This window comes from Siphateles boraxobius, unplaced genomic scaffold (genome assembly GCF_051911475.1).
Source record: "Siphateles boraxobius isolate OS27281-9 unplaced genomic scaffold, OSU_SipBor_1 26, whole genome shotgun sequence".
Taxonomy (NCBI): Eukaryota; Metazoa; Chordata; class Actinopteri; order Cypriniformes; family Leuciscidae; genus Siphateles; species Siphateles boraxobius.
This window is the reverse complement of record NW_027508876.1, coordinates 7,600,644-7,889,001: the sequence shown is the minus strand read 5'-3', so window position 1 is coordinate 7,889,001 and position 288,358 is coordinate 7,600,644. Positions and strand designations below refer to the sequence as shown.

The 288,358-nt window shown below is 39.9% G+C and overlaps 5 protein-coding genes and 3 pseudogenes across 7 annotated transcripts; 5 read left to right on the top strand and 3 right to left on the bottom strand.

Moving 5' to 3' along the window:
- Positions 1 to 35,122: 35,122 nt before the first annotated feature.
- Positions 35,123 to 54,057, top strand: bloc1s5 (biogenesis of lysosomal organelles complex-1, subunit 5, muted). The gene is made up of 5 exons (XM_077244276.1): positions 35,123 to 35,309; positions 36,567 to 36,649; positions 36,802 to 36,931; positions 40,868 to 40,926; positions 51,980 to 54,057. Exons 1-5 carry the CDS (start codon positions 35,288 to 35,290, stop codon positions 52,151 to 52,153), a joined length of 468 nt encoding a protein of 155 aa, XP_077100391.1. The 5' UTR covers positions 35,123 to 35,287; the 3' UTR covers positions 52,154 to 54,057.
- Positions 54,058 to 113,904: 59,847 nt separating this feature from the next.
- Positions 113,905 to 130,378, top strand: txndc5 (thioredoxin domain containing 5). The gene is made up of 10 exons (XM_077244281.1): positions 113,905 to 114,266; positions 115,360 to 115,512; positions 116,371 to 116,476; positions 117,237 to 117,333; positions 122,022 to 122,137; positions 122,276 to 122,362; positions 123,897 to 124,046; positions 124,768 to 124,850; positions 127,056 to 127,185; positions 128,807 to 130,378. Exons 1-10 carry the CDS (start codon positions 114,094 to 114,096, stop codon positions 128,927 to 128,929), a joined length of 1,218 nt encoding a protein of 405 aa, XP_077100396.1. The 5' UTR covers positions 113,905 to 114,093; the 3' UTR covers positions 128,930 to 130,378.
- On the bottom strand, positions 130,363 to 182,720 carry bmp6 (bone morphogenetic protein 6). The gene is made up of 7 exons (XM_077244280.1): positions 181,255 to 182,720; positions 150,861 to 151,053; positions 146,198 to 146,346; positions 145,396 to 145,590; positions 132,317 to 132,393; positions 132,041 to 132,151; positions 130,363 to 131,927 (listed from the first exon to the last, which is right to left on the bottom strand). Exons 1-7 carry the CDS (start codon positions 181,628 to 181,630, stop codon positions 131,778 to 131,780), a joined length of 1,251 nt encoding a protein of 416 aa, XP_077100395.1. The 5' UTR covers positions 181,631 to 182,720; the 3' UTR covers positions 130,363 to 131,777.
- A 3,770-nt stretch (positions 182,721 to 186,490) lies between these two features.
- On the bottom strand, positions 186,491 to 250,850 carry LOC143751670 (enoyl-CoA hydratase EchA19). Of its 2 annotated transcripts, none has more exons than XM_077244282.1 (6): positions 250,652 to 250,850; positions 242,171 to 242,335; positions 236,924 to 237,021; positions 235,720 to 235,864; positions 190,316 to 190,465; positions 186,491 to 187,063 (listed from the first exon to the last, which is right to left on the bottom strand). In XM_077244282.1, the coding sequence occupies exons 1-6, from the start codon at positions 250,779 to 250,781 to the stop codon at positions 186,840 to 186,842; spliced, it is 912 nt and encodes a 303-aa protein (XP_077100397.1). In that variant the 5' UTR covers positions 250,782 to 250,850; the 3' UTR covers positions 186,491 to 186,839. The 2 variants fall into 2 exon arrangements, with proteins under 2 accessions (XP_077100397.1, XP_077100398.1); XM_077244283.1 differs by lacking the exon at positions 250,652 to 250,850 and adding an exon at positions 250,497 to 250,517.
- On the bottom strand, positions 238,971 to 239,087 carry LOC143752288 (5S ribosomal RNA; annotated as a pseudogene).
- A 3,487-nt stretch (positions 250,851 to 254,337) lies between the features above and the next one.
- LOC143751663 (extracellular superoxide dismutase [Cu-Zn]-like) lies at positions 254,338 to 255,111 on the top strand (annotated as a pseudogene).
- A 10,953-nt stretch (positions 255,112 to 266,064) lies between these two features.
- On the top strand, positions 266,065 to 268,226 carry LOC143752272 (E3 SUMO-protein ligase ZBED1-like). Its single transcript, XM_077245411.1, has 2 exons — positions 266,065 to 267,135; positions 267,465 to 268,226. The coding sequence occupies exons 1-2, from the start codon at positions 266,065 to 266,067 to the stop codon at positions 268,224 to 268,226; spliced, it is 1,833 nt and encodes a 610-aa protein (XP_077101526.1).
- A 2,118-nt stretch (positions 268,227 to 270,344) lies between these two features.
- Positions 270,345 to 272,251, top strand: LOC143751662 (extracellular superoxide dismutase [Cu-Zn]-like; annotated as a pseudogene). Its single transcript, XR_013207285.1, has 3 exons — positions 270,345 to 270,382; positions 271,069 to 271,146; positions 271,478 to 272,251. The product of XR_013207285.1 is annotated as an extracellular superoxide dismutase [Cu-Zn]-like (transcript).
- Positions 272,252 to 288,358: the final 16,107 nt, after the last annotated feature.

Here is a 288,358-nt window from a genome sequence, read left to right as displayed (position 1 = left end):
GATGTGAAGTTACAACAATGGCGGAAGGTACTCAATATGGTATGGATGAAGAGGAATTTGAAAGTCTGATGCTCGAATCAGATGTTCGTGGCTACCTTTACGAGCCGCAATATAGCGAAGAGCAGCTGAGAATGATGGAGGAACAGGATGAAGACCTGCGGACGAGGAGCCCGGACTGGATCTAGCTGGGGCGGACTGGTGGTGCCCGTGCTCTCACTGTGCGCCTACGGACACAGAGATAGAGTCCTGTGTGTTGTAAATATATCGGGTGGTTCATCGCCCTCAACCACTGTTTGCATCGCTCCACATTTTTCAATAAAGATTAATGTTGAAATGGGTGAAGTGTCTCTTTAATTGGTTTGAAATTGATGTCATTCTTAATATTTACACTTGAGCAGATTATTACAATAACCCGCAATTATTTTAAGGGGCGTGACATTTCCTGAACACGTGCTAAGTGGTGCCAATCACAACACACTGGGCCACCTAACCAATCACAGCACATTTAGTATTTCGGAAGGAGGGGCTTAATCAAAACAGGAACTACAGGGCATTCTAGCCAAAATGGGGAGAGAGGTGCTGTAATATAATTTTTTTTTTTAATAATGTGTTTTTTGAACAATCAAGCATGAAAATCAAGACTTCGTAAAAGGTCATAATAGGACCCCTTTAAAAATAAATACCCCTCCGAGTTGATATCCGAAAGGAAAATTAAAATGCATGGGATCAGAAAGATATATTTGAACTCGATCAACTTTGCAGATTGATTGCATCAAAAGTTACATCCACTACCACAAATAGTTAGTCAGATAAGAATATTTTAATATAAATACACTTTATATATATTTTTTAAAACAATTTAATTCATTTTTTGCCCTTACAAAACATGCTGGCAAAAACTAGGATGTTTTGAGTGGTTGCAGTGGCGTAGCAAAAGAACACAAGTTCACAAATATCCAAGGGAAACGCAAACTCTTCAGAGGGGAGCCACGGACTTTCAGTTTCTTTGTTGTTGCAAAGGTGTTCTGCGTAGTTTGTAGCACAAACTTTATGATTTCAAGTTGCTCTGCTAAATTATAAAAATCCTACTTCCAAACCTCTGAAATGTCTGATCTCTAGATATTAATCTTCTTCAACTGCCACTGCCACTGACTGTGTACAAGGTTTCTCTGACAACAGTGGATAAGCTGGAAGCGTTAATAAGTTAATTCATCAGGAAATGGTTGGGAGTTCCACGCTGTGGAACTGTGTTAAAAACTGGTAGAAAGTGGTCAGCAAAGAAATCTGTGGATGAGGCAAAGGCTGCCCTTTAAATTGGTGATATCGTGGAACAGGTGCAGCATGGAAGAGGGGGTTTTGGGCTCAGTTTAGCTCCCCCTAAATGGCACAAGGCAGCCCCAGCTCAAAGGAGGAAGCTGATACTCAATGAGGTGTGGAAGCAGGAGGAGAGGATGAGGTGTATAAAGGCCATTTCCCAGGCCAAGCAAGGAGAGTGGATGAGATGGGAGAGTGTAGAGCAACGCAAGATGGGCTGGCAAGACCTTTGGTCAATGGAAGAGAGTAGGATCAGTTTCCTTATCAGGTCAACATATGATGTTCTCCCATCACCACAGAAACTAAACCTCTGGGTAGGAGAGGATCCCTCCTGTCCTTTGTGTTCATCACCTGCCACATTAAGGCACATTTTGACAGGATGTAAGGTGGCTCTTAGCCAAGGTCGGTTTACTTGGCGCTATGACCAAGTACTCCAATGTTTGGCTTTAGTATTGGAAGACAAGCGTAACATGACCAATAAGTTGCCACCTGTTCTAGCAAAACATTACACACAGAAGACAATATTCCTCCGCCCAGGAAAGGTGTTAAAACCAATTCACGCCCAGGACAACTGGAAGCCTCTAGGGACTGGAAAATGCTGGCTGATCTTGATCAACGGCTTATTTTTCCACCTGAGATTGCCACCACTAACCTCCGACCAGATATTGTTTTGTGGTCTGGGTCAGCACGCATTGTTCAACTCTGTAGCAACTGAGACCAATCAGACACAATTATTTGTTATGGTTAACAAATAATCTTCAAAGCTCACGCTGGGACCTCTGGCCCCATCCCCCTAGCGGGTGCCAGGGGGGCTTTTGGGTTACCATGGATACGATCAGATAAGTTGCTTTTATTGCTGTCAATGGAATGTGGCCACATGCGCAACAACATGCAAGAACATGCTGGGAACATGCATCCCAGAAACTGTGTGAATGATTTACTGTCTTGTGTACTATTATGTATATACTATGGTATGTATTTTATTATACAACCAACCAACGGTCAATGTAACCTCACCTGTATCATATCTTCTACCTAATTAATCTTCATTTAATGACTCATACTTTGATGTACATCACCTTCTCTTAGTGTGGATTTGTTATATCTATCTGAGCATTAATGAACAGAAAAAGTGTAAGGCAGAGGTCTAGCCACACTTAGGACAAAGACTCATAAATCTTGCCCACAGAGGAAACTCCCACCAGAAAGTCCACCCTTCTCATTGGTAAAGCAAACTCGGTGGTGGGACTTTTTCTCAAGCTTTATTACAGACAGTCCACAGTGACCTGTCTGTCTTAGTTTTTCTCATCCGGCCGCAACACTGCTTCTGCTGATACTGGGGCCCCAGGGCCCAGCAGGCTGTGAGTACCGTTGGCCATGCTTTCACGCTCCCAATTGGAGTCAGATTGCCTTTTCTTCAATCCAGAAAACTGCAACCTTACCATCACTGAACGGGCAACGATCAACTCTTGTTTTGCTGGACCTCCGGGCTGCTTACTTCCCCCAAACGGCTCATGGCCCCTGCAGGCTATGACCACAGCCTGCCAGGCCTTGACTCAACCAGCCATGTGCTCATGGAGAGAGAGAAAACCTCCAACCAGAACAGAGTCGAACTACCGATGCAAGTTCATCATCTTCTTCATCCAACGGAGAAGAAAACGATTGCAACTTCAACATTTGACACTCACGGAATCCTCAACGACTTTTTTTCCAACAACTTCAAGAATTATGTCCACTGCAAAGCCATGCAAGTATCAATTTAAGAAGGTGCTTTGAAAATTATAATATTGATGGTTCTTTTCATAGTCCCCTTTCCGGTTTCCAGTTCCATGCTATCACTCACCCTTTTACCTATACATGTATTAATTAATGTATGTTTGTTTAGTTTAGTTATGTTTGTGATTTAGTTAATAAAACTTGTGCACTATATGTATTTGGCTCTGATTCACTGCTTGCAGACAACATCTCTTTTAAGATTTTGATCTTGTTACATGTTCAAAGCGCTGTACAATTATTTTCCGTAGCCATGGAAGAAACCCCTTTTCTTAGAATAAATGAATAAGCAAAAGAGTTTGTTGGACGAAGTGATTAATTGATTGTAATATTAAGTTAACTACATCAAGTTAATACCATTAACTGACCCAAATATTCATAATTAATCATAACCAGTTATTATTGATTATTAATATTTCCCCTCTGAGCTGATTCGTTACAACTGATAGAGTTAACAGTGTCATGGGAGGATGCTGTAGATGAGGCATATGAGAGGAAGAAACTGCGGTATGCTCAGCTGGCCACTGAACCAGATCAGCGAGGATGGAGAGTCCGGGTTTATCCAGTGGAAGTGGGTTGTCGAGAATTTGTGGCACACTCTACAACCCGGTTCCTCAGTGACGTCAGATTCAGTGGCCAAGAGTTGTGTCGCACAGTAAAGAACTTATCTGAAGCAGCAGGGAGGAGCAGCAACTGGCTGTGGTTAAGACGGAAAGATTCTGGCTGGCTGTGTACAGGCCGCCACGCTACGGTCTCGAAGAATTCTTGAAAAACTTGAAGATTCTCTTGGTTTATTTGTATAGTTGCATAGTAATTACAGTTATTACTAAGGTTGTCACGATTTCGATTTTAAATCGAAATCGATCGAAATTAATTCACAAACTCAAAAATCGAAATAAAAAATGGAATTGTCGATACTGCCACGCCCCCATGTCGCGCCCGTGATGGAAAGTTCGGATCCTTTTACTGACTCTATTGTTCAATCTCGTTCATCAAAATTAACTAATCTTTTTTCTAGTCATTTCAGGGGCTTTAAATGTTATACTTTTAACAGGCAAATTCCCCGAACACATCCACCAACGCAATCTTGATCATATTCTGAATTAAGAAATCATTATAATGCAGTCAAAAGTAATTTACAGGGAACATTAATAATTACTTGACCGTCCGAGTCTTTTGTTCATTTGTCGCGTGACAGAGGCAATGAACGGATCGTTCATGAACGACTCATCACGGCGCGGGAAAAAAACACACGTGTTGACAGGCTGTCCTCGGGCCGGCCTCTTGATCTATAGACGTGCACTCCCTACGCAATAGAGTGCGGCGCGGGACTAGATTTGATGGCCGAGTGCGATCGCGGGCGGTAATGCACTCACTCTGTGTGTGCGGGAGAATAAAACGATTCACGGGACTCCCGCAAACTAGAAATATCTATGAATAAAACATATAAAAACTAATACATTTTTTTCATCTGTTGCAGAAAAGCAACAATAACAACTAAAACAAAATAGAAACGATTTACAGGCCAGAGTTTCTATTTATAACATGTTTGCAGCGTTGAGCGATTTAGCCAATCACAGACATATGTGTTGATTTCTTGAACGCAATGACCAATCAGAAGCATTTAAGATAGACTCTCCTCACCGCTCAAAATGGACTTTTTGTTCAGTGCTGAATTCTGTAAGCTGACAAATCCTCTAATTATAACAAACAAAGTGTAGGCTATATATTATGAAAGATTCATTGTGCAGTCAGCTTCACTGATAATAACAGAGATGTGTGAGATTGCGATGAACTGATGTCAGATTTTTAGGAGCAACAGCAACCTGTGCTTAAAAAAAAATCGAGAATCGAATCTAACCGTGACCTTAGAATTGAAAATGTAATCGAATCGAGGATTTGGAGAATCGTGACACCCCTAGTTATTACGTTCCTGTGTATTTTGCGTGAATGAGGATTGGTGTTTGGACAGATATTGTGTTTTGCGGTAGTATGGCATACGGAACCGTTGCCACTGAACCTGCTTTAACGTCACCAGTGGGGCTCGACAGCCTTAGTCAAACGGGTTGGCGTGTATGGTCGGGTTGCGGAGAGATTGTGAGAGATTGTGGTTAGGTCACATGTGAACTATGAGGAAGGAGCAACCTCAGCAGCAGGAGGGATGTAAAGGACAGTTAGCTGGGCTGAGTTGAGTGGGGGACGGAGGGGGGTGACTCTGGGACGCCAGAGTCACTGTCGAGCCCTCTTGAGGTGTTGTGGGCTAGTCGACGAAACACTGAGGACGGAAGGTGCCCACTTGAAGACCCTAGAGATGTCCCCTACTCTGCTCAATCCAGACGGTTGTCATGCTGATCCACTGGGGAGACCACACTGTGGTTGCAGCTGTTGTGTGTGCTGACGCGCAAAATACATTGCAGCTATTAACACGAGACAGAAGTCAAGTCAAGTCATCCTCATTTATATAGCGCTTTTAACAATTTGGATTGTTTCAAAGCAGCTTTACAGAGATAAACATATAATTTAAGGTAACAGAGATTGGTTTCGTTTTATAGTGGTTCTTGAATAATGTTTTTTTCCAGCTAAAGTTAGTTTTGATGGATTCACTTCCGTCTAAATGATCATTTGTTATTAAATTAGGGGCCGCTAAGACGTCACCGTTCTCTCTAAACAGACTTTAAACTCGAACCTGTGATAGACGCTGATGGCGTTCACATGCGCATTAAGATTCTATAGTTATGTGCGTTTGAATATATGTGCGCAGGTTTGTAATCGTACTAGAAGGTCTTTCCCTAGCTCCGAAGAGTGAAATTCGTCACTCTAAAGACTATCTTTCTTCTCGCTATTTCGTCTCTTAAGAGAATTGGAGACATTCAAGCACTCTCGGTTTCTCCCTCGTGCTTGGAATTATCGCCTGGTATGGTGAAGGCTTTCCTCCATCCTAGGGCGGGTTATGTTCCTAAGGTCCCTTCGAATGTTGCTAGACCTATAGTTTCTGTTTTCGGCTTTCTGTCCTCCTTTTACGTCGTCAGACCAGGAGACGTTACGTCGGATGACGACGAATGGGGCTTCGCTTAGAACACCTATCGACTTCGAGTATTACAAAACGAGCCAATGGCAAAGAAATGCCATGGGTCTGCGGAATTTGCATAGCGTATCTCCGCCTTACCTCGTGGGTATAAAGGAGGACGCCGGCAACATGCAGATATGTTTCTTCGCTGAGGGGCCAAGACTGAGCTCAGGCGATCCCCGCGGTACAGCGGAAAGTGGCAGGAAGACGTAACGTCTCCGTTCCCTACTCAGGGAACGAGGTTTACATACGTAACCGAGACGTTCCCTTTCGTTGTCACTCCGAGTTACGTCGGATGACGACGAATGGGGTTACCAGGCCACCTTCTCGGCTGTCTTCCAGTGCCCTGCGTAAATCTGAGATCCTTGTCGTGAGATTGGCACGGACGAAGGACTCCTATCTGGCACAGGAATACCAAGGTACACTGGGGAGCATATCCCATAGTTTAGAGGAAATATGCAATTATTGCCAACCCAGAGGGGGGGACTTAGAAAATACACATATGACCCAAAGGGATGCATATGGAGAACACTGGGGTGTCCAGCCGCAGGTGGAATATTTCAACCCCAGGGGTGGCAAGGTGGCTTGTCAAGGGAAAGACACATGCTCCGAGAGGCTTACAGTGGAAATACACATGTGGGGGTCGCTCAGGGGAGGGACCATGCACACGGGAGGCACCTAGCCGACGTACAGGCAATAGACACTGGCGCCAACGTCAGGAGTGCTGGAGGAACTCAGGGCTTTCGGGGAAGCTCACCTGAGGAAATATCGCACGTATCCAGTCCGTGGAGTGGAAGGCCGAGCAAGCGAAGACACCTGAGCGGGTCCAGTACTAGCTGGTTGAAGAGAGTACATGCGAGGACACTGGCTCCACTCGGAGATTGTAGAATCTGGCGAATGTGTTAGGTGTCGCCCAGCCTGCAGCTCTTGAGATGTCTGTTAGCGAGGCGCCATGCGCTAGAGCCCAAGAGGATGCCACACTCCGGGTGGAGTGGGCAGTCACACCAAGGGGGCACGGTCGACCTTGCTGCTGGTATGCCAAAGCAATGGCGTCCACTATCCAGTGAGACAACCTTTGCTTGGAGAGAGCCTTTCCCTTCAGCATCCCACCATAACAGACAAAGAGCTGGTCTGAGGTCCTGAAACACTGCGTCCTGTCTACATAGGCGCGGAGAGCACGTACTGGACAGAGCAGTGCCAAGGCTGGGTCTACCTCCTCCGGGGGCAGCGCTTGCAGGTTCCCCACCTGGTCCCGGAAGGGAGTGGTAGGAATCTAGCGATCAAGTGAGAGTAAGGATCAAGTGAGAGTAAGCCGGCCCGAATTCCAGGCACGCTTCGTCAACGGAGAATGCGTGCAGGTCCCCTACCCTCTTGATGGAGGCCAATGCAACCAGGAGCGCTGTCTTCATAGACAGGAACTTAAGCTCCACTGATTGCAACGGCTCAAAGGGAGCACTCTGCAGGGCAGTTAGAACCACTGAGAGGTCCCAAGAGGGAACGAGAGGAGGGCGAGGAGGATTCAGTCTCCTCGCTCCTCTCAGGAACCTGACGATCAGGTCGTGCTTTCCAACAGACTTACCTTCGACCGGGTCATGGTGTGCGGCAATAGTGGCAACATAGACTTTCAGGGTGGAGGGAGACAGCCTTCGCTCCAGCCTATCTTGAAGGAAGGAAAGCACGACACTAATCGAACATCTCCGGGCGGTGAGAAGAGCACCAGTTGACGAAGAGGTTCCACTTCAACGCATAGACGTGTCTTGTGGACGACGCTCTAGCGGAAGTGATGGTAGCCGCCACCGCTGGTGGTAGGGTACTCAAACCTGCCTCGTCCCGTCCAGGAGCCACACGTGGAGGTTCCAAAGATCGGGACGAGGGTGCCATAGGGTGCCCCGTCCCTGAAAAAGGAGGTCCTTCCTCAGGGGAATCGGCCAAGGAGGTGCTGTCGCGAGGAGTACTAGTTCGGAGAACCAGGTCCGGGCGGGCGAGTACGGCGCGACCAGAATGACCTGCTCCTCGTCCTCCCCGACCTTGCGCAGGGTCTGCGCAAGAAGGCTCACTGGGGGAAACGCATATTTGCGGCCCCGCGGCCAGCTGTGCGCCAGTGCATCCGTGCCGAGCGTGCCCTCGGTCAGGGAATAATACAGGTCGCAATGGGTCGAGTCGTGAGAGGCAAACAGATCTATCTGTGCGTCCCCGAACTGGTCCCAAATCAGCTGAACCGACTGGGGATGGAGTCGCCAATCTCCCAGGAGGGGCTGAAACCGTGAGAGCTCGTCGGCTGCACAGTTCAGGGCTCCGGGGATATAAATGGCATGAAGCGACCTCAGATGCTTCTGACTCCATATGAGGAGGTGGCGGGCGAGTTGCGACATACGGCAGGAGCGTAGACCACCTTGATGATTGATGTACGCTACAGTGGCGGTATTGTCTGAACGGACTAGTACGTGTTGGTTCTTGAGCACGGCCCGGAAGTGGCGCAAAGCAAGACGTACGGCCAGCAACTCGAGGCAATTGACGTGCCAGAGGCGGCGGGGTCCTGTCCAGGAGCCCGCGGCAGCACGTCCATTGCACATGTCACCCCAGCCCGTGGAGGAGGCATCTGTCGTTACAACAACGTGCCGCGAAGCTCATTTCAGGGGCACTCCGGCCCGTAGAAAACTGAGGTCCGACCACGGGGTGACGGTCTGACGGCAGGACGGAGTAACTGTTACTCGGAAGGTGGCGTGTTGCCATGCCCACCTCGGGACTCGGTCGCGAAGCCAAAGCTGAAGCGGTCTCATATGAAGCAATCCGAGCGGCGTTGCCCCTGCTGCAGATGCCATATGCCCCAGGAGCCTCTGAAAGAGTTTCAGTGGTACCGTACTCTTGCCCTCGAACTGTCTCAGGCAAGTCAGCAGTGACTGCGCGCGCTCGCTCGTAAGCTGCGTGGACATGCCGACCGAGTCAATATCCATACCGAGAAAAGAGATCCTCTGCACGGGGCAAAGTTTGCTCTTCTCCCAGTTGACCCGAAGGCCCAGACGAGCTAGGTGCCGAAGCACTAGGTCCCTGTGTTCGCAAACCTGAACTCGAGAGTGAGCTATGATCAGCCAGTCGTCGATATAACTCAGGATGCGAACCCCGTGTTCCCGAAGGGGAACAAAGGCAGCCTCGACGACCTTCGTGAAGATGCGAGGAGACAGGGCTAGCCCGAAAGGGAAAACCGCGTACTGGATGCCTGCCCCTCGAAAGAAAACCGAGGAGAATGGAGACATGAAAGTAGGCGTCCTTCAGGTCGATCGCTGCAAACCAATCCTTGGGCCGTATGCATTCGAAAACGCGTTTGAGCATCTTGAACGGCATCCTGTAAAGGGAGCGGTTCAGCACGCGCAAGTCCAGGATTGGCCGTAACCCACCGGTTTTCTTGCAATGAAGTAGGGGCTGTAGAAGCCGGACCTCATCTCGGCTGGAGGGACAGTCTCGATTGCACCCTTCGCCAGCAGGGTGGCAATCTCTGCTCTCACGATGGGGGCATAGCCACCGACAAAAGTGGAGCGGACTCCACAAGCGGGGAGGAGACCGTGCGAACTGAATCGCATAGCCGAGCCTGATGGTCCGCGCGACCCAGCGGGACAGATGGGGAAGCTCTAACCAGGCTGCCAGGAACTGAACCAGCGGGATCATGCGAACCACAGGCGTCCCCCCGGAGGGGCAGCGAAGCGGAGTAACTGGCCCAACTGGCCTCCAGAGCCGACCCGGGTGAACGGGCGGGGTGGGAGCCGCGGGGGGGCGCCCTCGGCGGTGGGCAGACCGAGGGATCTGAGCGGACGGCGGGCCGTCGGGACAGAATCAACCCCAGTCTGCTCCATCGCCGAGTAGCCCTCCTCAAGAGCGCCGCCTAACCCGGCGTGTAGCGGGGGGCGGGGCTGGAGAGGGCTGTGGCGTCCGCCCGCGGGAGGGCGCCTTCGGCGGTGGGCAGACCGAGGGATCTGAGCGGACGGCGGGGCCGTTCGGGACAGAATTAACGTCAGTCTGCTCATGGGCGGCTGAGAGCTGTTGGGCAAGCCCTCAACCGCACCGCCGAAGAGGCCGACCTGGGATATGGAAATGTCGGACAGACGGGTCCGTGCGACATCCAGCACATCAGACAGGTTCAGCCACAGAATGGTGAGCATCACCTGACCCAGGGAGCGTACGGCCACTTTCGTCGCTCAGAGAGCAAGGTCAGTGGCGGCGCGCAGCTCAGTGAAGAGCCCTGGGTCAGTCCCGCCCTCGTGCAGGTCCAAGAGCATCTGGGTCAGGTGGACCAGCAGAATGAACATGGCATGCAGTGAGGCGGCTGCCAGTCCCGTGGCGCTATAGGATCTCGCCACAAGCGTAGACGAAAAACTACAGGCCACGGGCGGATGCTTAGGATTGCGCTGAGATGAAGCACTCTGAGGACACATAACATCGCAACAGAGCGTTCAGCCGGGGGACCCCAGTGTACCCATGGGCAGCGGCCCCATCGAGGGGAGGAAAGGCGGATGAGATCAGCGAGCGGTCCCGAGAAGACAAGGGGGTCTTCTTGGACTTCGAGATCTCATCATGTACGTCCAGGAAGAGAGGTATTGGGGTTTGCCGTGGAGGAGGGTCGGCGGCCTTACCCAAAACCCATCGTCCCAGGAAAGCATGGCCGTCATCTCCGGATCAGACTCAGGCACAGCCGTATGCACACCGGAAGGTGACAGCTGTGACGAGCCCTCACTTCCAGAAGACTCAAACCCACCTAGTGATGCTGCAACAGACATGGCATCTTCCTCTGTAGCTTCAACTGAAACACGCGGGCCACCAGAGGCTAGACTCGCGGGAATCAGCAGTTCACTAGGGGGCACCGTCATTGAAGAGGGGGGCTGGGGTCGCGGACACATAGTCGGCGCCTTGATCCAGACCGTAACCCTCAGGTCACCCTGGCCACCAGCCGAAGATCGGGGGGTAGATGAGGGGACTCTCACTCTTGCGAGTTCACCGAGTCTCGACCTATATATGACGCGATGATCATGTTCCCAGCGAGAACATGAGTCACCCACGAGCGCTGTTCAAGCATGATCAAAGCCCAAACACACTAGACAGCGCTCGTGCCCATCAGAGTCCGATACCAGTCCGCTGCAACCAGAAATGCACGGGCGAGCCGTCTTTAAAAAGACGTGCCGCGTGCGAGCTCTTTTATGAGAGGAGAAAAAAACTCCGCGATGTTGAAGCACACAGGGAGACACACACACACACTGGCAGATCACTCCACAGATCAGCAGGCACTGTGAGCTCGCTGCAGATCGCCGTCACACCAACACCGGAGAGAGAAGCTCGTCTCGTAGAGCGAAGTCAGAGATGACTGTGGAGTGAAGAAATACTCTTGGCTCCGAAGCGAAAACATATCTGCATGTTGCCGGCGTCCTCCTTTTATACCCACAAGGTAAGGCGGAGATACGCTATGCAAATTCCGCAGAACCATGGCATTTCTTTGCCATTGGCTCGTTTTGTAATACTCGAAGTCGATAGGTGTTCTAAGCGAAACCCCATTCGTCGTCATCCGACGTAACTCAGAGTGACAATGAATGGGAACTTAATTCACTCTGCCCAGTTAGAGCTTTAGATGCTTATGTCCACAGAGCTTCCCTGTGGAGGAAGTCTGAACAGTTGTTCGTTTGCTTTGGGCCACCCAGGAAGGGGTGTCCTGCATCTAAACAGAGGATGAGCAAGTGAGTGGTGGAGGCCATTTCACTTGCTTACGATTCGGCTGGTCAGCCTTCAACCTTGGCTGTACGAGCTCACTCGACTAGGAGTATGGCTGCTTCCAAAGCTTTATTGTCAGGAGTTTCTCTCCATGATGTCTGTGATGTGGCAGGCTGGTCCTCACTGCACACGTTTGTTAGGTTCTATGATCTTGACCTCAGCTCCACTCCAGGGGAGCAGGTGCTCTTGTCCTCTGTGAGCTCTGATTTCACTTGAGGGGCACTTATGATGACGTGGGTATTAGCGTTCCCACAGCGTTGACGCAGCTCGAGTTCCCTTGAAAGGGAACGTCTCGGTTAGGTATGTAACCCTAGTTCCCTGAAGAGGGAACGAGACGCTGCGTCGTTCTGCATACTCCCGGCATGTCCGTTAGCGCTTGCTTTGGCTTACCAGAAGTTGTCGCGCTTGTGTTTTTGGAGTGCTTTATAGTTTCCTGGTTGATGACGTCACCCGCCTATGACATTCTGTCTCTCCATTGGACTGATTCCATACTTGCTCAGGATGCACACACGCAGGGGCGTTCCCACAGCGTTGACGCATCGTCTCGTTCCCTCTTCAGGGAACTAGGATTACATACGTAACTGAGACGTTTTGTTTCATCTGACCATAGAATCCAGTCACTTTTGAAGTTCCAGTCATGTCTGACAACTGCATATATGCTGGAGTTTATTTTTGGAGGAGCGAGGAGGATTTTTCTTGAAACCCTCCCAAACAACATGTGGTGATGTAGGGGTTGGTTGATATATATTTTAAGGCTTTCTGACCCCCAAGACTCAAGTAATCTCTGTAATTATACATCTGTGATCCTTGGAGAGTATTTGGCATCTCAAACTTTCCTCCTCACCGTAGAGAATATAGACAATATAGACACACGTCCTCTCCCTGGCAGATTCGTAACATCTTTAGTTGATTGAAACTTTGTAATTATTGCCCTGATGGTCAAAATGGGTATTTTCAATTCTTTAGCTATTTCCTTACAGCCACTTTTAATTTTGTGATTCTCAAAAATCTTTTGATGCACATCAGATCTATATTGTATGGTTTTACTCATTGTGATGGATGATTAAGGGAATTTGGCCTTTGTGTTTCCTCATATTTAAACTCCTGTGAAACAAGAAGTCATAGCTAGACAATTTCATGTTCCTAGTCACCCCGGTGTGCTAAAAAAGGTAAATATTAATGGGAATATAGTTCAGAGATAATTTATTCGTAAAAAAAGGGGGTGCCAATAATTGTGTAATTTTGTAGAAAAACATTTATTTCATATTGTGATTCCCCCCCACTTTCAGTTGTTTTACTTCAATGAAAGGTTAGATTTTTGCTAATTGTTTGAATGAAAGATCAAAAAGATAAACAGTGCAGATTTATTTTTTATATATCATCAGATATATTTACCAGGGGTGCCATTAATTCTGACCACCACTCTATATATACTAAATCATATATAATACTGTAACAAGGTTAGATGTTGTGGGAAAAAGGAGGCGGGAACCGGCGAACATTTAAAGACTTTTAATAAAATAAATAAACAAATACAAAAACTAAAGTAAAGACGGCAGCCCCTCACGGTCGACTACCGCCACACATATTAAAACAAAGCATCTAATAAAATAGTCCAGGCCTGGTCCTCTCTCGGCCTTCACGATCGTCGCTTCGCCTTTTATGCTTCCGTTCCTCCGTGAGAGATACGAGACCAGTGTGTCGCGCAGATGGCCAGCAGTCACGCCATCGGCCTTGCACCGTTCTCTCATGGCCCTCTGCCTCGTCCTGCTCGCCCCAAATACTTTTACGTTAATTTAGCAGACATTTTATCCTAAGCAACTTACAATAGAATCAATGAAATCCACAATAGGGAAACTATATGTAAGTGCTGTGATAGATAGAATAGAAATATAATAGAATTTTAAGTGTTATAGTATTAATGGGTCAATTTAAGTGTTTTATTACATGACTAAAAGTAATGCAAAAAATTCTTAGAGAGCTACCAATAAATATACTGTATATAATGTGAATTCACTCACAGAGATCTGAGGCACTGATAACCCAGTCTGGTCTTGAGCTAGACTTGTTATTGAAGACCATTTGATTGGTCAGAGCGTGTGTTTGGCATATGTATGTTGAGAGAGCAGTCAGTGGGCCTTGGCCACAGCCTCATGCCTGCAGACATGCACGTAGCCAGTGAACAGTGAAGTCCGTGCAGCAGGGACACAGTCATGCAGGAGTAAAAGGTACATTTCTGGTTCAAAAGCATGTCCTGTCAAGGTTAATCCATTAGAGATGGCCGTCTGACTGCTAGCCGCTGATGTGGCTGCTGCTAGACGGTTTACCAGAGCTCAATTGTTCCAAAAATAGAATAAAGTTTATTTATATTTTAACTCAGAAGTCAAGAAAACAAAATAATCAAAAATAAATCAAAATAGCACAATGCTTCTAGCTTTCAACGATAGTACAGCAAACACTTTGTACATAGCCTCACCGCAAGCTAGTACTCACTCTCCCTCTTCCTAATGCAGAATGAGGCCCTCTTAAATAGGCCAGAGCATTAAGCCAAATTGGCCCATTCAGGACCAATTGGATCATACCATCAATCAGGGTATTACCTTTAGCCTAAGGCCATAAATAAGCTATAAGCTAAGTAGAAAATAAACATTACATGAAAATAAAATAGTATCATCATATCACTATCATTTTATACAACATTTACACCACCTATCCACACCACCCATGTACATACAAAACATTATTACAAACAAACACCCCTGTGACCAATGCTCTGCACCCTCTGCCCTATGACAAGGATAAATACTGCCCCTACAACGGCGCGTGCATCCACATAGGAGCAGTCGAACCGGAACAGTCGTAATATGTATGAATTCACTAGGATTTTAGCCAGAAATAGGGAGTAAATGGGACATGAACTAGTGGGTACCGCACTACATGTCATGGAGGTGGTAAAGTAGGAAGTTATAAGGAGTCACAAATCAGTTTTGAGTGTTGTGAATGAAATCGCGGACTAAGCGCGCTACAAACAAATCAACGCGAATGAGTTAATGGCGCCTAGCCTCGCCCCAGCCTTCTCTTTAAACACAACCCCATTCACAGTCAATGCGGGAGTGCATAACAGTGAGAAGTGAGGTTCACTTTCTCACAGCCTAGCACTACATTGGCCTGTCAATAATATAGACACTGTCCTTTTTCATTCTATATGAGAGAAAATGTATTTAGATTAATAAAGCATTTCATACCTAAAAATATAATAAAACAATTTAATAAAAAATGTAATATTTGTGGACATTTATATCTTTATATAAAAGAGATATAAATTGCCAGAATATGTTATTTAAATATTTTTATGTGTAATTAATTATTAAATATTTGTAAGTGAAATAAATGGCATTTCATTCAAACGGTCCCTGCGGTCCTCTGACAAGGACCTGCTCGCTGTCCCTAAGTCCAGGCTCCGGACATTTGGTGATAGAGCTTTCTGTGTTGGTGCTCCATCACTCTAGAACAAGCTTCCTCATGCCATCCGCTGCTCCCTCTCTAATAACCTTTAAAAACCAGCTTAAAACACACCTCTTCACTGAGGCTTATGGGCTTTAGCTCCCCTGGCCTCTCACCTCTCTCCTCCTATCCTCCCTTCTCCCCCCTCTTGCTTTTGTTAAGCGTCCTTGGGTTTTGTGAAAGGCGCTTTATAAATTAAAGTTATTATTATTATTATTATTATTATTATTATTATTATTATTATTGTTATTGTTATTATTATTATTAAATGAAGCCTTATTATGTGCACATTAAAGTTATATTAATTACAGTAGTTATATAAATATCTACTTGAATATAGACATATTAGAAACATGATTCATATTATTTTACAGGAGGGTAAAACTGCATGTTAGGTAAATCAGTTTCACCACATTTAATAATTTCAACTCAGGTTTATTTATGTTGTTTTATTTACTTTTTCTATTTTGCCAAATCTACAAATCCTACGATTTCTGTGTTCATTACAGAAATATGACGAAAAAGTAAATCATGTCTTTGATAAAAACTCTTAATTTCACTCCAGGTTTAAATAAATTAGTCAGGATTAATTAAAACCTGCATTATAATGAAGCACAAATTAAAAATTCACAACCGGTGTGACAAATATGCAGATTCGAACAGAAGATATGCTAATGAGATGTTATTTGAGTGCTTTCTGACCAGTGGCCATTAGGAGGGGGCAATTCACTGCCTCTGACACATGAACCCAGATAAACAACTGCAGGCTGGACTCCAGTCTATCAGCCTTATGCCTCTGGAGCTCTGAAAAGCTCATAAAAGTATTCACTTTGTCATGCCGTTTCAGTTGGAATTACTTTTAGTATCACTTCTCACAGCAGCCCCGAGATATCCTATCAGAAGATATTAACACAGGAGGTCTTGCTAAAGTTCCGTGGCAAGACCTGTGGGGCAAAGGGGGTAACCAGAGGAGGTGGTGTATGGAGGAGATCAGATACTCTCTTGTTTGTGAAGATAGCGGAAGAAAGGTGCAATTAAATTGTAAATTGAGCTCTGATATCAGGTCATCCTCTTTGATTTGATGTGTTCAGTTGCATTGAAATGATGCAAAATACCTGACAAGAAAGCAACAGGTTATTTGTGGCCACATTTTATTTAACGTTTTATTTATTTTCGGGAAATGTCACACCCCTTACCATAACCGCGAGTTTCATCTGCTCAGGTGTAAATATTAAGGATGGTGTCAATTTCAAACCAATTCAAGCCTGATGCAGGAGGCAAAGCTCTGCCCTTTGTCTACAATGTAGCAACAACATAAAACTAATAATTGGAACTGTTAATAGAAAACGCAACTACAAATAATAAGACATACTTACAAGTTATGATCCACAAACAACAGATTGTCCTGACAAAGTGGGAACTGCTCTGTTTCAGGAGACACTTTTGTGCGCATTTTGACATAACTGTGTCTGTACTTCTCCATTCAAGTACAAAAGAAGTGAAAAAGAACTCTCTCTGTGTGCGCACAGAAAACTTCTCATACAACGCCCGAATAACTGAACTATTTTCTCTTGTATATGCTTAAAGTGGTAAGGTTTAAAATATGTGTAACTGATAAAGTTTTGTGACAATTCAGTGCTGAGATTGGGATCAGTAGCAGTCCTTATTGTCGGGCCCTGACAGGTGACTTTAAAAAAGAATGCAAGCATTGGCGTCGGTAATGCATAAATGGACATTGTGTGAAGAAGTAGAGAGTGTAAAAAATAAGGGTATCTCTTGAAAAAATATATAGGTATTGTTTTTTTACACGTTGCCTAGTTGCTGTATAATGCAATGATATTCAAACAATTTAAGCGTGACATTAGTGTCCAAATGCTTCTTGGGGCGACTGTATGTTGCTCTTGACAATATAGAGAGAGAAAAAATGTGAGAGAAATTAAAAAGATAACTTCTTAGTCCTTGCTAATTGCCGTACTATGACATTAGTTACGTCTGATTTTAAAAACCCTAACAGTGCTTTGAGAAATGTACAGCGCTGTAGGCTTCAGCAGCGGAAGTGTTCACTTTCCACTCAGAGGAAGACCTGTGGGCCGTCTGGATCCATGACTGAGGATGCTTCATCCTTCTCAGCCCTTCAGTCATTCAGCTCAAGGGAATCATATTGTACGATGAGCCATCATCCGCTTGTTAGAGACTCCTTGTAGAGCTTAGTTTTGTGGGCTATATTTAAGCGCACATGACAAACTGCTGATTCTTGGCCCTTTGAAAAACACATACGCTCGAGGCTGGCGTGAAATCGACATTTGCACCCGTCTGCAGGGTGTGAGGATGCGGGACAAAGCGACTGTTATTGCGCTGCGGCGTAATCTCTTGTTCTCCTCATCACTCTCCTTAACTCCCCTCATCATCGCCACAGTTATTATTGGGCTGCTCTCCTCAACGCTTCCATTTCTGAGCCCAAAGTGTTTGAACTGGTAGCCCTGTGGCCCCTGAGGGCCCGTACTGCACCATAATCAAAGATATTTGGGATGAGTTTGCGGTGGGTGGAAAGGTTATAGCTGTATTTTATGCCGCTAACTTGACACCCACCACAATGACGCTACTGTCACCCAGCTTCGAGAAACAGCAAAGATGTACATAACTGCAATATTTCTGTTAACTGATTGATTTCACTTTGTGATTTTTATTTCTTTCATCTTGTGACTGACCTAACAGGACTCTTTTGCAATAGTCAAACACTCACACACAAACATGTGACATTCTCTTTGGTGCTTGATAACACGACCCTTGACTTAATGTGGTATGTTATTATCTATAATATAATTATATATAATATAATGTCATGGAGTGTTTCTTGTTAAATAAACAGATGATTTGGATCTGAGATATATGAAAGGACAAAGAGAGGTGTGATAACTTACCCAAACTAGATCTAAAATCTAAAACCTGTTTCACTCTTGTTTTTTGTGAATAAAGGCAAAGAGTTTTGGTGGCAAAGAGTCTCACCTTTTACTATGTCATCCATTTCAACACATGTTTTAAAAAGTTTCGTTAAGAAATATACAGTGGACTCCACAATTCACAAGTTCACACTCACTTTAGATATCCTTTAATAATTTATTCAAAATATTCATAAAAATGTAACTATAAATTGAAGTAAAATAATTTTTAAATAGATTCAATTCATAAAATAACGTTCAAATTTCTCAAAAACGTGCCAAAATTAATTGCACTCCTATAGAAATTCTTATAAGTAAAAATCTTCAAACAACTTCAGTATATTCCCATTATGAGACATTTTATAATTCACATGAGCAATTAGGAACACCTAAGGGGAAACCCATGACTTTCTGTTTCCTATAGACTTTCAAAATTCCTACAGTCATCCATCACTATGGGAAATACCCTAGAATACAAAAATGATGTGTGACAAAATGTTGTTGAGCTGCACAAATCAGGAATTGGTTATAATAAAACCACTTAACAACTGTGAAATGTTCATTTCCACAACAACTTTGCCAAACAACTATAAATGTGACCACACCTTTAAGCCTGTTTTGACTCCCTGCTGAGTGATAACACTTTATTTGATGGTCCCCTTTGAACACTCTGTTGACTATAAGTTACTTTGCAACTATGTCAAATACATGTCCCATTAGAGTATTAGTAGACTGTCTGCTTACTATCTCCCAACTCTTTTTTTGTGATGATCCTTCAACGGACATTCTAGACTATAAGTAACTGCTACTACGTCATCTTATTCTAACCCTAACCCTACCAGTCTACTAATACTCTACTAAAATACTAATGAGAGTTAGGTGCAACATTACTTATAGTCAACAGAATGTGTAAAAGGGACCATCAAAATAAAGAGAAACCTGATTTTCTAATAGTTCAGAAGTAAGAAGTATTTACTTGAAATACAGGTTTTGACAATATACACTGTAACCCTTTACTGTAAATTTACAGGGAATTTCCTACAGTATTGTACTGTATTTCCACAATACAGTATTAGGCTGTATATTTTACAGAACAGCTGTAAATATACAGCACTTTTCTGTTTTCATCCTGATAAATTTGTAATACAGTATCATACAGTAAAGGCATTGCATTGTGGGATTGATTTTCTCCGCGCTCAATTCAGATCAAGCGCCAACAGGCAATACAGGCTGATTTGCCAGCGGGACTCAACTGAAGAATAATTATTCCTTTTATCGATATAAACAGTATCTGTGAATTTGTGAGCAGTCTTTAAGGTTCGTGTGAGCTTCGGTTCGTGTAAGCTTTTGTGAGCATCTTTCGAACATCAGTTGCCTATGTGACGCAGCAGAAAATGAAGATAGGAGGAAGAATCGTATCAACTGAATAACTTGCGCCTTTGACCAAAAGTCGATTTTAGAGCTTGAGAAGATTGTTCAACTTAGTGATATGGTAAGCCAATCTATATATATATATATATAGAGAGAGAGAGAGAGAGAGAGAGAGAGAGATTTTTTTTTTTTTTTGCTTTCGCATGAATAGTTTGATTTTGCGAACGTGGTTTGCTATCGCGAAGAAATAAATCACTCTGTTCCATCTCTTTACCAAGTAACTTAACTTAACTTCGATATTTCACATAGGCAACATATCATGTCATTTGCATGACCTGCTTTTTATTATAATATCAGATTCAGATATATAGATATAGATGGATAGATATAGATATATAAATGTGTGTGTGTTTCATTTCTACATTGTAGTTTGCTACTGCGAAAAAAAATCACTCTGTTCCACCTCTTTACCAAGTAACGTTAAATTTGATATTTCACATAGGCAACATTTACCATGTCATTTGCATGACCTGCTTTTGATAAATGTATTTTTTTCGTTTCAGGTTTTGTAATCTGATGACGGTCCATTGCTAACGTAAGTGCTTTAGTAGTATTGCAGTTATAGTCCACAACAAAAATGCCATGGTGTCAGTTCTGTGATTGTGCTTTTGAATCGTTGTCAGCATTTTTCCAGCACATGAAAATCCATAGTCATGTTCCTAATACTGTTTTCAAATGTGGTATTCCTGATTGCTCCAAAACATTTAAAAAGTTCACTGCTTTCAAGGCTCACATATTCAGGGATCACAAAGACAGGCCCTCAAAGACATCTGTTGAGCAGTTAGGAATTGATGCTTTAGTCTGTGACATTGGTAAATGTCAAGAAAAGTACAGTGATTTGAAAAACTTCACTTTACACTTGAAATCTCATATCAAAGAAGGCACCAGAGTGCCATGTCCATTTACATGTAATAAAAGCTTTTCTGTAGCATCTACATTGACTTCACATTTATCCAGGAATCATCGAAACTCTTCAGCAGAAAGGTTGCGTCATAATATTCTGCAGTCAAATGTTTCAGTACAGAGGCCGCTTGGTGAGGTATCTAACATGGCTGAACACTCACATCCACATTCTGAATTCTTTGATTGTGGTGATGACATAGAGCAGTTGGATAATGCACTATTGTTCAGTCAGTAATCGATGGTCTGCAAGACATCCATGATATTAGCCAGTCTCATTTGCTACTCAAGCTAAGGGAAAAATTGACTGCGCTTGGTATTTCTGAAAATGATATAAAGAGCGTTGTTGATGTCCTGCAAACTGATGATCTTTTTCGGAGGTCTAATATTAATGCACTTAGCACTGATAAGAGGAGAAAGTCTTTTTATAAAGAGAATTTTAAGTTTGTGGATCCTGTCCCAGTCTGTCTTGGTCAAAATGAATCTGGCAAGGAAAGCTTTGCTCAATATATTCCTATTAAGAAAAGCTTAGAAGCGCTGTTCTGAACAACATAAGAATTCACGATCTGAAGTCAGAGCAAAAGATATCCTCTCTGATGTATGGGATGGCAAAAATATTGATGAAAATATGCTGTTTAAAACTGATAAAGATTCATTAGCTTTAATCTTGTATGAAGATGCTTTTGAAGTTGCCAATCCACTTGGGTCTGGTAAGAAAAAGCACAAAATTCTTGCTGTCTACATGACACTTGCAAACCTGTTGCCTCACTGTAGGTCAGGCATTGACCCTATGCAGCTAGTTCTGCTGTGTAGGGAACAAGATTTTAGATTTTTTGGACATGATTTGGTCTGTCTTAATTTTCAGCCAGGGAATACAGTAGCATCTAATGAAGTGACTGTAAAGGGAACACTTTACAAAAAAAAACATGCATGTTGTTTTGCAGAAGAATGATGAGGGAATTGTATTTGGGAACATTCAGTCAATTCTTGTACATGACAATTGCAATGTGTATTTTATCAGAAAGAAAAGTCAGTCATTTTGTCTTATAGACCAGGGAGTTCATTGCTTGACATCACAAGATCAAGGCTACCACTGCATAAATCAAGACAGCCTACTGGATTACTATCCTCTGCCTGAATACTCATTGTGTGGCTTGTCAGTAATTGTTCTCCATCATTCCTTTCCTTCCCAATTCTAGAATCATGTCTGGAATGAAAGAAGTCCTGAAAGATGCTGTTTTTTCGGTGTTGCCAAGCCTATCTCCAGATGTAACCAACCAGCTGGTTGAGAAGATCATGGACCAAGGTGTCGAGGGCCTGGATGATTTCGTTTATGTAAAAGAAGATGACATTTTGGAGTTTATCCGACCTATCCAATGCAGAAAACGTCTTAGTTCCTGGAAAAATCAAGGTAAAGATAATGTTGATTTAAAAAAAAAAAACTAGTATAGTATATGAAAATTTAAAGGGTTCATTCACCCAAAAATTTAAAGTTTGTCATTAATTACTCCCCCTCATGTCGTTCCACACAAGAAAGACAATCTTTCCATTCAAGTTCCAAATCAAGAACACAAATTAAGATATTTTTGATGAAATGAAGTACTTCTGTCACTCCTTAGACATTAAAGTAATGGATTTTACACCAGTGGTGTAACCTCTATTTTATGAAAGATCCAAAAAGATCTTCATTTGTGTACCAAAGTGAACAGAAGTCTTACTGGTTTGGAATGACGTGAGGGTGAGTAATTAATGACAGAATGTACATTTTTGGGTGAACTATCCCTTTTAACTGTGTTACAATGCATTTCAATACTGTTTATGGTGTAATTCTTGAGGCAATAACTGATTATTTATATATATATATATATATATACACAGAACATCAAAACTGCACAGTGGTACTGCAACCTGCTGAGGTTCTCCCCTTGGTTCCCACCGAAACAAACACTACTCTTGGTTCACCTCCATCAAGCTCCTCAAGGCCAACAACATCAAGCAGTCTAGCATCAACAAGTGCTTCACATTCATGGCCTGAACATTTCAAAGTTCCCTGGGACTTAATGCCAGCCGGTATAAAGAGTGCTGTTGAGAATGAACAGAGGCCTTCTCCTTCTGACCGAAGACAAATGATTAGAATCCTTGCTGACGAAATGAGAAAACATGACACAAACCCCACCAGATCACAGTGTCTTACTGTTAGTCGCAAAATAGTGAGCCAGTGTCCAAAGTCTTTTGCTGACATGTTGGGTGACAAGCAGGTTGGGGGTGGATACGAATCTGTTCTTTCACAGCTGAAAGTACGTATAGAGCATCTGAATCGAACGAGTACACTAAATCATCATAGGATCCAAAGAAGTGACACTGGAACTACTAGAAAACGAAGTTCCACTGACTCGTATGGTTGTACAAGATGGCAGCCTGCTCTTCCACCTGGTGTAAGTTATGACAGTCTTGAAGTGAAACGTCAGAAGATGGAGGAGATACACCTTCATGAAGGAATCTCTGGAGCAGAGAGAGCAGATGTTTGCAAACTCATGGAGGGAACCTATTGGCTTCAGCGTCACATGATCAATGCAACTCCATCCCCTACAATTGCAGATATAAAAACCAAATGGCCATATCTCTTCACACAGAGGCATATATATGGCCATTTTGAACAGCTCACTGACAAAAAAGTGCTCAGATTTTTGGAATTGTCTATTCAGGAGTGTGGACAAGTCATAATTGAGTTTTTCAAAAGCAAACCAAGTAATGATGACATTCGAAGCATACTCTCCAGAGGTGAAAATGATGTGGATGCCATGGTCCTACAACTACTCCTTGCACACTTCAAAGAGAAGTTAGATGGTGTTTTCCTTCAAGCAGATGTAAGTAGAGATTATTCAACAAATCTCATTTATCTGTAATCTGTTTTATGTTTTGGTTCTGTTGCTCATGGTTGTGCTGTCTTTTAAAAAAATTGTTTCAGGAATTTGCAACTCCATCTGATGTCCAGCAATCTCTTCATTTGCCAGAGGGCCCACGCCTTATATTTCTTGGTATGTAAACATTAAAGGAGTAGTTTTACCCTAAAATGAAAAGCAAGTCATCATTTACTTACCCCACTGCAAAAAATGTTTTACTTAATTAGTATTTTTTTTCTTGTTTCCAGTCCAGATATCTAAAAATTCTTACATGTAGAATTAACTAGACAAGTTAAATTGACAAAAAAATAAAAAATAAAATGTTTTTGCAATAAAAAAATGTTTAAGCAAAACAATTAAAAATACAATTATTACTTGTCTAGTAAATTATTCTTGATGTAAGAACTTGTAGATATTTCGGCTGGAAACAAGACAAGCATTTTTTGCAGTGGGGTGTTGTTCCAATATTGGGGTGTTGTTCCGAATTACTTTTTCAGGCATAGAGTAGTGATAGTAAGAGAAATATTAAGCAGATTTTAATTGGCAACATCTGTATGGAAGAATCAACTGTGCTCAGCAAAATTGTGTGGTTGTGAAGTCCAGCTGTAACTAACTCTAACACTACTTTTATTTCACCAGGGGAGACTATTCCTCTAATCAGGAAATTGCTCATTGCTATAAATTAAATTATAGTACTCTATTGATGAACCATACCCAAAAACAATACTAAAACTGAATGAAATGGTGAATCCTGTGAATGGTTTTTCAGAGTTATTTTAACAGTTATGTAGAACTATGAATAGAACCACAATAGTTATTTTTGTTATTATTATTTATTAAGTCATTCTTTTTTTCATTTTTTTTTTTCAATTACAGGTCAATCTCTAAGCAACCAGCGCTGGATGTTAAGTTTGGAAGGTCAAGTTGTGTGTGAAGGAGCACAACCCAACTTCATCACTGGCCTGGCAGCGCTGTTTGCCTCTTTCTACAACTTCAACTTGCAGTACCAGGAAGAGGCAGCATGCACACTTGAGTTTGTTCAGAGGTTAGTCATTTGCATATTTGTCATTCATATATTTTAGACTGAATTGTCACTAATTTTGTCTTGACAGTATTTGTTAAGGACTTCATTGTTTTTATTTTCACAAATGTTTTGTACAACTGACTACTGGGAATAACAATATGGCCCTGGTTTCACAGAGAGGGCTTAGCTTGAGCCAGGTCTTGTAAAATTAGGGTATTAAAAGGAGTAGTTTACTTTAAAATGAAAATTAGTCCATGATTTAATCACCCTCAAGCTATCCTAGTCATATATGACTTTCTTCTTTAAGACGAATACAATTTAAGTTATATTAATAAACACGCTGATGCTCCTGAGCTTTATATTGGCAGTGGATTGCAACCATTGCTACCATCAGATTGAAGCTCAAAAAGTGCATCCATCCATTATATAACAACTCCCCACGACCTTGGGGGGTTAATAAAGGCCTTCTGAAAAAGGCCTCTTATATAATGGATGGATGTACTTTTTCGAGCTTCTGATGGTTGCAATCCACTTCCATTATAAAGCTTGGAAGCATCAGGTGTTTATTAATATAAGTCTGATTGATAGTCATATACACCTGGGATGGCTTGAGGGTGAGTAAATCATGGGCTTATGTTCATTTTAAAGTGAACTATAAGCAGATTTTATAAAAATATACTATTAAAATAACATTAAGTGTGCATCTTGAGACAAAACAATGGCACTCACATGTTTTAAGATATGTCAGTTTTCAGTTAAAACAGCTCAAACATGCATTTTAGCTTGATAAATGTCATGTTTAATATTATCATGTTGTCATGCATGCAATAAACACATTGCAAGACTTGCAATTGAGTTAAATTATTGAAGTCACAAAGGTTTGGACTGGATTCGGCCATGTGTGCTCTACATAAACTGAGAGTTTATGGCTGCCTTTCAACTGATACTCTGATGGCACCTGATTTAGTACCTGATGAGGGGATGATATTGTTAATAAGATGGGTGATATGTAGACAAAAAAAGTTGTAGAATAAAAAAGTTACTTCCACTTCCAGCCACAAGAAGATAAGATGTGCGCTGTTTATTATGACAATGTGCATGTAAACAGACACACTGAGTTGATGTAGTGTAACCAGTCCATAAGAAGTCTATAATATTTCATGTTTTTTTCTTTTCTGCCTTTTAGACGCTTTCTTGACATCAACCCTGAACGTGGATCAAAAACAAAGAAAGGAAAAGTAACTTCCAAGAAAACTGGCCAAGTTGTCCAAAAAAAGAACATCACTGCAAGCCCACAAGTTTCCTCATTGCTAAAACTTGCAGACTTTGAATGGAATTTTGTTTAGTTCCCGTAAGCAAGTGCATTAAAAGTATGATTACTGCATCTTTAATTCCATGTATAAATACAACTGGCATTTCAGCCAATTTGGTCTTTTCTTTTTCTTTTTTTGACTCTTTCTAGGTCACTTTCAATTTGTTAAATGTAAACTAGATTGATGCATTATTAATTGCTAAGTGTTAACTTTTTGTTGTTAAAATAACATTTTACATGTTTTTTTAAAAAAAGAGAAAAGAATACAGCTGGCATTTCAGCCAATATGTTCACATAAGGCAATTGTCTGGTTTTTGCTTTTAACCTAAATAAATGTTTTAAAACCCAGAGAATGTTGGTTTCTAATTTCTAGTGGTGACTACTCTTATGAAACTTTATAGTATAATATTTTAAATTATGTAATAATTAAAGCAGTTTTTCCTGTAAAAATACAATTTATTGCTGTGGACAACAGTATAATACTGTTAAATTATGTGGTATATACTGTATTTTGTAATTACAGTGTAGTACTGTAAATGCTGTTTACAGTGCTAGTTCTGTAAAAATACAGTATGTGGCTGGCAACCCAGCTGCCAGTATTTTACTGTAAATTTACAGTACAATGTTTCACAGTATAATACTGTAAATCCAGTTTACAGTTCTAGTTCTGTAAAAATACAGTATGTCGCTGGCAACCCAGCTGCCAGTATTTTACTGTAAATTTACAGTACAATGTTTCACAGTATAATACTGTAAATCCAGTTTACAGTTCTAGTTCTGTAAAAATACAGTATGTCGCTGGCAACCCAGCTGCCAGTATTTTACTGTAAATTTACAGTACACTGTTTTACGGTACAATACTGTAAATCCAGTTTACAGTTCTAGTTCTGTAAAAATACAGTATGTGGCTGGCAACCCAGCTGCCAGTATTTTACTGTAAATTTACAGTGAAAAGTTTTACAGTGTAACTAGAGTCTTATTAAAAAAAAAAAAAACACTGGCCTTCTGTGAGTGTTTTAGTTTGATCTATGTGTGGTTAAGAATGACGTCTAAAGCAATGCTATTTTTAATAGATTTTAAATAACGTTATACCTAAGAAGATCTCTCACATGTGGTAAAATTACTGCAACATCTTTTTTTAATCATTATGTTTCAAGTCGGCATGAAATGGATGTTGCGAAAGTTTTTTCTTCCATATAGTGAGGTATATCTAAGTAAAACAACTTATAGAACAAGTAATAATGTGGGACGGGACTTGATCGGATCATTGCCGTGTGCTATTTCTGTGATCGCATGTGAGTGACAGAATGTCCTTCCCTCGCACCAGTAAACATATCATCAGAGAAGGGATGTTGTTACAAGAGGGAGGGGAAGCTATTTTGATTAAAGATTACAAGGGCACATGAATTAAAGAAAAAAATTATGTGCACATATTCCATTTAAAATAAGAATTGTCAATTTTGATTTCATGGTGACTTTAAAGTCTTTTAAGACATGCGGTATGGAAATGAGGTCACTATGTGAGCAGAATGAGAAAAGTGTGTTTCTCTATAAATACAATTCCCAGGTGACTGCAGAGCAATGGGCAATGATTGTGAACCACCACAGGCTTTACATTTCAGCAGTGTGTACGTGTGTGCTCGCTCACTCAAGCTGGTGTGAATGTTTGCCTTTCCGTCTACTGAACGCGTATGTTGTGTTTTTCTACTGTTTCATTATGTCCTATATTTGAAATTTATAAGCAAAGGAGGCAACGACGAATTAAAGCACTTTATAGTGGCCCCTGTTGAGTATGTGGGGACACATCGCTTCCGTCCTTCCAGATCTGTGAGTTAATTTGACAGCTCATGGGGTGTTGTGGAGTCTCCTCTGTGAGACAGGTACCCTAGGGCGAGCCAGCTGGATTGTGGATGCTTACAGATTTGGCTTCAGCTTCCTGCTGGGTGTCATCTGTCTGTGCACTCTGCCGCTGCATGGCTAGATTTTTTTTTTTCCCATCCTCCTGACATCATGTGGCTGAGCAGTTTGTGCCTGGCAGGGTTTGTCTTTCCAGGTCTGCCATCAAACTCAGCCAGCGAGGTCCTAATCCGGCACGGCACCGCTCCCAATGCGAGCACCCCTGGGCACCCCGGCATCCAGTCCGGGAAACCGCGGGCCGCTAAAACTTCCACAAGCGTCAAAGGAGATCGCTGCACTCCTACACACGGCCACTGAGGGTACGAGAGAGGTGGAGGGGGGAGCCGCTGCCAGAGGACTTGTTTTGCTCACACACGGAGAATGTCCCCACTTCCACCGCCGGCCTGTCACTTTGATTGTGCGCTCCTCACTGGATCCGCGCTTCCACAGGTTCGGGCATCTCTCCGCCTGTTGCCGGCAGTTTGACTCGGACACCGTCGCAAATCCGCGGGGGGAAGTGACAGTGACAAGTCCGCGCACACTCGCGCGCACATCGCATTCCCTTGCTCTCAGATCTGCCGTGAACATTAATTGTGAAAGACACGGCGATTCCACCCAAAGAGCTTTACAGTTTAGCATTGCCAGACGGGCCTGACAGGGTTGCTGGGGTTTCCAGAAAAGCACATGATGATAAGTGCATATGTTGATTCTCAGACTACAGGAGGGGTCCAGTGGACTCCGTTCAGCCCCCGAGAGAATGCGCAGACTAACTCCCGACACCGGCCGTGACGGGCTGTTTTCCTCTCTGTGCTGTTGGACTCTCAGGGGGTAAAGCGGTACCAGGATTTGTGACCTGCTCTTTTGCCCAGGGTTGGATCTGACTGATGGAGAGGGAGGCAGAGCTAGAGAGTAGGGCAGGTTGGTCAGCCCCAGGATGAGAGCTCTCGCCAGGGCCGCGGTTCACGAGAGGTCCTCCACCTGTTTCACGCCACCACCCACCTCCCGAGTCCCCACGGCTGCCTCTGCGGCAAGAAAAGGAAGATAAAAGACAGTGAGAGCGAGTAAACAAGAGAACGAGGGAGAGAGAGAAAGACATTCACTGTAAAATAATGATACCCATCGGGTAATGTCAGCTCCGTGGCCAGAGATGGCGAGGAGAGGGAAATGCATGTGTGTGTGTGTGTGTGTGTGTGTGTGTGTGTGTGCGTGCGTGCGTGCGTGCGTGTGTGCGTGTTCGAGCCGGCCCTGGTGGGTATGTTTTGTAAAGCTTGTCTCAGACCTCCTACTAAACACTTTCTGTTCTCTAACCGCTCCAGGAGTCAGGAGCTCTACAGCAACACACAAGACCTGCACACTATTAAATTCCATTCTTTTGAATCCCAATCATATCATTTTAAAAAATGCGTCATGTTTACAAGTTATATAATATTAAAGTCCGAGTTAATTAAACCTAAGGGTCAGTTTCTGGATAAACACAAAACTTAAGAAAAGATCATTGTTTGGTTTTTTCAGGACTTTTTCAGAGTAGTGGAAGGAAAACATCCAAAATACACATTTGAGTGTTTATTTTATTACACTTTGCATATTTGAGTCTGAAGATTTCAATTACAACACGTCTTTTAAGGACATTTTACTCCTGCACCGAGTCAGAAATCTCCAATTCAGTAGTACTTACATACACCAAATTTTCCAGTTTTATTTGGGGTTTTTAATTATCTAGTTTTATCTATTTCCTGAAGGCTTTTAAAGAGGGGTTTGATAATATATCAGTCACCTAATATTGGTTGACAGTATTTCTGGGTTTATGGAGTGATTAAAAAAAAAAACTCTGATCAGAGAATACATTTCATTTGCAGTTTTTTTCTCAACTGAAAACTAAAGCCAGTGTTGTCAAAACCATTAAAACAGCCTACATATTTTTTTCAATCCACATTTTTCATAATTTAATACAAATTACAGACATCATTTTGTCATAACACTGCACACTAATTTCTCCAATCCAATGTTCAAGCTTTCAAACATTAGAACAGACATCTAAAGTAAAGCTGTGTTCTCAAATGCTCATGGCATGTTGTCAGATGGCATCTTATTGAGCTCTGCTGGGTTTTTAATACACACAGCATAGGAAATACAATTTACATTGTTCACACAACTACCATGACTTTTCTATGTGTAAAAAGGGTCCTAAGTAAAAGAAATAAAAAATCAGAGCAAACAAATAATGAGGACCCTGGAGAAAGGGTTGAAGAAAGATCAAGAGGAGATGATGTAAGACTGGGAAAGCGGAAAGCTCTGAAAGCTCTGGCTGAAAGATGCTGGACAGTGAGTAAATATATGTGAAGGGATCTACAGTACAGTGGTTTGAATGTCAGCAATAAAAGGTTATGAGATGGGTATGTCATATGTACACATTGCTGGCTGATTAAATGCAATCTGGATTAAGTAATCAGATTCCAAAATTTGATAATTAGATTATTATGTTTTAAAATATTCATATCCAGACTATTTACATTTTTATTGATTACATGATTACATTACATTCACAAAATGGCAGTAGTAGTATTTGTTTTACTCTTTGTCATTGTATATTGCTATAGTACAAGAATATCCTATTCCAATACATGTGAAAAACAAGTTAAAGTTAGGGTCAAAAGTAATTTAAAAGTAGTCAGATTATACCTAAAATGTATAATGCAATGGATTATGTTACTAACTACCGTTTACATTATGTAATTGGTATTCAGTAATGAACTACAGTTTGTAAGTAATCTACCCAGCACTGTATGTCAGCGTGTTACAGTCACGTCCCTGGTAAATGAAGAGGCAATATCACCACATATGTGTTGCAATGTGCTGATAGGGTCATATTTTTGCCACACACAGTAACTGTTATCCAAGCAATGGAAAAGGCCTGCACTCAGGCACATGCATGTGTTACCTTAAAAATAATGCAGTATTCAAGTTCAGACCGATATTTGGATAAAAATTGAGTTAATCAAGAACACACGTTGACCCCAAAAGCAGAGCATATTGTCATGATATAGCCTATAGGGCAAGTTGTCACTAGGAACTTGCAATTAAACAGCCTATCATACAAAAATTAAAAAGTAAGATAATAATGAAGCATAACACAACGAATGTTAGATGGAGTTACATTTACATTCGGCAGATGCTTCTATTTAAAGTTTCATTGCGTCCCCTAAACAAACCTATGACATTGTTTCTGCCATGCTCTACTGTTTGAGCAACTGGAATGATTTGAAACCTGCATACAAAACCACTGCTGGTACATTTACATTTGTGTAATTGGTCTTGTGACTAAAAACCACATCATTATATCCATGTGACAACTATAGCCCCAGGGCCACAGTTTTTAAGTTTGGGGTCATTTCTTCATACTTTTATTTAGCACTTTTGGAAAAGAGACAGAAAATATTTCTTTATTAAATACTTTTTTTTAATCTTCCTATTTATCAAATAATCCTGAAAGAAAGTATTACAGTATACACATGCTGTTCAAAAGTAATAGCCTGTTATTGCAATATAAAATAATTGTTTTCTATTTTAAAATGTAATTTATTTCAGTGTTGGCCACTTCTGTAACATTAAAAATGTCTTTACTGTCACTTTTGCTCAATTTAATACATCCTTGCTGAATAAAAGTATTTATTTATTTCCAAAAAAACAATTTGAACCGTTTTGTACAATGCTACAAAAGCTTTCTGTTTCAGATAAATGCTGTTCTTTTGACTTTTTGACTTTTCTATTCATCAAAAAATCTTGAATACAGAAAAAGTGCACACAGCTGTTTTCAATATCGATAATAATAAATGTTTCTTGAGCAGCAAATCAGCATATTATTATTTATGAAGGATCAGGTGACACTGAAGACTGGAGTAATGATGCTGAAAATTCTGCTTTGATCACAGGAATAAATAACATTTTATAAAATATTAAAATAGAAATCAGTCATTTTAAATTGTATAATATTTCACAATATTACCACTTTTACTGTATTTTGGAGACTTCTTTCAAAAGATCTTCTTTATAAAATGTTATTTTAATTCTAAAGAATCATTTTAAATGAACAAAGAACAAAAATAGCATTCATTAATTAGGCTACTAATAAAGCTTTTTATTAAACCATGTTTCAGTTGTAGTCTTTGAGACATTGATGACTAAATATAATTGTGATGACTTTTCCTAATCCTAATCAGGATTGATGATACACAAGATTGTAAACGTGTCCCAACAATGAAACATGTTAACAATAGGTTCTATGGGAAATGAATGTCAGTCTCTGCCATTGTAAATGCACATATCCCGTATGTGTGCTGATGCTGGTTTCATGAAGCTCAGCATTAGCAGCAATAGAGATTATGATGCTGAGAGACACATTCTCACATTATTGCAGCAATAATCTCTCACTCTCAACATACTGAACGCAAAATATACTATTTATAGTCTCAGAAAAAAAATAAGTTCATGCCTTGCTAAAAGGAAATCGAATTATATATATGTCAATATGAAATAATTGTAAATATATGGCAGTAAAGAGTGTAATGAGAGTGTATTGTATAGCAGGGACTGAATCAGTAATGATGCATCTGAACACATGAAATACATATTATTCGAAGATTGTGTGAAGATTACAGTGTACATAAATACACTTTTAATGCAGAGTTCATTCTTAATAAATATCTGGCCATTCATGTGGCTTCATCATTTAATTTAAATCGAAATATTTTAAACCAGATGTACCTAATAAATGTTTATTATAATTCTACAATAACCTGAATTTAAATATGTATAGTATTGGAGTTTTTCCCTTATTGTCATCACCGTTCAAAGTATGACAGAAAATCGTAGCTAAGTAATACTTTGTCTCCATCTAGTGCCAATGTAAATTGTTTATTTATTTATTTTAAAGCTCAAATATAAATAGTATGCAAATATAAATAAACAAATGTGTTGCAAAAGTTTTTTGAATAGGTAGATAAAATGTTGTGTGTAATGTGAGGTTATTAATATGGGAACTTACATGAATGGTTTTTATGATTCCAATCTAAGATCCACTTGCATAAATATTAAAAGATAATTTCTGTGAGATTTAATTATGGTGATATCACAGGCATTGCTGGGTAGTAACTCATTATATGTAATCTGGATTACATAACCATATTCCAAAATATAAATCCTTGTTAGATTAGATTATATTTTAAAATACTCATAATCAGATTGCAGTTACTTTTTTATTGATTACATTACATCATAAAATACCAGTAAATTATTTAGAATTCAGATTCCCCCTATTTTCTCCCTAAACATTCTAAAAAATATATTTACATACTGTAAAATAAATTTTGTTGGTTTAACTTAAAAAAGTAAGTTAAAATAGTTTGCCTTAAAATTTTAAGTTAATTGAAATAAATAAATAAAATGGTTTAGTTACAGCTAATCAACAGAAACTCAAAATAGTATGTTATTTCAACCACACAAATAATCTAAATTAATTTGAGAAAAGAATAAAATATGTGATAACAAATCATTAAAATTACTTTTTACTGTGCAATTTTTGTGAAATTGCACACACAGACCAGTCACCGGCCACTAGTCAGGTGACTATAATTATGTAAAGAATTAGTTACTGTTTTATTTTGATTGCTTTCTTTTTAAAATGACTCTTTTTTTTATAATTTTTAAAATTTATTAGCTTTTCATCAATTTAAGAACCCCCTGCAGTTCTTTAACCCTAGTTAGGTAAACCCTGACATAATGCAATGTTTAATGAACTTCATGTTGTTGATAACAAATATATGTATGTATATATATATATATATATATATATATATATATATATATATATATATATATTTAAAATTTGGTATAAGATTGTACTATACAAATCAGTGTTATAAAGAAGTTGGGTCAAAAGTAATCTAAAAGTAATCAAAAAGATGTTTAATAATGCCATTTGCAGTAAATAGGTTGCAGTGATAATATTCTTTACTTTTCAGAGTTAACTCTGCAATCACACTATACAGGCTCAAAGAACTGTATCACGGTGAACATTTGATTTGCAGATTGAATACAACAGTAAGTATATTCAGCACTCACTTATATGGACACACAGCTGCTAAATTTCACAAACTACAGTCTCTAAAACAACTGAATAACACCAGCACCCAGGTGATCCATAAAAATGATATTGGGCTTGACCATGATGGAATTTACGGCTGGGCTGCTACTGCAAAACCACTTGAATTCAAGGCAGTAGCACAGAGACACAAGGATTCCTGGAAAAAGTAATATGTTCTGATGAATTATCCCACACCCTGTTTTGTAAGGCAGAAAGCAGTCCAGACTGATTGATCGCAGGCCAAACCTGCAGGGAGAAATCAGATACTTCCTCAGGAAATTGGAGGAAGGCCTGCTTTTATTATATAACCTTTTATTCTGACACTTGCTGTTAAAATGAATGAATAAAATGTAAAGTTTATGGCTGCATCAGAATTCCCATACTTTCAGAGTAGGCCTATGTATTAAATTCAACTTCTCAACTTTTGTGCCTTCTGTCAAACCAAATGTCTGTTGGCAATTGTTATGTAGGCCTACATTAACAAATCTTTAAATGACATTCAGTCTCAGGTGTTTAAAATCTGTCAGGTCGAGTTTTATCTCTTCAAACCAAAAGGCTTTTTTCTATAAGACAAAAAGCTAATCTGAATGAAATGATGCAGTTACAAATAACTGAATGTCAAATGTTCTTTACATTTTTAGACTTTATTTGGGAATACTTAGCATAAGAATAAAGCTATCTTAAAAAAAAAATCAAAAGTTATTAATAATAAACCAGCATCACTGCAGACGCGCTGCAGGGGGCAGCAGAGAGACTGGATCTTTGTAAGATTGGGAACCTCAGTGGTAGAAATGTAGGAATATACAGAATAGTCTAATTCAATTATACAGCTACTACTAGTAATACTGGCTTAAGTTAATTAATAATTATATATACATATTTTACTAATATTGTATATTTTAAAACTAAAATAAATACAAATCATTTACTCCCCCTTATGTTGTTGTTGTTGTTGTTGTTTTACATACAAAAAAAGTATATAAGGTTCAGTGTTGTTTGTCCTCGGTTTAGCAGGAGTATACATTTCATGTAACTTCAAACAGGGCTGTTGCTGCCTGTGAAGTTTTTAAGTAGCCTAACTTTGTCCTGTAGGGACTTTTGTTTTATAAAGCCACTTTTATTTTGAAGTTCACTTTTGGGCTTTTATTTTGCAGTTATTTCCTGTTAGTAATTGCACGTGACTTTTTGAAGTATGTGAAACCCACTTTTGTCTGTATCATTCTGCAAAGAAAAATTTCAATCATTTACATTCCCCAGTCATCAGAGTTTGTGGATTGAAAACATTTTGACAGAATAATAAATATCATCGTGTAAGGCTGTCAGATCATCTCTTGATGATGGAGAAGATAGTTAAGGGTGAGTTATGTTGTTCATAATGTGCAGTGTTATGCATTTTAAAAGTATATATTTGCAGTCAATAAAGCGATTCGAGATTCAAATTTGTATTGGTATTTACACTAGCAGATATTAGCACTTGTCCATTGCTGTAAATCAATCATAGTGAGCTTCCTAAGAGCTTCCTCTATTTAGCTCGTTCGAGTGAAGTTACTAAACAATTACACTTAATTGAGCTGAATAATGACACTAGTATACATTTATATAAATATGATGGGCAAAAATGCTGCTGACTGCTCATTAAAATGCACAAAAATATCATGCAGGACCCCCCTCCCCAAGGTTTATTATTTATTATATTATAGGGTGACCATATTTTGATTACCAAAAACCAGGACACTCGGCCCGGCAAACAGATACTCAAAAGATACTCGAAGTTTACTTAAAGATGCCTTATTAATTTCAATACATTTAAAGTAGTCTATGCCTCCTCTGTGTGGATAGAAAATTGTTATATTACAAGACACAAATTCAGATAGGCTTCTCAAAGGTTACTCAACATGTTTTATTATGACAGGTTTCAAAAATAATGATTGAAATAATGTCTCTTCTGTATTAGAAAAATAAATATATAAATAATAAATAACTAAAAGAAATACCTCCAAATTGAACAAAAAAAGCTCTCACAAACTTACAAAAACGAACTAACAAATATCTTTAGTTTTCTTCCTCTTTATCCTGTTTTTCTTCCTCATCCTCCTTGTTTGCCCATCTATATTTTGCTGTAGAGCTGATCTTTCCGAGCAGTTTTTTTGGAAAACCAGGACATTTTCATCCCTTCACAAAAAACAGCCAGGACGGCCAGGACAGGACGTGAAAACAGGACATGTCCTGGGAAAACAGGACTGTTGGTCACCCTATTATATTAATACTATTTATCCTTAATTATAATAATAAATTTTTAGATTAGTTATAATATAATTCAAATATTAATCTTAATGCATAATTATAATGATCACACATGTTTAATCATTATGAAATCCAGTATTGTTTATTAATACTATTAACTGGAATTATTGCCATTTTAAAGCATTAAAGACACATTTTTTTATAGTTTATCTAACATATCTAATAGTTTTTACTATCACCTAACATAAAATTATGAATTCAATGAATGTAGTCTAAAACACATTAGGTGTCTTGTTTAATTTGCTACTCTTTTTTCTTTTTTTTTAATTGTGATATTTATTTAATGTCACAGTATTTGTTTCGTCACAGATGTTGGTGATATTCAGTCCAGACTGATTGATCACAGGCCGGTCCTGCAAGGTGAAATCAGATACTTCATCAGGGAGTTTGAGGCAGGCCTGGTTTTATTACATTACATTTTAATACCTTTTATTTTGATACTTGCTTTTAAAATGAATTAATACAATTTAATGGTTGCAACCAAATGATCTGTGACGTACTGACAGCAACTGAATTTACACTACAAATGTTTGTGTTCCCTCAGGAGAAGCGTGCTTTCAGAGAATGCCGTCTTCTTGAAAAGCTGAATAAGATGACGTCAGACATTAATGAGCATGATCTGCCGCTGTGCACTGAGAATATGCATGAGAAACTGTGTGACGCTCTCACACGACGTAAGTTTCAAGTGATGAAGTGTAAGACAGAACAGGAAGAGAAAAGGGCCACTGTGTTTGTGTAATACTAATAATCTACAGTGGTTGGACAATGAAACTAAAACACCTGTGGCCTGTTGCACGAAGCTAGCTGAACAAACTCTGAATTTATAAATCCAACCTGGTTTAGATCAGGTTCAGCGATTTGAGAAGGCAGCTAAAGAAAATATCTGACTATATCAATGCATGATGTGAATCAAAGGAATAGGCCTAATAATTATAGGTCCACAAATAGCTCAAATGAATGCATGTTGTTTAAAAGCATTATATATAAATGCATGTTATTATTATTATACAACAAAAGATGAGAAAATGTTGTCTTTAAAGTTTCATCACTATAAACTGCTTTAATTTGGAGCGAGAGATACAGGGGAGTGGCTTTATTGCATCTGATACATGTCACTGTACTGATTGGTCCAGTTTGGGTTTGCGATCTCTAACCCAGAATAAAACCTACTCCGGAGCAGGTTAGCCATGTAGCGCACGTTACCATGGCGATGAAACCCGCTAAAAAAACCAATGCACCTTCTTGAGCCCGAAAAACCAGAGTTTGTTCAAACAAACCTTGAACTTCCCTGGGTAGCAACTGAAACCAGCTTTGTGCAACAGGCCACTGGTCTTAGATACAATCATTTATTATTATGGTGTAGGGCCTCCTTTTGCAGCCAATACAGCATCAGTTCATCATAGGAATGACTGATATAAGTCCTGCACTAGCCAGAGGGATTTTGAGCTATTTCTCTTCTTAGAACAGTCACAATGTGATGATGGTGGAGGAAAATACTGACCACCTTATCTATACGGGCTTGAGGAACAAGGTAGTATCAGAGCTGCGAAAGGCAAAGACTAACTATTTCTCTAAACTAATTGAAGAAGCCAGTGGCAATAGTTCTAAAATGTGGCAACATATAAATAGACTAACTAATTCAAGTAGACATAAACACTCAAAAATAAATGGTCTTAAAGTTGGTCATAATCTGATTCACAGTAATGCGGCTATTGCAAATGTTTTTAATACTTTTTTTATTAACTCTGTAAAAGAATTAGCAAGTAATTTTAAACATATCTAGCCATCTCTTGAAGAGCTTGACAATGCTCACACAGGCTCCTTCTGTATCAAAGAGGTATCCTGTGATAAAGTTAAAAAGGTGATTGTAAACATGAGTAATTCTATGTCTAAGGACATCCACAACATACATGCTGCATTAATTAAAAAATCTGAAAGCTGTCTGTTAGAGCCAGTTACTTATTTAGTCAATTTATCAATACAAACAAATATGTTCCCAGAGAGCTGGAAAACAGCAATAATTGCACCAGTCTACAAATCGGGGGATAAGGAAATATCAAGCAATTATAGGCCTATTGCTATCCTTCCTGTAGTCTCAAAAGTTCTGGAAAAGATTGTTGCCGAGCAATTAGCGGAACATTTAGAGTCTAATCAGTTGCTTTATCCATACAGTTTGGATTTAGAGACAAATATTCCACCGAAACAGCTAACTGTTATTTGATCAATAAAATTAAAGAATCACTGGATAAAGGAAATGTTGTTGGGGCGGTGTTCCTGGACCTAAAAAAGGCATTTGACACTGTTAATCATAGTATCTTACTACATAAATTAAATCAATTTAAAATGTCTTCGGAAACTTTGCAGTGGTTGAGGTCTTATTTGGGCGGGAGACAGCAATGTGTCAGAGTCAATGGGGTGAAGTCACCTCTGCAAGCCAACAACATGGGAGTACCGCAAGGGTCTGTACTTGCCCCTTTGCTGTTCACAATGTATATAAATGACCTACCAAAATGCTGTCCAGGCGTAAACTGTCAGATGTATGCAGACGACACTGTGGTCTATGTTTCCACTAAAACACCCAGTCTGGCAGGTGAACACCTGACAACAGCTTTAGAGAATATCTCTAACTGGCTCGAGTTATCTCATCTATCACTAAATGTTAAGAAAACAGTCTCCATGTGTTTCTCTATACGAAATAGGCCGGTTAGCGATATATTTGAGGTACAAATAAAACATGAAGCAATAGAAGCAGTCAATGAAGTCAAGTACCTGGGGATTATTCTGGATAAAAATTTAAAATTTGATAATCATATTAAGTACATCTGCAAGAAGGTCAGACCAAATATAAATTGTTTTCGGTTTATAAGAAGGGATTTGTCCTGTCACACTGCAAAACTATATATGCATGCAATGATATTTTCACACCTATCATATTGCGTCACATCATGGTCACAAATCTCTCCAAATAAATTAATACCGATTCTCTCACTATACAAACAGGCAATAAAAATCATGGACCGGAAACCCATGAGATGGCATCATTGTGATGTTCTAAGAAAGCATAAGCTTCTTGGTTTTGACAGTTTTATTGATTTTAATTATATTAAATTGGTTTTCAAATGTCTAAATAATCATGTTTCACCGCAGTTCTCTATATTAATCAGTAGACGCCAAAGCTCTCAGGGGGCGAACACACGAGCCACTATCAGAGGTGACTGTTTAGTCCCAAAGTGTAAGACCTCCTTTGGTCAGTCTGCCTTCTCAGTAAAGGGGCCAACACTCTGGAATGCTCTGCCTACTGATTTAAAAGTAGAGACCGATGGCAAAGCTTTCAACAGAGGACTTAAACAATGGTTAAAAACTAAACAGCGGTGGTCGCATAAATAACTAATGATATTCTCTGACTCTGATGCTTCTGTTTTATAATTTATGTATGCAATTTGTTTTCTTTTTCATTTTCTCTGTAATTATATGGTATATTTTAGCTATCCTTATCTGTTAATATTTTTAGTATTATTCTGCTTACTAGTTTCATTGTATTTTATTTCCAAAAGCCTCCCGTGGACAGGTGTTGAAAATTAGCATTTGTGCTAAAACACTTAAACAAATGCATGTGGTTCGTCCAATGTAATTGTATGTCCATGTTAAATAAAATAAAATAAAAATAAAATTTTTTTTAAAAAAAAAAAACGTTTTCTGACTTGATCCTCCAAAATTCCCCAACGTAGCTCAAAAATATTTAGATCTGGTGACTGTGCAGGTCATTGAACTTCACTTTCATGTTCATTTTCATCCAGTCTTGTATTGGTGTATTGTCATCCTGATACACGGCCTCACCTTTAGGCCAGGGTACAATGTTTGATCCATTAGTTGCACATTGACCTCCAGAATGGTTTGTTAGTCCTTGGCAGTGACGCTCACATCAAGCACAGTAGAGAATGCCATGATATTGCAGCCCTATTTGTACCCGGACATCCCTTTCAGACGGCTTCCACTTGCATCCACAGTTACTCCTGTTGGATGTGGTTTGTCCTTGTGGAGGTATGCCGACATTATCCTGGATACCGTGGCTTTCGATACACCACAAAGACTTGCTGTCCTAGTCACAGATGAGCCAGCGAGACATGCACCAGCAATTTGTCCTCTTTTGAACTCTGATATGTCTCCCATTACATTGTGTGGATTGCAATATTTTATGTACAGCTGTGCTATTGCTCTGCTAATTCAACCTTCACCCTCTGCACTTACTGATGGAATGTAAAATCAGTGAAGATTGAAACCTCCAACATTATATTGGCCAGGGTTTCAGTTTTATTGTCAACCCCTGTATTTCTCTGTCTGCCTGTCTGAGAGAATGTGTTTTTGTTCAAATAATTTGTGTATTTATGGGCAGAGGTTTCAATTCCAGGGGTCAGAAAGTAAAAGTCCTGCCATATGTTTATTCCACCCATTAACTTGGCAAGCTCCTGGCTGAAGAACTGTGCTAATTAGCAAATCCAGGTGATTGGAACAAAATACTGAGGAGGAATTTTACTTTCTGAACCTGGACTTGACACCTCTGTTTATGGGAATAATTGACATTGTGTTGACATGTGCTTTTCTATTTGCAGTTGAAGCAGCAAATCATATGGCGCAGAGGATCCAGCAGAGGGAGCTAGAGGCTGAAGAGGTACATGAGGAAAATTATAAAATGCATCATTATATAGGGCACCTATATAATGCAAACCTAAACTTTGCATAAAGGTAGATCTCCTAATTAACTTTAGTATTAATTGTTCCTTGAGTAAAGCAGCATAAACATCCTCTTTATGTATCCGTCCTCAGCGTAAGCAAAAGCTCCACTCTTTGCCACAATAGTAAGAGTAATTTAAACTGTTCTAAAACCAAACATAACTGAACACCATCAAGTCTCCTGCTTTTCTAATCTTGTTTAAAATAATAATAATAATTTTACAATTTTTACTCTCTTAATCTATGTGGTCTTTATAATATATACTCTTTTTTTTACTTTGTATGAATCTTTTTGTCTTTGGAAAAATAAATATTTTTGATTATTATTAAATTAAAATTTAAGGTTTGAACCAAATCGTAAATAAAATCAGTGTATAGGCACATTTTAGAGAATTACATTAAATCAAAAGTAAAATAAATAATAGGAGGAAAACGCATTTTTATTGATCGCAAATTAATAACAAAATCCACAAACTGGATTCTGTTACGTGCAGGGCAGGCAAGGAGGAGAAGAAGAGGTGGATCCAAATTGCAGCCAAAATGTAGTTTATTAAACAAAACAAAGAAGATCATACTAAACCAGAAACATAGGATAAATAACACTGCTAAGCAACAAACAACAGCTAAGCAACAGCATTGATAATACAACGAAAATAGAAAAAGGTCTGACAGACTGGGGTAGAGACCCAGGCAGAGCCAAGGAGACAAAGACCCAGGGCTATACCGATGGACTGGATCCTAATTTAAAAAAAAAAAATCAATTCATTTTACACTCCTATAACCAACTTTATTTATCAGAAAAAAAATCTATTGCCTAACATTTTTTATTGGATAACATTTATAAAGAATCAAAATACATGTGCCATGGATAAATAAAATAGAATAGCATTTGCACAGACAATAATGAAATGATCGTAATTAAACCATATTGTTGGTGAAAAATAAAACTGCTAGTTATTTTCAATAATGCATTAATGTTTTTGAAAAATAAACATCTTAAATTAATATTACTGTTTCAAATAACAGCATTGTCCGTGCGCTGAAGCTGAAGAGCTGAATAAACACCGGTTAATTGAAGAACTTTGTTAGTGAGTTAATTAACTCAACATAACATATCCTATATCAGATTAACCAGATATTTATGCAATATAAACACAATATTACAACAAATAAAGACGCAAATGCACAAGAAGTTACGTGCTTGTCAGAATGTGTAACTCCTGTTGAGGATGCGCTCTTTCCGTAAAACGTCCTGAAACACAGCAACTAAACCAAAATAATTTAAAACTATAAAAACTATAAAACTAACAATTATAATAGTGTTCTCTTTTGAATGTAATGTATATAAGTCCAAATCATACAGTAGTTATTAATGTTGTACATTGCGTGAGCTGAAGCTAAAGATGATCACTGGTGAACTGAAGCGCTTTACTACCACGTAGGGCTGGGCGATATGGCTTAAAAATAAAATCTCTGATTTTATTTTTTTTAAATCGATTTACGATTTTTTTCCGATTTTCCCCCCTACTTATTAAGGAAAGCAATAAGTACAAACGGCAGACAACTTAAAACAAATTTTGCTTTTATTTAATCAAAAGCAAGACAAATGTAACCCCCATTTCTGGGATGAATAATAAATAAATGAACACCCTCTTGGAATCAAAGTCCCAGCTGTGTTTTAAGTCACACTTTGTAGTCTAGACTAAAAGGAGACAAACATTCACCTTGAGAGTAGCACCATTTTCTAAAGCATTAACAATACATTCAAATCTGAGGAAAACTAGACAGTGACATTTTTCATTGTATCTAGCCCAAACAATGCAACAACATACAGGGATACATGGCATGAACATGCACTGCATCTTACTCTTAGCAGAATTAAATTTTTCAAACCAAAAACAGAAAAAATACTCTGTCTTTAATTGCACATTGCATAGATTTTTAAATAACACCATAAAGAGGCAACACCCCTGTTTTGGGTAAAATACTAATGTAAACAAAAATTTAGCAGAGTACAAAATGTGCAAAATAAATAATACATCAACTCCAACTGAAATTGATAAAGTGCAAACTTTGCTTTAAAAAAATTAACCGTGCCATTTGTGTCCCTGAATGTATGAACAGGAAAGAAAAATCACATTTTGGTTGAGGTGCAGAACATGAGATATGTGCTTAAGTTGCTGTCAATAACATTTAAACATTTTTGGCAAGGAAAATCAGCCTGTCCACTGCCTCTGGCTTGAGGCAAGCTCTGCTGCATGTGACAACTCCTCCCCCCACACTGAAAAGCCTCTCAGATGGGGCACTTGTTGCAGGGATACTGAGGTATTTCTTGGCCAGGTGACAGAGCCATGAGAAGTTGGATTTGTTGATCTTCCACCACTGCAGTGGATCAGTGTCAGGGTCTACCTCTGGCAAGAGCAGATAGGTTGCCAGTTCAGTCTCTATTTTAGCTTCTTCCGACTGGTCAGTAGGGGTGTGCCATATCATACCGTCCACGATAATACCGGTATACATTTTTACATGATAAAAAAGTGTCATATCGCGATATCAATGATATAGCGACGCAATGACGTATGGCGCATTTACGTTCCCTAGCACGCACAACAACAACAACACCTGTCTGAGCGCGAGAGCAGCCTGTCAGCCTCCGATGATGATTTAGCAATTTCACAAACAGCTTGAGTGTTCAGCGGGGCTGCCCACGCGCGTCTTCTCTCGCGTGCGTTTAGGAGTCGGGACATGACTGAATGGTCTCTTGCACAATCGGGCCATCAGTGCATCGTAACTAAAGTTTATAATTTTCAAGTCTTCTTAATTCTTATCAGTTTAAACATTCAAGCGGTTTTAAACTATCCAGTAAGCTACTCGCGCACTCTCTGAGAGAGTTGCACTGCGTGCATACATAGAGTAGCCTACAGCTCGCGAGAAACTAAAGTTATTTTTCGCGGATTATATCGCTTTAATGGGGGGGAAAAACGCAAAATTGTGTAAAACTTCCGGTCTTGGTAAGTATACTCATAAACACAGTCGGTTATGTATAAAACGCATGTGACAGTGTGACAGACAGTATAATGAAAACAGCAATGGATCCGTGCACTAGCTGTAAAAGTGACAGCAGCCATAGGCTATGCGTCTGTCATTAATGTTGTCGTCAAAACAACAAAAGATAGCTTTAATTGTAATGAATGAGAATTATTAGCCTATGTATTTAATTTAATCAGGAAACAGAACTAAAAGACTATGTGTTATTTTACATTTGATTACTTTATTATGTTTCTGTAGTATTTCTGAATACTGGTGTTAGACCTACACACATTTAACATTTAATTCAAAGATTGAAATCAAGCTTCCTTGTGTTGTGTAAACTCTTAACAACAAAATTACCACATTTTAAAAACGCAATGAGTGAGCAAACATTTAGGCGAGATAAACATAATAAGAAAATTTTCAACAACAAAAAAAATGTCTATATCGTCATAAATATCACTATCGCAAATATTCTTGAAATATCGTGATATAACTTTGAGGCTATATCGCCCACCCCTACTGGTCAGAGGTTGGCACAACAACACTCTTCTTGAAGAAGTTGGCTAAGGTCTTTTTCCTCTTGAGGTCTGGCTGAGGCCTTGCCTCTTCCTGGTCCACCTGCACAACTGGACCAGGCTGTTGTGTGCTTTTGTCAGCGGGGAAAGACAGAAGTTCACTGACAGCTCTTCTTTTAACTTGCTCCACCTTGTCTGGGTCGATGTAGGATGTCCGGAACCTTGGATCCATCAGAGAGGCCATGTCCAAGAGCTCATCCTTGACAGGATCACTGTATTTGTCAACAAGGTATCCCAGTATGTTCCTTTTTATTGTTTTGGTAAGCTCCGTGTCGTTGTCCTCAGGCTGCAAAAGACTGGGTTTGAACAGATGGATAACAGGCTTGACGTATGAGACACTGACATACATTTCCCCTGATAGCGCATCCGTAAAGTCTTGGAGTGCTTTAACCGCCTTGTTTACTGACTCCAAAACCTCGATGTCTTGCCAAGAGGGCACAAGATGGCGGCTTTTAACATCAGACCCCAGGGCACGGGCTATAGCCTTCTCCTGTTCCAGGAATCGCTCGATCATCTTTTGGCGGGAGCCCCATCTGGTTGGGGATTCTGTTGTTAGCTGATGAGGGGGAAGGCCAAGCTCTGACTGAGCTACACCCAGCTCTCTTCTTCCAGCTGTAGGAAAAAGCAGCGACTATCTTCTTGCATACTCCAATGGCACAATACATGCGGGGATCCTTAACACCATTCTCTGTATGATAAAGAATAAAACACAAAGACAAACATCACTATTGGGCACTTTAATAAATATCAGTCTACATCCATCTAAAAATGATTTATTTTCTTCTGTATTTCAAAACTTTGTCATTCCAAAACTCAGACACTGCAGATACACAAATATAATTTTTGTTTACTATAGGCATATGTGCATTTTGTGGAGAAATTTGAATCCATTTTATAAAATAATCCATTCGACTGTCTTTATGAATCAAATACAGATCAAATGGACATGCCATATTGAAACATTCTTGCCGAGTTTTTTTTGTTTGTTTTTTTGGCTAGGCCTAATAATTTTTTTTTTTTTAATAAATCACGTACAGTACTTAAACTTTTTAAACGGTGGATGAACCGCAGTCAAGTAGTCAGACAATCGTCTTTTCGTAGTCGAGTCAGCTTGACTAAATGTTGGGTTGGCTGACTGAAAAAAAAAAATAAGAAAGAAAAAAAAACCTCCTCTATATATATCGCATAAATTATCACGGACGTATCGCCTGCGATAATTAATGCGATATGGCTCAGCTTGTCAGTGAACTATAGCTCTGTGTAGTAAATGCCGCTCCATCTGAAAGCAGGTGATGGCGATTTACTACTAATCAAGGAACCGGTTTTACTGACGAGATGCGCATAACAATGTCATCCGATATATCGCCTAGTACTAGCTTGACTGCGTTTTGGATGAGGAAAATATGTGCTCTGTCAAAATTTAATATTTTATTTTACTTATTGTTAGACTTACCAATAGCGTTGTGTAGTTTGTGTCCAAAGCACTGGAGGTTTGGCCATCCGTTCACACTCAGGGCTTTAATCATGTTGGTGCCGCTGTCAGTTGTCATGCAGCGTAGACGATTCTCAGACAGGTTCCAGCAGTCGAGAGCGTCTCTCAGTCCCTTGGCAACCAGTTCACCCGTGTGGTCCTCGGGAAAGTATGACGTTTGGAGAGAAATACTCCGCAAATCCCACTCATTGTTAAGGAAATGCACCGTTAAACTCATATAAGGTTGCATAGTCCGACTGGACCAAATGTCGGTTGTTGCGGAATAAAAGGACAGCTCCTCCAGTTCTCTGCTGACTTTCTCTCGTGTGTTGTTGTACAGCTGGGGCAAGGCGACTTCACTGAAGTACTTGCGGCTGGGTAGCTCATATCTGGGGTCTAAGGTTTTAATCAAATTAATAAACCCCGTCTTCTCCACGGTATATACGGGTACCATGTCTTTGGCTATGTGCAAAGCGACCGCTTCGGTGATTGTTCTCCACCGTGCCCCTTTCCTGTCATATGCGGTGCCTTGTGCAAAGGATTCGGCTACAGTTAGCTGTTTTTTAGCTAAGGTTTGTTGGTCACTGCGGTTTTGTTCGTCTCGGAGAGATTGGCATTTTTCATATTCGGCTGGATGTCTCTGTTTCAGGTGTTGGAATAGGTTTGTGGTGCTGCTGCCTTTGACTGCGATGTTTGCCTTTCAGCCAAATGTTGCAGCGTGGGGTCTCTTGCTCCACGTCTGTCGCAGCAAACCCATACCAGTTCCAAACAACAGATGATTTTATTCCTTTCTTGGGAACAAACTTCCCACTCTCACCGGTAGCCATGTTGTCGCTTGCTGTATGCTGTTGCCGTTTTGCGTGTGCTATGATGTTGTTGTTGTCGCTTGCCATACTGCTATGTGAAACTAACGCTACGGAAGCTCCGGGGAGCCTAAAATGCGCCATTACACAAAAACTCGATTTATTATTTTTTAAATCGCCTGCAACACAAAATTCGAATTAATTCATTCAATCGATTTTTCGCCCAGGCCTACTACCACGTTAATTAACTTAACCAAAGTAAATACACAAAATAAACAACCAAAAATTGTACAAAAGGCTGTGAATGCACAAGCGAACTTGACTGTGCTAGTCATAAAGGTGTAACTTATGCCGTAACAACGCGTTAAAACACAGGCGCACAATTCACAAAATTGTTTTACAGTAGTCTGTCTTCTTATTATAATCTATATGACAGACTTGCACTGCACATGTTGGACTTAACTATATTTTAATTTTCGTGATTACAAATATACAGGTCCTTCTCAAAAAATTTGCATATTGTGATAAAGTTAATTATTTTCCATAATGTAATGATAAAAATTAAACTTTCATATATTTTAGATTCATTGCACACCAACTGAAATATTTCAGGTCTTTTATTGTTTTAATACTGATGATTTTGGCATACAGCTCATGAAAACCCAAAATTCCTATCTCAAAAAATTAGCATATCATGAAAAGGGTCTCTAAACGAGCTATTAACCTAATCATCTGAATCAACTAATTAACTCTATACACCTGCAAAAGATTCCTGAGGCTTTTAAAAACTCCCAGCCTGTTTCATTACTCAAAACCGCAATCATGGGTAAGACTGCCGACCTGACTGCTGTCCAGAAGGCCATCATTGACACCCTCAAGCAAGAGGGTAAGACACAGAAAGAAATTTCTGAACAAATAGGCTGTTCCCAGAGTGCTGTATCAAGGCACCTCAGTGGGAAGTCTGTGGGAAGGAAAAAGTGTGGCAAAAAACGCTGCACAACGAGAAGAGGTGACCGGACCCTGAGGAAGATTGTGGAGAAGGACCGATTCCAGACCTTGGGGGACCTGCGGAAGCAGTGGACTGAGTCAGGAGTAGAAACATCCAGAGCCACCGTGCACAGGCGTGTGCAGGAAATGGGCTACAGGCGCCGCATTCCCCAGGTCAAGCCACTTTTGAACCAGAAACAGCGGCAGAAGAACCTGACCTGGGCTACAGAGAAGCAGCACTGGACTGTTGCTCAGTTTTGCATGTCATTCGGAAATCAAGGTGCCAGAGTCTGGAGGAAGACTGGGGAGAAGGAAATGCCAAAATGCCTGAAGTCCAGTGTCAAGTACCAACAGTCAGTGATGGTCTGGGGTGCCATGTCAGCTGCTGGTGTTGGTCCACTGTGTTTTATCAAGGGCAGGGTCAATGCAGCTAGCTATCAGGAGATTTTGAAGCACTTCATGCTTCCATCTGCTGAAAAGCTTTATGGAGATGAAGATTTCATTTTTCAGCACGACCTGGCACCTGCTCACAGTGCCAAAACCACTGGTAAATGGTTTACTGACCATGGTATTACTGTGCTCAATTGGCCTGCCAACTCTCCTGACCTGAACCCCATAGAGAATCTGTGGGATATTGTGAAGAGAAAGTTGAGAGACGCAAGACCCAACAATCTGGATGAGCTTAAGGCCGCTATCGAAGCATCCTGGGCCTCCATAACACCTCAGCAGTGCCACAGGCTGATTGCCTCCATGCCACGCCCCATTGAAGCAGTCATTTCTGCAAAAGGATTCCCGACCAAGTATTGAGTGCATAACTGAACATAATTATTTGAAGGTTGACTTTTTTGTATTAAAAACACTTCTGTTATTGGTCGGATGAAATATGCCCATTTTTTGAGATAGGAATTTTGGGTTTTCATGAGCTGTAAGCCAAAATCATCAGTATTAAAACAATAAAAGACCTGAAATATTTCAGTTGGTGTGCAATGAATCTAAAATATATGAACGTTTAATTTTTATCATTACATTATGGAAAATAATGAACTTTATCACAATATGCTAATTTTTTGAGAAGGACCTGTATATACATATTTCAAGCAATTCATAATGGCGAACAGTGCACATCTGAAGTGTCTCAGCTGGAGGAAATAATCATTTATTTATCAGCTTTAGTATATAGGCCTAATTTTCTTATGGGGCAGATAATCATAACATTAAAAATGAACATATATCGGCCGATGCTGACATGGTGGTCGATATATCGTGCATCCCTAGCAATTATGACAACAAATGAGAAGCGGGAACAATTGGCGCAGATACAGCAACAAAGGGAAACAATGAAAAAAAAAACTAAAAGTCCATAAAACAGAACATAAACTGAATTAAACATTTGGGTGAGGTCATATGACAACAGTGTAGCAGTCCACGGATTTAAATATTTATCTTTGTCTGAAGTATTCTGTTTCACTAACTATTTTTAAACATGGAAGGCATTGTACACTGTGTAGCAGTTGTCTTCACTATTTTTTTCATGAGAGCCGCACTGATAGGACAAAGTCAGTAGGAGAGCCATTTTTACAGGAAAGTATAAAAAGTTACATCCAGTCATAAATACCATGTCTGTTTATTAATATGTCACCCCTGAACATTCAATATGCAATGCAATAAATACATTTTTTTTTAATGATTTCCCAGTCAAATTTGTAACTGAGACAAGATGATTTCCCTTAATGACAAGAAAAAAGCAGAATTTCCAGAATAGATTCATCCCAGAATGACATTAAGCTATTTTTTTCTACATTAGCCCCTCATGTATCTAATCATCCAAGAGCACATGCGCTGTTAAAGGTTGTATCAGTGATTTCTGGCCCAAAAATAAATGTCTAATCTTTCCTAACGATCCGCTAGCTGCCCGCCCCATAAGCATGCCGTCCAAAAACCGCGTCTCTGTAGGCAGACTAGGCTCTGAGATCTGCACACAAAAACAAATGGGTACAACCACCACTCAAAACCAAAATAAACAGTGTTCCAACCAATCACTGGTGTTGCTCTGGTGTTGCTCCGATTTCGCGTCCAGCCGTGCACGAGCGCAAAACCTCACAACACCCGCCCCTGTCAGTGATTGGTTGGAACACTGTTTATTTTGATTTTGAGTGGTGGTTGTACACATTTGTTTTTGTGTGCAGATCTCAGAGCCTACGCTGCCTACAGAGACGCGGTTTTTGGACGGCATGCTTATGGGGCGGGCAGCTAGCGGATCGTTAGGAAAGATTAGACATTTATTTTTGGGCCTGAAATCACTGATACAACCTTTAAGAGCTGGAAATACCGCCATAACTGGCAACTCCGCAGGGACTGGATATGTTTACATGCACAACTTTTGTTTCAATCGGTCTGAATTCATTGTGATTGATTAATCTGAATGTATTGTAGTTTACATGAATGCTTAACATCGTGATATGATGCATGATCGGGGTGATGTGCACGTTTATAAGTCAAAAGATTCAAATTTGGAATAGGTTTTTTGACATTCGCACACTGCACAAATATACAAAGTTTCCCGCTGTTGTCGCGTATTAACCATTTTCCTACATTGGTTCATTATTTGTTTTAAACAGCAGACTTAATATCAAATTCTGGTCATAATTTGGAGACTATGATGAACCAGAGCCGGCTTCAGACTGCGCTCAGCAGGGGGGCATTTATATTCGATGGGTGGGCACTAGGTATGGGGACTTTTTTTCGGATATCAGATATCCTATATTTATTATTGCTACTGCCTTTTGTTAGCTATTACCATGAAGTGATGCAACCCATACAATAAACACATAAACCATTACACATTGTTGCAAGACGTGCAACTCTTAAGAAATTTGATTAAATAAGGGTTAAATAGGCCTATAAAAAAATTGCAAGACCGACTCTGACCACAGCTTTATTATAAACAAAGCTAACGAACATGCACACAGTCTCTCACTGACAGGATAGTAGTTTAACTGCTATCTCACTGGCGGAAGAGAGAGAAAAAAACCTACACATCTTTATTCTGCTTTGCAACATAAGCGTTTACAGTAGCCTACTATTAAAAAAGCATAATGTAGTTACCTTTATCAAAACAGTTTATCAGTTTTCATCTGTTTGCTTTGTTTTGAATGCAGCCAGGAATCTCGCGCCAACTGAAAGTCATTTCATTCATGTATTAACGTGCAAGTGATTGAGGGGGGCGGCAGGGGGGTTTCCTCACAGCTCCACACTGTGGTTTTATGTTGGCTTTATTATATTTTCAGCTAAATGAGCAGTTTGTAGACATATATTTTTATTATTTCTCACTGAAATGTGAATTAAATTAAACTGATATTATTTTGTAAATTATATCATAATTCAATTTGGGGGGGCATAAAAGACATTTGGGGGGGCATTGCCCCCTAATGCCCCCCTATACCGCCGGCACTGTGATGAACCGTTATGCCGTGCTGTTTGTATTGATCACGCAGTAAAAATGCCCAAAATCAGTCGTCTGTGGATGAGAATCTGAAACAAGGACTGGTGAGCCGTTGTCCTACTTCACTTCACAGATACTGAGTGAAAGGAGAATTATAGAACGACGTGACACTCGTTTATACAACACTTTATTCATCAGAAGAACAGCGCGTCCAGCGCGACGGACAGCGTCCTTTCAGTTTTGGTTTTCAATCGATCAAGTGAACATGTTCTCTCGATAAACCACCCCTTTCAATCCGATCAAAATTATTTGAAAATAGAGCTGACACTGAGTTTTTAATGGGTTATGTTATAGTCCAACTTCTTTTTAAATGTTTTTATGAAATATCTGTAGTGACTGCTTGATCATATCACTGCATTATTTACCGCCATGCGAGCTACAAATGAAAGCTTGGCGAGCCGCGCAATGAGTAACACTGCTGTGTAGTATGCAATAGCTATATTGCAAATATAGCAACTATATTTGTAATGGTCAATTGCAAAAAAATTCTTGTGACAGCTGATTATTAGTAAGTTGTGTTGGTGTGTGTGTGTGTGTGTGTGTGTGTGTGTGTGTGTGTGTGTGTGTGTGTGTGTGTGTGTGTGTGTGTGTGTGTGTGTGTGTGTGTGTGTGTGTGTGATCAGAGCACACATCTTCAATTGTGTGTGGAGAGGCGGAAGCAGGACTGGGAGGAGTTCCTGAAGGAGCAGTCTCGTCTGAAGGAGGATGTGGATGAGGAGCACGCTAAAGCTGTGGGCCGACTCAGTGCTCAATATAATGAAATGAAGAAAGACCTGGCCAAGTACAGCAGCTTCTGAACCTCAACCTGTGTGTGACTGTTAAAGGACTATTCTGGCCAAATTTGAACCTAGGGCTAAATAACACATGGGTACCGAGTCGACCGTTCTCTGGGATGCGTTTTCATGATAATCGAAGGTACCCAGTTTTAACATTAGTTTTAGTTTAACCAAAGATTATCTTATAACGCTAGTGTATGGGGCATCGAATAAGTAAAAATAAAAATTGCTAGTTAATGCCACTGACAAGGCTCAAACTAGCCCCACACTAACACGGTAGCATAATTAAGGTCTCTACCTGCAAACCGAAGCATTGAGAACTTTGTAAGTGTACTGACAGTTTAATAAGAAGATAATAAGAAGAAACAGTCTCGACCAGTCGAACCATGAACGCTGTGCTACGTGCTGGTCGATAGTCACAGTTCAGCTCACGTAGCATGCCATTCGTGGTTCGACTGGTCGAGACTGTTTCCCAAAGATGGCTCCTGCCTATATACCCAAAGTGTACTGTCTTTATAAAATGTCTTCTTATTAAACTGTCTGTACACTTACAAAGTTGGCAAGGCTTCAGTTTGCAGGTAAGGTCCCTCATTATGCTACCGTGTTAGTGTGGGGCTAGTTTTGAGCCTTGTTAGTGGTATTAACTAGCAATTTTAATTTTTACTTATTCGATACGCCATACACTAGCGTTATAAGCTAATCTTTGGTTAAACTAAAACTAACGTTAAAACCGGGTACATTCGATTATCATGAAAAGGCATCCCAGAGAACGGTCGACTCGGTACCCATGTGTTATTTAGCCCTAGGTTCAAATTTGGCCGGGATTGTCCTTTAATGTACTCATGTGTTTTTACTAACGACATGCCAGTGTAGTCCAATTATTTCCTTTTTGTTGATGACATTAAATAAATATTTTATACAAAAATGAAAACTCTGTTATCATCTACTCACTCTCACGTCATTGCAACCTTTGTGTAAAAGAAGTACTCTTCAACTTCAGATCAGCTGTACTTTAAAAGAATACACTTATGTGCAATCTGGATGTACCTTATCCACTTTTTTGACCAACTTAAGTAAACCATTATATATAATTGTATAATTACTTCTACTGTCTTTGAAATAGCTTGTACTGCAGAATGTACTGAGAAGCATTTCTGGTAAAATGTTTACTTGAATGTAATTTCTGTTGAGACTTGTATGTAATGTATTTAAATGTATGTGCAATTACACATTTGTAATGAAGTTGCAATTTGATACATTTAAAATATATTAACTTTACATGTAATATCAAATATAACAATACAAAGTTAAAATCATAATCATGTACTTTACATGTGTTGTATTATTTTAAAAAGTTAAGTAAACTTTTTTAAAGTTTATCTGTGCAAAGAAATGGTCATGAAAGTACTCTTTAAATAAGTGACCTTTTATGGGTTTTTTTTTAAAAGTACTGTATGCCTACACACTATTAAGATTTGAAGTACACTACAAGTTCTGAAAAAAAGATGTAAACTAAAGTACATCTCTTTTTCACAAGGGAAACCCCTATGCTGTTATTTTCTTCTGTAAAAAACAAAATGACAAAGCGTGAAGAACATACAGCTCAACAATATCTGCTAAGCTGAATATGCAGGATGGAGAATGGGATGGGATTTGAGAGTTGCTGGGCAGAGGAAGGTTTTTACTGAAAAATATCTTAAAATTATCCTTGTATTCAATAGGAAAAAGAAAATCGAATTGGCTTGGACTGACAAAAGTATATTACTTCATAACATTCCTTTTGGGTTGAATTTTTCCTTTACAGCCTTGTTGATTATACAGGTTTTCATCTTGTATTATGCTATATTTACTTATATTTAATATGTTTCTGCATTAAAGCGTGTGAAATCATATGCGGGTTAAAATTAAATTGCAAATTTGAGTCGCACACATGTGCCTCTTAAATCCTTTAAGTTTACATCTAATCGTAGGCATTTTCACATCAGTCAGGAACTGTAAGAACCCTCTCATATGACAGTTTTTTTTCCAGACGGATGTGTTTGTATAAATCTCCTGCATTAAACATGTCAGAATGTGTTTAAGCCATCTGTGCACCTGCTTTAGATTGAGCCCTTGGCCAGGAATCTGTCCTTTCTCTTCACATGTCCCTGTGTTTTCCACACAATAGTAAAGGTCAGACGGCACATTTAATTAATCGGAGCTGTCTTTGACATGGGTGGAGCATTTGGACTGTCAGTTCTTCACAAGCTATAGCTACAGTACGTCCCGAGCATTTACACACTGCTAATGTTAGCGCAACAAATCTGTTTACTGATCGTCCAGATGTTTTTCTGTGTAGACGTACCTGTGGAAGATATATTTCAGAGATGAATGAAACACTATTTTGGACATCAACATAAAGCAATGAATAGAAAATTAAATTTAAACATAAGACCGTTTTAGCTTCTTTGAGATGTTTTTGGGTCATTGTGTGGTTTTTCCAGCTTTTAGTTATATAAACCAAAATAAAATTTAGTTTGCTTCTAATCTACCATTTAAGAATCAATAAAAACGTTCGGTAACAATTTAGAATACTGTTCTGTCATTAATGATTAATTGCAGGTACAAATGAGTAATGCAATATGAACAATACAGTATATCAACTAAAAAGAAACTCTGATTAAAGAATTAGTAAGTAATAGTGCTTAGTCGAATGTGGTAGTTCACGATTAGCTAAACAGAAACGTCCCGGTTACATATAGTAACCCTCGTTCCCTGAAGGAGGGTTAACACTGGTTAACACTGGGAAAGCGTGCCCTCTCTGTTTAGGAAGGAGAACGCGGTGGAAGCCACTTCTTCAAAGAGTTATGTGGAAAATACCTATGGACTAACACGAAGGTTATACTGCATACAAAATAATGGGTGACTTAGCCCAAGGGAAAGACACTGGCTTCCGATAGGAGCATCCGTGGAGAATATACACATATGGGATCCCCGTAGGGTCACACATATGGAACCCAGCCCAGATCCAGCTCTCAAGGATTCAGCGAATAAAGGCCTGGCAATGGACGCTCCGCCATCTCCGGGCCGAGGGGTTTTGGAGGACTCAACAGTTTTTTCACTCTGGAGCCATAAGGGTGCACAGTAGCGTGCAGCAAGCCGACGGAGCCGGGCCTCTCGGAGCATCTACCCGTTTAGGGTGAGAACACGGGAGGAGACCGGCTCTACACGTAGGCTATAAAATCAAGCGAACGTGTTAGGTGTCGCCCAGCCCGCAGCTCTACAGATATCTGTTAGCGAGGCGCAACGAGCCAGCACCCAGGAGGACGCAACGCCTCTCGTGGAGTGTGCATGCAACTTGAGCGGGCAGGGCACACCTTGAGCTTGGTAAGCCAAGGCGATGGCATTCACTATCCAGTGGGCCATCCTCTGCTTGGAGACAGCCTTTCCCTTCTGCTGGCCTCCGTAACAGACAAAAAGCTGGTCTGAGGTCCTGAGACTTTGAGTTCTGTCCACGTACAAACGCAGAGCGCGAACGGGACAGAGCAAAGTCAGGGCTGGGTCTGCCTCCTCCAAAGGCAGCGTTTGCAGGCTCACTACCTGGTCCCTGAATGGAGTGGTAGGAACCTTGGGCACATAGCCAGGCCGGGGTGTTAATACCACATGGCTGTCACTCGGCCTGAACTCTAGGCACGATTCGTCAACCGAAAATGCCTGCAGGTCTCCTACCCTCTTGATAGAGGCCAGTGCAACCAGTAGCAAAGTCTTCATGGAGAGAAGCTTTAAGTCTACTGATTGCAGAGGCTCAAAGGGAGCATCCTGAAATGCTCGAAGCACCAGGGAAAGGTCCCAAGAGGGTATTGCGGGGGGTCAAGGAGGATTTAATCGTCTCGCCCCCCTAAGAAACCTTACGACCAGGTCGTGCTTTCCAACTGTTTTGCCAACTATGTGTTCGTGATAAGCTGAAATAGCTGCAGTATTAACTTTGAGGGTGGAGGGAGACAGCTTTCGCTCCAACCCATGCTGCAAGAAGGAAAGCACGGACCCTATCGACTATCTTTGGGGGTCTTCTCGGCGAGAAGAACACCATTCGACGAACAGGTTCCACTTCAGGGCGTAAACACGTCTCGCGGACGGCGCCCGTGCTGAAGTGATGGTGTTTAGTACCTCTGAGGGCAAGTCACCTAGAACCTCCGCTTCCCGTTGAGGGATCAGACATGGAGTTTCCAGAGGTCTGGACGCGGGTGCCATAGGGTGCCCCGTCTCTGAGTCAGAATATCCTTCCTCAGAGGAATGGGCCAGGGAGGGACTGTCAGAAGGAGCATGAGTTCTGGGAACCACGTCCAGGTGGGCCAGTAGGGCGCCACCAGAAGGACCTGCTCCTCGTCCTCCCTGACTTTGCACAGTGTCTGCTCAAGTAGGCTCACTGGGGAAAACGCATATTTGCGGCGGCCCCGGGACCAGCTGTGTGCCAGTGCGTCCATGCCGAGTGTTCCCTCGGTCAGGGAGTAAAACAGCTGGCAGTGGGAGGTGTCTAAGGAGGCAAACAGGACTACCTGAGCCTCTCCGAACTCTTTCCAGATCAGCTGAACCACCTGGGGGTGGAGTCGCCATTTTCCCGGAAGCATAGGTCGTGATAGCTCGTCGGCCACACTGTTGAGCACGCCGGGGACATACATGGCTCGAAACGACCTCAGATGCTTCTGACTCCAGGGGAGGAGATGGCGGGCGAGTTGCGACATGCAATGGGAGCGTAGACCACCTTGTCGGTTGATGTACGCAACAGTCTCAGTGTTGTCCGTACGGACCAGCACGTCCCTGCCCTGTAGCCTTCTTCTCAAGCGGGTCAGGGCGAGCCAATGCAGTTTAGGGTCAGTCCACACCCCTTACACTGCATGCCCGTTGTACGTGGCACCCCAGCCGGTGGCAGAGGTGTCTGTGAATACCACAGCATGCCTGAACACTTGTTCCAAGGGGACACCTGCCCGCAGGAACGAGGGGTCTGACCACGGACTGAAGGTCTGGCGGCACGCCGGTGTGATTGCCACCCGGTGAGTGCCGTGATGCCACGCCCATCTTGGGACTCGGCCGTGAAGCCAGTGCTGAAGCGGTCTCATATAAAGCAGGCCTAGTGGGGTTAACACTGCTGCTGCTGCCATATGCCCCTGGAGCCTCTGAAAGAATTTTAGTGGGACCGCCGTCCTGCCTTTGAACGTGTTCAAGCAGTTCAGCACTGACTGAGCACGCTGCTCTGTGAGGCGCGCTGTCTGTGCGACTGAATCCAACTCCATACCGAGAAAAGAGATCCTCTGCACATGGGAGAGTTTGCTCTTTTCCCAGCTGACCTGAAGACGAAGGCTGAGGCTGAGGTGCCTGAGCACGAGGTCCCTGTGTTCGCAAAGCTCATCTCGAGAGTGTGCTAGTGAGAGCCAGTCGTTGTGATAGTTGAGGATGCGTACACCCTGTTCTCTCATGGGAACAAGACCCCTCCGTGTCTTTCGTGCAGCCGGAGGGGTAAGACCTTGTACTGATATGCTCGAATTCTCGAACGCAAAGCACCGTTATGGCCTGTGTCGAGGAAGAATCAAGACATGAAAGTACGGGTCCTTCAGGTCGATCGCTGCAGACAAATCTCGGGGACGGATGCATTTGAAAATGTAACCCTGCGTGAGCATTCTGAAGGGTAGCTTGTGGAGGCTCCGATTCAAAATTCGCAGGTCCAAGATCGGTCGTAACCCACCACCTTTCTTGGGTACAATGAAGTAGGGACTGTAGTGCCGTGACCTCATATCGGCTGGAGGGACCGGCTCTATCGCGTCCTTCACCAGTAGGACTGCGATCTCCGCACGCAAGACATGGGCATCTGCTGCTCTCACTGTAGTGGAGTGGATGCCCCGAAACTTGGAGGGACGCCGGACGAACTGAATTGCATAGCCGAGCCTGACGGTCCAAATGAGCCAGCGAGACGGACTAGTGGCGTTCTCGGACCGCACTCTGCTGCCAGCTGGCGATAGAAGAGGCGGATGAGAGTGGGGAGGATCCTGTCCTCCCACTGCTCTCCGGGCCCTCTTCGGACCCAGAGACGAAGGGAACCGCTCTATTAAAAATTTGGGTACCGCTGGTTGAGGCCACTGCGGAACAGAACAGTTTTCCACCCGGCTCTCTTCCGAGGGAAGGAGTGGTGGGATCACCTTCTCCTATAGAGCAGTTCCATCCATCTCCGGGTCGCCCGTCCTGGGGCCACTTACCTGTACTATTTTTGCCGCCCTTCTTGGCGGGGGCCTGGATGGGCGGGGCGGCCTGCCTGCGACTGGCTCCACGGCGCCATTTGGGTGGAGGCTGCTGCTGCGGCGCGGGAGCAGGGGCAGACGCAGGAGGACGCCCCCGGCGACGAGCAGACTGAGGAGCCGCAGGCGGTGGGGTAGGGGCAGCAGCTGACCATGGCGGCAGAATGTGTTTGATAACCTCTGTCTGCTTTTGTACAGCCGAGAACTGCTGGGCGAAGTTCTCGACCGCGTCGCCTAAGAGGCCGGTCTGGGACACGGGGGAGTTAAGGAACCGAAGCTTGTCGGTCTCCCTCATGTCAGCCAGACACAGCCAGAGATGGCGTTCCTGGACCACCAAGGTGGACATCGCACAACCCACTGACCGCGCGGTTACCTTCGTTGCACGAAGCGCGAGGTCCCGCTGCGGCACGGAGTTCTTGGAGAACTTGTGGATCATGACCACCCTCGTGCAGGTCTTTCAGTGCCTTGGATTGACCTGCAGCAAAGCCATCGCGTGCATGGCAGAGGCAGCTTCCCCACAGGCCTTGTAAGCCTCGTCGAAGAGGTCCGACGAGAACCTACAGGCCTGGGAAGGAAGACACGGTGCTCCACGCCGAGTGGAGTTAGGGCACAGCTGCATGGCAGCGACGCATCCACTGGTGGGATATGCGTGTATCCCTAAGCTGCCCCGCCATCAAGGGTGGTTAGGGAGGAGGGGCCACCGAGACGGTTTCTGGCAGGAAAAGGTGCCGTCCATGTCTCTGTGAGCTCCTCGTGCACTTCCGGGAAGAAAGGCACTGGGGTGGGTCGCTGAGAACCAGTGCGCACCACCCCGAGATACCAATCATCCAGCCTCGAGGGCTCGGGACGCGGTGGTTTTTTCCACTCGAGCCGATCCTGTTGGCGGCCCGGGAAGGCATGGCCATCATCTCCGGGTCCGACTCGGGCACCGCTGGCACACCCGGAGGAGGCAGCGTGTCCGAGCCGACATCCGCAGAGACTTCTGACCCACCCTCCGATGCAGCGATCGGCATCTGTTCGTCGCGGGGAGCACCGAAATGAACAACTGGTACACACCTCGAGGATGGTCCAGCCCGTTCATCTGGTAGCTCAGCTGGCTGCGGAGCATGAAAGGGATAAGGGGTTCCTAGGGGGTTGGTTCCCCGAAGGAAGCGCGCTCACCGTGATCCTTAGGTCTCCCGTGTTACTGTCCGAAGACAGATGCACGGGGACTCCGCCCCTTTACAGGAACGAGAGTCTCCACCTCAGCTCCGAGATGGTCATCTTCCCACAATGGGTACATGACTCATCCACGAACGCTGCCTCAGCGTGTTCGAGGCCCAGACACACGAGGCAGCAAGCTTTTAAAAAAAAAAAAAGACACAAACTATCTGTGTTTGCTCTTTTAGAGACTGCTCTCACAAGTCCTGAGGCACACAGGGGAACAGCCACCGCGATCACAGTCAGGAATGTGCACCTGCTCTGTGCGCGCTCTCTCTCTCTCTTACCGGTTACCGGCTGTTAAAACAGCCTTTAAGTGCTCGTATGCGGTGCACCTTACCAGCTGGTAGAACAGCTTTTACTTGCTCTGACAGAGAGGAAAAAGGCTGTTCACGCTGATGTGCCGTCACACCCACACCGAAGAGAGAATAGTCGAGAAAAGAAAATTAAAAAAGCTTGTCTCAGTAACAGCATTGAAGAGTTGGCTCCGAAGCGAAAAACTGAAGAGCAATCCACCAGCTGCTCATTTATACCCGCGCTAATGAGAGAGCGCAGCTGATGGAAATGATTTCAAGCCAATGTGTATTGGCTTGTTTTAGTTTCACTCGAAGTAGATTGCCTCTCTAACGAGATTCCTATTGGTCGGTCACGACCTACGTTGTAGTGACCGACTGATAGGGAACTACTATTTTTTTTTCATTCCTCCCAGAGGACTACATAGAACTACTATATTCAGGTTCATAATTACCCTGAATAATGCATAACGTATAATTAATTCTAAAGTGAAGGTAATCGTAATTCAATAGCTAGCAAAACATAATTCATCCAATCACAGTACAACTGCCTCCAGACATTTCTCTACTGCTGTCATGAGTCTATCAACTAAATATGAAATGCTGAGTAATTGACAGACCACTGGTTCGTAGTGTTTGCTATATTACTATTTGTAACGATTGGTTGAAGCATTGGAGGAAGCAGGATCCACGTGCAATAGGTATTTATAAAATAAACTCAACTTCTGGAACAAGACTACGGAACAACCAACAAACAAAGTAATAACTCCCAAAGACTGGACTAGACACAGGGCTTAAATACACAGGCAAACAAGCTTAATAAAATAACAAGGGGGCGTGGCTAATCAGACACACCTGGGGAGACTAACAAGAAAAACTACAAAGGACTACAAAAAATGGCACAGAACAGTAAATAACAAAAGACAAGGGCAACACAAGACAGGAATCATGACACTATTTCTCATACTTAGGGTGGTTTTCAAAGTAATATCTATAGCATTAGAACAGTGACAACATGCTTTGAATTTTAATTTTGTAAATGTTAATTCTGGATTTGACATTTAACAAAACTAAACTGTTTTCTTGTGATTTAAAAAAAAAAAGTTTAATTTCAAAACGGCAGATTTGATCCCCTAGGTTTTTAGAGGTGAAATTATCTGTACTATTAATTATTAGCGTTCATATTAGCAAGCAGCTGAACTGGGCTTGGAGTATGTCAGTCTTTGGCTTTGTCATTCTTAATATCCAAGGTTTCTCTCAGACCAGGCTATAGAGTTCCTATTGGCATTTACACATTGAGTGTGAGATATTTGCAGAGGCAGATATTTTGAGGTTGTCTCCTCCATAGCAAATCCCAGTCGGTCATTGGCAGCTAATGAGGAGTGACACCGCGGAAACATGGACCTGCCTCGCCAACAAGGCACCTTTCATCTGCGCCTGTTTGCTATTGCAGCTCCGCTTCAGAAAAGAAAATAGACAGAAAATACTGGAAAGGTAAAAAAAAAAAAAACACATACAAAAAAAATCCCAAGAGTGTGATTATGGCCCTTTAGCTATTTCTGTCAGCCAATTTAAACGTCTCTATGGAAATTATGTTATTGTGAAGCAGCTGCACCATCACTTTGCAGCTATATATGTGTCACGGTGTGCGGCAGTAGAAAACGCACAGTGCAGGAGATTCACAGAAATTAAGTCTTTAATCATAAATTAAGGAGAAACAATCTGCTATCATAAATTTCCTACTTCCCACTTTTGAAATTGTGATTATGAGCTTGTCGCATTCAAGTGCATTGTTGTCAGAAAGAACCGGAATCATGGAGGACACCAGGTTTATTCTATTTATTAGGGAAATCTTAGGGAAATTAGGGAAGTCAAAATTACATTTAGCGTCCCATTCATTTAAAACCATATAAACATTCACCACACTAGATAGTCCAGAACTGATGATTCTGGAATTTCGATCAAATACAGGCTATTTCACTGTGTATAAAACATACAATATGCTTCAAATGATCATTCATATTTGTAAATATGCACTACGTTAAAAATAATAATAGTTTCGATGTATTTTGCCTTACTGAAACCTGGCTTAAACCAAATGATTATTTCGGTCTAAATGAGTCTACTCCACCAGGATAATGTTATAAGCATGAGCCCCGTCTGATCGGTCGTGGCGGCGGTGTTGCAACAATCTATAGAGATATTCTAAATGTTACTCAGAAAACAGGTCACAGGTTTAATTCGTTTGAAGTACTTGTGCTAAATGTTACGCTCTTAGATGTAAGAAAGAAATCCCTATTATCTCTAGCGTTGGCTACTGTATATAGACCTCCAGGGCCCTATTTATGATCTCCTAAAAGAGTTTGCAGACTTTCTCTCAGATCTATTGGTCAATGTAGATAAAGCAATAATTGTTGGAGATTTTAACATACACGTAGATAACACAAATGATGCGTTAGGGGCTGCGTTTACAGATTTATTAAACTCCTTTGGGGTCAAGCAAAACGTCAGTGGTCCCACTCATCGTCTAAATCATACTCTAGATTTAATTATATTGTATGGAACCAACCCAACCGATATAGATATTGTACCGCAAAGTGATGATGTCACTGATCATTACATGATAACTTGCATAATAAGTACTGCTGAAATGTGTCATGTTGTGTCACTTTATCGACCAGGCAGAACAATCCTTCCGACCACTATAGATAGATTCTCAAATATCTTACCTGATCTATCTCAGCTGCTCAGTGAACCCAAACAAACAGATGAACTAGAGAAAATGACTAGCAGTTTGAGCACCATTTTCTCTAGTACACTAGAAATTGTTGCACCAATTAGATTAAAAAAGGTTAGAGAGAAAACTAAAGCACCATGGTACAACAGTGCTACGCATGTTATCAAGAGAGAAACTCGTAACTTAGAGCGTAAATGGAAACAAACTAATTTAGAGGTCTTTAGAATCGCGTGGAAAGACAGTATGTCATGTTATAAAAAGGCTCTAAAAGCAGCCAGGGCTGAGCATCTCCGCAAACTAATAGAAAATAACCAAAATAATCCAAGGTTTTTATTCAACACCGTAGCTAGACTAACAAATAAACAAACATCACCAGAGCAAAATATTGCGTTACAGTATAGTAGTAATGATTTTATGAATTTCTTCAATGAGAAAATAGAAAGCATCAGAAACACAATTGTAATTGTACAATCTTTTATGGTGTCTTATGATTCAGCCTCAATTATCGCCCCTCAAGAACAACTACACCGCTTTACAAATATAGGACAGGAAGAGCTAAATAAACTTATCATTGCATCTAAACCAACAACATGTTTATTAGATCCAATACCCACTAAACTACTGAAAGAAGTGTTACCTGTAGTGGAAGAGCCTCTTCTCAATATTATTAACTCGTCTTTATCTTTAGGTCATGTTCCAAAAATATTCAAACTGGCAGTAATAAAACCTCTCATTAAGAAACCGCAATTAGATCCAAATAACCTAGCAAATTACAGACCCATTTCAAATCTTCCATTTATGTCTAAAATACTAGAAAATGTTGTGTCCGCTCAATTGTGCTCTTTCTTGCAAGAAAATGATATCTATGAAAAATTTCAGTCAGGATTCAGACCGCATCATAGCACAGAAACTGTGCTACTTAAAATTACAAATGATTTACTTTTAGCTTCTGACCAAGGCTGTATCTCAATACTAGTTCTACTTGATCTTAGCGCTGCGTTCGACACTATAGATCATAAAATACTCTTGGATCGACTACAAAACTAGTAGTAGGGAGCGCTCAGACTCCCTCATATCAGCATGCGTCAACCAGAGGTGCCTCTCTGTGACGGTGAGCGAGGCCATGCATCTACCAATCGCTTGAGCCGCGGATTTCGTAGCATGAGGGGAGAGATCCGTCGGGCTCCTCAAATCCGTGATGGCGGCTGGGTCCTTGCTTTTCTCGTCCCATTCGCGGAGGAGAACAGCTTGAAGGATCTGCAGCACAGCCATCGAGTGCAGGGCAAAAGCAGCGTGTCCGGCGGCAGAGAACGCGCGGCCGACAAGGGGTGAAGTGGTCCTGCAGGCTTTAGACGGGCTTTCATCCTTCTGGCTCTTCTAAGGAAACGGATGACAAGCTCGTTTCTTCCTACTGACTGACCGCCCGTCGACTCAGCGAACGCTGCAACAGCCGCCAAATATACTTTAAGCGTGGATGGGGACATGCCCTTATCCAACAGCTCTTGAAGAAGCCAAGCAACCACGGGACCCCACACTTTCGTGGGTCTAGATCTTTATCAGCACACCATTTGGAGAGAGTGAGGCTGGCGGGATGCAATCCGGCAAGCACTTCACTGTGGCCTCAGGCTCCGGTATCCTCTGTGCACGGCGCTTCTTCTTACGCGGTCCAGAGGGCGGAGTGACAGCGTCTGAGGTGAAGGCTTCGAGTAGAGCCCGCAGGGTCGACAGCGGAAGCGCTTCACAATGCTCGCAGCCGCCCGAACCCAGGGCGAGGGCTGCGTGGTCTGGGCCCAGGCAGAGAGCGCAAATCACATGTCGGTCTCTGGCACTGAGCGGGGCTCTGCACGAGCCGCAGGAAAGGCGAGGCATTTTTACAAAAACGCTTGCGCTCTTTCGGAGAGAGAGTGAGTGTCGCGACGGCAAACATTCACAGAAGGCAAAAGCACAAAAGGATACTCAACACCGGATGGCGTAGCAGGCACGGAAGATTGAAGGTGGCGAAGACGGCCGGCTTCTTCAGGCACTTTCCTCTGCGTCACTAGATTCGACGGCGGATGGCTTCTCTCAAAGTCTAGCGATGCCGAGAGCTTCGCTGAAGATGATGAAATCAGTGATGCAGCCTCCGAGCCTGACTTTTATACGCTAAGCCACCCCCATTCTGGCAGGCTGTGACGTGTAGAGGGCGCAAAGTCACGCGCGAGGCTCAGTGGTAGGCTGCAGCAGTTGCCGCAGGGCAGCCAATGAGCACGCAAGATGGCCTGCTCTAGGTCTGCTGGCTGCTGCACTGCGTTGACAATAAATGCAAAATTAAGGATAATTTTTGGCTTCAATATCTCGACAAAAGATGACTATACCGGTAGCGTAAGCAACTTACGCAATACGCAAGAACCTTTCGTAAGAGAACTCATGTTTACCATAATTCTGATAGCACTTAAAGGGAGTATTAAGAACAAAATTAACTGGAGCAGAAACAGGTGTGTGTTTAATCAGAAACCATGGAAACTAATATTGATCAGGAACACTGATAAAAGGGGAAATTAATCCAAAACACAATGAAAGTACAGAGATTTAAACATAACCCTGACAATGTGATGGAATATGCGTTATTGACACATCATAAATTCCTGCTTTGCATGTTTTTTCACAGTCCAAGTTGTATTTGAAAATATATGTGCTTGACTAAAGAACTAAACCATTAGGTTAGACCATGTGTTGCATTGTAGCTCCTAATAAAATTACCAGCCTTTGTCGAGTAATCGTTTTATTTACTTGTAAAAATACACTAATTTGGTGCTGTTTTGGGGTGAGTAAATAGGGGCTTTTGCACCAAGTATTTATAGGAATTAGTTATAGGAACTAACCATCAGGGTGGTTCTCCAAGAAGTAAATGTTCCCCTAAGGCCATTTTTCTGGTTGCATTCGCACCGTCAGTAGGAACTCTGAAGTGACGTAAGTTGTGCTTGTTGTTGTAACATTTATTTTGGCGACGCAGCGGACATCTATTTTGATGCTGCTGAGAACACCAGAGCCTGAGCACACAGTGCTGCCATTTTCCGTCTTCATTAGTTTACAATCTGTTTAACTGTCCTAATATGTTATTATTTAGAGCTGTTATACAAAGAAACTAAGCAGTATATGAAATATTATTTCATATATCACACGTTTGCCGTGTGGTTGATGCCCAATGTCGCGAGTTAGCATTTTGGCACTTACGGTTCCATCATCCCAAAGTCAAAGGGTTTTTTTAATGGGCTTTTGGTTAAATGGCTGAAATTAAGTCTGTGGTGAAAACAAGCTCAAGACTCTTTTGCGTTTTATGAATCATGTTTTACGACATGAAATGCATGAATTACATCAGTTTTACCCCACTCGCGGGTATTTTTAGGCTGTTATGTGTCATGAAAAAGGTGGTTGCTAACAAGTAGCTAAATTGGAATACAGAGGCGATCACATCATCACAGCGAACAGGTAACTCAGTCCGATTTTACAACATAGTTATGCTTATAATTGTACATTTATAAACTATTCTAACTCAAACTTTCTGGGAAAATGTTTTTTAGATAAAAACTGAAAGAGTTGTCGGAAGCTTAGTGGTGGAGGCGTTTAAGGCATGGGTCTGTGATGTAGCTCGTTATCGGGTACTTTCGCCATTAGCTCCAATAACTATGAAAAGGTTCCTCCAGGTGCGAAAGCCCCCAATGATGACAGAATTTAAATTTTTAACTGAACAATTCCTTTAATTTTCAGCACTGGTTGTAAAACACTGTAACCTTTCATGGTTATTAGAGACAACAACAAGCTATTCAAGGTGCTGTTTGAAAGCTCTACACATAATCTAACACACTCTTAAAAAACAAATGGTCCAAAAGGGGGTTTTGAAGCAAATGCCATCGAAGAACCATTCTAAGTTTCCCAACAAACATTTCAGGAAAAGTTCTTAAAATAACATTTTTTTTCTAAGTGTGAAGGACTTTTTTCTACCATAAAGAACCTTTTATGTAATGGAAAGGTTCGATGGATTTTTAAGGTTCTTCATGGAACCACAGATGCCAATAAAGAACCTTTATTTTTTGGAGTGCAGGCTATTGGAGGGCCAAAATAACAGGGGTCAACATACATCAGCATTGTGCGTCAATGTGTTAGATTGATGTTGTTTGAAACAAAGACTCTATACCCTCTGCCTGCTCACCCCAGAGGAAACCTCCCTCCTTTTTCAGTGGCTTGCACAGGAAGCAGCATTTGAAGCAATCATTTCCTCTCTGCAGCGCTCAAGATAGACCCTCTGTCCGAAAAGATGAGCATGAAGTATGGAGCACGACCGCTGGAGTTTATCAGAGCAAGTCCCTCCGCACCAGCAGCACAGGAACACCAGCTTGTTTTCCGTCTACTCGCTATCAGTTTCTCTGAGTCCTTCCTGTTTTTGAGGGAGCATGGTGATCCCGGCCGGGGAGCTTAGCACCCTGCCAACATAAATTATGTGGGGAAAGGCATTGAGAACCAGAGAACACTGTGGAGACAAGTTCAAGAAAATGTCTGATCACAGGAAAATGGACATTCGTCTAAACAGAGGAACATCCATAAAGCTACTTGGTAGAAGGGTAAATGTTGACCAGTCATTCACTTACGAAATCTGTGACCCCTTAACCGCACTGACCCACCATCATACCCAGTATGGCCTCAAAGGGGCTGCAATAAATAGATCAGTGTTGGCAAGCAATTGCATTACAATTCTCTCTCTCTCTCTCTCTCTCTCTCTCTCTCTCTCTCTCTCTCTCTCTCTCTCTTATGAAGCATTGCAAGGTTAGTTTGAACCTGTTCAAAAAATTATTAATTTCAAATGAGTCCACAGAAAGATGTCTGCAACTTGAGTCTTATTTTATTGCAGCGATACACAAAAAATAATATTAGAATATTTCATAAAATGATGTAATGTATAGTTAAATGTTGTTATTAATTACTATGTTTTCAAATGAGTTATACACTCAATTATAACACACTGAATTGTATTATGAAATTTCTATGTAGTAAGACTGAAAAAGTATTCTTGTCTTGTAAAACATATAATCTTTTTTTATATGAATACAGTTGGACATGGAAAGTCTAGTGAAAATGGGATTTTTCGAAGAATACAATGCTATTATCAGATAAACAAAGTAATACACTTGTTATTATCTTCCAAAGCGTTTGGTGTTTTGGTATCTGGGAATTTCAGCTTTTGGTCTGTCTACAAACAACAATAAGATAGATTATAAGGGCTTATATTTGGAAATATTTTGCATGCTGACTTTCTCAGCTCTTTCACACCATGGTAAAATCACACATTCTTTCCCAATAAACCAGCTTGTGTTCAATTGGCTCTGAACACTTAACAGGACCCCTGGCACTGCTTAATGTGCACTGTTAACTTGCTAAATTAAAAAGTGCACTCATCATCTGAGAGAAAAGCCACCAGGACAGGGGAAAAGAAGCTGAAAAGGGGAGGAACGTTTTTTTTTTAACTGTTATTGTTCCTGCAGCAGAGGGTAATAATTTTAAGAGGCTATTCATTATGAGGTATTTGAGCTTGCCATTCACTCTACCTCTATTGTGTCTCTCTATAGCAATAGCAAATATGAGCCTCTCCAAATGAAAACAGCAGTGAGAGGTGGGCTGTGACCAACTTAATAACTCAGCATTACTGCACTACAGGGTTCTTGAATGCTCAGTAAAACAGGTGTTGAAATAAATTCTTTGGCAGTGGCAAACGTTCACCCTGAGAGCATGTGAAAGAGATGAGAGATCTAGCAGGGGGTGTCCGGACTGTTGAGGGAATTAAGGTCAACGTGAAATCAAAAATGACCTTATTTGTTTTTCCTCTATGATGCCTTAAATGACTTCTAATTAAATTTGGAAAAAGTTATATTACAAAAAATAAATAAAAAAAAGTTACAAAAAAATATTAAAATCAAAATCTTCAAGTCACAATGAAATCAAAAATGGAATATTTTTTTTAAGGATGCTCAATTTTTAATGGAATATTGCAGTGTCTATTATAAATTATTCATTGGCGCAAACATAATTGAAAAAAAATCATGTACCCTCACTCTGTGTCTACACCAGACGAGTGACGTGATGCGACGAGACGCAACAAAAGCCAATAGAGCCCATTATAATCAGTGATGCTATACACTGGATTACACAAAATACACAAATTCATTGGCAGCACAGGGACCCAAGCCACTGCAAAGAACACAAAACAAGTAATCGGGTTGATGTGCGTGTTTATGTCACATGTGCACACTGCACAAATATAGCTTTATAGAGTTTCCCGCTGTTTGCGCATAATAACCATTCTCCTACATTGATTCTTTATTTATTTTAAACTGAAGACCTAATATTTATCCATATCTGGTCATAATTTGGAGACAATGAACATATGAGCCATTGTGCCGTGCTGCTTTTATTTATCATGCAGTAAAAATGCCCCTTCCTGCACCCCAAAACCAGTCATCTGAGAATGAGAATCCGAAAGAAAAAGGACTGGTGGGAAGTTGTCCTGCTCCACTTCAGAGACACTGAGTAAAAGGAAAGTTTTAGAATGACAGGACACTCATTTATATGACACTTTATTCAACCGGATGAACAGTTTGTTCAGCACATCATACGTCATTGCGTTATTTCTACATCATTGCACATGCGCAGTCTTTAAACTTTAGTTTTTCAATCCGATCAAGTGTTTACATGTTCTCTCGATCAGATTACAAAAGGAACAAACCACCCCTTTCAATCTGATCAAATTTCATTCGGATCGAGCTCAATCAGATCGATTAAGATGTTTACTTACATGGAGGCTTTTCAGTCCGATTTAGCCGTCAATTCGATTACTAATGGATTATTTGGTTGCATGTAAACATAGCCACTGTGAAACGATCACAGTGAGCACAGCCTGCCCCCTCGAGAGCTGACCGAGTATGTTCCGCTCCTAAACAGACGACACTCAAATCATGAGTATCGTCCGGCATAATATATCTATTACATGGTGTGACACACTTTCTACAACTTCCAGACATGTTAGATTTTGTGGTAACACTTTAGAATAATGGTCCGTCATTAATTAGTAACTATGCAGGAAAGAAATGCAGGACTAATGAGTAGTACTACATTAATACTTTAGCTACTACTATTAACTAATATAGAAACAAGTTTTACTAATCAGTAAGTAATATAAAATTTAGGAGATAGTTCCTTATTAGGTAATCAATAATTACTGAATGATATTAGCCTCATTAATAAATATTAACTAAATTACAAATTATAAACACTATTATCATGTCGAGATGTACACAGCAAAATCCCCAGTTTTAAATCAACACTGCTCAGAGCACATATGTCCCCACTCTACATAGTGGTAAAATAACATTGAAGCAGTGTTAACGTTAATGAGATAATTGAGTGATGATTGAGCATTAGTGATGAACACCTGCTGTTAACAAGCAGAATTACTGAAGGAAAGAGAAACAGAAGAACTACAATTGACTTCCAGTCACAGCCTTAAATGAAATCAGCTGAAGATAAAAAGAAAACATTAAATCTCTGATAATCTCAGCAGAGGAGGATTAAACAACTCCACAAACGGTATTACCAGCTTCACTCATTACTAACCAGACTGACTTTATTTCTGTCATATGTCTATGAACAGAGGTTTAGATGTCGATGTTTTAAAATGTTTGGTCACCATTATGGTGCTCAGTGTTTTATTTAGTTGCGCAGTTTGACTCTTGGCATTTTAAGTGCAATTTTGGTTTTTGTAACAGTGTTTACCAAAGCACATAATTTGCTGCACAAAAACAAAACAAAAACAAAGGTGTTCAGGTGTTATAGTTTTCATTATCATAAAGAAGAATCATTCACTAATCTTATCCCTGACCAAAAGTTGTCATTTGTTATAATAAATATAAATAACTTTTACCTTTCTTGACACAGAGCAGACATTCTGAATTTTGATTTTTATATACAGTACATTGCACAAAATCATTATTATTATTATTTTTTTTTTTTAGAAACAAACCGACATCAAGAATCAGCATATGAATCTCAACAATGGTGACATGCTTCATGCTGCAATGCATGCTGGGAGCCATTAGTTTTATGCCATGGTGCCTCCCAGAATGCATTGCGGCATAAAGCATGTCACCATTGTTGATTCATATGTAGATTCTTGATGTCTGTGTGTGTGTCCAAAGATTACTTTCCCAATAATTTAAAAAAAAAATCAGCTTGATGTCTGATCTGTAGAAAGAAATTAATTTTGTTGAAAATATTAATAACAAATAACCACTTTTGGTCATTTTGTTTACTTTATTATGTTGAAAACTATTGGCCTATCACCTGAACATCTTTGCCTCTGGCTTTCTTTGCAACAAATTATGTGTTTTGGTAAACACTGTTACAAAGACCATAAACTCACATAAGAAGTCAATAGTCAAATTGCCCAACTAAATGCAACACTGTTAAAATGAGATTTTAAATTATCAACATCTAAACCTCTGTTAATTATCAAAAAATAACTTCTGTAGACGTCTGACAGAAATAAAGTAAATTTGGTTAGTAATAAGTGAAGCTGGTAATGCTGTTTGGAGAGTTGTTTAATCCTCCTCTGCTGAGATCTTCAGAGATTTAATCTCATATTTTTATCTTCAGCTGATTTAATTTAAGGCTGTTACTTAAATTCAGTTGTAGTTCTTGTGTTTCTCTTTCCTTCAGTGATTCTGCCTGTTAACAGCAGGTGTTCATCACTAATGCTCAATCATCACTCAACTAATCACTTAATTATCTCATTAACTTTAACACTGCTTCAGTGTTATTTTACCACAATGTAGAGTGGGGACCATATGTGCACTGAGCAGTGTTGATTTAACACTGGGGATTTTGCTGTGTAATCATTAATAATTTTTTCTCTGAATACAGTCATAAAATGCATCACTAATTACTCAAGTGTTACCTAGTCACTATGCAGGAACTACTGGGGATCTGGACAATTATTTTAAAGTAAAAAATATATTTTTGACTTTAAAATAACAGTCCAAATCACTACTAGTCCTTTAAAGGGGACATATAGTTAAGTTAATATGAATCATAAGTTAATATGAATCTTTAGGGTCTAAATGAAAACTTTGTAATATACTTTTAATACAAAATTCTCATTAGTATTATAAGAAAACCCTTATTTTACATGGTCAAAAACACCTCTGTTTTCAGCACGCCATTTCAGTGCATATGCCTTTAAATGATAATGAGCTTTACTCACTCCGCCCCTCATTTCTGTGGGGCGTTTTGACTATGGTTTTGACACAACCACACGTGGAGTGTTGCCTTGACAGTTGAGGGTATATTTTGGAGAAAGAATGTAAGCGGGAGTCCCTGAGGACACATCTGTGCAACCATACCAATTTGAACCGGAGTCGGACCCGGAACAAGATGACGGCCCCGAAGAAGTTCGACAAGTAAGGCTCGAACAGGACGTTTCTGAATGGTTGGTTAACGTAATGTCACGTAACGTACACCTACAAAGTTTTTAATAACACATTAACCATAACGCGTTGTTCATTATAAACGTGGGATTATGAATTATATTGAGAACGTCGTAACGTTACATAGAAAACATGCCGTAATGTACCCTGAGTGTAAACATTAGCCGCATTCATCGTGAAGTGTGCAAGCGATTTATAAAGATTAATATTTAAAGGTTAATAAAACGTTACACTCACTTCTTCTGGAGGTGCAGCAGGAACATGAATAGTTGGTACCGATTCTGTTTTCAGGACCAGCTTCTTAGCAAAACCAGATTTACACTGACCCTCGTTTATAAAGCAGTCTGGTGAGAAATGATTAGCCCAAACATAAAAGCATTTACGTTGATCGTTGGGAATATTCCCTTCAAAAACAAAACTCAGCCACTGCGTCTTCAGCGGTTCGGATTTAGGAACACCAAAATGACTGCTGTGTTCCTTATTACAGCCAATAACAGAACACCACAATTGCTTAGACGCCATTCTGCTCCAGCGTATCAACAATGGCGGACTACGATGACAGCTCGCTCAGGGCGGGTCTGTGTTTAAACCATAGAAACGCTGCTGTCAATTATCAATCGTGGGAGGGGCGTCCGTTTTATTGACGTCATAAAAACGAACGGCTCAATTTGAGGCAGGGGAAAACACATCAGGAGATTAAAACAAAAACACTGGATGGATTTTTAACATCATATGATGGTTGTGTACAGGCACTGCCAACACACATTTCAGTACAATCAACTTGTAGAAGTGCATGTACCCTTATATGACCCCTGTAAGAGTGACTAGGTAATTGAGTAATTAGTGATGCATTTTGTGACAATTTTCTGAGTAAAAAAAGACAATCTTCAAGAACTACTAGTGATCTGGACCATTATACCATTAGGTGTTTTTCACTTTAAAATAATGGTCCAAATCACTAGTAGTTCCTCCATAGTGACTAGGTAACACTTGAGTAATTAGTGATACATTTCATGACCACGTTGAGAGTAAAAAAGGACAATTGCTAACGTCTCAGACACATTAATGTTGTGATTAGTAATTAATTAGTAATTCTTTATAATTTGTCATGATTACCTATTAGTTCTTAATGATGCCAATATCATTCAGTAATTATTGATTACCTAATAAGGAACTTAACTTCTCTTAGTCCTAAATTCGATATTACTTGCTGATTAGTTAAGCTTGTTTCCATATTAGTTAATAGTTGTAGCTGAAGTGTTAATGTAGAACTACTCATTAGTCCTGCATTATTTCCTGCATAGTTACTTATTAATGATGGGCCATTATTCTAAAGTGTTACCGATTTTGTTTTTCACTTTTTCAATCACACACTAGTTTTTTCACACACACGCCAAATAAATGGCTTCCTGAAGACAAAAATAAGCTGATGATGTTTTCTTTAAGTGATCTATCTTACCCTGTCAGCACGCCTATGACGTCACCTTACTGCAATAGCCAATCAAGATGGGTGTGCTTGCACGAAGCTTTCCCATAGTGTCAACTCGATGGCGCAGCGTTGAGTTCCACTTCGAAAGAGAACTTTCCCTCCCTCTTGCAGCGACATCTCTCCTCTTATGACGTGTTTACTAGCATGAGGGCAGGACAACTTGTCAATCACATGATCTATCTAAACAACTATCTAAAGATCCAAACAATTCCCGATGGGCAAAATCAAGTCTGGCCCTTTTTTTTTCCATTCAGGAAGCCGTTTCAGTTGGATATACAGTATTTCACAATAGGGAAGAAAAGACAATCACAGCTTCTGTTTCACGGCGACTTTAATTACTTTCTAGCAGCATGTGTCAATTCTCCTGCAACATCCAATCTTATTTTCATTAATACTTTTTTTCTTGAATGTTTAGGCGTGTCTCTGCTGCACTGATGCACAGTATGTAGGCCTACTAGACAACACTAAAAATACAATATAGTTAGATCTAAAATCCGGAGGATCATTTGTATGATTGGTTCATAGTTTCATATCGTCCACCCCTGAAACTTGCTCTGTGCTAAAGCACTAAGGCATTATTGGCATGTAGGACTTTCTGTAAAGCTGCTTTGAAACAATGCACATTGTGAAAAGTGCTATACAAATATATGTATATTTTATATAATGTGTATTTTCTGCACATAAAAATGCAGATGCAAAGTACCTTTGTCGTACCACTTTTCTTCAATTAAAAAAAGTTGAAAGAAAATCACAGACTCATTTTTATTGAAATGTGTATGTTGTGTATTTAAATATATATATATATATATATATATATATATATATATATATATATATATATATATATCATAAAATAAAAAAAAAAATAATAAAAAAAATAAAAAAATAATAAAAAAAATATTAATGATGAAGTTGCAATTATGTAAAATATAATAACTTTAAATGTAACAACTATATGTGGAATAACACTACAGTTAAAATAATGAAGTACTTTACATGTGACTTTTACTACAATATTATTAAAAAGGTGCACTTTTTAAAAGTTGACTTAAATGTGGTATATGAAAGTGTACTTTTTTTGATTAGGAGCACTTAAGTAACCTTTCATGTCACTGTATTAACTGCAAGTAAATTTTTTAGAATCTACTTTTAAAATGTAAAGTAAACTACAAGTGTACATACAATAAATGTAAGCATACTTTAGAAGGAATTAGCGAAAAAACATGCAAAAATATTTATTTTTATGCTCTTCTTTTTGATATGTCAAGATGAAAGATTGTGTGTTTCTCTAAATTCTAGAAGAAAAAATAATTCATAAAAGTTTTTTTTCCTGTCAAGGACTGTGCAACAGATACAAAATTATTTGAATTATATTGTGTCACATCCATGTTTCCAGTCTGAAAAGACCGTTTGAAAAAGCTGTATTCATTAGGCTAATGTGCAGCAATTCTCTAAGATTATTACTTTGAGATAACCTAATTAGCCCCAACAAAAAAAAAATCAGAAAGTATATGTAGGCTGGATAAAATATGAACTCTTGATGGGCCTCTCTTGCTGACTGAATTCAGCCCAGTGTTTAAACATTAGGCACTTTATTTAAAGGGAAAAGACAGAGGGTAAACACTGTTGCTTTGTGTTCGCTCTGAACAAATGTGACTGACTGGGTATTTTTACTGGACAAAATAGAAACCATGATCACTCACTGAGCCAAGTCAAAAAGCGATAAGAACACAAATACCAACCTCTTTCCTCAGTCAATCACCCTGCTGAACAATGGGCAGCCAGGCTGGAGGGAATGCCTTGTCATCGTCAGTCACTCCACCGTCTCAAGGTTGAGGAATGTCTGGATCAGGAGCCAACAGCGAATTCCCCGATTTCAGAAGCTCCTGTTTGTAGATTTGTTGATCTGATGGTGGGTATGGGGTCATTTGTTGTGTATCCTTGGATTATGTTGTGTTGTAAATACATCCAGACAATCTAAAAGCCATTCTTTTTTTTATTTCTCCTCATTCTTTGTGCAAGGCTCCTCATAATGGTCGGGCCTGATAGCACCTGATAGGGCCATTAGGGGAGGGTCTTTGTCTTTCTCAGGTGTAAAATGCATTCATATTAATGAGAGATTCACGCCTCCTCACATAAAGCTTTCTCACACAAAACACGTCATACAAATTTTAAATAAATTTATTGTCTTATCTAAATGAGTATGCAGGATGATTTTCACATAGTTTTGGAGCAAATATTCTAGGCTACGTGATACAATTTTCAAAAGTCTTATGAAGAAATAATCACTATGGGTTTATAAACATTATAAACACGCATAAACATTATTATCTTAAAAATACAAACATGTACATACATTTTGCTCAAATATTACGCTAGCCCCGTTTGTGCTATATAGAGTGAATTTAGACCTTTGCCATTAACATGTTTATAAATAACTGAAAAAAGCACAAATGTCAGAGCATGTCAGAACACCTCCAGGATCCAGAAAACACCTCAGACCCCTAAGGGTTAATAACTTTTCGAGGCCGGCAAGTTTCAATCCCTGAAGAAGCCTATGGACTAGTATGGAGGAGTGATCCAGCTCTCAGATTTCATCAAAAATATCTTAATTCGTGTTCTGAAGATGAATGAAGGTCTTACGGGGTTGTAACAACATGAGGGTGAGTAAATACTGACAGAATTTACATTTTTGGGTGAACTATCCCTTTAAGTAAATGTGGTCAGTTTTGAATTCTTGTTAACCCATAGCCTTCTCCAGAGTTCTGCACTTCTGCTCTACTTAGTGCTGACAGGTAGTGCTACTTATTATTTCCACCTTTGGATTAATAGCTTCTGCCCATATTTTTATAAGTTGCTTTGGGTAAAACAAATATTAACCAAATACATGTAAAATGTAAATGAATAATGATGGCTGTGTATTTTTTTTATTTATGACTCAGTATATTGACTTAACAGACATTTGGTAACAGTTCTTGGGAACTTCTCTGGGCATGAACCTCTCCTTGGCATCACATCTGTAGATGACTGTATTTGCTCACTATATCATGAGCTCATTATGTCCTCGTAACACATGACCTTTGACCTCATGGTCCTTTTGGATTGAACATCTTTATTAAAAGTTTTTTATTTTATTTTCAGATTTATGTCATGAAACATAACTAAGCCTAAAATATGTTTTGGCCACTAAAAACCACTGCTAAATTATATACATGAACATTTGAACGGTTATTTACAAATGGCTTGTTTTCACTGTTTAAGGGAAATCAAAAGCAGAAACACAATAAGACAAAATTAGGATAATCTTGATTATTTGCTGCATACATAATATGGAATTGACACATATGCTTATTAGGTCATTATGTGAACATCCTCACATATTCGCGGAATCCATGATTAAAAACTATCTCTGCTTGCATCTGGTGAGAAAACAATTATTCTTAACTGACTAAAGAACCAATATCTTTATGCATATACTCCATTGCATGATGGACACCACTGTTTGCTTGGCTAGAGAAAGAATTGGATAACCTGAAGCAAAGGTGAGGTAAAATCTGTGGATCAGCACAATGTATATCTTCATCTGAAAATAATGTCAGGTTAATGCAGATACATTCAAGGACGCTAAAGTCCGCAGCCTTTAAGGCACCTCCTGAGGTCAAGCAAGTGAGGTTTACACACACAGCTCTATGTTACGCGAACAGGAAGAACATTGTTCCAAAACAGGGAACAAAGCAAATAAACTACAGGTCTGAAAAGGCCCTTAATAATGTTGGAACTTTGTAATGTGGCACTTCCCATGTAGGCTATTAGAATTCAATGATGTACCAAAGTCCTGTTGGGTGCTTTGATGACATGCATGCTTTAGCATGTTCAAGGACTTTATTTGAATTGTTTGTCACTATCCATCATTAAGCTGCTAATGTGTTTTTTTTTTTTTTTCAGTACAAACATTTCATTTTGTGTAATGCAAAACTTTTAGTTTTGTATTCATTGTAAATATTCCATTGTGAGTTTACTGGTATAAAGTGATTACTGCTTTTCACTGATATGACTTATTTCACCATCACCATAGTCTCCCTTTTTATTTTCTAAGCAGGTCTTTTTAAAGTTAAGAGTGATAAATGTTCTTTGTGTGTTTGTAAAAGCATGTCCCCTAGCGCAGACCTTGTCTGACTCAGTCCCCGGACCAAGAGTCATGGCAGATGCTTTGTGTGTGCAAGCTTTTCCAGTGGTCTCCTCTAGCTTTATTACACACAATTACGTCTGTCCTTGCTTGAACTCTCCTTTCAAAAGAAACTCTGCTCTAATGTCTTTACCTGGAGCCGACTTTACTTTCAACCTCATAACAACATCAGATTCAGATTCATCCTCTCTGAAAATGATGGTATCCTTCATAAAGCCTTTGATCCAGACACATTGAACAAGTGTAAAAACAGCTCTATTGGGGGTTTAGAATCATCAGATGAACACTACAGCAGACAGTGTGCTGGAACCAAATTCAGTTAATCATGTCTCATTTAACTGGATGCCTTGCTGCCCACATGTTTGAGGAAAAAGAGCCTCTTTTTAGGACAGCTGAATTTTATCAGGTGCTATTTAGCATGTAGATGAGGTAATGTCTGAGTTGAGTATAACACCTGTCATCAGAACACAGTCATTGGTGACACACCATCAGTGATCTTTATACAATCTTTGTTTGACATACTGGATGTGGAATAAGACCTTACTTTGTGATAAAAGTGAACACATGAACACGACCAGCCACATTTACAAGCCAATGACACTTTGGGTGATCAGAAACTGTGGCCATACAGTCACAATGAGGTAATAAGGAGAACACAGGATAGATAAAATAATTCCTATTAAACACAAGAAGAACTAATGAAAAAAAGTAAAATGTTTGCCAAACCTGGAGCAGATCTAAATATCTTCTAAAAAAATCATAATGTTAGAAATGTCATATAATAGAAAAGGTGCTTTTACATTTTAATAATAAAAAAAACACTTTAACTATTATTATTTAAAAATATAGAATTTTAATATGACGCATTTAAAGGCACAAATAAAGGCCTATTTAAAAAATGAGTTTGGCTCCAACTTGTCTCACACTGTAAAAATAGGGCACAATGTGCTGTATAAATATGAAGGAGTTTTCTGTATTGGTTTTTTACATGTGTTTTACCTGTATTTTGAATTGCGCATTGCATTAGGTTGTGTTTTAAGTCTTAATGGAAATTTCCGTAAAATTACTGGATAATGTCCTGTCAGAAATCTACCAGTACATTTTCCATTTTTATTTTTTACCATTTACCAGTTTAAGTTTTTCAAGAGATTTAAAAGCACCGTTTTTGAAGAGTGTGCATGTGTGTAGCCTACACGAGCTAGTATATAGAACCGAGCCTTTGATGGAAGATGGAAATTAAGCAAAAAATGAGATTTGAGAAAACTGAGAAAAATGAGAATTAGTCCTCAGATCCCATGCCCATAACTTATAACAAAAAATCTAGCAATAATTCAATATCAAATTGATAAATTAAAAGATGTTATTGCTCCATATAGCATCTTTAACCAACAAGGTTTAATGACAAATTTGCGACAATACGGTTTCGGGAAGCAGGGACTAGCTCATTCCTTTAACAATGCAGCGTACTATAGTAGTAAAGCAGTGAGTTACGTCATTGTATTGTAAATGCTCCCCAGCTCTGTGGTGTCTTTCTCATCTGGATCTAACAATTATGATCATACTGAATGCACATTTTAAAGGTAAGAATGGATCATATAATTTTGACAATCTATTAAATTCAAATGAAATTTTAATTTAAAAAAGGTGCTATTTTTTGCCAAAGATTTTTACAAGGAAGTGACATTTATTGGACCCTGCTGGGCAAGACAAGTAAATACTGTTATTAAAAAATACCTTCCTTTACAACATCTAAGAGTTACAATCTCTTTTTAAGACACTATAGTCAAATGTAAAGCATCAGTAAATCCCTCCACTTGTTTTGGCACTTTTCATGAAATGCTTCATTATTTATCACTGGCAGTATTTGTACAGCCTACTACTATCTATGGATAAGGATCCTCCTGTTGTACTCTGTTTTCGGACAAGTAATATTCCCAGAAAGCAGCAGTGAATTGGAGATGATGTTCCTCTGTATCCTCTGGAAGAGCACACCCTGGACCTCTCTGGCTTACACATCAAAGTTTGAGAGTGAGCTGGCCAGGGGTTGCGATTCCCTGCACCTGCTGCTCACTCCTGGCCAACTCAAATACATTATTCCGCCTGCAGAGCAACTTAATGGCTTCTGTGGGGAGCTGGAAACAAACAGCTACGGTAAGATCGCCCCCCTGTCCTGTGACAGGAAGTGCTCCACGCTTACACGCTCTGGTACATCATGCAAAACTAAAGTTGATTGATGGCAAAAGAATAAATGAATGTTTAAACTTTGGAATGTTTAATACACTCTGCATGGGTTTATGCACAACTTTACAGACCATGACATTCTCAAATTTAAAAAAAAGTCACTACAACATAATAAATAATAACACAAACTGTACAGCGTCCCCCATCTTCATCCTCACAATATTAGGTAGCCTATGGTCTCCACTGAGCAGGGAGGGCCATTTTGGTTGGACAGGTATCAGTACTAAGCAGTAAACAAATCATTGCTAAGGAAAACAGAATACATCTGTTTGGAGACTTGGCGTCCTCTCTCTGGCACAGTCACATTTGACTTCAGCAAGGCAGGGCCATTTTCCATTAGAGTAGTAAGTGACAACATCTGCAATTTCTTTTTAAGGGGAAAATAAAAACAAACCTTGATGCATGTAGGCTCACTTAAGTGCCTTGCAATATGTATAAACAGAACTAAAGTGACGACCTCAGAGTTTCCTCAGCTGTAGAGTTAAAGTCAATAAGCATGGTAACCTTTCTGAACAGTGTCATCTCTTCTCTGGTTTGAAGACGAGACATAAAAATGTTTAGCCAAGACCTAAAATCGATCTTCATTTTGTGGTACTGTAAAAGAGGTTTACCACCCACCGTCAGCAAAAGAAAGGCATGAAGGGACTGCATTGATCATTGATTGAAGAAATGCAAAAACGTAAGTCGACATGCTATTGCATTTAGAGCAAAAGACCAGAGAATGTTTTTAATAGTCACATCAGGCAATGAGATATAATCTCATCACAGGCATCCTGTACACTCTCTGTGTGATACATCAGGTTGTGCTGTACATAATCTTTATACATTATCCATTCATCACAACTGTTTATCTCCTTTAAGAATAGCCTTAAGGACACTTACCTAGAACCTAAAAAAAATCTTACTTGCCACAGTTCCTTCAGGCATGCTTACTGGGGGTTAAAGCATTATGAAATGATTTCAGGAGGCCTTTCTGTGTGGAGTTTGCATGTTCCTCCACAATACAAAGACATGGACATGTGAATTGGATACTGTAAAATTGCCCATGGGCTGGATTACTTATAAATTGTAGTCTGATACAGATTCCAAATTACATGATGATAATTGTAGTTAGTAATATAATGTTACATTACACATTTAAGGTAATGTATTCTCCAACTACTTTTTGATTACTTTTTGATTACTTTTAGATTACGATTGATCTAACTCTTTTATCATATTGATCTGAATAGTACAAACTTATTGATTCCATAAAAATACAAAGAGAAAGAAAATATATTCCACAATATGAAGGGCATTAAACATTACATTACATCAGGGTTTCCCAAACTGTGGTTTGTGAAGAAATTGCAGGGTGTTAGGGATAATATGATAATATGAAAAGAAATAATCTTAAAAAATTTAAAATTATAAATAAAAAAATCAACACATACTAAAAGTGATTAAATATTTTATATCTTTACCCACATGTTATGAGACCATTAGTCTGCAGGGGCCATGAATATGCAAATGTGTTGTTAAATTATTAATTATTAAATATATGACTATATATCATAGACACGAACAGACAAGGGGCTGAAAAGAACAGAGAGAATATAAATTAAATCTATTAAGTACATTCAAACACTTAGATATATGTCCGAGACATTGCAAATATTTATCTCATATCATATGTTCATAGAAATCACGCAGCTTTTTGTACGAGTAATGCTCAACATCAACCACATCCTGTGTTGTACAATCCGATCTCATGAAATTCGTCACTATAGCACACATTGTATTTATCGTGCAATTTATATGTGAAAATTAGCTGGTACGTACATATGACACACTCTGTAAACCCCTTGGATAGAATTAGTGGTGTGTAAAGTGTGTATCATATGCACGCGAAAACGTCTCAGGTTACAACTGTAACACTAGTTCCCTGAGAAGGGAACTCGCAATGCATCGATGACGCTTTGAAAACACCCCTGCGTGATTGCATCTGAAGCACATGTGTCCAATGGCGAGAGGGAACGTCACTGGCGGGTGATGTCACATCCAGGAAAGGATAAAAGCACATCCAGTCTGACTGGCATTAGCTTCGATTTAACCGAAGCAAGGCAATCACAGGGATGTAGGAAGTATGGCAAAGTGACTCAGCATCTTGTTCCTTCTCAGGGAACTAGGGTTACAGTCCTTTCGAGGGAATTCATGCTGCATCGATGCCGCTTTTGGAACGTCATCGAGAACTAGAAAGCCCTACCGCCATTGTAGATTTGAAAATCATGCTTTGAACGGAAGCTACACCAGTTACTTTTGCCATGAGATTTCTATTTATTATTTTATACATGTATCAGACAGAGAGAAACAGGCATAGTAGAATAAGGCTATAGGTGAGGAGGTCTTCATTCCAGATTTCTCTGTTCCCCATTTCTCTATCCCCTCACCCCATCATGCCAGCTGTAAATGGTTTCTCTGGGTTTCTCCTCCCTCACCCCATCATGTCTTTATGTTTCTACCTCGTCATGCCTTTATGTTTCTCTGAGCTGGTACAGTAAGGATTGAGTTTATATACACAACTTCCTTGTAAGGTAGAAAAACATGTTGCTTATGTTTAAAAATGGAATGTATACCTCATGCTTACACATGGTCCAATCCACTATCCATATTAAGAAACCTCCCTTCAGTGTATACATTTGTGGTACATTTGCATCAGTTGAAACATTCCGTTCCTTGAAAGAATATACCAACTGAAGTATCATCATTATCGGAACATCTCTGCTCAGTGATTATGCTTTTAAGGGCTTTTCCCAAATCACGGAAGTGACCTCGATGTCCGGGTTAGTGGTAGCATAAGCCATCAGGCAAGTGTTATTTAAATAAACTCCTGATGTACTTACAAACTGTCCAATGCCCCATTTTATGAGTACAGAACCTATTTGTACTACTGTAGAAATTTGGTACCATTCCGGGCATTATTAGTGGGGTAATTTACGAGATACAACCTTGGATCCATTAGCGCCTGCACTAAGCCATTCGGCTGATATCTCTAAATAAGTTCACTTCAATAATGTTCGACCAAGGGGAAAAAAAGCTTGTCTTGTTTGGCTCGAGGTCATGGTGCAAAGGAACCTAGGTTGAAATTACTCCCAACAAGAACCTGTCGTTTAAATACTGCAGATACAACATAAGAACTCGAGAGCCCACCCATGTCCAAGTCATAAAACCTGACAAATGTGAGGACCAGCCCTCCGCGTCGCAAACTTCATGAAGGGAGACCCCTGAGATTAAGGCCTTGGAGGCTGCCATACTCCTTGTAGAATGGGCTCTGATGGCCAAGGGTAATGGCTGGCCAGAAGCCTCATAGGCAAGAGAAATAGCCTCAACTATCCACTTGCTAACAGTCTGTTTGGATGCAGGAAGCCCTTTCTTAGGGGACCCAACTAACATCTGATCAGACTTCCTCCACAGGGCAGCTCTGTGGACGTAGGAGTCCAGTGCTCTAACTGGACAGATAAGGTTCAGCTTTTCCTGGTCTTGATCCTTGAAATGAGGAGGACAGAATGCCCGCAAAACGATAAGCCGCGGTACATTGGTTGGAACTTTCGGGACGTATCCCGGCTTAGGATAGTGGAAAGTCTTGACCATTCCATGTTTGAATTCAAGGCACGAGGGGATACCGATAGGACCTGAAGACCTCCTACTCTCTTTCACGAGTTTACACTTACAAATAAGTCAGATAGAATAAATAATGGAATGCGTATTTGGTGTGCTGTCCGAGGAGATGGTTTCGGGCTCGGTATTCGGCCCGAACCCAGAGTACTCCCTTCATATTCCTGGGGGTGGAAGGAATCAGCCAAGAGTGAGTAGTCGGGGTGGTGGAGGGATGCTGTAAAACTTTCGAGGAATGTAGGTCGACTGAGTGAATATACAGTATATGCTTCCTCTCAGGCTGATAGGATAGACATGGTAATTGTTGATGACGAGTTTATAGGATTGATTATTTGAACGTGCTCCTCCCGAACTTTGTTTAATGAAACATCATTAAGTGAAGAAATGGCTAGAAGGAACACAGTTTTGAGGGTCAGAACCTTTTCGAGAGACCGAGTCAAGATGTTCAAGGAGGAGCCACAGATAAACCTTCTATAACCAGTGCCAAGTCCCATGCTGAAACTCTGGTACGACCTGCAGGCCTCAGCCTCAAAATACCACGAAGGAAACTTGTTATTACGGGATCTCTCCCCACAGATAATTCACTCAAGGGGACATGTTAAGCTTCTGTGGCCGCAACGTACACCTTCAGTGTGGAAGGAGATAACCCTGCCGAAAAACGATCTTGAAGGAACTCTAGTATTGAACCACGAGGCAATTAACTGGATCCCATTGTCATAAATTGCACCAATAAGTAAACACTTTTCACTTCAGGGCGTATAGTTTCCTCGTATATGGAGCTCTGGAGTGGAGTATGGTCTCTACAACCTGAGTTGAGTGACCAGAATCAATGAGTTGGTCCCCCTCAGAGGCCAGACCCACAGGTTGGTGGACAGTGGCCAGTGCGTCATATCCTGAAACGCAAACTGATCCACCTCTGCTTGGCCATAAACCTCCCAAATGTGCTCCACCTCCCCGGGCCTCAACAGGATGTCTGCTCCTACATTCTGATGTCCTGGAATATAGGAAAGCATCTTCCCCAGGGACCACAAGAGAATTTGGTGTGCCAGTTTGCATAGTGGATCTGAATGCAGACCCCCTTGATGATTTATGTAAGAATATCACAATATCACCAATGCATTTTCTGTGCAGACAAGCACATGATGGCCCCTTAGGTCTGGAAGGAAGTGTTTCAAGGCCATGAAGACCACCATCATCTCCAGGCATTTTATGTGCCATGAAAGATGATGACTCCTCCACAGACCCCGAGCTGAGCGGCCTTCCATTACTGCTCCCCAGCCAGTGAGAGAAGCATCTGTCGAGAGTGTAACTCGATGGTAAAGAGCTCCTAACACTGGACCCTGGGACAGGAACCAAGGTTTCCTCCATATAACCAAGGCGTGGAGACACCGCCATGTGATCTTGATCATACGAAGTGGGTTTTCCCTAGGGGAAAACCCCTTAGTCTTGAGCCACCACTGCAGGGGCCTCATCTACAGCAGGCCAAATAGTATTATGTTGGACATGGCCGCCATCAGGCCCAACAGCCTCTGAAACTGTTTTACAGTGAGTGACTGGCCTATATTTTTGTCTTTTACAACTGAGAGCATCATGGCGACACGAGTAGGCAAGAACATGGACCTCATTGTCACTGAATCCCATATCACACCAAGAAAGGTGGTCCTTTGTGCTGAAGAGAGCACGCTTTTCTTGGCATTCAATCTCAATCCCAACTTTTACATATAAGCGAGAACGACATCTCGATGCTGAAACCGCCAACTATTCCGACTCTGCTAGGATAAGCCAGTCATGTATATAGTTCAGAATGCGTATGCCCTGCAGACTGAGCGGGGCCAGAGCTGCATCTATGCATTTCGTGAATGTGCAGGGTGATAGAGCTAGACCAAATGGAAGAACCCGATACTGGTAGCATTTGCCCCCGAAAGCGAACCTCAGGAACTTCTGTGTTGTGGAGGGATTGAGACATGGAAGTATGCGTCTTTTAGATCTATCGTGATAAACTCAGGGACAGATAGCTCGCGAGTGTTTGTTCTACTTTTGGCATCGCCCCATAATCATATTCTTCTAGCCCCCTTATTTCTGAATATACATGGACTTGGGGGTTAAACACTCGTGAGGAATAAGGTTTATTCCACAACCTCGAAAGCTCTTTATGGAGGTCAGGAAAAAATGTAAGACCCCTTGGTGGAGGAACTGTATTAGATAGCTAAATAGACTTTTGGGACGAGCGCCTTGTTTCACTGCTGGCCATTCATTATTTAATTTGGACACAGCACAATAAACTACCTCCACCAGCTCCTCGTATGCCGGGGAAAGAGATGTCGAATCCTCTTTCCCCGTTTTAATTCTCAGCACATCCACTTCCTCAGAACTGGACAGCTGAAGCACCTGTCTCTCCTCCGGGGCGGAAGGAACCGCAGCACAGTCTTCCGATGCCGGAGAGAGAGCACTTGATCCCATTGGTAAAGGTTGAAAGAGGGCAGGGCCCATCTCAAACCCATCCATGAGATCCATTTGCGAACTCCACAATCTGAGCTTCTGTGCTGCCTCGGCAGCAGCAGGGCCCGAACCGCAAGGAACACTCACCTGAACACTCTCCTCAAAGAGTGCCAGCCGAGAGCAGACCGTGCGAAGCAACAGCCTCTCACAATGCTCAATGCCCCTCGAAGGCTGACAGAGCATACTCCGCTCCCAAACACATCACACAAAGCGTGTTGTAAGAAACTCAGCTTTTTGGAAATATTAATAATCAATAATATCTTGTTATTATTAAGTATAAATATTTGGGTCAGTTAATTGGATTAACTTGATGTGGCTGAATTAATATTACAATCAATTAATCAGTTCTTCCAACGAACACTTTTGATTATTAATTTATTCTAAGAAAAGGGTATCTTCCATGGCCACAGAAAAATAATTATTTCTTCGCCTGTACAGTACTTTGAGCCAGTAGCAGAAACCGTGATCGTAAAGTGACTTGTATTGCAAACAAAACAGAACCAAATACATATTATGTACAAGTTTTATTAACTAAATATAGATATTTATATGAATATAAATAAACTAAACAACATACACACATGAATACATAAATAGGTTAGTGATAGGATGAAATTGGAAACCGGAAGAGGGTCTATGAGAAGAACCATCAGAATTTCATTTTCACATTTCATTGAATTGAATACTTGCATTTGTAATGGGAACAATTCTTGAAGTTGTTGAAAATTGAAGTCGTTGATGGTTCCGGCAGTGTCAAGTGGAAGTTGGTTGAGCGTTCTCTTTCTCCAGGAACACATCGCTGGTTTGGTCAAGGCCTGGGACTCTGTTGAGGCCACGCCGAGCACCCAGGAGAAGTGAGGAAGTCGGAAGGATGGGTGATTGGAGTCGTTGTTGGTTGGAGTCTTTGTTCCAAAACTCTTGAGATTGTCCTTGGTTCTTTGTGAGAGAGTCATCTCTCTCCTGCCTGAGCCCATATCTGGTTGGAATCGAGGCCTGCTGGGCCCTGGGCCCCCCGTGGAGGGGGAGGGGGTTCCCCAGAATCACCAGAACAGTGTTGCGGCTGGATGAAAGAACTAAGAGAGGGAGGTCACATGTGGACTGTCTCTAATAAGGCCTGGAAAAGATCCTCCCCTAAGGGTTGAACTCGACCAATCAGAAAGGTGACATGTCTGAGAGGGAAAGTGGCTCTTAGTTGATTTACGGATCTTTGTCCCTAGCATGATTATACCTTCATTAATTCTCAGATAGCTATAACACATCCACACTGCATTCTAGAAGAAGGTGATGTACATCAAAGTGTGAGTCATTAAATTAGGATTAATTAGGTAGGAGGCATGATACAGGTGAGGTTACATTGATCGTTAGTTGGTTGTATGCCAGGATACATATCATAATATATACCTAATAGTACACGAGACAGTAAACCATTTACACTGTTTCTTTCACAGTTTTATGCATGTTCATTTATAGATCAGTTAGTCTATGATTAATGCAGCAAAGTCTGTTTTAAAAAGGGTTTCTCTTTCATAGTCTCTCTCTTGAGTATGCGGCCACATTCCTCGGAGGTCGTAAAATCTCCTTATCATGCCCTGTAACATGACACTGTTTCTGCCCTTGTGTTTGTTCATTTGGGCTGTGTGAGGAGTTTCATAAACCTTTGTATATAATGAATAATTAGTATGTGTCTGATTGGTCCATACCCTACAGTGTATCCCCACCCATGAGATAACGAGGGCAGGGAGAAGCACACAACTTAAATGATTTGGTTGCCATTATAATTTATATATATATATATATATATATATATATATATATATATATATATATATATATATATATATATATATATATATATATATATATATATTGAGTTGTAATAAATCAGGACAGACAACAATAAATATGACAGACAGTATGAGCACAGAGCGCTTGCTGAGGCACAGTAGCTAACTCCGGTCAGACCGGATGTGCTTTTATCCTTTCCTGGTCGTGACATCACCTGCACGTGACATTTACTCTCGCCATTGGACTAGTTGACACATATGCTTCAGACGCAATCACTCAGGGGCGTTCCCAAAGCGTCATCGATGCAGCGTGAGTTCCATCGAAAGTGGAACTGCGTATCGTTTGCACGTAAAAACAAATTTTCGAGTATAAATTGCACAATAAATACAATGCGTGCTATAGAAACTGTCACTTTCCAATGTCAGTAATTTCATGCATTCTTGCTCACTAAACATGGCACTGATATATCTGCTAGAGAAAATTATTAATACAATATAGCAAGATCTCAATCTGGTTGATAGTTCATGTCAGTGGTTCATTACCCTGTTGCTGGAGCCTCCCTAACACTGCATATTTTGAGTTTCAGTTTTATTCTGACACACATGTCAGATTTTGGAGTTTTCCCAAATGAGCTAACAACCTGAATCAGGTGTGTTGGATAAAGGAGACATGTAAAAAAAAAAGTGCAGTTTGTTTACACAACAATGATGTACTAAAAAAGTTTTTCCTTTGCTTTTTACGCATATAGAGGTCAATGTTGTCAAAATGATGCCCCGTTCACACGGATCCACGAAAATGAGTAAAGTGCATTCCATTCCACTATTATGCATGCCAGGCCAGTAGTTCACGACGTCCCTTTGTAAAGAAACAGTACGCATCTATAGACTGAATTCATAATATGCATGCGCATGACGTCACCTTTTTCACAAATATGCATTTTTGATGTTTACATGGAGACAATAACGGTATCATTTATTTTTTTAAATGGTATTCATAAAAATAAGCAGACCGTGCTACTTTTCTGCTTCTATGTAAGTCTCTGGCAGACCTTGATTTCAGAGGTGTCCTCCTAATTAGATTCACAGCTTTCACAACTGAATCAAACGCATCCCCTAAAAAATTAGGCTGCAAAGTTCTGCTGGTCAGTGTGGTGGAAAATTGTCTAGTTTTGTAAAGTTTATAATTGAATCTAGAGTTCTCAACGGGCCGGGTTGGCCCGACAAACCCGACGGGACCCGCGGTTTCGGGCCGGGTTTGGGTCGAAAACATAAGCAAATGACTCGGGTCGGGTCGGACCTCGGGCTTAATCTTTTCCGCTCAGTGAAAAAAAAAAAACATTTATTAATCATCGCTGCTGTTCACCGTAAAGAAAGTCTGGCTGCTGCGTGCAACGTGCATCGCGGGGGCAGACTTGACGCCGCTGTGTGCGCGCCTTTAGCCTGGAGAAGAAGATAGAGTTGGTGAAAAGTAAACTTGCCGCAGGTGAATCCACCGTCGCTACTACAGGAGTGGGAAAATCAGAGGTCTGGAAAGTGTTTGGAGTGGTGCTGGATTCTGATGGAAATTCTACAGGTTATTTGTAATGCTCAAAATGCAAGGTGCTGATGAAATATGACAGCAAAAAAACGGTCGTCAAGAAGATTTTTATTTGATGCATATTTAGTAGCCTATTTAGCCTATTCATATATTTAAAGTTTGTTTCAGTTGCTTGTATTGTTTGTAGGCTATTTTTAAAAGACGTGAACATTAAAGGTTGATTTGAATTCCCGTCTGCTGGTCATGAAAATACGTGTATGAGAAAAAAGGGAAAAAAAAAAATTTCGGCGTCGGGCCGCGGTCCGGGTTCGGGCAGATAATTCATGTTGATGTGTCGGGTTACATCGGGTCCGGGCTTTAAAAGCCACGGGCCGGGTCGGTCGGGTTGTAATTTTCAGGCCCGTTGAGAACTCTAATTGAATCTTTAAAATGTTTAGTTTCTAATAATCAGATGCTAGTTGTGTAAAATTGTTGCATAAAATTAATCACAGAATTAGTAAAGCTTAGTTAGCCAAAACAATGTTCCTCTCAGAAGAAAAACTTACTGAGGTGTCCTGAGCCAGTTTCATAAAGAGCCCCAGAACAGCAGAGTTCCGCTCACCGGAATGTGTTGTCATTGGAGCTGCATCTCTGTTCCAAAATCGAGTGAGCTGCCTTGCTCTCCACTGTCTGCGTTATCAGCTATTTCCTATGGGATCACTCACGATATGTTCTTGTATACTATCTGCACTGTTTTAGAGCAGGGGTGTCCAATCTTGCTCCCGGAGAGCCACCTTCCAGGAGAGTATAGCCCTAGTCCTATTAAACACACCTGAACCAGCTAATCAAGGTCTTCAGGAGTGTAGAAACTTCCAGGTAGGTATTTTGAAGTAGGAAAGTGGCCCTCCAGGAAAAATGTAATGCTGCCAGAACTGCCATGCAATTCTAATCCTTTAGAACCTAAAGGAAGGCACGCTATGTTAGAAGTCAACAGTGCAATCTAGGTAGCTCTTGTTTTTGGAGCAGAGCTTTAGTCTGGTGCAGTGTTACCAAAAAACACAGCTCACCAAGATTCAACAACAAGTGGAGAGCACAAGACACGCTGTACCATACTCCACACATGCCCTCCCTGAACTGTGTGTGTGGTTGTCTAGACACAGGTGTTGATCTTTCAAGAATTCCTGTAGCATGTATCCTAGACGGGAGAGGAAAACTGATAATTCCAGCAGATTTCCTGCAGAATTCTGGCTAGAGATTACATTCTCAGCAGAAGAGATCCCATAAACCCCTAATACAATACTGATAGCCATGGTAACCTCTCAGTGCCGTGACCATCCATTCCAGATGAAAGCCTGTCTGAGATTGTTTCCATAACGACTGCTTGGCCTGAGCCGCTGTACTGGATTTTCCCATGGTAGCTTTTATAGCTGTTTGTCAGCATCCGTTCCTAGCAAACGATCGCTTCCTTCTGCCCTGAACTAACTACAACGAGAAAGTGCTACGACTTCCTTTTTTCTACACAAATATTTATGACATACTTATTTATTGTATAGGTTATTGTTTTTCCAAGGGAGAAACTGATGAACTATTTTTTTCAGATGTTGATAAATGTTTTAAGGATATCCTGTAGTACAAGGCAGTCTAGTTTAATTTAGATGATGAACCATGTGTAGGTCCACAAAAGCAGATTTTTTGTATACATAAAATACTATTTGGCTATTCTCAGATGAATTGTCAGGAAATACTTATTACTGAATATTAAAAACATTAAATGTGCTGTGTCTATGGTTATCGTAACTGACTGCTGAAATTCTGCTGACATTTGTGGTCTTATTTCATTCGTTTAGCTTGACGGTCTGCTGGTCTCATTATTTGCACTCTCACTCTCTCTCACTTACACATGTCATGACTAATATCTCCATCCATCATTGCAGTTCATTTTAGCTATTAAGTAAATAAACAGCTTGTCCTTCATTCTAATTTATGGTGTTTGGCAAGTAATACTACCATTGATGTGCTCTCACCAAAATTAATTAATCTTTACTTAATTACCAAGCTTGGATGTTGCATACACTCTTAACCCGAATTAGTTGACTTTACTCTGAATTAGTTGACTTTACTCGCAAATCGCATGGAAACCCGTTGCCCTATACCACTTTAGTATTTACACAAGGTGGATCTAAACATGTTGAGTTGTATTAACATGGAACCTTAACTTTTCACACAAGCTGAAACTAAACATGTTGAGTTGTATTAACATGGAACCCTAACTTTTAACAAGCAGAATCACAGAAGGAAAGAGAAACGCAATAACTACAACTGAATTTAGCCACAGCTGAGATTAAATCAACTGAAGAGAAAAGAAGACATTAAATCTCTGAAGATCTCTGCAGAGGAGGATTAAACAACTCAAACAGCATTACCAGCTTCACTTATTACTAACCAGATTTACTTTATTTAATTTCCAATTGAATGAAATCAAGAGTTGTATTTTAAGTCACCATGATGGTGGTTAGTGTTTGCTTTAGTTGCGCTCTTGACCCTTTACTCTTTAATTTTAGATTTTCTCTGTCTGCTGTAACTGTGTGTTTATAATGCACTGTAGTTGTAGCAAAAAAGTCAAGAGAAAATGAGATCAGGAGATGTCAGCTGTTTATTGATGATGACAATGACATCATCACCCATAGCCTGAATCCCTATCTTAATCAGTGTCTAATGCTTTGATGTTTTAGTTCTTGTGTTTCTAATATTGTTTTATTCATAATACAATCCATTAGATTTTACAGTATGAGATCTATCACTGTTGTTTATCAAATAATATACTTTGTTTTAAAAAAAATATTTAGTGCACAAAAACCTGATTCACACTGACATCAAGTAACAGCATATGAATCTCAACAATGGTGACAATCAAACAAAATATCATGATAATTAGATCAACTCTGAGCATAAAACAACATACAAAAATCCATTTGCATAATTTATTAATGCCGCAATGCATGCTGGGAGATGTGGTTTAGTTTTGATTGGTGGCACCCAGCATGCACTGCAGCATGAAGCATTTAATTTATTGTCACCATTGTCGAGAATCATTAGCTGAGTCTTGATGTCTAAGAAAGAATGTAAAGAAAAAGTTTAATGCACTATTTTTTTTAAAATCCTTTATATTATTTGATTAACACTGTTGGATCTCCGCTGTCAAGTCACAATGCTACTATATTTAATTTAAAAAAATCCGCCAAAATATTTGACACTGATTCAGATCAGGGATTCAGGTCACAACTGTTTACAATGATTACAACCTCATCAATAGATCTAATTTTCTCTTGGCTTTTTTGCTACAACCAATGTGCATTATAAACACACAGTTACAGCAGCCAGAGAAAATCTAATATTAAAGAGTCAAGGGTCAAGAGCCCAACTAAAGCAAACACTAACCACCATCATGGTGACTTAAAATACAACTTGATTTCATTCAAACGGAAATTAAATAAAGTAAATCTGGTTAGTAATATGTGAAGCTGGTAATGCTTTTTGAGTTGTTTAATCCTCCTCTGCTGAGATCTTCAGAGATTTAATTTATTTTATCTTCAATTGATTTAATCTCAGCTGTTGCTAAAGTCAGTTGTAGTTATTGCGTTTCTCTTTCCTTCTGTGATTCTGCTTGTTAAAAGTTAGGGTTCCATGTTAATACAACTCAACATGTTTAGTTTCAGCTTGTGTAAAAAGTTAGGGTTCCATGTTAATACAACTCACCATGTTTAGTTTCAGCTTGTGTAAAAACTAAAGTGGTATAGGGCAACGGGTTTCCACGCGATTTGCGAGAAAAGTCAACTAATTTGGGTTAAAACATAAAAGAATAAGTAATGATCACTCGTAAGTTTAATTAGAAACAAAATCTGGGTTTACAGTGAGGCTTTTATGAAGTAAACATATTGCAGTTTTTTTCAACTGCTTACACACATTTTCAAAACTTTGCCTCTTTTTTTCAAAACTTTATACACAAATCCAAGAATTGCACACAGAAAATGCAAAATGCCTCACTTCTCTTGCATAATGAAGCACTGCATTCAAAATATCATGTGTGTTACATAGATAATTGTGGGTTGTTGTCTGCAAAAAGTGTTTTATGAAATTGAAAATTTGGAAGATAATAGTGTATAACAAAGGCCATCCCTAAAACTTCAGCCTATATACACTTTGACAATATATGGAGAAAGGTGTGTGATGTTATTGAGATCTCATAAACTTTAGAGGAGACAAATGTGAGAAATCCAGAGGCTCTAGCTGAGGAGAAAAGTCTGAGCACAGTGTGTGATATCACTGAGATCTCTTCTGAAACTTTAGAGGAGACAAGTGTGAGACCACTGGAGTCTTAAGTTTTGGAGAAAAGTATGAGCACAGTGGGTGATGTTATTGAGATCTCTTATACACTTTAGATGAGACAAATGTGAGACCATTGGAGTCTTTAGTTTAGGAGAAAAGTCTGAGCACAGTGTGTGATCAATATTATTGATCTGCATGCATTGACACCATTATATAAGACCTGAACTGAGCTGGACGATGACATTATGGTTTTCTCCAGAGTGGCTATATATATATACAGGTCCTTCTCAAAAAATTAGCATATTGTGATAAAGTTCATTATTTTCCATAATGTAATGATAAAAATTAAACTTTCATATATTTTAGATTCATTGCACACCAGCTGAAATATTTCAGGTCTTTTATTGTTTTAATACTGATGATTTTGGCATACAGCTCATGAAAACCCAAAATTCCTATCTCAAAAAATTAGCATATCATGAAAAGGGTCTCTAAACGAGATATTAACCTATTCACCTGAATCAACCAATTAACTCTAAACAACTGCAAAAGATTCCTGAGGCTTTTAAAAACTCCCAGCCTGTTTCATTACTCAAAACCGCAATCATGGGTAAGACTGCCGACCTGACTGCTGTCCAGAAGGCCATCATTGACACCCTCAAACAAGAGGGTAAGACACAGAAAGAAATTTCTGAACAAATAGGCTGTTCCCAGAGTGCTGTATCAAGGCACCTCAGTGGGAAGTCTGTGGGAAGGAAAAAGTGTGGCAAAAAACGCTGCACAACGAGAAGAGATGACCGGACCCTGAGGAAGATTGTGGAGAAGGACCGACTCCAGACCTTGGGGGACCTGCGGAAGCAGTGGACTGAGTCTGGAGTAGAAACATCCAGAGCCACCGTGCACAGGTGTGTGCAGGAAATGGGCTACAGGTGCCGCATTCCCCAGGTCAAGCCACTTTTGAACCAGAAACAGCGGCAGAAGCGCCTGACCTGGGCTACAGAGAAGCAGCCCTGGACTGTTGCTCAGTGGTCCAAAGTACTTTTTTCAGATGAAAGCAAATTTTGCATGTCATTCGGAAATCAAGGTGCCAGAGTCTGGAGGAAGACTGGGGAGAAGGAAATGCCAAAATGCCTGAAGTCCAGTGTCAAGTACCCACAGTCAGTGATGGTCTGGGGTGCCATGTCAGCTGCTGGTGTTGGTCCACTGTGTTTTAACAAGGGAAGGGTCAATGCAGCTAGCTATCAGGAGATTTTGGAGCACTTCATGCTTCCATCTGCTGAAAAGCTTTATGGAGATGAAGATTTCATTTTTCAGCATGACCTGGCACCTGCTCACAGTGCCAAAACCACTGGTAAATGGTTTACTGACCATGGTATTACTGTGCTCAATTGGCCTGCCAACTCTCCTGACCTGAACCCCATAGAGAATCTGTGGGATATTGTGAAGAGAAAGTTGAGAGACGCAAGACCCAACACTCTTGATGAGCTTAAGGCCGCTATCGAGGCATCCTGGGCCTCCATAACACCTCAGCAGTGCCGCAGGCGCATGCCTCCATGCCACGCCGCATTGAAGCAGTAATTTCTGCAAAAGTATTCCCGACCAAGTATTGAGTGCATAACTGAACATAATTATTTGAAGGTTGACTTTTTTTTGTATTAAAAAACACTTCTTTTATTGGTTGGATGAAATATCCTAATTTTTTGAGATAGGAATTTTGGGTTTTCATGAGCTGTATCCCAAAATCATCAGTATTAAAACAATAAAAGATCTGAAATATTTCAGTTGGTGTGCAATGAATCTAAAATATATGAAAGTTTAATTTTTATCATGACATTATGGAAAATAACGAACTTTATCACAATATGCTAATTTTTTGAGAAGGACCTGTATATATATATATATATATATATATATATATATATATATATATATATATATATATATATATACAACCCCAAATCAGAAAGAGTTGGGACATTTTGTAAAATGCAATAAAATCAAGAATCTGTGATTTGTTAATTCTATTTAACCTTTTATTAGCTGACCAAAGTACAAAGAAACGTTTTCCAATGTTTTTATACCTTTCATCATCTTCCATACATACTATTGTCACAAGATTCAGGGAATCCAGAGAAATCTCAGTCTGTGTAGGGCAAGGCAGTAGACCTCTGTTGAATGTGCGTGACCTTTGAGCCCTCAGATGGCATTGCACAAGATACCATCATGCTAATCCGTTAAATACAGCCACATGTGCTCAGAAGTAATTTGGAAAACCATTTTCTCTGAAAACAGTCTGACGCTGCATCAAGAAATGCCACTTGCATCTCTGTTATGCAAGGAGAAAGCTTTACATCGGTTCTATATGGAGATGCCGGCGAGTTCTCTGGGCCTGAGCTCATCTCAGATGGTCTAGAAGACAGTGGAAATGTGTGCTGTGGTCAGATGAGTCCATGTTTCAGCTTGTTTTTGGGAGAAAATGGACATCGAGTTCTCAGTCCCAAAGACGAAAGGGACCAACCAGACTTTCACCAGCGACAGGTGCAAAAGCAAACATCTGTGCTGTTATTGAGGTGCATCATTGCAAACGGTATGGGTAACTTGCATTATTATGAAGGTACTATTGACATGGAGGCATGTATTTGGATTGTACAGAGACATAAACTGCCATCAAGATGACATCTTTCCTGGGAAGCAAGACAATCCCAGGCCTCATTCTGCACATTCAAAAACTGAGTGGTTTCAAGACACTCTGCACCATAGAAGAGATGTGCCTGCCTGTTTACTGCAGTCCAGATATGTCTCTTATGGAAAATGTATGATCCATCATGAAAAGGAGAATCAGGCAACGATGACCACAGACTGTTGAGTGGCTGTCTTGTAACAGACAAGATTGGGCAAATATTCCACTAGCAAAACTCCAACAATTAGTATCCTCAACTCCCAAATGATTAAAAAGTGTAATTAAAAGGAAAGGTGAAGTGACACAGTGGTAAACATGCCTCTGTCCCAACTTTTTTTTGTGTTGCAGCCATCAAAATCAAAATTTGTTCATATTTACAAAATACAATTATGTTGGTCAGTGAAAACATTGGAAAACTTTTCTTTGTACTTTTGTCAGTTAAAAAAAGGTTAAAAAGAATGAACAGATAACAGATTCTTGATTTTATTGCATTTTATAAAATGTCCCAACTTTTTTTGATTTGAGGTTGTATATAAATTAACTAAATTAATACTAAACTGAACTAAACTTTTTTTCCACAGAAATTAACCATCACTGAACTTACTTAAGCTTGACTTAATGACTCTAATTTCTTCTAGAAACAAGCTTTGTTGCATTATTTTCCTATCATTGTAAAGCTGCTTTGAAACAATCTGTTTGGTAAAAAGCGCTATATAAATAAAGGTGACTTGACTTTTTTAAACAAGACAAATGTGAGACCATTAGAGTGTTTAGTTTGGGAGAAAAGTCTGAGCACAGTGTGTGATGTTATTGAGATACTTCTAAACTAAAGAGATGACTCAACACCGGTGATATGTTATGCCCTAAATTAATACATTATTAACTAACTGTATTTTTCTATGTACATTTCTGAAATGCACTTTCTGTAAAGCTGCTTTAAACAATATGTATTGTGAAAAGCGCTATACAAATAAATTTTAATTGAATTAAACTTAAGAGGAGACAAGTGTTAGACCATTGGTGGATTTAGTCTAGGAGAAAAGTCTGAGCACAGTTTGTGATGTTACTGAGATCTCTTCTAAACTTTAGAGGAGACAAGTGTGAGACAATTGGATTCTTTAGTTTAGAAGAAAAGTCTGAGCATAGTGTGTGATGTTATTGAGATCTCTTCTGAAACTTTTAAGGAGACAAATGTGAGAGTGTTAGAGTTTTTGTCTCAGGAGACAAGTGAGAGAAGCAGGAGACTCAAGCAAAAGTCTCCATTCGATGTTAAAATAACCTAAAGTATCTACTTTTGAGATATCAAAGCAGTTGTTTCCCAACTTTTTGGGGCGCTCAACACTCACCAAAAAAGAAGGAAAAGGAGAGCTCTGTATCGCAGCATATACTCCGTACTAGTTTTCACATTGTGGTTGACTTACAGTACAAAGAGGGTGCAGGCTCCATCATGGCCACTGCGAAGGTTCTTGAGCTTGTGGAATGTGGATTTCGGCAAAGGATTCACACGGTCTCTGCATCTCCTGTTTGGGCGCTAAAAACCCTAAACCAGCGCTGTCCAACCCCGAGGGCTGTCCGCACTGCACAACGTTCTCAACTAAAACCAGAGAAAGAGGGCATTTGATGGTCCCTTATCAGAAGAGGAAGATGATGATGACAAGGTGTTGTCGACCATCCTCGAGGACGAGGATGATGACGATGAAGTCGTATATTCTTCCCCCGAATCAGTCCTGTCCGCCAAGTGCACAGGATGCCAGTTCTCCCTCCTCGGTGCAGACGGACACTGATCTACTTGAGGTCTGTCGCAGGGCCACCGCAAGATTGTCGATCGATTGGCCATCCCAACCGGCAGGACAAGGGCCTGAAAGAGACCTGTATGATGGAAAGCGACTTCCATCATGTCTCCCTCCAGCGAGGCTGTTTATTCCAGCCGTCCCGGCCTGTGTGGCTGAAATGAAGAGGTTTTGAAACAAACCTTTTTCCCACTGAGTACCCGTTAAAGGCTTCACAAGATTGGACGTCCAGGGAATGGAGGATTTAGGCAAATCCTCCCCCTGTAGAAATATCTGTGGTGAATCATCTAAACCCAGGCCGCAGGGCAGCTCTCTCTTCAACAAGAGCCTAACTGCCAGGGAAAACTGAGCACTTCGCCGCCTCTGTTTTTTTAAAGATCTTTAAATCATCTTCACTGGCCGTTTGTGCTTTGAACACGACATCCCTCTTTACTGCCTATTAAGCAGAGTTATTAGAGGAGATCGGCCATCAGCTAGACTCCTGATCTCCCAACCCAGCGCTCTGGGAGGAGATATGCGTCATCATAGATTTAACCCTGCACACGTCTCGCAGAGCAGTTCAAAGTTGCAGACGGAGTATGGGCTTAGTGGTCGTGGGAGAGAGATCGCTTTGACTGGGCCTGTCAGGACTCTCTGACAAAGAGAAAGTGGAGTTTTGGATGCCCCCGATCCAAAGGCCATGTTCGGCGCAACGGTTACAGCGATGCATCAGCAATGTGACCTGCAGAAAAAAAGAGGGAGAAGCATTCGAGCAATGCCTCACTAGAAAGCCGACAGCTCGACCTTATCAACCGAGCAGACCGAATTTCAGACCGTCAGGGAGAGGAGGACATTTGGACTATCAGCCTTCCCGTCCCACTCCACCACAACAGCAGGGAAACGCAGCCCAACAGCCAAAGCCCTTTTTGAGAAACCGAAACAGTCTTTTGCGGCCACAACAGCGAAACACCGATCGGCTACCCCTCAGGGGAACAATGAGAGGCGGTCGACCTGAGACGCTGGTTTGTCATCAGGAAAGGTTTGGAGACAGCACCCAGAGTTTCTCTGTCCCATCCAGAAGTATTCCTCTCTCCCTCCCGCAACGAAAAGGAGAAGGAATTTAAGTGTGAAACAGGTTCATGTGGACAGTTCAAAATCCAATGTGTGCGTGTGTACAGCCCATGTTATTCAGGTTCCCCCCAGAGATGTGTCCCTCCCTCCACCTATCAGGTTTGTTCTGAGGGAAGAAGGACAAAAGTTCACAAGCATCCCATTAAAAATAAAGTTTTCTCTGACGCATCAAGGCCAAGGGCCGAGAGCGTAGAGTGGGATTAAAAGAGAAAAGATTAAAACAATCACAAATAAAGATGAATATGACTCCTTCACTGGAGAGGTATTCCCCCCCTTCACCACTAAAGTGTGCTGCAGCACACTTCGGGAAAGGTGGAAGTCAGAAAAGGCCCACTCGCTGCTCAGGCAGTGATCTGACACGCATTCGCAGTTCATCCCTAGGTTTTAACCATGATAGAAAGAGGTTACAGACTTCAGTTTGCTGTAAAACCTCCTGTGTTCAATGGAGTGGTAATTTCAGTCAAGTCACCTTTATTTATATAGCACTTTTTACAATACAGATTGTTTCAAAGCAGCTTTACAGAGATAACAGGAAAATAATGTTGTAATAATATTGTTAAATACAAAATTAAATGTCCCCAACTAAGCAAGCTAAAAGCCAATGGCGACAAAGGCGCAGAAAGGCGAAGAAAGGTGACGAAAGGCGAAAAAGGCGAAAAGGCGACAATGGCAGGGAACCAAAACTCCATCAGGTGACGGAATGGGGAAAAAAAACCTAGGGAGAAACCAGGCTCAGTCGGGGGACCAGTTCTCCTCTGGCCAACGAACGAACAGTGTATGATTATGATTCAGTCAGCATTACAGGTCAGAAGTCAGATTGGATCGGAACATTATATTATGCAGTTTATCTGGTTGAAGATCATAGTCATCACGCTTATATGTAGGCGAGTTTGTTGAGGATCAGTGCCGATGGCTGTGTGTCGATGAGGCCTTCACAGGGGAGAGTCTAGTTGACACAAGCTCTGCTGACGCTGCAGGAATGCGTTCTGGTCGTGTCTAGGCACAAGTCCACCATCTGATCTGGATACGGCCAGGGTCCAGCTGATTACAGTTAACCTCGGAATAAACAGAAAGATTAAAATTAGCGTAGATGCTGTAACAAGTCAGCTCAGAGGGGAAAAATGAATAATCAATAATAACTGGTTATGATTAATTATGAATATTTGGGTCAGTTAATGGTATTAACTTGATGTACCTAACTTAATATTACAATCAATTAATCAGTTCGTCCAACGAACTCTTTTGATTATTCATTTATTCTAAGAAAAGGGGTATCTTCCATGGCTACGGAAAATAATTGTTTCTTAGCATGTACAGCGCTTTGAGCATGTAACAAGATCAAAATCATAAGAGACGTTATCTGCAAGCAGTGAATCAGAGCCAAATACATATTGTGCACAAGTTTTATTAACTAAATCACGAACATAACTAAACTAAACAAACATATATAAATACATGTATAGGTAAAAGGGTGAATGATAGCATGAAACTGGAAACCGGAAAGGGAACTATGAAAATAACTAATCAATATTATCATTTTCAAAGCACCTTCTTAAATTGATACTTGCATGGCTTTGCAGTGGACACAATTCTTGAAGTTGTTTGAAATTGAAGTTGTTGACGGTTCTGTGAGTGTCAAATGTTGAAGTTGATGAAGAAGATGATTAACTTGCATGGGTAGTTTGACTCTGTTCTGGTTGGAGGTTTTCTCTCTCTCCATTAGCACATGGCTGAGCACATGCAGATTGTGTGACCTGCCGGTCCTGGGCCGGAGAGGCCATGCAGGCAACCAAGGAGTGAGGAAGTCGGCGTAGTTGGTTGTCCATTCAGTGATGGTAAAGTGGTAGTTTTCTTCTGAGTTGAAATGAAGAAAATACTGTCTGACTCTGTTAGGAGAGTGAAGGCATAGCAGGCTGTGGTCACAGCCTGCCGGGGCCCATAGGACGTCCCCCCAGACATCAACAAGCAGTCGAGAAGCAGGAGCAAGAGAGCACTGATCTTGTGATCACTGATTTTTTACATGAAGATGTCACACCCTCTGGGGTCTGTGAGCCAATAAGAAGTGTTTCCTTTGGAGGGAAAATTTTACGACCCTTTGTGTTAGAGCAGGACATTTGAATCTGTAATTTATTGGGTGTTTAAGAAAAAGAATTTTCAAGATTCTTATAATACCCATGCATCAAGTTAGCAAAATGTAATGTAAATTAACAAATGGGGAATGAATGTTGGAGTTTATAGAGACCAAATATGCCACACATATTTCTATGCAAAGTCTGAAGCATTAACCCATTAGAGTTTACAAGAAAACATAGGCCAAAACAATATCAGAAGGAAAATCATGAGATGTGAAAATTAGATACATGTTTATACATTTCTCAAGTGGTTATATATATAGAATATATAATAGGATTAACAGGGTTTATATATATATATATATATATATATATATATATATATATATATATATATAGTATAATAATATAAATAATATATATATAGGATTAACAGGGTTAATTTCTCCTTCTCAGGAGAATTAAGTGAGTGTCACATCTCTCAGGAATTTCCTTTTTGAGGTCGTAAAAATCCTTATCTATGTAACCGGACACTGAGTTCTGCCAGTGGTGTTAGTTTCAGGGGAAGTTGGCCACATATCTTAGTTGGGAGAGTGAGTTTGCCGTACTATTAATTAAATATAATGAATAATTTGTGTGTGATGGGTTCAGACGCTTCAATGCCATTCTTTTTATGATGTAGCAAATACATCAGGTGTTATAGGAGTGTTTCCGGTTCCGGCTGACCTAATTTATGCAGCCTAATAATCATTTAACTGATTTGAATAATAGGAATGTATAGTGTTCTATGTGTATGCCAGGTTGAAGAAATGTGTTTTTAATCTAGATTTAAACTGACAGAGTGTGTCTGCTTCCCGGACAAAGTTAGGAAGACTGTTCCAAAGTTTAGGTGCTAAAAAGGAAAAGGATCTACCACCAGCAGTCAATTTTGACATTCTTGGTATTATCAACTGGCCGGAATTTTGAGATTGCAATAGACGTGAAGGACAATAATGCGTTAAGAGCTCGCTCAAGTACTGGGGAGCGAAACCATTAAGTGCTTTGTAAGTAATCAGCAGTATTTTAAAATGTATACAATGTTTAATAGGGAGCCAATGCAGTGTTGACAGAACCGGGCTAATATGGTCATACTTCCTGGTTCTGGTAAGAACTCTAGCTGCTGCGTTTTGGACCAGCTGTAGTTAAGCGTGCAGGGCAACCACCCATAATAGCATTACAATAATCTTGATGTCATGAACGCATTAACTAATTGTTCTGCATTTGTCATTGAGAGCATATGACGTAATTTAGATATATTTTTAAGATGTAAAAATGCGGTTTGATAGATACTAGAACCGTGACTTAAAGATTGGTATCAAAGAGCACACCCAGGTTCCTAACCGATGACGAAGACTTGACAGAGCATCCATCAAATGTTAAACAGCATTCTAGATTATTACGTGAGGAAGTTTTTTGTCCAATAATTAGATTCTCTGTTTTTTCAGAGTTAAGTAGTAGGAAATTACTAATCATCCAGTTTTTTTATATAAGCTATGCATTTCGCTAATTTTGTGAATTGGTAAATTTTGTCAGGGCGTGAAGAAATATGGAGCTGAGTGTCGTCAGCATAACAGTGAAAACTAATGCCATGCTTCCTAATGATATCTCCTAAGGGTAGCATGTACAGAGTGAACAGCAGCAGTCCTAGTACTGAGACTTGTGGTACACCATACTGAACCTTTGATCAATAAGACATCTCTTCATTTACTGCTACAAACTGATAACGGTCAGATAAGTATGATGTAAACCATGCTAATGCAATTCCACTAATGCCAACATAATTTTTGAGTCTATTTAAAAGAATGTAGTGGTCAATAGTATCAAATGCAGCCCTAAGATCGAGTAGCACTAATAGGTTGATTTAGATGATTTAACGAGTTTGATTAATTTTTCCTCTCCTATAGCAATGAATGAATAAAATTTTTCCTCAAGGAGACTACAATGCACTGCCTGATGCGATACTGTAGTAGATGGTTGCATAGTTATAATTTTCTCCTTGATATTATCTTGTAAGTAAAGAAGTTCATAAAGTCATTACTGCTGTGCTGCTTGGGACAGTCTAGGATTGAAGCTTTATTTTTAGTTAATTTAGCCACTGTTTCAAATAAATATCTAGGGGTTTGTTTATTTTCTTCTAATAGGGTTGAAAAATAAGCAGATCTAGCAGCTTTTAAGGCCTCTCTGTACGCAATCGTACTCTTTCCATGAAATGTGAAAAAAAAATCTTCCAGTTGTGCTCCATTTTTCTGGTTGCCCTTTTAATGGCCTGAGTGTGCTCGTTGTACCACGGCATTGGACTATTTTCTTTAATCTTCTTTAAGTGTAAAGAAGCAACTGTGTCTAAAGTGCTGGAAGAGAGAGAGTCAAAAGTTTCTGTCGCAATATTGAGTTCTTCTAAGCTATCTGGGGTGCTGAGTAGATGAAACTGATCAGGAATATTATTAATAAAGCAATCTTTAGTGGCAGAAGTGATAGCTCTGCTGTAGAATTTAAACGGCATCAACATTGATTCCATGTGATAATATTAGATCTAGAGTATGATTACGACAATGAGTAGGTCCTGACACGTGTTGTCTAACTCCAATAGAGTTCAGATTGTCTTTAAATGCCAATGCCAATGCATCTTTTCCTCTACATCAGAATCTACATGTATAATAAAATCACCAACAATTAGGACTTTATCTGCAGCCAGTACTAACTCTGACAGAAAATCAGCAAATTCCTTGATAAAGTCTGTATGGTGGTCTGGTGGCCTGTATACAGTAGCCAGCACAAATCTCAAACGTTATTTATCATTTACACTAGATAGTGTTACATTAAGCACCAAAACTTCAAATTATATTAAAAACAAGACTTCTCAGTAGTTCTGAAGATGTTACTATAAATTACAGCAACACCTCCCCCTGTGCCTTTTAGATGGGGCTCATGTTTATAACAGTAATCTTGGGGGGTGGACATTTAAAGTAATGTAATCATCTGGTTTTAGCCAGGTTTCTGTCAAACACAGCACATCTATGTTATAATCTGTAATCGTATCAGTAACAATAAGTGCTTTCATCTGTATTATATCTGTTTTTTATTTGTTGAACATAAATTAAATTTTTACCCTTAAATGTGTCTAGGAGTCTTTTGTATGTCCTAATTCGGGAACAGACACAGTCTCTATATGATGATACCCAGGTGAAAGAGTCTCTATGTGATGGGATTTATCTGATCTCAGTGACGTGAGACAGCTAGCAGATGGTCGGTTTAGCCAGTCTGTCTGCTTGACTGAGCCCCAATTCATGTTTGAGCTCTAAGACTACTCTATGTGCTGAATACCATCTCTTTTCAACAGGTCAGGTCTGCCCCAAAAACTTTTCCAATTGTCTATGAATTTTATATTATTTTGCGGACACCACTTAGACAGCCAGCCATTGAGAGAGGACAGTCTACTAAGTATGTCATCACTCTGGCGAACAGGAAGGGGGCCAGAGCAAATTATAGTGCCTGACATCGAACTTGTGAGTTCACACACCTCTTTAACGTTCATTTTAGTGATCTCCGACTTGTGAAGTCGAACATCATTAGTGCCGACGTGAATAATAATCTTAGATAATTTACGATTAGCATTAGCCAGCACTTTTAAATTTGCTTTGATGTCAGGGTGCTCTGGCTCCGGCAAACATGTGACTATGGTGGCTGGTGTCTCTATTTTCATGTTCCGTGTAATAGAATCGCCAATAACTAGGGCACATTCAACAGGATTCTTTCACTGAGTGGGGAGAACCTGTTAAATGTTGTAATCGGAACAGAAGAGTGGTGTTTTGCCCCAAGACTACAGGGTCTCACGGTCACCCAGTTGCCGAACAATGTACAGAATTCACTAAGCTGGCACAAGCGCGTGATAGGAAAATAAATATAATAAATAAAGACGACAGGCATGGATGGTGCGTCAACAGGCTAGCGAGTTACTAGCGTGTTTTGCAGGCTAGTGAAATTACTAGTGTGTTGTGCTAGTGATAACCATAAAGTAGCCAAAGGGGAATCAGCTTGGGTCTTAGAGAAAGAAATAGTCTATTTAATGAAAAAAGTTGTGATAAGAATGATTCCAACAGAAGAGAGCCACAAGGGCTATTATTCCTGTTATTTTGTGATTCCCAAAAGAGGGGTAGGTCTCCGTCTCATTTTGGATTTACGGGTCCTCAACAAACACCTAAGAAAAAACAAATTTAAATTGCTTTTGCTCAGAACTTTGGAAGGATTAGGTTTCAAAATAAATCCAGAGGAAGAGTTGTCTAACTCAGTGGTTCCCAAAGTGGGTGCCGCGTATTTTCCAATTTAAACAGCCTAAAATAACTATCGTACCATATAATAACCTTTTACAGCATATTTTAAAATAATATCAAAACACCAACATATGCATGTCCAAACGAAAATGAATAAGCGAAAAAACACTGATATATTACATACATTTAAAGTTGAAATGTTTATTTGCCGCTAATTGGACTGTTCTCGGGAGGGAATCGTCCCGCTCGCTCCACCCTTTGTAATGGTGCGCGCTCAATTTTATATTTCACGCAGATTGACAGGACAGGGCAAATATGGATAAATGTATTAGTTTTAACAAAAGAAAAGCGGAAATGTCACAGCCCAGAAGACCGACGGACATCAACCCGGGACCATCACCACCCAAAAAAAAAAAAACATTAGACAGTACTCTGAAAGCTACCTGGCTTACGGTTTTACATGGATCGGAGATGCAAGCTGTCCCACGCCTGAATGCCTCATCTGCAGAGAAAAGCTATCAAATGCAGCAATGGTACCGAGTAAGCTAAAGAGACATTTAGACACGAAACACCACGGTTTAACCCGCTAAGACATAGAATACTTCAAGCGACTAAAAGCACAAAATGTTAAACAGAACCAACAAATTATGTCATGTGTGCGTGTGTCTGATAAAGCTCAGAAGGCAAGCTTCTTAGTAGCAGAGCTAATCGCCAAATCAAAGAAGCCCCATAACATTGCGGAATCACTCATTTTGCCAGCCTGCAAAAAAATCGTAGGGGTAATGATAGGTGAGGACGCTGTCAAAGAAATTGACAAAATCCCATTATCAAACAACACGATTAAACGTTGCATTGATGACATGCCTGCTGATATAGAAACAACTATCCGAAAAACTAAACAAAAGTGGCAAATTTGCACTCCAAATTGATGATTCTATGGATTGCAGTGGACACTGTCATCTCCTGTCCAGTGTCCAGGAATTAATTATGAAGATTTTTTTTTCTGCAAAGAACTATCAAGTCGTGCAACAGGGGAAGAAATGTTTATTGTCATCGATACGTACTTGAAAGAATATGGTCTAAACTGGGGCATGTGTCATAGTATTTGCACAGATTGAGCTGCATCTATGACTGGAAAAGTAAAAGGACTGGTAACTATGGTGAAGAACCAAAACCCAGATGTGCAGATTACCCATTGCATGCTGCACCGCGAAGCACTCGTCGCAAAAGCAATGCCCCCAGACCTGACTGTAGTATTAGAACAAGCTGTCAAAATTGTAAACTACATTAAGTCACGACCATTGAAGACCCGATTGTTTAACATACTGTGCAATGAAATGGGGTCTGAGCATCAGAGTCTGCAGGTGCTTTCCTGTGTCTATGAGCTTCAAGATGAACTCAGGCAGTTTTCAACTGTGCACGACATACCCCACAAAGAACAGATCAACGACAACTCGTGGTGGGCTAAGATTGCATACCTCGTAGACATTTTTAGTCACTTAAATGAGCTTAACACAAAGATGCAAGGAACGAAAGGAAACATTTTAACAGCAACAGACAAACGTAATGGTTTCAAGGCCAAACTCAAGCTGTTGCAAGAAATTCTGAAAAATAAAAACATTGCCATGTTTCCCTTAACAGCAGAGGACCCTGCTCACAAGACTCCAGTTCTATTCAAATCTATATCTGCACATCTGAAGACGCTACAGGAAAGGTTGGAGGTTTACTTCCCCGCTGGCGCTGATAATGAAAACTTTGACTGGATCTGTGACCCCTTTAACCCTCTCTCATCAGAATCGGCAAAGATGTAGCCAATCAAATTACAAGAAGAACCGGCGGAACTTCTTATGGATCGCACTTTAAAATTAAAATTTGGAGAAATGTCTTCAGATGAATTTTGGCTGCACGTGGGACACGAATACCCATCTATCTGAGAATGCGCCGTCAATGTGCTGTTGCCGTTTTCAACCTCTTGTGCAAGCTAGCGTTCTCATTCCTGGCATACGTCAAAAACAAAAAAAGGCAGCGCCTGTCAGTGGTGTTACAGTCTTTGTCTGCACCAGTCTGTCTTAGTCTGCACTACACTCCCCAGAATCCTCCTTGTCTCCACACCTGAACTCATTCCCTCACTTATCAGCCCGTTTATCGTTATCATCATCCGTGTCACCTGTCTTCACCTTGTTATGATTTGTGCTAGTATTTAGTTTGCTTGTGTTCAGTCTGTCTTTGTCAGTTCTTGTGCCTATGTTATCTTTTAATGTGTTGGAGTTTATTTTGTTTTTGTTGTTTTGAATATTAGTAAATGTTGGAATTGAAGCCTCTTGACTCAGTCTTCTCCTTCAACCTACACAACACCCTGACAGAAGAACCGACCTAGATATGGATTTCCACAGCTCTCTTGAGGAACATCTAGAGGTTTTCTTGGATTTGGTACCTCAAACCAGTTTCCTAGATGACTTCCTCTGCACGTTTGTACATGTGGGACTGAACAACACCACTCGAGCGCAGTTGTCTGGAGTACCACCTCAAGGAAGCTTTGCCCATTTTGTGGAGTGGGTGCTGGTATCCTGTGGATCATCCTTCACCATGACAAGTGGAGCACGATCTACGAGTTGCACTATCCTCAATCAACCCCCGTATCAAGAGGCTGTACCCGCAAAAGCAGGCACATGTTTCCCATTAAAATTGCAGTTCCATGCAAAGATATTTTATTTTTTATAAGTTATAAGGTCAGGTTTGAACAAAGCAAACGAGGAACTAAAGAAAACATATTTGGATTGTTTATTATTATTTAAAGAGTTAAGTATCTTTAAATCTGTTCTGTTCCAATGTTTCTCACATACAGTAGCCTAATTGGTTAAAATCAGTCTGTTGACGTGTGTCCAGTTATAAATGGACAGATGATTCATCTGAAGGGGTTGTTTTGCCTCATTGTGTCTGTTGTGATGCATTCATAATAAATTCATGCTGCTGTTTATGCTTCATTTGTTGTTTTCTCATCAGGATATAATTGTATATATGTATGTACATATGTTTATTTATTTTAATTGGGTTGGGGTGCTGTGAAAAAAAAACAACACTACAAAGGGGTGCCATGCTTTCAAAAGGTTGAGGAACCACTGTTCGAACTACTTCACAGGAAATGGTCTACTTGGGTCTCAGGTTGGATTCAGTGATGTTTCAAGCTTTCCTGTCAGAGGAACGCATCAATGCATTTCACATACATTTCACAGTTGTCTCTCCCATTTTCAATGAGGGATATCAGTTTCTTTCAGGACGTGTCTTCGGCTACTAGGTCTGATGTCCTCAACAGTGTCAGTGGTTCCCCTAGGACTGCTGCGAATGAGGGATTTTCAGAACTGGACAGTTTCACAGGGCATTCAGACCAAGAGCCGTCTCAGCTGCAGAGTGCACGTCTCACCAAAATGCACGAGCGCTCTCCATCATTGGAGAGCCCCGTCTTTTCTCCGAAAAGGATACCATCTGGGCCCTATCATATTAAGGAAAGTGGTGACGACGGATGCATCTCTCACAGGCTAGGGGGTGGTGTTCGAGGGTAGAACAGTGAGAGGAGTTTGGTCACCTGCACTGAGAGGGAAGCACATACATTTTCTTGAGCTACTGACAGTGTTTCTAGCTCTGAGACACTTTATGCATTTTCTCAAAAATCCTCATGTATTGGTCAGGACAGACAATACGACGGTGTTAGCCAAATTGGCAGGGAGGAGTGTGTTCTCACAAGCTTCACATGCTAGCGAAATAACTGATTATGTGGAGCAGCAGGACCCTCCTGTCATTACACTTGACGCATGTTCAAGGAATAATCGACAGGGGAGAAGATCTACTATCCAGAGGGAATCCTCTGTATGGGGAGTGGAGACTCCACCCCCAAATGATCCTCATGGTATGGCAGAGATTCGGCCGGGCTGCCGTAGATCTCTTTGCATCGCGCGAAAACGTGCATTGTCCCCAGTTCTTCTCTCTGGCCAGCGATGATGCACCATTGGGTGTGGATGCGCTAGCCCAATCCCAACCTGATCGAGCCGACATTACGGAGGGTTCGCCAATTCAGACATGTAATGATTCAGATCACGCCATACTGGCCGGGGAGACTGTGGGTGGCGGAGATTGCGCCACTGCTTTACGACCAGTCGTGGCAATTACCAGTGTGCAGGGACCTCCTTTCACAAGCACGGGGGAAACATTTCCACCCCTCCCCTCAGAAGATAGCTTTCTGGGCCTGGCCTGTGAGAGGCTGAATCTGAATGCAGTCGGGTTGCCTCCGAAAGTGATTGAGGTAATTCAGAATGCGAGGGCTCCTTCAACACATTCAATATATGATTCTAAATGGAGGGTGTTTGAAGGATGGTGCGCAGAAAGGAGAACCGTTCCTTTCTTCTGTTCAATTTCGGACGTGCTGTGGTTTTCCAAGGATAAGGTTTACCTGTCCGCTATCACGGCATGTCATATTGGTCTTGACTTGGGTATTATTGGCCAACAACCTTTTATCTGTAGATTTTAGGCTACACCCAGTGTCGTGGAACCAGCTATTTGTCTCGTGGGCTGACTGATCTCCCTTCAATACCTTTCCCATTGGATGGTCGAGGCTTTTGTGTTATGTTACAATAACGCAAATATAGAGCCCCCAGTAGGACTATTAGCACATTCTACTAGAGGTATGGCTACTTCCTGGGCTCTGTTTCCATTTCCATTCAAGAACTTTGTGTCAGCCAACTGGTCTTCTCCGAACACATTTATTTGTTTCTACAGACTGGATGTGACAGAACCCCCTCTGGCCCCTCATCCTAGGAGTGTGAAGTCAGGTGGTATAATGCAGTTTTTATTAGGGGCGTATTCCTCATATTATTCTGTTTTCACCTCTGTCAGGATTGGTGATTCAGATAATATTACTCACTCTTTCATTTGTCTGCTTCGTCAGCATATCGGCAATACAGGAGTTATCTATATCCCATTGGTGAGATACCGAACAAATGTTAGAAAGAGAACATAGGTTACTGAAGTAACCCGGTTTTCTGAAGTGAGGTGTCTCACAACATCGGCCGCCTTGCATGTCCTGCACGGAGAAGAGTTATGCGCAGAATGACAAAACGGCAGGTGGCTGCGTTTTATATTCAGGGAGGCGGGACTCCCTGATTGCTGCAGCGATTGGTCTGCCACGTTTGGCAGACACGGTGTCATTAGTGCTTCCGCGATCAGTCACACCAGGGGCGTTCCCATAGGTGAGATACCTCACTTCATGTTATCTGAGAACCGGGATTACATCAGTAACCTAACGTTTTGATAGCAATGTTGTCATCTGTACGCGAAAAATGCAAAGGAAAAACATTTCTGTTTTTAGTAGTGTAAGACTGGAAAAACTTGAAGGACTTTAAGACTTTAAGGACTTACATTTCTCTCCCCCATTCTTCATCCTGGCAGAGATCATCCAAACTCACACAAGAATCTAAATGGTTTAATGTGAATGATTATCATCAAGGTTTATACATGTTTGGTATTATTTGAAATGTCTCGGTGCGACTGGTACAAATGTCTCATTCCTAAAGAAGTAAACCCAAATGATAATAAAGTTCTTAGGAAGTTTAGAAACATCTTCCACAATGGAGGGTGTGCTTTGAGTTAACACCTTCTGACCATTTACTGACTGAATGCTAATTTTCCACTGCTTGCAAATGGTGACTTACCAATGTGGATGATGTTTAGATTTGAAATGAGGTCTGGGTATATAATGAAACGCAGTGAGAGCTCGGGGGTTTTCTATATTTGAGATCGGCCCGTGAGGCTGAGAGTTGCGAGACTCAGCCTCACGCATTTCTTGTCGGGTAAACTATTTCCTCTTTGTTCTAGAGCATTTTATGTTTTGCATTGATTATCCTTGAATTGATAATGAAATTATAATGATACATTTACCTGACATAATAAATTGTTATATTTGATTATTCTAACAGACTTTGACTTTATTTTCATTGGAGTTAAAAGGAATAGTCAAACATTAGCGTATATTTAATGATGCACAGATATCATTGAAAAACCTTTTCATTTTTTGGAGTAAGATGAAACGAGTTAATACATAAGATAAAATGTTTTGCTTTTAATTAAAAATCCCTTTGACATGGGAAGAGACGGAACACGCGTGAGACCTTCACCTCTAATCGAGTACCGCCATTGGATCGAATTAGATGGCCCTACAGTAGCCTACATAGTTGTCGTGTGAATGTACCTTAAATGAGCTTGAGATAACTTGAAGCAGTTCAGTTAATTTAAAGGTGCACAATTCTTCAAGTCCTTCAATTATTAAATTAATACAATTCGTTCGGTTCACATGACGTCACTGTAGCTTTGCGCCGCCATCTTGACGACCGACGGTCTCAGTAATGCCTGTAATATGTTGTGCAGTTTGCTGCAACAACAGCCAAAAGAGGAACTCCGAACTGGTATTTTATTCTATACCAAAAGAAAAGAATAGAAGAAATGTCTCATATTGTATGAATGACTCATATTGTATCATTTCTCATCTTTCTGTGCGCACACACCCGACCTGAAGTGTGCAGCCATAAACCCCTATACAGCGCGCGAGTAATGAATTGAGCTCTGTTTCGTGTCTGAATGGACAAATACACACAACATTATGTTTAAATGTCCGTTTTGGAGAGTATTCACGTATCAATCAATGAACAAAAGCCATCGCACACCTGTTGGTGATAGGTGCGTAGGAACGGAAGACCAAGCTTGATCGACAATCTACAAATAGGAACTCCCGCACACTATCAGTGCTTGCAAATAAAACTTTAATTTAGCCAAAGGAGAGTATTCAAGTAAAATATGTCGGTTATGTCTTAAACAGAGTTGTCATCCAGTCTCTTTGGTAGAGAGAGAGAGAGAGAGAGAGAGAGAGAGAGAGAGGGAGAGAGAGAGAGAGAGAGAGAGAGAGAGAGAGAGAGAGAGAGAGAGAGAGAGAGAGAGAGAGAGAGAGACGAGGAAAACAAACAAGCATGCAATTGGAAATGATCGCGGCCAGAAAAATTATCGAGCTCATTTTTTTTTATCGTGCGATTAATTGATTTATATTGTCTATCGCTACAGGCCTAATCCAGATTAATGACAGCTAGCCGTGAGCCGTGGCTAACAGCTGGCAAGCTAACTTACCAGCTGAGCCACTTATAGCTACCTAACAACTCGCTACCTAGTCAGAGCAAACTATACCACCAAAATCATACATTTTAATTTTTTTTTTATAATACCAACATTTCCCATGATTAAATATAAATCCTTGGTGGCCAGGTGCCGCACTTTTACCTCTTTGATCATGGAAGGCAAATTGGGGCAAGTCTGGGGTAGATAATAAAGGACAAAAGAAAACTGGGGGTAACAAATAAGGATTGGAGCCTAAAATTAAAATTGTATCTCTGTCTTTTCTCTCTCATTCAAATTGCCAGTTTGGACGGCCATACCGGGCGAGATCGGTCGTCAATATGGCGGCGTTCTATAGTGACATAGGTGGCATCTATGAATTTCATCCTTAGTAGCTAGAAAGACAATATTGTCGTTATTCAGCTTAATTTAGTTGATCCAGTTTAGTTCAATAATGTTACTATTGCAAAGGTTCATCAGTGAAACAAACTTAATTCGACAATAAAGCAGCTCAATAGAGGATAGTCATTATTCAGCTCAGGTCCGTTCAGTGTTGATTCAGTTCAGTTAGTCCAAAGTTTATAAAACACTCTTAATTTCAGCTGTAAAGTAGCCTATGTCTACAGAAATCATAGTGTCATTATTGCAGGTTAATTTAGTTCAGTGTTGATTTAGTTCAGTTCAATAACAGTGTAAGTGTTGCAAAGTCAATCAATTATGAAACAGATTTAATTTAAATAGGCTATAAATCAGCTCTACCTGTGATATTCAGCTAAATTTGGTTAGTGTTCTGTTAGTGCTAGTGCAGTAAAATCAAAAATATTCTTGAATATTAAGTGTCCCTAACAAAGCAACCCAGAGGCGACAGTGGCAAGGAATTTATGTCAAAAAAGTTTCTTTATCTCGAAGTAACAGTAACAAAATGAATGGCTCTTATGAGCCTCCGTACACCGTTGCCCCGGATGAGTAGCGTTGATGAGAGCGCCTGCGCACTGTGCGCAGTCCTCAAATCTACACATAATACGACTCGTCAACACACAACTGCTGAGTTCTCTTAGGATGTTATACAGATTAGCTCTGTCTGCTAGCGGTACACTCACAGACACACTCATTTAAACTCCCAGCTCCGCTTCATTCACAGGCCTGCTCAGTTATGAACATGATTCCGTTTTTAACGAGTTTTATTTATTTGGCGTTGTTATGCAGTTGGATAAGCTGTGATAATGACACAGAAGAGGACGAGCACGCTAAACACACGTACACGGTGGAGATGTTCAATGATGCCGTCTCTACTGCTCCACACTTCGTCATGTTCTACGCGCCCTGGTAAAACTGTACACCTTCATTAAACATTTTCATTATATTCAGATACATAAAGTGATAAATATATTGAGTTCAGTGTCGCTGTGTTAGTTATAGGTTGAATTGCTGCGATGTTTGAAGTGGCTAAGTCCATTAGCCACTTGAATCTGGTCTCCTTTAAAATAATTTGAATGAAGTGGATGTAAAGTTTCTAATGCACGTTCATATAAATACTCAAAGCACAGCTTTTTTATATTAGGGTGATGTTGATGATAATGGACTTTGGAGAAAAGTTTAAATTCCTGCAGTCATAAAGTTAAGTGTACGTGGCAGAGCAAGAACAGCCGTGACATTAGACATCACTTCCTCATCCTCTTACAAAAAAATAAAAAAGTAACGTTACCATGGTGTTTTAAAAATGTGCATTGGTAATACTAGGGTTACATTTTGGATGGTACTATGATGATTTCATGTTGTTGTTTTTAGTTATTTTTTGGACTTTACCATGATTCAAAATTCACTAACAAAAACAGTGAATTTTTTTGGATCATTGTCCCATTGAATTTTTTTAAGTACTTAGGAGTACTATGTACATTTTATTTTGCATGTGTTTTGATACCATTGTAAATGTATAGTACCATCGTTTTACAATGTTATATACTCACTTTACCATGGTACCACCACAGCATTAATCATGTTAATACCATACTGTAATACATATAAACTTAATGTTTACTTATTTCCCACAATCTTGGATGTTGCATAACTTTAAAATACTTTCATGAACTAAATGTATCATTAGGGCTCCAATTGGAAGGTACTACTAAACAATATTCCTTGATTTTATTTACATTCTATTCTCTTGGTGTTCTGTCTGTGTTCTGTACTTTGTGTACTTTTAAATTATAAATATATTTGTTTATTAACTTGAGAATGAGTCATATGCAAGACAATTTCCTTTTACTTGACCAATGAACTTAACTTTAGCAAATTTAAAAAGTTACTTTAGTTCGTTATGCCCCATTGCTCTCATATGCTGTGAAACTTTTGTAATATGTGACGGAATAATATGTGATGTATTATGCTATTAGTGTTTAAATGTGTCTGTGGTGTGCAGGTGTGGTCACTGTCAGAGGCTGCAGGGAACGTGGAATGAGTTGGCAGAGAAGTATAACAGTATGGAGGATCCTCCGGTGTATGTTGTGAAAGTCGACTGCACAAAAGACACTAAATTTTGCTCCAGTGAACATGGGATCCGTGGATACCCAACGTAAGCATTATTGCTCCTTAAAGTAATGTATGTTATTACACATCATGGTCCTCAAAAAAAAAAAAAAAAAAAAAAACCTTTTTGGGATGTTACATGCACAGAATGAGAGTAAAAATTATTCAGATGTTGTGTAGTGTACATTGACTTTACACTGAACAGCCGAATTATGACACTATTGACTTTTTTTAGAGCTGCATTACAGCAGAATTTAATTCTGTTGGCATTGATCATTAATCCCTGTTTATCACTGTTAAAGGGTTAGTTCAGCGAAAAAGAAAAGTTGTCATCAATATCTTTTTGATAAAATCTGAGAGCTTTCTGTCCCTCCATTAACAGCGATTTAATGGAGGGACGCTTCAAAAGTTCATAAAGAGATTGTAAAACTAATCCATATGAATCGAGTGGTTGAGTCCACATTTTCTGAAGAGACACAATCGCTTTATATGATGAACGGATTGAATAAAGGCTTTATTCACATGAACTCACACATCGGTTATGGTAAATGGAAGCTCAAGCTTGTTCTCTTGACATGCAAAAACCAATGAGGTTCATGTGTATTACACAGCACGTTTGAGCTTCCTCAACCACTGACGTTTGTTCTCACGTGTTAAGCAAGTACGATTGAGCTTCTGTTCATGTTCACTGATCAACGTTTGTCATTTATAGCTTTAAAAAACTATCTGCATTGAATAAAGCGCTATATAAATAAAGGTGACGTGACTTGACTAGTGTGTGTGTGTGTGTGTAAGAAGTTTATATGCATGATTTATAATCACTTGACTTGACTGTCACGTGCTTCAGGTAAAGGTTAAATATGGTTTGATTAATCATTAACTGACCAACTTTGTTGTGTTACAGCCTGAAGCTGTTTAAACCTGAGCTGGAGGCTGTGAAGTATCAGGGTCCAAGAGACCTGCAGGCCCTAGAGAGCTGGATGCTGAAAACCCTGCAGGAGGAACCTGAAGTAAGATTACAAAACTGTAGCAAATTATAGCAAATTATGACGATCTAGTTAATTTCCGATGGATGAAATCAAGTCCCTCCCTTCTTTCTTTTTTTTCTTGTTTGACAAGCAATTTCACTTGGATATTCATCACAATTGGAAATTACTATTGCCACTTCGGTTTAATGCCGACTTTAAAAGCACTTTGTGTAGTTCTTGGTCGAGGTGAAATGGCCTGTTCACACCAAGGACAATAACTATATAAATCTTTATTTTTTTATTACAGAGCGACTATAGAATACAATACACAGGATATAAACAAACAGATCTGCAAATTGATCTGTATACAAATGACAGACATCTATGTTGAACATGACCATAACACGCATTACTGCAGGTAGATGGACAGAAGACATGAGAGAGACAAACAAACAGATCTTCATGAACACCTACACAATACTGTATCATGCATTGTATAGGACCTTAAGGGATTCAATCTTTCTAAATATAAAGGAATAGCAGAGTCCACACCACAGCTATAATGATAATGGCACAGAGAAACAATATTTTTGGGATCCCTTTCGGAATTATTTTTTTCCAGCTGATGAAGGATAAGAACATTCACAGCCAATAAGATCCATCCTGCTTTAAGGAGCTTGAGCATTTAAAGCAGCAGATGACATAACTGCAGAATGAGTGTAACTGATAGTTATTGTTTGTGTTGTGAATTCTAAAATGTCCAACATTACAACACTTGTTCTTATTTTGTCTTTCACTCCAGGAGCCCCAGAGTGAACCCGAGCCACCCAAAGTCCCTGAACCCAAACAGGGCCTGTATGAACTCACAGCCAATAACTTCAAATCACACATCACTAAAGGTAGTAACCCACTGTCAGTCTTTATATACACCCTTTAAGAAAAGATTATATATTAAGAATATATCCTTGCAGTTGAATTACAGTCTCATATATCTTACACTATTACATTGGTGGTTAATGGGATAGTTCACCCAAAAAAAATTAAAACTGTTATAATTTCGTTCAAAGCAAAAATAAACATTTTTAATATTCCAATGAATCCATTCATTGACAGACATACAAATATTCAGGCTTTTTTGGAAGCTCAAATGTGTGTTCTTGATGTAAAAAAAACAATTAGGTTTGTTCTTGCATGTGACACTGTAACATGCTTGAAATATGTTAACGAGATGATTGCGCAGCATTTTAGTGAGATGTAGCAGAAAAAGTGCAAGAAAAAATAACGTTAAATACGTTTTAATTGAAGAGGTGCAAATGCTGTACAAAACAAAAGAAAGACAAATAATCAGTGAACCAAGGCAACAAGTGTCACCAAATCAATGAAATAATCAAATCATAATTCCTACCATAAGAAAAATGAAGGAAACAAATCCGAAATCTTCAGTGTATATTACACCTTAAATAAACTAAGCTGACTGAAACAGAAAAGATACAGTCGATGGCAAACACTCTTAATCTAACTATAACAAAAACAATGCTATCTACCGTTGTTTTTGAAGATGGATTTATAAGGCCAACAATCAGTAGAATACGAAATCAAGAAACAAACAAATATCAAGTCAAAATGCTAAGTGGTTAGCTACTACCTACAACACACCGCGTTTGAATCAGATTATCCACGTATAACACAGGGATCGGTCACACGCACACACCCTGTGTTAATGCTAGTTTTGAGTGATCTAGCGCTGAAACAGTGCATTCTCTCAGAACTGTGCAATAATACATCAGAAATCTGGCCTCCTCACTCCTCGTCAGTGGGACCTTTTAACCTGCCGGACAGGGGACGTATATGATGATGCACAGCCGTATTTTCCAATCATAGACATCATATAGATAGACGCCCTATCGACAGCTACTGCCTATTGGCGCGGACGAGCCGTGGGGCCGCCATCTTAAACCGATCACCCGCTCCGCTCAGTGTAATCTGTTTGGCAGGTGCAATGAGCCGCCAGCGCATTTAATTAATCATATCTCACTGAATACCGAACTGATTTTCACGCGGTTTTTTTTGCTGCAAAGGTCATACACGTAGCTACGATACAGGACACATTGAATATTTTGTTCACAAAATACAACTAATAGTACGGAAATGTTAAATCTTACTTGTGTAAAGTAATCCCCGAGTGATGGTCTGCCGATTTGAGCAGGAATATACTGCACAGTGCTCTGGCATCTACTGCTGCTATGCAACGCAAATAGGAGTATGACCTGCTTAATATGGCGGCCGCATTTCTTGCGCCACAGCGGCCAATAGGGCATCTAGTCTCTATATGATATCTATGTTTTCCAATGATCATAACCTAAGAATAATTTGTGGAAACAATAAAAAAAAGAGAGAGAGAGACATTTCCTTTGGCCGTATTTGATGTGGCTATGTTTGTAATTTGATTAATGTTTATATGATACAGGGATTAAAGTTCTCCGTCGCTACGACGGATTTCCGTTAATTGCAGCGAGTCTATGACGGATTTCCGTCAATTGCAGGGTTCCCGTCTGTCCTTAATGTCTTAAATTCACTTTTCATAATGTTAAGGCCGTAAATAGGCTTTCATTTCTCAAATAGTGTGATAAATGTCTTAATTTTAGTTTGAATAGGTCTTAAATTAAGGCAAGACGAGGTGTATTCACCCTGCTGAGGGGGATGTGATAAAGCCTGGATCGGAGTGAAAGCACGTTCCTCTCTCCACTCTAACATTCTGTAATCACTTCGCTTATGGTCCAGTCCGGGTTTTCAATTCCCGCTCACGGAAAAACTGCTCCGTGTTAGGGTTATGAACAATTAATCTTAGTTTTGGAGAAGTGCATGTCAGGCTACAGCTGGTTTGCTGCGGTCCGAATCCGAGCGAGTTTGTTCCCTGCGCCCCCCGCAGCGTTGGTCTGGTTTCACGTTCAACTTAATTCTATCGAACCCTGGTGCGTTTGCGTGCATATTACGTCAACGCAAACGTGCACGGCGCATGATAGAAAACAGAACGCGGGTCAATATTGGCCGTTTCTCAATACCAATAGGCTACGCAAACCTCGGACTTGCGTCCTTGATAGTTCGGACTTGGCAAGTTCGACTCGGGAGAACGAACTCCCGAGGATGCGAGTCCGGTTATTCTGCAAACGGATCCGCGCCGATCTTGGTTTCGTCACTCATCTCGCTCTGGCTACTCCGGTTATCTCTTTATGTATATTTTAGGCAACAATAAAATGAAATATGGTATAAAATACAACTCTGCCTCTTTTCATCAACAATAAAACGAAATATATACAAAACACCTCTTTTCATTTATAAATGAACATATTATCATAAACATATTAGGCCTATATGGCCACACAAATGTGGTTCAGACAACGCACATTGATTATCTTCACTCCATATATTTATAACAACACGCAATATAAAACACAACCCTGCTTCTTTTTGTTTTCATTTTAAAAATATGAAACATTATTGATCATTAAAACTTAACAAACAGAGACAGGGTTGTATCATTTTATTTTATTATGCATGTACACATACAAGAGAATGCATAGTAAAATATATAAAGAATATTTTATATATTTTAGAATATATAACATTACACAACCCTGTTGCTTTTTGTTAAATGTCAGTTTTAATTATCAATAATATCCATAAAAGTATAAGTAGCCTAATATGTAGGCTATAAGAAGCTATAGAATGAGAAATAAAGCAAACAATTCAGTCAAACATTAGTCAGCTCTCTAATAGGCTACACAGTTAAAGTTAAATAGCCTAAATATATAAAGTTATGAAACTTCACTTTGCCCTCAGCCAAAACGATTTGCCATTAAACAAACTATATAGTAATATAATTTAGCATTGTTTGGTCTTATAAGATAAATAAAAACATGCACTGAAAAGTTATGTAGATGGTTGATTATTTGTCAAGCTAAGTAATTTTTTTTCATAGATTAAAATAGCTTTTAAAATATGCAAACTGGCAATATTAAAGCGGTTTAAAACATCTCCCCTTAAAACGATATTGGTCTCGACTATTTAAATAAAGTTAAAGGAATATGACTTGGCCTGAAAAAAAATTTCAGTCAGAAGAATTTTTTTCACTTTAATCCCTGTTATATGTGAATTTAAGTTAAATTTAAATCCGTTAGAAAGCAATTTCTTTCTCTTCACAATACTACGAATAAACTGCTTGATTCATATGTATTAATTTTACCTTGCTTTTATAACCTTTTTAAATATTTGATGTTTTGGTAGCCTGGACTTTCCACTGAGGGGCAGAAACCTCTTAGGTTACATTAAATATAATTTTAATTTGTGTTTCAAAGAGGAACTCAAATTAAGTTGTATGGTTTTGGAATGACATGAGGGTGAGGAAATTATTATATAATTTTCATTTTTGGTTGGAAGTGTCATGATACAACTAAGTTGTATGAACTTTTACAAACGAGAAATAATGGGTGTATTAAATTATGTAGAAGGGATTTTTGCATTACTTCCCTGTCAATATTGTCTCTAGACAACCAATAGAATGAAATGTTACATTTTCAAGCCTGAAAACATAAGGACTATATGTGTGTATGTATAGACAGTAGTCAACATTTGAAGTGGATCTCAACGTTTCATAAAAGTTATACATGAATTTTGAACAAAACCCATTCTTCTCTTAGGACAACTTTGATTAACGTTTTTGATCTACTTCAAATGTTGACTACTGTATGTATAAAATAATAGGTTTTCCAGTAATCACAAACTGGAGTAAGCACTCTCTTTTTAGCATTTAAAATAAAGCCTGTTGTGATGATGCAAGCTAGATAAAATGATCAGTATTTCTTATACAATTTTAACTAATTAACTTAACATATTTTTCAAACATTATGCATGGGTTTAGCAGGAAATAGCACATGGTTTTCCATAGTTTAATTGAAAAATCCTCAGGATTTCAATAGCTCTTCCGTTTTTCCCATAATTTTCTCTTTATGACAATTACTTTGTCAGTAAAGGTTAATTGTGTTCTTGGCTTTGGTACAGTTTCAGACCTTTTCTCACCCCTTTTATGCTACATGTTCCGTCCGTTAGCCAAATAACTGATTCCTGTTTTGAGGAGAGGCAGGAAATGATGCTGTAGCTTTGACAGAGCTGTTTATGTTTCCCACTTTCAGATGTTGGAAGCACATGTAAAAGATGTTGCATAAACCTAATGTGGTGTTCACCAAGTTTTTCCTTTACATCTTTTTTTACTGTGCAGTCATTTGTATAATGCTTAAATCAATATACTTCCACATTCAGAACTGTACTGTGTATACGTTATTATTTCAGTTGAAAGATAGCTCTGTAACATCATATGGTGCTGGGTGGCAATGACTGTTGAGTAGGGTGGGTGTCATTGGAGTTTTAGTGATTCTGATTCTGCTTATCGAGCCCCGTTTCAAATCCAATTAGGTAAAAAAAAAATGTAAATCCAACATATTTATTCTGTCTTTTTGCAAAACATTTTGTTGCTATCCTACTTGAGACATGGATCATTTTGAGTTTGTAACCCTGCCGTTGTCCTCTGCAGGTTCTCACTTTGTGAAGTTTTATGCACCATGGTGTGGGCACTGCAAAGCCATGGCTCCAACATGGGAACAGCTCGCCACCAGTTTTGAGCATTCAGACAGCGTCAAGATCGGCAAGGTGTGAAGCCATCATGGTTTCTCTCTTAATTTTCTACATTGTAAATGTTCTGATTATTTATTAATATAAATAATATATATAATTATATATATCGCCTATATATATATATATATTTTTTTTTTTTTTGGCTTGCTAAAGGTGGATTGCACACAGCATTATGAAGTGTGTTCAGAAAATCAAGTTCGTGGTTATCCCACGCTGCTCTTCTTCAGTGATGGAGAGAAGGTAAGGACCTCTAGCGTAGCTTAATTTTTTAAGATGGATATTAATGTTTATGAATATTACTGTTCAAAAGATTGGGGTTTAAGGTTTTTTTTTTAACATTTTTTGAAAAAACCAAGGCTGCATTTATTTGTTCAAGAATACTTAAACAGTAAAATGGTGAAATTATTTCAACTTAAAACAACTTTTTTCCATTTTTATTTGTATTTAGGAGTAATTTATTTCTGTGATGGCAAAGCTCCTCCCAACTCAAACATAACAATCACAGCTCTTACGGGTGCTTGTAAAAGTAGGCTACTTTCAATAAAAGGACCAACATATTAGGAGTACTTTTAGCTGTTTTGCCATCTGTCATGAATTGAGCAGGCTAACACTGTCATGAGACCACGAGTGTGTTATGTACACATTTTTTTTAAATGGTTTTACCAATGGTTTGAGGCGGTCTACACATGACACATCACAGTAACATTAATAGGTCAATTGTTCTTTCTGAACTGGTGCATGATGATTTTGAATTGAAGCGTCTATTGTAGCATGTAGTGTCGCAAAGCCCCGTTCGCCTTGATGTATTCATGACCTGTTTAATCTTTGAAGGAACTTGGCTTGTTCTCCTGTACTGAATATCTCCCCAGGTAATACGCCAGTCATGGTCCCACAGCGGCTAAACATCCTGTGGCTCTGCTTGCTACTGTAGTCATTTCCCAAACTCACTCTATAGGCCTAATGGTTAGAGAGTCAGATTGGTAACCCGAAGGTTGCGGGTTCGATTATAAAAACCTGCAGGATATGACTGGGGTGCCCTTGAGCAAGGCACCTAATCTCCAAACACTCCCCGGGAGCCACAGCAAAATGGCTGCCCACTGCTCCGGTGTGTTTGTCCACTGCTTTCAGAATGTGTGTGTTCACTACTCCTAATGTGTGTGCAGTGCACTAACTTGGATGGATTAGTGCAAATTCACTGCAGAGGACAAGGAGGATGGATGCAGAGGACAAATTCTGAGTATGGGTTACCATACTTTCCCTTCATGTGTCACTTTTTCACTTTCATTTATAGGTTGAACTGTAAAGAGATTGACAGATCTATGCAGACCGCTCTTAATGTTTTGATTTGTTTACACTTTGGGGGAGATAAACCTATGAATGACATTCTAGTAATGAACAACCTAATGGGCTAAGGGAAGGTATTTTAACAAAAATCTTACATCACCTTTAAAGTATTTTTGTTGTAAACGTTTTTACAAAACTGTCCCTTTTGACCAATTTAATGCATATACAAAAATCTTACTGATCTGAAACGGTTTCTTTTTTTGTTTTTTAAATATTCATTTATCTTTCTACAATTTCTATGATTTTCACCTGGTAACAATTAAACAATTATTTTAAAAAATCCCATGGGCTTGTGTTGGGGTTACCCAATCCATATTTAGAGACCAGATTGTCACATATCACTTTACAATGCCCGCAAGACCATGATAAAATATGCAATTACTGTTTACACCAAACAATAATGGTAAGCTGTGCGCACGTATGTTTTCAGATCGATCAGTACAGAGGGAAGCGCGATCTGGACTCGTTTAAAGAGTTTGTGGATAATCAAGTGAAAGCTGCTGAATCTAAAGATGAACCTGTGATTGAGGAGGAGCAGGCTCACGAAATCCCACCCAGCGCTGAACCTGAAGAACAAGAGGTGGGTGTCTGTTTCAGTTTTCGCCGCACAATACGGGTTTTGTTTGCAAATGTCCTGCTTGGCACCATAGAGATTTCATTCGTTTGTATGTGCGGGCAGATGTTTGAACAGCAAGCTGCAGACTTTGGCCCGTAGACACAAATCTGCATCTTGAAACCGAGGTAGTAATTATGGGCAGAGCAGCTATTTCCTCTTGCTGATGCAAATGTGCTTGTGTGCGTGCGCTTGGGTTGGTGGGCTGGACTGGAAGGGGTGGGCGGGGAACTTAAAGAGCTGTTATTTTGTTTTGTTAATTGGTTTTCCTGTCTAAGCTTGTCTTTTATGAAGGGATTCTGGCTGGCTAGAATTGTTGGATGGCTAAAGAACGTCCCTCAAGAGCTGTATCATAGATCTGTATTTTTTTCAGATTGAGGATCATTTTTAAAGATTGTAAAGCGTTAGACTTGCTGATGCCTTTGAGATGAGACCTTGCTCTTAAACAGTGTTCAGAACTGGTGTTGTAATTAAGGAAACTAGACAGTTTCCCAGAGAGGTATTTAAACTTCAGCAGGATATAACCTGTGGAGATTCTCTAGGGTTTATGCTATGAGCTGTTCTGCCATGTGACACAAATGTTGTGCTATTATGTAATTGACACATTAGTTAACAAGGAATACAATACTAGTGTTAAATGTGTACAAAATATGCTGCCACTAAAACAATTTAATTTTGATTCCCTCAGTCTAATGTTCTGGTCTTGACTGAGAGCAACTTTGATGAGACGGTTGCCAAAGGAATCTCCTTCATCAAGTTCTATGCCCCATGGTAAGTGTTAGTAGGGTCTCATTTGACATTTCGACTGGTAATTTATCAGTGGTCTGGTTTAGTGGCAGGTGGCACTAGCTGATATGAAAAATACTTCATTCATTGTTCATTCATACTGTTGTTTGTGATATAAAACCTAAGCAGCATCAGTATTATTATACTATTATAGTTTTTATTAAAATGTAATCATTTATTTTAATGATTGTTGTTTTTTTAATATAAACAAAAACTGAAATAAATAAATGATACCCAAATAGTAATTTCAAGGTGCTTAAGCTAAACATGCATTAGAAATGTTGGTAACTTTGCAACTAACTAAAATATGTTTTTCATCTAATAAGTATTTTAATTTGCTAAAAAAAAATTTACGCTGACTTTGATGAAAAAGAGTTAATGCAAATAATGTGAGATGGGAATGACTAATCGGCTGTTTCCCCATATGGTGTTTTATTTTCTGTTGGCGTAGGTTACCAACACCACCGTCATCTAATTCCCTTTTGTTTTTGTTTTTTTTGTGAACTTGCGTAAAGATTCGCTTCACGTTTGGATGGAATCCCAGCTACTGAATCATTCAAACCAATTTTGTTAGAACATTTATTCAATTACATTTTAATTTGTTTATTCAGAATCGTGATTACTATTTTAAACAAAAAAAGTGAATTTTAATTTATCCAGAATCGCGCAGCTCTAGAAGTGATTAAATTCCATGTTTTTTTTGTTTGTTTTTTTTTTTATAAAGAAAAAGCTGCTTTTTTGGGGGTCTAATGAAAATAGTTCTGAAAAAGGCCAAAGCTGTATCAAGTGGATTGATACTAACAGTAAAACATTTGGTACTGTAATTAGAAGTAACAGCTTTTATGGAATGCCATTTGTCAAATTAGATTAGAGGACCAGAACTGTTCTATTTATGGATGAATGGGTACATTGTCAAAAATGTATTCTTAGTAAGTGTGTTTCTTACAGTCAAAATATCTAAATAATATTTAGGGCTGTCATGATTCCTCGATTAAAATGGAGTACTATATAAAAAATAAAAAAAATGATTGCCCTTTACCCGTCGCAGTGGCGCATTCCACAGACGAGAATCCATTAACCACATTATTAGACCGTTTTCTAAGGCTGCACGATATATTAAAACCCACACTATAGTGCTGTTGTGAATTGTGAATGATGAAATTAAGTCAATGTATGGTTTAATATATACACTTTGATTTATTTAATGTGTGTAGGTAACTCAGAGCGACTCCGTTCACAGCAAATGCTGCTCCACATGAACTGTTATTATTTACATGCGTGAAGCTTGTCTAAAACTCCATCTTTGCATATGCTGTGAATTTGGGTTGCTTATAACGTTCATCTGGAAATCCAATGTGCACCATTTCATCAGATTTGTAAGGTAAATCATTCATAAACCTATGCCAACACAGGAGAATACTTCAATATCTTTCTAAATATGCAAACTGTTCATCGTGATTTTAAAATAAGTTTAAACCTTGCTCTGAGTTTGCCTGTTTTGATGTCCTCCACATATCCTTGTTCAAGAAATTCCAGTGGCTGTAGCATTTTTATCAAGTTGTCAAATATTAAAGTGAATAATTTGAATTAAATGTTGTTTAACCAATTTTTAACTTATTTAGACAACCTATTTTCTTTCTTTACTTTTAATAACTCTACTATTTTAGGTTTTTAAAAAAAAAAAAATTTAAAACTTGTTTGGTTAAAATGGCGGTTCCTCTGATTTATTCATTTAATTTTTTTAGAGATGGATCAAACGTTATCAAAAGACTAAACATTGAGATTGTTTTTAAGCTGTATTGCCAAGCCTTGCGCACTGACCGACGTGTGTGTGTGTGTGTGTGTGTGTGTGTGTGTGTGTGTGTGTGTGTGTGTGTGTGTGTGTGTGTGTGTGTGTGTGTGTGTGTGTGTGTGTGTGTTTTTAAGCTGTATTGCCAAGCCTTGCGCACTGACCGACGTGTGTGTGTGTGTGTGTGTGTGTGTGTGTGTGTGTGTGTGTGTGTGTGTGTGTGTGTGTGTGTGTGTGTGTGTATTTTCTTGCACGCACATATGAACAGTGTGCTTCCCTCCCCTATCTGTTCCTCTGATCATCTTGACACTTCCTTAGTAACTGATCAAAAGACCCGCCTGTCCCTGATTGGCTCTTCCTCTGTCGTTCAGCGACTCACGCGATGTGTCCGTGTGTTTAAGGTGCGGTCACTGCAAGAACCTGGCCCCTACCTGGGAGGATCTATCTAAAAAGGAGTTTCCTGGTCTGACTGATGTGAAGATTGCTAAAGTGGACTGCACTGTGGAGAGAACAATATGCAACAGATTCTCTGTGAGTGCCGCTCAAATAGTCTGGAACACAAATTCTGGCCTGCCGGGGGAGGGATTGTGGATGTTTGAGGGATGGGGTCGACATAACTTCATATTAGTGGCAGAAAGTCATTTTTTTTTTGAACGAGGGCATTCTTTTGCCAGTTTTAAAAGCTAGTGTGTTGCATACCAGGAATGGAGATTTTAACAAATGATACAGGTTTCGGGTCCATTCAATTTAGTGTTGATTTTGTCAGCCATTTTTTAATTTAGTCTTAGTCCTGTGTCAAATGTCCCTTTTAGTTTTACATTTGGTCAACCTATCCTGTTTTTGGGTTTGTTAGTTTTTTTGTTAGTTGACTAAAAGGCAGGGAATTTAAGTCTATATTTTTAGCCACGGTGTGTAATGGTTAATCTGATTATCACAATTTCTTTCTTCATTTTCATTAGAATTATTTCACTTTCACCTATAATTTAGAAGAATGTCAACTTGTTGGCAATGTCTGCCATGGTTTATTTTACTCATCTAGTTTCCTGATTTATTATAATATCATATAAATTAGCACACTCTACATTATGTAGAGAGTAACTCAGTATTCTCTTAAAAGCTAAAACTGTAAAATTCCTATTAGTAATTCTAAATTGTTTATCTATTTCTACTAAAACAACAAAAAAACTGTTTTTATTCAGCTACCATAATCACAAACTATATGGTCGAGATCCATGTTTGGATTTATTAGTTAATCACTGAGATAGTTTGCAGCATTTAGATGTAGTTGCAGCCAACGTGAAGGAACACACTCAGTATGTGATGTTCAGAATATCTCAGTGGAGATCACTAAAATCCAGTTTACATGTTTTCAGATAATCTGAGTTTTTTCTGCGGTGTAGAGAGAGCACTTGTGCATGGTTGCCAGATTGGGTAGATTAAGTAAATCCAGGGTTACATTTTCAAGGGCAGGGAATGTATCCATTTAAGAGAAAAGCTCTGATTGGTTTAAACTCTTGACATCTGGCAACCCCAATCTTGAAGGCTCGTAGAATGTTGTTAAAAACAGTCTATATTATTTGTGTTCCTTTTTTATATTAGGTGTCTTTAACTTGCCTCCAAAACTATTAATGCCAAAACACTTCAATGGTCCACTTTAGACATTCTACAACTTATTCTACTTACCCGAACCCTAAACCTAACCCTAACTTAAGTCTACCGTAACAGTCTACTAATACTCTAATGAGAGTTTGTTGACATTGTTTCAAAGTTACTTATAGTAAATTAGTAGGCTGTCTAAAGCTGACCATCATTATAAAATGTAAACACTAAATTAATTGTTAGGTTATCATGTACTTGGTGTTCATTTTGTATTGCAAAACACTTTTTGCTTCTGGGGCTCTATGCAATTTTGGATGCAGTTTAGAATTACAATAGATTTCTGTAGATTTTTCTTAACGTTGCAGAGATAACCTTTCTTATTCGTTTGAACCATTTCTATACTGAATTACATTTGTCTCTACTCTCTTATTTGTGCCTACAAATGCTGTCTAGGTGGGCAGCTCACCACATTTTTGTAAAGAGCAGTTGTCTTTGCTATATTTTTTTAAATGGATATGTAAATGCATGTACATTTGATCATTGTTCTCTGTAGGTGCGCGGATACCCAACACTCCTGATGTTCCGGGCCGGGGAACAGGGGGAGGAGCATAATGGAGGGCGGGACTTAGAGAGCTTGCACAGTTTTGTCATGAAGCAAGCAAGAGATGAGCTGTAACTCCTCCCTCATTTTCCTTCTCCCACGCTTCTTCTACAAAACAACACTATCTTCATTTATTATACTGTCAGAAGGACTGCTTTTTCTTCATTTCTGTCCCACACCTGCTGAAGTGAGGACAACCTCTTCCACATGGTAAAATGTGAATGTACATGATTTAATCTCGAGCAGTCGATGAGATTACTAGCAAATACAACCATACACGTTTGATTTTGCCCTTCCTCCTATAAAGAAACAGTTGTGGGTATGAAAAAGACACCTCTTCAGATCATTACAAAGTTTAAGGTGCATATTTTGTACATTTCAATTATATGAGGAAATTAATTCAGCTTAGTTCATTACGAATATCAACTAAGACTAAAAATGACCTCAGGGAGACCATCTAAAGATTGTCTTTTCCCTTTTTCTCAATTCAATGTAAAATACTATATGATGCACACTTGCAAAACAGCACTTTCAGTTGGAATTTTAAATGCGTTTCTGTTGTGATATTAGGTTTTGAATTGGTTTTACTGTTCAGAGGTTAAAATAAAATAAACCAGACTAAGGTAGTTTGTTAGCCAGGTTGGGAGACCAGCTTAAATCAGCCAAGATCAAGCTGGTTTAGATGGTTGGCCATAAACAAGTCTAATGTGGGTTGCTGGTTAGACTGGCCAGGTTTGATGATTAAGCAAAAGATGGACATTTCCTTAACTACTTTGAATGGTTAGTTTTGTTTTCTAAAGATTCTTAGTGCTCTTAGAGGCATATGAGTGGGGCAGACACATTTTTATTAAGCATTTTTGGTTATTTTCTCAATGATCACAAAATTTAAACCATGCAGAATAGTTCATATTTGTTGTATAGTGACAGTTTATGGAAAAACAGTTTATTTTGTATTACAGTACAGGTTTTGAACGGTAAAAGCAGTTATGGTACAATCATTTTTTTTTCTTTTTCTTAAAGTTTGTTCTACAGATGTGACTATTTTGCTCATCATTTTTGATTAGATTTGTCTTTTTTTAGACTGTTTTGAGTCTCTTTTTCTCATTTTTGTCTCTGTAATGCAGTCTTGATGGCTTTCACATGCAGTCAACCACTTCATTCAGACACTAGCATTGCCTGGTATCATTGCTTGAAGAATGCTGATAGTACTTGTATGTGTTCTATGATGCTCTCAAGTGGTTTCATTGATTTATACAAATGTAATTTACATTTTTCCTTTTAAATGTTCCCACACTGAGATGTTTATTTTTCTCTTTTACTGGATCTGAAAGAGAAGGAAGGGAAAAGCAATCAGAGAAACCACATATATTCAGTCTTTATGGGAGGCACATGGTCAAGGCCGACCTCGGTGAAAAACGCAGTATTTTTGTCCTGTGTGAGAGAGGTACACACACTGCCTGGGGGTTTTTGTAAAAAAAAAAGGCACATTGACAAATTTCATAATAAAATGTCTTTTTCCAAAAATAGCTGTTTTAATGTTTTTCCTTTACTCTTGTTATATGATCTCTGTGGTGTATGATTCATAAAAGGAGCAATAAATAAACTGTAAAATGTACAAGTATTTACACACAAACATCCAAATATGGTTAAGACATGTAAACAGCAGTTTATGGGAGGTATGTGATATAATTAGGTTCATAAAAATGACAATATTTGGAAAATTGATATTGCTACAATGATGAAAATACACATATGTAGCCTGTCCAGAAAGAGCTTTGTACCATTCAATGGCTCACAGTGGAAAAAAAAGATGGATAGCTGCATAGTAAGAGTTTGACAATAAATATTGACATGAGATGGTGGAAAATCTACAGCCCATATGAGGATGTTGGCATAGAATATTGTTTTATTGCTGAAAAACCTTAAATGATCTGTAGGTCCTTGTGTCTTGGGGGAGGTTTTGGATGTAAGCCATCCGAGGTGCAGGTGTTGCAGGAAAATTATAGATCTGTGGTGTTTGACAGCATCAAAAAAAGAAAGAGTTCCATCCTTGGAACAGCAACATAATGGTTCTGTTCTTTGAGTTCTGTTGAAGTATGTAACCACTCGCTCTGACTCACTGATGCAAACCACAGGTAGTGCAGAGCAAATATTGAGAAACTTAAAATAATTTGATTTTTTTGAGACCTAAAATAGAGTCATGTGGGTTCAAGTGAGTTCATCAAAAATAGACGAAACGGTAGAAACTTTCCTGTTCTGATTTCTGTGCTTCAGGACCATTTTAGACGTTAAAGAGGTCATATCATGAGGAACCAAAGTTTCTTTTGGAGCTACTCTATAAAAGAGCTACTGTAACTCAAATTGTCTATTTATATTGGGGAGGAAGTTCCTGAAAGTTGCAAAAACAACTTGTTCTGGAACTATCAGACAGATAAAGACTGTAGAACAAGATGTCTAAAGGCATAGCAGCAGCAGCAAAAAGAAAAACATCCTGTGTAATTCCAAGGGTCAGAGAAAGGGTTTAAAATAGTATTAGAAAAACTATTTTATCTCTTTTGGTGAATACTTTTGTAACATTTTAAGTGGAACTCAGAAATGACGACGTCACCCCTTTGTAAGTTTGGTAAGTAAAACACAAATTTAAATACGTATTGCATTTTAGCTCGTAATCTTCTTTGGGTTCATTTTCTGTTCTGTAGATTCAGATGTAGGCCTACATCCCCTTGGCAGTTTGTAGGATCTCAAATGTCGCATGAGAAATGGTCCTGTGTGTGAAGATAAGGAAAAGCAGCAAACCTGGATTCACTGTCGAGACATTCTCTCACATTTGTTCATAACGCTTGTCATTTCATTTGGTCAGTCCTTACACACATTTGTCAGTGTCTGCGATGCAGCGGTCGGGCAGGAGGGTACATGTCCCGTGTCAGTGGCAGCCACATGAGCGCACCACCATGTTCTTGTATTTTTTCAGAATGACGTTGGAGTTGTCATCATAGTAGAGCACGGAAATCGCGTGCAGTTTGGTGGGAGCGCAACATGGCTTTGGGACGTTCTCTGGATTCATCAGATGGACCTGAAAATTGGAGCAAGAGTTGTTGTTTTTTTAACTTAGTCCTGTGAAATAAACTTTTAAAAAGATGTGTTCTGTTAGGGTATCTGGTATTTATTTTATAAAGAAGAACTCACCAGTGTCTGTACTATAGCATGATTAGTAGCATTCATATGGGCGTTTAGGGGAAAAGAGCATTCTCCATCACAGTAGTTTGCTGCGTAGCCCTCAGGTGCAATAATCCAGTCCTGACAAAAGACATTTAAAATTAAAATGGCTGCCCACATTAAAATAATCTTAAAATAGAATCAACACACATTTATAATCATCAGTTATATTATATGCAAATGGCTACTGAAGCCTGCACCAGTCTGATATCTGTAATGATGAATATGCATGTCATTCATCTTTACCTGCCAGCCCAGTTCTCTGAAGCTGACATACAGTTCATGCTTTTTGCAGGCGGTCTTCTGATCACTGCTGTTGTAATCTGCCGTTCACAGAGAAGAGAGACATTAACACGTGCTAGGTTACAGTATAACATACATTTAGCTTTATACTAATGGTGAATTTTTCTTAAATGGATCCCTTTTGAAAAAGTGTGCTCAATTGTATTGAATGTGCAGTTGTAGTGTATCCTGCCTCAGAACAAAAAAATTTAAATGTATATTTTCAGTGTACTTAAAGAGAGTACACTTTCCTGTTTCTTTAAATTAAGTAGTTTTAAAAAGTGACCTTTGTAAGTCAAATTAAAAGTTTATTTTAAGTTAATTTTAAATCATTATGTTTTTAAAATATTTTGTTGTGCTTTAAAGACACTAATTTTGATGTGCTTACTAATACAAAAGTGCATATGAAAATTCCGTCAACTGAATTTGGAACCCAAAGTATTGAATGAGAGTCACTTTTAAACCTTCTTTCTATCTTTGTTCCATACAGTAAAAAATAAATGGTGACTGAGGCTTTATTTTTAGCCTTACATTTCCATTCATGCTCCATGTAAGGAAAAAAAGTCATACAGATTTGGAACAGGGGAGCGTCTAAGGCATTCCTTGTCAATCACATGAAAATATCTTTAGTGCACTTCTAACCAATACGGTGCCTTTAAAATTCCTCATTTTAGTTTGAGTATACTTTAGTATGACATGATAGAGTCTCAAAACAAGAATAAAGACAATATTTGAAGTGCTAATCCTGTCAACATCACAAAACATTTGCTTTGCAACAATGTGTCCTTCACCAGTTGCTGTCAGCCACATTTACAGTTTATTTCAATTATCTGTATGGCTCCACCCCATGAACTAGCCACATGTCAGCAGCAGGTAGGTTTAGGTTTTCTGAAGGGGAAGGTCATCTCTGGCACTGACTCCTGCTCTGAATTCAAACTCTGACACAATCTTTCCACTTGTGTTCTCATACATTAATTTTTTTTTTTTTTGGTAATTTTTGCTAAGTGCAGTGGAGTGGGAGAGGAGAGAGAAAACTATGATATCAGTTCAGGCCAGCTGCAATCCCTTCCTTTTTTTTCAGTTCCCGCCCCCAAAGAGCAAAACTTTGGCCATCCAGAGATCTTGCTAACAGTGTCAAGACATGCCATGCAAGACAGGTAGTTAGAAGAAGTACCACCACATCAAACTAACCCCCCTCAATCCCATTCACCACACTTTTGCCATGTCTGAGAGCATACTGGCTGTTATACTGTTTGTTTTCTTTTCAAACAGGCTGCTGAAGCCTCCCTAATGATACCATACTGTAATTCATTACTGTAATGACATTATGATGTAAGTAAATTTAATTTACTGGTCTCGTAAGACAAAACATTATATGTTGATTCAACTTGAAAACCCATTATACAGGTGAGAAAAAAAACTAATACATACACCTGTTGAAATAAATGTTTAATGGTTTGATAATAATAACACTGTACACATGATCAACACAACAAATCTTTATTTCGCTTGCAGCACACAAACTGTGTTCCCCTAAGTTTGTACATTGGTTTCACATTTGCAGGAAACACTTTGTAGGACATTAGATGGAAACCGCCCTGGGGAGGTGTCTAAAACACACTAGCTAATTACTGGGGTACCCAAGGGTTTGATGCTTGGGCCCCTTTTCTTGTCAATATACACAATATTTACAACTCAGCCAGCCTGGCAATTCCACACAACATCACAGTCCAGCTGGGCTCAACAACACTAACAACATCCAAGTCAGTCAGGAACCTGGTGGTAATGTATAATGCAACCCAGGCTCATTGGAAAAACACGCCTGTGGCCACATTTCTGCAAAATTATGTTACATTGCCTATTGCATGTTTCGTTCCACTTTCAAAGTGAACTGTCCAGTAAGTGTTAATTTTTATCCGAAACAGCTGAACTTGAATCTGGCACTGTTTTATTATGTTGGTTGTTGCAGGTATCATGACAGTTTGACATTTGCTGAAGCAAACATGCCATTTACTCAAGCAATCTGCATCACAAGTACAATGCTGTACCAGGTGAGCTACTGAGCAAGTCTGCTACTTCAGAAAAGCCACACATATGGAGCTTTTAATGTAATGCAAACATTAAAATGTATTAATTTACAAATAATGGACTATGGTAAAAGTGTTTCGAGGTCATCACATAGTACTGTGAAAGGAACCACACAAAAATAAGTCTTTATTAATCGATAATCTACCCTGTAATCATAATTTTGTGTGAAAAATAACAAAAGTTGTTGGTGTTTTACTGCCTCGAGTGTTGTTTCATCTGGAAAGTGTAGTGCTTTGAATGTTTTGGTACGTGTTTGGAGTTTTGAAAAAATGTAGGAAGTGGAACATTTTTTTTTTCAATGAGCCTATGTTGGTTTAATGATGAGCTTAAAGAGGACATACTATGAAATAGGTCTTTAAAGTTACAAAGCACAAAGTCCACTACAAAGGGAGTTATTCTCTATCAGTAACTACAATTTCTGAACTCCCTGAAATGCCTCAGTTGTAGTCTTGAGTTTCTTTCCAGGAACTTACGTCCCAAAATTCCTCATTTAAAGAATACCCGCCCAGGGCATATGCTAAAAGGGGGCTAGGCCAGGTTGAGTTGAATCAGTAGTTTGTTGAGACTCACGGTTATGATAAGGGGAGTGATATTTCCAAAAAACACGCAAAGCAGTTAAACAATCACAACACACTGTTCTAGCTGACAGAGCACATTGCACTTTTTGGAAGGATTGGGATTTATAGAAACGGGAACTAAACAGAGCTGTACTGGCAGCCTGGGAAGAGAGGTGCTACAACAATGTAAAATACGTGGAAAATTATGTTTTTGAACATTCAAGCATGAAAACCTAAAACTAAAGAAGGGCATAATATGGGTTCTTTAACTTCACCCTGTAACATCGCTATGTCTAGACATGCAGATAACGTACCTAGCCATGAAGATAGAAAATGTTTCCCTCTAATGTTTGCTCAAAATTAAAATAGAATTTTTTTCAAAAACATAAATAAATGAAAACATTTACGAACTGATTTTTATTTTTTTAATTTTTTTGGTCAGATGATACTTGATAATGTGGATGGACTTACAAATAAATGATTCAACTAAAGTGCGGTTCTCAACATTTAGATAGAACTGACCAAATTTGCATTGCATATTTCCTGTGTTTAAATATATTGTCATTATCTCTGAAATAAGTGAAGCTTTTCTTAAGATAATAGCAAAAATCTTTCAAATTAAGAATGTTTTTGGACAGTATTCATGTATTCATCTAAAAAAAAAAAAACTACCTTTATTAACAACATGATTGTCCCTGTAATTGATTGTCTGAGTAATGTAGAAAAGAAAATTAAGGCTGTAACTGAAACCACATGGTGAGTGTGTAGACAAATCTCTGAGGTCATCCTAAGAAATCAACAATCATCCAGGGTGATTCCCACTTTCTCTTTTAAGAGAAAGTTCGTTGAAAATCCACTGCTGATGCAACTGGTTGGCAAAAGCTTCTTAAAGCTGTGATTGTATTTAATAAAATACTGTCATTAAAATGTTAATTGGACACCCAATACATTTTATTAACCATCTGAATCTACCAATGTCATATCAATGAATGTAAAAAGTCAGCCAGCTATTTATTATCATGTCGATTATTGTGCCTTTAGCCCCAACAGCAGGGGCGATTTTTATCCTAAACACGATACTTTTACATATTCTTCAGTTCTGTAATAACAGATCTCAGGATATTGGTATGGTAACAGAGATTGGCATGGTAATGGATATGAAAAGAATGAGAATGCATTTGGTTTTGGCTGAATATATCTACTACACTGCTGCTGCTGCAGAGCAAGTACAGAGACTTGAGGGTGAGGGTAGTCTAATATGTAGTCATTGTTCATTGCCAAAGTATTTTTATGCCGCGAAAAATCAATCACTCCTTTACAACTGGCTGCGTGCACATTCATTCACTAAGCTTGCAGCTGCTGCAACTTGCGCTCTCTTCACGAATCAACCTCCATGGACCGTTTTTAATGTTTTAGATGACAATAACTACTCAAGATTTTGCTTTAGTATAATTTGCGGGACAATCAGGGCCGGATAAGGGATTTGGGACAAGAGCTTAGATTTCGGGACTGTTCTCAATTTTTCGGGACTTCTGGTCACCCTACCGCTGATGCAACAACAACCAATCAGCTGTCGTATGTAGATAATGACATGAATGCTCCCAAATGAGTTAGACCAATCAGCCTGCTCCATCTAGAGTTTCATGCCAGAACAAGGTAATTATTTAACTACCTTGATCAAACCTGAAAATCATTATCAAGACTTTTGTTTCAAAATATATTTGGTAATTTTATCGATTGTCAATTGCTACATAAATCTATAACACTTAAAAAAAAACATCAAATTAACACAGAATCAACTTTGCATTGCTTCCCCCAATTGAGTTATGTATCAGACAAATTTCCATGTGAATAGTAAAATGTGGATATTTAGGAAAGTACTGTAATAAGTGTCATCTAGTGGTTTAGAGGAGCATAAAATAAAATCTACTTTTTACCACAGTGCCTTTAGACCCACTGTATACCCTGTAGTATCGACAAATCATTGTTATAGTTTGCTGTAATTTTCAGTTAAAAGAGAATATTAATATATGCAGTATTGACTAACTGAAATTGATTATTTCAAAATAATTTCTGTTTTAACTATAGGTTCTTGGTTTTCAGCTAGAGATGCAGTGTGAAATCTCAGGCCTTCTTTAGCCCCCAAAGTAAGACCCCTTCTTTTATTTCTCTCACTCTGTCTGGCAGGACTAGGGTAAATATTTACTGAGATAAATCCGCCAGCAGGAGTGGCCCCCGAGCTCTCCCGAGTGGCCTTTTAGTCGGTCCCCCAGGGGTCCCCTTCCTCTCTGATCCCGAGCAGTGAACCTGTCTTACACAGATCCCCAACTGTGACATTTATAGTCAAGAATGTTCTACACCTAACCACGGGCCTGAGAATGAGACCAAACTACAACCAAAGAAAGGCAGATTTTGAGACATTAGTTACACACAACTCATTCATTTGGGAAGTTGACATGTCCTGTGGTGTGACATGCTATTCTCCTTTTTATACTATTTTAAAAAGCATTTTGCTATAGCTTAAGATGAATATTGATGAGCATTTTTATGACCAATACTTACTACCAGTAATATTAATATGGCATTGTTTCTATCTTGTCTGGGTGGTATTCATCATTGAAAATTATGAAAATTATAACCAAACACAAAAGGGAAACTCTGGCTGAATAATGCTAATGGTAGTGTTTTTCATATTACAGTCATGAGAAATGTCAAGAAAACAGAAATCGTAATGGTCCTAAAACAGGCTTCATCTTCATGTAGAATATAATTTCTTAACCTGGAACTGTTTTTGTTAGTCACCCAAATATGATGCATCTACATGTATTCAACATGAATATGAACCATGAACCAAAACAGCATAAATAAATTACACGTGAAAGCGATTTTTCTGTAAAAAGCAGTCCAAACATATTATCGCCATTTCTTCTTGCTTGTCGTTCGCCATGTTTGTTTACTCTAAAGTCACTTTTTTTATCGTCATGTTTGTTGTCTCTCACATTTTGAAAATCTGATAATATTTAAAAAAATCTTTTAGTGTGGACCAGCCTTAACACACTGAATTCAGACTGTATTCACACACTCCAGTTTTGTTTACCTCCACCTTTCCTTTATTTACTGCCAGCATTTACTGTCAAGGGCTCTTTAGGAGTAAAGCAGATATTTAGTGTGGAGTTTCATTGAGTGTAAAGGCCAGATTTGTGGTACCCCATAAAGCGCTTCTCTTCCTGCCTGTAAAATTTAATGCCACACTGTTACTGCTGTGTATGGGTCCTGTGGGCCTCTGCTGGCCCTCGAATGAAGACCACTGCCTGCTTATCATATGTAGGGATGACTATCACAAGGAATTTAATGATTCTGCTTCTGATTTGATTCTACTAAACAGTTCTGATTCTAGTGCCCCCACTATGTTTTGTCAGATATCACCTTTCATGTAGTGTGTAATCTAGCTGTTTGTAAATGTAGAAGGTCTGCAAAGTTGCAAAGTGTAGATAAACTAAGTTATTGTCTCCCAAAAGAAAGAACCGATTCTAAATTGTACATATTTTACGAGTTGCCCAATTCGTATGAATTTGTAAGAATGTCCTACCCTTGACCCCGCCCCTAAACCTAACCCAACTTACGAATTAGCCACCTTTTACTCGGTTGTACCAATTCGTACAAATTGGTCGTGTAATAGCGTTGGTAATTCCAGTCTAACTTCCTGCATGAAACTACATAGGTTTGTAACAAATTTGCATGATGCCAGCCTATGGTCTTCACTGGCTGCCCACAAATAACGTCTACTTAGCCCAGTCCTAAAACACTGTAGTTGTAGCTGGGTTTGGGTTATGTTGTCGACATTAAAACGATGAGGACTCGGACTTGAATTGATATGGTAAAAACTATTGTTACCATTTGTATGACTGTGTATCAAGTGCTGAGGAAGCTTCCTGAGTTGAAATTCAGATATGGTAATGGCCGTTTTGTTTCCGTCATGCGCACTTGTAAGCGGAGACCAATCACAACAGACAGGGCCATCTGACCAATCAGAGCAGAGTAGGCTGGATGGGTTGGGTTAAGATATAATCCTTTATTGAACCGTTTCAGACGCGGTGAGGCTGCAATGCATATTATGAGAAAATTAAAGAGCTTTTTGACCTTGGCTGCATGTAAACCTATTGTAAGAAACTTCGAAAAACAAAATTAAGAGACTTTAAAATAGAATAATTGGGGCACTTTAACAGATCAATAAATGTGTCATTTTTAGTATTTTTACGAAACAATAAATAATTAGACCTAACTACATACTGAAAAAGATTTATTAATTAACAAATGAAGAAGATGATTAATCATTTTCTCATTACTGTGATACAGTCATAAGTGCAGCTCTGTCGCAGCACAGGAATCACTTTCAGAGTATTGGTGGAAGAACGCAGATGTTCAAGAACTGTTAATAGAAATAGTTATATTAGCTTTATGGCCTTTTTGGTTTGACATTTAAAGCCAAAAGCTGTCAAAAGCACATGCCAAGATACACACGTGGATTCTTGACCAAAAGACAAAAACATGGTGACTGCAATGAAATCTCACAGATGCCTCTCACGAAAAGCTTCTCTTTGGAGCAATTACACAATGACATTCCTTGTGGTGACGGCATTCTGGAGTAATGGACATGGCGTTCCGCATGGAATAACATCCATCCTGGAAAGAGCTGAGGCAGGGAGGCTGTCTCACCCCGTTCCCTTGATGACTTGAAAGAGAATGTGAGTGCTGTCTGCGTCCATGTGAAGTTTATCTCTCTTCCTGTCTTTCATCACTGTGGTTATTAAACCTCCATCCCCTGAGCTTGCCGATGTCTAATTACACCAACGGTAAACAAAAGGAGGGCTGAGGGAGGGGAGATGAAAAACCGCAGCTGGACAGTGCCGTGTTATTATAATTCTTTAAGCGATACTGTTAACGTGGTCATGCATTTTAGCCCAGCACCTAATAACAGCGGAGAGGTAATTACAGGTCTAACGCTGGGGCGGCACATACTGAGCTGAGCTAGACGCTTGTTAACTTCCCTCGGGCCAAAGGCCGGCGAGCTCCCCCGCGCACCTCTAGCCAAGCATTAGCGCTTGATGTGCTGTTTTGTTTTCACATATAGTCAAAGCTTTAGAAACAGTGTCAAAGCTCTTAGCGTACGTAAAGTGCTTCGCCTGAACTGGAAGCTCATAGAGACAGAAAGAAATGTGAAACCTGTCAAGAATATGCCAGGGTCATTTGTCTGCCCGGAAACAAAAGAAAGAAAAGATAAGAAAAGAAAGCCTGTTTTTAGGATCATTACAGTTTTTTTTGCATTGTGACATTACTTTCATGACAATCACAATCACATTACTATAGTGCACAAATATCCTTCTCATTACTGTAATCTGAAAATAATGGCATACTATTTTAATTATTACGTTTTTGCAGTACTGCTGTAAAAAAAAAAAAAAAAGTTAAATGTCCTGACACTCAACATATTTTATACGGCTATATATAAGGGTATCTTTTTTATAATAATTTTCTATCAATCATATCAGTGTTATTTTAGTAGTACTATTTTACTAAGATTTTGAATTAGCTTTTACTTTTACATTTTCTATTTTAATTTTAAAGTTTTGTAATTTTATTATGTGCTTTTGTCATTTCTATTCGGCTTTAATTTATTTTTTTACAGTTTTAGTACTTTTAGTACTTCAGCTTATTTCATTTTAGTTCAGTTTTTTATTCATTTAATTTTTTATCGAATATTTATATTTGTTTATACTTTATGTTGAAATTCTACTAACTAAGTAACTTTGCAACTACATGTCAACTGCATGATTTCTATTCAGTACTGATTTATATTAAACAAAAAATCAGTTGTAATGTCAACAGGGATGGTTCATTTATTGTGCACAGTGCACACTTTTTAAATATGTATTAAATGTTTAGTTTTTAAATAATATATCATAACTGTTATCATCATCAACTAATATAAGTTGTTATATTAAAGTATAAATAATATATTTTATGTATTAAATATTATTTGTTGTTTTCTTTTATCTTGATTCTGAAACACATTTTCACCCCAAAAGTTATTTCCTAACATTGGATTTGGCAATTAGAGAGACTATAACTATAGTGCACTTGTATCTCTCAATATGGGTCAAGATGCAGCGCTCACAGGCAGTCTATGAATGCTTTGATAAGAGTGATTTCATATTGGAACCATATGCCTTCTCAACACTGCCACGAGGGGAAGGCTGTCACAACGGCCTCGAAACTTCCTGCACCAAATATAAATATTTACACTCCAGACATCCCAAGTCGAGCCGAGGAGAGGGGTTGATGTTTTGGGTTACATAAAGTCCAATCCTTCAGGACAAATTAAAAAGATTTTCCTCATTAGACGAGACACATAGTTTGTGAGGTTTAGAAGCTTTGAGTTTAATCACTACTGTATAAATGGATGAAATAGTGTGATGTCTGATTCACATATGGCACTGGTGTACATTTTTCAGAATGCATTGCATGCGTAATATGTATTTACGTCAATGAAATGTATTGTAGTTGTGAACATACACTGAATGTTTTGCCAAACACAAATAATTATTAAATAAAAGTAGAGAGAAATCACTGTTCCTGACAGGAGAAATGAAAATATAAGCATCTTAAAGCACATAAAAAACAGTTCCAATTCAAAATGTATCGAGCTATGTTATTTAAACTCATAAACTTACGATACGTGACGATAAATATACAGTTTTTAGCCCTAAGGTCCTTTATGTTTGGAGGCCTCACATTCACAATTAGCTCTGGATTATGTGGGGTGTTAGCACTAGGCTTTCAGACCACCCCAAAACCAGGGCAATAATGAGAAGCAGAAACTGGATTAAGACCCTGCTGTCCTCTACTGTTCTTATTTAAACTAGAAAGGTACCCATTTAAAGTGTCCCTATTATGCTTTTTCGAATATTACCTTTCATGTCGTGTGTATTATAGCTGTCTGTGAATGTAAAATGTCTGCAAAGTTTTAAAGATCAAAGTGCACGATAAAAAAAAATTGTCTCCTAAAAATTGATTCTGAACTGCTGAAATGAGTCATCAACAATTCCAATCTTACTTCCTGTAACATACCTACATAACAAAGTAACAAATTTGCATAATGCCAGATTTTTGGCTGCCTGCTAACGACGTCTACTTTGACCCGCCCTCAAAAACTGTATAGCTTCTGAGGCCTGGAAGAAATTGGTTTGTGTTGTCCACGTGTCAAGAAGAAGCTGTTTTCGGAGCTGCAAATCCACTTTGTATGCACTTCAAAAGGATTAGGACTTGCACTGGCATTGATAGAGAAAAAATGAAGACAACATTCATATCACTGTCTGTCAAACGCTAAGGAAAACCTCCAGAGCTGAAATTTAGATATGTTAATAGGAGTTTCGTTTCTAACATGCGCTGTAAGTGACAGACCAATCACAACAGACTGGGGCGTTTGACCAATCAGAGAAGAGTAGGCTGACGGCAAGGAGGGGTTTAGAGAGACTGAATCTCCAAAACAACCGTTTTCCAACTCCTTGAGAAACGATGTGATGTGCAATGTATATTATGAGAAAATGAAAGTGTTTTTTGACCTTGGAAAATTAAAGTGTTTTTGAAACCTGTTGTAGGAGACCTCCAAAACAACATTAGGAACCTTTAAAATAGCATAATTGGGGTACTTTAAGGTATTCAGCTAATTATCATCAATTGAATATGGGATGGGATTTTGAGTTTGATTCAATATGGAATTATTTGGGAATATGTTCAGTTATAATGTCATTAGGTTTGTTAAAATTATTACATACTTATTGCAAGATGCTCAGGGTTCACTTTGCATAATTCCAATGATAGTTTAGTTTAGTTTAGGGGTCTGATTCATATTAGGAATTTCCACACTGCACTTAACCAGGGTTGCCAACTATGGTTGCCTGGCTGAAGTGAGATTGTGATAACTGAATGTGGCCCTATCTGGATCCAACTATTTATTTTTAATTGAATCTTAATACTTTGCCAGTACCCATATGCTTAATGTGGTACTAGATTGACTTTTTAGCAATGTTCCCTATTAACTTTCTCTAACATGCAGCTACCATTACCTCTAAGGTAATTTAACAATGAGGGGCATTGATTGATTGATTGATTGATTGATTGATTGATTGATTGATTGACTGGTTGGGTGATTGATTGATTGATTGATTGATTGATTGATTGGTTTGGGGATTGATTGATTGATTGATTGATTGATTGATTGATTGGTTGATTGATTGATTGATTGATTGATTGATTGATTGATTGATTGATTGATTGATTGATTGATTGATTGATTGATTGATTGATTGATTGTATTCTCTGTGTGGCAAAAAAGTATACTGTTACAATCAAAACTGTATATAGCTTGTTTGTCCACAGTAAATAAAAAAAAGTTTTGAATTAATAATAAAGATAATAAAAAACAAAAGCAATCTAGATTTTAACGTCACCTTTTGCGCAGGAACACAAACATTAACTCCTCTTAAAAACAGTAACTGTTTATTTTTTTCAGGTAAATGTAGGCTCTACTCTTTATTAAAGTCCCATTACAGTTACACTTCTTATACAAATTATTTCTTGGGTATATTTTATGACACATGAAAATGCATATTTTTGTCTAAACTATTATGCCTATTTCTCTGTTGCAATACAAATGTGGTTTTCATTTAACTAAACAACAATTAAAATATCACCCACAATAGTGGTCCAGCCAAATAGAACATTTATTCGCATTTGGCACTTAGCATGAGTTACATTTAATTAAACTTAATTTTCACCGTCAGATACTACTTTGTATTGACCTCATTGCGAAGTGCAGAAAGAAATTTGATTGGTGCAAAATCTTGCTGCTTTATATCTGTTCAATCGATTTAAGAAAAGAAAAAATCTGCAAATGTATTTTTCTCAAAAATATATATATATATACTTTAAATATTTGAAGTACACTACATATGTACTTTTAATACAATCACACACACACTTCTTTTTCATAAGGGTTCAAAACATTAATCTACTGAACATACTTACAGTAAGGCCCTGATATATTCACCATAAAGTACTTTTTTGTTCTTCGCTTAGGGGTAAAAAGAAGTTTGAAATACACAAACTTTACTTTACGAGCTTTACTGTTATTCTAACCAACGCTGTCCATGCTGCAGGGAGTGCCACTTAGATAAATATGGAAATATGTGCTGCAGCTGCACACTTTCCTTTCAATGACAAAATAAGCACACAACAAAAAATGGCAGCGGTGAGAAAACAGTAGTTAAGAAAGCATCTGATTATAGCGATGTGGATATGTTTGTACAAGCTCTGCAATTCGGCACTCCAGTCAAGTCATGTCATGTTTATTTATATAGCATTTTATACAATAGATTGCTTTAAAGCAGCGGTTTTACAGTATTAAATAAATAAAAAAACAATCTCAGTGTATCTTTCAATTAGAAATACAATTCTTTTTTTTCTAATATAATGCAGCACTCCTCTGTGTTCATGTTTTTACTCATGGACATCAGACCATGACAGACTGAACAGAAGAAACGAACCAAAGAAGATTCCCTCCTCAAAGAAGGCGGAGCCTCAGAGCCACACCTACCTATTGCATGTTCACTAAGGACAAATGATAGTTTAAAGGTGTTTACCAGCCAGAGCAAACTTTTGTTCGATTTGGCAAGCTGTTTTGAACTTCCGAAACAAACCCAAAACAAACTTCCTTTTGGCCATGATTTTGTTCGAAATTACATCACACCAGTACAATATACATGCCAGCAACAGTTTAGCTAGGTTAGTTGACCTAAAAAAAAAAAAAAAAACTAACCATAATGAAGACAGTTTAGACTAAGGACACTATAGTGAGCATTATTGGCAACACTGATAATGCATTGTGTACTTGCATTGTGTTTTTAAATTGTGTGATGTAACAATGCATGAATTCAAGCTTGTCTAGCTAGAAGAGTTTGCGTTCACGTACGGTATAATTTGTGCCTAAAAGCTTAGGTCCCATATTTAAAAAAAACTGTTTTTTCTATTGATCTCTTATAGGTTTACATTGATGAGGACCTGACAAAGGACTTCAAATTAAGACAAAGGATGTTAGGCCACCATATGTGCTGCTTCCTAAATTAATTCTCAAAAGGATCTTAAAGACATTTATTGAGTCCAGAATTTCATTTTGAAGTGGTATAAGATTCAGACTATCCAGGTCAGCATCTCCTGAAACATTATAACAGACTGGATGGCTGATTTCTGCCTTAAGTGCATATTAAACTTGTGTTGTTTAGAAACAAAAAAATATAGGAAGGGGCTTATTTCACAATATGGGACATACAAATGGCTAACCTGTATGGGCAGTTCCCTTTGTCGCCTCCTGTGGACTGTTGGAGCGATTGCGGTTCTGTTGTCGGCGTCTGCCCGTTGACCGGGCAGTGCGAATACGGACTTCGCTTACTTTGAAAAAGGCCACCATGAAAGGCTGCCTCTCCAGAGCGCCATCACGACCCACTAACCCTGCTTCCTTAGGACTGATGCTCCATCCTTTAAAAAAAAGAAAGAAAAGGAGAATACTATAGGTATCTCTGTCCAGTTTTAGATGCAGAGATATCAATAAGTAGGGCATCTTTTTTAAAAGTGCTGTTTGTTTGCAGTCACATCAGGACTCATAGTTCCAAAGATGGTTTCTTTTGAATGACTTTGAACTGGTTGACTCGCAAATCAAACTGATTCAAGAACTGAACTCAAAGTTACCAAAGGAAATTCAAATGAATAGGTTGAACTAGCCAATGAGGACTATATAATACCCAGCCAAAAAACATCTGTTAACATTCCCAGTCACCTCACTGGCAATGGACTCCCTGGAAATAATCTATTTGGAACACCATCGTTGCTCATGGTGGCTCATAGACGCCCAGTTTACTGTCAATCACCTGACCCACACACACACACACACACACACACACACACACACACACACACACACACACACACACACACACACACACACACACACACACACACACACACACACACACACACACACACACACACACACACACACACACACACACACACACACACACACACACACAAACACACACACACACACACAAACATATTGGTTGAACTCATCTTAAACTTATCTTACCACTGCTGGTCTCCACACTGATCTGTAGACCCAGGTTATGTTGTGGACTCATCACCCAGAGATTGCTAGTTGCTGTAAAGTCAAACTCCAGCCAACCTTCTTCAGCCGCCCACAACCTGCGAGATTCCAGCAGAAACAGATCGGCATCCCTGCAAATGAGAAAGTCTGGAGATCATTAAATGTTATAAACACTATATATACTTGAATCAATGACCCTGTCTAATAGTGTTTTATGTTCTTTATTACAAATAATACTGTAAAAGTATATGGAATAAATGGTAATAATATGTAAGTAAATGGTAGAAAGAACAAGTATTGAATGGTAACATTCAAAGAAAATGCAGCATTCTTTAGATATGTAATGAAATTACAACTGTATTTTGCAAACACATTGGTTTTAAAGAGAAACGTTCTAGTATAATTTATAACTTTAATAATATTTCCAATTTAAATTAAATTAGGTTGTTCCCATCAGGGTTATAATAGTTAACTTAAATTAAATATAAAACCATAAAAAAACATTTCTGTTGCTTGATATAAAATAACCGTTAACTGAAATAAATTAAAATATATATAAAAACTTCAGCTAGTTCCCAAGGTAACATTTCTAATTTTAATTCAGTTCAACTTGATCTACTAAAATAACTAAAACTAAAACTGAAATTAAAATTTCTAAAACTACATAGAACCTTACAAAATTGGCAAAAAACAACAAAATTACTAAAACTTTAACTAAACAAAAATATTAAAATGGAAACCATAAAAGTAAAAACATTAAAAATATGAAGAAAAAAAAACTATAGTATCTCACTGTTCCAAACCTCATCCCATTTTTTTACAATCAATTTAAGGCATGTATTCAATGGTAAAAATGTTAATTCAATGTTAAAAAATAACAGCTTGTCAGTTGAGAACAGAGGTATAGTAGCCTTACAGGGAGGCCTGTCCCATTATAATAATTACACACTATGCATGGTAATAAGCATTGGCTGGGTCACTTCAAAGCTGTCGGTCACACAGGTGTTCTGGGAATGTCCCTGTAGCCCCTCTTTATTGCTCATTAATTAGAGCCGCACTCTAAGGAGCTCCATATGAGGTTCTTCCCTCTGGTGGTTCACACGTCACATTCGACAAGAACACATCATGCTTATGCTGACTCATATTGTTTAGTACCACCAGTCACACAGCTTCACCTGGGACGGGGTCCGAACGGGACCACAGGGGAGCTGCCGACTCTAAAAACCCCACTGTAAAGCTTCTTATAGACACATTAAATTAACTGGAATAATAAAGTCAGAAGTGTAAGGGTTTTTTTTTTTCTTTTTTTTAAATCGCATTTATTGCCTCTGTCTTTGGCTGCCGTTAAAATAGGCCTATAGTTTAATAGCTTTACGCTGCCATCGCATGCATACAGGACCGTCTTCACATATGCTTTGGGAGGGTTTTCCAAGGAGGCCAGATGTACATGAAAACAACCAGGGACTAGAATATATACAAACAGAAAAGTAATAACTCTACAGTCATGGCAAGCTGGATTTATCATGAGGTATTGATGGATCGTCATGACAACAGAACCTGATTTCAAAATAAATACAACCGGCAGTGTTTTAAAATGCATCTAAGATTTCTCCGAAACAGTTCAATCTCAATATAATGACATAAGAATACATTCACTGATAAAATGTATATTCACTATAAGTCGCTTTGGATAAAAGTGCCAGCCAAATGCATAAATATAAATGTCTAAGCCCTAATACAACCTCCAATTTTTTTGTAATACAACAAATTTATTCATTCATTATATGACAATTATCTACTTGCACAATATTAAAAGTGTAGCATTCCACTTTTTAGAAGATTTCCATTAACACCATGATTTTTAAGAAAATGCAGTAGTCTAATTTGATTACTGTGAATCAAACTGTGAAGACTATGAATCACGACCATTTAGTTACATTCAATTGTAATTTTTTGTTTTGTTTTACATGTCCATTTTGAAATGAGGGACGACAAATAGTTGAGGGTATGTTTAGCCGTCAATGATGTACTAAAAACGGAAACATTGTCAAAAAGTTGGTAACACTTTATTTTGATGGTCCCTTTTGAACATTCTGTTGACTATAAGTAACTTTCCAACAACATGTCAACTAACTCTCATTAGAGTATTAGTAGACTGTCTGCTTAATATCTGCTAACTCTTTATTGTGTTGGTCCTCCAACATACTTTCTACTGACTATAACTAACTTTGCAAGTGCATGTCAACTTATTCTAACCCTAACCCTACCAGTCTACTGATACTCTACCAACACCCTAACGAGAGTTAGTAGACATGTAGGTGCAACGTTACTTATAGTCACCAAGAATGTGTTAAAAGCACCATCAAAATAAAATGAAACCAAAAGTTACACATTCATACAGATCCATGACTAAAACATTGTATTATGCATGCCAGGCCAGTTGTTGCCAGTTGGCGATGTCACTTTGTAAAGAACACCACGACCCTATAGACTGAACATGTAATGCGTTTGACGTCACCGTTTTCACAAATTCGTGTTTTTGTAATTTACACGAAGTCAATAATGATATTGTTTTTAGAAACTTGCACTTTGAAACCCTCAAAACGCCATTGTGATGTAAATGAAAGGCCAAAACGCATAAAAAGTTTTCCGTTATGTTGAAAATGGTGTTGTGTAAACAGCCCCTATATCTACAGCATTAACCTCTTAATATTTATTTAAAGTTTTGGAAAAGAAAAAAAATACTGTTTGCATCATCTTTGGCTATCTAGTTACATGATTTACTGAATTTCTGGAGAAATTCCATAACATTGTGTTTACAACTATACTCCATAGACTTTATTAGAAAAATAGGATTGTTAGTAACTGACATTTTTAAGCCAAGCTTAGCGAAGGGTCAAATTACAACAGATTAAATTAGCATATCAGGCTGATTTATGCAGGCGATAAGTATATCTATGATGACCTACTACATTTGCCAAAGTATGCAGTGTAAAACAGAGAACATTATAAAGAATACAGTTTCCAACAATGCATGTAAAGCCTGAGAATGACTTTTTATTTATTACCTGACTGCTTTTGTGACACTTTTTGACAAAATAATTGTTTTTGTTTCCAATCTAGACCCAATGACTACATTAAACATGCCATGTTCTGAAGTATACTGTTTCCTACAATTACAATAATTGTAGATAGACTGCAACAGTATGCAAGCAATCCATTTCAGACATATCCAAATAATGGAAGATGGGGGAGTGTTTGAAAATAGTCATTTTTTTTCTAGTGGTGAAAAAATGAAACACCTTTAACATATGGAATATGGCCTAGATAAACAACTAATGTGTCCATTGTGCATATGCTCTTACAAGCCATTGTTTCTTTACATTTAAGACCCTGTGAGGCTTGTTGACTCGAGGTTAGCTATACTTCTGTTTTAGGTCAAATCGTCTGGCCACATGGGCTAAATTCAGCCAGATATACATCCCCTCAGCACCACCTCCATAAGCAAGTTATTTTTTGCACATTGGATTAAAGGCTTACACACTTCAGAAGTTTCTCTCAGCCATATTGTGCATCTGCTTAGCTCAGCTATACCGCATTTCCCCAACCAATGTGTTTTTTAAAGATCACAAACCATAAACACAGTAATTATGCTGTTAGAACTTGACAAGTTTGCAAATTAATCTGTTTGTAAGCAAATACATTTTGCAAGCCACACAGTATTTGGGATTTACAGGCAGAAAGTGGCATGTAGGGAAATACCACAAAGCACGCTATAATTTGCATCAAGGTAAACCTTGTTGTACAGTGATACAATGACTGGCGATACATCATCTCAAGATATGACTAAAAATAAAAGAATCCTACTGCAGGTTTGTGGAAAAACAGTGTGCCCATTGTTCAACTCAGGATGTACACCAAATGAACACTTCGTGATAAACATTAGAAAACTATTTGGAAGAGAAACATGTGGTTCATTTAGATTTTGGCCTTTGTTTCTTGTTTGGTGCCTTTTTTGGTTAAAAAATAAATAAACTTGATGGGTAGTCTCATAGTCACACCTTATTGGTGTGTTTTGAACACTTTACCGGTCACGCCATCTGCTTTTCTCAAGGAGATATCCCTCCCACCACCCACAAAGTCAATGTTTGACGTGTGTTGGTGGGTTCTTTTTTAGACGCCAAACTAAAGCTATTTCAGTAGTGCGTTGTGGTCATGGCCGTAGTCTACATAAAGTACATGGTAGACAACCTCTGCTGTGTTCAGTAAGGGATGCCAGGGCTTGATTTAAAATACAGTCAATTACTCAGCTTGAAAATCGTGCAACAAATAAATATTATTTTCAAAATAGCAGTTTAATACTTAAATTTGATCATATTTACATTTAGTTCTAAATCAAGGTTCCACAATACAATACATATCACAAATATATACTGGTGCACTATTTATTTAAAAGAATCATTGATGAGTTTTAATGGCATTAGAAGAGCCAACTAAGTGAACTTAGTTTTCTATGTGTGCTTTTGAAAGAGATCATAATTACTATGAGGTCAAGTTCTTTGACTATTAATCAACTGGATAGACTCGACAACAATGAAGAATATGGAATTTTATAGAATAGCATTTTGAAATGTAACTTCTTTACCTGTCTGGGTGTTCCCCAACCACCTGAAACACACTAAGTAGGAATGTCTCATTGCGAAAGGCCCTGGTGACACACTCCTTGTAGATCCTGAATTCTGCAGCTGTGATGGCCTCTCCCTCTGGGATCTGGGACAGGTTGAATTTGAACTCTTTATGGTGTCGTCTCTGTGGAGACAGCTCCCTGTCATTTTCCACTGTTAAGACACATAGAAGTACAATGAGATATTTTAGTTTACTTGACGAAATGCTATTGACATATAATTTGCATGTTTGCATACTCTGGGTCACAAATTGACTGTACAGGGGTAAGAATAAGTTTGTGGTCTCTGGATTTCTGCACTGATGACCCATACAATGTGGTCTGATCTTCAAATTCAGAATTTTCTTCATTGACAAGGCAGGCTGAATCTCTATGTTATGACTTATCCAAAATTGGTGTCAATCAAGGAAATGAGATTGTAAGTGTGGAAGTGTCCACAGATGACCTGACAAATATGTTCTTATCAAGAATAATTGGTTAATGTTAACCATCCCAGAAGCTTTCAAATGACTCATTACAGAGATGCACAAAGCTGGAAAAGGCAACAAAAGCGTTGCTAAAGACATTGGTAGTCCATAATAACTTTTTTTTAAAACAGAAATGAACCATCACTTAACTTACATAAGTTCTTGGAAAATGGAAAATTCATAGCAGTACTATGACACTATTTTCTTCTAGATCTGCGGTATAGCCAAAGCAACTGTGTTGCATTATTTTCCTGTTATCACTGTAAAGCTGCTTTGAAACAATCTATATTGTAAAAAGCGCTGTATAAATAAAGGTGACTTGACTTGAGTTGACTTGACCTGACCTGGCAAGATACCTTTTCTACAAATGTAGAAAATTCTGGATTGTTTCTACTCTGGGCGGACATCCTGTCAAGATCACTTTAATAACACAACAGGCAATCCTGAAAGAGGTCAGAGAGAACCCAAAGATAACAGCAAAAACCTCAGCAAAAACCTTAACGGAAAAAAAAAAAGCATAAACGGAACAACATGATAATTACAACATTGAGACGTTGAGATGACATTGAGATGTCTCATATTTTCCCGAAATCACATGGATGTTCCACAATGGTTCTGGGAAAATGTTATTTAGACAGTTGAGACAAAAGTTTAACTTTTTGGCAAAAATGCACAAAGCTTTGTTTAGAGGAAATACAGCATTGCATACAACACTAAAACCTCTTCTTAACTGTGAAACTTGGTGGAAGGAGCATCATGCTTTGCTGCCTCAGAGTATTGACCAGCCGTTGGAGGAACAATGAATTCTAATGTATATATACTGTATATATCAAGACCTTTTACAGGAGAATATCAGGAAAGCAAATCATGAGGTTGGGTGATGCAAAATGACAAGGACCCAATACCAACTAAAAATGGCTGAAAAAGTGAAATTTAAAGCCAACTGAGATGATGTGGCATAACCTAAAGTGGACAACCCATAAAAATTTGTGGGGAGGGATTGACCAAAATTGACAAAGTCTTATGAGCATCTGTAGAAAAAATAAATGTTTGGTGGAGGCTTCAATGGTTTACTTACTTTCTCCATCATGCAATGTGAATGATTACTTACAGTGTTATGTACAAAAGTACAATTATTAATGTTATTAGTTATGCCAGATTGTGTTTGTTTATAATTGTAAGATCAGACCACATATTATGAGTAATTAATGCAGAAATTTAAAAACACAGTCTTGCTATTGTAGTACATTGCATTTATTATAGCTCCTTGCCTCTGAATAACTTGTTTTCGGAAAGCAACTTTCATTATTCGCATCTCTTGCAGTGCATCCACCGCAGACAAACTTAAGCCTTGTTCTCTGTGTGTAAAGATTTGGTGGTAAATCTAGAAGGACAAATATATTCAAATAAAACCGTCTTCACCTCTTGAGTTGATGCCTAGTTACAGTGGAAAACAGATACTGCTAAGCTTGTACTCATGTTGATGCAAGTGTAAAATTTGAAAAGAGACCTCCAGGGGAATGTGTGTGTGTAAACAAACTTGGATTTGGAACAAACAATCAAGCCAAGATTCACTGTTTTAGAGACAGCAAAAAATACATTGTTTCTTTACAATACAATGACATGATATAATAATATACTATTCGATATAATATCCATGCACAATATCAGTGAAAGACCAACATGTAACACTTAACATTAACTTTTTCACCAGGGTTTTTCTTTTCACATACCTAAACATTACAAGGATGTGGTAAGCTATGCATGCTCAATAATAGCCTATAATTGACTGACCTAATTCACCCATATGGTCTATACGTGCGCATTTATATTACAGCACCACTTCACAGAGCATCCAGATGTGCAGGGCATGTGCTGTACCACTATTTCTGGTAGAATACTAATTCTTTATTTATTCAAGCTGTTCCCACAGCAAAGGACATCACAGCATTCATTTATCCACTGTTTTAAGATTTTCTGCATGAGTTCAGCCACTCATGCAGAAAAAGGAAAAAGGGGAAATTGCGACCAGAGTGTGTTTTCTCATCAGATGACAGCTTTGTCATTCTGCCGTGCTATTCTTCCCCTCACGTCACGGACAACCCTTCCTCTTGTTCCTATGGACGACCCATGGGCTGTATTTCTTGCCATAAGTACAAGTCCAGCCGGATGCCCCGCTTGTGGGACCAGGGTGAGGTGTCCTGCTCTGATTGTATTTCCATGCTTCCCTAGGTGAGGAACACTCACTTCCATCTAACCCCTTCCTCCTTGTGAAGAGGAAGAGAAAGTCATGGAGTTGACTAAATCGTGGAGCAGAGGAATGAATTAGAGATCACCAAGGGTTTTGGGGTAATGTGAAGACTACCCCTTTTTCTGTTTGGTGAATTACAGAAGCTGTTTAAAGTTCTCCAACATCACATGGGAGCAACTTCTCTGATCTGTCGTCTTCCAACAGGGAGTTATACTCTTCTTCTGTCCTTACACATGTGTTACAAATTAAAACTGAACCTCTTGAGAAAACCTCAAAGGGCTTAAGACAGATCCCTGAGGGACACCCTGTCCTTGTGCTACATACTCTGCTCTAATTGACTGACTAACCTTGGAAAACCCACCTGCAAAGTATGAAATAGAATACTGGTAGAATATTTTGACCTCTAGTGAGGGTCTACTACCAAAAAAAAAAAAGAAGAAGAAGGATAAGAGAGAGTAGAGTAGAGAGAGAAGAGTAGAGAGAGAATTTTCTTTAGTGCTGTTCCAGCTTCAGGTTCACATGGTGATTGCTTAACATCAGGCGTTTTCTCACTCACAATATGACTGAGTAATTCATACTGAAAGCAATTTCCAGAGGTCCCATTTGTGATGTTTTTAACATCAGGACATCAAGGTTTGAATGTGGCCATTTCACATGCTGCTGAGACTTCTTCATTAACAACTTTCCCAGGTGGATCCAACAACAGAAGCCAGTCTCTCCACAACAAAAACATCCGAGATGACAGATATATTAAAGGTCAACCGCACATGCAGTATCGAGGGCCACTGATCTGGAAATTACCATGTTCTTTTGCCTAAAAACGATAGGGTGGCTGAAGACTACCCATGAGATTTGGCAGAATATATATTGTCAATGCCATTCTTTTTTTAGTTTTCATTGCCTGTATTACAATTATGAAAGCGGAAATTTGCAAAGGACTCAACTGTTGAGGAGTTTTAAATGTGTCATCTGCAAATGCTGTTGCCTTTTTAAAAGGATAATGGAAAAAATGAGGCTCACAAAATGATAGATTATACTTACATAAAGGACTTGGCATTGACAGTAAGAAACACAACCAAAACCACAGAGCCCATATGGTTTGATATAACTGATGTGTTTTTTTAGAGAAGAGACCCAGTAAGGACCCACAACAATAACTGTGTGGTCACATACTAAACAAAAATGTGAAAGTGCAAAAGGTTGTTTGAGCAACAGACATTTAAGAGCAACATAGTGGAAAGTCTTGTGTGACTATCATTGTGTTGGCGTTTTTCATCATCTTCACAGATACTCTTCTCCCACACATTAACAGGAAAAGAGGACAGGGATGTGATGAAAGATCCAGGGAGAGGGACATACACTGAGAAATGGTTTATACAAAATGCAAAGCAAAATTATATGAATGCTGTGTGAATTCTGTTAAGTTTAATATGAAAGAAAATATAATCTCACTAAAAATATATAGGCATGCAATTTCAGCCATAATGCCTGATATGTTATGCCTAAATATTTTATAGCTCATAACTGTAATATTTCAATTTTTTAAAATGTTGAAATGTAAATTACTAGAACTACTTATGATGCTCCACACGATTTCAGGTATTTAGCTTCCGCATTAATGTCCGGAATCTGACTAGGACTAGGAACATTCCAAAACAACAATTCTGAGGAACACTTGCTTTGATTTTTATTCAATGATGCCAAAATGTCCAGGGCTCTCATTTATAAAGCGAGTTTCCACGCAAAGGTTGTGATCTATAAAAACTTGGCGGGAGAATGTGCGCACCTTTAAGCAAACTTTGAGCCGTGCGTACGCACATTCTGGAGACAAAGGGAATTGGCAACACAGATGGTGAGTTGGAGTTAAATGTCTTTTTGGTCACTTTTAGACGGAAAATCTAACGAAAATGATACAATACAGAAAGATAATACAAATATAATTTCACTCACCAAGCCTATCACTTGAAGCAAATATCCACCCTTTTTTAAATGTCCGCGCCAGCGAGCGCGTTGGGCCGTTTAGTGAAACTAACGCACATATAGCCTATCTTACGGCAGATGAAGTAAAACCGTAAATCTTTATTATGAGTCATAATCATAAATAGAGTGCATGTTCACAATGACACTTTAAATAAATAAAATAATGATTTAAAATATTTTTTACTTTTTATATAAACATTTAGATTAAATATGCCATTCCCATTAATGGAGTTAAACACTTAAACTACATGAAATCATTACTGAGAAGTTACAAAAAAATGTTATATTCAAAAAATATAAATATTTGTTGTGGATGCAATGCTTTTGAACACTTTTCCTCTGGCATTCTGTGTTTTAAATTTTACATGCATAATTGCTTATCATGATAATAGCAGATTGTGTGAGAAAATAGTTTCTTGCAAATAATGCACAAGGTCTATCTGTTTCCATTAAAAATATAATCAATTAAAAATACTATTTGGCCCGTGAGATTGAGAAACTTTCTCTGAAATGTATTTTGCACTATTTAATTTATTTATTCAAAAACAAGGCAAGGATAGGCTTATGATTTTTATTAATGTAATGTGACGGCACATCCGTATTTCATATTTTCCTAATATCTTGTATCGTTAAACATGGTATCACGTGAATGAATAATCATATGCAAATGATATGCAGATGAGGATATGCATAGTAAAACTAGGCGTTGTAATCTCCATATATGGTTATTTCGGGGAGGAGACGCATGTGCGCACATTCTTCCGCTGACTGGGATTTATAAAGTGAATTTTGCACAGGTTCTGGCGTACGAACGGTTTGAGTCTGTATATATATATATATATATATATATATAAGTCTGAATATTTTTTAGCGTACGCCATTTTAGGCTTCCGGGCGCACGTACACTTTTAGTAAGGAACCTACGCACAGTTTTATAAATGAGACCCCAGGTCCTGATGCAGCAAAACTTCCACAAACCATCACACTACCACCTCACCACAATGACTGACTATTGCTAAAAGATTCTTCTCATGAAATGTCTGATTTCCACCAAACATAATAGTGGAACATAGAAGAAGTTTTACTTTTGATTAATTCATTCGTAGGGCACCGTAAAGGTGCTTCTTAGTAAATGTGAGGCACGCTTATGTTTTCTTGGTCAACATTGGTTTCTGCCTTGCTTCTCTGCCATTGATCCTATTTTGACATTAGTCAAGGGGAGAGATACCCAAAAATCTCTGAATGTTGCTCTGCAGTTCTTTGTCATCTTCTTGATAATATACCTTAATCTTGGATAATTCTGGTAGGATGGCCAGTTCATTGGAGCCATAAAGGCTTATGAATTGCTTTGTAACCTTGTCCACCCTGATTAGCTTCAACAGCTTTTTTGCGAAAGGTCTTTAGAAATCTCATTCCTTTGTGGCATAATGCACCTGACTTTAAAATCGCTGTGCTGTCAAATTCACACTGATTAAACAGGCAAAAGTCAGACACCTGAATATTAAATAACTGCAACCTCGAAAGACCAAAGGAATGAATGTATACTGATCTACAATAATATCTAACCAGATACAATGCACAAAAAATTGCACGAACTTGCTCACAGCATTGTATCCTAATAACAGACCACAATACACATGGTAAAATAGAAGGGCTTGAAGTTGGAAACCCACACCAACACAAAACACTATCAGGGTAACACAACATGCTAAAATAATATAATAACCCTTACTAACCAGGGGTGCATTTTCCACAAGCATTGTTAGCAAACAAAGACTGTCGTTACCATCATAGGAAACAAAAACAGGGAAGTAGTCCTCAGATGCTATGTTCGCTACTGCAACATCTCAGATACATTATGAAGTAAGCTGCAGACTGAATGAACCACATATAAGGGTGTAAAGTTACTCCAATTACATACTGCATGTTAACCTGATAAAAAAATGAATGGCTTTCTGTTGTTTGAGTAAATTAGTTAATCTGTAAAGTAATTACGTAAATGAATAATCCAGCCTGATCTCATGAAATGCTTCTCTTTAGCACACATTGTATATATTGTGCAATTTATAAGCAAAAATTAACTTGCATATGATACGCAGTTTTCGCATGCATATGATATACACTTTATGCCGTGTAATACGAACATACCCCACACCCCTAATCCTACCCAAACATACAATACACACGTACCCCACACCACTAATCCTACCCGAGGGGTTTACAGTGCGTATCATATGCACGTAAAAACAAATTCCTGTGTATAAATTGCACGATAAACATAATGCGTGCCATAGAGAACCATTTCATGAGATCGGGTTGAATAATCTGACATTAATTTCAGTCTCAAAATGAATAATAAGCAAAAGTTATTACTCCACCACCTGTGCATGGAGTCATTAACAACAGTCTTATATATTGTTGAATCAACCTGAAACAGTCTTTTTTTTTTATGATGTATTGTACTATGGTAGTTAAGCAGTAGGCTAGGTTGTTTTACGGGAAACACTCCTCTGAATGGAACAAACTTAACATAACACATGCCAATATACATGAATTAAAGGTTAAAACATTTTGTTAAACATTTTAATTGTTAAAAATATATTTATATACTGTCTTTTGTTAAAAGTACTGACATTTGTTACAGTGTATAATTAAGTTGGTAAAGGGGTCTGGGATAAAGCTCTGTGTCATTTTAATTAGGGCTGATTCTCCATTTCCACCTGTATAACATCTGTTTCTTTCCTTCTGTGCTATTGTCATTAGCCCACACAGGACAAAAAGAAGTGGGCTATGACCTACAGAGAAGATATGGAAAAACTTTAAAACATGCAGAAGTGAGACAGAGAAACTGTCACCTGAGGAGAGAGAGATAGAAATGTTTTTTGTTGGCCAATCACAGTGGCATATGGTATACGGCTATATGGACTGGGCAATGAGGCTTCAGTGTGGTCCGTGGTCACATGCGAGTCACACTTTAAATGTTTTCCATCTCATCCTCTGAAGTAGTCCGGTGGTCATTTGCATTTGATTCACTCACCACATCTTGACTTTTTCCTCCCTGCCCACAACCACTAAGATAAACAGCAAAAAATCACTCCCTCCAAGACCAAAGGGGGCGCTACTAATGTCAATCCTACACATCATATTGACCTACAGTATATTCCAGAATCTTTGCTCTATGAATTATCCAGGAGATGCTATAGGAACTGTGCAAGTTTGACTGTGTAAGTTTAAAGCTGGTTGAACGATTTGAATACTTTGCTCAAACCGGTATCTCAGATGGCCAGAATTTTACATAACATACAGTAACAATGTTACAAGCATTACAGGAGAGTGACGGTATATTTGACAGTTCCTTGTTTTTAAAGTTTTACGTTTTTAAATTATATAAGTTAATAGTCTATACAACTTAAGTGAATGTGGAGAGGGAAAAATGGAAATGAGTTGTTATTGTTGTAAATGATTTGTTTATGACTATAAACTGTAAACTGATAATAATACAGCTGTAATGCCACACGATCGCTTAAACTAATCATGCTGATCTTAACAAATGTGATTGTTTTCAATTTACAATAAACTGTATAATGTACACTTTCAATGTATATAAACATCATACATGTAGTACTTTGCTGCAAAACAAGTCACTACCATCATGTTTCTGTTAAGGATTAAGGCATAATTAATATCTAAAGCTTTTTAATTATTCTGTCCAATCCAAAATCAGTCACCACAAATTTGTGAGAAAAAAAAAATGTTGAGTGTACACAAAGCCTGCAATTATTTCCTGCGTCTTTGCAGCACACAAAACATTCAGATGCAGATGATTTGAAAGCTGTCTCCTTCAGTTTAACCAATGAAATGTGCTGTGAAGCCAGGCATGTGAAGAATCCATCTGTGTTTATGTAATTATCTTCAGAATCCCCGTTCACATTCTCTTCCCCCACAATCTAATTGTTTCAACTTCTGTAATGAAAAGCTACCGTGACTTGCTTGTCATCTGTACGACTGCACTTGTTTTTGAAACTTTTAAAAAAAAGTGCATGACACTTTATAACACTCAACTGCATATAACCCTGCATATAAAGCCTACTCCATAACAGAGTTAACACTGCATTGTGGTGTCACAGGAATAAAGTATGACATGTTGTGCTGCAATTTGAGTTGTTTAGCAACAGAAAACCAATCACAAATTGGCTCATTGCTTGTCTCATGAATTAAATATTTGTAAGATATTCTGAAGGGAATTAAAAATTAAGTTAAAAATCTCAGTGATGGTAATTGTTCTTTTTGGTTTTTCTTTCATTTTTCTCAGTTTGTCTTTAGTTTTGGGAAGCTCACCAAAGGGGATTTATGCGGTGTCATTTTCATAGATAGACAGACAGACTTTTATACATCCAGCCTTTTATACAGTTTTTTTTTTACCATTTAGAGATCATGTGTGAACAGAAGCTGTTGAGAACTACCAGTAAATGAGTTCTGCATGCCAACTTTTGGGATGGGAAGTTGCAACATTTCCAACATAAGCTAATTGGAAAACCGTGCCTCTCCACGGGCACAGGAAAATCTCCAAAAATTTACATATGCATATGTTTCACTGCAGTTTCCCGCTAAAATGAACACTAGAGGCAGTAAAACACCAACTTTTATTAATTTTCACACAAATCATGATTACGGGGCAGATTATTGATTAATAAAGACTTTCATTGCCACTCACCGGACATTTCATTTCCGAAATGCCATTCAACAAATAAAATGTTGCCAGAATTAAATTAATCTGTTTCAGGGAAAAATGATGGTGCTTTTAGCACCATTTACTGGACATGCCACTTTGAAAATTCTGCAAAATGTGGATCCTGAATTGATTGCAGTGTGCAACGCTATGCCTTGCCACTCTCATCCCCCTGCCAAGTCGTGGAGCCAGGTAAGTGTTGCACTGCACACTCTGTCCCCACTCTGGGATGCTGTGCCTTCTTGGATGGGCCCCTGTGCTACACCACACTGCCCTACTGAGGATACATCAGTAGTCCCTCTCACCAAGCTTGTACGGTGTCTGGAAGCCTGGCTAGCGCTTCCCAGCCCGTCTCGCTGGCTCATTCGGACTATCAGCCTCGGCTATACGATTCAGTTCACCCGGTGTCCCCCCAGGTTCATTAACTTGCAGGATGCATACTTTCATGTCTCGATTCTCCATCGACACTGACTGTTCCTTTGCGTTCGAGGGACGGGCATATCAGTACAAGGTCCTACCCTTTGGTCTGTCCCTGTCGGGCTTCTTGATGAAAGCATCTTCATGAAGGTCGCAGAGGTTGCCCTTGAACCCCTGAGGGAGCACGGTGTTCGCATTCTCAACTACCGTAATGACTGGCTCATCCTGGACCACTCAGTGGAACAACAGTTGTGCGCCTTGGTGCTCAAGCACCTCAGCCATCTGGGGCTTTGGGTCAACCGAGAAAAGAGCAAACTGTTTCAGACGCTCCTGGGGCATATGGCATCTGCAACCATGTTTCACACTGCTTCAGCACTGGTTACACGGCTGAATCCTGAGATGGGCATGGCACCGTGGCACACACCACGAGGTAATCACACAGGCCTGTTGCCAAACTTTCAGTCGTGGTTAGACCTTGCTTTTCTATGGGCCAGAGTTCCCCTGGAACAAGTGTCGAGACATGTTGTTGTCTCAATAGATACTTCCACCACCGGCTGGGGTGCTTGTGTGCCACGGGCATGCAGCCTTGGGTTCCTGGACAGGGCCTCGACTGCAGTGGCATATCAATGTGTGTCAGTGTTAAGTGTGTATTATGTGTATAGTTTGCAAATTATGCTTTAGAGAAACTTACCTCGAGATTATTTACTAACCCAGGGACTAATGCTTGGTTAATAAAATTCTAATGTGTATTTGTATTTGGTATTCCGGTGAGTAGTTTTGAAATATAGTAACGGCATGTAGGTAAATTACGGCCTCCCAATAGTCCTGCTGGTCATGGGGTTTTATTCGGGCAGCTGGGAGATGGCAGGGGTTTGACACAGCATTCCCTGGACATTTCCTACAACTCTGATCTAGGTCTCTGACCCACACAAAGCATCAAAGACGCCACTACAGGAGTCAGAGCTCTGAGCAAAGGTCAGCAAGAGGTGCAGTAGTTTATGGCAAACCACTGATGAGAACGTCATAAAAGACCCTTAGGAAAATTATCACACTCACTTACACATTGTAGTTTGTATACATTGTATTACAATGTATACAGTACAATGTTAAAAACGTACAATATTTTATGTTAAAAGTAATAATGTTATTTCATTAAGAAAAAACGGTAACACTTTAGTTTAGGGTCCAATTCTCTCGATTAACTAGTTGGTTATTAGCAGGCATATTACTAGGATTTTGGCTGATTATTAGTACTTATACAGCACATTTAATGCCTTATTCTGCATAACCATATTCTACATCCCTTAATCTTACCCAACACATAAATTTAACAAGTATCTTACTAACTATTAATAAGCAGTAATTATGAGTTTATTGATGCAAAAGTCATAGTTAATAGTTAAATGTTAGAATTGGACCCTAATCTAAAGTAAGACCGAAAAGCCTCATGATGAATTACAGCAACGTGTATTTCCATCATGAGGTTTTTCGGTCTTACTTTAGATATGAAGAACATAAAGGAATGTAAAATTATATTGCATGTATTGCAAATTGGTATGGTTAATTAAGAACATAAAACGTCTCTCAGGAATACTTGGTTGGTAAATGACTGCTGTCCCAAGCAAGTCATTTCCTGTATAACTGCACGTCTCTCGAATCACTTCACACTCTCATTATTCCCACATAATAAAATAATTTACACTCAAATCAATGTTTCATTTCATTTATTTGGCAAGTTGCCTTATAATATTTTCTTTGCTTCACGTCAGGGACGGTCAGGTTTATTTTTGCATTAAATCACCCTGTCAGTTTTATTTTGTGGTAGCGACCTTTAGGAAAATATATTTTCATAGTGAGCTGGACCAAATCTTCATCTGACTGCTCTGAAGTTTCATGCAGGAAGAAATGAAATCTGTCAGCATTGCTCTGTAGTTGCAGGGTATTTAGAGAACAGCAGTAATTTGTGATAATTATGACTGTTAAAAGATGTCTGAAGACACTGTAAGACATCAGACAAGCGGATCGTCTCCACAGTGAATGGCAGCAGTCAGATGGTCATACCTGCGTGTCAGTAGGAGAATTATACAGAATAGAGAGGAATTGTGTGTGTGTGTGTGTGTGTGTGTGTGTGTGTGTGTGTGTGTGTGTGTGTGTGTGTGTGTGTGTGTGTGTGTGTGTGTGTGTGTGTGTGTGTGTGTGTGTGTGTGTGTGTGTGTGTGTGTGTGTGTGTGTGTGTGTGTGTGTGTGTGTGTGTGTGTGTGTGTGTGTGTGTGTGTGTGTGTGTGTGTGTGTGTGTGTGTTCGTTCAACAGTTCAGGCACAGCCAGGTTAACTTGCTTTGAGGAGAATTGTTTACTTTATGTTCTGCAATATGCATATGTCTAGGGCAACAGGCTAACAGACATTACAAGAGTCAGCTGTTCTGTCTTTAACAGGCGAAAAACAAATCCATTTTCACTTGAGTACCGACACAAGCCAACGACCTGTCAACAAATATTATAATGTCTTTTTTGTATAAGGAGGAAATTCCATAAAATGGAGGAAATGGTCTGGAAAATAAACAGTCCCATTCTTTCCTTCTTTTCGGCATATAGAAACATTAATAAAGGCATAATCCATGAGAACAGCTGACAAAACATTTTGGATAGAGTAATGGTACTCTGTGCTTTGACAACCTCACAAAAGGAGATAGCTGAACAGCGTTACTAGAGCGCAGGCCTCAACACTCTCACAGTCTAAGAATGATACAACAAAGATGCTTGGACTTATTTTCTTGGAGATAAATAATGTTATCGAAACATAAACAAAAATCTGGCCATTTTATTTTATTTTTAGATATCCAGTTGCAGAAAATGGGGAAATAAATGCAATACAAGTTATCATATTTGTTTAAAGACGTAATTATAATATTTTACGGATATTTTGAATATCAAAATATTTTTTACTTGGTTTAATCATCTGTCAGGTAAAATTTGTTGTAAAAGTAATAGCACACCTTTTCTTAACAATCAACATGATCTGGCATTTCATTTATTTACTGAGAGCAGGTATGGTCAATATGATTTAAAAAAATTATATTTTTTTTTTTACAATAATAATACAACTATTCTTCGATACAATTACGGTTGTTACAATACCAACATTAAATACCAGTGATATTTCACAATTCTTGAAACCAATTTCAAGTATTTCCAATTCCTTTACACTTCTATGTGAAGAATGAAAAATAACTTTGCAGAGAGTATATTGGGGCACTGAATCACGTTCAGTCTCTTCTGCGTTACGTGTGCACGAGTGCACGCACGGGCAATAAGTTCCTGGCAGCAGTTCATTTAACAGCCATTGGTGTCACTCATAACAAGGGTTTCTGAATTCGACATATAGCCGGTTTGACTCTTCCCCGCCAGCGTTTTTTTTTTTTTTTTTTTTTTTAAGTTGCCAGCTGCCTCCAGTGTTTTTACAAAACAAAAATGTCATGGCCCCCAGAATATTTTGTTGTATGTATATCTGATTATCAAAAGCAAGATCAGAACCTCTGCTTTAAAAAAAAAAAAAAAAAAACATTTTATTCTAGCTTTATGCATTCTTTTTTTTTTAACACTTGAATGTAAGTTTCATAAAAAGCAACATTTTGAGCAAAAAGAAAATCCCTTTTTGTCAAAGCCTACATCCAGATCAGATTTAAACCCATGATCAAAACAAATATGGTGTAGATCGAGTCCATCCCCTAATGCTTGCACAGTCCTATAACTCGTCCTGGGTCGACATTTCATTCAGTAACATTAGGTAGTTTGTATTTATATGCTTTTTAATGTTGGTGATAGCGATATTTTACATATGGATATGATTACATTATATCGTTGTTTCTGCATCTTCTTCGCATGTGGTTTGATCAGGAGATTCGGTACTCTTTCAGAAGATGTGTAATAACGCCCCCGACCATATAACAGTGAAAACATGGAAAGCGTTGTCTCACAAATTATAGAAATTTCCATCAATGGCGGGGAAAGAGTGAATATAAAAGTACACCCTGCAGTTTAGCAAGATTAGACTGCATTTTATGACAGTCCATTTAACTAACAAAGATGGGTATATAAAAAAAATCAACCAATTGAATATTTTGTACCGGTTTTTAATTTAATATACTTATACCACCCACCTTAAATCGAGAGGTTTAAGCAACCTACAGTAACCCCAGAACAGCAGGGCCATTTATAGTCATTTTGGCACCCTAGTTTTGATTAAACGTAAGATTTAGATTTTCTTTTCAGTTAGGGGGTCAGTTATGGGGACGGAATGCCTAATTTGGTACATATTTTGTACATATGAGATATGGTGGGTATTGATGTATTGTGTGCGGTGTCTCCTGCAACTGTGGCTACCTGTGTGTCTGTGTCTGTGTGTGCATGCCAAGCAGGGAGACCTGTTAGAGCCATCTGTGTGTGCTGCAGCAGGTGTGTGTGAGCTCAGGGCTGGCCAGAGACACAGATTTAGAGGAGGAAGTCTGTGTCAGACAGTAGAGATGGATCTCCCCTAAGGGATCTGATAAATAAGGAAAAAATATCTTTGAAAAAGGAAACGCAGCTGTTTCCAAAGGAGAAGTCAAAATATTGGTGGCTTGCATTCCAGAGCAGAATGTACAACAGTCAAAGTCTCTCTCTCTCTCTCTCTCTCTCTCTCTCTCTCTCTCTCTCTCTCTCTCTCTCTCTCTCTCTCTCTCTCTCTCTCTCTCTCTCTCTCTCTCTCTCTCTCTCTCTCTCTCTGTCACTGTGTGTATCCTCTGACATCCACCTCCATAGATTTCTTCCTCCTGGAAACTCTGACATATTCCAAGTCTAACCCGATAATTGATCTCATTGTCAATTAACCCTTTCACACATCACAACTAAGTTTAAAATATGCCGAGCCCCCCCCCCCCAGCATGTTTTTTTTTATTAAGCCACCCATTATTTTAGAATGTATAACCTTATTTTTTTTTCCCCATGGCAACGCATCAAGCTTGTCATGTGACGCACAGCAGCCACAATAGTGAGCAACAGTGCCCGCCCACTTTTTCAGGTTGGTTCTGGAAGTATTTTTTATATTAATTCCTCCCATAGGGATTTCAAAAAGTCTTTGTTTAAGGATTATATGAACCAAAACAACCAGTTACAAGGTGTATCACAAAATTGCAAACTTTAATTTGAAGCAAAAAAAGTAAAACAAAACTGTACATAACGGCTTTAGTGAGGGAAAGAACTTACAATCTCATGAATTAATGCGAACAGCATAATCAAATTAAAAACAATGAGGAATTATAAAAGTACTTATTTAAAAATGTTGATCACACACACACACACACACACACACACACACACACACACACACACACACACACACACACACACACACACACACACACACACACACACACACACACACACACACACACACACACACACACACACACACACACACACACATATATATGCAAACCCTAGTGAAAAATAACTATGCCAAAATGTATTTAAAATACATTTATTTCATACTAAGAATACTAAAAAATCCATTAACATATTTTAACATATCACTTGAGACGTACTGATATAAATATTATAATTAAACTTTATTTTATTTATTGCACAATGCACATTTATTAATATTAAGCCTAAAATGTGTTTAATATCACTATTAGTAAGGATAGAGTGATCACTGTATAATTGAAATGCAAGATATTTAGAGAGTACCTAAAGTATACTTGCAGCAGTTCCACTTTAGCACAATCAAATATACTTAATAAATCTTTAGTTGGACCTCTGCACTATTTTATTACATTAAGTATTGGGATTGGGTTGGACGGGTCTAGGGAATGGGGTTGTTTCATGACAATATGTCAGTCATCGTGTGGTAAAATACGAAAATATCACTAGGCCTAGACTACTTGTTCTGAGCAGGTGTCGTCAGTGAACAGGCTGTAAAACTGTTGGCTAAGTTGCAGACACATAAAAAACTGATGCTAATTATCTGGGAAACATTCTCTAACAGCAGTCAAGTTGTCATTGTTTGTGTCAAACAAGTTGTGAATTTCCATAGTGGTTCATTAGCCGGTTCCATAGTGAGAGCGGCGCGGCCAGAGAAATTTTGGGCACTGCGGCATATTAAATATATTATAAATAGTTTTTCCGTGTGAGAAATACAATGTGTGGCGGGAGTGCGTGACAAAAGACTGAAATGAGTGACTGTCATGCTCAACTTTTGAAAGGTCAGAGGAATATCACTCGAAAAAGAAGGGTTATGATCAGGCAAGAGCTTTATGACCCAAATGCTGGAGAGACCTAAGAGGGAAGGCCTGAAAACAGATGCCGAGGTTGCATTATTTCTGCTCCATACGTGAGTAACATTGGTTATGAGTGTGTGTACGCATAGTTAGAAAAATCATGCTTCATCCTTACACTACAAATGACAAAATTGATGTCACGTGCACTGTATGCGGACCCTAACGCTATACTGGTCAATTGTATGTGCATCTCTCACATGCATTTAGAATTGTTTTACTCTAATTATTTTATCAACAAGTTGGCATCATTAACCCAGGCTGTTGTTTCACAGTCAAAAAAGAAGTGGAGGAGACAGAACAAGAACAACAAAAAACTAATGGACACAGCAAAAACAACAGACATCCTTTGATGAGTGCTTGTGTGAGGGAAGTAAAAGATACCTGCAACTCTATGAGTACAAAGACAATTTTTTCGCTCACAACTTTTGGACAGAAATAGTGCAGACAATGGACAAGGATATTTCTATTGTGCATGTGTCGAGTGCATTTTGAAAGGGTGTGCTTTCAAATGTGCACATATGCTAACTGTATCCATAAAAAAAAAATACTTTGGGCTTAAAACATTAGTTCAATTCAGAATTCAAATTTCCTGATAATTGACTCACCCCCACGTCATCCATGATATTCATGTCTTTCTTTCTTCAATCGAAAATAAATTAAGGTTTTTGAGGAAAACATTCCAGGATTATTCTCCATATATTGGATTTCAATGGTTATCAATGGGTTGAAGTTCCACATTGAAGTTTCAATGCAGCTTCAACGTGCTCTACACGATCCCAGCAGAGGAATAAGGGTCTTATATAAACCAATCATGCTTTTCATGTTTCTTTTTTTTTCTTTTTCGCTCAGTCTGATTGTTATTACAGTTTTTTTCAGTCGCTAACAAGCGTTTGTCCAACCAGTTGTCACATTTTCAAAACTCTAAACACAATTAACACAGCATCGGCCTTTTGTGGCCATACCATTCACACATTTCATGTCGTTTTCACACAATATGCAGTCAGTGAACACATTTCCACAATGCTTACATTTTCTTACTGTAACAGAGAAGCTATACCTCCCAACAAAATTATGGATTGTTTTTGTAATATTTACAAATGTTAACACACACCATCCCACAATAGCAAAAACAATATTCCAAACCTTAGATACAGTATAAAAACCTCTGCTTCTGCAATGATATCAGTTGAAAAACAATATATATCAGCTGATAATAAACAAACAATTGAATAATTGACACACAGCTGATTTATGTTGGGTAAATTGGGCCAACCATAGCTGATTCCAATATGGCTTAGACTCAGTGGCAGGGGTTATATTTTTCTATTACATTGACACTTATACAGTAAAAGAGGACTTTGAGGAGTGATGTTTTTGGAAACAGAAAAAGACAAACACTGTAATTTCTGGACGAGGAAGAGTAAGAGCAAGGGGCCTAGGGAGAAGAGCAGGCGGGTGAGAGATACAGTGAGAGGTGCAGTGAGAGATGTAGTGAGAGATGCAGTGAGAGGTGCAGTGAGAGGTGCAGTGAGAGGTGCAGTGAGAGGTGCAGGAGCAGTGAGAGATGCAGGCCCAGTGAGAGCTGCAGTGAGAGATGCAGTAATAGATGCAGTGAGAGGTGCAGTGAGAGGTGCAGTGAGAGATGCAGTGAGAGGTGCAGTGAGAGGTGCAGTGAGAGGTGCAGTGAGAGGTGCAGTGAGAGGTGCAGTGAGAGGTGCAGGAGCAGTGAGAGATGCAGGCCCAGTGAGAGCTGCAGTGAGAGATGCAGTAATAGATGCAGTGAGAGGTGCAGTGAGAGGTGCAGTGATAGATGCAGTAATAGATGCAGTGAGAGATGCAGTGAGAGGTGCAGTGAGAGGTGCAGTGAGAGATGCAGTAATAGATGCAGTGAGAGGTGCAGTGAGAGGTGCAGTGAGAGATGCAGTGATAGATGCAGTGAGAGATGCAGTGAGAGGTGCAGCGAGAGGTGCAGTGAGAGATGCAGTGAGAGATGCAGTGAGAGGTGCAGTGAGAGGTGCAGTGAGAGATGCAGTGAGAGATGCAGTGAGAGATGCAGTGAGAGGTGCAGTGAGAGGTGCAGTGAGAGGTGCAGTGAGATGTGCAGTGAGAGGTGCAGTGAGAGGTGCAGTGAGATGTGCAGTGAGAGGTGCAGTGAGAGGTGCAGTGAGAGGTGCAGTGAGAGATGCAGTGAGATGTGCAGTGAGAGGTGCAGTGAGAGGTGCAGTGAGAGATGCAGGTCCAGTGAGAGATGCAGTGAGAGGTGCAGTGAGAGGTGCAGTGAGATGTGCAGTGAGAGGTGCAGTGAGAGGTGCAGTGAGAGGTGCAGTGAGAGGTGCAGTGAGAGATGCAGTGAGAGGTGCAGTGAGAGGTGCAGTGAGATGTGCAGTGAGAGGTCCAGTGAGAGATGCAGTGAGAGGTGCAGTGAGAGGTGCAGTGAGAGGTGCAGTGAGAGGTGCAGTGAGAGATGCAGTGAGAGGTGCAGTGAGATGTGCAGTGAGAGGTGCAGTGAGAGGTGCAGTGAGAGGTGCAGTGAGAGATGCAGGTCCAGTGAGAGATGCAGTGAGAGGTGCAGTGAGAGGTGCAGTGAGAGGTGCAGTGAGAGATGCAGTGAGATATGCAGGCCCAGTGAGAGGTGCAGTGAGAGGTGCAGTGAGAGGTGCAGTGAGAGATGCAGTGAGATATGCAGGCCCAGTGAGAGGTGCAGTGAGAGGTGCAGTGAGAGATGCAGGCCCAGTGAGAGGTGCAGTGAGAGATTCAGGGCCGGGGAGAAGAGCAGGCCCAGGGAGAGGGCAAGGTAGAGGTTCAAGAATGAGTGGTGGTGGCATTCCAAGGGCTGCAAGAACAGTAGTCAGTGAGGAAATTCGTGCCACTATCATTGACCATGTAATCAACCACGGTCTTTCACTAGGAGAGGCTGGTAAACAGTAAAGGAAAAAAAACTGATTAGCTTTTTATTGGAATGCTTTTGAATGTGAACATTACTGTACATGTGGACATACAGTTCCTAACCAAGAAATTTAGTGTAAAAACGGTGGATTGCATGTCCTGCATGCAAATACCTGTAAAACTGAAACACAAAAGTCTATGAAGTTTTTGTAATACAATAGCCAGTATTTTGAAACCTGGTGTACTTTGATTGACTGCATGTACCTTGTGAAGTGAAAGCAAGTGTTATTCTTTGACAGAATAATTTCATTCTGAGTCAGATTTCCAGTGTTTTGGTAAAGTTAGTGTGTGCAGAAAAAGAGGTGTTCTATTTTGAAATGAAGAGTTAGTATATATTTAACAAAATGTGTTTTTGAGAAGAAAATTATCCATTTGGCCAAATGTGTTTTGTAGGTGTGAGTCTGTGTTAAGAGTTTAGAAAAAGTATCTGAAGTATGGATAAGCGCTTGTTAGCGTTTGAAAAAAACTGTAAAAGTTTTGACAATGTAACCTCTTTAGATGACTGATTCTGCACACCACAAGACACTTCATTGTGCTACTGACCATTAAATTAACACACATTCATTGCTGCCTGAAGAAAGCAGTGGAACCATAAATCTAGAGCGCTCACGCATTTCCTATTCACTTGAGGAGGGCACTGGGTGACATTCCGCCATGGGTGGAGAGTGTGTGTTTATATTGTCAGTGAGGGATCGGTTTCTTCCAGAATTGGGCCAATTTTTTCAAAAATACAGGAACTAAATTGTTTTAAAGTGCCCATGTAATGCTATTTTAAAGGTTCACCTTATTTCTCAAAGAGTCTGAAAACAGTTTGTTCGAAGATTCAGTCTCTCTAAACCCCTCCTTTCCGTGAGACTACTGATTGGTCAGACGGCCCAGTCTGTTATGATTGGTCTATTACGATATTTAAATTTCAGCTACATTGACTTCCTCAGTGCTTGATACACAGTGATACGAATAGTAATAATGCTGTCGGTTATTCAAAATATTACATTTCAGCTCAAGTCTTTAACATTTTTAAAGTGCATGCAAAGAAAAAAAAAAAAGCACTGAAAACAGTGTATTCTCGACAACACGAACCAAACTCTTTCAGGAGAAGAGAAATTCATTAGAGAGATTCATGTTTCACAGACATACTTTGCGATTTTAATCCCATCTGAATCTGCCAAGTCAGTGTTTTCCTCACACAACCTCTGTAAAACTTCCATGGCAAATTACCTACTGTTTTTCGGCAAACTCAACAGTCCTCAGTGAAATCTAATCCCATCCGAATGCGAATGTCTGTGACTACTGATTGTGAATTATCCTAATGCTTCTACTGATGTGTTTTTTACCTGAGATTTCATTTGGTTTCAATATGGATGGTATCCGACGAAAAAATAACGTATATAATCAATTAAAAAAAGAGCCAAATCGTAGAACCTGCGACAGATGGGCCATTTTAATATCAGTGTCGGGTAAGAGTAAGATTCTTTTCAAGATTTTTCTGCTTACTTATTTATTATAAACAGCCACTGCTGTGCACTTGTGAATTTTACAAGTGTTAAATTCAAGTTTTTTTTTATTATAATAAATTAAAATCAAATCAACAAATAATAAATTAAAATATATATACGTGACGCACACACAGCACATTACCTTCTGTAATGTCCACGTCTAGAAAACGCACACTCCCACTTCTGTAATAAACACAGAGATGTTAGCCCCATCCAAATCGGTATATGAAATCACAGACGTCGAGTAATAAGAATTGTAACTCAAAAGTCGTTTAGAAAACTAGTCCCGTCCGAATAGAGCTTATGAGAGGGTCAAAGTAGGCGTTGTTTGTGGGCAGCCAACGAAGAGCATAAACTGGCATTATGCAAATGTGTTGTAAAATTGAACACATTGGTAAAATAAAAAAAATTAAATAAAAAACATAATAGGGGCACTTTGTTTACATTAAGTTCTTTACATATTAGATATTTAAAAACCATTTTCAGGATATTAGGCATAAAAGTGAATGTGTAGATATTTTAAATTAACTAAAGTATTATTTGTAAATTGTTCAAATGGATTTGTTTATAATAAATTCTAGAATTTACTATTGTTCTTTCTTTTTCTTCAATCATTTAACTAATTTTAAATGCTTTATTTAAATAAACAATAATATTTCATTAATAAAAAATAACATTTAATTAAATAAAAAAGACCATTACATTTATGTGAATAATATAATAATTATATAATTAAATGATGCTGAATATCAATATTTGCTATAGTTATATACATAAATTATGTTTTTCTAGTTTTATATGATGTACTGTGAAATAGGAACAGAACAACCATAATATCACGAGAACTGACAAAAATCTGAAAGAAAACAGGCTTAAATACAAAGAACAAACCAATCAATGAAATGAACAACAGGTGTAACTGATAATTAAACAATGAATAACCAACTGATAGGTAACCAACTGAAAACACAGGAAACAGAACTAAACATGTGCAAAACCAACCTAAAGAGACACGAAACCCAGATAGTCCCTAAAGGAGAAGTGTGCTATTGCTTTTCTAAGCGATTTTAAACATATATGAGCAACCACACAAACACCACTCACATTTTCTTCAGTAAATCTAAAAATCTAATGTTCATTAACATTGAAAATAAAATAAAATGAAAATAAGTAAATTCAGCATGAATGTGCTAATTGGTTATATATTGTCTAATTTTTACAACATATTTTCTAATTAACATCATATGGTAACACATTTTGCATACCTCTAGGTCTGTCGGCTCAGCTGTGACCTCATCTGGGGGTCAAAGGTTAACTCAGGAGGATTGGCAGGGAGGTCACACACTGCTGTCCACACATCTCTAACTTTGTGCTTAAGATTTTCTCTTTCAAGCACAGACTTGGTTCAAGCCTCGGCTTTAAAAGTGTTTGACATCAGGCCATCGGCACGCTATAGTGAAAAATACCACACATTTTGTAAGGAGAAATAAGCCAAGGGTGACCCCTAATTTCTTCTGTGGTTAACTCGGATGATGGCGTGACAGTTTTAAATGGCTACATGGATGTGATCCATCTGACAAGTGATTTATCACGTAATCAGATGTTGGATTCTGTGGTATCTTCTCACATCCCTATCCATCGGTTTAACAAACTCCATGTTATCTGACAGATTCACAGCCAGAGGCAACGGCACGGCAAGTTTTATTGTTCTGAGATCCTTATTCATTCCTCATTCAATATGATCCCTGATAACATGAGATGCTTCAGTCAAAGACAGCAGCTACCTGCAGAGAACGGCACATTCCTCAGGACTGATCGCAGGAACCGGTGGCCGTGAAGGCATGTCGGACGGCTATGGCGTGAGACGCAGAGATCGTATCGGGACTTCACAGCTAAGACTGAAGAAAAGAGGACGTTCCCTGAAAGAAGCTTATCTCCTGACCTCACGATCATCAACTTCAGCACGTCTGTTTAACCGAGATTAAAACTTACATTCTTTGTCAGATAATCACGGTCCAAAAATGTTTAGTTCAGAGAACGAGGGGATCTGGCCCCAGGCTAAGAGAGAAGAAAAGCAAAATCCATTTGGTTCATTAAAATATATATATTTTTAAAATGCAACAAAACTAAGAAACCGGTGTTTTCAATGTAAGAGAGGTCCATGTGGACAAAGTCTCTGCAAAATGCTTACTTTTTTTGTGTGTGTATGTGTTTTGAAAACAAGTATTGTCACAACAACCTTCTTGGCATGCATAAATAAACTGCTTAAAGTCAATCTGAAATCAACAGACACTCTATTTACTTTATCAATACACATTCCCATGTTTATTCCGTCATGTTTTTCTAAAGGAAAAAACAAAACGCATTTTTGACAAAATCTTTCATCAAAAAGTACTGTAATAACGTGTTTCACCTCTGACTTTTCAATGCACAATTGATAAAAACAAATCCCATTTTTATATATATATTTTTTAAATATTCATTTTTTTCTCAAAAATACATCACATTACAGTGATAATGTTGATTTATCAAATAAAAAAGGAAGCTGTAATTTTTTTTATATATATACTCAACTCAACTCAACTTGTATACTTAACACTTACTTGAGATGCAAGATATTAAGGGCCGGTTCACAGAGAACGAATTTTTGCTGTTAAGTGCGGTCAGTGGAGCCAAAAAAAAAAAAAAAAAGGTCTGGTGATTTTTTTTAAGTTGAACTTATTTTAGCTTTAGCACCATGTTTTTAGAATGTCAAGTTATGCACGGGACACTGCAAAAGATGCAAGACATGAGCGCAACGATTGAAAATGTCAGTTTAGCGTATGTTTACTGTACACGGAAAAACAATGGAAAATAGTATAGTGGAATGGAAAAATGATTCTGTGTAAATTGTCCCTAAGTCTTGTTTTCTAGAAAATGTTTAAAATAAAGTGAGTTCATATTTAAAACAAGGAAAAATATCTGCAAAAAATATCTGCTAATCAATCGTGATTTAAGAATGCTTAGATATTTTACTGGAAAAGCAAGACAAAAACACTGAGCGAGAAAATAATTTTTAAGTTTTTATTGTTAATTGGCGTATTCGTTTTTAGTAGACTCACACAGAATCTGCACACGTTATACACAAAATACCGCCTCGTGTATGTTTGTTTATTAAAGCTGCAGTATGGAAGATTTGGCCATTTTAAAAATAATGTTAAATATAATTGTATGCCTTCTGCGGCATAAAACTGCAAGTTACTCAAGGAGGAACAATGATGCTATCATTTCATCAGTCATAAACAAGAGCAGGTAAATGTCTGTTCATTTGATTCATTGAAAATTATTAATTAAAATTACTAAAGAACATTAAAAAAGTTAGACAGCACTGACATTATTTATAACGATTGCTAGATATCTTACCTTATCTTATCTTCAAAAAAAGGCCATCTTTGGGTAAATTTTAAACCCTTTGTCTAGGAGCTGTCGCTATCTCTGAAAGCAGTCTGATATTGATCCGAGTTGTATTATGGAGTTTGTCCTTTTTTTTAACAATCCATTGTGTTAATAATGTTGCCCTATAGTCAGAGGTGCACATAACTGGTGTGTGTAAATGGTACAAAAAAAATAAAATAAACGATGTGCAGCAGTTTTGCACTGTTTCCTGTCTAGCACTGTTTTGAATTGTTTGAATGTTTAAATTGGCAAGACAAAACACATCCAAATGATAACATTTCACTCTATGATGGTTAAACTTAGCATTTAATCCGAAAATCACATGCGTGCCGAACCATGGGGCTATGGATCACGGTTCAACTGCGATCCGTTGCACCCCTAATAATTAATGAACCCACTTATCATAATGATTGCTATCTTACCAGAGATGGAGAAAAATCCTTCTCCAGGAACTAAACGTGTCCTTGTTTCTCTGAGAGAGAGATGCACATTTTAGACAGCGCTCAAACAACAAATTGATTCCTCTTTTGCGTTTACTTGCGCTTGAACAGACACATACACACAAAATGATGTCAAAGTACCCATCTCTGCAAGTATTCTCTCAGTTATGTCATAAGTGAACAGTTGAGAAAGAAACCGGATGTCTATCAGTATATTTGGTCCGTGCATTAGGTCTTAAAGTGACAGCAGCCTAATATTCCTGCTGTTGTCTATGTCATTAATGTTAATAAAATATCATCATCATCTACCATGTTCGAGAGAAAAGTAGAAAGTGAGGAGAGCAGTCAGAAGGAAAGTGATGATTGAGCTGATGATGATGAGCTTGTAGGATAAGAGTACCAAGCAGTATCTCCAGGAGCTCCCTTCAGAAGCAGAACAAAAAAGTTATGTGCACCCCTGCGTAGTTATGGTTACAAGCTGTCCGAACTGACACACCTCCCCACTTGTGCTGTATTAGCCAGACATTATTCTCTGTTTACAGACTTGATGTAACCATGCAAAGACGAATGATGCGAAACTGACATTTACAACAAAGTTGGGATAAAGCATTACAAGTAATCTTAGTTAAATAATCAGATCACATTTTTCAAGTAACGAATAACGCATTACTTTTGAATTTACAACAAAATCTCTGAGTTAACTTTTCAAATATTCCCTTATTTATTCACTGACACCTCTCCTGAGGTTGAATATTCTAGACTAAATGTGAAAACAGATTCAGAATTTCTCAACATTAATAAAAACAGTATAATGCAAACTCATAATATCACCCAAATTTGCAATAATTAAATGTTAAAGAATACAAATATATGTATATTAAATACTTTGTGTATTTAATGTCACTTTATTAACCAATGTCTTTGCTGCTGGTCTTTGATGATCCAATTGAACCAAACGAATAAGCAAATATGACTTTAGTTAAACTCAATATTTGTGTTTCTTTTTTATTGCTGAAGAAGCTGTATTTTAGTCCATTCTTTTATTCCCTTCCCTCGCTAACCCTCCGAAAGCAATCACACAAACAAAAATGCGCTATGATAACTTATAACTGTGTAAGAAACAATCAGCTTAAGGTAGCTACAAGTATTATTGAGTTAAATGTCAAAATAAACTCCGATATCATACACCAGAGTTGTGTGGGGTGGGGCTAAATTAAGTGCGATCTGCTGTGGCGTCAGAACCGTGTTGCATTGTGGTCTATGGATCTGGCTGAAGTCTAGAATGTTGAGTAGACTCGCTCCCTCGGTCAAAATCAAGGGATCGAGGGTCTGCTCAAAAAAACTTCCCTCGCCCACTTGACGAAGTTGAATGCACTTCAAAATGGTGGTAGGGATTCCCCCGAGGGCAAGTGCGTAGGGAAAGAGTGTATGTCTAAAAGTGGAGTTAAACGCAGCCAGAATTTTGAACTTTCTACTCCTGCATCCTATTCTTCTACAATCCAGAATGGCAGCACAGCTGAAAGGTTTGTTTTTAGCTGCGCCCTCTATTGCTCAGGTGTGAATTTGTCTTTCCTTCAGCCTGAGGCCCATTCATTTCAAGTAACGTAATGCATTACGTTCTATAAAAAGTAACTATAGTGACGCAATAAGTTACTTGTTTAGGGAGTAACACAATATTGTAATGCAATACATTTAATTAGTTTCTCCAATACTGCCCACAAAATCCAACCTGACAGCTCTTTATTATAAAGTCATTATCATAAACGTACAATCGGGGTAATTCACGGAGACACTAATTGTTTTTACGCAATTGGTTAATTGATGTTTGTTCATTTTTAACAACAAAGTTAGAAAAAATCTTCCATACTGCAGCTTTAAAGTCAACAATATAACACTGAAACACTGTTTACAACCCATTTTACTTCTTTAAAGATATATAAATAAATAAATAAATAAACTATAGAGAGGGATTTGATATATGGGGAATTGATTGGATGATGGTGGTCTCTATATGACAGAGAAATATTAGAAGGCTAAGAATGTTTTTCAATGGCAAAATTTGATAATGACATATTTTGATTGGTAGAATATCATTCACCAATGAATTGTGCACATAAAGACCAGGTATATGCCCTGAGAAAGTATATAGGTCATTGTCAATTTCACAATGACTTGGTTATTTGATAATGTTCTCAGCTACCAAATTTGAGTCACTTTGGATGAAATTTTTAGATTTTAGATAATTACTACATGTAAATTTGCTAATGAAAGTGCAGTTCTATTTAACACATTTGCCACACTAAATCCATCCCACAGACTTGACAATTTTCCTTCAAAGTCAGTGCAAAAAAGTGTGCAGATTTGTGTTTGGCCAGTAGTCTCATTTGCTGTGTGTTTTCAACAGTTCTTATCAGTCTGCTGAGTCACCCATGAGAAAATCCTTTTCCTTCTTTACGGAGCTAAAGCATTACTCAAATTCCTTACTTAATTTCCATGTTAACGCCCGCAAGCAGACTAGAAGTGATACAGCCCTCCTGTGTCCGTGAGCCACAGGCGGTCTTTCAGAAGGGGTCATCTATGTAGAGTATAACCTGCCAAGATCAAACAATTCATAGATTGATTCCGGCAAACTAATTATGTGATAAAATGTGGGTTTAGAAACATTGTGGTGCAAAACAAACAGCTCAGCCCAGATTTGGAGCTCAGCACACTGACATTATTAAGAGCGGAAGAGTGAAATGAAAGTGTATTGTGAAATACAGGATTCATACAGTTATGAGAAGCAAGGATTGTCTAGACCTTGTTAAGCTTTAAGAAACCCCCTAACTCTATGTGTGGGTCACTTTTACTACTTTACAGGCCTAAAGCGAAGCTCTCCTGTGCTCTCCTGGGTGGCTGTTGACTTTGCTAAGTGAGGAAATGACAGCTTGTCTCTATAGTTAAGACGTGTGCTGTGGAAAATAATGAGTTTCCAATGCGTATGTGTTTGTATGAGAGAGTTATAGGCGGAAATGTGAGTGAACACAAAAGATCCAGGTGGAAAAAAAGCAATGATGGACCAAAGGAGAGAAAACAGAAATACTTTTTCCCCCCATGGATTTTCCCTGGATTACTGGAAGATCCCTCTTATCCAGAAAAAAAGACAAGCACACAATATTTCCAGTGCAAACAAGAGATGGGAGTTTCCTAAAAAAATTCTCTGTGCCAAGACAAGCTTAGGGTATCCTCTACCCTTCTGTAAACACAGCAAGACTGGTCTGGAAAAATTGGAATTGACATCAAGAGCATTGGATGCTCCTGAATCTGTCACAATTATCTCACTAAAACGCAATACTGTCAAACTCAAAGTTTGACTTCAGTGAACATCTGCTCTCAAATCGCATACTTGCATTTATTATAATAAATCAAGTTTTAGAGTTTCGTCTGAGATTTAAGTGCTGCATTGAAGGGATAGCTTTAAAGTGAATAACGATTACATTTTCGGTCTGTTCCTCACATTAAGTTATTGTAACGCATCAGAAAACCACCATAAAGCATAGCGCATGAGTCTCATGGACTACGTTTATGATGCTTTTTTCCCCCAAATATTTGGAAAAGGTCATTGTATGCTTTCAGTGTATATAAAAAAGAGTGTAAACATCCTGCCTAACATTGAGCTCCACAGAAAACAGTCATTTGGGTTTAGAATGATGTGAGTGAATGAAGGTGAGTAAATTGTGATAGAACTGACATATTTGGGTCAGAATGACAGTAATATTTTTTGGGTTGAATATTTATGTAATAATGATATACAATATACAGTTTCTATTTGAGACAGAAGTCCTGACTACTCATAAAGCCACACCATAAAAAGGAAATTTGCACTACTGTTTCTACAGTCATAAGATGACTCACATAGCATGCATTGACTATCCAAATGTTTTTGACAAGCCTGGCTATTTCTGGATGAGTTGCAATACTGGTCAGTTTCTGTATCCCAATATATACCAGTGATTCCTTTTTCAGCTATATTTGGAGACTAGTCATAGGTGTTCTAGACAGATGACTGCCGTAAATGACCAGAGAAGAAAAAAAAAAGAGAGTCATAGACAAGTCATCCAAAACAAATAATATGACTTATGTTGTAAGAGTCCAGAACAAAACCATAGTAAAATAATAATGCAAAATATCCAATAACTGACCGAGTCACTGACACACTGAAAATATGAAAAGCCACTTCAAGCCTGTCTCGGGTAACACACTGTGGTAAGATGATGTGGTATTCTGCTTATTTCTGACTGCAGAAGACCAGATCAAGAAAAAAACAAAAAACATTTATTGTCTTATAAAACAGACAGAAATGAGCTCTGAAATGAACCCAACCAACAACTAGAATGGCGCAACTCACAAAAGCATCTCTGGCAACTGACCCAACAATTGGCCCATAGCTGCAGTGAGTAGAGCCAGAAGAGTTTTTTTTATTGTTATAATTAACTTAATTGGGCAACTCCTGGCCCCTGTTGAGGGAAGTTCACATAAACAAGTGAATCTTGGATGCGAATACTCCCTCCATTAATGAGGTCTGTGTTTACTGAAGCAAACCACACAGAATCCCTGATCATAAACAGACTTGTGGTCTGACACTGTGCTCAGGGTCACTATGAGCTTGATAGATGTCAGTTAAAAAGTGTTGAAGGGGCGATATCCCTCAAAAACCTTACAAAAAAAACTACTGAGGCTGCACCATGATTCATCTGGTACAGATGGACATATGATGATACTCCAAGGTACTTCACTTACCGTGGTATATGAGCAAAATATCAAAGTGCTTGACAATACAATGTGCACTTTAATTAATGTTCCGTTTAGTTATAATGGATACAGAATTCAACTGCCTTAATCCTGAAAGCTACAGTAAACAATACCACAGAAAAACCTGAACAAAATCAAAATTTTCACTCCAGGCAGCATAATAAAATAAACTAGATAAAAAAAGTTTGTCAAGACAAACTTTGAAATTGACCTGAGAAAGCCTGTCTAGAAAATTTGAAGGTTTTCAGTTTGAAGTTTAAAGTAGTTTTAAATCTTAGAGGTTTTGAAGGTATTGAAGGCAAAACAGTCAATCAGAAAACAGACAGACATTTGTTAAGTACGCTAATAGGGAGAATTCTATCATTTTTGGATATACGATTCATTAAAAGGTTTTTTTCATATGTATTTGTAAGCAAAATGTTTACAAATACAGTGGCCACAAAAAGTGAATATTTCACTTAAAAAAAAATTAAATGTCATTGCATTAGGTAACAACATATCAAATATAACAGCAGAACGTTCAAGCAAAATGTTTCACAAAAATAAGTTTGTCCACCTTTAAATGTTTAAAAAAGTAAATAGCCTATCCTGCTTAAAATAAAGACAAAGATATTTGTTCACTTAGTTCCCACACATGCCTGAAATCTGAATGTCATTTCACTTGAAATAGGCTACACTTACAAAATATACTTCTGAGCCATTATAAACGACAAATTTTAGTGGAATTATAAAGTCAGTGGTCCTCAAGTTCACACAGCAGGTGTCCAAGCAGAATAATCATAGGTGTAGCTCAATTAATAATCATTATATATTGTTTCACCCTATCATTTGAAACCTTACAAACCTCTTCTCGAAATGTTTGCCTGGAAAGTGCTTGTGCTATCTTAAAATATCACATGAAAGAACTGGAACACATTTAAGTCAATTTGATGGTAAAATTATTATTTAAATACATTTTTGAATTACTTTGTGGAGGAAATTAATCTGTAAACATGTCATTGATTGCATTGTTTGTAGTGCATCCTTGCGCATCATCTCTTAACAAAATATATACAAGTGTGAAATCGGAATGTAAAAGTTAATCTTACCCAAATTGACAAAACTCATGACCATGTCCGCGTCGTGCAGAAACTCGGTGTCGTGAAGTGAAGCTAAAGCGGGTCGTGCGGTGGTAAACAGTGATCTGTACTGATCCACGTCGCTCTTCTCTTCAGTGGACATGCTGTTGTACAGATCCAGCATGAAGAGGGGTGCTGAATTATATTTGCCGCTGTTCAGGTGAGGTCTGGGTCTGTGGTTCAATCCCAGTATGGACAGAATCTCTTTCTGCATCTCTCTCTTCTCCTGATTCCGTAACCTCCGATGTATAAAGTTGGGCTGAAGCTCAGAGCCGTCCAGTACAGAACTACCTGCCAAATATGAGCTCCACAAGAAGCCCAGCAGAGCAAACCAGACGCTTGTCATCTTTACATCCAGTCTGTGATGATGATGATGTTGTTGATGATAAGGGTGTAATCACTCCTAAATATAAAATCACTTGGAAAACAATGTTCTGTCCTCTTCTCCTCTGCTTCACGCCATATGATCTTAGGTTCTTCAATTGTTCAGAAAATAACCTTTTTCTTATTGAGAACCATTTTGCCTGTATGATCCCCTTGAGATTAAAAGTTTCTTTATGTTACATTATAGGATCTTCAGATGTGTGCTGGGTTCTTTAAAGCACGATTACATAGATGGTTTTATGAAGAACTACAGAATAAAAAAAAAGTTATTGACTATAGGTTTCCCAATGGCATCAGGCTGTAAACCAGGTCGTAACTGTAATCTGTCTCGGTAAAACTGTATTATCCTGTGCAAAGCAAATGCAGTTGTCCAGGGAATTTTTCTATTCGCAAAATCTCCATCAATTCTTCGGCGTGATACTTCGTTCCGGACAGAAGACAGCTGGAAACTTCTGTATGCCCCCTCAAAGTAACTTTGTGTATAATTCAAAACGAGGAATAAAGAAAAAAATATCCGTCACTTCCAAGACAGTATTTTCTTATTATATATATTACTATATTTTTTTCCGTTGAGTTCTTTAATTTAACCATAGGCTAATCCCCACAGTAGCCTATGTTTGTAGAGTGGACGGCGCGTCAGTCTCAGAAGCTTTTAAATAACGGGGCTGAAGCAGGTAGACGCGTCTCGAGCCCGCCCCAGTGCGCGCGTCCAGAGGTGGAGCTTTACAAGACAGTTTTAACATCCTCAAACTCGTCTTTATGTACACGTCTACGTGTCTTCTTTGACATATACATGACAATATCAGCTCTCATGTCAGGTGTCTATAGTCTGCATACGAGCGACGCGGCCGTAACGCTCCGGTTCTACTCAATAGTGTAAGATTATAACGTCATTTAGAAAACTCCGTTCATTATAAGAGCAGCAGTTGCGTTTCGTGTTTTAGTTTTGTCGGAACAACTCTCGGAAAAAAGTTTAAACTATTTTAGTTTGTCGCCGTCTTAAAATAGTGACATCTAAAAACAGCGAGATACGCAGTGCGCATCACGCATGTGTACAAGAACGCCCTCCTATGAGCATAACTGTTCGTATTGTCCTGCATTGGTTATAATGTAAACGGTTTGAACAATAATTGGATAACGTTCTAGTCCTAGAAGTGTTCTAGTTGTGTTGCGTCGCGCTTTGCGCGCTTGAAGTGTATAGTGCTGATGCTGACTAAACTTATTTGACCGATGTTCGCTTGTTATATTGTGAGAGGATGCAACAAATCAAATGAAGCTTAATGTAATTATCCAAGTAATTATGTTTTATAGTTAGGCTACACAATCTTATAACTTGCGAAATGTAAATCGAACCATTTTATGGCCGAAGCGTGACCCCTAACGACACAGAAAATTACAGCAAGTAACTGATGAAAACAATAGCACCAAACAGTGCAGTACAGTGGGGTAGTAGCAGTAGAAGTTGTACATGTACCACCATGATTGTTTTTGGACTTGAAAGTGCCTCAAAAGGATAGTTCACCCATAATGCAAATTCTCTCATCATTTACTCCCTTATGTAGTTCCAAACAAGTAGTTTCTTTCTTCTGTTGAACACAAAAGAAGATATTTTAAAGAATGTTGGAAACCAGAAAGCTGACAGTAGCCATTGATTTCCATAGTAGGAAAAAAAAAATACTATGACAGAATTTCCATTTTTGGGTGAACTATTCCTTTAAGAAGCATGTTGTATCATGGTACTGTAATCAGTCAATTGTATTTCTGATATTACAACTGTGCGTGATACCACCACGTCTAGCCAACATATTTTGTAAAGGTATACAGTAGGCTATAGCTTTTCTGAAAACAAACAAAAAAAAAAAAAAGTGGATAATTGACAAGGCACTGAATCAACTGTATTGTTTTATCTTGTGTGAAATCTTGATCACTTGTCTTTCTCAGGTATTTTTAAAGGAGTTCTCTGATGTTTAAGATTACAGACATCAGACAGATAGACAGCAAACTAGAGATTGTGGTCAGGGTCAGGTGCAGCGCTTTAAAGATGAGACACTCACTGAACTTACTATAATAAGAAAGAGAGCTTACATGTTTATGTTATGGAGACCGATTTCAGAAACACGCACACACACATTCACACACTATGTTGTGTCTGGTGAGATTCAGATCGATAAGAGGGCTGAGTGTTGTTATCTCTAAGTGGCTAATCTTATCTAACGGGGCTGAAAAGCATGCATCAAAGAGCAGAGATGCAAACCAATCCCAGCCACCCCCTTCCCTTCCCTTCATCAGTCCAATCACTGAGAGTCCATCACACACACACACACACACACACACACACACACACACACACACACACACACACACACACACACACACACACACACACACACACACACACACACACACACACACACACACGCATAGGCGTAATGGTTTTTATACTGTACAAACTGTACATTCTATCCCCTTACACTAATCCTACCACTAAACCTACCCATCACAGAAAACTTTATGCAGTTTTACATTTTCAAAATTCAAAGTTTAGTAGATTTAGTAAACCATTTCCCCTCGTGGGGACTGCTGGCTGGTCCACACAATGTAGGTGATCTCAGGTTTTACTATCCTTGTGGGGACATGTGGTCCCCGCAATGTAATATAAACAAAGGCACACACACACACACCATGTTTTAATGTTTATATTATATCGCTAACCTACCCATAACAGAAAACTTGCTGCATTTTTACATTTTCAAAAAACATCACTTAGTATGATTTATATTTCCTTATGGGGACCAAAAACATCCCCAAAAGGATAAGAATTTCAGATATTGCTATTATTGTGGGGACATTTTGTCCCCATAACGTAGGGCTTACCAGGAACACAAATATACATAGCCTACACACACTTGGATTTGTGGTTTACAGATACTCTCCATAGGCATAATGGTTTTTATACTGATCTAAACACATATTTTTATCTCCTAACCCTAACCATCACAGAAAATTGTTGTCATTTTTTGAAAAAAAAAAGAAAAAAACAAACAAAAAATGTTTGTTGTATGTTTTTTAATCCATTTAGTTTACATTACATTTCAAAGCTTGCTTTTCATGACAAAATAATGTCTAAAACCCTTAAAAAACTCTGAATGATGAGAATTAAACAACTTTGAATCAAAAAGAAGTTTTAAAAGAAGAGTTAGTGCTGGTGCTTTTATAAAATCATACATAAATTGCCCCCCTTCACTTCCATCATACGTGCCTCACCATAACCTTGATTTTTTGCTTTTTGTTGAGTTTTGGAGAAACACATTACATAACAACATAATTTTCATTCATGGGTGAAATATTTATTTAAGAAAGAAAGAATTTTAAGCTGTGAGAGAAAACAGAGACTGACAAGATAAGTGGGATAAGAGAGATAAAAGCTGAGCATTCCTGTGCAAATGTATTTCTATCAGTAGCTGAAAGTGTTAAACACACACTCGCACACAGCCATTAGACAATGTGTGTGCACAGCATGTCACTGCACCCATTCTGTTCATTGTAATGATAACTTTAACATAAATGGCTGTAAGTGACATGATCAAAAAACGGTACATATATTTCAGGGGATCCGATCACAGAAATGATGAGAGTTAAAGACATTAAGGAATGCAAAAGTGCAGCATTCATGTTAGAACTCATCCATTCTTCAAGGGTCAGTGGCTAATCGGCTGTCAGAAGCATGATGAATGACCTGTGCATGATTCTGTGTGGGGTCAGTTAACACTAACTCTTGTCATCATACTGTCTAGACAAAGGCTCACTTTAAAGACACACATGCATATATATATATATATATATATATATATATAATTTTGTTTGTTTGTTTGAACCCTCTATGCATGCAGTAAATGTAAAAGTTTAAACGAAGAACACATTTTTGAGGGCTGGTAATCAAGTTTTCTGATTTGAGCCCTGTAAAGATGATCTACTTTGTGCCTTTACATACAAACAGTCATTAAAACCAAAGCTTTAGATAGTTTGAAAAAAAAAATGTACAAGTGAAACAACACAAACAGTTTGTTACAGAATTCATTAATTAGTGGTTCTGAACCAGTGGCCCCTAAAACCAAAAACTCCCACAAACTATCAATAACTAATAACTAAAAATTAATAATAATTTTTTTATTGTGGAACATATGGAATTGTGGTTTATTCATTTAATACAACAATTTTGACCTTTGAGTCACAAAGTTTGAGAACCACTGATCTAGGTTAATGTTTCTGCATAAATATACTATTGTTCATTATCAATATGTTCTAATCACCAATGTAACTAATTTTAAATAATAACTAATATTAATTTATACAACTTGTATAAATCATTAAATGAAATTACATTAAATGTCAAAAATGCATTAGTATATGGATAAATTATCATTAACCTAGATTTATAAATGTTGTAAAACATTAATTGCTAGTTCATGATACCTAAAATAATGCATTCATTAATGTTAACAAATTTAACCTTATTATAAACAGTTAGCAATTCAATGCTTCGGATTTTAATACTACTACTCATACTTTGGGTTAGTAATTTGAACAAACTCCTAACCCTAAGTATTTAACTTTTGGAGATATCTTGTCTTGTTTGTGCTCCAGAAATAATGCATCAAATTGTGCAGCTTGAGCAGCAGAGAAGGTGAGTTGTTACATGTCTAAGCAAACTAATTTACGATGTTGATCTGGCAGAATATTATAGATCTTGTGGGTGGTCTCTTTTGATTTTTAGCTAGTAAACACCCACCCATGGTGAATTTTGCACAGGAAAGCACACACATTTAAATCAAAATTTCTTCATTATGATCTTTAATACATTTGATTAGCAATAACACATACACTAGGGGACCATGATCTGAGGTAAATTTACAAATGCACATTCTTATGATTAACAAATTAGAAACTTACAAATATTTGACAAAGGTTCAGTTGTCACAGTTACAGTAAGATACGAACAACAAACCATTATTAATAGCAGGCTTCATCTTAACCCAGACCTGGACTGGACCAAATAAACTGTTTATTACAGACTCTAACATGTGATTCTCTGTAAAATTAACAGTAATATCTGTATTATTTAATTACACACACTGACTCATTTCCGATCAGCTGTCCATTTGCAGTTTACTCTAAGAGAAAGTCCCTCCTCTACCAGCACCTGAGCTGAATTTTGTTGCCCCAGTGACTGCTTCAGCTGGAATGACTGGCAGACCTTGTTCGAACTCATATTGCATGGCTTGGGTGAAGGAGGAGGAGTCAAAGACAGCGTGGTAGGCGGAGTTACGGTCGGCACGGAGACAGAGCTGCGGAAATGCGCTGACCTGTTCAGCAAGTTCAAGAGCCACTTGAAGTGCTAAAACAAACGCACACAAGACTTATTGTTAGATGTGAACATGCTGCCAAAATGTGTTCATTCCTAACTGGTGAGTGTAACAGACAGAAGTGGTCAAAATTTAAGCAATAGATGTGACACCTCTGACCAAACGTTTTGCTTTTATTTTTAGCTGACCTTAAAGTCACCAAGAATGTTTTTTCTTGTTCAAAAAGCTGTTTCACTCGGATACACGTCACAATAGGGAAGAAAATACGATCACAACTTCCGTCTCATGATGACTTCAATGTGTGACCTTGAGTGACCTCCATATCATCACTCATTTCCTTTTGATATGGACTCATGTTGTCCTTCTAGCATATTAAAGCTCTGGCCTCTGTCCAGATCTCTTATGGAAAGTCCAGTCGAGTGACTCACTTTGAAACTGAAGTGTTTACTTTGACGGTATCTCTAAACAGCTTTGAGCTCATCTCATCTAACCTGACTGTGACTGTGTGAATTGCGGTCACATTACATTAGATTTATCTGCTAACATTCTCAAGGGAACTCTACTGTGGATGAATGAAAGATGCAAACACGCACATAATGGTCAGATAACAACACTTATTAAGTACAGCATCAAAAGATGCACTGACATGCTGTGGAAAAACAGATATAGTCTAAAAGAATCACATTGTTATAAACATATGGCTTTCTTTCTTCTGTTGAACATTAAAACAATCAGCTAGGACTGCCACTGAAGTATTTAACAAGTGCTTAGGGCCATTGATAATCAAAATCCAGTCATCTACTACTGGCTAAACGACAGGGTTACACTTTATGTCAAAGCTACACTTTGGACATTCTGTAATCTAAAAGTAACTTTTCAACTATATGTCAACTAACACTCATTAAAGTAGTGGTAGACTGTTAGGTTAGTGTTATGTGGACCATTGAAATAAAGTATTACCAACGGCAGCTCTGTATGATGTATCCCAATCTTTAAGCAGAAAGTGCTGAATGCAAAATGTTTGAATAATGTCAATCTACAAATCTGACTTGTAACAGTCTGGAAACAAAAATAACACCATGTTCGTTCATTTGGTCATCTCATTTGCACTTTCACATATTCAAACTTACCACATCAGACTCAGGATTGGTCATGTGGCAAGCCAGAACACCTTTTAAACAATTTTTTTTCCCAAGCAAGACACCATCAATGACATTTCTTCAACATTGTTAAAATCTATTCCAAGTGGTGTATGATTTTCAATTGCCTCTGTAACGGACGTAGGCCAATAAGAGTTGTGCGTGTAAACCTCACTCCCCTGGCCTCAAGAGGCACGCTAGCGACTGACGCAAGAGGCTGCGGTCTTTAGTGTCCTTGTTAGAGCGCCCACCTCCCACGCCGCAGACCCCAGTCAGAACCCCGCTCGGAGCGGGTTGAGTAGGACCGATTATATTTGGTGCCGTGACCCACCTGGCCACCAGGGGGCCCCCCAATCGAGTTTAAATATTATTATTATTTTTTTAGATGACTTAAACAAGTGACATAAATTAATGAATATGAATGAATGAATGAATGAATAAATAATTCAAGACAAGAAAATTCTGATTTCATGATCAATAAACCTGCCAACAACTGCTGCTGTGTCTGCCAGCGTTTAAGTCATGCGCATAATCTAGACACCTCGCGCGTGCATAGACAATTCGTGCGTAACTGCGCATAGTCACGGTATCGGTTTAAGTTGGAGAAAATAGCCGCAGGGGAACTTAACCTTCTAGGTGTAAGGGTAGCAGTTTGAATAAATAATAAACATAGCAGTTCGAACTCTTCTCCACTTTATTATACCACACATCAGATCACTAATTCCAAAAACCTGCGACACTCCAGTACCAAGTGCGCACGAGCCATTCCTATCTACGGCAAGCCCCGAGGGGAAAAATAGATTGCATTCACACATACAACGAGCGCCAGTACATCATTACCGATATTGTAGTAACAGACTTTGTTGGATTCTGTCATGTACAATCCAACAAAGTCTGTTACAATAATAATAATAAAAAAGATTTTGAGGACAGTTACACTGTATTGAGACAGTTGAGAAATAATATTTTTTAGAGTTTTCAACAATAATTGTCATTGTTGAACCCTTGCTCTTATTATGTTTCTGATTTCTCAGTTTTGTCATTATTTTAGCAAATCATTTATTTTATATGTTTTGAGACAGTTTGTTTTAAAGGGTAAGTTCGGCGTTTTACAAGTAAAACCCTGTTTTAAGATTGTTTCTGATTAAATCGAACGGTTAAGATTAAAATTTGGACACATGCTGCTGTCCCGAGAATTTTAGATTTTTGTGTTAGCACCCCCCCACCTATACAATGGTTTCATAGGTGCCTTGGAACAATCATTCATATAAACCCATTAAACTTTAGTTTACAAAGACGAGTGGTCTGGGGGGTTCACTGATATGCTCACGCAAAAATCACTGCAAAAGAAGCTTTCCAACAGGTTTTATCCTAGTTTTTGAAAGAATGTCCGGTTGTGAGGCGTTTGGAAAAATAGGTCCACAGTTTTACAACGAATGGTAAAACACCTGTTGGAAAGCATCTTTTGCAGCGATTTTTGCGTGAGCATATCAGTGAACACCACAGACCACTTGGTGAGTTTCACGTCTTTTTAAACTAAAGTTTAATGCGTTTATATGAATGATTGTTCCAATGCACCTATGAAACCATTGTATAGGTGGGGGAATGTTAACACAAAAACCTAAAATTCTCGGGACAGCAGCATTTCTCCAAATTTTAATCTTAACAGTTCGATTTCATCAGAAACGATCTTAAAACAGGGCTTTACTTGTAAATTGCCGAACTTACCCTTTAAGAAGTCCCAAAGAGTTAGTAAAAGAGTAAAGTATTAAAACTTTTTTATTTAAGTAGGCATCTATTTTTTATTAAGTATTTATTTTGTATTAATACATAACCTCACTGTATTCATTTATAATGCATCATTATTGCGTGACATTTGTGTCAATAATCGTCAAGCTCAGGTGACTCCGCACAGTGGGAGGGGGTCCCCAAATCAAATTCTGCTTAGGGCCCCCAAAAGGCTCGGACCGGCTGTGCTCCCCTGGCCTCAAAAGGCGCATTAGCGGCTGTGGCCTTTAGCGTCTTGTTAGCGCGCCTGCCTCCCACGCTGGAGACCCTGGTTTGAATCCCACTCAGAGCAGGTCAAGTAGGACCGGATACACCACATCATGCTAAACCAAGTTTCAGGGTGTACTGTATGTGTACCTTGGCCATCGGGCACCACCCTGTTTGCCAGTCCAAATGTTAAAGCCTCTTGCGCCTTCACTGGTCGGCCTGTGAGAATGAGATCTAGAGCTCGAGAAAGACCAATCAGCTGTGGCAATCTCACAGTACCCCCATCAATCAATGGAACACCTGTGTGAGACAGATAAAAAGAGGCTTATAGACATGGGATTAACTGTAAAAAGTTGAATTATGAACACACACAGATATATGGTACTGTTTGAGGTCAGTTTTTTTTAAGATAATAATAATTTTATTCAGTAAGTAACTACATTAATAATGTTATGAAAGATTTATATTTCAAATAAGTGCTTCTATTTATCAAAGAATCCCCCCAAAAAATATCAAAGTTTCACAAAAATATGAAGCAGCACAACTGATTTCAACATTGATAATAATAATAAATGTTTCTTGCGCACCAAACCAACATATTAAAATTATTTATGAAGGACCATATGACACTGGACTAATGGTTGCTGAAAACTCAGCTTTGTCATCAGCAATAATTAAAATTTAAAAATTTTAGATCAAATAAATGCAGCCTTGGTAAGCATAAGTGTCACAAGTGTATGCAGGCAGACGAAGAGACAGAAGAGTAAGGTTTCAACACAAAGTTTACTTATATAATCCAAACGGGTAGCGACCCAAACAGGCAGAAGAGTTCACACACTTAAGCATAACAGTGACCGGACAAACTCAAATGGAACAGACATGAACTAATATACAAAAGATAACAAGGTGAACACAGCTAACCAAACTAACTAATGACAGTAACCATAGAAACTAACAGGTAGCGGGAATTGCGCAGATGGAGGACCAAGGAGCTGAGCGTCATTGCTGGTGCTGGAGACCCAGGTGATTCCGCGGTGATAAGCGTCGGCGCTGGAGCCAGAATACCCATGGACTGGGGCGATGCCGGTGTGACTGAGGACAAAGGCAATCCCGAAGGGAAGAAGAAAACCGCTGCAGCCATAGGGGAGGAGGGACGGAGCGTAGGGGATGGAAGTAGAGCAACGACTGACCAAGAGGGAACCGGTGGGAAGAGGGAACCCGGTGGATCCGGAAGGCTGAAGGTCTCTGGTGGAGCAGAAGGTTGGAGGAGCTAAGGCGGAGCCATCAGATCGACGGGCCGAGATTGAGCAAGGTTGTCCGAGGCAAGAGGAATTAGATGTTGGGTGGGCTTGGGTGGGAATCAATTCTTCCTCACTGATGTCCATCAGCCAGTCCTCGGTTCCCGTTCTCATTCCCTCGGCTGCTGGTTTTGCGGGCTCACATCCCTGGTCAGACTTGCTAGGGGTTGCACTTCCGGGGCGATGGTGAGTGCTGTTCTCTTGTCCTCGGGCTCTGGCTCACTCGTTGCAGCGGGTGGTCCCTCAACGTCTGTAGGGGGCCCTCACAAATTCTTCATGGTCGAAGGTGGTAAACCTGGCTCTGGCTGTGCTTTGAATCGGGGCAAGACACTCTTCAGACACCTAACGAGGGGACTGGTGATGGCAAGATGACAATAACCTGTAGTGAAGGAGAGGAAATCAGTGCTCTCCTGATCCACCTGGATGAACTGGGCGTTCCGGTCCAAATTCTGTGGTCCGATCATCTGTCCCAGGTGTACGCAGGCAGGCAGATGAAGACACAGGGTGTGAAAACTAACGAGTTGCGGGAATCTAAACAAAGGGAAACCAGAAACTGAAGGATTAAAAATTAAAAGTCCAAGAACAAAACAAACTGAACATAATGGTGACATCATGAGACATCTTTCAAAAACATTAAAAAAAAACTTAAATTAGGTATGAACAATATACGGGTGGCCACATTAATACTGAATTTAGTTAAATATTAGCTAGTGACATCAATTATTATGTTAATATTAGTAAAAATTGATTCATATTTTTACTAATATTAAAATATTTTTAAATGGATTTAAATCACTTATATTGATATTAATATAAAATATACTGCAGATATAATTTAGATATTCATATACATCACAAATTTTGATTCAACTAAACTGGGGAAATGTGATGTCACATAATTAATTCATATTTATGAGCCATTATATATTTATTTATATCATATTTATTCATATTTTATTTAAGCCCTTAAAATAAGATTTAGATTAAGCTCTAAAATCTGAGTTGACTTGTAGATTGTGGTTTTAGATTATTTTAGATTTTTTTAATATTGCGTAGATGTATAATAATGTATAATAGATGTATAATATAATTAGCCATTGTATTGCTGTCTTCATATTAGTATATGTGTGAAGATGATCGGCTGGATTGCCCTCGAGTGTCACTAGAGGGCGCTCCACTCCTGCACTGCCTTCTTTTGGACTGTTCACGCACACACTGATTACGCACTCACCTGTTTCCATTGATCACTCTCACACCTGCATCTTGTTCCACATGCAGCTACACACACATTTATACTCCACTCTCACTATCACCCATTTGCATAGTCTTGTTTCACTGTTGTGTACATCTCCGAGCGTTTCCTTGTCTAGTCTGTTTCATTCTGCGTATCTGACCCATCGCCTGTTTCCTGGATTCCGTCTCGTCTGCCGCCTGCCTCTTACTTCCCGCCTGGTAATCGGACTCTGAGTACTGCCTTGTCTCCTATACTGTGTCTGCTGTCTGTGACCATTGCCTGTCTGACTATTCTGTAAATAAACCTATGCTGCAATTGGATCCCTCCGTGCCTGGTTGTGAAATAACAGAAGACTTTGCCACATCGTGAACCAGCAGCCATGCCTTCCCAGAGTCCAGACGTCCAGATTCTCCATCTCAGTAAAGAGAATCGCACCATAGAGGAGTACGTCGCGGACTTCATTGAACTGGCACATCTCGCGCAAATGAGCACCGTCTGCTTGATGATCTTCTTCCGCGGGGGATTATCGGAACCACTCCGGTCTCTGATGCCCGAACACGATCCGCACGGGTCATTTTTAGAGTGGTATATTTACCTGGCCCTGTTGTGGAGCGGCTCCTCGTCTACTGTGGGCGTGGAGGAGAAGATGCTTCGAGAGCCCGTGCTTCACTTCAGCCCTGTCGAGCCCGCGCTTCACGTCAGCCCTGACGAGCCCGCGCTTCACGTCAGCCCTGACGAGCCCGCGCTTCACTTCAGCCCTGTCGAGCCCGTGCTTCAGTTCAGCCCTGTCGAGCCCACGCTACATGAGCCTGCACTTCACGTCAGCCCAGTTGCGTCCGCGCTCCACGTGAGCCCTACCGAGGCCGCGCTTCACTTGAGCCCTGACGAGCCTGCGCTCCACCTCAGCCCCGACGAGCCAGTGCTTCACGTCAGCCTCGACGAGCCAGAGCTTCACGTCAGTCTCGACGAGCCAGAGCTTCACGTCAGCCTTGACGAGCTAGTGCTTCACGTCAGCCTCGACGAGCCAGAGCTTCACGCCAGCCTCGACGAGCCAGAGCTTCACGTCAGCCTCGACGAACCAGAAATTCACGTCAGCCTCGACGAGCCAGAGCTTCACGTCAGCCTCGACGAGCCAGAGCTTCACGTCAGCCTTGACGAGCCAGAGCTTCACGTCAGTCTCGCAGGCCAGAGCTTCACGTCAGCCTCGACGAGCCAGTGCTTCACGTCAGCCTCGACGAGCCAGTGCTTCACGTCAGCCTCGATGAGCCAGTGCTTCACGTCAGCCTCGATGAGCTAGTGCTTCACGTCAGCCTCGACGAGCCAGAGCTTTGATTGTTATTAGCAGTATTGTCTAGGGGTGGAGTTCCATCTATTCAGGACCTCTTTTGATCAGAAAAACCATCAGCTCATCATGGAAAGGAAAATGTGCTTGACTGCCTTTTTGACCTTTTGGCGATATTAACTTATTTTTTTGGAATAATTTGTCAGGTATATATACTCTCCAAACTTTCCGCAGTTCACAGAGCGCAAAACAATAAACTGTAAGATGTCACCATGTATTGCCCTTGTTAACAAACAACTGCCGGAACGCAAAATCTAAAATCTGACATTTTCCTGACCAGGATTCAGCAGGATCTGCGTATGTATTATGTGAATGATCATAATCAGTACACAGGCCATTGGTTTACCTTCACTTATTGACACACACACACACACACACACACACACACACACACACACACACACACACACACACACACACACACACACACACACACACACACACACACACACACACACACACACACACAGGTTTTGAATACATGTCTAATCGCCAGCAATCTCTGTACAGAGACCTTTCTCTATCTCTGCCAATTCAAACTAGCATCTTTACTAGCACATTCTAGAAAGGACATTTTCTCCCAAAATGATCAGCCCTATTGTAACGGCTTATTGAAATAATGCAGCTTTATTCATAACGGCTTGAGAGGGCGAGAGATAAGGAGTGGATGGATATATCTGCTACCAATCACATGTCCTCCAGTCCCAACACTACACATCTGGCAGCCCGAGCTGAGGTAGGAGGGCGTTTCTGTCAGTGAGCACATCCTTCCATATTTCCTCTGCTCCTTTATCCCATTACTCAAGTCTGTCATTCAGATAGTCAGTCCTCCATCTCTATGACAAATTTGTGAACAAGAAGCTGACACACCAGACATGATGAGGTGCAACTGTTTCAGAAGGTGAGTCTAGTCTAAAAAGCAAAGACAGAATGTAGAATACATAAATGAAAGAACCTAAAATGTCACTAGATTGCTACTGTACACTTTCTACACTCGCTCATTAGCACTCGCTCATTAGCAACAACTTTGTTTCACCAGCAGTCACAGTCACTCAGTTAGCTCAATTAGCCACAAATCACCATTATTCATAAAGAACAGTTGACGTCTGTTTTTTTGGGGGGGATTTTTTTGTGATTTTGAGGGTGTAGAAAGAGCCAGGTCCATTAGAAATCTAGCGGAAATACAACAAAGTGGACTTTGGAAAGCATAATTGGATCTGAAATTGTCATTAGTCAGTGGATGTCAATGTTAGAGCATTATCCAGCAAAAGTTTTAGTCTTAAGATACAGTGCACTTTCACAAACCTTGCATTGTTCCTCTATGTCCTTGCTCCATTTTAATCAATGCTTCCAAGTGACTATGACATACAAGATCAGAAAAAAATGTGTATGGGTTAGTGGAGCTGTACCCTTAAAGGTAAATGTATCTTTTACCCCTACAACCCTACAGGGTGCATATCAATACCTCAAGAGTACATATTAGTACCTTAAGAAGTATAAACCGGGTATAGATGCTGCCTTTAAGGTTAAATAAGAATCAAAGGTGCACCTATGATGGTAGTGCCCCATTGATATATTTTTGCAAAATTTTGTTTTATAACAGGTATGTTTATATACACAATGTTTAGTCATTCCGAATAAATACAACCCCGATTTCAGATTCTGAAAGCTCTATGTAACCTTGACCAGTGCACATTCATTAAACATAAGCCCCACACCACCAGCGACACTCAGTGACAAAACGATTCGATCGCATTCATGTTCAATGGAGAGCTGGCGACTTCCGGTGACAGACATTGACCGTTGATGACAGGATGTTGGCATGAGACAAAGTTGACAAATGTTTAACTTTATTCAAATGAACAGCAACTTTTGGGAGTGACAGCCAATACAAGACACAGCTCATGTGAGTCTTCTCCTCTATCTGAATTAACTGTGCTATATATAATGCCCTCTAAATCTATCAAAATATAAAACTCGACCATATGTAAACATCACGGCACTGAACGTGAGATTTTTTAATCCGATTGAGAAAGTTGTTAGATCCAAGGGTTTCCATGGCTTAAATTATTCTTGTTAGACCGATTAAGATCTATACCACCCATTTCAATCAGAACGGAATTAATTTAGGCTCTGGTTTCCCCCATTATCCAAAGACAAGATAGGTGAATTAAAGACCGTAAATAGCCCGTAGGTATGGTTGAGATTGTGATAGACATGTCTGTTTGTGTTAGCCCTGTGATGGACCGGTCATCCATCCATGGTTGTTCTTGGGATAAGCATACCCCATCACCAAAAATACTGCTGTTCCTATGTAGACTTACAGATGGACTGAGCTCAATCGGATTGAAGGAGGTGATCAGTTTGATTAAGCCATCAATCCAATTGACCTATTGGTAAGCCGCTCCCCTCGAATGCAGATGAGCCAACGGCAGTTGAGTATCAATTGCACAGAGACTGGAACTCGGAATCTTTGGGTTTTAGCGCCATAGAGAAACATTGGAAGATCCAAAGCTCTCATCGGTTTAATGGTGTTTATGCTACAAAAATGGTAAAATGATGTGCATGAACTACTTGTAACACTGATTCTAGGTATCCTGAGAGGATGGGTAATGGAATTTATTTTATTCCATTCCCTAAACCCAAATAAGAAAGAGCAAAATGTCTGCTTTGGATTAAGCTGTGTATTAATCCAATGATGTGGGCGCAGTAACCTTAAGGATTCAACCCCAATCCCAATGAAGACTAAATGAAAATGTTAATTTTCTGGTTGTCATACTCCCATTCATTTACAAATAAAGTTAGTGAGTCCATGCTAATGTACAAACCTAAATGGCTAACTGTTCTCACGTCATGTACAGACTGGTGTACAATTCAGTGTCTCTCCATATTAAACTGGTTAAATGTAAATTAATTTAGTCTAACCCTCCAGTACATGAACAGTGTTGATCCTGGATGTTGTCATCTGCGATCGTGACAAACGTAACATAAGTGCTTCTCCCACTTGCATTGTGATCTGTAAAACCCTCGCTTCCAAATTAATCTTCTGATTCCAAAATTTATCACAAACATCTAGGGACCAGGTTTTAGCAAATTAGCAACTGTGTTTGTTTGTCCGAGATAGCAATAGTGATTAAAGGGGCTTACTTACAATAGGTCAATTATAAAATGAATTATTAGGTTGCATTTAAACGTAAGCATATAGATTGGTCAATATCTCAGCCAACACACCCAGAAAAGGGAATTTATTATGTAATATGCATCAGAGGGAAGAGTTAGCTAAAGTAGCCCAGTAACCCATCTCATCAAGTCAATCCACTACCTTCATGCTCAGACTTTCACTATTACGCAAAGACCTCTTGCTCTCTATCCCTCGCACGCGCACAAAAACACACACACGACATTGACGTTATACAATGGTTTTACAGAAATCACTGCATGACTCCATGTCAGTAGTTCAGCATTAGCACCTGGGTGATTTCAGTTCACCTCAGGTGTTCGACTGAATGAATTGATGTGTCTGTGTAAGCCTGAGCCTGCGGTTGAACTTTTATGTCTTCCTGTGTGAGTTCATGCTGGTGATACTGGTATCCACAAAACATCAAAGTCCCAACAAAGCCTATGATGCAAGCTTGCACACACAATGGTGTTGGGGTAATGCGGTTACACCACACTAGAGCTCAGGAAAAAAACCTTTACACGTACACACACATATTCAGTTACACAAACTTAACAACAGCTAAATGAGGACACTAAACTTTAAGTTCTGATCTACATGTCTGTGAAATCATAACCAATAAGATAAAGCCTTGATACAAAGCCTTATTAATTATATTTCCAAATCTCTAAGGGTTAAACCTGAGTTAATTTCAGTTTAAGCTATTTAACTTAGTACAAATAAAGATGCTCAGGGAATGAGTACAATTCCTTTATTCTCAAGATCAGTCAAATCCATCAATGTATTTTATGAAACCTGGATCTCTTAGTCCAAGCATTATAAGCCAAGGAAGGATCTGACGGGTGAAAGAGAATGTCTGTAAAATCTGAGAAAGGTCGAGTCATTTCAGTTGTTGGCAGCTGCTCCAGTGGCTGAGGTGAACAAATGGAAATTGCATTCAGAACAAGTGGCTTTGACCACCTGGGCTGTTGGATAAGATACAACTTGTGCAGTTAGGGCCTCTTAAAAATGATAAACTCAGATTTCACAGATCTTCTGGTCTCTGATAAATGTACTGGATTTCATTTGAGCTGGGAACAAACTATCCAAGAGAAACAGAATATTCAAAAAAGAAAAAAAATTGGAACATGAAAAGTGGGCGTACTCCTCTACAAAAATGGAATCAGACCTGAATGTAAAGTTCCTGTGAACTTCCCATCCAAGACTCTGCCGGAACCCAATATTCGATGTGGAGGCTGAAAGTCAGGTCATGACATTTTGATACATCCCAATGGTAACACTTTTTATCAAATTACCTGCAGTGTCTATAATAGCTATAGATGATGTTAACAAAAAAGGAAGGTCAATTTAAAGGCATAGAAAGTTATTACATTTAAATTAAAAGTTATCACAAAAAATATATTTTGTTTTCTTTGGCATAACATGCACTGACATTTGGGTTTGATGGGGGGTAATTGAGAACGAAAGGGGGAAAGTCACGAGAGAGGAGGCAGTGCCTCCATCGCACTTTGATTGGATATGATCGGTTATGATTGGATATGATTGGTTCACGCGATAAATCCCGCCTCTTGTTTTTGTGTGCGATCTCATCGGCCTGAATGAAGAAAATGATGGTGTTAATGGGAAGACTAATTAAAAATAAGTAAACAACTTAACACAACTGAAAACTGTAAACAACTTAAACTGAAAACATGATGACTGTGTGGGGTTTTTAGTGAGCATTCAGCTTGGGGAAGTTAAAAGTACATCATGTCTGTGACCAGTGTGTACAACCTTGATGACTGCTGAAAATAAGTTGGCTATCAAAAAGAAAATAATATATAATATATATAATATAATATATATGCAGTTTAAATTGTTACTGCCTTTAGTTATTATTTTTAAAATACATGTTGAAATGCTTAAAATCACTATTTTTTTGAAAATTATACTTTGTTTTAATAAATAGAACTATTGTTCTATTTATTAAAACAAAGTATAAATGTCATCATACTTCATAGTTATTGCAAAAAATACAAAAAAGATTTGTGTTTGGTTTCTCTTTTTATGTACAGTTTATTTAACCAGGAAAATTAAGTGTAATTGACATAAATGTACATTTGATATACAGTGAGGACTTTGCCTCCTCATTTTAAAACACCACCGCACACCACTAGTGCACAATAAGTCCAGGAAGGTGTGTTAAGAAAGTAAATAGGGTCAATATGATAAAAACTACGTAACTGTACTCTGTAAAAAAATATTTCCCTTAGAATATAAACTGTTTAACTTCACTTAAATGGCTTACCCACATTCTTTTCAGGGCAGTTTCTTTTAGTTTACTGGCTCAATGTAGTATTCTGAAGACACAACAGGAAGTTTTTGGCCACATCAGACAGATTTCAGTGAGTTTTGGTAGCATATTTTCCTTTTCCAGTGTTGCCTCCCCCACTCACGTCTCTTTCTCATTTATTTCTCTTCATCTCTCACCATGAGGGATTCCCCTAGGCTGTTCCCATCTTGGTCTCCCAAATACAACCCAAAAATAAAGCCCTAAAACCTGCCAAAACGAGATTAGGTAAAATAAAACCAACAAGCAGGATGTTAAAATAAACCCTTTTCCACTGATGGTGGCCAAGACGTCTATTATGTGAGATGAATGGTGTTTAAGGGCCTACTGTGCACTGTAGGGTAAGTACAGGAGAGAGTGAGGAAAATGCAGAGGAAATAAGTGGGTAGTGTCAGAGTGCTTAGCCTTGTTCTAGGTCAAATAGTCTCCAAATGATAGGTCTCATTTAAGCTCAATCATAGCAGAATGGCCACAGGAACCAATGTGCGGCAAAAACAACACATACAATTTGTTACAAAACATGTTGGTAAGTTGAGTGAATGGTTACATGATACATGCTCCAATCAGGAGTGTAATGCAACTATAGATATGTAATGTATTGGATTCACTCGTGATTTCAGAAATAAGATTTTCTGGGGGGAAAACGTCTCAGGTTACGTATGTAACCATGGTTTCCTGAGAGGGAACGAGACGTTGCGTCAAGCGCTGCGGGAACGCTCCTGCGTGAACGCGTCATGAAGCACTCGTGAAATCAGTCCGATGACGTGACGAGACGTCGTAGGCGGGTGACGTCATTGACCAGGAAGCTATAAAGCACCCCTGAACCAAACCATGTCAGCTTCTGATAGGTCGAACAAGTTGGTCACAGGCATGCCAGGAGTATGGCAAAGCGACGCAGCGTCTCGTTCCCTCTCAGGGAACCATGGTTACATACGTAACCTGAGACGTTCCCTTTCAAGGGAACTCGCGCTGCGTCAAGCGCTGCGGGAACTGAATACCCACGTCGCCATAATCCTCAGGTGCCTGTATATGTGTACTCGTGTGCATATCATACTAGAAACACCCGAGAACCCGGAGTAGAAGCCACATCCAGGTTATAAAATCTTACAAAGGTGTGCGGAGAGGACCACCCTGCCGCATCACATACCTCCTGAAGTGAAACCCCTGACAACAGGACCATAGAAGCAGCCATACTCCTAGTCGAGTGGGCACGGACCTTTAATGGTGAAGGATGACCGGCCGCCTCGTATGCAAGTGAGATAGCCTCGACTATCCATTTACTTAAAGTCTGCTTAGATGCGGGCTTCCCTTTACTCGGGGACCCAAAACATACAAACAGCTGATCAGACTTGCGCCACAGGGCAGCTCTGTGGACATAGGCATCCAAAGCCCTAACTGGGCAAAGTAAAGTTAGTTTCTCCTGCTCCTGATCTTGGAATGGAGGCGGAGAGAAGGCCTGCAACATTATTGGACCTGCCACATTAGTGCGGACCTTAGGCACATATCCTTCCTTTGGAAACAGGAATGTTTTCACCATACCTGGCGCAAACTCAAGACATGAGGGAGCAACTGACAAAGCTTTTAGATCCCTGATTCTTTTCATAGAAGAGATAGATAGCAGGAACAGAGTTTTTAATGTGAGAAACCTCTCTGGCACCTCTTCAATGGGCTCAAAGGGGGCCAGGGCTAGGCCTTCTAACACAATGGCCAAATCCCAGGTTGGCACCCTCGAGCGTGCCGCAGGCCTTAGCCTCAGAGTACCGCGAAGGAAGCAAACTACCCATGGGTGTCTCCCCACTGATGCCCCCTCTAGAGGAGCGTGATAGGCAGATATAGCTGCCACGTACACTTTTAAGGTGGAGGGGGACAACCCCGAAGATAATGTTTCTTGAAGAAAATCTAGAACTGAACCAACTGGGCAGTCAACTGGATTCACAGACTGGCTCGTACACTAGGCAACGAAAATTCTCCATTTGAGGGCATAAAGCCTCCTCGTAGAAGGAGCTCTGGAGTTCAACATGGTCTCCACTACCTCAGTAGAAAGACCTGAGTTTATGAGCTGAACCCCCTCAGAGGCCAGGCCCACAGTTTCCATAGCTCCGGGCGTGGGTGAAACACTGACCCCGCTGCCTGGGAGAGAAGGTCCCTCCTGACCGGAATTTCCCACAGAGGGCCCTCGAGGAGAGACACAATGTCTGACAGCCATACTCGACCCGGCCAGAACGGGGCTATCAATAAGAGCCGAACCCCTGGTTCGAGACGCAAACAGATCCACCTGAGCTTGCCCGAATCGGCTCCAAAGGAGCTCCACCACCTCGGGGTGGAGTCTCCATTCCCCCGGCACCACTCCCTGTCTCGACAGAGAGTCTGCCGCCTTGTTCATGTACCCGGGGATATAAAGTGCTCAAACTGATAACAACTTTCCCTGGGCCCAAGTCAGAATTCAATGTGCCAACCTCCAAAGTCGGCGAGATCGTAAACCCCCTTGGCGATTTATGTAGGAGACCACCGCTGTGTTGTCCGTACGAACCAACACATGGTGGCCCCTGAGGTCTGGGAGAAAGTGTCTGAGTGCCAGAAACAGGGGCATCATCTCCAGCTGGTTTATGTGCCAGGAAAGCCGATGGTCGCTCCACAGACCCTGAGCCGAGCGACCATTCATGGTCGCCCCCCAACCGCTGAGGGAAGTATCCGTCGTTAGTGTAAAGCGACGACAAGGAGCTCCCAGCACCGGACCTTGGGACAGGAACCAAGGATCTTTCCACATCACCAGAGCACGTAGGAATGGATGCGAAACGGAATGGATTTCCCCTCGGGGAGAATCCCTTGGTTTTTAGCCACCACTGCAGGGGTCTCATGTACAGCAGGCCAAAAGGAATCACGTTGGACACTGCTGCCATCAAACCCAAAAGTCTCTGGAACTGTAATACAGTGAGTGACTGGCCTAGTCTTACCCTGCGCACAGCCTCCAGGATCGAATTTATCCTGGCGGGCGTCAAACCGGCTCTCATGGTGTTTGTGTCCCACATTACGCCCAGAAAAGTGGTATTCTGTTGTGGAATGTATTCCCAACGTCTTCATATGAGCTAGCACAGCATCTCGAGACTGAGCTAACTGATGTTCCGACTGTGCCAGGATGAGCCAGTCGTCTATATAGTTTAACACGCGGATGCCCTGAAGTCTCAGGGGAGCCAGAGCTGCATCCACGCATTTTGTGAATGTGCGGGGTGACAGTGCTAGGCCAAACGGAAGAACCCGGTACTGGTACGCTTCGCCCCTGAAAGCGAACCTGAGGAACTTCCTGTGTTGCGGAAGGATGGAGACGTGAAAGTATGCGTCTTTTAGGTCTATTGTGACACACCAGTCCTCGGATCTGATCTGACACGCAATCTGTTTTAACGTGAGCATTTTGAATTTGAATTTTTTGACTGCTCGATTTAGTTGGCGCAGATCTAGAATGGGCCGTAGCCCCCCACCCTTCTTTGGAACTATGAAGTACGGGCTGCAAAACCCAGACTCTCTGCTGTGGTGAGGAACCCTTTCTATAGCCTCTTTTCGCAGAAGTGTCTGTACTTCTCCTTCCATTACCAGAGCCTGCTCGGAGTTTACCACCGTGTGTACTACCCTGTTGAACCTGGGCGGGCATGACCTGAACTGAATTCTGTACCCTTTTTCCACTGTATGCAGGACCCAATCAGAGACATTTGGCAGAAGTCTCCACGCTGCCAGAAAATCTACTAAGGGAACCAGCCTCTCGAGGCTGGTCTCTGGTGTTATTTGAGCGGCCACCCCGGTGACCTCAAACGGCGCACCTGCAGGAAGCAACCGAACTGACCCTCTTCGAGCCCTCCTCGGAGGGTGCGAGCTTCCCCACGCCACTACGTTTCCGGGCGGACATGACGATGTGAACTCGCTGAGGACCGCTGCGCCCTGAAACACCGGAGGTGGCGGGGTTGGCAACACGGCCCCCTGATGGCACCGAGAGGAGACGGGTGCCTCGGCACACTGATTCCCCTCGGAGGGGACTGCCATCAAAGAAATCCCGACGCCCCTCGTCAGGACCTCTTTGCCTGGGCCTTCCTAGAGACAATAACAGTCCTCAGATGTGCTCTACCTTGGGAAGACCTCAGCTGAGCGCGCTGTCCCGACCCCCAGTCTCTCTGAGGGGGAGCACGAGCAGACATGCTCACCTTTTGCTGGGCTCTAAGAGAGGAGGACGTACTCGACTGGGGCTGCTCCCGCCCAGCAGCCCCAGAGACATAGGCTTTTCAGGGGAGAAATTTTTGAAATGCAGCCGCCTGCTTTTTCGCTTCTTGGAACCTTTCGAGACCGAGTTTACTGAGTCGCCAAAAAGACCAGCAGGGGAGACAGGGGCGTCTAGCAAGAATTTTTTATCTCTTTCTTTTATTTCAGATAAATTTAACCAGAGATGTCTCTCCGTAGCCACCAGAGCTGCCATAGAGCGGCCGATAGATTTTGCCGCTTCCCTGGTGGCTCGAAGAGACAGATCAGCTGCCTTCCTAATCTCCGCTATTGTTTCTCTCCCCACCCTTTTCACATTCATCATCCATATCTTTTAGCAGGTCAGCCTGATATGCTTGTAGGACCGCCATAGTATGTAAACTGGCGGCCGCTTGACCTGCTGCCGAGTACGCTCTACCCACTAAAACCAATGTTGTCCTAACTGGCTTAGTGGGCAGCTGCTGGGCTTTCAGCGACGATGCACACTCAGGGGAGAGATAGCCCGCAAGCGTCTCTTCCACCTGAGGCATTGCCGCATAACCACGTTCTTTTAACCCTACAATATTAGAATATTCAGATGTTGCTGGGTTAAACACTCTAAAAGATGCTGGTCTAGTCCATGATTTCGACACCTCAGTGTGGAGATCAGGAAAGAACGGTAAGCCCCGCTTTGGAGGTTGCGATCTAGTTGGCAAAAATCTTTCATCTAACTTGCTAGTTGACTGATATGATTCCTGCTCACCGGCTGGCCAATCTAGATTTAATCTAGCAAACAGCGCGAGTGACAACCTCTAAAAGCTCCTCTTGTGTGTGTGTAGTTGTGTGTGACAGTGCAAGGCTCTCTTCATTCTCTAAACTCACAACATCCAGTTCCTCAGAACTGGAATGCTGCTGCACTTGGGCTCCAGCGCGAGCAGAAGAAACCGCAGCGCGTGCTTCTGACTCGCAAACTGAAGCGTCGGATCCAACAGGTAAGGGAAGAGATAGGGGATCACCTGTCTCTAACCCCGCCGTCAGATCCATCTGCGTGCCCCAGGACATGCGTCTCCGCTGTGCCTTGGCAGCAGCGGGACCCGAGCCCTGAGGCACGCGAGCCGAAGCACCCTCCTCGAAGAGCGCTCGGCGGGACCGGAGAGTTCTCATGGGCAGCCTCTCACAATGCTCGCAGCCAGCCCCCTCGAGGGCTGACTGGGCATGCTCCAGTCCCAAACACCACACACAAAGCTTGTGTGTATCCCCACCCGTGATAAAACGAGGGCAGGGAGTGACACACTGCTTAAATTGCTGCTTATTTTTCTCCATATTATATATATAGTAGATACAAACACACACCAAATAGACAGAACTATTTCAACATAGAGCGCTTGTGAAGACAAAGAAGCTGACATGGTTTGGTTCAGGGGTGCTTTATAGCTTCCTGGTCAATGACGTCACCCGCCTACGACGTCTCGTCACGCCATTGGACTGATTTCACGAGTGCTTCATGACATGTTCACGCAGGCGCGTTCACGCAGCGCTTGACGCAGCGCGAGTTCCCTTGAAAGGGAACATGTGGTTTCTGTCCATGCAAAAGTTACTACAACAATGTCAGGGTGTTGCTAGTGGTTGCTCAGCTGTACTGAGTATGTTTGAACACGTTGCTTTGTAAATGGTAAAATGGTAAATGGACTGCATTTATATAGCGCTTTCACAGACCGAATGGCCACCAAAGCGCTTTACATATTTGCCTCACATTCACCCATTCATACACACATTCATACACCGACGTGGTTGATAGGGTGTTATTGATGATTTCCAAAGAGTTGCTATGCAGTTATTTAGATGTGCTGAGTGGTATGTAGGCTAGCATATTGCTGTGCAGTTGCTAGGGTGTTGTGGGTTGCTTGCATATCTCTTCTGAGAATAGATATGTATATGTAGATGCCTTAATAGGGACGGCTTCTATTGGCAGCTATGTGCAAGCCTTCTGCCATATTGGAATGGTCAAATCAGGGACATTTGCACTTGAGAGCAAGATCTTCATGCCTTAAAGTTTGAATGTAGCTCAACACCCTTGCCTCATTTAGTATACACGGAATCATGAATATTCAAATTAGCCCCGCCTCCACTCACTCACACCAGCACAGAGATCCACTCGCTTAACTCAACGTTCTAAAACGCATAACTTTTGCTATGGTTACGCCTGTTGTTTACACTACTCCAGCGTTTTCGAACCTTGAAAATGAGCACTTACGAAAATGCTCCAGACCCCGATTTAGTTTGAAATCTCTGGAGTTGTGTTGCAGTGTAAACAGACAAAAAATGAGACTTTTGGCTTGACTATGTACTAAAACAAAAACTAATTTGTTGCTAATGTTACACAAACCATGTTCCTGTTCGCCATCTCAGTCTGCTTTCTAATAATCAGCATCAATAGAAACGCTTTGAACAACTTTAAAATTCAGTGGAGAGGGGCATATAGTTCATCATAACTTCGCAATATACATCATATACATAATTCACCCACTATATTGCTAAAAGTACCTGATTTTTCATATAAAAAATATAATTAAAATACTGGGATAACGTACTCTGTTACTAACGTAACCTCGGTTCTCTCTAGAGAGGGAATGAGTACTGTTTAATATCTTACGCTATGGGGAAAACCTCTTTTCCACGAGATATTGAAGCCAAAAATTATCCTTAATTTTGAATTAATGTAAAACGCTGTGCAGCAGCATGCAGACATAGGCAAGACGGCTTGCGCGCCTATTGGCTGCCCTGCGGCAACAGCAGCAGCCTATCGAGAGAGGCTCTGCGTGACGGATATCCAATGGGGGCATTTCACGCCCATTTCGTCACGTACCGCCAGAAAGGGCGTGGTCTCGCCCTATAAACATAGCTCGATTAGGCTGGTACAACTGGTTTTCATCTCCGAAGCGAACCAGAGCTGTGTATGCACGGCAAGATACGCTGTTCTCGTTCCCTCTCTAGAGAGAACCGAGGTTACGTTAGTAACCGAGTACGTTCTCTTAGGAGAGTATCTCTCGTACTGGGTAATATCTTATGCTATGGGGAACACAATGCAAAACGCCGTGCGTACTGGGATCCGACACCAAAGTCCCAAGGGCAGTAGCCCGGGGCTCATATAGTGCATAATCACCATAGACTCACAGAGAGTCAGAGAAGAGAGGCTGCAAGCATCATTCCCCAATAAATAGCATCCTACAGGAGCTAGTTATGTTAACAGTGTTTCACGCAGACAGGGTGAACGATTCAACACCCATGGAGCTGTTTTATCGCTCGGTGAGCGATGCGAAAGCGAAACTCAGCATCTGGGCCGGCACAGCGGGGCAGATAGCACTGAATTAGGGAAATAACCTGGGCCCTGAACGGTGTGTTGAGGGATGTGGGCACGTACCCGTGCCTTGGTTTGAGTATGACTTTTGAGCCATTAGGCCCAAACTCCATCCATGACGCGCTTACCGAAAGCGCTTGCAAGTCACCTACGCGCTTCACTGAAGCGAGAGCCATAAGGAATACCGTTTTGAGAGACAGATGTTTCATGTCTGACAAATGGATTGGCTCGAATGGGGCACCTTTCATGGCTTTCCACAACCGTAGAATGGTCCCACACAGGGACTGAGGGGGGTCTGGGAGGATTCAGCCTCCGAGCTCCCCTGAGGAATCGCACGACCAGGTCGTTTTTCCCCAGTGACTGGCCAGACGTCGGTTTTACAAACAACGCTATGGGCGCCTCTCATACTTTGAGCGTGGATGGGGTTCTGCCCTTATCCAGCAGCTCCTGAAGGAAGGAGACCACTTCTGTAACCCCGCAGTCTGCGGGTGAAAAGCCCTGAGCTTGACACCAGGCAGAGAACACTGACCACTTTGAGGAATAGAGCCGTCTAGTAGACAGGGCTCTAGGCTGCGTGATTGTATTTAACACTCCCTCTGGGAGGTTAGCGGGTACCCGTTGATGGCCCATGCATGTAGGGACCATAATTCCGGGCGAGGATGCCAAATCGAGCCCTTTGCCTGAGAGAGGAGGTCTCTCCTCACCGGTATCGGCCACGGGGCAGTGCTGGTCCGCGGCATTAGGACTGGGAACCAATTCAGGTTTGTCCAGAGCGGAGCCACGAGTAGCACTGGGCATCCGTTTTCCCTGATTCGTTCCAGCACTTGAGGCTGGAGCAAGACGGGGGAAAAAGCATAGAGGGGGCAGCGGGGCCATACGTGGGCCAGCGCATCCCTGCTCTTGGAGAAAAAGTTCGGACAGTGAGCGCTTTCTTGGGACGCGTACAGGTCCACCTGCACTCTGCCGAATGTCTCCCACAGCAGTTGGATCGTCTGCAGGTGCAGCGACCATTCCCCTGCTGGGACATTGTTTCTGGACAGACGGTCTGGTCCCAGATTCAGGCGACCAGGCACATGCGCTGCTTTCGGTGAAAGCAGGTTGTGCTGAGCCCAGGCCAGGAGGCATTCCGTCAGCCTGTAAAGGTTTCGGGACCTGACGCCACCCTGCTGATTTATGTATGCCACAACTGACATGTTGTCCGACCGGAATAAGACGTGGCGGCCTTTTATCTGGGGACAAAAGCACTATAGCGACTGCCAGCATTTCTAGACAGTTTATGCGTAGGAGCTTTTCCCGTTCTGACCACTGGCCGAAGAACGGTCTGCCCTCGAGCAGCGCTCCCCATCCCGAGGTGGAGGCGTTCGTGGACACCACCGTCGCACTCGAAGGAGTCCCCAGACTCACGCCTGACTGATACCAGTCGGCTATTTTCCAAGGTTCCAGAGCCGAAACGCATTTCATGTCGACCCTAAGGCGAAACAGACCAGAGGTCCATGCCCGGGGTGGAACTCGCACTTTCAGCCATAACTGCAGTGGGCGTATGCAAAGCAGGCCCAGCTGGAGTACTGAAGATGCCGAGGCCATGAGGCCCAGCATTTTCTGAAACCTTTTGAGCGGGACTATAGAGCCGTGGCGAAAGGATTTCGCGGCGCGCTGAATCTCCAGTTCTCACTCTGGCGACAGATGTGCTGTCATAGACAGCGAGTCCCGCACTGTTCCCAGAAAAGAGATTTTCTGGCTGGGAAACAGCGAACTCTTCGCCCAATTGACTGTGAGACCCAGATTCTCGAGATGCTCGAGTAATGTGGTTCTGTGTTCTATGAGCTCTGAATGTGATCAAGTAATTCAAAACTCGCATGCCCTGAAGTCTCAGGGGTGCGAGGGCCGGTTCCATGCACTTCGTAAATGTACGGGGTGCTAGGGATAGGCCGAACGGTAGGACTGTGTATTGATATGCATGGCCCTCGAAGGCGAATCTCAAGAATCGCCTGTGACGTGATGCTATTTGTATTTGGAAATTTTGGCAAACCGGTCTCCAGTCTCCCTGGCGCGCTTTGCGTGAGGATTTTCCTGGTTGTCAGCATTCTGAACTGGCGCTTCATAAGCACTCTGTTCAGCTGTCGCAGATCTAGAATGGGTCTGAGACCCCCGTCTTTTTTCGGTACCAGAAAATATCTGCTGTATAGCCCCCCTTCGCTCTGAGCCTGAGATAAAGGTTCTATGGCGCCTTTGCTCAGCAGTTTCGCTATTTCGGCTCGAAGTAGATGAGATACTTCGTTGTTTACCGTGGTTTCGACTCACGCCGTGTAACGGCAGGGACGTCGAGCGAACTGTAGCGAATAGCCTCTTTCTATAGTGTTCAACACCCATTCTGATACCCCGGGAAACTTTGCCCATGCATCTGTGTGAATAGCTAGGGGTAGAATGAAATCCGGGCTCTGGCCGCGGCATAGCGGCGGCTGCAGAGCTTCGGTGTGCTGAGACATAAACACTGTGTTTATAGTTTGCGAGGCGGGAGGCGTGCCTATCACGGCGGGCAGCCTGGTCGTGCTCGAATTCTCTATGACAGGTTGGGGAGAGAGAGCGAGCGAGACAAACCCCGTGGGGTTGAGCGTGTCTGTGAAGGAATGTGGGCGCGGGACGGCGGGCATATTCACTGCACTGAGAACACCGTCGGCTTGTGCTGACCGAATGTGTGTCGGTTTCGTTTTTACAGAAAACGAGGGACATGCATCGTGTAGTGTTTGTGGGCACTGTGTCGTGGGCACATTCACTACATTTTTGCACAATCGACATGAGTCGATTTTATTTGTGCTAGCCCTGAACTATGGCGGGCTGCGTCTGTGTGTGGGAGTGGGCACTGAGACGTGGGCATTCTTACAACACTCATAACACCATCGGCCGTGGCCGGAATACCAGAAAATACACTCTTTTGGGATTTATCTGGGTCGCCGTAAAAATGGCATTTGTGTGCAGGCAAGCGGGCTGTGGTGCCGGCTTGTTTACTGCAAAATAGACTGGAACAGTCGCATTTTCTTGGAACTGAACGAGCGAAAAGTTTCGGTGCAAGTCATGCTGCGGCGAGACTAAATTTTATCTGCTGCAAGACCTGGGATCGAACACGGGTCTCCCTACGAAGGCTTTGGGTTTCGCCACTGAGCCACAGGGGGAAACGACAAAAGCTTTAAATAGCTTGAGCAGATAAGAGAGCGTCATCACGGTTTGTGTGTGTTGGCGTTTGTTTGCAGGCGTGCGTGTTATACAACAGGCTCATTACTGCAATATTGACATTTTCAGCCGCTCAAACTAAGAGGAGCTGAGAAATGTTTGAGAAATGGAGATTGGTCCAGCCTCGGCAGGACCAAAACACACTCTTTCCTCATTTCGCCGGTGACGCATGTCCACGGGGGGCGGGGTAGCTTTCTTGTAACGTAAAGAAAGCTAGCCGCGCAGTGGTTTTGCTGGCCCGTTTCCCTGACGACTCGCGGGCAGAGGGGGGAGGTTCACAGAGCTCGCCCAGTCCTCACTGTCCGACGCTAGGATAGAGCAGCTGGCCTTCTCTACAGATGCAGCTATCTCGTCGTCATTAACGACGGAAGCAGCGGCGCACGCGGCGCCGTTGTCCGTCAGCGAGCGACTCGAATGAAGCTGGTGAAGCTGGCAGGCGAACCGGCGAGCTTTGGCGGGCAGGAGAAGGCTCGGGGCCGCGCTGGGCCGGGCGCTTTTACGACGCGGCGCTACAGCAGGCTGAAGTGCAGGCTCTGAGAATGATGCCAGGCGAGTCCTCAGAGTCACCATCGGCAGTAGCTCACAGTGAGGGCATCCGCCGTCGACGAGAGCGAGAGCCGCATGATCCTCACCCATGCAGGAAACGCAGATGACATGGCGATCTTCTTCACTGAGTGTGGCTCGGCACGAGCCGCAGGATCTATGCATCTTGAGAAAGACGCAGCTCTTTTAGGAGAGGGAGAGAGACAGTGAAAAAATGTGTGTCGCAGCGGCGAACACACAGACACACTTGCAGAAAAGGATATAACGCCGGAAAGCGTAGCAGGTACGGCGGCTAAAGGCGGCGATGCCAGTGACTTCAGACTCAAAGGCTCGTCCCGCTGTGTGCTTTTTCTCAGACGGCATGGCTTCTCACTCCGGATCCAGCGATGCGGTGATGCTTCGCTGAAGAGATGAAAATCAGTTGTACCAGCCTAATCGAGCTATGTTTATAGGGCGAGACCATGCCCTTTCTGGCGGGACGTGACGAAATGGGCGCGAAATGCCCCCATTGGATATCCGTCACGCAGAGCCCTCTCTCGATAGGCTGCTGCTGTTGCCGCAGGGCAGCCAATAGGCGTGCAAGCCGTCTTGCCTATGTCTGCATGCTGCTGCACAGCGTTTTACATTAATTCAAAATTAAGGATAATTTTTGGCTTCAATATCTCGAGGAAAAGAGGTTTTCCCCATAGCGTAAGATATTACGCAGTACGAGTGATACTCTCGTAAGAGAACCTGGCTTCTCTTGAGACTCCACTGCTTCCCAGCTAATGATATGCTAAAGCCCGTCCCCCACATTGACGTGATTGGTTGCAGGGTAGTTTCAATTTAATTTCAAACCACGTTTTTGTGACTGTCTTTGGTTCACTGGAGTTTTAAGGAGAAAATACTCAGCAATGGTGTTGACTTATGAATATGCACATGGTTTGTCTTAAAGCATATTAAAAACGCTACATAGACATATATTAACAACAATAAAAACATGATTTTCACCACAGGGGAACATTAACAACTGCCAATTTTACCAATTGTTAAACAGAAATATGTAAGCAATAATTGACATGGGGCCGTTGAATAATAAAAAAAAAAATGCACACCCGAGGTGCTAATGCAATGCAAATGCAATGCAATGCTTTCATGATGCAAAGCAGTTAATAATTTTTCAAGAATTAAATATCCAGGTTACCACAGCTCAAGATATTGGGATTTATTCACTAATAATTTCATTCACTATTCGTATTTAAATACACATTTGAACTTCTCAGAAAAAACGTTCCACCTAATTCACAACATGTGGGTGTCGCACACGAATTTGTTCATAACCTCATTCTAATGTTGATGAATTCAGAGTACTTTAAATAAGCGACCATGTGCCCGAGGTAAGTAATTTAAATAAAACACGCCCAAACCATGTCCATATAAGGGCATTCTGCACACCCTTTTCTTTCGTAACTGTCATCAAACATTACGCTCTCTACAGACGCAATCTCACCCAAAAGCATGCTCAGAAAGATCATCAAGCAATGCCAAGAGTGCACCCTCAAAACAACACAATAAACACCTTTTATACAGACATTACAAACCTCTGATTAGCTAGCTAGATCAGTCAACCTCGCAGCTTGAGCTAAGACACCTTTTCTTACTCTTTTACTTGAGTACGCAGATTTCACGATGCGTACGCATGCTATGTGAATGAGACCCATTGTTCAGATGTTTTATTTCAAAATATTACTCAGATTTTTTGTCATCAAAACGGTCGTATGCATAACAAATTTCTTATGCATCTCATCCCAAGCCTCCATTGTTAACTCCATTTTAGAACTAGTGACGGAGGCTAGAGAGAAAGAGAGAGAGAGTTTAAACATAAGTCTGTGTGGCTCTCAAAAGTGTTCGGTAGCAGTGTCTCCACTAATAGCTAAACTGTGCGTTTAACTACTCAAAAAAACAACGATGTTGCCACCACACTAGTTAGAAATGTCATGTAACTCTTCAGTTGTGAACTATTTTATAGAAAAAGTCGATCGCAGGGCAGCGCTGACAAGACATTTCTGTGCATATGTATGTTTTCGAGTGTGTCTGTACAGTATGTGTGCATGAGAGAGAAAAAGAGAGAGAGAGGGACAAAGCATGCTTTCCATAAATAATAAAAGGAAATTTGGTGGGAAATGCATGGAAATTGTTGGTAATTTTTATCATTTTGTTTGCTTAGGTTCATTTGCTGTTGTAATGCAGACTGTAAGGATCTTTGAATTAACTTAAATAATAATGGCAAAGTAATATCCCAGCAAACAAATTTAGGTTCTGGGAATGTTCTGGGAACGTTAGTTTTTGGTTCCCGGAACGTTCCTAGAACTTTCTCTTAACGTTGGGGGAACGTTCCCGGAACGTTTCCCTTACATTATAAAAATGGAACCTAAAAATATCCTACATGAAACGTTCCTATAACGTTCTTGTTTGGTTCCCAAAAAAATAACCTCATGGGACCATTCGGGCACGTTAGGGGAACGTTCTGTGTTTGCTGGGATGACTGTAATGCGATCTACAGACCTGGAACTACTTCATAGCTTCATACAAGAATCAAGCATTCAACAGCTCCATGGTATAATACAAGATAACTAACAACTATATGTTAATGCATTTCATAAAAAAAAATGCATAAAGTTGCAGAGGTGAGGTGGTACAAGTCGGAGCTCTCAGAGTTGTTCAACAAGGACAAGGATGTGAGATGTCAATTTCAGCGATTGAGCCCTTGGTTTAGTTCAAACCAAAAAAGTTTTCCAAGATGCCACAACATTGTGCAGCTTCTGGTTGATTGCAGAGACTTAAATTCCCAAAGAAATGGGACAACCTTTCACAGGTAAGGATGTGTTGGTTTGCGCCTTTTTAAATATGTTAACTCAATGTTACAGATATAAACTATTGTAACTTTTTAATGTTGTGTTAGCTAACGCCTTCGTCTTGTTTTATTGTGTTAAAGATAAACTAAATCCTATAAAAATCATCTGCTGAAGTCTATTGCATATATAGAAATTCATACATGCATATACTGTGGTTGTAGATGCTAGAGCTGTAGTAATAACCACAATATTGTAATACCATGATACAAACAATAGCCCAACGAGCTTATTGTCAAGTTCATGTTCTTTTATGTGGACCCTTATTTTGACATTCTGTTATGTTTCCTTTGTTTCCTCGCTCTGTTTAGTTTCCGTTTCATTGGTTACTAATTACATCCTTGTTCCCTTTCGAGGGAACTCAACACTGCGTCGAGAATCGACACTTTGGGGACGCTCCCTTAGCGTGCGCCTCTGAAGTAAGAATGAAACTAATCCAATCCTGATTGGTGTTGCGTCGTGACGTAACATGTGACGGCATAACCGGATGCATAAAAGTGACGCTGACACACACACACATCAGCTTTAGCTCTTCAGCAAGCGCTCTCTGTGAAACTGTCTGTCTTATTTGGTGTTGTTTGTCTGTGCAAAGCTCTGTATTATGGCGAGTGAACAATACACTAAGTGTGTGCACCCCTGCCCAAGATAATATATATGCCACGGGTGGGGACACGTATCAGCTGTGTGTGTGTGTATTGTTTAGGGGCGCAGCACGCACTGTCAGCTCTCGAGAGGGCTGCCTGTGCACACTGTGAAGCACTTCCTATTAGAGTGCTGCGCTCCCGCTTGGCTATATTATTTCCTGATGATGGCCAGGCTCACGATCCCCGCGGTTCGGGTCCCGCGTCCATTGAGGCGGCGCGACGGCTTAGATCGTGGAGATCGCAGAAGGATCTCGCGGATGAGAACGAGACTGCTGAGGCACCTTTTCTCTCATCATCCGCAGATTCTATGACACTCGTTCACGACGCAGAAGCCCGCGATGCGGCTTCTTCTGCCCGTGACGAGTGCCCAGTGCTCGAGCTATCTGTTTATAAGGAAGTAGATGTGCTCAGCATCGGGAACGAGCAACATGAGTCACACTCGCCGGCTTATGTTTTTGCTTATGTAGAGCTCGTGGAGGTTGTGATGCGTGCGGTGGCCAGACTAAATAAATATATAAATAAATATATTTATATATATAAAATATATGAGCTGGCCACAAAATAAGCAGGATGATCCCCGTCAAAATGAACTAGACGAGAGATTCCTGCAGCACCGTTCACAACCTCAGAGCCGGGGCTTACTGTTTTTCCCAGATCTTTATAAAAATATAAATATATATGTGTAGATCCTGGGAAAAACCCCATTCTTTAGGTATCTCACCACATTCATTATATGTTTATTCGAATGTGGTGGGTGCGAGAGAGTCGGGTTATGGCAAGTTGCCGCAGATGGAGGAAGCTTTAGCGTGCTATCTTTCTCCTGATCCGGCATCTTCACTTTAAGCCCCGGCGCTGCCCAACAAACCGTGCAGGGACACCTCTGCACTGGTTGGCTGGGCTTATATGGTGCAGGAAATTGATGTTGCTCTTCCGCCGTTAAAAACGTTTCGGGACACATCGGTTTCCAGCGAATGCAGGCTGCACTGTCCGCCAATTGAGAATTTTTTTCTGCCAGCCCTTCCGGAAACCCGCTTCAGGGGGTCGAGAACGAATCCCGATTAATACCCGAAGCCAGGCTCGAGAGCCTGGTTCCTTTGGTAAAATATTTAGAAAAGAAAAGGTCAGGCTGGTGCGTGCCTGCACTCTAGGACGATTTTGCAGGCGTACCAGGCCGATCTTCTTAAAGATCTAAGTGAGGCAAATATTTCCTGTTGGCCGCTCCGCTATCTCCTTCTGGCCTGTTTTCCAACGCTGTCACTACAGTCATTGACAGGTTTCAGGAAGCAAAAAAAAAAAAAAAAAGAGAGCGTTGCCTCTAGATGCCCTCCTGCAGGAGTTTGGCAAACAGAGGTAGCACTCTCAACCGAAGTCCTCCAGCCAGAAGGGTGACCTGAGGGCCGTCCTTCAGGCGAAGAGGTCCTAATTGTAGGACCTCTGAGGGCTAGGCCAGGCCATCACTGTAAAGCAATTTCAAAGACTGCTGGGCCTCATAACAGCGGCATCCAACATAATTCCTTTGGGCCTGTTTCACATGAGGCCCCTTCAGTGGTGGCTCAAAGCCAAGGCTTTTTTCCCCAAGGGGAATCCGTTCCATATAATAAAGGTTACGCGCAGATGCCTTCGTTCCCTATTAATATGGAAGAAACCTTGGTTCTTGTCCCAAGGGCTAGTGGTAGGGGCGTCATGTCGCCGGGAAACTGTTTCGACAGACGCTTCCCTCGCTGGCTGGGGCGCGGTCTCGGACGGCCGCTTTGCCAGGGGTCTGTGGCAGGACCATCATCATTCTTGGCATATAAATTGCCTAGAGATGTTGGCTGTGTTCAGGGCTCTGAGGAGCTTCCTCACAGACATCAAAGGTTACCACGTCTCAGTGGTAGCTTATCTAAACCGACAAAGAACACTCAGATCGCGCCCTCTATCCAGATTGGCGCATCAGATCATTTTATGGCCCCAAGGGAAAATATTATCTATAAGAGCAATATATGTCCCGGGGGATCTGAATCAGGGAGCGGACATCCTGTCGAGGCAGGGGCTGAGGTCCGGGGAATGGAGACTCCATCCAGAGGTGGTGGAGTTCATATGGCAGAGGTTTGGACCAGTGGAAGTGGATCTGTTTGCGTCTCGAGGGACGTCCATCCCACTGTCCACTTTGGTTCTCCCTCACTCATCCATCCCCGCTGGGGTTGGATGCCATGGTACAGGCCTGGCCGAGGCTTTGCCTGTACGCTTTTCCCCCCGATCGCTCTGCTCCCGGGGGTCCTGGAGAGGGTCCGTCAGGAGGGCATCAGTCTTCTTCTGATAGCCCTGTTTTGGCCAGCCCAGTATGGTTTTCAGACTTAATTTCCCCCCTGATAGCTCCGCCATGGCAGATTCCTCTGAGGAGGGGTCTGTTGTCTCAGGCGGAGGGCACTATATTCCATCCTCATCCAGAGCTGTGGAAATGGTGGGTCTGGCCTCTGAGGGGGCTCAGTACCTAGATGCTGGTCTATCATCTGGGGTGGTCGAAACCATACTTATCTCTAGGGCTCCGTCTACTAGGAGATTATATGGCCTCAAGTGAAATATTTTTCTACTTGGTGTAGAGAACTTGAGTTAGACCCAGTTAACTGCCCAATGGCTTTAGTTCTGGAGTTTCTTCAAGATTGTTTCTCTGCGAATCTCTCCCCTTCCACACGTAGGGTGTACGTGGCTGCCATTGCGGCGTTCCATGCACCACTAAATGTTGGGCCTTTAGGGAGGCACCAACTGGTCATACTATTTCTCCATGGTATTGGAGGATGAGACCGACAGTCAGGTCCAGGGTTCCTTCCTGGGACCTGGCGGTGGTTCTCGAAGGGCTATCCCTGGCTCCCTTCGAATACCTCCAGTCGGCTTCGCCTAGGACCTCACGTTCAAGATAGCCTTTCTCTTAGCTATTTCTTTAAAGAGACTGGGAGATCTCCAAGCCCTGGCATTATCGCCAGTTTGCTTGGGGTGTGCCCCCGGCGGAGTTAAGGCCATCCTGCATCCGAGACCCAGCTATGTGCCTTAAGTGCAATTTATCATGGCTAGGTCCATGGTCCAGCAAGTATTTCATCCTCCACCTCATGTGTCGGCAGAAAAGGAGAGGTTCCTTGCTCTGCGAGTCAGAGTTCCGAGTATTACCTTGAGAGGTCCTCTTCTTGGAGGAGGTCGGACCTACTGTAGTGTGTTTTGGATCACCTATTAGGGGCTCCCGGCTATACAAACCATAAGTAGGCCTACAAGGTGCGGAATTTCCCTTCACCTTTGGCCGTTAGGGCTCATTCTACTAGAGGCATGGCGTCCTCTAGGGCCCTCCTTTCGGGAGTTCCCATCAAGGAGATCTGTGAGGCAGCCGGTTGGGCTACCCCACACACTTTTGTTAGGTTCTATAGTCTGCACCTCCCTAGTACGCTTGGCGCACACGTGCTCTCGTCCTAGCTGAGTGCCTGAATCAGTTTCACTCCGGGGCAGGCCTGTTTTCGGTGCGTGGCTTAGTGGGCATTCGTTCCCCAAAGTGTCGATTCTCGACGCAGTGTTGAGTTCCCTCGAAAGGGAACGTCTCGGGTTATGACTATAACCCTTGTTCCCTGAGAAGGGAACGAGACACTGCGTCGTCCTGCCACGCCCCTCGAGGCCTTAGAGCGTCTTGCTTCATCGCGGAGCTGATGTGTGTGTGTGTCAGCGTCACTTTTATGCATCCGGTTATGCCGTCACATGTTACGTCACGACGCAACACCAATCAGGATTGGATTAGTTTCATTCTTACTTCAGAGGCGCACGCTAAGGGAGCGTCCCCAAAGTGTCGATTCTCGACGCAGTGTCTCGTTCCCTTCTCAGGGAACAAGGGTTATAGTCATAACCCGAGACGTTTCCTTTTGTAGTTACATATTGGTTTTGCATGTCTAGTTTACTTTCCATTGCTCTACCCCTGTTTATATAGCCCCGTGTTTCAGTTGTTCTTAGTCAGTTCTTGTGGTTTGCATTATTTTTCTGTGTGTGTTTGAATTAATAAAGCCAAAATCTCCATCTTCATGCGTGCGGACCACATTGTAACACATCGTGACACTTATTTATATAGCAATACATAAATGAATAAATAAATATCATGTGATCATTTTTAACATTTTAAAATAATAGCTCTTTGATACCAATCTTTCATTTGAAATGTAGCATCTGTAAAACCGTATTTTTACATCTTAAAAATATATCTAAAGTATGTCATATGCTCTCAATGACAAATGCAGAACAGTTAGTTCATGCGTTCATGACATCAAGGCTAAATTATTGTAATGCTATTATGGGTGGTTGCCCTGCACGCTTAATAAACAAACTACAGCTGGTCCAAAATGCAGCTGCTAGAGTTCTTACCAGAACCAGGAAGTATGACCATATTAGCCCGGTTCTGTCAACACTGCATTGGCTCCCATTTAAACATCGTATACATTTTTAAATATTGCTGACTACTTATAAAGCACTAAATGGTTTAGCTCCCCAGTACTTGAGCGAGCTCTTAATGCATTATAGTCCTTCACGTCTATTACGATCTCAAAATTCCGGCCAGTTGATAATACCTAGAATATCTAAATCGACTGCTGGCGGTAGATCCTTTTCCTATTTAGCACAAGAACTTTGGAACAATCTTCCTAACATTGTCCGGGAAGCAGACACAGTCTGTTAGTTCAAATCTAGACTAAAAACACATCTCTTTGACCTAGCATACACAACACATTACAGACTTCTATAATTCAATGTTAGGCTGCATAGATTAGGTCTGCCAGAACGGGGAACACTTCCCTTAAATCCTGATGTCCCGATGAAATCCTTCTCTTCCCTTTACCTCTGTACAGATAAAAAGTTGTCTGGATGATTCCGGTTCATGTGGCTACCCGGAAGCGATAAAAAAATATTTTTTTATTAAATTCGATTTTCTGTTAGAACAGAGTTGTGTTAGCGGCCCCTAAGTTAATAACTAATGATCGTTGTGAAGGAAGTGAATCAATCAAAATTAACTTTAGCTAGACAATAACTTTATTCTAGAGCTGCTGTAAAGCCAAAACAATCTCTGTTACTTTAATTTTCTATTATCACTGTAAAGCTGCTTTGAAACAATATATATGTTGTTAAAAGCGGTATATAAATGAAGGTGACTTGACTTAATATCAGATTGTGATATTGAGCAACTCAAAATCATAACACAGGAAATTCTTTCAGTCTGACAAGTAGACGCACAGTCAACTTGCTCTTGAGTGTTCAAGGACAATGGCTGCATCCGAAATCACATAGGCAGGGACGTTTCCTCCTCCGAGGAAGCAATGAAGGCAGTGCCTCCTCAAAATAAATGGGATGAGAAAATAATCCATATTACAAAAATAAAACTATGCAAATATTACAAAATGTGACATTAAAAATTGTATAAATCACTAGTTTTTCTAAAGTAACACAATCCAACAGCAACACTAGCAGCTCACTGAGTTTAACCAGACCCCTTAAAGCCTGCAATGGGTTTGGTGGGGGTTAACAGAATGAATGTGAGAAAGTTGAATGAGAGGAGACAATACCTCCATCATGCTATAATTGGATATGATTGGTAATGACTGGATATGATTGGTTCACGCAATAAAACCTACCTCTTTTTTTGTGCAGGTTCCCGAATCGGTTTGAATGAACAAAATGATGGCGTTAATGGGAAGACTAATTAAAAAGTAAGTAAACAACTCACCCACTTAGATATCACCGCTCTATGTCACGTCAAAATCAAACTTAAAATGGCCTGAACACAAGATGACTATGGGTTAAAGGTTTGGTAAAATTTTAAATAAAAACAAAAAAATGCTCAGTAGCACTAAAAATTGCACAAACATTTTCACTAATCATTACTGTGGAGTGCCTTTAAAGACTTCTAGACAGCAGACGTCACGTCTTCCTGGGTGGTGCGAGTGCAGTAGAGGCAGACAGTCTGAGGAATGGGTTCACAGGCACATGCGGGCAATGCCCGGATGCTTGGTTTAATGAAAGAGAGAGGGTCATGATGATGGCTCTATGTTTTAAACGAGCAGCTGGAAAAATCAGTTCCTGGCAGTAAATTATAGCACTGCTGGCATATTTATATACACTGTGGTCATACTGTATCTGTAGCATAGAGAAACTAGTACACTCAGAATGAAACTGCATCAAATTTCTCTTTCTAGGTAGTTTCTAGTCTGTCTGCAATATTTTTTCAGCCCAGGATTTAATTTACCAACATGTTTGGGGTTAAAATTGACATGTTATCCATAGTAACAGAGCCATTTACAGTATTCAGTAGACGTCAAAACAGTACTCTGCTGGTACCACTATACAGTAATGTATCAGATATATAAAGCTTCATGAATCTGGTAATCATTTAGTACTAGGGGTGTGTAATAATGACAAAAAATTATATATCAATATTTTTTTGGAATTGTGTCAGTAATAATTAGACAGTACTTCACTGAATGTGTCTCTGTTCATTGGCTGGTTTAGGCCTGTCGTGGACAGGTGACTCTCAAACCTTTTTATATTCTTCATATTCTGTGTGGTGGTTACTTTTTTAATTAAGGGGCGATATTTGCCACCTCAAATTTACCTTTATAATGGCAATTTTTCTAACCTTGTTAGATTTCTGCATCTTATATGTCAAATGCTTACATTAAATTGAAAAAAAAATCTAATAAGCCAGTATAGTCTTACCTATTACATTCAATCAAAAGTAACAAAATCCATTTTTGCACTGCATAAGTGGCACAGAAGGTGGATCTAAAGCATCATGTAGTATATGCACAACCCCATTTACAGAAAAGTTGGGACGTTTTGTAAAATGCAATACAATCGATAATCTGTTATTTGTTAATTATCTTTAACCTTTATTCAACAGACAAATTATCAAAGAAAATATGTTCAATGTTTTTACAGAACAACTTAAGTGTATTTTGTAAATAGAAACACATTTTAATTTTGATGGCTGCACACACTCCAAAAAAGTTGGGACAGAGGCAAAATAAAAGTGAAAAGATTACAAAATATCTTATTTAAACTCTTTTGAAACAATCCACAATGAGCAACTGACCTGGTAATAGGTGAGATTTAGTGTAAAAGGAACATCTCTTTTTTTTTTTGTAAGCAAAGATGGGTTATGGCTCATCACTTTGTGCCACATATCATGAGAGAATTGTCAAATAATTAAAAAATCACATTTCTATACGCAAGATTGCGAAGAATTGATGTATTTCACCATTAACTATAAAAAAAATATTGTGAAAAGATTCAGGGATTCCAGAGAAATCTCAGTCTGTGTAGGGCAAGGCAGGAAACTTCTGTTGAATGTGCGTGACCTTTGAGCCCTCCAACGGCATTGCATGAGAAACCATCATGCTACTCTATTAAATATAGCCACATGTGCTGTAGCGACAATGACTTTTGTAGGGAAATTATTAACTCAAAGGGGGAATAATATTCATGAGATGATGAATATGCATTATCGTATACACAAATTAGATTATCCCAAATAGGGAATAGACTAAACCTCACCGTATATGAACAATTAACACGACTGTTCGTATTAATTATTAATATAGGTCGGTAAAATCATATAAATTCTCGGAGTAAATTTTGATATGATTCAAGTTCAGTTATCACACAACCTGTGCCGTCCAGCGGATGAGAAGACTTTCTTTATCACAATTTACTAGCCGGTACACAACGAAAACACACTTTCCTATGGCCATTTGGAAGGATATTTTCGTGTCAGGCACTTTAGATATTTCAATAGTTAAACCAAATAGAGCTTGTAGCTTAAATCGACATTTTCAGGGACTTCAAGTATGGAACAAAGAGACAGATTCAATTCAAAGGATTGTGGAATTTAATAAAACAAGACTTAAGATTACATAAACTACTTAAATCACGCAGGAGTAAATATGCATAGCAAAACAAACAATTACAAAGAAACAGAAAATGATTGCAATACGAAATATTGGAGAGAGAAAGTTAGAGGGTGAGAGAGAGAGAGAGAGAGAGAGAGAGAGAGAGAGAGAGAGAGAGAGATCTTCTCAGGACAGAACAGTTCAAACAGTTACTTCAAAATGAGACCCAAAGGCTTTTTAGGAAGTTCTAGACAACCTTAAAAACAGCATTCCATTTTAGATTATACTTGCATTGATTTGGCCCCTTTTGTGCAGCTGGTTTGAAAAGAAACGTAGGCTGAATGTCCGGAGTTTCGTTCGGACGGAGGTAGATGTTGTGATCTCTTCAGCTTGTACGACAGATGCTTAATCTTAAATTCGTTTCGTTCATGAGTGCACTGAACGAAGGAAAACTATCAACTGAGGTAGATAAACGGAAAGAAAAACTTAGATTAAAACGAAATTTAGAAAGCAAACGAAGAGCTCCGGTTGGAGTTCTTGTTGAAGAAGGGAACCTATCTCTGGTGTAGGACTGCACAGAACAGAAGTGGCGCTTCATGTTTAAAGGGAGCAGTGGCACGCCTTTCTCACGTGCCCGATCCAATCGTTTGGGAGGAGGCGTGGCGGCACACTTCGTTCCGGTCAATGTACAGAGGAGACAGAATTGAATCATAAAACATTTCTAGTCTAGTATTCATAAAAGAATGCATCATGTTGCACTTTGGGTTAAGTATTCGATACCATTGAATTTCTTGGATCATAAGAATACCACACACGGTATTTCTGTGTGCTAGTAAGGTAAAGATACATGATTATTCGTGATTAAACTCATATCACATATCCTAAAGCTGATGGTTGTAGCAATGAAAATCACATGGGAATAGTGCAACACAACAAGAAACATTCTATGCAAATATCGAAAGAAACATTTAACAAGGTATTTTGTCTCACGCTTGGTCAAAATGAGTGTTTCTGTGTGTGTGTTTGTGGTTGTATGTGTGTGCGTGTGTGTATAAGTTCATCCCGTGGTTGACGCGTGGTGAACTTTTGCTCATCCCCTGCGGGGGATTGTTCCGTGTGTGCGTATTGAGTTTAACACCAGAATAGTGGTTGACTATCTGGCTACACAATGTCTTGTTTGTGAGGGGCAATCTTCAGGAGGGGGACCCTGGGGAGTTTACACACGGGATCTCTAGTTAGAGCGGCGCCTTTTGGTCATATGTCGGTAAAACCGGACACGGCTTTGTGTATTCATTAGTAATTTAATCAAATGGCAGCCACCCATTTGCTGGTGTCCCGATCAGAGAACAATATAGCTATGTTTGTAGATTAGATTGTCAGTAATTTAATCAAAATGGCAGAACTGGCCATTTGCTTGCGGTTACAGTGCTCAAGAGTACTTTGGAAAACCATTTTCACTGAACAGTCTGACATTGCATCAAGGAATGCCACTTGAATCTCTGTTACGCAAGGAGAAAGCTTTACATCAGTTCTATGCAGAGATGCCGGCGAGTTCTCTGGCCCGAGCTCATCTCAGATGGTCTAGAAGACAGTGGAAATGTGTGCTGTGGTCAGATGGGTCCATGTTTCAGCTTGTTTTTGGGAAAAACAGACATCGAGTTCTCAGTCCCAAAGACGAAAGGGACCATCCAGGGTTTCATCAGTGACAGGTGCAAAAGCAAACATCTGTGCTGGTATTGGGGTGCATCAGTGCAAACGGCATTGGGGACTTTTATTTGTCTGAAGGTACTATTGACATGGAGGCATATATTGGGATTGTACAGAAACATTTAATGGCATCAAGATGACATCTTTCCTGGGAAGTAAGACAATGCCAGGCCTCATTCTCCACATGCTAAAACTGAGTTGTTTCTAGACACTCTGCACCATAGAAGGGATGTGACTGACTGCCTGCCTCCAGTCCATATCTGTCTCTTATTGAAAATGTAAGGCCCATCATGAAAAGTAGAATCAGACAGTGACGACCACAGACTGTTGAGCAGCAGTCTTGTTTCAGAAAAGATTTGGCAAATATTCCACTTGAAAAACTGCAACAAGGAGTATCCTCGATTCTCAAAGGATTAAAAAGTGTAATTAAAAGGAAAGGTGAAGTGACACAGTGGTAAACATGTCTCTGTCCCAACTTTTTTGGAGTGTGCTGCAGCCATCAAAATTACAATTAGTTTATATTTACTAAATAAACTTAAGTTGTAAGTGAAAACTTTGAAAATCTTTTCTTTATACTTTTGTAAGTTAAATAAAGGTTAAAGAGAATTAACAAATTCACAGATTCTTGATTTTATTGCATTTTACAAAATGTCCCAATTTTTCTGGAAATTGGGTTGTATTTCCACTGCAATTGCATAAATAATGCTGTTAGATTAATGTTTTTAAAATAATATCTTAAATATTGAAATATTGGCTGAACCGTCTGCATTGTATGTGCTGTGCTGGATAATGAAAAATTAAACGATAAGAAAAAGTAGTGCAGATTTTTCTGTTTTTTTTGGGGGGGGGGACTTCAGTTTTCACGGATGTACACACAGTAGGTAGAGTGCAGTGGAGTGATTTAATCCTTTTTGAATATTGAATTATAAAATGATTTTTGTATTTTCATTGGCAAAATAGAGAAAAAACAGACAATAATGTGTTTAAACTGTATCTCACAATATTAGCTTCTTCATTATTGAAATGCTGTATAAAATCATTATCACATTTGCAATTGTACTGATATTCGGGGAAAAACAGCATAAGCAACTAAACCATGGGCATTTTTGCGCTTTATCGAATTTTGGGGTCATTCGAACTACATTGTAAGTGAACACTCTCAAAACAAGTTTTTTTTACATTGTTTGTTTGTTTGCATATAGTGAGTGACTTACTCAATAACACCAGCTTTAACATTGTTAAACTATACATTTGTACACTCAAATTTAGTACTATGGTATATCACTATAGTGCTGGTCCAAATAAAAAACATGGTTTTACCATGATGATTTCTTGTTATTGTAAATAATATTAATTTATATATTTTTGAAAAAAACTAATAATTGAGGCTTAATGCAGTTAATAAACAGAGAAATTCCATTATATATAACTGCATACCTCAACCTTAAAGGTCCTATATTGTCAAAACTGAAATTTCCTGGATTTTTTCATGATAACAGAGGTCTAGGGGCTATGTAACTACCATATAAGTTTCAAAACAGTCAATCCACAGACAAATGCGCACAGCCTGCATAAAGTAGCTGTGCTTTTTCACGAGCCGTTGTGACTTCCGTATAAATGTGACGTCAGAACTACTCAGTCACCACCTTCAGTCACCATCCCAAGCACTGTCCACCGTCCCTCCCTCCTTTTGGCCAACCCCAGACAACATTGTTGCTGAGCAACAACAACACGGACACATGTTCGAGAAAAAGCTGTTCATTCGATGGATGTCAGGAAACTACATCATTGCTAACAGCGGCTAATGTTTATTTATTGTGAAATACCACAGCAATTTAGTTCGACCTTAACCGTCTGTTCTGCACATTTCACAAGTGACTGCTTTGTCAATCAGGTATAGTTCAATGTTTTTTCAAAGAAGCTTCTCCTCAAAGATGCTGCAGTCCCTACATTGTTGAGTCCGAACTCAAATTCGCAACCCATAAATAAACTTCTAACACATTTTATCTTACATTATGGAGCCAGCATAATCTGAAAATATAGTTTGTAAACAGATACAAATTGATGCTGACATGCTGTTTTGTACAGTCTAAGCTTTGATAGAATATCTGTTGGAAACAAGACAACCCCCACCCCCCACCCAAAAAAAACCCTTGTTTTCCTAAGTTATAGACACCGGCCCTGTTGTTCTTATAGAGTTAAAGATGGTGAGATTGAGTTCACTCAGTCTCTGTGTCTTTTGTTTTGCTAAAATAAACGTCTCGGTTACGTATGTAACCCTCGTTCCCTGAGTAGGGAACGGAGACGTTACGTCGGATGACGACGAATGGGGTTTCGCTTAGAACACCTATCGACTTCGAGTATTACAAAACGAGCCAATGGCAAGGAAATGCCATGGGTCTGCGGAATTTGCATGGCGTAACTCCGCCCCACCTCGTGGGTATAAAAGGAGGACGCCGGCAACAGGCAGATATGTTTCTTCGCTGAGGAGCCAAGACTGAGCTCAGGCGATCCCCGCGGTACAGCGGAAAGTGGCAGGCAGACGTAACGTCTCCGTTCCCTACTCAGGGAACGAGGGTTACATACGTAACCGAGACGTTCCCTTTCGTTGTCACTCCGAGTTACGTCGGATGACGACGAATGGGGTTACCAGTCTAATCACGCCACCTTCTCAGCTGTCTTCCAGTGCCCTGCGTAAATCTGAGATCCCTGTCGTGAGACTGGCACGGACGAAGGACTCCTATTTAGCACAGGAATACCAAGGTACACTGGGGAGCATATCCCAAGTTCAGGGAAAATATGCAATTACTGCCAACCCAGAGGGGGGGACTTAGAGAATACACATGTGACCCGAAGGAGACATGGAGAACACTGGGGTGTCCAGCCGCAGGTGGAATATTTCAACCCCAGGGGTGGCAAGGTGGCTTGCCAAGGGAAAGACACATGCTCAGGAGGCTTACAGTGGAATTACACATGTGGGGGTCGCTCAGGGGAGGGACCATGCACACGGGAGGCACCTAGCCGACGCACAGGCAATAGACACTGGCGCCAACGTCAGGAGTGCTGGAGGAACTCAGGGCTTTTCGGGGAAGCTCACCTGAGGAGAATATCGCACGTATCCAGTCCGTGGAGTGGAATGGCGAGCAAGCGAAGACACCTGAGCGGGTCCAGTACTAGCTGGTTGAAGCGAGTACATGAGAGGACACTGGCTCCACTCGGAGATTGTAGAATCTGGCGAATGTGTTAGGTGTCGCCCAGCCTGCAGCTCTGCAGATGTCTGTTAGCGAGGCGCCATGCGCTAGAGCCCAAGAGGATGCCACACTCCGGGTGGAGTGGGCAGTCACACCAAGGGGGCACGGTCGACCTTGCTGCTGGTATGCCAAGGCAATGGCGTCCACTATCCAGTGAGACAACCTTTGCTTGGAGAGAGCTTTTCCCTTCAGCTTCCCACCATAACAGACAAAGAGCTGGTCTGAGGTCCTGAAACACTGCGTCCTGTCTACATAGGCGCGGAGGGCGCGTACTGGACAGAGCAGTGCCAAGGCTGGGTCTGCCTCCTCCGGGGGCAGCGCTTGCAGGTTCACCACCTGGTCCCGGAAGGGAGTGGTAGGAACCTTGGGCACATATCCAGGCCGGGGTCTCAGGATCACGTGAGAGTAAGCCGGCCCAAATTCCAGGCACGCTTCGTCAACGGAGAATGCATGCAAGTCCCCCACCCTCTTGATGGAGGCCAATGCAACCAGGAGCGCTGTCTTCATAGACAGGAACTTAAGCTCCACTGATTGCAAAGGCTCAAAGGGAGCACTCCGCAGGCCAGTTAGAACCACTAAGAGGTCCCAAGAGGGAACGAGAGGAGGGCGAGGAGGATTCAGTCTCCTCGCTCCTCTCAGGAACCTGATGATCAGGTCGTGCCTTCCAACAGACTTACCTTCGACTGGGTCATGGTGTGCGGCAATAGCGGCAACATAGACTTTCAGGGTGGAGGGAGACAGCCTTCGCTCTAGCCTATCTTGAAGGAAGGAAAGCACGACACTAATCGAACATCTCCAGGGGTCTTCTTGAAGAGAAGAGCACCAGTTGACGAAGAGGTTCCACTTCAACGCGTAGACATGTCTCGTGGACGACGCTCTAGCGGAAGTGATGGTAGCCGCCACCGTAGGTGGAAGGGTACTCAACCTGCTTCGTCCCGTCCAGGAGCCACACGTGGAGGTTCCAAAGATCGGGACGAGGGTGCCATAGGGTGCCCCGTCCCTGAGAAAGGAGGTCCTTCCTCAGGGGAATCGGCCAGGGAGGTGCTGTCGCGAGGAGTACTAGTTCGGAGAACCAGGTCCGGGCGGGCCAGTATGGCGCGACCTGAACGACCTGCTCCTCGTCCTCCCTGACCTTGCGCAGGGCCTGCGCAAGAAGGCTCACTGGGGGAAACGCATATTTGCGGCCCCGCGGCCAGCTGTGCGCCAGTGCATCCGTGCCGAGCGTGCCCTCGGTCAGGGAATAATACATGGGTCGAGTCGTGAGAGGCAAACAGATCTATCTGTGCGTCCCCGAACTGGTCCCAAATCAGCTGAACCGACTGGGGATGGAGTCGCCAATCTCCCGGGAGGGGCTGAAGCCGTGCGCTGCACAGTTCAGGGCTCCGGGGATGTAAATGGCATGAAGCGACCTCAGATGCTTCTGACTCCATATGAGGAGGTGGCGGGCGAGTTGCGACATACGGCGGGAGCGTAGACCACCTTGATGGTTGATGTACGCTACAGTGGCGGTATTGTCTGAACGGACTAGTACGTGTTGGTTCTTGAGCACGGCCCGGAAGCGGTGCAGAGCAAGACGTACGGCCAGCAACTCGAGGCAATTGATGTGCCAGAGGCGGCGGGGTCCTGTCCAGGAGCCCGCGGCAGCACGTCCATTGCACATGGCACCCCAGCCCGTGGAGGAGGCATCTGTCGTTACAACAACATGCCGCGAAGCTCGTTCCAGGGGCACTCCGGCCCGTAGAAAACTGAGGTTCGACCACGGGGTGAAGGTCTGACGGCAGGTTGGAGTAACTGTTACTCGGAGGGTGCCGTGTTGCCATGCCCACCTCGGGACTCGGTCGCGAAGCCAAAGCTGAAGCGGTCTCATATGAAGCAATCCGAGCGGCGTTGCCGCGGCTGCAGAAGCCATATGCCCAGGAGCCTCTGAAAAAGTTTCAGTGGAACCGCACTCTTGCCCTCGAACTGTCTCAGGCAAGTCAGCAGTGACTGCGCGCGCGCTAGCTTGTAAGCTGCGCGGACATGGCGACCGAGTCGATATCCATACCGAGAAAAGAGATCCTCTGCACGGGGCAAAGTTTGCTCTTCTCCCAGTTGACCCGAAGGCCCAGACGAGCTAGGTGCCGAAGCACTAGGTCCCTGTGTTCGCAACCTGAACTCGAGAGTGAGCTATGATCAGCCAGTCGTCGATATAACTCAGGATGCGAACCCCGTGTTCCCGAAGGGGAACAAGGGCAGCCTCGACGACCTTCGTGAAGATGCGAGGAGACAGGGCTAGCCCGAAAGGGAAAACCGCGTACTGGATGCCTGCCCCTGAAAGAAAACCGAAGGAATGGTCTGTGTCAGGGAGAATAGAGACATGAAGTAGGCGTCCTTCAGGTCGATCGCTGCAAACCAATCCTGGGCCGTATGCATTCGAAAACGCGTTTGAGCATCTTGAACGGCATCCTGTGAAGGGAGCGGTTCAGCACGCGCAAGTCCAGGATTGGCCGTAACCCACCGGTTTTATTGGGGACAATGAAGTAGGGGCTGAGAAGCCGGCTGGACCTCATCTCGGCTGGAGGGACAGTCTCGATTGCGCCCTTCGCCAGCAGGGTGGCAATCTCTGCTCTCCTGATGGGGGCATAGCCACCGACAAAAGTGGAGCGGACTCCCCAAGTGGGGAGGAGACCGTGCGAACTGAATCGCATAGCCGAGCCTGATGGTCCGCGCGACCCAGCGGGCCAGACGGGGAAGCTCTAACCAGGCTCCCAGGAACTGAACCAGCGGGATCATGCGACCACAGGCGTCCCCCCGGAGGGGCAGCGAAGCGGAGTAACTGGCCCAGACGTGGACGGCATAGCGGCCCGAAGTGGGGGCACAGTTAGCAACCGCGCCCTGGCAGAGGGGCCAGGGGAGGACCAGGCTGGTCGTCCCGCGGGGGCCTGCTCTGCCAGGGGTCTGGCGACAGAGGGGGACAGGGGCGAAGCGGTCCGTGGACGGCACGCCATGTCTACCAACTCTGGGACAGAGGGGGACGAGGAGAGCACGGCTTGTGGGCGGCGCTCTGTGACGTCCGAGAACTCTGTGCTCAGAGACGGGAGAATCAGCTCTTTGGAGAATAAGGATTCTTCCCCGGCCCTCCCCGGGGAAAGGAGTGGTCCTGCTACCAACTCCTGGAAAGAACTGAGTCCCATCTCTGAGGAGCCCAACTCAAGAGCGCCGCTTAACCCGGCGTGTAGCGGGGTGCGGGGCTGGAGAGGACTGTGGCGTCCGGCCGCGGCCTCCAGAGCCGACCCGGGTGAACGGGCGGGGTGGGAGCCGCGGGGGGGGCGCCCTCGGCAGTGGGCAGACCGAGGGATCTGAGCGGACGGCGGGGCCGTCGGGACAGAATCAACCTCAGTCTGCTCCATCGCCGAGGTGCCCGTCTCACGAGCGCCGCTTAACCCGGCGTGTAGCGGGGGGCGGGGCTGGAGAGGGCTGTGGCGTCCGCCCGCGGCCCCCAGAGCCGGCCCGTGAACGGGCGGGGTGGGAGCCGCGGGAGGGCGCCTTCGGCGGTGGGCAGACGAGGGATCTGAGCGGACGGCGGGGCCGTCGGGACAGAATCAACCTCACTCTGCTCATGGGCGGCTGAGAGCTGTTGGGCAAGCCCTCAACCGCACCGCCGAAGAGGCCGACCTGGGATATGGGAATGTCGGACAGACGGCTCCGCGCGACATCCAGCACATCAGACAGGTTCAGCCACAGACTGGTGAGCATCACCTGACCCAGGGAGCGTACGGCCACTTTCGTCGCTCAGAGAGCAAGGTCAGTGGCGGCACGCAGCTCAGTGAAGAGCCCTGGGTCAGTCCCGCCCTCGTGCAGGTCCATGAGCAACTGGGTCAGGTGGACCAGCAGAATGACCATGGCATGCAGTGAGGCGGCTGCCAGTCCCGTGGCGCTATAGGATCTCGCCACAAGCGTAGACGAAAAACTACAGGCCACGGGCGGGTGCTTAGGATTGCGCCGAGAAGAAGCACTCTGAGGACACATAGCATCGCAACAGAGCGTTCAGCCGGGGGAACCCCAGTGTACCCAAGGGCAGCGGCCCCATCGAGGGGAGGAAAGGCGGATGAGATCAGCGAGCGGTCCTGAGAAGACAAGGGGGTCTTCTAGGACTTCGAGATCTCATCATGCACGTCCGGGAAGAGAGGTATTGGGGTTTGCCACGGACGAGGGTCGGCGGCCTTACCCAAAACCAATCGTCCCAGGAAAGCATGGCCGTCATCTCCGGATCAGACTCAGGCACAGCCGTATGCACACCGGAAGGTGGCAGCTGTGACGAGCCCTCACTTCCAGAAGACTCAAGCCCACCTAGTGATGCTGCAACAGACATGGCATCTTCCTCTGTAGCTTCAACTGAAACACGCGGGCCACCAGAGGGTAGACTCGCGGGAATCAGCAGTTCACTAGCGGGCACCGTCATTGAAGAGGGGGGCTGGGGTCACGGACACATAGTCGGCGCCTTGTTCCAGACCGTAACCCTCAGGTCACCCTGGCCACCCGCCGAAGATCGGGGGGTGGATGAGGGGACTCTCACTCTTGCGAGTTCACCGAGTCTCGACCTATTTATGACGCGATGATCACGTTCCCTTGCGAGAACATGAGTCACCCACGAGCGCTGTTCAAGCATGATCAAACACACTTGACAGCGCTCGTGCCCATCAGAGTCCGATACCAGTCCGCTGCAACCAGAAATGCACGGGCGAGCCGTCTTTAAAAAGACGTGCCGCGTGCGAGCTCTTTTATGAGAGGAGAGAAAAAACTCCGCGATGTTGAAGCGCACAGGGAGACACACACACACTGGCAGATTACTGCACAGATCAGCAGGCACTGTGAGCTCGCTGCAGATCGCCGTCACACCAACACCGGAGAGAGAAGCTCGTCTCGTAGAGCGAAGTCAGAGATGACTGTGGAGTGAAGAAATGCTCTTGGCTCCGAAGCGAAAACATATCTGCCTGTTGCCGGCGTCCTCCTTTTATACCCACGAGGTGGGGCGGAGTTACGCCATGCAAATTCCGCAGACCCATGGCATTTCCTTGCCATTGGCTCGTTTTGTAATACTCGAAGTCGATAGGTGTTCTAAGCGAAACCCCATTCGTCGTCATCCGACGTAACTCGGAGTGACAACGAAAGGGAACTAATGTTTAGTGTAATTTACTTGCATGGGTAACGTTATTTCAAAAGTCTGAGTTTGTTTACAGACAGTTTAAATTAGCGTTAACATTAAACCTGCGTGCAGCATTGATCTAATGGCAATTATAATACTCTGACAAGAACGCCGAAAGTAAAAAAAACAACAACAATAAAAAAACAACATATATTAGCCTACCATTCTGAAACATCCGCGTTTGAGGAGTCGTTTGTCCTGTCGTCGCCGATTCGGGGTCTGAGTCCGGCTCGAACATATAAGGCCGGATAACATTTCCCTCAGCAATGACCATCATTACAGGTGTTTTATTTACGTTACTTGTGAACATCACCAAGCCACAGCAGGCTCCAGTATACATGACCCTAGTTACCTGTGGTTAGCCTGGCCGTGCCACACTCAGAAAACAACAGGCCAATCAGAAGAAAGGCTCATGAATATTAAGTAGACGGGCCAAAATCGATTTGCATAAATGACACAACATATCTAAACATTGGATATAGCCAGGTGAAAATGTCTAGTAGAATCTTGTTGACATCTTACAGTAAAACACTATAGAGGCAAACAAATGTCACCATAAAAGGCAGAGATTCAGTCATTAATTCAAGGTCCACTCAACTGTCAATCAACTGTCACAAAGCTGTCACTCAGGTAAGAAAGATGTCCTTTTGTTTTTCCTTCATGGATTATTCAACCTACATTAATAAAACATACCTGGTGATGCCCCAAATGCAGTAATCCACATGATGTCTGGCACGAGCAATTGTCGATGCGTCCTTCAATGCACTGATTCTGGCAGATGTTTTCAATGTAAATCTACCACAGCAATCTGGAGCAACAGACAAGAGTAAGGAAGGACAGTCAGAGTCAGCCGAAGCAGTTACAGCGATGGAAACCAATCCTCAGGTGACAGAGGTGAGCAGAGATGCAGATGTGGATGAAGCTTTGGAGATAAATGCGGCCATCTTCAGAAGCACATCGAGTCCACCAAGAAGACCTCAAGAACCTCAGCTCTCTGGGAGCAGTACATGGATATGCAAGACATCCTACAAAAGTAAATAAGTGCAGAGCGCATCGGAAACTGGCAATTACATCTGCAGACGATCCAGGACATGCTACCCTATCTGGCAGCATCAGGATACAATCTGTACACCAAATCTGCTAGGGTGTATCTTCATCAGATGCAAAACCTCCAGACCACACACCCAGGAGTCCAACAACGTTTCGATGAAGGGTTCCACGTGATCCGTCGGAGCGACTGCCTGTGAAAATGTGGTCGATAATGTGGTTGACGGCAGCCAGTACGTCTTGGATAGTGGAGCACTTCTTCAACGCATCCCATGGTCCCAGGGATCTACTTACAAAGACATATGCCACCAATACACAGAGTATGTAGGGAAGACGTATGGCAAGGCTGTAGGGGTGTTTGATGGCTATCAAAGTAACAACACGAAGGATATGACACACCAGACAGGGTCAAAAGGGAGGATTAGCGCTACAGTGACATTTGCAGCCGACATGATGCTCACAATGAAGAAGGAAGAGTTCATGGCAAACAGGCAGAACAAACAGCAATTCCATGATCTGTTCCTCTGTAGTGAGTCGAGGAAAAACACAAAGAAGCATCACATAAGGAACATCAAGGCTACAAAAGAACGGCTCGGCCCAGACATATGTAAGCATATCTTGTTCTTACATGCAGTTCTGGGATGTGACACTACAACTCGCCTTCATGGGATCAGAAAGGGAGCATCGCTCAAGAAATTCAAAGAAAGGAACATGTTTCGAGAGCAAGCCAAGGTGTTCTATGAACATTCAGCTTCTACAGAGGATGTAGCAGAAGCAGGAGAGAAAGCTATGGTGATTCTCTACAACTGAAGATCTATAGACACCCTGGACTCATCATCGGTTCTGTGAGGAGGCGGCATCCAGTTCTACTTACATTCAGCCACAGGTCTTACCAACAACATCAGGAGCAGCAAAGTACCACAACCTGCGAGTGTACTTAAGAGTACAAGAATGGAAGGAATCAACATCTGATACATTTCAATTTACTGAAACTCTGATTTCTGCTATAGTTCTATGTTTATTGTGTCATTTTGTATCTTGTGTACTTCATTGCTGCTGTGACAATATAAATATCTCCAGCACGGGGTTATAAAATACACTTTATTCTTACAGATGGACTTTGTCCTATGGAGTGGGGATGGCGCAAGTGTGGTGAGGGATTTGTGCCAATTAAGACAACCCTACCTCCTGCTCCTGAGAAGCTCATGAAGGTCATAAGGTGCAGCTGCCACAGTCTGACTGCAGCACCCTGAGATGCAGTTGTAAAAAAAACAATATAGAATGCAACCCGGACTGTGGACACTGCAGGGGAGTGAGCTGCAAAAACTCAAATGCAGATGGCCTGTGACAAAGAATGAAGATGAGATTATCTAGTGTGCATTGTGTACGTAATTTGATTGTTTGATCCAGACACTTTTTATTTTGCCAATCTTTTGTCTTCTGTATTCTCCTTACCCTTGTCTCCTGTTCTTCTCTCAGACTCATCCCCTAGAAACAGTCCCACGGACCCAGCCCCAAACCCCATCTCTGCAATAATAATTAATAAAGGCTGGTTTAAAGTGCTTCTTCCTGCCTCTATGTATTAATCATGGGTAGCCTAAATGGGTTCCATTTAGACCTTAACATTTATTCTTTTACTGTTATATGTCAACAAGACATTTTCACCTGGCTATACCCAATGTTTAGATCTGTTGTGGTATTTAGCACATGCGTAATTTGATTATGCACCATTTGCCAATGCTAACAAACAATTACAAAAAACTTTTAATACATTTTTTGTTTGTCTTGATGTACTGTAAGTAATCAACTCAGTATTTTTCATGGTGATATCTAAAGGTTAAAATGTTTACCCTATTCACATGAGAAAAATAATGAATAGGCGTATAAGTAGGCTATATTTGGGTCTTTTTCTAAACTTTACCCTAATGGGATTCTTCTGGGCTTTTTTTCCTTACTCAGGACATATTGAGGATACAAAATCAGTTTAATTTGCTTCTGTTGCAATTTGTCCTACCTTTTTGCATAAAATGACTGGACTATGGCAGAGCTCCTGAGAAAGGAGCTGTAAAAATATATTGAGATGGTTTTTGGTACTTATACCGCAAATATATATTCTTAAGGACATCAACACCTAAAATATAACTCCAGAAAGGTGTACAATATGGGACCTTTAAGTAAAATATCACCTAAATTTGAAATAGAGAACAATACCTACCAAATCTGCGGGAGAAAACGCCCATGATGGAGCTCTCCTCCACCACCCTCAGGTCAGCCAGCAGGGCCAGCTCCAGACCTCCAGCCACAGCATACCCACTGACTGCTGCGATCAAGGGTTTTGAGAGCCTCATACGAGATGGACCCTACAGCAAACAACACACATCGGTTTATTTCTGTTCTAAATATCCTGCAAACCAATAGGTTTATAGATTCAACCCTCCACTATGAAGGACATTTACAGTGACAGTTTTTAATCATCAGAAGCTGCTAACTCACTTTTACTAGTAGGTGTTTCCAACAGAATCACATGGTTCAGTAGATTGCGTGAGTTTCACAGTCTTCACTACTCTTGGTAGTTGTCTATGGTCTCTATCGCTCATGTGACACGTTAATCATTTTACAAGTTAAGAAGATGGTCAGGAAAAGCTTGTTTTCAGTCATTCTACTAACTATAAGCAACTTTGCAACTACATGTCAACTACCAATCATGATAGTATAAGTGGACTGTCTGCTTAATATTTGCTAACACTTTCTTTTGATTGTCCCCCAACAGACATTCTAGTGACTATAAGTAACTTGACAACTACATCAACTTATTCTAACCCGAACCCTAACACTTAACCCAAAGTCTACAACAAACTACTAGTACTCTAATGAGAGTTAGTTGACATGTTGTTGCAAAATTTTCAAATATTATTCATAAACCAACTTATTTACACCCAGACAAATAATCAGTGCAGTACACATCTGAATTTATTTGAATAATGGTTGTTAATGCATCCGTTCATATGACACAAACACTCCTGTCAACGCAATTTTTTACTTAATAGAGTTATTGTAATCGCTTTTCTACTGCATTGCCAAAAAAGCTGGCCAAACAAAGAGATTTGCACCCAGAGCCGCCGCTATTATGTAAAACTACAATTTAGAGGTGCTCACACTTTGCTAAATGAAAGAAACCAACTCCCTTATCTCTGTACTCTTTTATTTTTGGTTGCTTGTTAAACACCATAGCAAATACAAAAATATGTGTGAACAGACCTTAAGGCTCAGAGAGGGTGGAAAATAGTCATGTAAAAAAAAAATTTGCTGCGAGAAACATTCATTAGTTATAATATTACAAGCTGAATTAAAAGGAATGGATTATATGACTCCTCTAGTATTATTATGCAATACTGCATCTGAGAAGGACCACTCCGTACCATGGGACCAGGACCTCGGCGGACATCTTGCTCCAGTTTGAGGAAACCAGAGGTCTGGGCCAACTCCTTCAGATCAAATCCAGCACAGAAATTCCCTCCTGAATCAAACAAACTCAATTATACAACAAAGCAGATTAAACCATGAAAGTCAGACAGCCCAACATAACTTAATAGCATGAGTATAACTTTCATGTGTTCAGGCCTATATGCTCTATTTTTATATTAATATTTTGATATGTATTCAGGTTCTAAATTACATATGAAAAGAAACTGAAGAAACTTACACATTAGAAAGAATGATAAATGCAATGACATACACTTTGGTAAAGACAAAGCAACCCTTGAGAAAAAGAAGTACACTTTAGCATACTTAATCATTTAAAGTATATTATTTCGATAATACAAACCTTTTTTAAGTACAAACTGAATGTTCTGTTTTCAGACACATCACTGCAATTTTAATAACATTTCAATTAAATGGAAATGTATTATAGGTTAAATTTATATGAGTATTGCAATTAGCTGACCCTCTAAAGTATGACCTAAGAATATTAATATCATAATTACTTCTGTTGTTTTCAAATATGATTAAAGTGTACTGCTGAATGTTCTGATAAGGTAAACTAAAGTATACTTTAATGTAATTTCTATTGAAGCTTGCATTTAAATGTGATGTATTGTGTACAAATGTACGTACACATTTGTAATGATTAAGTTGCATTTAGTACATATAAAAAAATATTCACTTTAAGTAACACTTTATTTTAATGTGTTATTGTTACATGTATTTACTATGATAAATTATTCATAATTACAAGTACTATCACTATACCTTAACTTAATAGTAAGTACATGTTGTTAACTCAGTTCTTATTTGTGTAATTAGCCTACACTGCAAAGTGTACTCCCTTTAAGTATACTAACCCTTTTATTTTATTAATATTATATTATCTTATCTGCAAGATAAGTAGTTATTTAAAAATATACTTTAAAGATTTTAAGTACACTACAAGGTAAACAGATGCTAATTACAAGTCATTTCAAACTTCAGTGTTACCAGTTAAAACAGTCCTTAAGTGTACAGCAATTATTCATGATTTAACTTAAATGTGAACATGCCATAGACACAGACACAATTTTCCTAATGGCTTCCTAATGGACCTAATGGACAGCTTGTGTAATGTGCTCAATTGCACTTTAATGTTTATTTAAATGTCTTGAGATACAGAAGATGTTAACACAAATAAGGGAATTTTTGTGTGGCCAACATTAGCTCTGACACTTCTTCAAAACTCAAGCAATTACTGTCATCACACATTCCTTACATGTGTTGTCTATGTAATGTAATCTGCCCAAGTCAGTTCACTTGCAGATGGTCCTCTGGCTGGGATCCAGGTTTAGAGTGTGAGGGAAATCCAAACCTCTTGTTTAACTCGTGATAAAGGTGACTGAGGAAATTGAAGTAGGGATGGTCGATCCAGGTTGAACAAATTATTTCTATTGAGGGTGTCCAATTTGATGGCCTGAGATAATTGTTTTCAATGTGGTAATATTGTCATCACAGACTTTGACTCTTGTAATAATAATAATAATAATTGGTTACATTTATATAGCGCTTTTCTGGGTACTCAAAGTGCTTTACATGGAAGGGGGAATGTTCTCAACCACAGCCAATGCGCAGCATCCACCTGGATGATGTGACGGCAGCCATATTGTGCCAGAATGCCCACCACACACCAGCTTATTGGTGTAGAGGAGACACCAGTGATGAGTGATGAAGCCAATCAGTATTTATGGATGATAAGGAGGCCATTATGGACAGAGGCCAAGGGGCAAGTTTGGCCAGGATGCCGGGGTTACACCCCTACTATTTTTCTAAGGACATCCTGAGATTTATATTGACCACAGAGAGTCAGGACCTCAGTTGTAAGGTCTCATCCAAAGGACGGTGCTCTTTGACAGTATAGTGTCCCCGTCACTATACTGATGCGTTAGGACCCACACAGACCACAGGGTGAGCGTCCCCTGCTGGCCTCACTAACACCTCTTCCAGCAGCAACCTGGTTTTCTCAGGAGGTCTCCCATCCAGGTACTGACCAGGCTCAGCCCTGCTTAGCTTCAGTGGGCAACCAGTCTTGGGCTACAGGGTGATATGGCTGCTGAATAGTAGCCATGTGCTGCACACTCAGTAAAAGACTTGGCTTTTAGAAGGGTGCAAATCTTAAGGCAATGTTAGCATGCTTGAACACATTAACAAGTAAACATTTAATATCTAGATTAGATCTTATGGGCCATCCTTAGAATTTAGTCTTTAAACTTAAGTTTTTGCGGTGTTGCAAATCAGCTCTATTAAATATTAATAATCAATAATAACATTACAATCAATTAAGCAGTTCGTCCAACGAACTCTTTTGATTATTCATTTATTCTAAGAAAAGGGTATCTTTCATTTCTACAGAAAAATAAGTCTTTCCTAGCATGTACAGCGCTTAGTAGGGATGGGACGATTACCGGTTTCACTATAAACCACGATAAAATGTACTGACAAGATTCAAAACGCAAAACGGGGTCGGCAGCGTTTCTAAACTTCTCCGTTTTAGATCTTCGTTTTTGCCGTTTTAGTGTGGACGGGAGGTGCAAACGTAGCAAAAGGTCTGCGTTTCTAAACTAAAACGTAGTAGTGTGGATGGGGCCTTAATCAAGGATGGTCACTCTGTCTGCAGAACATGAACAAAAAAAGTCGCTGCGATAGGGTAAACACTTCAAATCTGCCGAGTCGTCCTGTGTGACCATCATCCACTGTTGTAGTGAACTTTGAGCAAGTTAACTTTGACCTCAATACTAAAACTACGTCTAGGAAATAATTGGGCACAAAATGTTGTTTTGAGTTGAAATATGTTATCTCACTCACTTGAAATAAACTTGAAGAAAAGTTTTCAGCAAGTGGCTTTGAGCCAAAGATGAACGAACAAGTTCAAACAAGACTATTAAGAGTGACATTTAAGAGATAATAATGTATATTCATTGTACACCTATAACATCGATTTTTTTTTTACCACATAATTACGGGGACATATTGAATAGAGATTAATGTCTCTATTCTTACCTGTTAAATCCATTTTGTACAGCTTACAAAACTCATCCAGAAGATGATCACAACAATATTATCAAATTCTGTAAACAATAAATAAACTCAGATTTCATTTTCAATACAATCAAAAACGGAGACGCAAGATGACAAGTTGTATTTGAATCAAATGAGAGCGCGCGTCCGTTGTGATACATGGATGTGTTCTGTGTTATGTTGCTATTGACGACGGTCATTATAAGGAAGGTAATGCCACAGAATAGAATCTTACTTTAAAAAGTGCATAGAGCTGCTTGTTTTATTTGTTGTTTGTTGATTCTCAAATATAAAACTTGTTGAAATTTTTTCAGTGTGAGCATCAGTTCTTTTTTAACACTTTCATCTTGTTTTAACAAAACCATGATAATATTGATAGTCATGACAATTTCGGTCACTATAATCGTGATATGAAATTTTCATACCGTCCCATCCCCAGCGCTTAGAGCATGTAACAGGGCCAAGATCGTAAATTAAACTCTGTATGCAAGCAGGGAGTCAGAACCAAACACATATTGTGCACAAGTTTTATTAACGAAAACATAACTAACATACAAACAATTACACATTAATTCATGGATTCATAGGTAGATGGTAAAAGTGACAGAATGAAACCGGAGGCAGAAAAAGGAACTAGGGAAAATATCCATTTAACTGTGAAAAGAACCATCAGTTTATAATTTTCAAAGCACTTCATTAAAAGTATACTTGCAATTTGCGTTTGCGATGGACACAATTCTTGAAGTTGTTGAAAATTTAAGTTGTTGATGATTCCGTGAGTGTCAAATGTTGAAGTTGCAATAATTTTCTTCTGAGTTAGATTGAAGAAAATATGATGAACTTGCTTGGTTACTTCTCAGGAGAATTAAGTGAGTGTCACATCTCTCAGGAATTCCCTTTTAGAGGTCGTAAAAAGCCTTATCTATGTAACAGGACCCCGAGTTCTGCCAGTGGTGTTAGCTTCATTGGGATGTTAGTTTCGGGGGAAGTTACACTGGTCTTTGTTGGGAGAGTGAGTTTGCCGGACTATTCATTAGATAAAATGAATAATTTGTGAGTGTGATTGGTCCAGACGCTACAGCGGTATCTGTGTATATTTCTATGGGTGCGTCTCAATCAGCTCCCTAGTTAAGTAGTCAGGGCACGGATCAGGGAATCGACCATTTTAAAAGCGGTCTCAATCGCAGAACTCTTCCAGTGCACTGAAATGTTCGCTCCCAAAAAATTCCCACAATGCACCGTGAAAACCAGGCAACCTTGCTCACTATATTCTGAAGCGCAAAACTTAAATTATGTGAGCCAACCTACTACACGCGATAGATGTTTTTAAAAATAAAATAAAAACATTATTTGATTATATTTCAGCATAAACATTCATCGTTAGACAGGTAATGAACATAATGTAGCTAATATTTACAAGTTATTTACAGCTGAAATGTTGCACGTATATGTAACAAGCAAAGTATTTATCATAATGTAACTTAAATAACATTACAAGTAATGTCAGAAAAATATCATCTCTGCTGTTGTTCATTAAAAAAAAAAACAGTTGTGATGTTGTACAATGAAGACGTTGTCATGTCGCTGAAAATAGAGTCATCAGTGTCCCAATGTGTAGTGAGTGATCCAGGGTCCTTACTGTCCTTACCAGTGCCCAAATTAGTGAACCCGATATACTGATTCACGAGCTAGGGATCTAAATGAGACGCACCCTATGGCATCGCTGTTGAAGAGTAATTAGCTGGTAAAGTGGATATATTTATCATGAACATTGTAATGTTTGAAGCGGATGTCACAACAAATGTCAGTAGACCGGTAAGACTTTAAAAAGGAGTGGTTCATTCATAAATCCCTAGGATCTTACCTTCATGCTGTGGAAATACAAAACCGGAAGACAGAAAACAAACAGTGCCGCTCTGAAAAGAGGAGGGGCTACATAAAGTCTATACAAATTTCACAGCAAAAGTTGGAAAAAAGTGAGGGTAAAGTGCATTTATAAACTATTATTTGCTTTACTGCTCAATCAGACCACATTCTTTCATTCTCTCCACAGACCATCAAACTGAACTAAAGTCAGCCCACTTTTTCCACAGTGTGTCACAGTAGTGTGTAACTGAACTTACCCACTCCATAAAGCACTGCTACATTAAGGCTGTTGTCCTGGTCAAAGGCTGTCAGCTCCTCGGTCAGTCTCTGAGCAGTCTCTTGATTTACTGCATTACGTGCTTCGGGACGGTTAATCCCAATGACCATCACCGCACCCCTCCTTTCAGAAACCAGCGTCCCACCTGTACCAGCCATAATCACGGGAGGAAACAAATGAACATGGAGAACATAGATAGAGTTTTTAAAACAATAAAAGATGTCATAAAAAAAATGTGTGACATGCATGGCCTCATGCAAAATATCAAAAACAAGTTTCATTTATTTTAAATACGATTTTATCATTTTAAAACCTAAGAAATGTTCTTTTGTGAAATGTCTTGCTAGAAAAGTGGGACATGTGTTAACTTTCTTTTTATGTATGTAATGCAATGACATTCACATATTTGATGTGTACAAATGCGTTTTAAGGCCAACATATAGGTGCCACAAAACTGCTTAACCTACAAAAGAATTTTCTTTTCCTAATATCCACAACTATTCTCTCAGAGATAATGACTTGAATTATTTATATGTCTAACCACAGACATAGTAAAATAAACAAACAAATAAATAGCACGCCCTATCTAAACTGAATGTGTGCCAGACATATGGAAGTAAAATAATGTCAAATGTTTTAGAAATAAAAAGCTTGTTGAATTGCACTACTTGAAAAAAAATAGGCATTGCATTAACAATGCTTGCATTTTAATGCATTGTATTTTTAGGGCTTGCATTTTTATGGGCTGAAATTCAACATGGTTGAATATTTAAGCTGTGAATATTTCAATTAAAAACATTTAAAACACAATTCCATTATTAAAAATTCAATAATCCATATTCACCAGTCATATTTCACTTCCAAAATATTCTAACTGTTTAAAAATACAACCTATAATATTCAAGAGGCAATTTTCGGTCCATTTTATTCCGGATTGCAAATTCGCTTCCACAAATTCAGTGGTTCAAATTCGACAGTAAATTCAACATTGACGTCCAGGAACTGCAGGAAAAGCAGTAGATTGCCGAGCATAATCTCCATCTGCTGTTATTCGACCTCACCAGCAGGGGGTGCAAAAGCGAAACTTCATCTTTTCCGCATATACTGTCACAGATAATCATTTCCATTTTATAAATGAATGTCTTCGTCAACAACAAGCGCTTTTGCACCATCTGATGGTGAGGTCGACTAACAGCAGACGGAGATTATGCTCGGCAATCTACTGCTTTTCCTGCAGTTCCTGGACGTCAATGTTGAATTTACTGTCGAATTTGAACCACTGAATTTGTGGAAGCGAATTTGCAAAGCGAAATAAAATGGACCGAAAATTGCCTGTTGAATATTATTGGTTGTATTTTTAAACAGTTTGAATATTTTGGAAATGAAATATGAATGGTGAATATGGATTATTGGATTTTTAATAATGAAAATGTGTTTGAAATGTTTTTAATTGAAATATTCACAGCTTAAATATTCAACCATGTTGAATTTCAGCCCATAAAAATGCAAGCCCTAAAAATACAATGCATTAAAATGCAATCATGGTTAATGCAATGCCTATTTTTTTTCAAGTAGTGCAATTCAACAGGCTTTTTATTTCAAAAACATTTGACATTATTTTACTTCCATACAGACATGACATTGCACTTTTTATTGAATTTCAATACAGAACAACAAACAGAACAAAGTCAAAGTACATTCAGAAATACTAAACATTTTAAGTAGTGGTTATATTATTTTACTATATCAATATTCTATAAATCAATATCCTATGTGAACTGTGTTTTAAGAATTGTACTTGCTAAATATTAAATAGACCTACATATAGTATATGTTATTAAGCAGCATTATATCAAACTAAGCAAGGTCGTAATGTTTAATCTGCACAGCTAATCTACATAATCTTTAGTTTCTAAGCACATGCACAGCAAACTCAATAACATCACTGGCATTATGTGTAAAACTGGATATCTGTTAAACTACGATATAGGCTAAAGCTATTCACCCATTGTTGCTGAAGTCCAACTCACAGAAGATGTTCCTGTCCGAACGTTTTTGAAACAAAAAAGCTTGTTGAATTGCACTACTTGAAAAGAAAATGCATTGTATTTTTAGGTCTTGCATTTTTATGGGCTGAAATTCAATATAGTTGTATATTTAAGCTGTGAATATTTCAATTCAAAACATTTCACACACGTTTTCATTATTAAAAATTCAATAATGCATATTCACCTTTCAGATTTCACTTCCGAAATGTTCATTCTGTTTAAAAATACAACCAATAATATTCAACGATGTCGCGGTTCACCATCTATCCTTTGCACTACATTCCCCAGAATCCTCTTTGGCGCCCCTGCAATCACTCTCCACTGAATTATCACCTGCCCCTGTTTACAATCAACAGCCTCATCAGCCAGCTCATAAAAACACTCACCACAGCCTCAGTCGGGGTCAAGCCTCCTACAGGAATCGACCATAACCCATTGCCTCCCGAAGTCTTTGAATCATCCTGAAACCACAAGTAAAGTATACTCACCTGTAAAATACTAACCTCTGTGTCCTTGTCTTGCTGTTCCCAGAAGTCCTGCCTGATTCCATGTTTCCCGTGATCCGATGTTCATCAGAGTGTCTGGTATTCCCGCTGAGGTCTACTTGTCCGTGGTTGCATCTGAAAGAGAAAAAGACAAGTATTAATGAACTGTGATTGCTTGAATTCAACTAACCTAAGGAGGATCTGCTCACCTGGAACCTGCCCTGCACGTAGCGATCGTCTCTGAATCTTCACCTGAACTTTGCTTACTCACCTCTGCACTGGATTCACTGTAAATAAACTCACGTTTGAATTCACGTACCTTTGTCTCCGTGCCTGTATCCTGACAGGATATCCTGAATCTGTATATATATATATATAAAAAAAAAAGATGAGCCGAAGGAGGAAGAACAAGAAGGTGAGCCCCATTGAAACACCTATCCTTTTCCAAGAGGAGCGCTCTCTAGAAGAGTATGCGGGGCTGTACCTAGAACTTTACTATGATATGACTCCGGATGAAGAGGAACTGAAACGGAGTTTCTGGGGTGATCTGATGGACACGCTAGCCCAGATTATTCTGGTAAAGGACCTAAATATGACCTTTCTGGAGTTGGTGGATCACACGCTGTGGGCGTGTGGATCCAACTACGTCATAGAAGATTTCCCACTCCAACCAGTTCCAAGCCCGCACAGCGCCTCAGCCCGTCGCCTGCCCGCCAGCGCCGGAGCCCGTGTCTGCTGTCCCAGAGCCAGTCTTCGAGCAAGAGCCTGAGCCCGTCGCCTGTTCGCCAGAACCGGAGCCAATCACTAGCCCGCCAGAGAATGAGCACGCCGCACTCGAGTCTGCTCTGGAGGACACAGCGCTCATTGTGGTGTCCATTGCTGTTTTGTGTGTGTGGGCAGCAAACACATCAGCGACAGCCCATAAATCCAGCCCAGAGCTTCCTTCGCCGCTGGTCCCGTCCAGCCCAGAGCTTCCTTCGCCGCTGGTCCCGTCCAGCCCAGAGCTTCCTTCGCCGCTGGTCCCGTCCAGCCCAGAGCTTCCTTCGCCGCTGGTCCCGTCCAGCCCAGAGCTTCCTTCGCCGCAGGTTCCGTCCAGCACTGAGCTTCCAGAGACCGCTGATCCTGCGCCAGAGCCTGTTGCCTACACCGTATTATCCTCTTTTTAAAATTTGCACCCTGTTGACTTAAATGGGGCAAGTTTTAAATCTGCTTTTAGCCTCTTAACATCCTTGATGTGTCATTACAAATGTACAGCCATGTGAGTGATTTTATTCAGAGTAAACCAGGTGAATCTGACTGCAGTAGATGTGAAAGATATGAATAAAAGTGATGTTAATTCAGACAGCTCACATACCTGTATTTACTTCCTGTTTTCGGTCGAAGTCCACAGTAGTCGATTGTCGTGTGCGCGCGGGCGATCATTGGTACTAAGCAACAGTGGAGACTCAGACTGTCAGCCGATGACGGTGCTGTGTGGTGTTCTGAGAATATCATATATGATATAATATAATGTAATAACATATAATAATATATTACCAATGATCGCGCACTCGACAATCGACTACTGTGGACTTTGACCAAAAACAGGAAGTAAATACAGGTATGTGAGCTGGCTGAATTAACATCAGTTTTATTCATATCCTTCACATCTACTGCAGTCAGATTCACCGTGTTCACTCTGAATAAAATCACTCACATGGCTGTGCACTTGTAATGACACATCAAGGATGTTAAGAGGCTAAAAGCAGGTTTAAAACTTGCCCCATTTTAAGTCAACAGGGTTCAAATTTTAAAAAGAGGATAACACTGTGTAGGCAACACCGATTTGTGTCGTGGGGTGGTGATGGCGCAGTGGATAAGACACATGCCTTTGTTGTGAGAGACCCGGGTTCGAATCCACTGTGAGACACCAATGTGTCCCTGAGCAAGACATTAACCCCTACTTGCTCCAGAGGCGTGCGACCTCTGAAAATATAGCAATTGTAAGTCGCTTTGGATAAAAGCGTCAGCTAAATGAATAAATGTAATGTAAATGTAAATGTTGTTCTCTGTACTGACAGCACTCCAAATTTACAAAAAAATTAGCTCAATGTTAAAATTGACCGGAGTTCTCCTTTAAGCTCAGTGTGTGCTCCCTTTAAGCTCATCCACATTGAAGGTCTATGTAAATACCTCATAAACAGACTTTAAATATTAACTGATGGTTGTCATTTTAAGTTAATCTTTATAAGATCATTAATAACTTGTTTTTTTTCACAGCCTTGAGATGACAAAATCTAGACCGAATTATAGTTTATTCTGAAATACCGACTTCAGAGCTCTTACACATACACACGGGAGCGTTTGAAAACAGGCGTCTATCAGCGGATCAGTTTATCAGTGGATATATTAGGGATCCTCTGATAGACGCCTGCTTTCAAACACTGATAAGAAAAGCGCTCGGTGAAGACATGTTTTTGAAGCGTTGATCATTGTAGCCAATCACAAACATAGCTATATTGAGCGTGTGAACGCATTGGCCAATCATAGGTGTTAAAAGTAGTAGTTCCCTTTAAAATGAAAATTACCCCATGATTTACTCACCCTCAAGCCATATGTGTCTATGACTTTCTTCTTTCTGAAGAATACAATCGGAATTATATTAATAAACACCCTGACACTTCCGAGCTTTAAAGTGGCAGTGAATTGAAACCATCAGTTTGAAGTAGGGCTGGACCCGAATATTCGTTCGGTGGGTTGGTATTCGATTTGAAAATATGACATTCGAATATTCGTTGTTGTTTTTTTGCACACCTGGCATCCCCCTCGAAACGGTTCTCATTCGCACTTGAATATGTTTTACACAATCAAATCTGGTGAAATATAATACTTAACAAATTCATTATAGCTACTTAATAAATAGATATTTGCTTCTCAGACTACTAAAACTGTTCTTGCAACGGGAGTATTCTCTGGCTAGAGCGCAGAACAGCAGAGTTTGCATGGACAGAAGTATCTGAGCTTATATTTTGAGTTAAGCTGCTTTCCTTTGACCATGTGGAAAATAGAATAATAGAAACAAAATGTATTCAAATCTGTATGTAGTATTCAAATGTATTAATGTATGTATTAGTGTGTTTTATATCACTAGCGCAGTGTCCATTCTCGGAGCATAAAAGCTTGCATGAGGCGCGCCGCTTATTTATTTAAATCTACCCTAGTAATTTGTTAGAGAAAAATATTAGACTACCTTATTAAAAATATTGCTAAAATTAACAGACCTGTGTGTGTGTGTGTGTGTTTTATATCACTAGTGCAGTGTCCGTTCTCGGAACAAATAAGCTCTGCTCGCCGCTTCCCGCTCGCGCTGTTCTGTAGCATATTAAAAGTTTATTAATTATGAACGTGTCGCGTCTGGCCTGTCCATCTATATTGTACCAAATACACTTCACTCCCTTGTGAAGTCATTTTGGATGAACGGTTCTCGAAATAATCATGCGCTGATGATGATCATGCGCATTTTACATGCGCTTCAAGAGGCACACACGCACATTTGCACACACACGCAAGGTCTCCCGCTCTCTCCCTCTCTGTCGTAGGCGCGCTACGCGGTTTGGAGCTCGCAAGCTCTAGATTCCGGGAGATTTTAACTAACTTGCGGGCATCAGGGAGCCGCTATTAATATGCGGGAAAATTGGGATGTCTGAAACATTATAGAGATTCCGAAGCTTAGAATATTCGATGTTCATTCCTGCCGAAGCTTCGAAGCTCAAAAAATGGTATTCGGACCAGCCCTAGTTTAAAGCTCAAAAAAGTGCATCCATCCATCATAAAAGTGCATCTATCCATCATAAAAGTGCTCCACACTGCTGCGGGGGGTTAATAAAGGCCTTCCGAAGCAAAGCCATGAGTTTGTGTAACCAAAATATTTTATAATTCAAACTTTATGAAGTAAAGTAACTAGTTTACGGTCAAACTAGCATACGGATTCAACTTAAGTCTAAAGCGCAACTTATGCAAGTAAGTAAGTCACTGCTGATATTTATGCCAGGCCATAAGACACTTCGCTTCTTCTGACATCACCAGTTGCGTAAGTAGCGCTTTAGACACAAGTGGAGTACCAGATCTAATCTTTTAGAATCTGTGCTTGATTTTAGAGTTCTGTTGCTTTTGTGATTGACTCTGTGCCTTCAAATAAAACATTTTTCAATTATTCTTTAAAAAGGTTGCTTAAAATAAACATAAAACATGTTGTGAGCTTATTGGGAACAGGGGTGTGCTTAAAGGGTACAAAATGTACCCATTATAAGCACAGCCAGACTTTTTATAATGATGTATCTTACTTGAAATACATTTGTCATTTAAAATAAAATGAAATATTATAGTGAGAGAGATTAATATTTTATTTTAAAATAACTTCTTGTACTAAAAACAATATCTTGTGCCCTAAAAATGTCTCAATGTAGATTTTGGTGAGCTTAATAGGTACGTTTACCCATTTGAGGGAATCCCCAGTTCTGCAGCAGCTTCCAATATAAAGTTAAGAAAACTAAACAACCGAGAGAAATATGTCTATTACCTCAAATTTAACGTTTGATCTGTAACTTACATCAGCATCGGGGAATGACATAATCTCAGTCACGATAGAGAAAGCTGTGCAAAATGTACATGTACAAAAGTAACAGTGAAGACTTTAATGTAAACACAGCTTGTGTCTTTTTCAGCTTTATATACTGGCCCTGATAATAATCACAAATACGTACTGCTTGCTCCATTTCTTTAAATCCGTTTTTATGAATGAATGACTCCATCACCCAATGTTCTAGGCCTATAGTTTTCTTCATCAACAGCCACACTTGCACCCCCTAATGGTGAGGTCGACTAACAGCTATGGAGATTATCAATCGGCAATCCACTGATATTATTGCCGTTCCCGGATGGTAAACGTTAAATTTTGAACCACTGAATTTGTGGAAGCGAATTTGTAAAGCAAAATAAAATGGACCGAAAATTGCTTGTCGAATATTAGGCTATAGTAGGTTGTATTTTTAAAGAGAGTGAACATTTTGGAAGTGAAATCTGAAAGGTTTGAAAAATCGGAAAAAAATCTGTTTAATAATGAAAACGTGTGTGGAATGTTTTGATTGAAATTCAGTTTAAATATACAATACATATTGAATTTCAGCCCATAAAAATGCAAGCCTTGAAAATGCAATGCAATAAAATACAAGCAGGGTTAAAGCAAACCATATTTTTTCAAGTAGGCCTAGTGCAATTCAACAAGCTTTTTTGTTTCAAAAACGTTTGTCATTTTTTTACTTCCATAACTAGGAGCTCACCGAAAAGTCAAGGAATAAAGTCTAAATAAGCTTTAAAGAAAGGGTTGTGACAACAACGTGTAAAGGTATTTCACAAGGTTTTCATTTAGTAGGTTAATTAAAATAAAATTATGGAAGTCAATGAATTGAGGTGATGAATGAAATTGTGTGGACAGGAGTAGGCCTAAGACTAAGGAAGGCAAATGCGATGAGGAACAGGCAGCCATTAAAATCCAGAGCAATTAGAGGTTACAAAATTAGAGGTCTGCTAATCTTCAACACTTTGAAGTGAGCTATATGTGTGGTCTTCCCCAAAAATAGAGTAACGTTAGGCTAGACTAGAGCAGTCACAGGCAATTTTGTAACAGGTGATATTCGTTTTAACAAATAATTTACGAAATCGGAATAACATAACAACAACAAGGCCTAACGTTACTTCTTAAATGGCCGTTAAAATAGTAGTTTTCTACACACACCAAGGTTGGCATCTCAAAATCTCTTCCAGACTGGCAATGATGACAGAATGTGAGTTTTGTAAAACAACTTCAAGTGTAAAGTATAACGTTAGTACGTTTATACTGACATCTACTGTTAAGAAACGCAAACTCGGTTATAACTTTAGCTACCTTACCTCTGTTTTTCTCTTCTTTTAAAACGGTGCTATAAAGTCTTTGTCTTTTCACTGAGTTGAAACACGTGTGGTGGATTACCCTCCAAAAGCCATTATGAACTGAACTTCTCCCTAAAGTTGAAGCCATCATTTCGGAAAAATGCTAAAAGCACTTTTAATCTGTGTTTTGCAAAGTTTTTTGTGTCAAACTTCACTATCTTATGTTGACGTAAGAAGTATTGCGGATTACCAAAGTAAAAGTCATTTATAAATCACATACTCTAGTAACACACACATCCTCTATTTTACTGCCAAAATTACCAAGAAATTACACCGAAGGTTTCCAAAACATAAAATGACAGATATTCCACTGAATCTAAATAGAATTGCACTTCTTATCCAAAATATGGTAGCGTAAATATCTACAAATGAGAGAAACAATATTTCTCTGTTTACAAAGAAAATTAGCCTGTTATAAGGTAGCCTATATTACAAACTCACATCTGCTTGGTTAAACTAAATATTTTTAAATAAACCAATTAAATGAAATCTACCAAAAGAAAAAAGAAAAGTCATATAGAAACACCAATCTGAAGATGATACTACTTTTCTGAAATGGTAATTAAAAAATAAGATTAAAGCAGGACAAAAATATTAGGCTACCATTATGTGTATACATGCTTTACAGTTTACTGCTTTCTTTATGCAAAATATAACTTATTTTGATATTTAATTAAAATATGGAACTTTTTTTGTGACAGGTTTAACAGAAACGCATGAAAAAAAAGTTTTAACACGGCATTGAAAATTAATTATAATATAACAAAACCAAAAAAACCGATTGTGTATCAATTATGTAATTTAAGAATGCTTATGGGATTAATTTCCCGTCAAAAGTATTGTGGTCACGGATGAAAAAATGTAATAAGCGTGAATTAAAAATACTAAAACACATGTGAAAAATATATTGCACAAACTGAAAAAAAGAATAGCAAACGATGTGTTCACAGATCAAAAAATAATAAGCCTGAATCAAAAAATTAAAAGCGCATTTAAAAAGAATAACATTTATCAAAAATGTTAACACATAAATATGATATTGCACAAAATTTAAACATTAATGCAACATAATCTGAATCACACAACATTACGATTTCCTTGGTTTTAGTACTTTGTATTTTGTGCTCTCTTAGATTTTCTGCTCATATTTGTTTTTGTACACTTCTGCTGTTTTTTCTCTTCACTCTTCTTTCCACATTCTGCGCTTGGTTTTCCAAATGTTGCAGTGTATATAACCATTGGTCCACTAGATTGGCATGACATCTCCATATATGTGTATCTTATATATATACAATACAATTCTATGCTATGCAATCTCCCTATTTAGATAGCTGAGTAAATTGTGTGTGTGTGTGTGTGTGTGTGTGTGTGTGTGTGTGTGTGTGTGTGTGTGTGTGTGTGTGTGTGTGTGTGTGTGTGTGTGTGTGTGTGTGTGTGTGTGTGTGTGTGTGTGTGTGCGCGCGCGCGCATATGTGTATAGCAAATAATTGCATGTCTATGGAAATAATTTGGCAGATAATAAGCTGATAAATGAATTAAAAAAAATAAAGTCAGCTCTTCTCTTATGATTCTAAATATTTTTTTCTCAAAAAGAAATTACTCAAGATCTCATAAATTAGCAAAGTCTAAAATAAACAGTCAAATTTATAGTAGAAACCTTTGAGCAGTTGGTTTAAGAAGCATAGAACACTGCCACACTTCGCAATCATTAGCATACGGTGGATTTTATATTTTTAGAGTTTATTTGCCCTTTCACACCTTATTTTTCTGTGACTGTCTGTGAAAATAGGTTTTGGGATTTTTTTCAGGTTCAGCTTATTTCTGGGGACAAATCTTTCCCTAAAATATGGTTGACCAAAAAAAAGTAAATAAATCAATCAATCTTTTGAAAGTTGCTGAAGCTTATTTACTCATTCTCACTTGTTTAGCTACTAAACAGGGATTTTAACATCAATGCCATAGAAGAACCAGTCCTCCAGACATTTTTACTTCTGCCTTCAAAGACAATTAAATAACAGTCCAATTACATGTGAAATATAGGCTTGTCCGGTTTGGGACAGAGCCTGTAGAAATGGTTTCTTGAAAAAGAACAACTGTCAGATATTCACTTATGTGAGATGAATATCTGCTATAAGAAGTGGTGTCAAGCATGAACTTCAAGTGGAATTGTACACTAACTAAGAATGAATGCGTCACAGTTGAGTCACCAAATGAAGAGGAGAGGAATCTATAGCAGTCCTTCTTTTAATAAACTCAAAACAATGAAGACAATATACACTGCAGCACACAGAAGTGTTATACACAGGCAAGCAAACAAAGGGAGCTAAATGAAACACAGGTGAACCTAATTAGGTCCAAACTGACTAGCATGGTTAACATGTAGCTCCACGTTCCTAGAAAAGCAGCCAACAGTTTGATTGCAAAGGAACATTCTCTCAACCCCAGTTCAAGATTGCACACGGATTAAGTGTTGGAGTATTTTTGTGGCTGCAATATTCAGTCTGCTCACGGATTAAGGACAACTTTTAAGCTATACGGTAATGTACCTTTGCTGTTTTTGGTGTGTGTGGTTTTTTTTTTCTCTCTATCTGTTCTTGCAAATATTGACTTGATTTAATACAACTAAAAAAAAAAAGTTAGTTCAACCAGAAGTATGAATATTTTGTATTTTATTTTACCTGCCCTTGTGAAAAAGTAAACTTTAGCATGCTTTTATGGAAATAAAACTTTAAAATCTACATGAGTGCAAGAATGTAATTAAATGAAAATGTATTATAGTTTAAATGCAGATAGCTGGAAAAAGTCAATTGTTTGACCACATCTTTATATGTAACTTCATAATTCCTTGTGTCTTTGAAATATGGTTACTGAATTTACTGGGCATTTATGGTCAACTAAAATATACTTTATCACTTCTATTTAAAAATAGGCAATGAAACATTTGTAATGAAATTGCAGTTTAAAGATGTATTAACTTTATATTTAATATTGAATAACATATGGCAGCTCAAATTATAATGATGTGTTATGTTAGTCAACACATAAAAATGAGTCTACTTTAAAGCACAACAAAAAGATTATTAAAACAATGTAATTTGCAATAATGTCAAGCTAAAAGTTTTAATTAAAAGGTCCGTTTTTAAAAGCAGTCGCACCTGCCAGCCAGAGAGCTACGAAAGCCAGCAGAGGGCTCTAGTCCTTTTCCATTTCCATAAACCTTTGCCTGAATTCATTATAGTGTGATTACATCCACCTGTGTGTCATTGGCTTGTTAATGTGTAAGCCCCCTGGTGGCCATCATATGCACTAATGTAAGGTATGGTATGTACACCCTAGTGGTTTGTTATAAATTCATCAGTGTTAAATTATCTGCAAGTAGACCTACAGTTTTAATATACTTTCAAGATTTTAAGTGCAAGTACACGTTCAATAAAAATAAGCAAAGTTTTTCACAAGGGTACATGACAATTCAAAAATATACCATTGCTTTTATATGATTTTCCCTTGCAAACTAATCTGGTTGTGCTATTTTACTTAATGCAACTTCAGCTCTCAAAGCTCCCTGGAACAAAGCTTTAAACTTTATTCTATCAAAAATACTAGGTTCTTAAACGGCATGATTTCACTGAATCCACTCTTCATTGTAGGCTTTAAAGATCAACATGGAGAAAATCATCCTACAAATCCTTCTGATATTGCTGGTGCTGCATATACAAGGATGAGAGTTCTCTAAAAATCCAGTTTGTTCGATTGCCGTTGCTCCACAGCCGGAAGTCGTAGAGTTCGACAACACAATTTATGCCACTTGTGAAATAACTCCCAGCCCCAATTTACCACCTTACCAGCCAAAAATCTATGGGCAAATCCTCTTCAAGCAGCTCTTCCCCAATGGAGTTTTAGAAGTGAAAATCAACCTCCGTGGTTTGCCTGCCATCGATCATCAAAAGCGTGCCATTGACATCCATCGGTATGGAGACCTCAGTCAAGGCAGCATCACTCTTGGTCCTCATTACAATCCCAATGGTGTTGACCACCCTCATCATCCTGGAGACCTGGGCAACTTTGCTTCTGAGCAAGGAGTTATAAGGCAGTTCCTGAATCTCCCAGAGGCCAAGCTCTTCGGGGCTCATTCCATTCTGGGACGTTCGGTGGTGGTTCATGAGAAGGAGGATGATCTGGAAATGGGGTCAGATGAGGAGAGTGAACTGAATGGGAATTCTGGACAGATAATTGCCCTAGGCGTGATTGGTATTACTAGTCCAAGTCTGTGGCAGAAGACTGAACTGCCCCCCAAGAAAAGCTGTGGAGGATGGCACTGAGTTGGATATGGTGGAAAAGCAGATTCAAATAGGATAATCATGATTTTCCTTGTGTAATCTTTGTCTGTGTCCTACATTAAAGTGATACTTAATACCCTGAAAGTATATCCCTAGAGTTATTGCCATAAACACTTTCAATGCTTTTAAAAGGTCCTGGCATTCAACAATTCATGTTTTTGTTTTGGTCTTTTCAGAGACTTTTTGGCCATAGCTTCCAGTAGTAAATAGCTACACTCTTAAAAATATATGTAGGGTGAATGCAGGTAAAGTGGACTATCTGGTAAAGTGGGCAGTTTAAGTACTGTGCTCAATGGGTTTTCACTTTTAGAGCATGACAATGGTCTTTAAATTGACACGATTTCTCTAAATGATTAAATGGCTTTGGTTGATGCAATATGACACTGGTGGGCAACTCTAATGGTTAAAGGTAGAAAACCCTCTGACACAAGATTTTATTTTCAAAACTATAAGGTTTCTTACTAAATGTAAACCAATGTGGGACTGTTCTTGGTTTGTTGCTTAAATATTGCTGACCCACTTTGGCTGAATGTGTTAGATAAAGTGAACCCAAAGTTTTGGGTAAAGTGGGTGACTTAAACCTTCAGTGTTCAGAAATTATACTCTAAATTGACTTCACTGGTTATTTTATAGTTGACATGTATCATATACTTTTTAGAGAACAGAAATGATTGTGTCGTTAGGAAATTCAAGTCAGATGGAAGAAAGGAAAAAGCAGAAATTAAGACTAGGAATTAAGTTCAATCTGTGGAGTGAAGAAAGGAGGACAGGTGCAAAATGTAGATGCAAAATAACTCTTTAAAATGTGGAGACAATTTGAGTTCAAATTGTTTAGAGAAAACCGACAGAGAGAAGTTTTACAATGTTACTATTTTAAATGTTCCTTCTATTGAAGATGTTGCACTTGCTGTAGTCCCATATTTTTTGTTCGAATGTTGTATAGTTAATTTTCATCCAGATTTCTGAATATTCTGATATCCGTATTTCATTAAATTTAATCTAAACATGTTCTATCAGTTGTTTTGAATTGTACACATGCATTGAGTGAACACGTGAATTTTATTCATCATAGTCTAGGCCACATGCTTTTGGGTTTCTTAAAAATATTGAATGTTTGTTTGATAATGTGTGTTAACAAATAATTTTTTATAAATCAGGGATGGCTCACATTACCAGACCAGCTGGCCCATTTTACCTAAAACGAAATTTGTCTTGAGTGCATGATCTCAATGTTTATTGGTATACCTTGAAAATAATGCATATCAACTGTTAACATTTAATTATTAGTAGTTGTTTGTTATTCGCTTTGGTATTATATTTTCACAAGTCTTAGAGCTAATATCACAACAGATCATAAAAAAATCTCTTTTTTTTCAAACCTTTCATGTTTTCAATTGTGTTTGTACGATAATCAAAATCACAAAGTATACTTTTCACTACACAAAATAACAGTGTCATCTATATAAATGTTTCATTCACAGTAGCTGCCTTTCATAATGCTATTACTATCAAACTTTTCATTTGCATCTCTTTTCAGTTTAATACATTCGTCTATTATTTAATCCAACCGATCTTAATAGTTAATCAATCATTTGGTATATCTATAGATTTCTATATACAGATTCTGATGTAGTTTCTACTTTGTTTGCAGTTTCTGATACAGATACCAAATGTAATGAATTATTTTTACATTATAAGTGATTTTTCTTAGATTATAACCACTTTGTTGTTGTCTGTGTGTGTGTGTCCCGGTAAACTATACATTATTGGGACAAAATGTCTCTACAAAGATGGCAATATCCAAAATCCTTGTCCTTGTGGGGACATATACTGTAGGCCCATAAGGAAAATGGCTTATAAATTATACTCCAGTAAGTGGTTTGTTAAACTAAATCTTGATAGAAATTACTTGTATCATGGATCTTTGGTGCTGAGCAAAAATGCGTGTTCGTGTGATGATCCTCGCTGGGTCCGTGAGTTTGAAGCGTTCTTTCAGTTCTTCCGGAGAGCGCGTCGTTCACAGGAAGTTTTTTTTTTTTTTTTTTTTTTTTTTTTTTTTTTTTTTCGCCCGCCGCCACCACCCCCCCTCTTTGGAGGACAACTTTATTTTTAATAAAACAGAAAAAGAGCATATATACACAATATATTACAATACAGACAATAAATGTGTATACAGTAACTATTCAAGTAACTATTACTATTGCTATTACTATCACAGTAACTGTGAATAGCATAACTATTCACCCCGTACAGTGTGAGCCTGGGTACATAAGTGAAGGGGGGGTTATAGCACCATATTCAAGGTGTAACACGTAACATAGGACAAGTGACAGACAAACAACAACAGAGAACACATCTTGAGCAAATTATTCTTATTCTAATTCTTATTATTCCTTCCCTTTTTTCTCCTCTTTTCTTCCCCCTCTTCCTTCCCTCCCCCTCTCCCCTCCCTCCCTCCCTCTTCCTCCTCTCCCTCCCCTTCTCCTCCCCTCTCCCTCCCCTCTCCGCCTCTCCGCCTCTCCCCCCTTCTGTTGATCTGAAATGTAGGCTATATTACTTGATCATGGTTAAGGTGTTTGAGGGAAAGGGGGTTTGAAAACATGTTATGCATGAGTGTAGATGCATATATGTATGTATGAAGTGATAGCTGCAGTAACAGAAGGGGTGAGGTATGTGTCTGGTTATATACACGGCTTATAGTTATGTTTGTGCGATATTGAGAGATGTCAAGATGTCAAAAATGTAAGAAAAGGGGACCATATATCTTCATAGGCTGATATTTGCTTTATTCTGTACGCATTGTGTTTCTCAATTGAAATATATTCTGATATTAAATTTATCCAGTGATTGATGTGGCAGGATTTCTTTGATTTCCAGTTTTGGAGAACTACTTTCTTGGCGACAGCTAAAGAGATGAGCAACGGATTCCTATATTTTTGTGAGATATGGATTTCGGAAAGGTCGCCTATGAGACAAAGTATTGGGGATAATGGGATTCTGTGGCTCATAATGGTGGTGAGCGTCTCAGTAACTGTAATCCAAAAAGAATAGACTGGTTTGCAATGCCACATGGCGTGCAAATAGTCATCTGTACTACCTAAAGTACATTGTGAACAGATATGAGTGTTGTGTAGGCCCAATTTGAACATTTTACTTTGGGTAATATGAGTTCTGTGAATGACTTTATATTGTATAAGTTGCAGGTTTGTATTATTGGTCATAAGAAAAGTGTTCCTACAAATTTGTTCCCAGTACTCAGGGTTGGGAGAGATGGCCAGGTCGGTTTCCCATTTGGTTGTTGGGAGTGTTATTGTTGTGTTTTGGTTCGAAATCATAGTATATAGTTGGGAAGTTAATTTTTTTAAGTTATTAATTTTCAAAAGTTCTTCTATGAGCTGAGAAGGTTGTAATGTATTGTTTGTAAGTGTGGTTTTATTTTTAATTAGGAGTCTAAGTTGTTGATATTTAAGAAATTGTTCCCTCCCAACCCCATATTTCTGTATGAGTGTGTTAAATGACATAAAATAGTGGTTCTCAAATAAGTGGTGAAGCTGTGTGATTCCTTTTTGTGCCCATGTGGGGAAATAAAGAGGTTTATTCTGTATCAGAAATTCTGGGTTGTGCCAGAGTGGGGTTAGCTTATTTAATTCTTGTGATGATTTTGTGATTAGATTTGTTTTCCACCAGGCTGTCTGAGTCGAATAGATGGTTATGGGTTGGCAGATGTTGGATTTCTTGATTGATTGTGAGAGAAAGGGGAGATCTGCAACTGGGATATCTGTGCATTGGCTCTGTTCCAGTTCCAGCCACGGGTGTTTATGCTTATCTAAATTGATCCATTTAACTAGGTATTGTAATTGATTTGCCAAGAAGTAGTAATGGAAGTTTGGTGCCTCAAGCCCCCCATGTGATTTTTTATTTTGTAATGTTGAGAGTGATATTCTGGGTTTTTTTATTTTTCCAATAAAATTGTGTTGTTAATGAATTAAGAGTTTTGAACCATTTATCTGTAGGAGTGATGGGAATCATTGAAAAAAGATAGTTAATTTGGGGTAGGGTTTTCATTTTGACAGCCGCTATTCTTTCAATAAGTGTAAGTGGGTGTTTAGACCAGCGTTTGTATTCGTCTTCAATTTTCTTTAGGAGTGGAGTGTAATTGAGGGTGAAAAGCTCTGACAGCCTGGGGGAAATCTGAATCCCTAGGTACTTGATGTTGCCTGTGTGAAGGTGGAATGATGTGTCCTGAGCTCCAGAATCCCATATATCATCTAAAAGTGGTAGTAAAATCGATTTATTCCAGTTAATAGTGTAATGTGAGACTAGGGAAAATCTGCTGATAATATTGAACGTTTCTTGAAGTGATACTCGTGGGTGCTGTAAATAAAGTAAGAGATCATCTGCGTATACACTGATTTTGTGTTGTACATTGTCTACCTGTATTCCTTTGATTTTGATGTTTTGTCGTATTGCTGCTGCGAGTGGTTCGATGAAAATGGCAAACAGGGAAGGCGAAAGTGGGCATCCCTGTCTGGTGCCCTGATGCAATGTGAAACTCTGCAATGTAATTCCATTAGTGGTGATGGTGGCCCTGGGTGATGTGTACAGTATTTTAATCCAGTGAATGAACGACTCTCCAAAACCAAACTTGTGAAGTGTATTAAATAAAAAAGACCAGTTTACCTTATCAAATGCTTTCTCTGCATCAAGTGAAATGATAATGGTTTTCTGTTGTTTTTCTTGTGATATATTGAATAAGTTAAATAATCTGCGGACATTATCTGTAGCATGTCTATTTTTTATGAAGCCTGTCTGATCTGGATGGATGAGTGTGGAGGTGACTGTTTCTATTCTGGTTGCTAGTGCTTTGGTAATAATTTTCAAGTCAGTATTCAATAGTGAAAGAGGTCGGTATCTAGAAGGGTAGGTTGGATCTTTTTGGGGTTTTAGCAGTAATGTAATGGCTGCTGTATTCATGTGTGTTGGTATGGTAGATAACGTTTTAATTTCTATAGTTACTCTGTTGAATAATGGTGATAATATGTCCCAGAAGTGTCGGTAGAATTCAGCTGGAAATCCATCTGGCCCGGGAGATTTATTGCTAGGGATTTTATTGAGTGCTGTAGTAAGTTCATTAAGGCTAAGGGGTGCATCTAAACTATTGGTTTCTTCTACAGTTAATTTTGGCAATGTTATACTATTCAAGAAGGTGTCAATTTCTGATTGAGTAGGTTGGTGAGTGGGGGAATAGAGGTTTTTGTAAAAATTTCGAAATGTGTTATTTATATCCTGTGGGTTATGATTGATGGTTCCTGTAACATCTAAAATGGCTGGGATGATTGATTTCTCTTTCTTATGTTGAAGTAAATTTGCTAAATACTTACTGTTTGTTTTATTACTATATTGAAAACCATTATATTTCAATTGTTGAATTTGAAATTGTGTTTTTTTCTGTATAATGGCATCAATTTGTGTTTTGAGTTCCTTTAATTCCTTCTGTTTTGGTTCACTGGGATGGCAAGATATTTCATGTGTTAGTAATTTAATTTTTTGTTCTAACGTATTCTCCAATTGTTGTTGCTGTTTTTTCATATATGAAGAGTATGATATAATTTTTCCTCTAATTACGGCCTTACCAGTTTCCCATAGCAGTGTAGGTGCGGTGTCTGCAGAGTCGTTTGTCTCCAGAAAGAGTGCCCACTCTCGCCTTATGTGGGTTGTAAAGTTGGGGTCTTCTAATAGTGAGGTATTAAAGCGCCAAATAGTTGAAGTTTTAGCATATATTTGAGTATTTATAGACAGAGAGACAGGGGCGTGATCACTGATTACAATTGGGTGAATTGTGTTATCTGATATCTTGGTTATTAGTGAGTTGCTAATGATAAATAAATCAATTCTAGATGAGCATTGATGAACTGAAGAAAAATATGAATATTCTCTTAAAAGAGGGTTCCTCAATCTCCAACTGTCACCAAGGCCATAGTCCTCCATATATTGTTTTATTATGTCAGTGGAGTGCCAGTTTCTTAAGTTACCAGAGGTGCTTGAACGGTCAATTGTGGGATTGATGACTGTATTAAAGTCTCCTGCTATGATGAGGTTGTTTGAATTTGATAGTGTGGAGAAGAGATTGTGAAAGAAAGAAGGATCATCATTGTTAGGGCCATAAATATTTGCCAATGTAAATGTTATATGATTTATAGTTATATTAATGATGATGAATCTACCATCTGGGTCCATGATAGATTGGTTTAGTGAGAAATGGATATCCTTATTTATTAAAATAGAGACACCTCTTTGTTTGCTATTATATGTTGAAGAGTATATTTTGTCAAATTGTTTAAAATTAAGATGTTGTGATTCTATTTCTGTTAAGTGCGTTTCTTGAAGAAAGCAAACATCAGCCTTCAATTTTATTAAATGATTAATTACTTTAAGTCTTTTTGTTTGATTACGAAAGCCGCGTATATTCCATGTTATCAATTTAAGCGGGTGCATGTGTGTATGTCAAGTGTATCAAAGTTGTGGGCTAGCACGTATATATAGAATAAAAGCCATATGAAGTAAAAAAGTGAAAAAGAGAATGAGAGGGGAAAGAGAGGGACAGTGGGGTTTGGTTGAGGGATTATGGCATGGGTGTTTTTTCTCATCAATATAGGGTGAATGTGTGTCATATCTCCTATAGGATGTTTCCCAATGTTTTTGCTTGGGGTTGAGTTGAGGGGTAGTAGTGGTGTTGAACATAAATACGAACCTAACAAACAGACATTAGACAAGAGGACTTTACACATAAACAAAGATAAGCAGAGAGTCAAGACATAAATACTCAATATGCAAAGAGAGGCACATGCCTTATTCGAAATTTAAAGAAGGGAGAAGAAGAAAAAAGAAAAAAAGAAGAAAAAGAAAGGAGAAAAAATAAATAAAAATAAAAAATATATATATATATAGAGAGAGAGAAAGAGAGAGAGAGAGAGAGAGAGAGAGAGAGAGAGAGAGAGAGAGAGAGAGAGAGAGAAAGAGAGAAAGAAAGAGAGAATCGTGACGAGAACCAATAAACAAATAAGGAGATAAACAAAATAAGGAGAGAGAGTGTGAGCACAGAATTAAGATGCTGGGCTAACAGATTTTGTCATTTTTACAGAGGTGTGGAAAAAATATATAAATAAAATAAAATATATAGAATAAAAATAACACACAAAAAAAATTATTTATACATATAGCATATTTGTATATTTATTCAGAAAAGCCATGGTGTTTTTTCATGGCTTCGGAATAATTGTCCATTTATATAGAGTTTATCAACTGCTAATACTGCACGTATGTTGTTTCTTCGGTTTTCTTTTAATATGGGATAGAGAGCTTTTCTTCGTTTGTTTATTTCACGTGGGTATTGGTCATTCATTCCAAAATGAGTGTCCTTGAGTAGTTTTCCTTTGCTTTTAACCAGTTCTTTTTGTTGGTAGTGTTCAAATTTTGCAATGATGGGACGAGTTTTGTCCTGCTGTTGTTTGCCGAGACGATGAACTCGGTGGAAGGTAATATTTTGAACGGCGTCAACGGGTAATTTGAGTTGAGAATGCATGAAGTTCACAGGAAGTTTAAAAGGTTTACTTGAAAGCAAAGTTGCCGGAAATTCTGGCTGATTCACCCGGAGATAGAAATGAATGCGCACGGAAATGTAACGACTAAAAAAATCGTTACATCTTACACAAATCGAAATCTTACAACTAAAAACGTAAGACAAGACAAGACCAAGAAGTTAGACTTAAGTATTAAGAATTAAGATAAGATAAGCCATCATCCTTGTTTTTTCAGGAAGACTTAGTCCACACCTATTTTGGGGGAAACTTTTAGCGGGAGAGAGTTTCTTTGTCTCCTTCTGACAGCCTAATTTACATGTTTTATGATGGTATCAGAATTGGTCATTTCTACTCCAAAGGATGGTAAACATAGTATAAAACATTTTATCGTACCTTACTATATATATTTATCTAAGGCGAACCGAGAGGTTTAATTCGGTACCAAGAAAGGTATGTCTGGAATATACAAAAGTAGAGATATATTCTTACACTTGAATATAAACGCTTGGAGTTAAACGCATACTGGGTAAACACCATGCTTTTCCAGTCAGGGGGAAAGGATTGTTTTCCCCCAAGCACCAGCTATGACTAGACACCTACCAAGTCAATGGGTCCACTAGTTCTAGATTGACAGTTCCTCCTATAGCCAATCAATCAAAGAGGGGAGTTAACATAAAAATAAAAATAAAATTCTTGAGGACAAAAACTATAGAAAATAAATCAGAGCCATTGCAACTTCCAACTGATCAAGGGCTTAGGGTTTAAACACATTTCAAGGGTTCCTGCACTGGTAGGCACTCGTGCAACACAAGCAAAAATGTTGATCCGAGTGAACAAGAAGGAGGGAAGTTAGCGAGGAAAAGGCATAGAAAATTGGCTGCCCTGATGACAGGATTGCTCATGGTGTCAAAAAGTGAAGCCACAGCGCCACCATATTGGTATTTCTTAAAGGGCACCTATTATGCCCCTTTTTACAAGATGTAATATTGGTCTCGGGTGTCCCCAGAATGTATTTTTGAAGTTTCAGCACAAAATACCCCACTGTTAATTTATTATAAGCATTTGAAAATGGCATTTTTGGGGCCTGTTTTAAAAAGAGCTGTTTTGATGTGTACCGCCTTAAATGTAAATGAGCTGCATATCCCCACCCTGCCTTTGGATGAGGGCGAAACTTGCATACCTATGTCAATAAACAGTCGGTAGAAGCAGAATGGCTGAGAGTGAGACCCGCTGTTTTGTATGGCATTCAGCCGTACATGTTTGAACCGGAATCAGACCCAGATGATGAAGAGACTCCCTCAGAAGAAACACAAATGAGAATTGACCAGGATGTCTCGGAATGGTTATTTGATACATTTATGTACTTATAGAGTTGTAATCGCGTCCCCTTTGCAATTATGGTTGTGCAACACACATACAGACACACACAAACTGTGATAACGTTGGAGCAATTTTTTGAAACTACAAACAGAAATACTGTGATAACGTTTGCTACGTACAAACGAAATTACATTTCTGCGAGGGACCTGTTGCGTCATGTTTACATTTACAATATCCCTCGTTCTGCAGCTTCGTGTCGATGTGCTGTCCTTTGTATAAACATAGCAATTTTGATGTCTTGTCTTTACAGAAAACATGCACAGTTTTTAATACAATATCTTTAAAAAATATATGTATAAACGTGTGGTTACACACTACAAACAAGGTTTAAATTATATACACAGACATCCTACGACGACGACAACAACTTTAGACGCATTTGTTGTTGAATTGGCTGACATCGACTGAAATGACTATTTGCTCAAAAATCATAAGATACACTTACTTCTACTGGAGGTGACGTTGGATCGCGAACAGAAGGCAACGATCCACACTTGAGGATTAACTTTTAAGCAAGACCTGCTTTGAATTGACCCTCGTTCACAAAACAGTCAGTCAGAAAATAATTCGCGCAAACATAAACGTATTTTGGAAGTTTAAGTTGGCGTCTTTCCTTCGTAAATAAAATCCATCCACTGCGTTTTCAGTGGCTCTGATGTCGGAAGTAAGTGAAAACTACTATATACGTTATTACATCCCACCACAGAACACTAATGTTTCTTAGGAGGCATTTTTCGACAAGGCCACACAAATCGTCAGAACACCGGCTGTCGTTGAAACAATGGAGGATGTACAGATCACCGAGGGCCGGGTCTATGCCAAAACCACAGTGTCAATCAAACCACGTCGGTGGGGCCTGCGCAATTCTACGTCACATTGCACCGAATCTTAGAACAGGTGTTCTGAGGCAGTGCTTATGATTTATTGAGATTGTAAAAAAAACACTGGGTTGATTTTTATCATTCTAGGGTGGTTTTGCTCACACACTGCCAACACACATTTATGTTCAAACACCATGTAAAAGTGAATTTTGCATAATAGGTGCCCTTTAATATTCCCTCTCATTCCCTTTAATTATTTGGAAAGCATCTGATGCTTTCCAAATAATTAAAGAGAACACATTACCTAAAGAGTTGGCGTTTTTTACATAAGTCTCCCTGTACATTCATATATAAACGCAAACGTCCTAAACATTCAAATGGTTATTTGTTTATGATAACAATTTTTTTTTTAATAAATAAAAAAATCGGGAATTTCCCCTGCTTATTAAAAGTTATTTTAATCTTTATTGTAGTAGCGAATATCTAACGCATTCTCATCCTTTGGCGTCATATAGGTGGCGCAATATGACATTTCGTCGAAATCTTACGCACATGGCATCCTTTAGCGTCAATATAACACGCACTGTTATGGGTAGGTTTAGGTCTGGGATAGGGTTACGGTTATGACGCCGTGGGATCTGCGTCTCATATTCACGCTAAACGATGCCATGTGCGTTGGATTTAGACGAGCGTCACCTGTATGACGCCTTGGGTTCTGCGTCTCATATTGATGCCAAAGGATGCCATGTGCGTAAGATTTCAACGAAAGGTACAAAGCGTCACATGTATGACGCCAAAGGATGAGAACGGGCTGGAATATCATATCAGCTCACAGACGAGACACTTCATCTGTATTACAGATGTCAAAAGGATGGTTCGAGAAGTCTGAATACAGAAGTATGCTTTGTAAGGCATGCGCAACCAACTTTATTCGCCATGAACAGAGCAACTTATTAATGCTGACTGCGTATGGATTTAAAGAAGCCTTTATCCAAGCATTTATACTGTTGCACTGAGCAAGATGATGCATGGATTACCTTTTTAATAGGGGTGCGCCAAAATATCGATATGGCGATATCTCACGATATTTACTCCTGCGATCGATTCTCGATCCGCTCTTGCCAAGTATCGATCTTAAAAGCCGTTATAAAACGCTCTATTCATTATCCCTTGATGAGACCCTCCAGAAGTAGATAGGGGGCGTGCGTTGCGAGTTTGGCTGTTGTGGGCGTAAGAAGACGTAAACACACTTGAAAATGGTGGAGTCAAGCAGGGAAAGTAATAGTGAGAGCAAGAAGTTAAAGGACGCTCCAGCAACATTTAAATCCAAAGTGTGGACTCACTTTGGATTTTATAGCAGTGCGGACGGGGCAAAGCTAGAAAAGGACTACGCAATATGCAAGAACTGCTTGGCAAAAGTCCGCTACACGGGAAACACGACAAACATGCACAGCCACCTCCCGCGGCATCACCCGGAGCTCTGTGAGAAAGCCGTGGTTGGTGCTGCCTCGAAGCCGACACACCCCGGCGTAAACACCTTTTTCCAGGCAAAGCTACCACCTTGTTCTGCGGGGGCAAAGTCAATCACAAATGGGATCGCTGTTTACATGTGTAAAGGGCTCCGTCCGTACAGCGAGGTGGAGAACGAGGGGTTCTGCTTTTTGATGAAAATCTTAGAGCCACGCTTTGATATTCCCTCTCGGAAATATTTTTCTGAAAAAATTATTCCTGCACTTTATGACCAGACCAGGGCTAAAGTTGAGTCGGCACTCGAGTCGGCAGAAAGAGTGGGGCTCACGTGTGACGGGTGGACATCGAGAGCCACGGAGTCCTACATAACGTTCACTGTACATTTTATAAACGAAGACTGGGAAATGAAGTCATATGTCCTGCAAACCCGAGCAATGCACGAAACGCACACTGGGGCACACATTGCCGATGTACTGAAAGCCACAGTGGGGGAGTGGAATCTTGACACTAAGAAGCCAGTGGTTGTCACCGACAATGCATCAAACATGCGTGTAGCAATGGACTTAACAGGATACCAACATGTTAGATGTTTTGCTCATGTTTTAAATCTTGCATCCCAACGTGCGCTGAAAATAGCAGCTGTTTCCAAGGTACTTGTCAAAGTTAGGAGGATCTCAACATTCTTTCATAGAAGCACAACTGGAGCAGAAGCACTGAAAAGAAACCAGAAACTCCTTGGCCTCCCCCTTCACAAGCTCATCACGTACATGCCTGTTTGTTGGAATAGTGCCTATGAGATGGTCTCCAGGTTTCTTGAGCAACAGCCAGCTGTCTGTGCTGACCTCTTATCAACAGAGGTAAGAAAAGTGTGCAATGTAGAAGTTGTAATCTATATGTGTAATAAATGTGAATAATTTATCATATACAATGAATAAGTTTGTAAATAAATACTAAAACGTATGATTTAAACTTACTTGATACAATGAATAAATACTTTATACATACTAAAAAGGTATATATAATATAAACTCCAAATAAAACCATTAGATTACATCATACAGTTCATGCTTTATTTGCTTTAAAATATAGAACAATTGTTATATACATTTTATTAATAAATTGTATTTTGCCTTTTTTTTATTTTTTATTAAGGTGAGAAAGAATGTGACTGACTGTGCTCTGACAGAGAATGACATCTCAAGCGCTGAAGAGATGGTGGAAGGTTTCACTTAGACCAATGCTTGTGGCAACAAATATCATGTGTGAGGAAAAGAATCCCACCATTTCAGTGGTTGCTCCTCTTCATGCCCAACTGCTGCGAGACACAACCAGCACTGAAGAAGATTCCCCTCTGGTTCGAGAGATTAAGGGAGCCATCAATCAAGACCTTTCAAAGAGATATCAATCAGAGGTGGAAAAAGATCTCCTACGCATGTCCTCAGCCCTGGACCCTAGATTTAAATCCCTTTTATTTCTGTTACCTGAAGAAGTGCAAGACACTTATGCAAAACTACAGTCAAATGCTGCAGCTTTAAAGGAGGATGATCCAGTGCCTTGTGGTGATGTTCAGGGGGATTTAGAGGAAGAGGAGACCTGCACAGCAAAGAAAAGAAAGTCTGAACTTGTTGATCTTCTTGGTCAGACCTTCAAGAAGACCTCTTATGTCTCTACATCAGCAACCTCAATTGCAGAGAAGGAGATAAAACAATATCAAGATGCTCCTTCTCTGCCTCTCACTGAAGATCCACGGTTGTGGTGGAAATCTCAGCAACATGTGTTCCCTCTCCTCTCCAAGCTGGCCCATATGCATTTGTGTATTCCTGGGACCAGTGTAGCAGCTGAGAGGGTCTTTTCAACTGCAGGAGATATCATCAGTGCCCAAAGAAGTTCACTCACTCCTGAACATGCTGACCAACTCCTCTTTCTCAAGAAAAATATGAACATATAAAACACATCACATTAAGCTGTTTTCTATTTTGTTCTGATTTTTTGTTTTTGGATGCACTTTAAGTTGGGTACATTTTAGATTTACTTTATCCCTGATATATTTATTTTTTATTTGAAAGCAGTAGCCCAAAGGTTTATGTTTCTTGCACTTAACAGTGTCACTGTTCATGTTTATGAAGGACAATCATATAGTATTGTTTACACTGTATCTGTCCTCAGCCTTACAGCTATTTTGCACCCAAATGGTGTCACCGTTTGTCGAAGACATAGTATTACTACTTATTGCAGCAATGTTACACTAAAATAGTGTCTGTGACTGTTTTGTTGCAACTGATAAGACACAAGTTTTTTTTGTTATTGTGTTTCATCCAAAAAAATAAATGGAGATTCATTTTCCTAATTAAAAAAAATGTATTTCGATTTCTTAAAACATGATATATTGTGAGTTATTACTGATAATATATCGATTATCGCAGCATCGCCATATCGTGATATTATCGGTATCGTGAACAATGTATCGCGTATCGTATCGTGAAGTACCCAGCGATTCCCAGCCCTACTTTTTAATATAAAATATTTCAATTTAGTATAGGAGATTGTATGTATTGTAATATTGCATGTATATTCAAATCAATTTCTGCTAATTGGGTTAAAAATGCAAAGAAGGTCTGCGCCCTAAAAAAAAAAAATTATTGACAGGAGATATTGACAAACTTTTCGGCTCTTTGCCTTCGTCAGTCTATTGATTGCTAATTGGGTTAGACCAAACCCTAGGGTTAGACTAACCCATGACCCTTTTCACATTTCCGGGCTTCTCGAAATGAAGAACTTGTCAAACTTGGAAAGTGGTGAATGAGAGAGTACATTAAATATGTTTTTCATGTTCAAATTTGCTCACATAGAAAAAGAAAAACTACACAATAGTGTTTCCCACACTTTTCAAAAGAGGAAAATATAGAGAGCGATTGATAACGGCAGTCAGAAGAGAGAAAGATGTCAATTTTACCATCAGTCCCAAAGCCTCTGTATTAGAAACACCTTCACAGCAGCGTTGCCTAGTTGTTGTTTTTATGTTTGTTTGTTTTTTTGTATTTTGATGTAAAGGATACACTAAAGTATAGTGTTATAAATGTCCATGATAATAAAAAATGAAAATATAAGGATTTGCAGGATTTCCAGGATTTGCGATGCCGAGATGACAGTTAAAACGCGTCATCCCAGTCTTTGAAAAAGGTCAATAATCCCAGATTAAATATGACTTTTTTCACTAAGTAAAGTGTGTGTGTGTGTGTGTGTGTGTGTGTGTGTGTGTGTGTGTGTGTGTGTGTGTAGTTGTAAAAAGTGTGTATATATATACTTATGTGTATAGCAAATAATAGCATAGCTATGGAAATAACTTGGCAGATAATAGGCGGATAAATGAATCAATGAACTAAAATTAAAAGTCAGCTCTTCTCTTAAGATTGTACAAAAAGCATGAAAAAATAAATATTTCTCAAAAAGAAATTACTCAAGACCTCATAAATTAGTCTAAAATAAACAGTCAAATTTTCAGTAGAAACCTTTGAGCAGTTGGTTTAAGAAGCATAGAACACTGCCACACTTCGCAACCATTAGCATACGGTGGATTTTATCTTTTTAGATTTTATTCGGCCTTTCACACCTTATTTTTCTGTGACTGTCTGTGAAAATAATTCTTGAAAAAGATGAACTGTCAGATATTCACTTATGTGAGATGAATATCTGCTATAAAAAGTGGTGTCAAGCATGAACTTCAAGTAGAATTATACACTAACTAAGAATGAATGCGTCACAGTTGAGTCACCAAATGAAGAGGAGAGGAATCTATAGCAGTCCTTCTTTTAATAAACTCAAAACAATGAAGATAATCTACACTGCAGCACACATGGTGCAATGTAAAAGTGTTATACACAGGCAAGCAAACAAAGGGAGCTAAATGAAACACAGGTGAACCTAATTAGGACCAAACTGACTAGCATGGTTAACATGTAGCTCCACGTTCCTAGAAAAGCAGCCAACAGTTTGTTTGCAAAGGAACATTCTCTCAACCCCAGTTCAACATTACACACGGATTAAGTGTTGGAGTATTTTTGTGGCTGTCTGCTCACGGATTAAGGACAACTTTTCAGCTATACGGTAATGTACATTTGCTGGTTTTGGCGTGCATTTTTCACTTTCTCCGTTCTTGCAAATATTGACTTGATTTAGTACAACTAAAAAAAGTTAGTTTAATCAAAAGTATGAATATTTTGTCTTTTATTTTACCTGCCCTTGTGAAAAAGTAAACTTTAGCATGCTTTTATGGAAATAAAACTTTAAAATCTACATAAGTGCAAGAATGTAGTGTTTTCAGACTTAATTGCATGTGTAGGCCTATGCAATTAAAGGAAAATGGATTATAGTTTAAATGCAGTTAGCTGAAAAAGTCATTTGTTTGACCCAAGCACATCTTTATATGTAATTTCATAATTACTTGTTATGTCTTAGAAATATGGTTACTGAATTTACTGGGTATTTATGGTCAACTAAAATATACTTTAATATAATTTCTGTGTAACTTTATATTTAATATTGAATAACATATGGCAGCTCAAATTATAATGATGTACTATGTTAGTCGACACATAAAAATGAGTCTACTTCTTTGAAGCACAAAAAAAAATATTAAAACAATGTACTTTGCAATAATGTCAAGCTAAAAGTTTTAATTTAATGTTCCATTTTTAAAAGCAGTCACGCCTGCCAGCCAGAGAGCTACGAAAGCCACAAGAGGGCTCTAGTCCTTTTCCATTTCCATAAACCTTTGCCTGGACTCATTATAGTGTGATTACATCCACCTGTGTGTCATTGGCTTGTTAATGTATAAGCCCCCTGGTGGCCATCATATGCACTAATGTAAGGTATGGTATGTACACTTAAGTGGTTTGTTATAAATTCATCAGTGTTAAATTATCTGCAAGTAGACCTACAGTTTTAATATACTTTCAAGATTTTAAGTGCAAGTACATGTTCAATACAAATAAGCACAGTTTTTCACAAGGGTACATGACAATTCAAAAATATACAATTACTTTTATATGATTTTCCCTTGCAAACTAATCTGGTTGTGCTATTTTACTTAATGCAACTTCAGCTCTCAAAGCTCCCTGGAACAAAGCTTTAAACTTTATTCTATCAAAAATACTACGTTCTTAAACGGCATGATTTCACTGAATCCACTCTTCATTGTAGGCTTTAAAGATCAACATGGAGAAAATCATCCTACAAATCCCTCTGATATTGCTGGTGCTGCATATACAAGGAGGAGAGTTCTCTAAAAATCTAGTTTGTTCGATTGCCGTTGCTCCACAGCCGGAAGTCGTGGAGTTCGACAACACCATTTATGCCACTTGTGAAATAACTCCCAGCCCCAATTTACCACCTTACCAGCCGAAAATCTATGGGCAAATCCTCTTCAAGCAGCTCTTCCCCAATGGAGTTTTAGAAGTGAAAATCAACCTCCGTGGTTTGCCTGCCATCGATCATCAAAAGCTTGCCATTGACATCCATCGGTATGGTGACCTCAGTCAAGGCAGCGTCACTGTTGGTCCTCATTACAATCCCAATGGTGTTGACCACCCTCATCATCCTGGAGACCTGGGCAACTTTGCTTCTGAGCAAGGAGTTATAAGGCAGTTCCTGAATCTCCCAGAGGCCAAGCTCTTCGGGGCTCATTCCATTCTGGGATGATCGGTGGTGGTTCATGAGAAGGAGGATGATTTGGAAATGGGGTCAGATGAGGAAAGTGAACTGATTGGGAATTCTGGACAGATAATTGCCCTAGGCGTGATTGGTATTACTAGTCCAAGTCTGTGGCAGAAGACTGAACTGCCCCCCAAGAAAAGCTGTGGAGGATGGCACTGAGTTGGATATGGTGGAAAAGCAGATTCAAATAGGATAATCATGATTTTCCTTGTGTAATCTTAGTCTGTGTCCTACATTAAAGTGATACTTAATACCCTGAAAGTATATCCCTAGAGCTATTGCCATAACAAACACTTTCAATGCTTTTAAAAGGTCCTGGCATTCAACAATTCATGTTTTTGTTTTGTTCTTTTCAGAGACTTTTTGGCCATAGATTCCAGTAGTAAATGGCTCGACTCTTAAAAATATACAGGTCCTTCTCAAAAAATTAGCATATTGTAATAAAGTTCATTATTTTCCATAATGTGATGATAAAAATTAAACTTTCATATATTTTAGATTCATTGCACACCAACTTAAATATTTCAGGTCTTTTATTGTTTTAATACTGATGATTTTGGGCATACAGCTCATGAAAACCCAAAATTCCTATCTCAAAAAATTAGCATATCATGAAAAGGGTCTTTAAATGAGCTATTAACCTAATCATCTGAATCAACTAATTAACTCTAAACACCTACAAAAGATTCCTGAGGCTTTTAAAAACTACCAGCGTGTTTCAGTACTCAAAACCACAATCATGGGTAAGACTGCCGACCTGACTGCTGTCCAGAAGGCCATCATTGACACCTTCAAGCAAGAGGGTAAGACACAGAAAGAAATTTCTGAACAAATAGGCTGTTCCCAGAGTGCTGTATCAAGGCACCTCTGTGGGAAGTCTGTGGGAAGGAAAAAATGTGGCAAAAAACGCTGCACAACGAGAAGAGGTGACCGGACCCTGAGGAAGATTGTGGAGAAGGACCGATTCCAGACCTTGGGGGACCTGCGGAAGCAGTGGACTGATTCTGCAGTAGAAACATCCAGAGCCACCGTGCACCGGCGTGTGCAGGAAATGGGCTACAGGTGCCGCATTCCCCAGGTCAAGCCACTTTTGAACCAGAAACAGCGGCAGAAGCGCCTGACCTGGGCTACAGAGAAGCAGCACTGGACTGTTCCTCAGTGGTCCAAAGTACTTTTTTCGGAAGAAAGCAAATTTTGCATGTCATTCGGAAATCAAGGTGCCAGAGTCTGGAGGAAGACTGGGGTCCATCAGTGATTGTCTGGGGTGCCATGTCAGCTGCTGGTGTTGGTCCACTGTTTTATCAAGGGCAGGGTCAATGCAGCTCGCTATAAGGAGATTTTGGAGCACTTCATGCTTCCATCTGCTGAAAAGCTTTATGGAGATGAAGATTTCATTTTTCAGCACGACCTGGCACCTGCTCACAGTGCCAAAACCACTGGTAAATGGTTTACTGACCATGGTATTACTGTGCTCAATTGGCCTGCCAACTCTCCTGACCTGAACCCCATAGAGAATCTGTGGGATATTGTGAAGAGAAAGTTGAGAGACGCAAGACCCAACACTCTGGATGAGCTTAAGGCCGCTATCGAAGCATCCTGGGCCTTCATAACACCTCAGCAGAGCCACAGGCTGATTGCCTCCATGCCACGCCGCATTGAAGCAGTCATTTCTGCAAAAGGATTCATGACCAAGTATTGAGTGCATAACTGAACATAATTATTTGAAGGTTCACTTTTTTGTATTAAAAACACTTATTTTATTGGTCGGATGAAATATGCTAATTTTTTGAGATAGGAATTTTGGGTTTTCATGAGCTTTATACCAAAATCATCAGTATTAAAACAATAAAATACCTGAAATATTTCAGTTGGTGTGCAATGAATCTAAAATATATATATATATATATATCATTACATTATGGGAAATAATTAACTTTATCACAATATGCTAATTTTTTGAGAAGGACCTGTATGTAGGGTGAATGCAGGTAAAGTGGACTATCTGGTAAAGTGGCCAGTTTAAGTACTGTGCTCAATGGGTTTTCACTTTTAGAGCATGACAATGGTCTCTAAATTGACACGATTTCTCTAAAAAAAAAATGGCTTTGGTTGATGCAATATGACACTGGTGGGCAACTCTAATGGTTAAAGGTAGAAAACCCTCTGACACAAGATTTTATTTTCTAAATAATAAGGTTTCTTACTGAATGTAAACCAATGTGGGACTCTTCATGGTTTGTTGCTTAAATATTGCTGACCCTCTTTGGCTGAATGTGTTAGATAAAGTGAACCCCAAAGTTTTGGGTAAAGTGGGTGACCTTAAACCTTCAGCAATTATACTCTAAATTGACATTCACTGGTTATTGGTAGGAAAAAGCAGATATTAAGACTAGGAATTAAGTTCAATCTGTGGAGTGAAGAAAGGAGGACAGGAGCAAAATGTAGATGCAAAATAACTCTTTAAATGTGGAGACTATTTGAGTTCAAATTGTTTAGAGAAATCCGACAGAGAAAAGTTTTACAATGTTACCATTTTAAATGTTCCTTCTATTGAAGATGTTGCACTTGCTGTAGTCCCATATCTTTTTTCTACTATTGTATAGTTAATTTTCATCCAGATTTCTGAATATTCTGATATCTGGATTTCATTATATTTAATGTCAACATAACATGTTCTATCAGTTGTTTTGAATTGTACACATGGATTGAGTGAACAGATGAATTGTATTCATCATAGTCTAGGCCACATGCTTTTGGGTTTCTTAAAAATATTGAATGTTTGTTTGATAATGTGTGTTAAATCATGTGTTTTTAATGACAAAACTGGATCATTTTTGATAAATCAGGGATGGCTCACATTACCTGACCAGTTGGCCCATTTTACCTAAAAAGAAATTTGTCTTGAGTGCATGATCTCAAAATGTTTATTGGTATACCTTGAAAATAATGCATATCAACTGTTAAAATTTAATTATTAGTTGTTTGTTATTCGCTTTGGTACTATTTTCACAAGTCTTAGAGCTAATATCACAACAGATCATAAATGCACTTTTTTTTCAAACCTTTCATGTTTCCATTTGTATTTGTACGATAATCGAAATCACCAAAGTATATTTTTCACTACACAAAATAAGTGTCATCTATATAAATGTTTCATTCACAGTAGCTGCCTTTCATAATGCTATTACTATCAAACTTTTCATTTGTATCTCTTTTTATTCAGTTTAATACCATTGTCTATTTTTTAATCCAACTAATCTTAATGGTTAATCAATCATTTGGTACATCTATAGATTTCTATATACAGATTCTATAGATGTAGTTTCTACTTTGTTTGCCTGCAGTTTCTGATACAGATACCAAATTAAATGAATTCTCTTTACTTTATAAGGGATTTTTCTTAGATTATAACCACTTTGTTCTGTGTGTCTGTGTGTCCTGGTAAACTATACATTATTGGGACAAAATGTCTCTACAAAGATGGCAATATCCAAAATCCTTGTCCTTGTGGGGACATATACTGTAGGCCCATAAGGAAAACGGCTTATAAATTATACTCCAGTAAGTGGTTTGTTACACTAAATCTTGATAGAAATAATACTTGCATCATGGATCTTTGGTGCTGAGCAAGAATGTGTGTGATGATCCTCGCTGGGTCCGTGAGTTTGAAGCGTTCTTTCAGTTCTTCCGGAGAACGCGTCGTTCGCGGGAAGTTTAAAAGGTTTACTTGAAAGCAAAGTTGCTGGAAATTCAGGCTGATTCACCCGGTCACATAAGCCCCTTTCACACAAAGATTCCGGAAAATACACGGATAATTTGTCCCGGGATAGTTTGATTTCTGTTCATCCACACTACCAGGGATTTTCTGGAATCAGTGTGTGTTCACACACATCCTGTAAAGATACCGTTAATACATGTGACATGGCATTCATTCTGCCTTTATTTCACACAGGGTCTATTCCAGGACTGATCCCAGCAATGTTGCTAGGGGAAATTAGGAATTTTTTTTTACAGTATTGTAAACATGGATAATGTAACAAACTAGTTAACAGTAGATAGTGTAATTCTTGTTTTTATTCATTTTTTAAATACATTTAAAAAAAAGAAGACATTACAAAATAAATTTGGAAGGGTAAATCCCAGCGTTTTCTCTAGTTTATTCTAGTTTATTCTAGTTTATTTGAGAAGTTCCACAAATTCTTGGACATTGGTAACTGTATTTTTGTGAGCTCTCAGGCCGGTTCACATGAAACACCTTTCAAGCCTTGAGATGTAAGCATTGAGATGTAAATGACTGTGGGGGGATGAGCTCAATCCACACACACATGAAGTGACCTATGTTAGAATATCAAGGATAGTAATGAGTTATGGTCAAATCATTCAATAATTTATACCACAGTCTTGAATATCTTTTAATTTTAGAGTTTATTTGACGTATTAGGTTTTTAGTTTTGTCATAACATGTACAACGAGTAAAGGGAGGGCGCTAAGATCGATCCTTGTGGAGGTGAGCGACAGAAGAGGAGAAATTACCTATCCTGACCAAAAACTTTCTTGCCCATAAATAAGATTGAAACCAGTTAACAGTTAAAAAGATATTTGAAGTAATTTTCAAACTAAAGTAATACACTACACATATAGTTGATGTCGCTTTGTCAAAAAAAACAACCCGCGAACACGTAATACTCATGAAAGTGTGAACATGTGATCATAAGTACGCATGTGAACATGTTATATGCTTGTGCTTTACCAGCCTGATCTCATGAAAATGCATCTCTATAGCACGCATTGTGTTTATCGTGCAATTTTTACGTGAAAATTCGTATTTTACGTGCATATGATACGCACTTTATTGCGTATAATACACACACACCCCACACCACTAATCCTAACCAAACGTATAATATATGCGTACCCCACACCACTACTAAACCTACTCTAAACCTACCCATGCGAATCATATGCACGTAAAAACTCCTTTTCACGTATAAATTGCACGATGAACACAATGCGTGCTATAGAGACGTGGAATGACGTACCATTTTCACAAATTCACATCTATGTTGTTTACATGCAGATAGTAAAGGCATCGTTTTCAAAACCTTGCACTTTTAAACTCGTTTTTAAAAGCTTGCATTGTCAGGCCCCCAAAATGGCATTTTCGTATGCCATCTTAGATTTTTTCTTCTCCTTGAAACAAGCAAAACAATTTTTGATGAATCGAATATGTTTAACATTCCACCCTGTTAGGTTTATAGATCTAACAGGGTGGAAAATTCTGAGCTAAGTTAGCCATAGCACTTTGAGTGATCAACATTTTTAGGTCTAACCTTCTACAGATGAACAGAACTTTTATAACTATGTCAGATTTGTTTTTACATTTTTTTGATAGGACAAACATTCTCCATAACATAGCCTAACAGGGTGGAACTTTAAGGGTGGGACAAGCAGGATAACATTTCAAAAACTAAAAAAAAAAGTTAGGAGTGAGAGCTGAAGCATACCTCAGTTTGTAGTTGAATTCCATCAGGTAAAAGAAAAGAAATTTCACTTCTTGAAAATGGTCTCAAGGAAATTGCAGTTGGATTTGGAAGGCAAAAAAGTACATACTAACAGGGTAGAAGATGACTTCAGGTACGCAGTAATTGAAGAAAATTTTAAGAAAAAGACCTATATTTCCACATGATTTATATGTATGATTAGAGGCAATTTAGCCTAGTCTATAACATAATTTAAAAATATTATGAGGTTTTTGTCATTTCATGGTTTATATTTCTTGCAGAAGTTGATTACTGTGCACTGAGGACATGATGTAATTGAATGCATACATCAATTAAAATTGTGTAAAATACAAAATAGTATTTTTAATGTCTATTATCTCTGATTAAATGGTAAAGAATACTTAAATCTACAATTTAAGCCATTTATTATAAATATGCGACTCATTTTAGAGAAAATATGAGTAAATAAATCATTGGGACAGGAAAGTCACCGCATACCAGGAATGACCCATGTATCTATTTTATATTTATGTAGATGCGCTGCCGCGGAATAACACTGACAAGTCATCTGCCGAAATTACGTTAGCTAATCTAACGTTACTGGCTTGATCAGTCACACATGAAAGTAATCAGACCAACATATGTTGCGATATTTCAAAATATATACTGTAATTGAGTGTGTATATACCATAAACAGTGACATGGTGAGGTGTTTCTCTCTCTCTCCTACTGTTTGAAAAACGCGGACCTGTGATTCCGCTTTGCGAATCGCAAATCAAGCAGTGATTGACAGCGCTCTGATCCAATGGCGTTGGGCATTGTCAGGTTGACAGTAAATCTAGCCCAATGATGTTGGGGGGGCACCAGGGGGGCCAATCATATTTCAGGGGGGGCCAGTGCCACCCCGTGCCCCCCTTCTAGACACGCCCCTGCTATTTATCCCACTTTAGTTTTGTTAATTGTTCATTTGAGTAGGCCTTTTTATCATATATACACTTTTTTTCTGGTTTACTGTGTTCACAGAAGCACTGCGGGTGCTTGATGTGACGGTGTGTGAATCCGCATGTTCTGTTGTTTATCCTGCTATTTGCACATGTAAATCTACATTTTTGAGGTATTTGAATGGGTCACAGACACTTCATTCCATTTAATTCTAATCTAACCTTCACATCATGTAAGTTAACTGATGATTACTGGTTAACAAGCATCAGCTGTCAGTCAGAAAAACATGTTAAATGAACATCCCTACTTCATATATTTCAACTGAACCAACTAAAAATGTTCAGTGCAGCAAGTCAACAAAACATTTTGAGATTGACCTCCAAAATCTTTACAGTGTGTTTGTGATGGCAAGAAATGTACAAAGCAGCCACACTGGTATCGTTCTTTACCATCCAACTGGGGACCGAGTTCATTTTGATTAATAAAATAATTATTCTGCATTAAATCATAGAAATCGTTACCTTAAAGAGCTATTTTCTGTCATAATCCCTAAAGGGACTGCATAACAAAGCATAGAAAGTATCTATGAAGAGAGAGCGTTAATTAAGAAAAATAATATTAAGGATGATAAGAGGCGTCTTTTCACCTCTGCTTTTGAACTGTTGCCGCCGGGCCGTCTGTATTTTTTATTTTATTTTTATTTTATTTGTTCCTGCAATGGAACTGTGTGTGTGTGTGTGTGTGTGTGTGTGTGTGTGTGTGTGTGTGTGTGTGTGTGTGTGTGTGTGTGTGTGTGTGTGTGTGTGTGTGTGTGTGTGTGTGTGTGTGTGTGTGAACAGTGAAGTGAACTGTGAAGTGAATTGGCAGTGAAGTCTGTCTTCATTATGTAACTTTATATATATATAGTTAATATATAATTATATATATAAATAATTAAGTTAATATATATATATATATATATATAATATATATAGTTAATAGGCAGCCAATACTATCAGTCGCATTATAAATATCTTGGAGTTCTTGACAATTAGCTTAAATGGGATATGTGGAACGGTCATATAGTGTAAGTATAAAGCCACAACAGAAAATTAATTTCTTAAAGCAATAACTTTCCTGTAATGTCCACAACATAAAGCTTCTGATGTTTTATAGTGCTTTCATCGAAAGTATTATGATATTCAGTATTATTTGTTGGTATGAGGTACAGACAAAATTATTAAGAAAAGTGGTAACAATGGCAAGTAAATTGTTAGGGACTGCATAACCAAGCATAGCAAGTATCTATGAAGAGAGAAAAATAATATTAAAGTCCCTGTAAAGGCGATAATAATAAAAAAATACTAAACACATTATAAATGTTAGAAATGTATTGCTAAAACATATTACAAAGACTGTGAACTGTGAAGTACTGAATTGTGGAATTAGACCGTTAAACAGTTTTTCACCATTGCTATTTTCTGGATTTTTTTGGCGGGTCTAAAACGGGGCTCGATGACGCACTGGAGCCCTGAGCCCCTGGACACGCCCCTACTTGATGACGCACTAGAGCCACTGAGGCTGGCCGTTCCACTAACAATATAAATAGAGCACATTCACATCAGTTTGCCGCTCAATCGCGAGTTACTGTCAGTACTATTATTTGTTACTACAGCGTACAGTTCGCTAGCTAGCTATGTCTTCGTCACGGAAATGCGTACTACCTGGATGCGATTATGTACAAAACAGATTGGTGTCCTTATTTAAATTTCCTAAACATGATCACATCAAGAAGAGGTGGATTAATTTTGTGAAGAGCCACCTTGATAGAGAGCTGAGGATCACCACCAAAACCCGCCTCTGTAGTGATCATTTCACACGGTATAGTTTTATAAACTTTCGTCGGAGACAACTGGGATTCACTGATAATCCGCTGTTACTGGTTAATGGGGCCGAACCGACTATCTCCCGCCTCGGCCTTCATCCTCCAATCGCGCCGACAACTGGTGTCATCATCGGCAGTGCGTGCCCACCAATGAGTGTAAGTTGCCTTGTGTGCTTATGTTATAATTAACCTAATAAGCTGCTAGGAGCATCCATTCCGGCTGTAGCGGGTGACAGTTGAGTGTGGCAACGGCAGCTGTCCCGCGAGTGGGTGTGGTTACAGCGCAGCCAGCGGACACGCACCCAGCGTTTGAGAGCAGAGACTACTGCTCATTTTTTCAAGATTTTGATAGCTTATTTTATGTATTTGCTGGCTTTTTTTATCATTCAAATTTGGCTGGGTGGCTAATAACAAATTTTTCTGTGATATGACAAACTCAGAACACATTTTGACTTTACAGGGACTTTAAGAATGATAAGAGCGTCTTCTCGCCTCTGCTTTTGAACTGTTGCTGCTGGGCCGTCTGTATTTTTTACCCGTTGAATGAAAATGAATAAAACAGATTCAAAGTTTTTAATTAAAAAAAATATTTTTTTACATTTTTGATAACTGATGGTTTGGTCATTCTTTTTTTTATATTATATTGTATATGTTTATCTATGCATATTGTGATCTCTGATGCCTGTGTGATTTCCATTACACGAGAGTAGATGTTAAAACTTCATGCTGATTTGTACTCGGCTTTCGCCAAGATAAGCACCAACTAAGACATGGCTTTACAGTAACCTATGCTTCTCCATCCATTTACGCTTCTTTCCATATGGTGATGTAAATCTCCTTCTGTCTAGTGTTAACACGCGTCAGCACACACAACGGCTCCAACCACAGTGAGGTCCCCCCATGACAACCGTCTGGATTGAGCTGAGTAGGGGACATCTCTAGGGTCTTCAAGTGGGCACATTCCGTCCTCAGTGTTTCTTCGACTAGCCCACGACACCTCAAGAGGGCTCGACAGTGACTCTGGCGTCCCAGAGTCACCCCCCTCCGTCCCCCACTCAACTCAGCCCAGTTTACTGACCTCTACATCCCTCCTGCTGCTGAGACCATATATATGCTGAGACATATATATATATATATATAAGTTACATAATGAAGACAGATTTCACTGCCAGTTCACTTGTCACGAACACACACAGGGAAAGACAGATCCATTAGCAGTATGTTTAATAGGGTAATCCGTACTCACAATCCAGTCCAAGCAAGGGTCAAAATCCAAAAAGGCCGTCCAAAACATAAAACACCAACAAGACTCAGGAAAAGGCAGGGCACAGAAGTGTGAGGACATAGAACAACGACTCCATGACAAACACTAAAACAGACAGGGTATACACACAGAACAAACAAGTTGATGGGAAACAGCTGAGTGCAATGAACTGATGAGTGACAGACAGAATGCTGGGAAATGAAGTTCCAAAGTGAATGACACCGTGGAGAAGGAGGACCTCTAGTGGACACCAGGGAACACAAAACCAACAATGTGACATAACCCCCCCCCCCCCCCCCCTCTACGGAGTGGCTACCAGACGCTCCAAGACCGACAAAAAACAAACAAAACAAGAGTCCAGGAGGGAGGTGGAACGTTGGAGGATCAGGGGGAGGGATGGGGGGCCAGCTCCATGAAAGGGAACAGAGACAGGGGGTTATGGTTTAGCGGGCGGCCAGGGCGAAGCGGAGACGGTTTAGCGGGCGGCCAGGGCGAGCAGAGACGGTTTAGCGGGCGGCCAGGACTGAACAGACGACACCGGCTCAGGAACAGCAGACACTGGCACCGGCTCAGGAACAGCAGACACCGGCTCAGGAACAGCAGACACCGGCTCCAGCTCAGGAACTGCAGACACCGGCTCAGGAACAGCAGACACCGGCTCAGGAACAGCAGACACCGGCTCCAGCTCAGGAACAGGAGACACCGGCTCAGGAACAGCAGACACCGGCTCAGGAACAGCAGACACAGTCTCCGGCTCAGGAACAGCAGACACCGGCTCCGGCTCAGGAACAGCAGACAACGGCTCCGGCTCAAGAACAGCAGACACCGGCTCCGGCTCAGGAACAGCAGACACCGGCTCCGGCTCAGGAACAGCAGACACCGGCTCCAGCGCAGGAACAGCAGACACCGGCTCAGGAACAGCAGACACCGGCTCCGGCACAACGGACACGGAAGGTCTGAAAGGCATCTCCAGGATCTGGGCTAAACGTTCTAAATAGTCGGTCAGTGCCCTCGTGGCCACGAGAATGGGCATCTCCTGATCTGTCTCCGACTGGGCAGATGTGGCCTGAACCGTCTCTGGATCGGCAGACGTGACTTGAACAGTCTCTGGATCGGCTAGACGTGAACCATCCTTAACTTGGCAGACGTGACATGAACCGTCTCTGACTGGGCAGACGGGACGTGAACAGTCTCTGACTGGGCTGACGTAGTCTCAGCCTCAGACGTCACGCCCACGGAACGTTGGCTAAACGTCTGATGCATATAGTACACTTAACTGGAAACACTTCAGGAATGTCGAAGTCGTCATCTGATTGGTTGAATTTTATGGGATTTCCGGGGGGCGCGAGTGTCGCGTTTATTTTCGGTCCGCCGGGAAACAAAGCGCAGACGTGTGATTGCGGAAGAAAAACTGTTGTGTTTACATGAGTGACAATGAGCATTTATCAAGATCAGCTAAACGTAGGATTCTCAAAAGTATGCGAGGTTCACGGCATAGACTCTTAAAGATATGTCCAGGAGTTTTGTTTAAGGCACTTAGTGGAGACAAAAAGAGATATTTTAGTCTGTTTGCCGACGGGATTTGGGAAGAGTATTATTTTCCAAGCCTGGCCGACCCTTTGTCAGCATTTAGAAGGATTCCCAGCAGATCCAATTTTACTAGTTGTGTGTCCCCTCCTATCTATTATGGAAGATCAAGTGAAGTACCTAACTGCGAAGGGGATATCAGCCGCGTTTGCGGGCAAACAAGAAACAACAGACACTGACATCGCAGCTGGCCGATTCAGTATTAAAAAGTGGAGAGATATGCTTCAAACAGATGTTTACCGCGAGCGTCTCATCGGTATGGCTGTTGATGAAGTGCACACCATTGTTCTATGGTAACTAATGGTATTCTTTATTTAAATCCTATTTGGTTGTAGTGGAAATGTGTGCATACTTAAACAAAATCCTCTTGATTACTGTTGTCATTACATTTGTAGCTACTTGTAAACTTTGTCAGTTATTTATTGTGGGTATCCATTCAACTACAGCTGTATTACATAGAATGTCCTTTTTATTAATTATATTATATTATATTATATTATATTAATGAATGTCAGTGGTTATGTCATTATTTTATAAAAAATTTACATGACAGATAAATTATAAAAGTAAAACTGCATTGAATAAATACATGTTAATAATGAAATACATTATACTCACAAGAACAAATATAATAACAAATGTTCTTTGTGTCTGTGTTGCAGGGGGGAACGCCATGGCAGTGATGCTCCATTCAGAAAGTGGTGTGGTTTGGTTGGTGAGCTCAGATCACTCCTGCCTATCTCCTTACCAGTGCTGGCCCTAACTGCTACAGCATCTTTGACAACACGCAAGAAAATAATGAAGCACTTAGGACTACAGAATTGCTTAGAAGTTGTCAGAAGCCCTGATCGGAGCAACATCAGACCTGCAGTTAAAAAACTGTCTTTTGATGTAACTAATACATTTTCTTGGCTTATCAACGGACTCATGGTAAAGGGCCCACAGACTACACGTACTGTCATTTACTGCAAATCTATAACTGACTGTTCAATGCTGTTCCATGATGTGTTCCTTGCCTCCAACAACTCTGTTAGATGACACATTGCTAGTGCCAGGTGGGTGAACTGATCTTTGTCCAAGAAAGATCAGTTCCACAACCTGGTACTAGCAAGGTGTCATATAACAGAGTTGTTGACATGTTTCATTCAATGACATCAGACAGTGTCAAAAACAACATAATTCAGACTCTCAGAGACCCTCAGTCTGTCCTCAGAGTGGTGATAGCAACGTCAGCTTTGGGCATGGGAGTTGATTTGAAAAATGTACAACACATAGTTCAGTATGGGCCACCAAAAGACATCGAATCATACATGCAAGCATTTGGGAGAGCAGGGAGAGATGGCTCTATGTCCCATTCCCTCATTCTTTACCATGGAAAGCAGCTTATAGGCATTTCAGAGAAAATGCGTGAGTATGTCAGTAATGTCGCTTCTTGCAGAAGAACACAACTAATGAACTTGTTTGATGGGGAGGTTGTACAGCCACTTGCAGTAAAGCATGCTTGTTGTGACAATTGTGCGAAAATGTGTCAGTGCAAGGAAAGTTGTGATGGTAATGCCAGTGACCTGGAACTTCATGCTGCAAAGCCAATTGCGCACAAAGTGAGAACTGTCAGCAATCATCAAAGGGAATCTCTCCGTCAGATGTTGATGGACAGGCTTGAGGGAGACGTGGATCATGGACTATGTGGAAAGATTTCAGTTTACCACACATTGCAGGAACACTACTCAACAAAAGACCCAATGATTAATGAGACACTAGTCATGTGAGACACTGTTTTGCATTGATGACATAATTTGCCAAGTTCATGTGTACGATTTCAATCATGCCAAGATCATTCTTGAAACTGTGATGGAGTTTTTTGGAGACTATGAATCAGACATGGACAGTAACAGTTTTGATGACAGTGTCAATGTCTTTGAATTTGAAGCGATGTCATTACATGACTGAATTAAGTCTCAGTTATATGGCACATGTAAGAGACATTTGATTTCTTTAATGTTTATGTAAATATGAACTGCTTTATTTCATAACTGAATGTGTTGTGCTACTTGTAATTGTCAACATGCTTTTTTTTGGTCAAAGTACAAACAATAAATATTCTTTGAATTACTGCATGTGTTGAGAAAATGTCTTCAAGCATGAAACGGCACTATATTAATAGTTTAATATAAAAGTAAAAGTAAAGCTTAAAACTTCAGTGTATATAAACATCTTTAATAAAATTCTGGACACGTTATATATTAGTGTATAAGTATTTATTTCTTGTAAACATATCAATCAGAATTGCAATTGACATGTATTTGTATTGTTGTGGCAAAAATTCTGTTAAACATCATCACTGCGTAAGAGACACTCAGAGTCAAATTAGCAAAAAGAAAAGTATTTATTCTTGCAAGAATAGGTCCAGTCTAGTACACAGAAGTTACGCTGTGCAAGAGAGTGACACCCAACAGGAAGATATGAGACAGCCTTTATACTGTTTTCAAGGTTCCTCCTCACCCGCTGTACCTTTCACCCACTCAGATAAGGTCCTTACTGCTGTTCAGTTTCTACTTAAAGACACAAACTGGTACTGAAATAAACTGGCCAAAACTGACCGTCCCTAAGGTCAGAGGTCCTGTCCCATATGTTCCTGAAAAGTCACGCACAAGCACGTACACACATATACTTTTATACATTGAATAGGTTCTTTCTCTTATGATACCTGTTTGGGATCAATGCATATTAAAATTTCTACAAAAATTCCCCCCTTTTTATCATTCAGATTACCCAATCATAATAATAAAAATAATAGAACAAATTTCAAGTCATTTCATCACACTTATACTCTTCATCTCTGGTTTTCACATAACTGACCACTCTCTTAAACATTTGTGAAATAACATTTGGAAAAGTAAAAAGCTTAGGCTGTTTTTGTGGGGATAGTCCCTTTAGTATTAGCAAGCAAGTAAAGACTTTATCTGAGGCCGGGCTGAATGAATAAGCACTGTTATTGCACTCCCGACCTAGGTCGGACCCTCAGTCACCTCAGTATAAACAAGAAATAGTGTATAGTTTAAGTAGGAAACACATCAATTTAACACCCTGGTTATCATTACACATCTTGAAACCCACATGGCATTTCAACAGGCTAAGAAATACGAAGAAATAAAAGTAGAATAAAATCCCTCATTTCGACCCCTCTCCTTGTACGTCATCACATAGCGGATAACCACAGCTTTTAACCTTCTGTTCATATCAAAAACATTCATAGAAAAAAAGAAAAAGAAAAGGAAACATACACTTTAACACATGTCACAGTAGCTCCCACTACTTGTATCATCATATTTTGTTCATCCTACTGAACAGACATCCCAGCTTTAACCAGTCTCTGTACTGAGCTGGAAACACACATTATAATTCATGGTAAACATAACATTATTGATAATCCTATCGCTGAAATTGGTAGTACAGTACCCCCAACGATTAACCAATCTTATCCATTTACCATCAGTCCACGCCCATTTCCATACATCGCCTCCATTTTCCTAACCATATTTTCTTAACTTTTAACACCATATTTAATAAAATCTATCCTGAAAAGGTTTTATATTTTTTTATCCATTCTTTTAACCAATGTAGTTGTTCAAAATTAACTCTAATATTTCAAATACGGACCATCTTTTAGCTTATTACCATACATATTCTCCCATGATCGGCCTTTCTTACCCTTAATGGACAGCCTAATCAAGTTTCTTCAATAATAATCCCTATAATTTACCTGAAATATTTTCTAATGAATCCTTAACCAATCAAATCATTTGATCTAAGCCCTATTTTGATTCAATCAAATAAAATCATCAAAATCATCACAAAAACAGATTATTTTGCTAAACTCAAACCATTAGTTGGTGCATCTTCCCCCAGGTGTGTTGGTCATCTCGTTTGCCCCATGGACATTCCGTCTTCACCAGGGTGACACTTTGCGTGCCGTAGCCATGGTCTTCCATCGCTGGTTCGGGAGGTACGTTACTAGCACGTCCTTGAATCCCTCACTTTGTGCTCTATTGGATGGTTGAGGCCTGTTGGTGTTGTCTAAGGTGAGAGGCTTGGACCCAGGTGTCCCACTCTCCAACCATTTTCTGATCATTACAAGGTTTGCCCCTTAGATCACGATGTACCCCTACTGGAGTGAACCATCTCCTGCTTTGACCTGTGAATGAAGACCTTAAGGTTTTGTTAGTGACCGCTTGTCTGGCCGGTCGTGCCTATTGGTGTGACCTGTGGAATTTTCACCATTTGTTCACCTTGCTGATGATATGCATAAAGAATTTCAAGTTTATTCTCAACACTTGTCCAATTCAACTCTGTTTCTTCTCATTTTACAAATCATCTTATCACTAAATAATTTCTTTCTCACTTAATAGCACTCAGAGTTCTTTTCCTCTGAAAAACCTTCAACCCACTTTGCTCATGTAAACAAGACAACATTTATACATTTAGAACAGAATCAGTTCTGTTTGATTCAATCCATCCTGACATCCTGCAAAAGGAAAATCTTAAGTTATGCGCTGCGCAGGTGTGGCCTTGTTTCTTTCTGCCACAATAACAATCTAGGCCAGGATAGTTAGTCAAATTCATCCATAACCATTATTTTATTGGGCACATTCTGCCAGGCATCAAAAGTCTGCATGCTCTGTAAAGAAAAACAAATGTCGAGGTTATTTTCAGATAGTAAAGTACACGTAGTTTCTTTTGTCTGCTGTGCTGCCACGGCCTTCGCTGCTGCATCTGCCCTGGCGTCTCCTGTTGAAACAGTCCAGCAATTTTGTTATCAGCGTGTGCGGCACACTTACAGACAGCAATTTTGTTAGGGAGAAGAATGGCTTCTTGCCAGGCTTTTACCCTATTAAGCCCCTTGTCCTCCCAACATATACCGTCCCTTAATAAACCAAATTTTGTCAATTGTTATCAAAATTTTTACCATCCCCCCTTTTGATGCAATGATTCATAAATGTGAAGGACTCTCTGGATAATTTGATATTGACTTAGCCAATATGTCACTTTGTTATTGCCTGCAAATCTATAACATTTTAGTTTATCTCAACCCATGATGGACAGCGCTCTACAACTTCACAAGTCCAATTTACATAAATGCTTTTAATCCATAGATTGATTCATAATTACCAGTAGCAGACAGAGCTGGATAACTAATCCATTTAAAGCTC

What these genes read in the sequence shown, in the direction of transcription:
- bloc1s5 (XM_077244276.1), top strand. Translation starts at nt 35,288, where the DNA reads ATGATGGAGAAGATAGTTAAGG. An exon ending in ACTTCATCAGGGAGTTTGAG is followed by an intron (nt 36,650 to 36,801) that starts GCAGGCCTGGTT and finishes GTGTTCCCTCAG; the next exon opens with GAGAAGCGTGCTTTCAGAGA. An exon ending in GTGTGACGCTCTCACACGAC is followed by an intron (nt 36,932 to 40,867) that starts GTAAGTTTCAAG and finishes TTCTATTTGCAG; the next exon opens with TTGAAGCAGCAAATCATATG.
- txndc5 (XM_077244281.1), top strand. Translation starts at nt 114,094, where the DNA reads ATGAACATGATTCCGTTTTTAACGAGTTTTATTTATTTGGCGTTGTTA. An exon ending in GTCATGTTCTACGCGCCCTG is followed by an intron (nt 114,267 to 115,359) that starts GTAAAACTGTAC and finishes TGTGGTGTGCAG; the next exon opens with GTGTGGTCACTGTCAGAGGC. An exon ending in GGGATCCGTGGATACCCAAC is followed by an intron (nt 115,513 to 116,370) that starts GTAAGCATTATT and finishes GTTGTGTTACAG; the next exon opens with CCTGAAGCTGTTTAAACCTG.
- bmp6 (XM_077244280.1), bottom strand. Translation starts at nt 181,630, where the DNA reads ATGACAAGCGTCTGGTTTGCTCTGCTGGGCTTCTTGTGGAGCTCATAT. An exon ending in AAAGGGAACTGCCCATACAG is followed by an intron (nt 132,394 to 145,395) that starts GTTAGCCATTTG and finishes TGTGAACGGCAG; the next exon opens with ATTACAACAGCAGTGATCAG. An exon ending in TCAGAGAACTGGGCTGGCAG is followed by an intron (nt 132,152 to 132,316) that starts GTAAAGATGAAT and finishes GTCTTTTGTCAG; the next exon opens with GACTGGATTATTGCACCTGA.
- LOC143751670 (XM_077244282.1), bottom strand. Translation starts at nt 250,781, where the DNA reads ATGATGGCTTCAACTTTAGGGAGAAGTTCAGTTCATAATGGCTTTTGG. An exon ending in AAAAGAAGAGAAAAACAGAG is followed by an intron (nt 242,336 to 250,651) that starts GTAAGGTAGCTA and finishes TGGCTGGTACAG; the next exon opens with GTGGGACGCTGGTTTCTGAA. An exon ending in GGTGGTGCCCGATGGCCAAG is followed by an intron (nt 187,064 to 190,315) that starts GTACACATACAG and finishes CGTTTGTTTTAG; the next exon opens with CACTTCAAGTGGCTCTTGAA.
- LOC143752272 (XM_077245411.1), top strand. Translation starts at nt 266,065, where the DNA reads ATGGTGGAGTCAAGCAGGGAAAGTAATAGTGAGAGCAAGAAGTTAAAG. An exon ending in CTGACCTCTTATCAACAGAG is followed by an intron (nt 267,136 to 267,464) that starts GTAAGAAAAGTG and finishes GTGCTCTGACAG; the next exon opens with AGAATGACATCTCAAGCGCT.